The sequence below is a fragment of the Oncorhynchus kisutch genome, linkage group LG20, assembly GCF_002021735.2.
Source record: "Oncorhynchus kisutch isolate 150728-3 linkage group LG20, Okis_V2, whole genome shotgun sequence".
Lineage (NCBI taxonomy): Eukaryota > Metazoa > Chordata > Actinopteri > Salmoniformes > Salmonidae > Oncorhynchus > Oncorhynchus kisutch.
In genome coordinates this window covers 21,903,295-22,191,652 of record NC_034193.2, presented here as the reverse complement: position 1 = coordinate 22,191,652, position 288,358 = coordinate 21,903,295, and the positions used below count along the sequence as shown (strand labels likewise).

Below are 288,358 nucleotides of genomic sequence, written 5' to 3'. Positions count from 1 at the left end.
GATTGACTGCATCACTACTTGTCTTTGTGAAAGGTGTTGAAAGCACCAAACTGTCTTTTTCAAACAGCTAACACAGCTTGACACCGATACATACCCCACAAGATATGCCACCAGGGGTCTCTTCACAGTCCCCAAGTCCAAAACAGACTCTGGGAAATGCACCGTACACCATAGAACCATGACTACATGTAACTCTACCACATCAAGTAACTCAAGCAAGCAGTAAATTCACCTCACGGAACAACGTGGACTGTGAAAAGACACACAAACGCTACACACAAACACAATGTATTATTGTTGAAAGAGAGCACCACCATGTGGTTTAGATGCATTGTGGCAGACAGCAGGGAGAGGTGAAGGGAATGGTAACTGAGGAGAGATATCTTGCAGGTCACTGGGTCCACACCCGAGCTTTATATGGACTTCCTGCCCCAACGAGGTGAGGCGGTAGTTCGTTAAGCCAGGGAGTGCTTGGGGATAATGTAGGGAGCAGCCTCCACAAAGGGCCAGAGGAGGAGTGAACCAAGAGAGCAATATCTGTGTGATTACCTGTTGTGACCTGTTGGACTACCTCCCTTGTGTACCAAACTGGATTGGCCGAGAACCCGAGTGTGAGGATTACCCATAGAAAATGAAACGGGCAACGTGAATGGCTTGTGGACTGTAAGGTGATTTGTGAATTCCCCCTGCTTCCCCAGTGTACAAAAAACCCTAATAAACTTCCAATTTGCATTCTAATTGTGCTACTGGTGCCTGTTTTGTTATTGAACTTGGTGATGTGAAAATCCCACACCCTTGAGCCTGCTACAGTATGTACAACTGTCCCAGCGCCACTGTTAGAAGGCGTGGTAAGTACCAGTGGGAGACCGATGTGTATTGCCACACTCAAGCCAGGCACACGCAGCACAAACAGGAAGTAGGAGGGAAATAGTGGAAGTGGTTTTCTATACGAGAAGATAAGAGAACAGCATGTATTACAATGTGTAATAGCAGGTGAATAGCAATGCACCGGTATGCTAACAGGGTGCTATGTAAGCTAACAGTGCAATGGAATCAGTACAAGGACAGGCAATGGCATAGGACCTACATGCCATAGCCATTGGGTGGCTAAAATGCACACAGGCTAGCAGACTAAACATAGCATTCAATATAAACAATATATACACAACAATGAGCTAGCATGTAGGCCATGGGCTGGCAGGAGACACAGTGCAAAGTGTATACAGTGAAGCTAACATTAGCTAGGCTAGCAGGGCTAGCACACAATGTAACCGGATACAATGGTAGCTAGCATTGGGCTAGTATGCTAAGTGGCTATGCTTTGTAATGGGGGCCGCGATCTTAGGTTATGAAATACACAAACATGGCAGCCATCGTAAGGCCTATGTTAACAATGGACCAAGGCTGTAAAGCCTGGTCTGAGTACTAAGACATACACAAGCAAAGGCCCCTGACCCACCAAAGTCCACTTCCATGGTGTTCACACAATAACACCACAATAATGTTTGGGAAATCCCAGAGCGAAGGAAAGTGTCCATGGGTGAGAGATCCATGCCCTCTAGCTCTCTGTTGATGCAGCCAGGAGGTTTAGAAACCAGCTGTTGACTCCTGAAGCTGCAGAAAGACTGAAGAGCTCAGAGATAGTGTTGGGGGTTCTCCTATCCCAGGTGGGCCCCTGATTGGCTGATCCAAGTCAGCTGACTTGTTCAGGAGTAAGATCGTGCAACCCTAGCAACCTGGCCTAGCAACAGAGGTGTTAACCGTTTACAACCCACAGAGGGAAGGGTGCCTATTGCTGCAGCTAAAGAGCAGAGCCACCAGAAAATGTGTGGTACCACCATACCAATTTAAAAGCAGCAGCACCGAACGTGTTTACAAAACATATTAATTAGTTCACATCATAGATAATCGTAGAAAACATTTTGTAACCGAAAAGAAAGCAGTTGTTTCTTAATGGGCAAGTAGACAATTTGACATCAATTTGACATCCAATATGGCGTAGCAGTCAGACGTCTTCATCCTTCGTCGTGTCCAATGTATATATCCTTTATATCTTTTTTATATTTTTCTAAACCTCAACTTCAAAATACTCTCCTGCAACCTGCCTCACTCAATTTGGTGTGGATCTGTTTTTTCGAAAGTATTTTTTAGTTCCCTCGGAACCGGAATCCCCCAACAGAAGCTAGCCAGCTCACTAGCTACTAGCTAGTCGTCAGCTAACCACTGCTAGCGGTCATCAGCTAACCTTTAGTTCGGAAAGCTCTCGACAGTTTGTACAACGCGATTCAAACCAGAGCATACCAGACCTATTTTCTCTCCATATCCCCGGATTCCTACCGCAAGCTCTGAACCTTTTCACCTGGACCATCGCAGCTAGCTAGCTGCTATCCGAGTGACTACTCCTGGCTAACGTCTGTCCCGAAGCAAGCACCAATAAGCCTGCAGCTAGCCCATGCTAGGCCCATTCTCCCGACTAGCTGAAAATGCCCATCAGCCACTCCTGGGCTACAATACCCAGACCCCTTCTACTGCCGGTACGGGGCACGGAACCCCACCGATCCTTCTGGACCACAGATAATCTGTTCGAGGGGGTACTCAACTGGCCCCTACATCGCAACGTCCCCTGAATGCCCATCTGCTAGCCTGCTAGCTGTGGCCCGCTAGCTGCTAGAAGGGGCCCGCTAGCTGTCTAGAGCACATTGGACTGCTGAATAGATCCATGTACCCAAACAATTTGAGCTTCTACTTTTAAAAATCCACCTTTCCAGAAACAAGTCTCTCACAGGTGCCACTTGCTATAGGCCCCCCTCTGCCCCCAACTGTGCCCTGGACACCATATGTGAATTGATTGCCCCCCATCTATCTTCAGAGCTCGTGCAGCTAGGTGGCCTAAACTGGGACATGCTTATTAACACCCCGGCCATCCTACAATCTAAGCTTGATGCCCTCAATCTCACACAAATTATCAATAAACCCACCAGGTACAACCCCAACTCCGTAAACACGGGCAACCTCATAGATATCATCCTAACCAACTTGACCTCCAAATACACCTCTGCTGTTTTCAAACAAGATCTCAGCGATCATTGCCTCATTGCCTGCATCCGTAATGGGTCTGCGGTCAAACGACCACCCCTCATCACTGTCAAACGCTCCCTAAAACACTTCAGCGAGCAGACCTTTCTAATCGACCTGGTCCGGATATCCTGGAAGGATATTGACCTCATCCCATCAGTAGAGGATGCCTGGTTATTCTTTAAAAGTTACTTCCTCACCATCTTAAATAAGCATGCCCCATTCAAAAATGTAGAACCAGGAACAGATATAGCCCTTGGTTCTCTCCAGACCTGACTGCCCTTGGCCAGCACAAAAACATCCTGTGGCGTTCTGCATTAGCATCGAATAGCCCCCGTGATATGCAGCTTTTCAGGGAAGTTAGGAAGCAATATACACAGGCAGTTAGGAAAGCTAAGGCTAGCGTTTTCAAGCAGAAATTTGCATCCTGTAGCACAAACTCCAAAAAGTTCTAGGACACTGTAAAGTCCATGGAGAATAAGAGCACTTCCTCCCAGCTGCCCACTGCACTGAGGCTAGGAAACACTGTCACCACCGATAAATCCACGATAATTGAGAATTTCAATAAGCATTTTTCTACAGCTGGCCATGCTTTACACCTGGCTTCCCCTACCCCGATCAACAGCCCTCTACCCCCACAGCAACTCGCCCAAACCTCCCCATTTCTCCTTCACCCAAATCCAGATAGCTGATGTTCTGAAAGAGCTGCAAAATCTAGACCCCTACATATCAGCCGGGCTAGACAATCTGGACCTTCTCTTTCTAAAATGATCTGCCAAAATTGTTGTAACCCCTATTACTAGCCTGTTCAAACTCTCTTTCGTATCGTCTGAGATTCCCAAAGATTGGAAAGCTGCCGCAGTCATCCCCCTCTTTAACGGGGAAGACACTCTAGACCCAAACTGCTACAGACCTATATCTATCCTACCCTGCCTTTCTAAGGTTTTCGAAAGCCAAGTTAACAGATTACCGACCATTACGAATCCCACCGTGCCTTCTCCGCTATGCAATCTGGTTTCAAAGCTGGTCATGGGTGCACCTCAGCCACACTCAAGGTCCTAAACAATATCATAACCGCCATCGATAAGAGACATTACTTTGCAGCCGTATTCATCGACCTGGCCAAGGCTTTCGACTCTGTCAATCACCACATTCTTATCGGCAGACTCAACAGCCTTGGTTTCGCAAATGATTGCCTCGCTTGGTTCACTAACTACTTCTCTGATAGAGTTCAGTGTGTCAAATTGGAGGGCCTATTGTCCGGACCTATGGCATTCTCTATGGGGTTGCCATAGGGTTCAGTTCTCGGGCCGACTCTCTTCTCTGTATACATCAATGATGTCGCTCTTGCTGCTGGTGATTCTCTGATCCACCTCTACGCAGACAACACCATTCTGTATACTTCTGGCCCTTCTTTGGACACTGTGTTAACTAACCTCCAGACGAGCTTCAATGTCATACAACTTTCCTCCCGTGATCTCCAACTGCTCTTAAATGCAAGTAAAACTAAATGCATGCTTTTCAACTGATCGCTGGCCGCACCTGCCTGCCTGCCTGTTCTGACTTCTGAATATGTGGACAACTACAAATACCTAGGTGTCTGATTAGACTGTAAATTCTCCTTCCAGACTCACATTAAGCATCTCCAATCCAAAATTAAATCTAGAATCGGCTTCACAACAAAGCATCCTTCACTCATGCTGCCAAACATACCCTCGTAAAACTGACCATCCTACTGATCCTCTCCTTCGGCGATGTCATCTACAGGATAGCCTCCAACACTCTACTCAACCATTTGGATGCAGTCTATCACAGTGCCATCCGTTTTGTCACCAAAGTCCCATATACTACCCTTCACTGCGACCTGTACGCTCTCGTTGGCTGGCCCTCGCTTCGTACTTGTCGCCAAACCCACTGGCTCCAGGTCATCTACAAGTCTCTGCTAGGTAAAGCGCCGCCTTATCTCAGCTCACTGGTCACAGCAGCACCCACCCGTAGCACGAGCTCCAGCAGGTATATCTCACTGGTCACCCCCAAAGCCAATTCTTCCTTTGGCCGCCTTTCCTTCCAGTTCTCTGCTGCCAATGACTGGAACGAAGTGCAAAATTCACTGAACCTGGAGACTCATATTTCCCTCACTAGCTTTAAGCACCAGCTGTCAGAGCAGCTCACAGATCACTGCACCTGTACATAGCCCATCTGTAAATAGGCCATCCAACTACCTCATCCCCATACTATAGTTATCTATTTATCTTGCTCCTTTGTACCCCGGTAACTCTACTTGCACATTCATCTTCTGCACATCTACCATTCCCGTGTTTAATTGCTATATTGTAATTACTTTGCCACCATAGCCTATTTATTGCCTTACCTCTCTTATCCTACCTCATTTGCACTCACTGTATATATAGACCTTTTCTACTGTATTATTGACTGTATGTTTGTTTATTCCATGTGTAACTCTGTGTTGTTGTATGTGTCAAACTGCTTTGCTTTATCTTGGCCAGGTCGCAGTTGCAAATGAGAACTTGTTCTCAACTAGCCTTCCTGGTTAAATAAAGGTAAAATAAAAATAGATAAAATGTAAAAATAAGAAATTCAGCGCGTTTGTCTTTGTTTTGTCGAGGGAAGGTGGATTTACTTGACAGTCACAGTGCTCTCCTAGCTACAGCCTACAGAGCCTCTTCAACCACGCCTCATTACAACTATGTTTGGTTACACCAGCACCTCGTTTGACTCTGCACTCTGCACTTGGTTTCTTTCTTCGCTCACGCTAAAGATTATGGATATGCTGACAAGATACACGTATCTCCGCCCTTACAATGGGAGTCGTTGTCCACAAAGCGGCATGATAGTCTGTCTAGCTCCCGCCTACTATTTCCTTGGATTAGTGAATACATCTCATTATTTTAATCTTTTTTTTTTTATTCGATGAGGGTTGTCGTCAAATGCCGGTATTCAATGGAGAAATATGCTATGCTACGAGCCTCATGACATGAATATGTATCGCCATCTCGAGACAACGCCAACATAGGGGCGGCAGGGTAGCCTAGTGGTTAGAGCGTTGGGCCAGTAACCGAAAGGTTGCAAGTTCAAATCCCCGAGCTGACAAGGTACAAATCTGTCGTTCTGCCCCTGAACAGGCAGTTAACCCACTGTTCCTAGGCCGTCATTGAAAATAAGAATTTGTTCTTAACTGACTTGCCTGGTAAAATAAAAAATAAAGTGTCCTACTTATCAGTACACTCATAAAAACATAACAAAACAAGTATTATAAAACTTCTATTTGATCAAATGAAACTTACGTAGCAAATAAGTCTTTCTTTTTTTTTACACTAATTGTCCACCATACAAAAAGTCCTTGCTTGGTGGGTGAAACAACGAAAAATGCCAACTGCTAGAGGGAGACAGATTTCCGCCGGGTTGAGTCTCCTCTCTACTCACGCTCCTCTCTGTCAAATCTGACTTTGTATCTGTGTTACCTAGGGATTCCCTCCTCTCCTGCCTGCCTGGTTGCCTGCCTGGTTGCCTGCCTGGTTGCCTGCCTGGTTGCCTGCCTGGTTGCCTGCCTGGTTGCCTGCCTGAACACACATTTTCCCAAAAAAATTGTGTTAATAAAAGCAGTTAAATAAAGCTGTTTGGTCATCCTTAAAAACTATATGGAATTATCCAATCTATAGCTAGCTAACAAAACTACTACTTTATAGTCTCGCTAGATAGCTAGCTAACCTATTTAAAGTTAGATTGATGCAATCATGCAGCCAGCAGCTAACATTCATTTAGACTGTCTGAATAAATGTGTTTGGCACAGGATAAAGAAGATGAAACGATCTGCTACTGCTACCCAAGCCCGAATGATACTGAAGTTCCTGAAAATGTTAGTCAGACAGTTTGTTAGTCAATTAATGTTCCTTGGCATATTCTTTTACAGACAATATGAACACATTTGTCCAACCATAACAGATGGATGTCTAATTCAGAAAGAGAGAATTTATGGATTCTAGCACCGCCATAACTTTCACAAATACAGAGACGAGCAGCCACCATGGCTTCAGTCATTTTTGACTAACTCGTGCATAGTGACAGCTACAGATATGAACTGGTAATGCAGGTTCGGTTAGAATAGATTGCAATAAAATGAGGGATATTCAATCATCGACTTCATGAAAACGGGGATGTTATTTTCAATTAAAATGTTGAAAGTAGTTGATTTAATGATTATATATGGATTTGACTATCAATCAGTTCCTACAGTGGGCGCGAGGGAACCAACCTCAGGTGGGCCAGATGGAGACCAGGACGACAGCAAAAGGTTAGTGCTTTTATGACATACACAGAATTTTAAAAAACGAGGGCATCGGGCCCGGTACAGGAGATATATGGCTGGAACAGGGAGAGAGTGCTGGCTAGGTGGAGGCTCTCCTACAGTGGTGGATCTTGGGCTGGCGCTGGGTCCGGCAGTGTCATGAATGCAGGATTCAGCATCAGGCCAGGTGCTGGTTGTGGGTCTGGCTGTGCGGTGTCCTAGGGGGCTAGTAAAGGCAACGGAACCAGGACTGATGCTGGGTCAGCTGATGAGCCAAGGACAGGTCCAGTCATCAGGACACTGAATGTAGTGTCGGCTCAGGCATCAACTAGGGTACTGGCTTTGCCACCGGCGGCTGCAGGTCTGGCCAGGAGTTTGCAGGCTGGGGTTGAACATGCTGGAGCTCTGTCGCTTGCTGGTCTGGCTGCAACTCTGGCTAGCTGGTCTGGCTGTCCCCTTGCCTAGCTGGAGCATTGGGGAGAGCATGACTGACTGCAGCACTGGCAATGGCTCATCTTGCTGTACCACTGCTTGCTGTGGCACTGGCTGGGGTGCGGAGTGGAGCTCGGCCGACTGTTTGGACCTCTCTGACTGTCGCTGGTCTGACTGCACCACTTTCATCGGGTTGGCTGACTGGAACGTTTTGGACAGCAAGACTGGGTGCAGTTTTGGCAACTACTCGGCTGACTCGAGGTCTGGCGACTGGAGCTGTGAAGGCTGGGTTGGTTTCAGCTACGGGGACTGGCTCTGCATGTCTTCTTAGCCTGTGTAGTGCCATGTTCACCCTGAATTGTGCTTTTGAGAGGTAGAATGGATGGAATAGTAAAGGCTACCTATCTAGCCCATTACACTCCTCTCCCAGAAACACAGAATAAATAGCTGAAGCACCAGAACTCAGCTTCTATTCCATCCCTGTTCTCACCACACAACAAGGTTCTCCCACTACAGCACATTTACTTAAAGTAGAATGTAAACAGCGACATACTGTAATGGTGAATTATTGAATCTACCATTTATTTATTTGACATGGCTGCAGTGGTGCAATGTTGACTTTCCAGCTTGTCTCGCGGAGTCATATATAACTATTATGTATATTAATGGTTCTGGTCTCATAAACATCTCTTTTAACATATTTTGGGGGGAAGGGGGGGAATTTTTGTAAGGATTCTTGGTCAAACTGAAGTCCAAGGCTTTCATGATGGTGATGCTAATGTCACATCTGCTCCTGCTATGATCTCTGGTGTTCATCAGAAGACTTCTTGACCTGCAGTTACTCCCCCTGTACACTCCCTCTCCCTCTCTCCCTCTCCCTCTCCCTCTCCCTCTCCCTCTCCCTCTCCCTCTCCCTCTCCCTCTCCCTCTCCCTCTCCGTGTGATTGTGTGGTTGAAGACAGGTGTGCTGGAGTCAGAGCAGATCCCTACCAGCTGCAACTCGTTCCATAATCAAGACCTCTACAAATACTCAGTCCTGCCACTTCCACTCTGCCAGATCGTAATCTCTGCTCAGTCAGTTCATTCTTCTAACCATTTATGATTATTCAAGATCGCGTTACTCTGCTGTGCCTGTTTCTCTGCCTGACACCGTTTATCCTCTCATTGCAGTTTACGTCTCTGTCTCCCATTCCACATCTCACCACCTTGCTCTGGACTTTACTCACCACCACTACCTTGGATTCCCTTCAGGACCTGTTTAGCCTGTTCTACTCAGCTAACTCCAACCTCAGTCTCCACATCGTGTTTTTCTGCAACTCATCCGAGCTTCCGCGGATCTGCACTCCATATCTCCCTGTGTAACAATAAATATTTTGGTTCATTCATGCCTGTTTCCTCATCTGAGTCTGCTCTTGGGTTCCCCTGTGTCGCTCCCTTTAACAGCTAATTTGCATAAGAACAGACAAATTAGTTAATATTCATGGCCATTTGTTTCATGTGACGTAACTGCTTATCCGGTATACACACTGAGCATGCTGTCCATTCAGAATAACACTTGGACAGTGAAACAAGAGGTGCAGGCTACAAGGGACAATATGATCTTTATAATTAAACACAGCAGAAAAGCATGCAGGTAATTAAAACATCACAGAGAGAGGGTTAGAGTTATGAAACCAATAACCAGTTGGCTAATTAGTATAGTTTTTACCAAGAATCCTTACAAAGAACCCCCCACCACCAAAAAAAACTATCCTTACATCTGATGTTAAAAGAGATGTTTCCAACAGATCCATTAATATGCATAATAGTTATGACTCTCTACAAGACAAAGTCAACATTGCACCACTGCAGCCATGTCAAATAAAGAAATGGATTCAATAATTCACCATTAAAATATGTTTCTGTTTACATTCTTTAAGTAAATGTGCTGTAGCGGCAGAACCGTGTGTGGTGAGTACAGGGGTGGATGCTGAAAAAAAGATGAGTTCTGGTGCTTCAGCTATTTATTGTGTTTCTGGGTGAAGTATAATGGCTAGATAGGTAGCCTTTACTGTTCCATCCATTCTACCTGTGAATACAGAACAGCCTCCACTGACCTCAAAAGCATTCAGCGAGGAATAGACTGCTGTTCAGCACCTGTACGTACACAAGTTATTCAAGTTTAAACTGCTCTCAGAAAAGAGTTACTAGGGGAATCCCCTTACTAGAGGATTCTCCACAGATTAAGAACTGTCCCCACATGTAACGGTAATCATTTGCTTTTCATAGGTTGTCTGTACAGCAATTTCCCCCAAAAAGAAGAGAGCTTTGGGTCTAAGTAAGGCACCCCTGTATTCTCTTTCACCATCACTTCAATTCAAAACACTTTCTTGGCAGGCTCAATTGCCGTTTGCGTTGCCAGAGCATTCATTCATTAATTCTCTCTCAATCTCGCTCTCCCTCCCTCTTCACCCCCACCTCACTCCTTTCTTCTTGTCTCTTTTTATTTATTTTGACCCCCCCCCCTCTCTGTTTCTCTTCCCCTTTCTGTCTTCTCTCCAGAGGACTATTCTAGCCTCATGAATACATCTGCGTCATTCCATCCACAACTGCGTCACCCCCACTTTTTTGGATCGTCCTCCAAGAGCCAGGAAAACTAGAGCACCCGGGGCATTATTCAGGAAGGAGAGCTGAAGCAGAGAAAAACAGAAAAGGGGGGTGGGGTGGATGGCAAGAAGCATACTGAGGTTGGGGGGGGGGAGTTAAGAGAGGGAGAAGGTAGGAAGATGGGTTGGGGTAAAAAGAGAAAAAGGGAGAAATGCAAGGGGAAGAAGAGAAATGGGAGTTGGAGAGAGAGAGAAAGAGAGAGAGAGAATGATAGTGAGAAAAATGGGAGTTGGAGTAGGAGAAAGGGAGAGGTGGAAAAGAGGAAAGCACAAAGGGGATAGGATTGGAGGGGAGAAGGACTGCAGTATTTTGCTTCTCGCTGGAGGACCGCTTCCCCCTGAAGGCCCACCAGCCTGGAGGAAGATGAGGCTGGAGCTGTAGCATTATCAAAGCAGTTCCACTCTTCTTAGCCAGCATTACCCTCCTAAATCTAAGTACAAAATGCAGTTGCAATGACACATTGAGCAGCCACACCGAGCCTATGATGCTACATATAATAGTGCTACAAATACCTCATCTACAGTAGCAAAAAACATTTTTTACTAACTGAACTATTTTCCTTGAGAAGTTGCCTTGCCTTGTGCACTAGCTGGAAGACCTGCCAACCCTGAATTTTTTAAATGTTAAATGTAACCTTGATTTAACTAGGCAAGTCAGTTAAGAACAAATTCTTATTTACAATAATGGCCTACACCGGCCAAACCCGGACGACGCTGGACCAATTGTATGCCGCCCTATCGGACTCCCAATCATGGCCGGTTGTGATACAGCCTGGATTTGTACCAGGGTGTCTGTAGTGGCTCCTCTAGCACTGAGATGCAGTGCCTTAGACCGCTGCGCCACTCAGGAGCCCAAAAGGCCAGCGCTTCACGCTTCTTGGAACTGTAAATGTGTCTAAATGTCTATGTGACTGTATTAATTACAGATGAACCATATCTTGTTCTGACAGAGCTATTGTATCTATAGTGTATCTGAGTGGTGTACTATTCTGAATGTGCCTGCACCTTACACACACAGAGGAAATTTCCTTACCTGAAAAATGTTACACTCCAACCCTCCCTATTCATCTCCATTTATCCACAGCCTAATGGCATCTCACCATCACCAAGCCTTCGGATACAGATACTCCCATTGTGGACCTTTACTCAATGAGCTGCCAAAATGTAATGCAGATAGTACAAATCTTAGCAGAGAATGTGGCCATTAGCAGTCCATCTGGGTTAATAAGCTGCATTTTAGAAGATAGCAGGAGGAAGCCTGGGGTTGTCCCAGATGGCACCCCTTTCACTATATAGTGCACTACTTTTAGTGTGCACTATATAAATGTAGTGCATTAATATAGGGAATAGGGTGCCATTTGGGATGCAGACCATCTCTCATTTCAACTGACGGTCGACTGGCCTGTTATTATTATGGCCCCAAGTCTTATCTCTCATTAAATGCTCTCTTATCTTCAAAGGCCATGAGCTCCTAAATATGAATGTGAGGAAAAAGCCTGATAAACTCTGGCCGCTTAGTAGGCAGGCTATTAACCCTTACGTGGAAAAATGAGAGACTAGCACTTCACTTATGGCTGTTATGATGTGTATAGAGTTGACATACTGTAATGATGTCATAGGGAGCAGTTGTAACATTGTATGACTGTTCATGAAACTGTTCTATTTCAGTTGCCATGACGGGACAATGTTCCAACAAACTGAAAGAGTCAAGATGCGAACATCAAGGAAGCTAAATACAAACCCAAAATATTCTCCTGCCTGTTTTTGCCAGCCAACAAAACAGTGGATATGGGAACTCTACCAGATGGCAGCGGGGAGGTTTTTCTGAGGTGAATCTGTCTACAAATGTGACCCACAAACAATCTTTTTTTTTTACCACTGACAGGAAAATACTATGCTGTGATTTGTGTACTGTATCCTCTCTTCCTCATTCTGTCACTCCATCACACCTTCTCTCTCATTTTGTCTTCATATTATGCTGCTCTTTATTATAAAGCTTTGGCTTTTATGTGGAAAATGCCATCTGTCCCTGGCACAGTGAGTCAGTGTGCTTTTGACAAGCTTCTAAAAATAAAAGCAGGGCATAGTGACTGCAGCATATTACAATGTGGAGACCCTTATTGGAAAATCACATGAATCACATGTGAAGTGTTCCAAAAAACACTTTTTCACGTGACCTTGTGTGAAGTTAATTTTGAAAACGTGTTGACATATGAAGTGTTCGTTTTCACATGATTTCACATAAAATTTAATTTGAATTTTTTTAATTTTATTTTTATTAATAAGGTTAACTAAACAATGACATTGCACTGTAAGTCAGGTTGACGGTATAATAGAATTGCTCTGTTTAAGTGGGAATATAAATGTTGTTATTATTATTGTTAAGAAGAACAAGAGGATGGATGACGATGATAGTGTAAAAACTACATTGATCAAAAATGTAACATCAAGATAATAAAACAATCTAAAACCACGCTCCAGTTTGATGAAGAACAACATCCCCAGATGTACCAGGGCATGATCTCTATAACACACAAAAATGTGTCATTCTTCTCTGTAGATTGGATAGACATAGGGCCCTTCTTGACATATGCTAGCTAGCACAATGTCACAATGCAATCAGTTTATGATATTCCATCATTCTGGCAATGACGCATCCGTGAACAACACTTCCAATGACACGTCCGCGAACAACACATCCACACCTCAGAATTTTTCTGCAAGCTTTCCCAGACAAAAGAGTCTAGGAATCAACTGTTTTAGCCAATCCAAATCTGGATGGTTTTCAGACTTGTTGACCAAATGCTTGTTCGGTACTCTCTTAGTTTTGAATGTCGCAACAGTGCAACCTTGGTTGGGGGGATGGTTTCAATTGGCAGCTTACTCTGAACATCGAGGAGTTTTTGTGTCTGTTCGGGCAGCAGATTCAGGACATCCAGGTCTCTATCTCGCTCTCTCCCCACTGTCTGTGTATCCCTGTCTGACAAACTTTCCTGAGCCCACTGAGTCCACTTGGACAGTCAGACCCCAGGGGGCAGGAGCTCACATCTACTCTGCTTGTGTGGAGAGTGTCCCTTGTAGTCATGGTGGCACCTTGACTGAGATATTACACACACACACAGGCGGACGCGCACACACGTATACAGACACATACACACAACTGCAATCTATGTCTGTTAAGAGACCTCTATCTTTTAAAAGTAGGTTGTTTAATAAAAAATGCAGGAAGAGTGGAGGGGCGATTCAGCAAGCAAACTGGGTCAAGCATTCAAATGAATAAACTATTCAATACCGTCTAGCACTGCGATTACTGTAATTATAGCAATTTCAGTCCAAATGGATTTGCCTTGGTACATTTTGTAGACAGTAAGAAAACTATGCAATATATACTGAACAAGAATATAAACGCAACATGCAACAATTTCAATGATTTTACTGAGTTACAGTTCATAAAACGAAATCTAAATTAGGCCCTAATCTATGTATTTCACATGACTAGGCAGGGGTACAGCTATGGGTGAGCCTGGACTGGCCAATCAGAATGAGTTTTCTCCCACAAACAGGCTTTATTACAGACAGAAATACTCCTCTGTTTCATCAGCTGTCCGGGTGGCTGGTCTTAGACGATCCCACAGGTGAAGAAGCCGCATGTGGAGGTCCTGGGCTGACGTGGTTACACGTGGTCTGTGGTTGTGAGGCCGATTGGACATACTGCCAAATTCTCTAAAACGACTCCATCAACTTGAAACATCTGTGACATTGTGTTGCGTGACAAAACCGCACATTTTAGAGTGGCCTTTTATTGTCTCCATCACAAGGTGCGCCTGTGTAAGGATCATGCTGCTTAATCAGCTTCTTGATATGCCACACCTGTCAGGTGGATGGATTATCTTGGCAAAGGAGAAATGCTCACTAGCAGAGATGTAAACAAATTTGGGCACAAAATTTGAGAGAAATACACTTTTTGTGCGTACGGAAGATCTCTGGGATCTTTTATTTCAGCCCATGAAACATGGGACCAACACTTTACATGTTGTGTTTTATATTTTTGTTCAGTGTATGTTATCAAATATAACCCCTATAGATTACTTCAAGATGTTTCCATTCTAACATAGGCTGAAAAGATAAATGGTGCTTTAAATAGTCAAACCAATACTGAGAAGTAGGGGAGGAAGTGGCGAGGAGCTAAAAAATGCTTTGAAACCATGTCACACAGGTAGGAACCCAAAGGATTTTCCAATTGTTTAGTTCTGAACAGAACCATTTTTTAAATGTTCTATTCCGTTTCACTGTTCCGACCAGCAAAAGAAAGTTATTAACTGATTCGAAAAACAAAAACAAAAAGTACCGGTTTGTATTGTTCCTTTTGGTTCATTTTTAAATACATATTTTTTACATTTAGTTCTACATTAAATTACTTAAGCAATCAGTTCAGATACAGCAGCTTGCTGTGGAGCGGATAAGCAATTTAATCTGTGTAGGAAAGTTGTTAAGAGCAAATTTGATTTTGCCGTAACAGCATCATAATGGAAGACAAACACACTGTGCTGCAAGTCAGTGTGGGGCGTGAGATGCAACTGACATTTTGAGGGTGAAGAGGGAGAGAGAGGATGGAGGAAGCTTGCCTTGAAGCACTGGGCATCTTGTTATGACATGCATTGGGTTGCACATTTTGGGGAATATTCAGAGGTGGAAACTTTCCATGGGAATAAACAGGAATATATGGGAATTAACAGAAATATATGTAAATTAATATTAATACAATTTAAATGTAGATTTTTTTTGCATTGGATATATTTACCAAATCATATGGAGACATAATTGCAAATAATTAAATCCTTCCAATAGAAATAAAAATATATATTTAGCTATGAATTGAACTTTAATTAAATGAGTTGACTCTTCACATGGGAGGATTTCACTGAACAACAAAAGAAGGGGAATATTGAATGACCCCCTATGATCCATCGCATCTCCGAAAAATGTTTTCAAAATATTTCTGTAAAATGATAGTCTAGAAACTAAAGATTTGGTTGTCCTCCTCTCAGGCTTCCATGTCTTCTCCCTGGGCCTCATCAATATCCACCTCTTGAACATCAGACTCTGAGGCCTCATCTTCACTGTCACTTTCCAACCTTGTTGAGGATGGCTCGTTGTCAGGCTCAAAAAGTCTCAAATTTGCCCGGATGGCCACCAATTTTTCAACCCTTTAATTGGTCAGCCTGTAGTGTACTTTGGTGTGTGTGTTCCCCAAACAAGGATCAGTTGCGCTCTGAGGTGGCTGATGTTGGTGTGATTTAGAAGATTATGGAGGCAACAGGGGAAAGAGCCTCATATCCACAAAGTCAGGAAGAAGTCTTCACGCTTTTTGATGTATTTCAGAACTGCAGTTTCCTCTGCTTGGAGCAACAGTGAAGTGGGCAGGGCACTACGGATATCTTCTCTTACATCTGCAAGCAGAGTCTGAACATCAGACAGCATGGCATTGTCTCCCTCAATCCATGCAATGACTACTGACATAGGTTTCAGGAGTGTCAGGCTGCTTACCACTCTCTCCCAAAATACATCATCCGGGGGGATCCTCTTGATGGGGCTGGCCGTATTAGCAGACTGTGATATGGCCGTTTTTTGGAGAGACTCCTTCTCCTCCAGGAGACTGTCAAACATGAAGACAACACCTTGACTCTCTAGTAGGGTGTATCCATTGTTTTCAATGCCATGATGTTCTTGAGGAGCAGATTCAATGCATGAGCAGCACAGACAATAGGTGTGATGTGAGGGAAGGAAGGACACCCCCACACTTTAGACCAAGCCTTCATATTTGCAGCATTGTCTGTCATCAATGCAAATACCTTCTGTGGTCCAAGGTCATTTTTGACTACCTTCAGCTCATCTGCAATGTAGAGACCAGTGTGTCTGTTGTCCCTTGTGTCTGTGCTCTTGTAGAATACTGATTGAGGGGTGGAGATGATGTAATTAATTATTCCTTGCCCACAAACACTCGACCACCCATCAGAGATGATTGCAATACAGTCTGCTTTCTCTATGATTTGTTTGACCTTTCACTTGAACTCTGTTGAACTCTATGCTGGGTGAAGAACATTCAGAAATCTCTTCTAATACACATTGCCTGTGAGCATCAGAGGTGAACCAGTAAACACAGCTCGAGCAAGACATTAATCAGCATTTCTCTGACTACGTTCCTCCATTTAGTCAAAAAAAACTTCTGATTCCTGGAGGACCAAAAGTAGAGTGACTTTTGTCAGAGGTTGCTTGTTGTGAGCGCTGAGGGAACTTTATGCACATTGCCAGATGATTCTGCATCTTTGTTGCATTCTTCACATATGATTTGGCACAGTATTTGCAAACGTAAACAGATTTTCCATCTACATTAGCTGCAGGTAAATGTCTCCACACATCAGATAGTGCCCGTGGCATTTTGCTGTAAAGATTAGAAAAAAATTAGTAAAAAAAACAAATACAATTCCATGTACAGATAAATAGTTAAGCAGTTAGATTAAACAACTCCTTTGCAAGACAAATGTTTTTGTAACGCTCCGGGTGTCGTGGGTGTGGATTCAGACGCAGGAAACAGAGAGTGCAATGCTTGTGCTCTTTAATGCACTAACGCAACACTGGGTGCTCAAAACCAAAATGCCCCAAACACGGGGGACGAAAATAGTACAGCAGAATACACGACCAGGAACAAACACGTTCCTCTACTACATAACCGAAGGTCACAATAATGAATCCCGCACAAAGAAACAGGCGGGCCGGCTGTCTAATAAAGCCCAACTAATGATTCACGAACAGGTGCTAACAATAAACATACAAGGAGGGGGAGGAAAGACAATCCGTGGCAGCTAATAGGCCGGTGACGATGACCGCCGAGCGCCACCCGACCGGGAAGGGAAGCCACCCTCGGTCGGACTCGTGACAGTTTTAAAATGAAACATGCATGGAAACAGGTGAATTAACACTCTTCAGTTAGCAGGCTCAAGCAAGCTAAAACCCACATGGTAGTAAAAACGAATTAGCAGACATGATTTAAACACAATTTGCTGTAGGCTACTATTTACTAGTTAACAAAAAATCATGTATGTTATATAAAATATATTCACCCCACCCACCAAACTTAACAGAAAGCATGTAGTCCTTGGCTCAGACAGTGTAGTAGTGTGTAAAAAAATAACCGGAACATAAAGGAACGTTATTAGCCGCTTCCCATGGTTTTAAAATTACTTTTGTTCTCAAACAGTATAGATCACATTTGTTTTTGATTTTGGTTCTGTTCATCAAAATATTTCGTTCTCATCCGGTTTTCGGTTCTGTTCCCCTTGAACACATACTACCTCCCTTCTCCTCGTACAGTCTGTCTTGCTGTCACTCTAAATGTGTATGTAAAGATTTATCGAAGACTCCCATCATTCAATAAGCCTATAGGGAACATCGCCCATGCCTCTATCTGTATTGTTGCCACATGAGACAAATGAGCCAATTTCCTCCAAGAGAATCTAGCTGCACATCTGAGTGCTCATAACCCCCTTACACTTGTGGGAACTGGCCTATATGGATAGGGCTAAATTTAAATGTTTGTTACAGAAGAAATATGAAAAGCATAAGCATGGTAGCAATTGAAATGAAACAGTTTGGAGATTATAGGACAATTATTAGACCAAAGTTGAGGACACAACAGTTCACCCGACACAAGACTGAATCCAAACATTACACTGTTGATTATTACTCTCGATACATTCAGTAACATGTGGGGTAGGTGCAACATAAGACACACAAATTACAAGGGATTGGTCTCCAAGTGGCCACACACCTATCCAAAGTGTGCACAGCTCCTAACCAGTGGCGATTTAGCATGTCTATCTCAGCAGGGAAAACTCAACAACAACAATAAATTTGATGCATGCCAGCAAAGCCACTTCACAACACTAAACAATAAATTAAATACTTTAATTGCACTATAATGGTGACAAATGGTGCCCACAAACTGTAAGGGCCTACATAAAGCTGTCCCAACAGCAGTCCCAACATCTTACCACTGCTACACCTGGCTATCATCAGAGCCTTGCGTGGCAGCGAAACAGTTTATTCAGCCTCATCATTTACTGCCTTTTTAAAAAACATAGCTGATATGGCTGACTTGCTTAAACAAATGTGGTTTCTACTTACAATTGAGATGTACAAACTATAGCATAAGGGGATGATTAGCGGATAAGAAGCTATCCATAATTTATATTATTAAGACATTAATGAGTGAGCTAGGACGGACGTAGTCAATTTAACTATTTGTTCAGAGCTTTTGAAATGTACAGCGACAGAATTCAGAACATGGCCCATTCTTACAATATTCTCCCTGTACACCAAGTCAGAACCGTAGGATAAATAAAGGGGGCATATAAGCAGACAATGAAAGCTCTTACAGTATTCAATGATGACATTTCTCGAAAACAGGCTATAGGCTACAAGTGCACCACCAATTCAGAACAGTAGGCTAAGTTATGAGGGTGAAATGAACCTAATTATTAGGGTGAGGCACATGGGCTACTAACAGATTACTACACAACATACACTTAGTATTACTTTCTTAGCTACAGTATACATATCTCCCTGGTATATTTCATAATTTATGCAGCAGTGTACACTCAGTTGTGCTGTGTTCACTTGAACAGGTAAGTGGCGCAGTGGTCCTTCGTGAGCCTTCTTGGATGAGGACTTCTAATGTAACTCTATGGCAGCACCCAAGGAGCATACATTTTCCAGCTCTACCCAAGTGTTTTTTTATATTGTTTGCAAAATTATATATGTGACACGTATTAATGCCAAAATAACATGCAAAACCGGCACAAAAAAAGCATATATAGTACTAGTCAAAAGTTTGGCCACACCTACTCATTCCAGGGTTTTTCTTTACTTTTACTATTTTCAATATTGTAGAATAATAGTAAAGACCTCAAAACTATGAAATAACACATATGGAATCATGTAGTAACCAAAAATGTACTAAACAGATCAAAATATAGTTTATATTTGAGATTCTTTAAAGTAGCCACCCTTTACTTTGATGACAGCTTTGCACACTTGGCATTCTCTCAACCAGCTTCACCTAGAATGCATTTCAGTTAACGGGTGTGCCTTGTTAAAAGTTAATGCGTTTGAGCCAATCAGTTGTGTTGTGACAAGGTAGGGGTGTATACAGAAGATAGCCCTATTTGGTAAAAGACCAAGTCCATATTATGACAAGAACAGCTCAAATAAGCAAAGAGAAACAACAGTCCATCATTACTTTAAGACATGAAGGCCAGTCAAATTTCATGATCTTTGAAGGTTTCTTCAAGTGCAGTCGCAAAAACCATCAAGCACTATGATGACACTGGCTGTTATGAGGACCGCCACAGGAACGGAAGACCCAGAGTTACCTCTGCTGCAGAGGATAAGTTCATTAGAGTTACCAGCCTTAGAAATTGCAGCCCAAATAAATGCTTCACAGAGTTCAAGTAACAGACACATCTCAACATCAACGGTTCAGAGGAGACTGTGTGAATCAGGCCTTAATGGTCAAATTGCTGAAAAGAAACCACTACTAAAGGTCACCAATAAGGAGAAGAGACATGATTGGGCCAAGAAACACGAGCAATGGACATTAGACTGGTGGAAATCTGTCCTTTGGTCTGATCAGTCCAAATTTGATATTTTTGGGTCTAACCGCTGTGTCTTTGTGAGATGCACAGTAGGTGAACGGATGATCTCTGCATGTGTGGTTCCCACCGTGAAGCATGGAGGAGGTGTGATGGTGTGGGGGAGCTTTGCTGGTGACACTGTCTATAATTTATTTAGAATTCAAGGCCCACTTAACATGCCACAGCATTCTGCAGTGATTGCAGTGATTCGCCATCCCATCTGGTTTGCGTTTAGTGGAACTATCATTTGTTTTTCAAGGACAATGACCCAACACACCTCCAGGCTGTGTAAGGGCTATTTGACCAAGAAGGAGAGTGATGGAGTGCTGCACCAGATGACCTGGCCTCCACAATCACCCGACCTCAACCCAATTTAGCTGGTTTGGGATGAGTTGGACCGCAGATTGAAGGAAAAGCAGCCAACAAGTGCTCAGCATATGTGGGAACTCCTTCAAGACTGTTGGAAAAGCATTCCAGGTGAAGCTGGTTGAGAGACTGCCAAGAGTGTGCAAAGCTGTCATCCAGGCAAAGAATCTCAAAAATAAAATAAATGTTGATTTGTTTAATACTTTTTTGGTTACTACATGATTCCGTATGTGTTATTTCATAGTTTTGATGTCTTCACTATTATTCTACAAGTAGAAAATAGTCATATTTTTTTTTTGAAAAACCCTTGAATGAGCTGCTGTGTCCAAACTTTTGACTGGTACACTGTATATATATACATATATATATATATATGTGTGTGTGTGTGTGTGTGTGTGTGCCCCACCTGCCCTGAATGACGTGTCGCCACTGTTCTTAAATAATTTCAATGCACTTTTATGACTCAAAGAAGAGTCTTCAAATAAATTTATAAGGTGATTTTCTTTAGCTCTCCTAGCTGTGCCGTTCAGGAACCAGAGCAAGCACACTTGTAGTTTTGTTTTTATTTGGAACACAACCCTACATACCCGCAACCATCACACAATTACTGTTGTTTACCCAATCAAAAAACGGGCCATTAAAAATTGCAATCTGGGTCAGGTGGGCATCATTTGAACGCTTGTTCTAGCTACTAGCTACGTTATAAAATACGATCTTATAGTGCTAGACTTTCAAGAAGGCAAATCAGAGAAAATGATCGTGATTTTGGTGAGCATAGAAAGAATTAATGATTGCATTCAGGTGTGTGTTCCATAGCAAAAAAAAAATCCCAATAGACACACATTTTAGACACACAACCAGACAAACAGACTCATTCTGTTCAGAACAACCCAGGGTATGACGCCATTTCATCTTGTAACTGTACAACTAACAGACTCATTCTGTTCAGAACAACCCAGGGTATGACGCCATTTCATCTTGTAACTGTACAACTAACAGACTCATTCTGTTCAGAACAACCCAGGGTATGACGCCATTTCATCTTGTAACTGTACAACTAACAGACTCATTCTGTTCAGAACAACCCAGGGTATGACGCCATTTCATCTTGTAACTGTACATCAAACATAGAGATCATAAACGCTGACACTGTATACAGTATGACATGAGTTTTATGATTTGGAAATGTGAAGTGCACATTTTGGACTCAGGGGTGTTTGGCTTGCTTGTATGACGTCAACGCGATATTTATTATAATCCTCAACGTCTCATCTTTTAAAATACATTTAAAGCATTTCACTCAGACAACAAAACATTTGCAAAAGTTACCCAATAGCGGGAGGAATGGGGACAACTTCTTGTGGCGTGCAGTGCTCAAGTTCAGAATGGCTGTCAGTCAAAACTCATACAGTGCTGTGTAGCTTAGAGCATGAGCACATACGTCATCAAATCAAATGTTATTTGTCACATGCACCGAATACAACAAGTAGACGTGTTGAGTAAAACATTTTTTTTACAAAGTAACAAATAATTAAACAGCAGCAGTAAACTAACTATAGCGAGACTATATACAGTGTCATGACGTTGGACTCTTTGGGTATAGCAAGACCCATCCCTTTCTCCCTGCCTCCCCCTTGCCTCCTTCAACTAGGTTGCTGTGGTCAGAGAGGTCGTAAATTCCTGAGAAAACCCTGCCACATGGCCACACAGTATAGAGAGAGTAGAATTTCATGGAGAACAAAGGAAATCCTTCCACCTCACAGAACCTGAGGTACGAACAATTTTCATGTTCCGGAGAAAGTATAAAAGATCGGTGAAGAATCCAGCTACGAACTGGTCCGTTTGTCACAACTTGGGGAAGCTCATGGGAGACGGTGTGGCCACATTACCATAACGCTGTTTATATAATAGCCTCAGATATGAGGTTTACATCTAATTGTTGTATAAGATGAATGAGTGAGTATGATACTGTTTGTATAATTGTGTAATATGATTTTGGACTGTTTAATGAAGAAAAATACAATTCCCTTTTGATTTGAACTAAATCAGAGGACCGCCCCTGAGCCTAGTTAGGGTCAGGCCTCCTGGACAGCCCTTTTCCTGGACAGCCATCTCAATTACGAGATGGCTAAAGGTTGCAGACCATGTTTTTCTCCATTAGGAGGACAAAGGTTATAGACCATTATTGAATATTTTAACCATATTTTTATTTTTTTATTTTATTTTTTTTCACCTTTATTTAACCAGGTAGGCTAGTTGAGAACAAGTTCTCATTTGCAACTGCGACCTGGCCAAGATAAAGCATAGCAGTGTGAGCATACAACAAAGAGTTACACATGGAGTAAACAATTATTAAGTCAATAACACAGTAGAAAACAAAGGGGGGGTCTATATACAATGTGTGCAAAAGGCATGAGGAGGTAGGCAAATAATTACAATTTTGCAGATTAACACTGGAGTGATAAATGATCAGATGGTCATGTACAGGTAGAGATATTGGTGTGCAGAAGAGCAGAAAAGTAAATAAATAAAAACAGTATGGGGATGAGGTAGGTGAAAAGGGTGGGCTATTTACCAATAGACTACGTACAGCTGCAGCGATCGGTTAGCTGCTCAGATAGCTGATGTTTGAAGTTATATCGACAGAATAAGAACAAGTCTTTGATATTAATTACTAGTCTGCAGCTAGGAATTCGGTATCATTGAACGCGAAGAACGACACCCGCCGAAACATCCATTCTATAACGAATGTCATTCTGAACTATCCCCTCTAACCACAACCGAGAGAGACAGGGAGAGAGACGGACAATTCTACAAAAGAAATGAACTAGCGATCAAGACGACACACTGAGCGTAAATATATACAGTGGGGCAAAATATTATTTAGTCAGCCACTAATTGTGCAAGTTCTCCCACTTAAAAAGATGAGAGAGGCCTGTAGTTTTCATCATAGGTACACTTCATCTATGACAGACAAAATGAGAAAACAAATTCCAGAAAATCACATTGTAGGATTTTTTATTCATTTATTTGCAAATTATGGTGGAAATAAGTATTTGGTCACCTACAAATAAGCAAGATTTTTGGCTCTCACAGACCTGTAACTTCTTCTTTAAGAGGCTCCTCTGTCCTCCACTCGTTACCTGTATTAATGGCACCTGTTTGAACTTGTTATCAGTATAAAAGACACCTGTCCACAATCTCAAACAGTCACACTCCGAATTCCACTATGGCCAAGACCAAAGAGGACACCAGAAACAAAATTGTAGATCTGCACCAGGCTGGGAAGACTGAATCTGCAATAGGTAAGCAGCTTGGTTTGAATAAATCAACTGTGGGAGCAATTATTAGGAAATGGAAGACATACAAGACCACTGATAATCTCCCTCTAGGAGGAATGGGCCAAAATACCAGCAACAGTGTGTGAAAACCTTGTGAAGACTTACAGAAAATGTTTGACCTCTGTCATTGCCAGCAAAGGGTATATAACAAAGTATTGAGAAACTTTTGTTATTGACCAAATACTTATTGTCCACCATGATTTGCAAATTAATTAATTAAAAATCCTACAATGTGATTTTCTGGATTTGTTTTCTTCTAATTTTGTCTGTCGTAGTTGAAGTGTACCTATGATGAAAATTACAGGCCTCTCTCATCTTTTTAAGTGGGAGAACTTGCACAATTGGTGGCTGACTAAATACTTTTTTGCCCCACTGTATCAATTATGCGTAGATAGTAAACAGAGAGTAGCAGCAGAGTAAAAGAAGGGGTCTGGGGTAGCCCTTTGATTAGCTGTTTAAGAGTCTTATGACTTGGGGGACATTTTGGACCTAGACTTGGCGCTCTGGTACCACTTGCCGTGCGGTAGCAGATAGAACAGTCTATGACTAGGGTGGCTGGAGTCTTTGACAATTGTTAGTTCCTTCCTCAAACACCTCCAGGTACAGAGGCCCTGGATGGCAGGAAGCTTGGCCCCAGTGAGATACTGGGCCATACGCACTACCCTCTGTAATGCCTTGCTGTCGGAGGCCGAGCAGTTGCCATACCAGACAGTGATGCAACAAGTCATGGTGCAGCTGTAGAACCTTTTGAGTATCTGAGGACCCATGCCAAGTCTTTTCAGTCTCCTGAGTGGGAATATGCTTTGACGTGCCTTCTTCACGACTGTTTATGTGTGCTTGGAAGCACAATTGGTTACGGGATCGTAAAACGGCAGCCATCTCCTTCGGCGCCGTACTCTCTCAGTTATAGCATGTTACTTATCAGTGCCGAAATCTGTCATTTTCAACCCGGGTAAAGGGCTACCGAGCTTCTATGATTTGTGGCGTACAGCAGGACACCCACCAGGGGGAGACTCGTCGAGGAGTCTACATCATGAGGCAATGGCTCCCTCTGCTGGACGTGCCAGGTCTCGACGGGCTCTCCGGCCAGGACTAATTGGGGATGATTGTGGTTGGGCTGATTGCTCACCAGCTGTACGAGTCCCATAAAGCTGCCAGAAGGGCAGCACACACGGAGAGGGACTGGGGGAAGAAAGGTGACTTCTGTATAGTTGAAGATGATGCCCAAGCTAAAAGGAGGGAGTTGAGTTTTTGTGCCCGACAGTATACAGCAAGATCAGAGGTGAGGTGGGTCACGCCGTGAACTATGTTACCTCCTGAGAGACACCCGCTGGGGGCCAACTGAGAGGACAATTCGGGACCTTCCAGTGGGACGATCCGAACTTGAAATCCGCCGCAGTCCAAGTGATAGTGGTGGATGGACAGCTACTTCCGGGGGTGAGTGACTGGCGATACCCCCATTTCCAAATCAAGAATAACCTTTTGTATCAGGTGTCGCACCAACAGGGGGAACTTCGAGAGGTATTGTTGCTGCCCTGATGGGACATGGGAACGGTTCTTCAGCTGGACCACACCCACCTGATGAGGGCGCACATGGGAATGGAGAAGACCTGGGAATGGATCGCTGCCCGGTTCCACTTTCCCGGGATGAGGAGGGCCGTGGAAGACTACTGTCGCAGCTGCCCGGAGTGTCAACTCACTGCCCCAAAAGCACACTTCCGAAACTCACTGGTCCCCCTTACCGGGGTGCCCTTTGAACGCATCATTATGGACATAGTGGGACCCCTGGTAAAGGACACCGGTACATTCTGGTGATAGTAGATTATGCCACTGGGTATCCCGAGGCCATTTCCCTACGGGCGGCGGCATCCAAGGGAATCGCCCGGGAGCTGTTCCACCTCTTTAGCCGGGTAGGCATCCCGAATGAGATCCTGACAGACCAAGGTACTGAGTTTATGTCCCGCCTAATTAAATATTTGTGTGCTCTCCTGCAGATCCGGACCTCCGTCTTTCACCCGCAGATGAGTGGTTCACCTGCAGACGAGCGGCTCTTCAAGCGGTTCAGTAAAATGCTTAAACAAATGCTGCGGAAGGTCATTGAGCAGGACGGGAAGAACTGGGACCAGATACTCCCCCACCTAATGTTCTCAATCCGAGAAGTACCCCAGTCCTCCACTGGGTTTTCCCCTTTCGAACATCTCTACGGGAGGAGGCCGCGCGGTCTCACCAAGGAGGTGTGGGAAGCCCAACCAACCCCCTTACGCAGCGTGGTAGAGCACGTGGAGATGATGAGGGAGCGGATGTCAGCCAGTGGTAAGGAAACATATGGAGAAGGCCCAACGCACCTAAGCCCAGGTCTACAATCGAAGAACCCAGCCTCGAGAATTCCAGGTGGGAGACAGGGTGTTGGTATTAATCCCCACGGCCGAAAGTAAGTTCCTGGCAACATGGCACGGACCATATAAGGTGATAGAGAAGCTAGGACCCGTCAATTATCTCATACGGCAGCCGGGGAGACGGAAACCCCAACAGATTTACCACGTGAACCTGTTGAAGAAGTGGCACGAGAGGACAGCCTTGGTCGTGTTATGGTCGGGACCCAGGACGCCAATGGTACCAGTGGTGGTCCCGAGCAATGATGACCTCAACCCGGCCCAGAAACAAGAAGCTCGTCCATCGGAACACGGTGGTGTTCTCCAAGAAGCCGGGCTGCACGACCCTCATTGAACACCACATCCGTACCCAGCCCGGGGAAACAGTACGAAAACAGCCATATCGGATTCCGGAGGCCCAAAGGAAGGCCGTGAAGCAGGAAGTGGAGGCTATGCTGAGGATGGGGGTCATTGAAGAGTCCCACAGTGCATTGTGCAGCCCCATTGTGTTGGTGCCCAAACTGGACGGTAGCCTGCGCTTCTGTAATGATTTCCGGAGTGTGGACGACATCAGCTTGTTCGACGCCTACCCCATGAGGAGGGTGGACAAACTCATCGACTGATTGGGAAAGGCCCGGTACATCAGCACCCTTGACCTGCCCAAAGAAAATTGGCAGGTACCGTTGACAGCCTTCGGGAGAAGGCGTTTTCGACACCAGATGGACTATATCAGTACCGGGTGCTCCTGTTTGGTCTCCACAGAGTCCCACCCACATTCCAGCGCCTGATGGACAAAGTACTTTGACCCCACCAGCAGAACGCAGCGGTCTATTTGGATGATATCATCATCCACAGCCAAGGTTGGGAAGAGCACCTGATACGCCTCCAGGCAGTGCTGGACGCGCTCAGGCAAGCCGGGTTGACAGCGAACCCCAAGAAATGCAAACTAGCGTTCGAGGAGGTGGACTACCTGGGGTGTTTGATCGGACGGGGGAACGTCAAGCCCCAGGAGAGGAAGGTTCACGCGGTACGTGACTGGCCCGTTCCACGCACCAAGACACAGATCAAGTCCTTTCTGCGACTGGCAAGATACTGTAGCCGGTTTATCCCCAACTTTGCGGCTATAGCTTCCCCCCTCACCGATCTAACCAGGGCCCGCCTCCCAAAAAGAGAGGAATGGACGGACAAGTCAGAAGCAGTGTTCAGGTGCCTGAAGGAAGCACTGTGCTCCCATCCGATTCTCGTAACTCCCGATTTCCAGGTGCCGATGTTGGTCCAGACGAATTGATCCTTTTCTTTTGATTTATTATTTAAATAAACACCATTGAACCGAGCTAATCCTATTCTGTCCGTGTCTGATCTGTGTAAACGTCTTGACCAAACCCCCTGGTCTGCCACAGATTACATTTGTATAACTCATTAAGTATCACTGATTGAATATGGAAACATGGGGAAAAGGGTAATGTTTATGAGTACGTGACCTTCCAGCTGGACTTTATCTGTTCTTAGGCTGCATCCCAAATGGCACCCTATTCCCTATATAGTGCACTACTTTTGACCAGGGCCCATAGGGCTCTTGTCAAAAGCAATGCATTATGTAGGGAATAGAGTGCCATTTGGGACGTTACCTTAGACTCTGGTCTCAGAACGTTAAAGATTTAAGAACACGGTTAGTTAGAGGTGCAGCCCAGGGCGGCCATTATAATAGTCAGTGAGCTTCGCTCCCGGTCCCAAGGCACTGACCAATCATGGGGCCCGTCGACCGAGCACTGGCCTGAGGGATTACTATCGACCCTCTCTCTATCTTTCTGCGGCAGCCTCTGGTAGGTGTTGAGGCGGGAGATCTCGGGGCTTAGTTCCCAAATGATGAATGTAAACAGTCCTCTAAGAATTCAATAGAGGGCTACATTGACATTAGATTAATGAAGTATCCATGTCATTAGTCATTTCATTATCATCTCAATCAGACTTGAGTGGAATGGAAATCTATTAACACATGAATGCTAGGTTTCTCAGTTTGGTGAATACCAACAAAACACCCAGAATGTACTGTATGTCTGGTAGGTAGTAGCAAATAGGTAAAGATCTGTACACCTGGAAATGTCATGAATTGCACACATCAACTTTTAAATGTGCTTGGTGAAGAAGGAATGTGTCTTACAATGTGTAGATTTTAAGAGATTTGGGCAGGATGTTGTGTAACGGGATTCCTGCTTATCCTCACACATTAATTATTGCACGAGATGCTTGCGTTGATGTAAGACGCATCCAAAAGGATTTTTCCATAAACGGTGACTCAAAATGTGGTGTCAAATCTGGCAGGGAATTCTTCTCCCTTTGTGTGTGTGTGTGTGTACTGTATGTGTGTGCATGCTACAAATCTGCTTACAAATCCTCTCATTAAGCATGCGAAATGCATTCCACGCTATGAATCAAAATATACTTCCAAGGGAACTTGGCATATCTCCTCAGCTGTCAAAACATCTTAGGTTAGAAACAGAGAGGAACAGGGGGGGAAAAAACATTTTGAAAGAAAGACATTGTGACGATTGATCTGGGTATAGAGTCAGCCAGCTGCACTGTTGTTCAATGGGGAAAACTGATGGCTTTCATTGTACTACACAAAGCAGGTTTCTTGTCCCCTTTTTTTGGTGAACTCCTCGCCACTGAGGAAGACAAAAATAGCTCTCTTCTGCTGCAAATGGAAAGAGTGAGAGAGCGAGAGGGAGAGAGATGGGGATGAAAGAGGGAAAAGACAGTTTGGGTAACAGAAGCTTTCCAGGCTAATTGTACAGGGTCCTCATGCATACTGTAGTGTATCAGCACACTGCTCTGCGTCTGTAGATTTTTGTGCCAGCGGAAAGCATCTCCCTTGGGCGGCATAGGGGAAATGATGGGTGGCCAAAACAAGAACTTGAGAGCATTTGATTGTTTCTCTATCACACTTTTTCAAGTTACAGGAAACTGGCTTCAAATGCTTTCTCTACAGTGAGGTGGTTAGCATAGGACAAGAAAATGATCTATTTAGCATAGGGAAGCAAGTGTTTTTGTTTTTAGACCTTGAAGCGTCAGGGTACAGAGGCATCCGAGCAAACGAAACAGCGCCCCTCTTTTAATTTAAATAAATAAATGAGGCCCTAATTTATGGATTTCACATGACTGGGAATGGGCACAGCCACAGTCGATGCGTTCTCAGGCCCATCCACAGGGGAGCCAGGCCCAGCCAATCGGACTGAGCTTTGTCCCACAAAAGGGCTTTATTACAGACAGAAATACTCAGTTTCATCAGCTGTCCGGGTGGCTGGTCTCAGACGATCCCACAGGTGAAGAAGCTGGATGTGGAAGTCCTGGGCTGGCATGGTTACACGTGGTCTGTGGTTGTGAGGCCAGTTGGACGTACTGCCAAATTCTCTAAAACAAATTCTCCGCTTCGGCTTATGGTAGAGAAATTAACATTACTTTCACTGGCAACAACTCTGGTGGACATTCCAGCAGTCAGCATTCTAATTGCACGCTCCCTCAAAACTTGAGACATCTGTGGCACTGCACATTTTAAAGTGGCCTTTTATTTTTCCCAGCACAAGGTGCACCTATGTAATGATCATGCTATTTAATCAGCTTCGTGATATGCCACACCTATGCACAGCTGTCAGGTGGATGGATTATCCTGGCAAAGGAGAAATGCTCACTAACAGGGATATAAACAAATATGTTCCTAAAATGAGAGAAACAAGCTTTTTTGTACGTATGGAACATATTTTATTTCACCTCATGAAACATGGGACCAACATGCTACATGTTGCGTTTATATTTGTGTTCAGTATAGTATGCTAATATTAACTAGCTGGCGTGGCACATCGTTGCCCATGAAAGGAAAATAAGTCAGGCTAGCGAGCAAGCATTTTAGCCAGGTAGCCTAGGACAACAAAAACTAAAAGCCTGTACTGTATGACAGAGTCATAGACAATTTAGGCAACATGAAAGAGGAGGATGCATTGGTGTTTCTCTACAAGTAGAGTGAGTCAACATGTTTGTCTACTTGCATGCACACACACACACCACAGACACACACATACACACAAATCAGTACCATGGACAGCCACATCATAGTTAGCTTACGTAGATTGGACTAAGTCGTTTTTGGTATCTTTTAGTTTTCACTGTATTAGACCAAGCATAAGTGATTAGATGATGTTGAAATGTTGAAGTTGAAAAGGTGCTGAAATAGTGGAGGCAGCTCCGGTTTTCTTTGCGACTTGTGGTAACTCTCCATGGTTCTAAATCAATAGTAGTTTAATAGTCCGAAAATGTCAAACATGAACTTGCTTGACCATGCAATATGTTTTGTGGACTTCACTGGGCAGATGTTGCTCTCCGGTTTTGTAATGAAACAAATGTGTGGTTGAATTTCTTCTGCCACTGTGTCTTGTCGTCTCGGCCTTAGGCCTACATATTCAGAGTACCAGGGCATATGAACTAACAGGTTATAGAGCAAACAACTCAATTTTCACAACACATAGGTTGTAATATGACGTTTGGAGGGTGGGGGGCTTGGCTTCCCTGGTGATTTTACCCACGCATCCCTACTGATGGTAGATCTGTTTGTCTGCATGACCTGAAAAGAAAGATTTTCCCATTTTGAATATGGTATTGTTTTTCTATATGATGCAAAACTCATCATACCGGCTTAATTTCTGAACGGTGTCAAGCTCAGATAAACATGAAATGACCATGGGAATCAATATAACATCGCTCAGAGATGCACAAAAAGTACATAACATTCAAAATGGGTGAATTTTTGCTTAAAGCGTGTCTGCAGTAATTGGGAGTGTATTCCCCCTAGATATAACTTCCACAGTATAAGACACATTGAAAAAAATATGTCTTTAATTGGTGGACAGTTTGACGTCATGCCTATATTTAGTGCTGTCTCATCTGTCAACTGCCACGCTCTCCCCCTACCAGCAACAGCACCTCAACACATGAGCTTGGATATTTGGCAGGTTTGTGTGGTCCTGTATGGCTGTTAGTAGAGCATGGCACTTGTACCGCCAGGATTGTGGGTTTGATTCCCGGGGCACCCAAATGTCAAATGTATGCATGCATGACTGTTAGTTGCTTAAGATAAAAGTGTCTGCTAAACGGCATATATTTTCCCCTTCCCTCTCTCCATATCCTTCGCATAATCCACGACTTGTTTAAAGTGGGCTAGGCCTCTGTGGACAGAAAAGAGGATTCTGAAGCAGGAATGTAAAGAGTGGACACAGACTATCTTATAGCTTGTGCGTCTGCTGTGCTACAATGCGTGCGTGGTGGATTTAGCCTGTTTGTTTTGGACAATTTGTTCGTCGCTAAAACCTTTTGGGACAAAATTGCCACCAACCAAGCCAATTTGGATTGGTGCCTCCCCCAGTATACTCACAGCTCCATCATCACTCTCAACATTATGATCAAAAACACATTTGTCTTCACATGAGATGTAATGTTATTGTGTTATAGACCAATAGACTTGAAAATGTCCCAAATATTGTGTCCATTAAATCTGCACACCCACTGGGTGGTAAATGGTGAGAGGTAAAGGGAAGGGACCACTTTGCATGTTGCTCAAAGGAAGTGCTGTGACAAACGTGTCGTAGTCGTACTCTTGGCGGGTTTTTCCAAAGGTCTCACTGACCGTAGACTGCAGGGACTCAAGATAGGATCTGCAACATGACCGTCCATGTTCAATACACTCCTGACCCATTTCTTCAGCACACCAGCAGCAATAAATAGACGCTGGGCTAGGGACCTTTAAATGACATTCTCACATCTTCTGTCACCAGAGACATGTTGGCTTCCTCATTCCTACTTCCTGATGATTTATGCAAATGGGATGGGAGCAAGCGGAATTCTGAAACGGATGTTCTGAAAGAACGCTATGTGACTTAACAGAATGAGTTACAGAATTGGTGTTTCATAATGCATTTGAAATAATTTGCGAAAAGGAAGATAACGAGTCAGCCTCAAATTCACCAAGAGCAGCATACTGACATTTCGGGTTCTATCTTTTTATGGTCAATGTGCTCTACTGAATGACAGGCTCCAATTATAAGTTGAATGTACTGTAGGTGAGTTCATGTAATGCATAATATTAAGTTTAGGCTCATCCTCGGTGTTGACATTTTGGCTAAATGTGTCCTTTCTTGGAGTCAAATTCTGCAAAACTAGAGTTAAGCACCTGCAGAAACATCATTAGATAGTTCCATTCAGACTTCACACAGTCAAATGCTAGGCCATTCCCAGTGATGGCACAGACTGAATATTCACCTAATTCACTCACAGGTCAGGAAGAGGAGCTCTCTAAAGAATATTTTCCTTAACTGGCGGAAGCTCTCACCCAAACCAACCCGCAGGGTGACTTTTTAAAATGTTTTGGGCATTCACGGCACTTGTTATGAAACATGTTTGAATTCTAAACGTACGATATGTCATACTCACAGAAAGACATTACATCCAACATTATGACAAGCCACAGGTGATAGATAGACATTCTAATAGCTGTTTCGAATATGTAGGAAAACTAGGATTTAATTTCTCCCCATACAAGATACCACAATTATGAGGAAACAGGTAATGTTCAGTGGCGTGTATTCATGGATGCCAAGGCTTCCCCAAAATGTTTTCCTATGAAAATGTTTACATTGTAAAGTCATTTCTCTTTCGTCTCGCTCTGTGTTTTCATAATTGGCCTTCAATCCGTAAGTAGCTGAATCTCACCAGAGAAAGCAACCGAGTGAGGGAAACAGTTCGATCCAAATCGCTGTCTCAGTATGTGTAGCCCATGTATCTGACGCTGTCTGGACAAAAAGAGTATAAGACGTTGCCAGTGTAGCATTTGATTGATTAATGCCGGCAAGCATTGGGCTCCGTTGATAAAAAATAATAATAACAATCAGCTCAACTCTGGGTTGTCCTGGTGCAGCAAAAGGCCGCCCAAGGGAGGTCAGTTTGGATATGGCTTCACACCAATCAAATGACTTCCTAAGCAAAATGTAATTTTCTGAAAAACATGTCTGTTTCTGTTGATGTCCTGCAGTAGCTAGCTTGCTAAATCGGCCCTTTCCCAAGCCATGGATGGAGATGGGCATTTGGACGTAATTCTCTGTACAGGCCAATGATTATGACGGCGATTTGGATCTAACCATAAAATAATATGTTGTGCCACTGGCCTGAGACGATTGAAGTTCAATATGTAGCGTAGTAGGCTCACATTAATGATCTAACTAGCTAACTAGCTAACTTAGCTGGCTCATTGCTGCCATGCAAGGATGCTTTCTAGCCTATGGCAACAAAACTAAAAGTGTACTGTATGACAGAGCCATAGGCCATTTTGCCAACATGAAAGAGAGGATGGCATTGGCGTTCAACTAGTCTACAAGTAGGGTGACTCAAATTTGTTGTTTTACTTGTGCACGCACGCACACACAGACAGAAATCCATACCATGGACAGCCACATGATTTTAAGAAACATTGATTGGACTAAATTGTTTTTGATATCTTTTAAGTTTATTTTCAGTGTATTAAACTAAGCATACAGTGCATTCAGAAAGTATTCAGACCCCTTGACTTTTTCCACATTTTGTTACCTTACAACCTTATTATAAAATGTATTAAATATGTGTTTTCCCTCATCAATCTACACACAATATCCCATATTGACAAAGAGAAAACCATTTTTATTTTTTATTTTGTGGAAATACACAATTTACATAAATATTCAGACTCTGCTATGAGACTCGATATTGAGCTCAGGTGCATCCTGTTTCCACTGATCATCCTTGAGATGTTTCTACAATTTGATTGGAGTCCACCCGTGGTAAATTCAATTGATTGGACATGATTTGGAAAGGCACACACCTGTCTATATAAGGTCCAACAGTTGACAGTGCATATCAGAGCAAAAACTAAGCTATGAGGTCGAAGGAATTGTCCGTAGTGCTACGAGACAGGATTGTGTCGAGGCACAGATCTGGGGAAGGGTACCAAAACATTTCTGCAGCATTGAAGAATGGCACACCTATATAGAGGAAGACACAAATCAATTAGTTGGCCCGGCTGTGTACTAAATGTCTTTACACTGAGTAACTATCCTCTGAGGAGGGTGCTGTCATGGTGTCTTCCTCCGGATGGTCACTGAACTCTCACATGCCCCCCACCCCAAGATCGACCCAGAGGGGCGTGCGCGGGATAGCATGTCTGCATTGCCGTGTGCTCTCCCCGATCAGTGAACCCCCTGAAAATTAAAGGGTTGGAGCAACAGGAACCATCTTGTTATTTGTCTGTTTGTGTCTTGCTTACCCACCATCCACTGGAGGGGGTGCATGATCCGTGACCAGCCGGAATCTCCTCCCAAGGAGATAGTACCTCAGTTATTCCAGGGCCCACTTAAATTCCCAGTGCCTGCCTCCCTCCCTCTCTATCGTTGCGCACTTCCGCTCCCTGTCGGACAGCTTGCGGCTTCTGCCCTCTGCCCCGTCCACTTGGGACAGAACAACCCCCAAGCCGGTGCTGGATGTGTCGGTGTGTACAGTGAAGGGATGCTGGAAATCTGGTACTCTCAACACTGGCTCCAAGCACAGCGTGTCTTTGAGGTGGAGGAACGCCCCCTCGGCTTTCAATGTCCATACCACCCTCACTGGGTTCCTCTTCTTTGTCATGTTGGTCAGTGGGGTGGCGATGGTGGCATAGCCTGGGATGAACAGCCTGTAGTAACCCATTAGGCTCAGGAACGAGCGGATCCCATTCTTGTCCCTGTGTCGTGGCCACTCCCGTATGACCCGGGTCTTCTCCACCTGAGCTTTGATCAGACCGCTGTCGGTGGTGTAGCTGAGGTATTCAGCTTCGTTCAGTCCCAGGCGGCACTTCTTCGGGTTGGCTGTCAGGCCGGCCACCTCCAGGCTGGCCAGTACAGAGCGCAGCTGGTGGAGGTGGTCCTCCCAAGTCCTCAGTGTATTACCACATCATCAATATAGGCAACGGCAAAGGCCTGGTGAGGACGTAACAGCATGTCCATAAGCCTCTGGAAGGTGGCGGCCGCTACGTGCAAGCCGAAGGGGAGGCGAACGTACTGAAATATCCCATCCGGGGTGGCAACGGCGGTTTTGTGGCGGTCTTCAGGAGCCAGAGGCACCTGCTAGTACCCCTTTGTGAGGTTGAGGGTTGATATATAGTGGGCTTTCCCAAGCCACTCAATCAGCTCATCAAGCCTCGGCATGGGGTAGGCGTTTAAGCTGGAGATGGCGTTGAGGGCTCTGAAATCATTTCAGAAGCAAATAGACCCATCGGGTTTTGGTACCAGCATGATAGGGCTAAACCATTTGCTGGTGGACGGCTCAATGACCCCCATCCCCTCTTTCCGTACCATCTGGTACCCTGTAGGGTTGGAGATGGACCTTCTTTCCCGGATCAGTGGCTATGTGATGATGGATCAAGGAAGTCTGTCCTGGGAAGGGAGGAGAAGATCCATTGGTTCTGGCGGATAACCTTTTCAAGGTCTCGCATCTGCTGAGCCGTAAGAGTGGTGCCAAAAGGCACCTTTTCTGGAAGACCTTCCTCTCCGTCTGCCTTAAGTCCCATCAGCACCTGTGCCTCTCGTTCCACATATACCACATTAACTTGTTGAAAGCCTATCTCCTGAGGGTGCCGTCATCCAGACTGACTCACCCTGTGGTTGACTGGGGCGACTTGCTCGGTCACCATATATGGGCCCTGCCACTGAGCCAGGAGCCTGTGTTCCAGCGTAGGGATGAGAAACAATAGCTTATCTCCTGGGCGGAACTGTTCTAGCTGTGCCATTCTATTGTACGCCCGGGCTTGGGTTTCCTGCGCTTTGGCCATGTGTTCCCACACCACCGGCCATATCGATGCCATTTGGTTCTTCGTTAAGGTGACGTGTTCAATGAAGGGACAGTGCTGTCAGGGTTGGTTCCCCCAGGCCAAGTCAAGGTTTCTGCGACAGGGCCTCCCATAGAGCAGCTCAAAAGGCGCGAAGCCAGTGGATGCCTGAGGGACCTCCCATCCCGGTCCACCACCCGGCGTAGCATACTTTTGATGGTTTAATTCAGCCGTTCACACAGCCCATCCGTCTGGGGATGGTACACACTGGTCCTTATTGGTTTGACCCGGTATAACTGACAGAGTTCCTTCATCAGTCTGCACATGACAGGCGTGCCCTGGTCGGTCAGGATGGTGGTCGGGAGGCCCACTCGGGTTCCTTTGCCATGGCTTTCGTTGCCATTGACCTCATGGGAATAGCTTCTGGGTACTTCGTTACATAGTCCACCACCACCAAGATGTACTCATGTCTGTGCACCGAACAAGGAAGGGGTCCCACCAGGTTTATGGCTATGGACTCCAATGGCCCTCTATAATTGGGAGAGGGATAAGAGGGTTACGGTATGTTTGCTTGGGAGCAGTGCGTTAGCAGGTGTCACAAGATTTGAATTGCTTAGCAACATCTTGGGTAATCCACGTCCAATAGAAACACCCCAGCAACCATTCTGTTGTCTTCTCCCTGGTGAGGTGGCCCCCTAGTACATGTTTATGGGCCATGTGTAACACCACATCTCTGTATGAACAGGGCACCATTAGCAGTTCCTGCATGGCGATTAGAGTTGTTCGGACTCCGTGCTCTATCGGGGCCACTCCCTCGCCCCCGACGATCAGGGTGGTCTTCACGACAGGGGTAGGGAATCGAGGCAGGGCGCGTTGACCAGGACCTCCTCCCATACCAGAGACACCATGCTTCCCGAATCCAGGAAGGCTTCCAAGTCCATCACTCTTACGTGCACTGGCATACTCCGAGCCAGGGCCAGCTCCACATGCCAACATACCTGTGGCGCGGGGGGTGGCTGATGATTCAGTGGGCATAGGGACGTCTACACTGGGCCAGTGTCTAGCCATATGACCATATGTGTTGCACTTGAAACACTGCATAGGGCTCTGAGCCGTGGCCTTACTTAAAGTCTTGAATATGGGGATAGGTGCTGGCCTTGTCTACCTTCCTGCTAGCCATGGGGCGTACCACTGGAGTTGTCTTCTCGCCCCTACTAATGGCAGCAAGGCTTTTAGTAGACAAGTATAACTCAATGCGCTGGACTTGGTGGTCAACTGTAACTTGATTTGCCTGACTGACTGTCCTCTGCATGGTGACGGGTAATTCCCTCAAACACTTGTCTATGACCAGGGTTTCTAACATTTCGGCCATGGTTCTTGTGAGTCATAGCCACCCCTTACCAGATGGATAAGTTGGTAGAGTTGGCCCGTCTGTGACTCCTAAAACCTTTGAAACCTTAAGGAAATACATCACAGCCACCAGAAAGGGTGTGGTTTTCCCCTCAAAGTGCTAGCATTCTCCACCAGTTGAGGACGGCTCAGCTTTTCCGAAGCACCTTAACACAGGTGGGAGGCATAAAATGAACAAATCAGAGGCAGTGGTTGTGGTTCCTTTTCTTTTTTTGTTGTTAACTAAAACAGGTCTTCTTTTGCCTGACAAAATAACTCCAGCACAGGGAACGTCCAATGCTGAAAAACCAGCGTAACAAAACAAATCAACATAAACTAAGCCATTGACCAAAAGGCTGTGGCCAAAAAGGGGAAAGCAAAACAAACGGCTACTCCCCATCCTCCCCTAGCTCCTTTCCTGGCACACCTTTATAGAGGAAGGCACAAAGCAATTAGTGGGCACAGCTGTGTACTAATTGGCATTACACTGAGCAACTATTCCTTGAAGATGGTGCTGTCGTGTCGTCTTCCTCCGGCTGGTCACTGAACTCTCACATTATTTACAAACATTTCTAAAAAACGGTTTTTGCTTTGACCTTATGGGGTATTGTGTGTAGATTGAGGGGGGGGGGGGGGTTCATCCATTTTTAGAATAAGGCTGTATTGTAACAAAATGTGGAAAAAGTCAAGGGATCTGTAATACTTTCCCGAATGCACTGTATGTAGACTTGTTGATTTAATTATGTTTAAATGTTTAAATTGAAATGGTGCTGGATTATCTGAGACAGTGCTCCTGTTGTCTTTGTGCTGACTTGCGGTAACTCTGTGGTTCTAAATCAGTAGTTTAGTAAACTGTAAAAACAATAACTTGCTTGGTCATGCAGCAGGTGATATAGCTGTTTTTGCATGCAATATTTGCTTTGTGGACTCCACCGGATGAAACATCCAGTGGCAAGAAAAAGTATGTGAACCCTTTGGAATGACCTGGATTTCTGCATAAATTGGTAATAAAATGTGAACAGATCTTCATCTTAGTCACGCCAATAGACTAACAGTCTGCTTAAACTAATAACACGCAAACAATTATACTTTTCCATGTCTTTATTGAACACACTGTGTAAACATTCACAGTGCAGGGTGGAAAGGTATGTGAACCCTTGGATTTAATAACTGGTTGACCCTCCTTTGGCAGCAATAACCTCAACCAAACATGTTCTGTAGTTACGGATCAGACCTGCACAACGGTCAGGTGGAATTTTTGGATCATTCATCTTTATAAAACTGTTTCAGTTCAGACACATTCTTGGGATGTCTGGTGTGTGAATCATTCTCTTGAGGTCATGCCACAGCATCTCAATCGGGTTGAGGTCAGGACTCTGACTGGGCCACTCCAGAAGGCACATTTTCTTCTGTTGAAGCCATTCTGTTGTTGATTTACTTCTGTGTTTTGGGTCGTTGTCCTGTTGCATCACCCAACTTCTATTGAGCTTCAATTGGCAGACAGATAGCCTTAGATTCTCCTGCAAAATGTCTTGATAATCTTGGGAATTATTTTTTCTGTCGATGATAGCAAGCTGTCCAGGCCCTGAGGCAGCAAAGCAGAACCAAACCATGATGCTCCCTCCACCATACTTTACAGTTGGGATAAAGTTGTGATGTTTGTGTGCTGTGCCTTATTTGCCTCCACACATTGTGTTGTGTGTTCCTTCCAAACAACTCAACTATAGTTAAATCTGTCCACCGAATATTTTGCCAGTATCACTGTGGAATATTCAGGTGCTCTTTTGTGAACTTCAGAGGACTGCAATGGGTTCTTCCGTGGTGTCCTCCCATGAACATCATTCTTGTTTAGTGTTTTACATATTGTAGACTTGTCATGTTCCAGAGATTTCCGTAAGTCTTTAGCTGACACTCTAGGATTCTTCTTAACCTCATTGAGCATTCTGCTCTGTGCTCTTGCAGTCATCCTTGCAGGATGGCCACTCCTAGGGAGAGTAGCAACAGTGCTGAACTTTCTCCATTTACAGACAATGTGTCTTACCGTGGACTGATGAACATCAAGGCTTTTAGAGATATTTTCATAAACCTTTCCAGCTTTATGCAAGTCAACAATTCTTAATCTTCTTAGTCTTCTGGGATCTCTTTTGTTCGAGGCGTGGTTCACATCAGGCAATGCTCCTTGTGAATAGCAAACTCACAATTTGTGTTGAGTTTGAGTGTTTTTTATAGGACAGGGCATCTAACCAACATCTCCAATCTTGTCTCATTGATTGGACTCCTGACTCCAATTAACTTTTGGAGAAGTCATTAGACTAGGGGTTCACATACTTTTTCCAGTCTACACTGTGAATGTTTAAATTATGTATTCAATATAGACAAGAAAAATACAATAAGTTATTAGTTTAAGCACACTGTGTTTGTCCATTGTTGTGACTTAGATCAAGATCAGATAAAATGTTATGACAAATGAATGAAGAAATCCAGGTAATTCTAAAGGGTTCACATACTTTTTCTTGCCCCTGTATGTTTAGTTGAATTTATTCCGCCACTGTGTGATTGTTGTATTTTTGTAATTACAGCCTTATTGTGTATCACTGTGGCGTACGAACGAATGGGTTATAAAGCAAACATCGCAATTATCACAACATAGGTTGTAATATGGCTTTTTTTACTGGCTTGGCTTCCTCAGGGATTTTACCCACGCACCTAACGTACTGGTTATGTTAGGGGTGGGCAAACTTCTTGACATCGAGCCAAAAGTATTTGGTTTGACAAGAGATCCAAGCACTCACTTGAGAGCTTTCCAACAATGTGCAGATCATCTTTTCTGCTGCTTTTCCCATGAGAGTGACGCTGCTAACTCTAACAGCTGATTGCTTTACAAGAAGCAAACTTCACACATCCCTTAAGGACGCATAATCTCTGTATCTGTCAGCCAAATGACAACAACAATGTTTATAAATACTAATAACTCTAGCCCCCAAAAAAGTTACACTTGTTGACAGAGTCCTAATTGGGATGTGACTTTTTGGCAAGCAGACTTGGCAAGTGATCCAGGTCTATAGCCCTTTTATGGCCCACTTTCCACCATATTGTGGATATATTTGTCTGAGTGAAAGTGGGCCAGGCCCTTCCCATGAGCCTCCACACGCAGACAGGAATTAGATTTATTACCCAGCATACCCCCTTGGGAGTCCACTGTCCCCTGCCCTGTCATGGCAGAATCGATGAGACAAAGGGGGTGAAAAGAGAAGATGGCGGCTATTTTTGAATGCAGGACACCAAGATAAGAGAGAAAGAGGATGGAGGGGTGAGATCATGTAAAAGTGGTTACAGCTTCTCTTAACACTTGACATTTGGTCAAGTTTGACTACGCCGTAATGACGCTAGTGAGTGACTTTTCTCTGTGTGTCGTTGTGGAGAAGGCCCGTATGTTGACACATGAGTTCATGCATCGGTGCTCTTTGACTCCTTTCCTTGTGTAAGTGTATGCATTAGCATGCAAAGTATGTTTCTATAAATTCATCACGGGCCTAGTGCATGCATAGCTTTGTCACATAACTCACACAATAATCATTGCACACAGACTAAGGATGGAGGTCTCACTATTTCGTTTTTTTAACTCAAGAGACCCACATTTAGCACAGAGCAGAATTCTTCATGGATGTGATGTTTGTTATACTGTAGCTAAAAGCCATGAAATGGAAAAGCCACTACATCACAATGAAAGAAGTACAATAAAGTCCTCATGGCAATAAATCACAACACCTTAACTTCTGCACTTAGCACCAATCCAAAGCCTCCGCTCTCATTCATCAAGGATTGATAATATATCATAAAAACATGCTCTAAGCCTTAATGTGTGTTTATCATGAAATCCTTTCAAATGAGAACAGGTTGAGGGAATGGTTAGTCTCTAGTAAACAGTTTACATTATACATGGGGTCTGTCGTTTGTCTTCAAATTGCTCGCAGTCGTCTTGGCAATGCTTCTTCTCTGCACGTTTCCACCAACCTTCACAGATCTAAAGACGACAACAGAGCCGGTGTGTTTGCACTTGAAGCTCTGAAGTCTTTTCAAACGACAGACAGTGAGACTCCCTGCGAGCCCGTGTTGAGCAGCGCTAACAGATGGTTTGTATGTGTTTGTGTACATACGCCACATATGTAGGTCAGGTGCACCATGGTAGCTGGTTACCATGGGAACTGGGTATCAAATATGTCTGAATGCAATCTCCTGTCAAAATCATCTTTCTCTCTCGCTGGCTGAGGCTCTGGATGCACTCGCTCAACCCCACTCTTAGGATTTAACCCTTTCGGATCATGCCATCCGATGTTGGGATTCCAATCCGATATGAAAATAAACACTGGTACCATTAGTTTGTGATGGTATGCTTTCTACTCTGTTGAGGAAAAGCAATTGGCATTTTGCATTTATTGGATAATATATCAGCAATCCAACATGTAGGCTATTTGGCATGTAATAAATGTGTATGTGTCAATTCTATGTGCTTACTGACCTTAAATGCCATCTATCCCTTGAATTGAATGCATTGACTGTCTTGTAGCTGATCACATTTCCTACAGATGACCTTGGGAATACAGAGGGAGGAACACAAAGGGATTCTCCCTCAGTCTCTCCCTTACACACACACACACACACACACACACACACACACACACACACACACACACACACACACACACACACACACACACACACACACACACACACACACACACACACACACACAACACACACACACACACTCTACAGGGGAAATCTCACGTGATTGGATGGATGGATGAGCTAATGATGCATGTTGAATGCTGATGAGGTGTGCTTGCTGAGATGTGCTGTAAGGGTAGAGTACAGTCTCTCCCTCATTTATCAATGTCAAATACCAGCGTCATCCCTATGCCTCCCCTGGGTAGACCCTACACACACACGCACACACACACTTGGAAAAGGCATGCAAAATGCACTTATGTATGAACCACCATACACACACAGTCTTAGTTTGTCTGTGTGAGGCTTCGCTGCGTTATCCTATCACATATCTGTTGTGGTGCAAACCCTTAGAGGTTCCCATCCACTTCACAACACACTCACTACACACTACTCTAGCAAGTTTAATCCATGTTCTCCTCTGGTGGGCACTCAAGCTGCTCTCCTCTGTCCTCAAAATTGCACATTTCTCCAGTACGAGCTAATGAGGAGGAAAATTAGGTTGAGGGACACTCGGGGAAAGTCATTGGGGTCATTTGAATGAAAGGGCATACAAACATGCTGGGGGGGGGGGGGGGTGATTTACAGTATGCACTGACTGACAGACTTCAGTCAAAATCAATGTTTTTCCCCTTGATAGCTATTCCTATATCAGTTTAACAATATAATTCCCATAGATCATACATTATGAGTCCAAAGCTTCTGATCAAAGCAGCTTCATGGGTGGAGTTTATGGGGGGCTGAGTAGGGTTCTGGTCCCGCGTCTGTTGTTTGATCAATGTTTTCTTGTGGTTGGCTAAATACTCTAGGCTGGCGCATATGCTCTACCCACAGGCCAGACTGGTGCAGCTGAAATCTATCTGATGATTCAGGGATGGCAATCTTTGTCTTTCTGCCACTAGAGTGAGCCAACGCTCTGTTCAGATCCAAAACGCAGTCACACTCACTGTGATCAATTGAGCGACCTGATATCCATCCACTAGACAGAGGCCAACAGCATTCCCTGTTTGAGTGGCGATAGGTTGAATGCTGTTCTACTGCAATGCAGATTTGAAGGAGACAGAGGACTTTGAGGCTTTTGTGTTCTCTTGCTTTATGGTTTGACAATACTACAAAACCACAGGAAGCCTCTGAGTTAGGATGATAGAACCCTGTGAGTACAGTCTGAAGGACAAACAAAACTGAAAGACTGAATGGAGGGAGGGAGGGAGGGAGGGAGGGAGGGAGGGAGGGAGGGAGGGAGGGAGGGAGGGAGGGAAAGAGGAAGGGAAGAAGGGAAGAAGGAAGGAGAGAGTTATCAGGAAACATACCTTGCAAGTTTGTCTTCGCTTGGACGTTTTGAGGAGTGGAAGTTGTTTTGACAGGAAGGAAATTGAGATGCACATGAACCCACATGAACCTCACATGAAAGTCCTAGACTAGAGGAGCTGCAGTTTGCTGTATTACTCTGATGCCCAAACAAATTTGTACAACAAACATTTCTATTGACCTTTTTCCTGTCAACATCAGAGGCACAGAACCTCCTCAAAAACTGGTTGAATCAACACTGTTACCATGCCATTTCCACACAAAAAATAAAAATTGGTGATGTTCAGTCTACACTGAACAAAAATATAAATGCAACATGTAAAGTTTTGGTCCCATGTTTCATGAGCTGAAATAAAATATCCCAGAATTTTTCTAAAACGTATTTCTCTCAAATGTATTTCTCTGCACACATTTATTTACATCTCTGTTAGTGAGCATTTCTCCTTTGTCAAGATAATCCATCCAACTGGCAGATGTGGCATATCAAAAAGCTGATTAAACAGCATGATCATTACACAGGTGCACCTGGTGCTGGGGACAATAAAAGGCCACTCTAAAATGTTTTGTTTTATCACACAACACAATGCCACAGATGTTTTAAGTTTTGAGGGAGCATGCAATTGGTATGCTGACTGCAGGAATGTCCCTCAGAGCTGTTGCCAGAGAATTTAATGTTCATTTCTCTGCCGACGTCGTTTCAGAGAATTTGGCATAACGTCCAACTGGCCTTACACCTGCAGACCACGTGTAACCACATGTGGACCTCCACATCTGACTTCTTCACCTGCGTTATCGTCTGAGACCAGCAACCCCGGACAGCTGATGAAACTGAGGTGTATTTCTGTCTGTAATAAAGCCCTTGTGTGAGGAAAAACCCATTCTGATTGGCTAGGCCTGGCTTCCAAGTGGGTGGGCCTGGCCTATGCCCACCCATGGCTGCACTCCTGCCCAGTTATGTGAAATCCATAGATTAGGGCCTAATGAATTTATTTCAATTGACTGGTCAGAGACATGGCCGTGTGGTGCAAGGATGACAACCTCTCCCTCAACATGATCAAGACAAAGGAGATGATTGTGGACTACAGGAAAAGGAGGACCGAGCATGTCCCCATTCTCATCGACGGGGCTGTAGTGGAGCAGGTTGAGAGCTTTAAGTTCCTTGGTGTCCACATCACCAACCAACTGTCATGGTCCAAACACACCAAGACAGTCATGAAGAGGGCACAACAATGCTTATTCCCCCTCAGGAGACTGAAAAGATTTGGCATGGGTTCTCAGATCCTCAAAAGGTTCTACAGCTGCAACATTGAGAGCATCCGTGGTTGCATCACTGCCTGGTATGGCAACTGCTCGGCCTCCGACCGCAAGGCACTACAGAGGGTAGTACGTACGGCCCAGTACATCACTGGGGCCAAGTTTCCTGCCATCCAGGACCTCTATACCATGCAGTGTAAGCAACCCTAAAATTGTCAAAAACTCCAGCCAACATGGTCATAGACTGTTCTCTCTGCTACCACACAGAAAGTTGTACCGGAGTACCAAGTCTAGGTCCAAAAGGCTTCTTAACAACTTCTACCCCCAAGACATAAGACTCCTGAACAGCTAATCAAAAGGCTACCCGGACTAATTGCATTGTCCCCCCCTCGCTACTGTTATTTTACTGCTGCTCTTTAAATATTAGTTATTTTTCTAAGATTTTATACATTTTTATATATCATTTTTAACTTATCTATTTTTTTTTTTACTTAACACTTATTTGTCTAAAAACGGCATTTTTGGTTAAGGGCTTGTAAGCATTTCACTGTTGTATTCAGCCCATGTGACAAATAACATTTGATTTGATTTGATGTTGCGTTTATATTTTTGCTCAGTACACATGGGAATCTGACCAGATTTACAAAAAGTTATCAGTGTAAGGGAAATGTCTTTTTTTCCACCCAACTGTTGACCTAAATCCAATGACATGGTGCCATTTAATTATTTATTTTTGTGTTGAATTCACTTCAGTTGACAACTGAACCAAATATAAATCAACTAGACGTTGAAATTACGTCTGAGCCCAGTGGGAAGTGTCATCATCAACAGAGGATATGAATCACTTCCCTCCCAGGAATCTGTCTGCCCACCACAGGAGACAAGTCTTGCTCATTTTCCTTGCTTGACAGTTTAATTTACCTCTTGGCAGGCCCACAATGGAGTCCCAGTCAATGGGTTTGAGACTTCGGCATTTCCATGTAAAGGACCCACGACGACCAACATGTGAAGTTGATAGGAGCATTTCAAAATGGGTGTCAAGTGAAAGTTAAGAGTCTATATTTGTAGGAAATTAAAGCATTTTTTAAATTTTTATAATTTCCATCTTAAAAAATAATAATAATTGAAGGCTTTGATTTCTGGTCAAACGGATGGGAAAGGGGTCTAAGAAAACATATCAGAAAAATTCTTAGGGTATTAGAAATATGTCAAAACACAATGTTGAAGTACAGACCCTTGTCAACTATACTGAACAAAAATATAAACGCAACATGCAACAATTTCAAATACTACTGAGTTACAGTTTATATCAGTCAATTGAAATGAATTCATTAGGTCCTTATTTATGGGTTTCACATGACTAGGAATATATATATATGCATCTGTTGGTCACATATACATTTTTAAAAAGGTAGGGTGTGGATCAGAACCAGTCAGTATCTGGTGTGACCAACATTTGTCTCATGCAGAGCGACACATCTCTTTCGCACAGAGTTGATCAGGCTGTTGATTTTGGCCTGTGGAATGTTGACCCACTCATCTTCAATGGCTGTGCGAAGTTGCTGAATATTGGAGGGGACTGTGAAAATGCTGTCATACACGTTGATACAGAGCATCCCAAACATGCTCAACGGGTAACATGCCTCAGTATGCAGGCCATGGAAGAATTGAGACATTTTCAGCTTCCAGGAATCATGTACAGATCCTTGTGACATGGGGCTGTGTATTATCATGCTGAAACATGAGGTGATGGCGGGGATGAATGGCACGACAATGGGCCTCACGATCTCTTCACGGTATCTCTGTGTATTAAAATTGCCATCGATAACATGCAATTGTGTTTGTGAAGCCGGGTGTGGAGGTCCTAGGCTGGTGTGGTTACACGTGGTCTGTGATTGTGAGGCTGGTTGGACGTACTGCCAAATTCTCTAAAATGACTTTGGAGGTGGCTTATGGTTGAAAAATGAACATTCAAGTATCTGGCAACAGCTCTGGTGGACATTCCTGCAGTCAGCATGCCAATTGGACGCTCCCTCAAAACTTCATACATCTGTGGCATTGTGTTGTGTGACAAAACTGCACATTTTAGTGGCCTTTCGTTTTCCCAGCACAAGGTGCACCTGTAGAATGATCATGCTGTTTAGTCAGATTCTTGATATGCCACACCTGTCAGGTGGATTATCTTGGCAAAGCAGAAAAGCTCACTAACATGGATGTAAACAAATTTGTGCACAACATGAGAGAAATAAGCTTTTTGTGCGTAAGGAACATTTCTGGGAAATTTTATTCAATACTCGGTACTGCCACTTTATATTTTTGTTCAGTGTAATATCAACACTTATACTTAGTTTTGGAGAAATAATATGCCTTCTAAACATTGCCTAGTGTCTTGTCATTCCGTTACCAAAAACCCACATATCTTTAAGATCTTTTCTAATTTCTCTCCCCAACGAGGAGGGAGGATAATGAAAGTTCACAGTAGTATCTAGTAAAGGTAGACCTAACAATTAGGTGTAGTGCTTGTACTAATATCAATTTCATTTAAATTAAGTGATAAACAAATGTTGTTACCAAATCAGGAACAGAATTACCTACAAATCAGTAACAGAGTTACTGCAATTAAATGGGCTATAATGGTAAATCATAGTAGCTACAAACCAGGGTTGGGTCACCTGCTACTGTCCTCCCTTGCACTGGCATACTGTTTTTCAGCTCATAATTGTTCTCTTTCTCTTTCTGTCTTCTGGTAGTCAAGGCAAGAGTGTGAAAACAATCTGGACAACCTTTTGCTCTCCCTCTCTCTCTGCCTTTCTCCCTCCAATTATTGTCACCCTCTTACTGACACCTACCCATGAGCCCCCTCTTTTGATTTACTGTAACCAGCATCCGCATCTTCTGCTCCAAAAAGTGGAGACTTCACTGTTGTTGAGTGTATTGGGGAAAGCAAAGCCAACAAATCACTCAAATGTAACACATGTAAATACCATTGAGAGTGATGACATACATGATGCACAATTCTACAGAAAGTGATTTGTCTCCATAATTATTATTTTTAAAAGTAGCCTTTAATTAACCAGGCAAGTCAGTTAAGAACACATTCTTATTTACAATGACGTTCTACAACGGACAAACTCAGACGAAGCTGGGCCAATTGTGCACCGCCCTATGGGACCAATCACAGCCCGGTTGTGATACAGCCTGGATCATTAACAAGCCCACTGACGCTTACGGCTTCCAACACTGGTAGCAGACAATAAATAACATTTTCATTTTGCAGAGGCCATCCCTGAGGTAAACTACGACCAGAATGAGTGTCTGTGTGTCTGGCCTACATGTATTTTTCGTCTGGAAAATGACTCTGAAAACCTTTTCTTTCTTTTTTTACACCAAAGGGGAAGGCTTTGAAATGAGCCTTTGATATATCAGGCTACAACAGATAATGTTTAAAACCTACCAGGGTTAAGGTGAACACGTATGCCTACAAATGCATATTTAAATGTATGCATAAGATACATGTAATAAGCCACAAAGAGAACATAAGGAATTAACTGGTAATAAAGTATTATAATCCTTTATAAGGCAATACATTTTTCAGTTGCAATGTTTGAACCCACAGGCTTTTAAAAATAATTGGTATTTCTTTAACACATTACACATGTCCTGAATGCCTTGAGACCATCGGGTCTGTTGTGCTACTGCATCAGGACTGTGCATATAGGGCCATCTTGAGGTTTTAAAATGAAATACAATGTAATGACGTGACAAAAACACTGTCATGCACTGGTTTTCGGTTATTTTATTCTAAACTGCATTAATTGTTCCAGTGAGCTGATTGGGTGTTCCAATTAGAGTAGCTCAGGGGATTCAGGTGATAGTAATCAAAGGCTTAGCCCAAAAACAGAAGTGCATGGAATATGGGCTCATACTGTGTAAATTGAACAACGTGTTAGAAAGTATTTTGTTTTATTCTTGTTTTGAACATAGATTCATACCAAATTTGTTTTAACACTTTCACATACCAAAGCAGGTTAATTTCCCGATCCTTATAGGTGTACACGCAACATATTGCAGATCTATATGTCTGAAGTGAATTTAACATGTGGTACATATCTTTACACATCTTGGTATTATGGGAGGACAACAAACACTTCTGGTTGTGTTACAGATGTGTTCATTTGAGAAAAGGGCTATACCACAGTCCAGTCCAAGATCATTAACCAAGACCCAGGATGAAGAGAACCAGCTTTGTAGGGAAGAGCAAGTACTTAACAGTTGATATACCCTTTGTAAATGGACATCTTGCAACCAAATATCCTAGCTCATATTGGAGAAAGGGTACCTTTATAAAATTAGAAATGTGAATGAATCATTTTTGGGTTTGATGTGTACTAAAGGGTGAGATCATTTAAAACCTCAACAAAGACGCAATTTGACCACAGGTTCCTCATTTCTCTGGAAACTAGATCATACTTCAACAGCAACTGAAGGCAAACAACTTCTCTTAGAAAATGGCCTATGTGGGATCGATATTAGTCAAACGCTTATTCTAGTGTCAAAATGTACTACAAAGTGTAAATAGGATCATGTTGGTCATAAAGTCAGTCTCATCCAAAATTGAGATTTGCAAGATAATTAGGAAAAAAATATGTATTTTGCTGAATGAAGGGTACTGTAACAGTTTTGATTTTATCTCAAAACCTGTAAAAAAAAACTCTAACCTAGCAAAAACCTAAAACTGACCTTCACCAAACCCTTAACCTAACTTTAATCCCCCAAAATTATTCTGAAATTAAATATCGGTTTGGGTGTGAGGCATGCCCTTATAACCTTTTCCCATTCCCTAATGAGAAGTTGAAACCAAGGCTAAATCAGGAATTTCAGTTCCCTTTAAAGGATGACTGCAGTTCCTGATTTGGCTTTGTTTGAGATTTGGTTTATTAAGAAATGCTAGCAGCCATAGTGCCCCACAGTGGAGGTGTCATAATACCCATAAAACAAGTTGGTCAAACAGCGAAATGGTTCCAATCATTTTTTCACCATTCATTTTTAAATTAGCATTTCAAAAACCGCTCTGTGCTCACAGGGGGGGAAAAAGGCTCAAAATTCCCTCCATTTGTGTCACTACCTGGATCTACTATTTGGTTTTGAAGTATTGAAACCAAACCATATGATTTGAATGAAAAGTATTTGAATAAACATGAAAAGGTGAATGTAAGCAGTGCTCATCATTTCAAATAGGCGACATGTCATATTAAACAGCATATAAACACTGGAGAGTAGCGGAAAATATCCTCTATACACTTGCAGAACCACTGGGGACGCTAAACACCCTTTTAGCCACTCTTGCCAGGGTTTTATGAAAAATAACCCATTCAATAAATGACACAATGAAAATGGGACAATATTTTCATGTTGCACGTCTTTTAGTTGTCTCAATGTATAGTTGGTTTGAGGTTTTGAGGTCATTGAAATTTGGAGCTATTGACCTTTTAAAAAGTATCCCATGTATATTGTGTAATTTACTGACGGTCCCTAACTAGCCCATAGGGATATCAAATGTCACACCAAATTGACCATGGGTATTATGATCAGAATGGTCATTTGCATCTGTGCACAGAATATATGATTACTTGGGTGCTGCCAGCTGTGGGCATGAGGGAAGAATTCCATAAACCCAACCCACGGGAAAACGTACAATACCCTTCATTATTTTGCAAATATCCGTTTTGGACGAGAACGACTTTATGACCAAAATTATCATATTTACACTGTAGTCAATTTTGACAGTAGAATACATGTTTCTTACTCATATCAATGCCACATATTACATTTTAAAAACGAGAAGTTGCTTTAATTAAGGTGCATTCACTCTTGAAGTCAGCCGTTTTCAAAACCTCAATAGGAAAAATTATTCAGCGCAGATATACGACTAGACATTGTTGTTTAGACAATATTATACACCTGTTGTATTCAGTGCATGTAACAAATACAACTGATTTGATTTGAATAAAATAAAGTAACTTTAATGTCCAAACTACAATGTAAAATGGCAGATGTGGAAAGTCAGGGGTAGACTTGGCCCTACATTTAGAGACACTTGTGAATCGTAAAAATATGTGATTCATATTTTTCTTCATGCTCGTTAACCAAGAACATATTAGATTAGGTCACCCAGCTAGGAATAGCCAACTTGTTGGTGCTCCGTGGCCAAGGTGTTTCGCAGTCCTTGTGGATTCTCAGGGTCCTACAGGCCATATAAATCAACGTGTAGGTCAACGTTCCCCGAAAATATTTGAAAATATTTGAAAATTAAAATATTTAAAAAGTCCCACCTTGCCTCCTTTAATAAAAATGTAAACACGCCAAAATCTAATAAAATCACTTTTCTAAACATAAGGCCAATATATCCTTTTTTTGGTGTAAAACACAGGCAGACCACAGAGCTGAATTTGAATGGGATGGAATGTTACGCAGCACGAGAAGGATACCCGAGGATCATCCCCCCCCCCCCCCCCCGAACGCCCACGCACGGGAGAGGGGGGAGAAAGTGCTTTGTCAATGTGGACAGACGACGCTGGGAGCGGCAGAGATTGAAACAAAGTTTACTATTATATCTCTCGGAATAATAAAGCAGATTTGTTTGGATTGGAAACATAGTTTCAATACTCCCTTCGTCGTGGACTGGGACACTGAAATACAGTAAGTCACGTCGCTACTTTGTAACCCTAACCCTGTGTGGCACAGATGAACTCGAATGACAACCGTTTCGTCGCTGAGATAGCGATAGCCGTGACTTGAATATCGTCTTCTATGCAACAAGTAGTGGTCTTGAATGGGGTTTTAACTGAAGATAATCCGTTCCAGTATTTACACTCTATAGCTACAGAGCACGTATAGTAGCAGCCTAGTTAAGCATTTAAAAAATAAATAATTAGCAGGCAACTTTCTTCGTTTTCTATGCGCTATGATGCTCGAGCCAAAATCCACTGTCGTTGTGATTCCCTGGTCTACCGTTTGGTAAGAAACGATCGAAAATTGAATTACGCAAATTTTTATTTTAACGTTGTCTACCGAAGATTACAGCTACTATTTGGCTAATTCAAGGTCCAGGAAGCGATAAAACATGTTTTTGTCCTAGTACTAGTGAGAAAAAATAAAATACAAATCACAGTTGAACAATTTTTGCATTAATCCGCAGCCACGGCCTAAATTAATTTGGATGAAATAAATGTATCCTTAGTCTACGTGTGCTTTCCAAGAAATGCAGGATTTACCCACACTGTAACTCATAAGAGACATACATTCCCGATCATCTTCCTGTTTTTGGCGACTCAATCATCAGATACTACTAGCCTAGAATGCAACATGCATTCTGTCTATTTTTGTAAAAACCGATAAACAGTCATGTAGTTTTGAGTTTGCCCCTTGTCTGGGTAGTGAAGACCGTTATGATATCCTCACCACAACATCATTTCAACCTTCTGTGATTTCTAGTCAATATTTGTTGTTTTTGTGCCTCAAAAGTTTCTTCTTAATTTTCTTCATCTTTCAGACTTTCAACCCTTAATGCATTTTAGCACTGACATTTTTGGGGAAGTAGTTAACCATGATGGTAAGACTGACCCTTCGCCTGGTCGCAACATACGCTGTCTGCCTGTCCGTGTGTCTGGTTGCGTCAGTCCGGGGAGATCCCTGCCTCATCATCAGTGAAGTCAACGCAGACAACCCCAAACTGGACACCACTGAGTTTGTTGAGCTCTACCACACCAGTGGCCAGAGGGCCTCACTGGAAGGCTACACCCTGGTGTTCTACAATGGAAACGGAAACATAGCCTACAAAGTATTGGACCTGAAGGGCCACACCACAGACGACCGGGGCTTCTTCCTGGTTGGCTCGGTGGACATGCAGCCAAAACCGGCCATCCCCCTCCCACCCAACACCGTCCAGAATGGCCCGGACGCCATCGCGCTCTACCACACGTCTGCGGCACGCTACGGGGAGAAGATGAACGCCACAGCCGTGGGGCTGGTGGATGCCATCGTGTACATGACGCGGCGGTCCGGGGGCGCAGAGGTCCTGGCTGAGACGTTGACACCTGGGGAGTCGGCCTTCGTGGAGGACGAGGGGGCCCATGAGGGGGATGAATCCATCGAAAGGTGCCTGATCTCTGGGGAAAGCTGGGGCTTCCAGGTGGACCTGCCATCACCTGGCCAACGCAACCGCTGCATCCCCCCTGATCCCAGCACTGCCACCACGCGTATCAGCGAGCTGAAGCTGGGAGGGGGGCAGGTGGATGGGTTTGTGGAGCTAAGCGAGTCCCAGGCTGCAGGGCCTCTGGTGCTGCTGGTGCTGGACGGGCGGACGGACATGGTCAGCGAGAGTGTCGACGTGCACACCTCCAGGGAAGGCCTGATCTCCATCACCATCGACAAGAACAACATGAAAGGTCAGTGAACCTGTACCTGGAGGAGCTCCTACTGGTCTTCAGGGCTGAGAAAAGCTTCATATCTCTTCATTGGGAGGTCTTGCAGAGATTTCTATGAGTCAAGGAGCTGGACCTGTGTATTTTGTGTGTGAAATTATATCTACGCAAATTGTTTCACGTCCTGTGTATGAAAAGTGCCGTGTTTGTTGGTGTGGAAGCTATGTTGAGTGATTAAGTTCTACTATGTTATACATCAGGAGATGAGTCGGGGGCAGTGGCGTTGTACAGTGGCAAGGCCTCGGACTTCCCTGTAGGCAGCCCCCTGAGCCAGACGCAGCCCCTAGACGCCTTTGTGTTCGCTGGACCAGGAAACCAACCCAGCGCCAACCTCACAGAGACCCTTATACCAGGCAGACAGCCCTATCAGCTCAGCGCCAGGTAATCCACCCACCCATACTCATCCAGCCAGCCACCCATCCATCTATCACCCATCCATCCATTTATCTTTCTTAGGCTGAAGTACTAACCTTGCTGGTCTTTCTCAGGTTTGGGGAAGGAGGCCTCTACCTCAGTCGCTGTGGTGTGGCCAGTTGGACCAGAGACCCTGGTGTATTCTGGGAAGCGCCACAAACCCCCGGACAGCCCAACCAGTGCCCATGGCCAAAGATCTGCCCTCACGCCACTGGTGAGTGTTACATATTTCGCTATCACACTGACACCTTTACATTGGGGATGCTTTCGATTGGTGATACACATTAGTGCTTATAGGCAAATCGATTAGCTTCTAATCAGTCATAGCCAATTAAATTCAATAAACATTTAGGATAATGAACATACATTAAATAGAGTATAATTGCTATCTAACAATATGTGTTTACAAACATGTGTATAAAATAAATTTAATGTAAATAGTTACCAAATTGAGGAGACAATATAATGTATCCAAATAGTAGTGAGTTTTGACCTGTTGCTATTTGGTAAATCTAATTTTTCCGCTCTTCAGTGGTCCCTGGAGGTACGGAAGTGCCCCCTCACCTCCCTCCCTGGGGTCGTGGAGACTTTCTAATCAGCGAGGTAAATGCTGACAACCCGGGCTCAGCCGAGGATGGCGAGTTCATCGAGCTGTGGCACCCGTCGGGCCGCCGCGTCTCTCTGCAGGCCGTGTGGCTCCTCCTGTTCAGCGGACACAACAGCAAGCCCTACCGTGAGATCAGCCTCACAGGCCACTTCACCACTGCCCAGGGCTACTTCCTGGTGGGCAGTGATAGGCTGGTCCCAGCCCCCTCTATCCGCCTGCCACCCAACACCATCCAGAACGGACCGGACGCAGTGGCCCTGTACCGCAGCCCCTTCGGCCCGCCCTCTGCCTTTCAGACAGGGATCCCCACCCAGGGGTTGCTAGACGCGGTGGTGTACCGGCTGAGGGGCTCGGACAAGGACACCCAGGAGCTGAGCGATGCGTTGACCCCAGGACAGCTCCCCCTGCTGGAGGACTCGGACGTGCAGCCAGGAGACGAGGCCTTGAGCCGCTGTAACGGCCTCCTGCCCGCCGACCAGTCTGCTTTCGTGGTGAGGACCCCTTTCTGTATTACATCAGCAGAGGCTATTTTCCAGAGTGCCTTAGCAATGGTACACTGAACAAAAAGATAAACCCAAGATTGTAAAGTGTTGGGCCCATGTTTCATGAGCTGAAGTAGATCCCAGACATTTTCCAAATGCACAAAAAACTTATTCTATCAAACTGTGTGTGCAAATTTGTTTACATCCCTGTTAGTGAGAATTTCTCCTTTGCCAAGATAATCCATCCAGCTGACAGGTGTGGCATATAAAGAAGCTGATTAAACAATATGATCATTACTAGGGTTGCACATTTTGGGGAATATTCAGAGGTGGAAACTTTCTGTGGGAGTACATGGGAATTAATGGGAATATATGCAAATGAATATTAATACCATTTAAATGTAGATGTCATATGGAGACAGAAACATAAACCTTTTACCATATTTTTTATATTTTTTATTTCACCTTTATTTAACCAGGTAGGCTAGTTGAGAACAAGTTCTCATTTACAACTGCAACCTGGCCAAGATGAAGCATAGCCGTGTGAACAGACAACAACACAGAGTTACACATGGAGTAAACAATAAACAAGTCAATAACACAGTAGAAAGAACAAAGAGTCTATATACATTGTGTGCAAAAGGCATGAGGAGGTAGGCGAATAATTACAATTTTGCAGATTAACACTGGAGTGATAAATGATCAGATGGTCATGTGCAGGTAGAGATACTGGTCATAAGTAGACCTAATTGCAAATGATTATATCCTTCCAATAGAAATAAAAACTATTTAGTTACGAATTGAACTTTAATTAAATGAGTTGACTCTTCACATGGGATGATTTCACTGAACAACAAAAGAAAGGGAATATTGAATGATCCCCAATGATCCATCGCATCTCCCAAAAACATTTTCAACGTAAAATGATAGTCTAGAAGCTAAAGCTTTGGTTGTCTTCCTCTCAGGCTTCCATGTCTTCTCCCTGGACCTCCTCAATGTCCACCTCTTGAACATCAGACTCTGAGGTCTCATCTTCACTGTCATTTTCCAACCTTGTTGAGGTTAGCTTGTTGTCTAGCTCAATAAGCCTCAAATTTGCCCTGATGGCAACCAGTTGTTCAACCCTTGTATTGGTCAGCCTGTTGCGTGCTTTGGTGTTCGTGTTCCCAAACAAGGACCAGTTGCGCTCTGAGGCGGCTGATGTTGGTGGGATTTGGAGGATGATAGAGGCAACAGAGGAAAGAGCCTCAGATCCACAAAGTCCATTCCACCAGGTGGCTGATGAGATATGTTGGCACGACTGCCATATTGCATCTCCATTCCAAAGCCCTTACTTGGAAGTGTACTTCGCCAGACTGCCAAGAACCTTGCCTTCATCCAGGCCAAGGTGGCGAGACATGGTAGTGATGATACCATAGGCCTTGTTGATCTCTGCACCAGATAGGATGCTCTTGCCAGCATACATATATATTTATTTTCTTACATTACAAGCCGAGTCTGAACATCAGACAGGATGGCATTGTCTCCCTCGAACCGTGCAATGGCTACTGCTATAGGTTTCAGGAGTTTCAGGCTTACCACTCTCTCCCAAAATACATAATCCGGGAGGATCCTCTTGATTGGACTGGCCGTATTGGCAGACTGTGATATGGCCATTTCTTGGCGAGATTCCTTCCCCTCCAGGAGACTGTCAAACATGATGAAAACACCACCCCAACGGGTGTTGCTGGGCAGCTTCAATGTGGTGCTCTTATTCTTTGCTTGGTGAGGTAGATTGCAGCTATAACTTGATGACCCTTCACACACCTAACAATTTCCTTGGCTCTATAGTAGGGTGTATCCATTGTTTTCAGTGCCATGATGTTCTTGAGCGGATTCAATGCATGAGCAGCACAGCTAATGGGTGTGATGTGAGGGAAGGACTCCTCCACTTTAGACCAAGCAGCCTTCATGTTCGCAGCATTGTCTGTCACCAGTGCAAATACCTTCTGTTGTCCAAGGTCATTTTTGACTGCCTTCAGCTCATCTTCAGTGTAGAGACCGGTGTGTCTGTTGTCCCTTGTGTCTGTGCTCTTGTAGAATACTGATTGAGGAGTGGAGATGATGTAGTTAATTATTCGTTGCCTATGAACATTCGACCACCCATCAGTCTACTTTCTCTATGATTTTCTTGACTTTCACTTGAACTCTGCATCCAGCAAATGAGTAGATAAAGCAGGTCTGGTTGGAGGAGTGTATGCTGGGCGAAGAACATTCAGAAATCTCTTCCAATTAGAGGCCGACCGATTATGATTTTTCAACGCCAATACCGATTATTGGAGGACCAAAAAAACCCGATACCGATTTATCGGCCGATTTAAAATAAAATAAGGAAATGTATTTGTAATAATGACAATTACAACAATATTGAATGAACACCTATTTTAACTTAATATAATACATCAATAAAATCAATTTAGCCTCAAATAAATAATGAAACATGTTCAATTTGGTTTAAATAATGCAAAAACAAAGTGTTGGAGAAGAAAGTAAAAGTGCAATATGTGTCATGTAAAAAAGCTAATGGTTAAGTTCCTTGCTCAGAACATGAGAACATATGTAAGCTGGTGGTTCCTTTTAACATGAGTCTTCAATATTCCCAGGTAAGAAGTTTTAGGTTGTAGTTATTATAAGAATTATAGGACTATTTCTCTCTATACCATTTGTATTTCATATACCTTTGACTATTGGATGTTCTTATAGACACTTTAGTATTGCCAGTGTAACAGTATAGCTTCCATCCCTCTCCTCGCCCCTACCTGGGCTCGAACCAGGAACACATCGACAACAGCCACCCTCGAAGCATCGTTACCCATTGCGCCACAAAATCCGCGGCCCTTGCAGAGCAACGTGAACAACTACTCCAAGTCTCAGAGCGAGTGACATTTGAAACGCTATTAGCGCGCACCTCGCTAATTAGCTAGCCATTTCACATCGGTTATACCTAACATCGGGAGTTGATAGGCTTGACGTCATAAACAGCTCATTGCTTGAAGCATTGCGAAGAGCTGCTGGCAAAACGCACAAAAGTGCTGTTTGAATGAATGCTTACGAGCCTGCTGCTGCCTACCATCGCTCAGTCAGACTGCTCTATCAAATATCATAATCATAATAACACACAGAAATGGGAGCCTTTGGTCATTAATATGGTCGAATCCGGAAACTATCATTTAGAAAACAAAACGTTTATTATTTCAGTGAAATACGGAACCGTTGCATATTTTATCTAACGGGTGGCATCCCTAAGTCAAAATATTGCTGTTACATTGTACAACCTTCAATGTTATGTCATAATTACGTAAAATTCTGGCAAATTAGTTCACAACGAGCCAGGCGGCCCAAACTGTTGCATATACCCTGACTCTGTGTGCAATAAACGCAAGAGAAGTGACACAATTTTACCTGGTTAATATTGCCTGCTAAACTGGATTTCTTTTAGCTAAATATGCAGGTTTAAAAATATATACTTCTGTGTATTGATTTTAAGAAAGACATTGATGTTTATGGTTAGGTACATTCGTGCAACGATTGTGCTTTTTTTGCAAATGTGCTTTTGTTAAATCATCCCCCGTTTGGCGAAGTTGGCTGTCTTTGTTAGGAAGAAATAGTCTTCACACAGTTCGCAACGAGCCCGGCGGCCCAAACTGCTGAATATACCCTGACTCTGTTGCAAGAGAAGTGACACAATTTACCTAGTTAAAAGAAATTCATGTTAGCAGGCAATATTAACTAAATATGCAGGTTTAAAAAATATATACTTGTGTATTGATTTGAATGTGTTTATGGTTAGGTACACGGAGTAACGACAGTCCTTTTTCGCGAATGCGCACCGCATCGATTATATGCAATGTGTAGTTAACTAGTGATTATGATTGATTGTTTTTTACAAGATAAGTTTAATGCTAGCTAGCAACTGACCTTTGCTTCTTACTGCATTCACGTAACAGGCAGGCTCCTCGTGGAGTGCAATGTAAGGCAGGTGGTTAGAGTGTTGGACCAGTTAACCGGAAGGTTGCAAGATTGAATCCCCCGAGCTGACAAGGTAAAATCTGTCATTCTGCCCCTGAACAAGGCAGTTAATCCACCGTTCCTAGGCCGTCATTGAAAATAAGAATGTGTTCTTAACTGACTTGCCTAGTTAAATAAAGGTGTAAAAATAATAATGGCCAAATCGGTGTCCAAAAATACACATTTCCAATTGTTATGAAACCTTGAAATCGGCTCTAATTAATTGGCCATTCCGATTAATCGGTCGACCTCTACTTCCAATACACATTGCCTGTGAGCATCAGAGGTGAACCAGTTGAATACACAGCTCGAGCAAGACATTCATCAGCATTTCTCTGACAACTTTTCTCCATTGAGTCAAAAAACTTAGATTCAGGAGGACCGTGAGCTTTTGCTATTGCTATTGGTCTGATTCATAGTTTTCACCTCGAATAGAGGTAGAATGACTTTTGTCAGAGGTTGCTTGTTGTGAGTGCTGAGGGAACTTTATGCACTTGGCCAGATGATTCTGCATCTTTGTTGCATTCTTCGCATATGATTTGGCACAGTATTTGCAAACGTAAACAGCTTTTCCTTCTACATTAGCTGCAGGTAAATGTCTCCACACATCAGATAGTGCCCGTGGCATTTTCCTGTAAAGATTAGTATTTTTTTTTTTACAAATACAATGTACATATAAATAGTTAAACAGTTAGATTTAACTCCTTTGTAAGAAATGTTTTTAAATGAAACATGTATGGAAACAGGTGAATGAACACTCCTTAGTTAGCAGGCTTAAGCAAGCTAAAACCCACATGGTAGCAAAAACTAACTAGCAGAAATTGTTAACAAGTTAGAAATTATTTAAACACACAATGCTGTAGGCTACTATTTACTAGTTAACAAAAAAATCATGTTTGTCGTATAAAATATATTCACCCCACCCAGTATTATAATCCAAATTTACCAGAAAGCATGTAATCCTTGGCTCAGACAGTGTAGTAGTGTGGGCTCAATAATATCTCATTAGTGTGCAAGATCTTGAGAATCAGCTGTACATGTGATGGAAGAGTGCACTGTGCATGCAGAGGGTTGCAATTCCATTGAATTGGGGATAGTTTAACCAAAATATGCCACAAGACCTAGAATTGCCTTGTGTGTATCCCACAAAAAAGGGTCACTGTTATAAGCTAACTTTTTTGTTGAATTTATGCAAAATACCCGGGCTTATCTTCCCATGGAAAACTCCGGGAAATGTATTGAAATTTACCGGAAAGTTTCCGACCCTTTGCAACCCTATTCATTATACAGGTGCACCTTGTGCTGGGGACAATAAAAGGCCACTCTAAATTGTGCAGTTTTGTCTCAGTGCAATTCGCATGCTGACTGCAGTAATGTCCACCAAAGCTGTTGTCAGAGAATAGAATTGGTAAATTTACGTACGTGTATGGCGTAGTAGGGGCGAGTGGTTTGCTGATGTCAACGTTGTGAACAGAGTGCCCCATGGTGGCAGTGGGGTTATGGTATGGGCAGGCATAAGCTATGGACAACCAAGACATTTGCATTTTATCGATGGCAATTTGAATGCAGAGAGATACCGTGACGAGATCCTGAGGCCCATTGTCGTGCCATTCATCTGACACCATCACCTCATGTTTCAGCATGATAATGCACAACCCCTTGATGCAAGGATCTCTGCACAATTCATGGAAGCTTAAAATGTCCCTGTTCTTCCATGGCCTGCATATTCACCAGACATATCACCCATTGAGTATGTTTGGGATTCTCTGGATCGACGTGTACAACCATGTGTTCCAGTTCCCGCTAATATCCAGCAACTTCGCACAGCCATTGAAGAGGAGTGAGACAACATTCCACAGGCCACAAAAAACATGCAAAGGAGATGTGTTGCGCTGCGTGAGGCAAACTGTGGTCACACCAGATAGGGGTGTGTACCTTTTTTTTTAAGGTACCAACCTATGCATATCTGTATTCCCAGTCGTGAAATCAATAGGTTAGGGCCTAAAGAATTCATTTCAATTGTCTGATTTCCTTATATGAACCTTAACTCAGTAAAATATTTGAAGCTGTTGCATTTTATATTTTTGTTGAGTATAATTGCATAAATAAGGATGCTAAAACAACCATAATATGCCATGCCCTTTGCCCTCAATGATACTTGCAGTCTTTTCACTATAAAAATTTCTCTCTCCTCCAATTTTGTTAACTTATTGGAATGGAACCACTCTAAATCAAATGTATTGTTCATATACACATGGTTAGCAGATGTTATTGCGAGTGCAGCGAAATGCTTGTGTCGAGTACTCAGACAAAACAAGTATTGTAACGGATATGGAGAATTTCCCAAATACGAATATGACACGGGTATTTTTGTAATTATCCGTGATTGGGGGGAAAAAATAATTTTCACTTGCCAACACGCGTCTCTCTCTCCCTCAAACAGTGTGAAGTGCTGTGTGCTCCAAACAACTATTGGCTAGTTCTTCTGTCTGTAAGGAAACGGGGCGGTTGGATTAGAACAAGCCACTCTCATTTTCCCCGAACAGACACTCACACAGTCAGTCGTCTTAGGACACAAGTCTCCCCTTCTCCAAACATTGTGTATAAATTAGTCGTTGTTGTTGTTGTTCAATCTAGTTATTTCCTGTTGACTTTGCTCAGGCTATATGGTGGTTTTAGTCTGTCTACTTGGGGTTGTTTAGTAGGTCTACTTTGTCTGTCCATTGCTGACGTCGTCTGTCGTGATCCAAGCCACTGCATGCTTGCTTGCTGGGTTTTCCGATCACGAGTAAATCTGATTACGAGTATCAGGTGTGATTTAAAAAAATGGATACGATCACGAATACAAGTATGACAACATCGGCACAACTCTGTTCTAACCAGTTGTATTTTGCTCATTGTTTGGCCATTGCTTAACTAGAAAGAAAACATTTACTTATCTGGCATCTTCCCGTGTACTAGAAAGGAGATATTTCAGACGTGGCCCCAGTCTGTCTATTAGATAGCCAGGGCACCTGTTCAATTGGCAAGCTATTGTACCATTGAACGCCTATCAATTATATTGTTCTTCAGGTGGCCCCACCCACACCTCTGAGGGAGAACTCTTGTCCCCGCCCACCCCCTCCCCCTGAGGGTGTGGTCATCAGTGAGGTGGGCGGTGCTCGCTGGACCAACCACAGCCGGCAGAGGGGGTTTGTGGAGCTGCTAGGACCGCCCCTGACCTCCCTACAGGGCCTGGTCCTGACAGTGTTTGAAGAGAATCGCACCGGTACGACCATGGCCCTACCCCTGACCAGTTTCACCGACCACAACGGCTTCTACCTCATCGGGAACGTCACCGGAGCAGGTGAGAGCAGGGTGATGTTCACTAGGCATGAATCAAAAAGAAATGGTGTGAAACGGGGAGGGACTATTTGCATAACATTTTGAAACGTTTTGTTTCCCTAATAAACAGTAACCTGGATAGAAATAAACGGAACAAATATAACAAAAAATGTATATTTCTCTCACACGTTCCCTCCCTCACCTGGTCTATAATCTCTCCGCTATCTCTCTCACAGACCAGGTGTTTCCCGAGGGGGCCACAATTCCGGCCAATGGAGCCGTAGTGCTGTGTTCTGACACAGTCACTGTGTGTAGAGCTGGTACCACCCTAACCAACAGCACTCTCCGAGACACCCTAGTGTTCAGTAATGACCTGAGACTTCTCATTAAACTCTCAGCCACCAGAGGGCAGCAGGTGATGCCTGTACTCAGGTAGGAATGAAATTAATTTGTTTTTACTACTGAGAATAAAACTCTTCATCAAGGTATATAGGTCAAGTGAAGCTAGACAGTCTTTTCTTCGGGCCCGGTTCAGTCCGATCCGCTTTAGCTGACATCCGCATAGCTGATGCTTTTACAGTGTCAGAGGTGGAAATGCGTTAGAAAGCTGTCAAATCCACAAGCGGCTGCCGCAATTATATCTAAACCGGACATTGCCATTGACTGCACCGAGTCGGATTAAGAGAGATAGCATGCAGCCTTGTTTACAAGTTCGAACAATGGAATGTGAGATGTAATCTACACCACAATTAGGCTGATAGAAATTCTCGTTATTTTTTGTTGTTGAATGATTTTCAATTTGAGCATCATTATTTCTATTGGGGCCAAGACGATACCAGTATCGCAATATTCTTTCCATGGCAAAAATGAAAACACGAAGTAGACAACTCTTTGGTCCTTTATAAACCTGCTGTATGTAAAATATTGTGTGCTGAAGTTTGAAAAATAGGTGACTCTGAATGACAACATAATGATGTTTGTTTCCAATGTTAAAGCTGCTTTCCAGTGATACTGGTATAGTCCCGGCCCTATTTCTATATAGGCTACGCTTTCTCGTTTTGAACTTCTAACGCGAGTGGGACAGGTATGGCTTCGTGGCAATGATCACAAGAACAGCTGCTCACCGATTTGACAGCTCAAACGCAGCTCCTCCGACATCTCGAACATCAGCTATGTGGGTGTCTACTATCGCCAGTTAACATCAATCTGATTGAATCTAGGCCTTAGTGTCAATAAATATACCTTGCATGTGTGTGCACACGCATCTCTGTGTACGCTACAGGTCAGTGGAGGAAGGTCCTGTGTCTCTCAGCCGTTGCTCCTGCTGTGAGGCGAGAAGCCCTTCCTCCTGGACCAGCTCCTCCCCCACCCCACGCTTGACCAACATCTGCCCCAGCCCCGCCTTCTCCAGCGACATCGACCTATGCTTGGCACCCCTCTCCGGTGATTGGCAGGAGCACCCAGGAAGTAAGCCATGTCATCCATAGTTCTTGGGAAATTGGGCTTTTTATGAGTATTTTAAGAAAAGTGTAAATGGAAATTGACGCTAGTAGCACATATTTCCGGAATGATTAGAGGAATAATTCTGCTGCATGACTAGACAGTTTATCTGATATAGCGTATTCGAGGTGTTGCATTTTTAAGTGCGTAATACATAGTATAATGTTCAATCAAGTGGTCTCAAATCATTAGTATCTCTAATGGCTTATGTACCGTCCTTAACCATACTAAAGCTCACTCTTTTCTTCTTTCTCTCTATCTGTTGCTCTCTTTCTGTGTCAGACTGCAGTGGACTAGTGCAGAGTCACAGTGAGATGGATGTGGCTGGCTACCTGGAAGAAAGATGTCACTGTGGTATCTCTGCCCTCTACCTGCAGGGTGAGACACAACACTCTTGCATTACAGAGATAACAAACACACAGGGTTGCAAACAAGGGCACACCAGTGGAGGCTGGTGACTTGAACATGGCAGACCCACGGTATAGGTGCAGAACGCACAGAGAGGACAAAGTGTGTTTTTAAAAAAGCATTGTTTTATTTTAACCTAAAACATTGAATAGACATATTATGGGGAATGAGAGGGCTACTTAGTGTGGGGATAGGATCACAGCAGTGATTGAATGAGGCATGAATTGAGGTGTTCAGCAGCTTCTGTGGAGGACAGGCTCATCATGGATGGATGGAAAAGAGTTCCAACACTTCCACTGAGGGCAGGACAGGATTTGACTGGGAAGACTCTACATACATTAATGAGAGAAAATGGACAGGGCTACTCGGTGCTTGGAGAGGAAACATTAATTGCGCCACTGGATGAGACATCGCTTCAGTTCATATCAGGAGGGAATTGACACTGGCAACAGGAGGGGACTTTTTAGGGGGTGGATCACCTTTAATATTGCAGGCAGATTGTAGCTTCTAATGTAATTGTCTGCATCATTTCCAATCCCCTATATATATATATATATATATATATATATATATATATATATATATATATATATATATATATATATATATACATGCATACATACAGTGGGGCAAAAAAAGTATTTAGTCAGCGACCAATTGTGCAAGTTCTCCCACTTAAAAAGATGAGAGAGGCCTGTAATTTTCATCATAGGTACACTTCAACTATGACAGACAAAATGAGAAAAATAAATTCCAGAAAATCACATTGTAGGATTTTTTATTTATTTATTTGCAAATTATGGTTGACAATAAGTATTTGGTCACCTACAAACAAGCAAGATTTCTGGCTCTCACAGACCTGTAACTTATTATTTAAGAGGCTCCTCTGTCCTCCACTCGTTACCTGTATTAATGGCACCTGTTTGAACTTGTTATCAGTATAAAAGACACCTGTCCACAACCTCAAACAGTCACACTCCAAAATCCACTATGGCCAAGACCAAAGAGCTGTCAATGGACACCAGAAACAAAATTGTAGACCTGCACCAGGCTGGGAAGACTGAATCTACAATAGGTAAGCAGCTTGGTTTGAAGAAATCAAATGTGGGAGCAATTATTAGGAAATGGAAGACATACAAGACCACTGATAATCTCCCTCGATCTGGGGCTCCACGCAAGATCTCACCCCGTGGGGTCAAAATGATCACAAGAACGGTGAGCAGAAGCCAGCCAGTCTCCAGATCGAGGGAGCCAGTCTCCAGATCTCAACCCCATAGAAAATCTTTGGAGGGAGTTGAAAGTCCGTGTTGCCCAGCAACAGCCTCAAAACATCACTGCTCTAGAGGAAATCTGCATGGAGGAATGGGCCAAAATACCAGCAACAGTGTGTGAAAACCTTGTGAAGACTTACAGAAAACGTTTGACCTCTGTCATTGCCAACAAAGGGTATATAACAAAGTATTGAGATAAACTTTGGTTATTGACCAAATACTTATTCTCCACCATAATTTGCAAATAAATTCATTAAAAATCCTACAATGTGATTTTCTGGATTTTTTTCTAATTTTGTCTGTCATAGTTGAAGTGTACCTAAGTTGAAAATTACAGGCCTCTCTCATCTTTTTAAGTTTGAGAACTTGCACAATTAATGGCTGACTAAATACTTTTTTGCCCCACTGTACATACATACATACAGTTGAAGTCGGAAGTTTACATACACTTGAAGTCATTAAAACCTGTTTTTAAACCATCCCACACATTTCTTGTTAACAAACTATAGTTATGGCAAGTTGGTTAGGACATCTACTTTCTGCATGACACAAGTAATTTTTCCAACAATTATTTACAGACATATTATTTCACATATAATTTTTCTGTATCACAATTCCAGTGGGTCAGAAGTTTACATACACTAAGTTGACTGTGCCTTTAAACAGCTTGGAAAATTCCAGAAAACGATCTCATGGCTTCTGATAGGTTTATTGACATCATTTGAGTCAATTGGAGGTGTACCTGTGGATGTATTTCAAGGCCTACCTTCAAGCTCAGTGCCTCTTTGCTTGACATCATGGGAAAATGAAAAGAAATCAGTCAAGACCTCAGAAAAGAAATAGTAGACCTCCACAAGTCTGGTTCATCCTTGGGAGCAATTTCATGTACAAACAGTATGATATAAACAGGTGGTATAAACACCATTGGACCATGCAGCCGTCATACCACTCAGGAAGTAGACACGTTTTTTCTCCTAGAGATGAACATACTTTGGTGCGAAAAGTGCAAATCAATCCCAGAACAACAGCAAAGGACTTTGTGAAGATGCTGGAGGACACGGGTAACAAAGAGTCTATATCCACAGTAAAACGAGTCCTATATTGATGTAACCTGAAAGTCCGCTCAGCAAGGAAGAAGCCACTGCTCCAAAACTGCCATAAAAAAGCCTGACTATGGTTTGCAACTGCACATGGGGACAAAGATTGTGCTTTTTGGAGAAATGCCCTCTGGTCTGATGAAACAAAAATGGAACTGTTTGGCCATAATGACCATCGTCATATTTGGAGTAAAAAGGGGGAGGCTTGCAAGCCAAAGAACACCATCCCAACCGTGAAACATGGGGGTGGCAGCATTGTGTTGTGGGGGTGCTTTGCTGCAGGAGGGCTGGTGCACTTCACAAAATAGATGGCATCATGAGGGTGGAAAATTATGTGGATATATTGAAAAAACATCTCAAGACATCAGTCAGGAAGATGAAGCTTGGTCGCAAATGGGTCTTCCAAATGGACAATGACCCCAAGCATACTTCCAAAGTTGTGGCAAAATTGGCTTAAGGACAACAAAGTCAAGGTATTGAAGTGGCCATCACAAAGCCCAGACCTCAATCCCATAGAACATTTGTGGGCAGAACTGAAAAAGTGTGTGCGAGCAAGGAGGCCTACAAACCTGACTCAGTTACACCAGCTCTGTCAGGAGGAATGGGCCAAAATTCACCCAACTTATTGTGGGAAGCTTGTGGAAGGCTACCTGAAACATTTGACCCAAGTAAAACAATTTAAAGGCACTCCTACCAAATACTAATTGAGTGTAGGCAAACCAATGACCCACTGGGAATGTGATGGAAGAAATAAAAGCTGAAAGAAATATTTATCTTCTACTATTATTCTGACAAATTCACATTCTTAAAATAAAGTGGTGATCCTAACTGACCTAACACAGGGATTTTTTTTACTAGGATTAAATGTCAGGAATTGTGAAAAACTGAGTTTAAATGTATTTGGCTAAGGTGTATGTCAACTTCCGACTTCAACTGTATTTTCCTTTCCATGGTAGCTAGATCTTGTCTATTTTTGTTGACTTTCTATTCAAATGTAATGTTGTGAGAGAATGTCTTTCTTTCGGGATATCTATACCGAGTATGTCCACATACCCATCTGACCATTTTATTGGTAATCTACACGGTAATGTAAAAATTTTTTTTTTGTGATCCATTACTTAATATAGTGCACTTATCATATTTGGTTTTAATCCAGAGATGTTAGAAAAAGTATCTAGATCATATATGAAGCTGTGGAGTGATTCTATTTGTGGATTTAAAAGAAAACAACATTACTCATCAGTTTACAATGACACCTGTGTTTTTAAACCCTGGATTTCTAATCCCTTCATTTTATTGTTGGCTCTGATTTTAACAGCAAACATTTAATTTCGATGGCAATGATGAATAGATATGCCAATGGTGGACAACCTTGTTTTATTCCTCTTGACAGTTTAAATCTTTCTGAAGTGTGGCCTTTGTTTACTATTTTACACCTAGGGTTACAATATATAACTTTAACCCATTTTATAAGAGATTCTCCAAAATTGAAGTATTGCAGGCATTTGTATATAAACTCCAGTCGTACTTTATCAAAGGCCTTTTCAAATTCAGCTATGAATACCAGGCCTGGTTTCCCATATATTTCCTAGTGTTCTATTGTATCCAGTACTTGTCTTACATTATCTCCAATGTATCGTCCATGTAAAAACCAGTCTGATTAATAAGGATAATGTAAAAATATATATATATTAAAAAAAAGATTTACTGAGTAGGATGGTCCTCCCCTTCCTCCTCTCATGAGCGTCCACTGGGGCACACTCATAATACATTTCCTAATTGATATACCCGCACATAACATTGTGCAATAGGATGTGGGATTTGGTTTTATGTTTTCTATAATAGTAGAGTAATTTTTGTGTGTGTGTGTGTGTGTCAGTGGCCAACTTCTCCTGTGCTGCCGGGTGGCTGCGTGTGCAGGGAAACATCCAGGCCCTGTCGGACCACCAGAGGGCCCTCATCCTCCAGACCTCCCCCACCCAGGGGGACACCTGTAACGGCCCGGCTACTGACCGACGCATGAGCACTGGTGAGCCCCCGCTTGAACAACATTCACTAAACTGGGTTGTGTTAACGAGGCACAAAGATGGAAGAAAACTATCCGAAATGGGGAGGTTCTCTTTCAATTATTTTATTTGATATTTTGCGTGTGGGGGATTCATTAGGTTCTTTCGAAAGTAGGTGATCCTATCAAAAGTGTCTGTTGGAGAGTAGAGTGGCAAATGAGGTGAGCCACTCCTTCCCATCCTCTGGTTATTCTTGCTTCTCTTCCTTACTATGTCAGCCCCCCTTACTATGTCAGCCCCCCTGACATAGCTCACAATTTTAGCTTTTCTGAAATCTCTGCCGAGCGAGGAGGAATGGAGCCGACCTGATCCTTGCCTCCCACTTTTACATTGCAACCCCATTGGACATCATTCCACATGCCAATCAACATGGTCTATCTCTGACTCTAGGCTACATCCCTTGTTGCATTGTGTGATTTTATCATTTTGACAAAAATGTGTCTACTAAAATAAAAGGGAAAGACAAGTGAGTGTTAGACTTGGGCGGTATACCTGGTGTTTGTCAATACCATTTGAAACTTTCTTTTGAAGTGCTTTAAGTATAATTGTAGCTACTTTTTAAGTAAATTACCTGCAGTCAACTTGTGCAATACGTTAGGTGATGAAGAAGAAAGCGTTCTTCATTTCACCTGAATGGCGTTGTGTGGGCAAGCGGTTTGCTGATGTCAACATTGTGAACAGAGTGCCCCATGTGGGGTTATGGTATGGGCAGGCATAAGCTATGGACAATGAACACATTTGCATTTTATCAATGTCAATTTGAATGCACATAGATACCATGACGAGATCCTGAGGCCAACTATTGTGCCATTCATCTGCCGCCATCACCTCATGTTTCAGCATAATAATGCACAGCCCCATGTTCCAAGGATCTGTACATATTTCCTGGAAGCCGAATGTGTCCCAGTTCTTACATGGCCTGCATACTTACCAAACATGTCACCCATTGAGCATGTTTAGTATGCTCTGGGTTGACGTGTACGACCGCGTGTTCCAGTTACTGACAATATCCAGCAACTTCGCACAGCCATTGAAGAGGAGTGGGACAACATTCCACAGGCCACAATCAACAGCTTGATCAATTCTATGCAAAGGAGATGTGTCGTGCTGTGTGAGGCAAATGGTCACACCAAATACTGACCGTTTTTCCCGATCCACGCCACTTCCTTTTTTTTTTTGGTATTTGTCACCAACAGATGCATATCTGTATTCCCACTCACGTAAAATCCATAGACTACGGTTTGCATCTGCACATGGGGACACAGATCATACTTTTTGGAGAAATGTCCTCTGGTCTGAGGAAACAAAAATAGAACTGTTTGGCCATAATGACCATAGTTATGTTTGGAGGAGAAAGGGGGAGGCTTGCAAGCCGAAGAACACCATCCCAACCGTGAAGCACGATGGTGGCGGCATCATGTTGTGGGGGTGCTTTGCTGCAGGAGGGCTGGTGCACTTCACAAAATAGATTGCATCATGAGGTTGGAAAATTATGTGGATATATTGAAGCAACATCTCAAGACATCAGTCAGGAAGATAAAGCTTGGTCGCAAATGGGTCTTCCAAATGGACAATGACCCCAAGCATACTTTCAAAGTTATGGCTTAAGGACAACAAAGTCAAGGTATCACAAAGCCCTGACCTCAATCCCAAAGAACATTTGTGGGCAGAACTGAAAAAGCGTGTGCGAGCAAGGAGGCCTTCAAATCTGAGTCAGTTACACCAGATCTGTCAGGAGGAATTGGCCAAAATTCACCCAACTTATTGTGGGAAGCTTGTGGAAGGCTACCTGAAATGTTTGACTCAAGTTAAACAATTTAAAGACAATGCTACCAAATACTAATTGAGTGTATGTAAACTTTTGACCCACTGGGAATGTGATGAAAGAAATAAAAGCTGAAAGAAATATTTATCTACTATTATTCTGACTTTTCACATTCTTAAAATAAAGTGATGATCCTAACTGACCCAAGACAGAGAATATTTACTAGGATTCAATGTCAGGAATTGTGAAAAATGAGTTTAAATGTATTTGGCTAAGGTGCATGTCAACTTCCGACTTCAACTGTCTTGAAATCACTGGCCACTTTGATGGATGGAGGCCACTGTGTTCTTGGGGACCTTCAATGCTGCAAAAATGTTTTGGTATCCTTCCCCAGATCTGTGCTTCGACACAATCTCCTGTCTTGGAGCTCTACGGACAATTCCTTTGACCTCATGGCTTGGTTTTTGCTCTGACATGCATGCCTTTCCAAATCATGTCCAATCATTTTACCACAGGTGGACTCAAATCAAGTTGCAGAAACATGTCAATGATAATCAAAGGAAACATAATGCACCTGAGTTCAATTTCGAGTCTCATAGCAAAGGGTCGGAATACTTATGTAAATAAGGTATACTTATTTTCCACCATAATTTGCAAATAAATTCATTAAAAATCCTACAATGTGATTTTCTGGATTTTTTTTCCTAATTTTGTCTGTCATAGTTGAAGTGTACCTATGATGACAATTACAGGCCTCTCTCATATTTTCAACCCATGGAGGTCTGGATTTGGAGTCACACTCAAAATTAAAGTGGAAAACCACACTACAGGCTGATCCAGCTTTGATGTAATGTCAAAATGAGGCTCAGTAGTGTGTGTGGCCTCCACGTGCCTGTATGACCTCCCTACAACGCCTGGGCATGCTCCTGATGAGGTGGCGGATGGTCTCCTGAGGGATCTCCTCCCAGACCTGGACTAAAGCATCCGCCAACTCCTGGACAGTTGGTGGATGGAGCGAGACATGATGTCCCAGATGTGCTCAAATGGATTCAGGTCTGGGGAACGGGCGGGCCAGTCCATAGCATCAATGCCTTCCTCTTGCAGGAACTGCTGACACACTCCAGCCACATGAGGTCTAGCATTGTCTTGCATTAGGAGGAACCCAGGGCCAACCGCACCAACGTATGGTCTCACAAGGGGTCTGAAGATCGCATCTCGGTACCTAATGGCAGTCAGGCTACCTCTGGCGAGCACATGGAGGGCTGTGCACCCCCCCCCCCCCCCCCCCCCCAAAGAAATGCCACCCCACACCATGACTGACCCACCGCCAAACCGGTCATGCTGGAGGATGTTGCAGGCAGCAGAACGTTCTCCACGGCTTCTCCTGACTGTCACGTCTGTCACATGTGCTCAGTGTGATCCTGCTTTCATCTGTGAAGAGCACAGGGCGCCAGTGGCGAATATGCCAATCTTGGTGTTCTCTGGCAAATGCCAAACGTCCTGCACGGTGTTGGGCTGTATAAAGCACAACCCCCACCTGTGGACGTCAGGCCCTCATACCACCCTCATGGAGTCTGTTTCTGACCATTTGAGCAGACACATGCACATTTGTGGCCTGCTGGAGATCATTTTGCAGGGCTCTGGCAGTGCTCCTCCTGCTCCTCCTTGCACAAAGGCGGAGGTAGCAGTCCTGCTGCTGGGTTGTTGCCCTCCTACGGCCTCCTCCACGTCTCCTGATGTACTGGCCTGTCTCCTGGTAGCGCCTCCATGCTCTGGACACTACGCTGACAGACACCGCAAACCTTCTTGCCACAGCTCACATTGATGTGCCATCCTGGATGAGCTGCACTACCTGAGCCACTTGTGTGGCTACTAGAGTGAAAGCACCGCCAGCATTCAAAAGTGACCAAAACATCAGCCAGGAAGCATAGGAACTGAGAAGTGGTCTGTGGTCACCACCTGCAGAACCACTCCTTTATTGGGGGTGTCTTGCTAATTGCCTATAATTTCCACCTGTTGTCGATTCCATTTGCACAACAGCATGTGAAATGTATTGTCAATCAGTGTTGCTTCCTAAGTGGACAGTTTGATTTCACAGAAGTGTGATTGACTTGGAGTTACATTGTGTTGTTTAAGCGTTCCCTTTATTTGTTTGAGCAGTGTATATATATGAAACACTACTATACCTTGATTATATAAGTATTCACCCCCTGAGTCAATACATGTTAGAAACACCTTTGGCAGCGATTACAGCTGTGAATCTTCTTGGGCAAGTCTTAAGAGCTTTGCACACCTGTATTGTGTAATATTTGCCCATTATTATTTTCAGGCACTGTCAAGGTGTTGGGGACAACAATTTTCAAGTCTTACCATAGATTTTCATGCAGATTTAAGTCAAAACTTTAACTTGGCCACTACTGGTAAGCAACTCCAGTGTAGATTTTACTTTGTGTTGTAGGTTATTGTCCTGCTGAAAAGTGAATTTCTCTCCCAGTGTCTGGTGTAAAGCAGACTGATTTTTCCTGTTTAACTCATCCTGAAAAACTCCCGTCTTTGCCGATGTCAGGCATACCCATACCATGAAGCAGCAATCACCATGCTTGAAAATAAGCAGGCAGTTACTCAATGTTTTTGGATTTGCCCCAAACATAAGGCTTTGTATTGAGGCCAAAAAGTGTATTCCTTTGCTGTTTCTTTGCAGTATTACTTTAGTGCCTTGTAGCATGTTCTGGAATATTTGTATTCTTTTCACTCTGTCATTTGACAGCCATTGAACCAGGGGTGAAAGTAGATTACATTTCTTCCCAGTACAAGACCACCTATGTGTGCACGCACATGCACTCTGGGCGAGACACAAAATGTCCAACCTCCTATCCCTGCTAATCTAAAATAGTGTACAGTGGGGTTTGGCAATGGGTTTGGCCTCAGGCCAATTTGTTTCTCAGCTAATAGTCGGCAGAACATAATAGCAGCCCAATTCAAAGGCCTATGATACAATTTTTTACGTATCTGGTTACTAGGCTATATAATTAGTTTAACGTCAATAACATATCCTAATATTTTCATTCTGATTACACTGACAAATTCACCAATGTCTCTTTTGAAATTTGTTTTCTATATTTCTTTGAGCATAGATTGGTGAAGAACTACTTGCAATCAAGAAAATGTCGCTCTGAAAGTCTCAAAAGAAAGGTGGATAATCAAGATAGATGTTTCAGGGAAGACTGGACAGAGAAATAGGCACTGTATTTCTCCAATGTCAAACCAGAGTGTCTTGTTTGCAATGAAACGGTCGCTGTTTGCAAATAATGAAATATTAGACATCATTATGAATCGAAGCATTGCACTTTCAAAATGTACCTTTCCACACAGACAGAGGCTCGACCGGTGCAGAAAACTGCTGGCTACTCGGCCGTCGCTTAACCCAACGACAGAACTGCATCCTTAAAAGCTGCCTTGGTTTTTAACATTTTCAGAAAGTGAAAGCTCAATTAATAGGGACAAAATAGGAAAGTATATATATTTTTTTGTCTCCAATTTTGAAGGCCACGGCTCAGTTTCAGAATGTCATGGAGACTAATCAATATATCCCCATGTGCATCAGTCACGTCTTTTGTGGGCATTGTAAAGCTTGTTTCTAGCATAAGGTATCATGGACTTAAGCATTGTTATAGAACGCTTTTATATTATCTGGTACCACACCAAAACCCACACACGGAGGCATTTAAAGAGTGCATGGTGACCGATATTCAAGGATTTGGCTATACCGACAAATCTATGGATTCGCATAATTGCGTCCGTCAAACAGGTAGGCCTACCTCTTTTTTTCCCTTTTTTTTTTAAAGGAAGAATTATGCTCCAACAAAGCCCTCCTTATTTTTAGTTAAGTTTAATTCAAATTAAGACGTTTGTTGAAATTAATTGCTTTCTGAACTGCTGAACTTTTACCCATAGACTGAATTGCTTTCTGGTCTCCAGTCTATGGGTTACAGAAAAACCACAGAGTACAACTCTTTCTACCGTAGGCTACATAATTTATGTTAAATACATTTGGTGGAGTGCTGCATCTCTCTGGCAACAGCTCTGGTGGACATTCCTGCAGTCAGCATGCCAATTGTACACTCCCTCAAAACTTGAGACATCTGTGGCATTGTGTTGACAAAACTGCACATTTTAGTGTGGCCTTTTGTCCCCAGCTCAAGGTGAACCTGTGTAATAATAATGTTTAATCAGCATATTGATATGCCACACTTGTCAGTTGGATGGATTATCTTGGCAAAGGAGAAATGCTTAACAACTTTGTGCTTAACATTTGAGAGAAATAAGCTTCTTGTGCGTATGGAGAATTTCTGGGATCTTTTGTTTCAGCTTATAAAACATGGGACCAACCCTTTACCTGTTGCCTTTAATATTTGTGTTAAGTATATTTTCTGCCCCTGCCTTTGGTAAAGTGGGCACTGCTTATGGTGCGGCATCAGCGTTCACCTAAATAGCCCTCATGCCACTGGGCGGGAGAAGTTATCATTGTTTTTGGGCAGACTAATGTGAGGTGTTATGTGTTGTTGGAGGTGCACCTTGGTAAGTTCAGCTCAGAAAATGCTGCATTCGTTTAGGCGGCTGCCAGCTGCTATATGGGCAGGCCGGCAGGCTGTTGGGCCTTATCATATAATTATATTTAGAATCCCTATAAATTCAAAAGCATCTCTGTGAGCCTAGTCATAAAGATGTATCATTTAACTTTTAAAATATATTTATTACCTTTTTTGTTGTGGCATAAACACAACCAGTCATGATGTTTTCATCTAATTGTCAAAATCACTTGAAAGGGATCCTTTACTAGGCTACCTGTGCACGTTCATCCACTCGCAGCATATTTCCAGCCTCCAAACAGTGGTGAATGGAAAGAGACATCTGTTACACAAAACACCCAAAAGTATAATGACATTTGGAGATTGTCATTACGCCCAAATTTATGCGTCCACTGCTGTCTGTGTTGGCCACTCATATCTGCCTTGGCAAAATGTAAGTGTTCTCATCAAACCACATCGCATTTTATAGCATAGGCTATATGCCATTTGCTAATATTTCATGCCTCTGACAAATGGTAATGATAAATGGTGTAATAGCCTACAGTTTTCTTGACATATTGTTTTCACTATAGTGATGGGCTCATGTTTTACCGGTACGGCGTACCCCTACTATTTATTTTGCCAGGACACCGTACTAGACCATACTGGCCTCATGGTGACCTCCCTAAGCAGTTTCCTTCCCCTCCAGCAGCTCAGAAGGACAACTTTATCTTTCTAGTGTCTGGGTGGTTTAATACATCATCCACAGAATAATTATTAACTTTATCATGCTTAAATATGTATTCAATGTCTTGTTTTGTTATTGTTACCCATCTACCAATCACTTCTCTTTTTTTTATGAGGCTTTCAAAAAGTTCCCTGGACTTTTGAATACTTGACTGACGGACCTTTACTAATGTATGTTTTTGTCTGGATTCCTTCTGTGTTTTATAGGGCCCTAGAATACTTACGCAACCAGTGCTTGACTTGGGATGAAAGAGGTGCAGGAACGGTCTTTTCTCCAGTTGGTCCATTTAGACTATGTTCACAGAAATTCCCAAATTACATTCTGCTATAGAGACATTTTTGATTATTCACTGTTAAGGGTTTATACACATTTTGGCAGATGGAATTTCATGACTTTTAACCAAATCTCCTTGACCAATAATTGGTGGCGTCTATGTAGCCTACATGAAAGTCTGAATAATCTGGTATTGACATTAGAAGGCCGCTGGTCTCTAATCCCATGTTTGCCTACTATCTCCTGACGTTGTGCCCTTGATCAAGGCACCAAACCCACCAAAAAGTAGAAACACATGGTCAACCATCCATCTGGAAGCTACTGGGTGTGCAGGCTTTAGATCTATCCCTAACACACACCCGAGTCTGCTTATCAAGGCCCTGTTGAGCAGCTGATGTTTAGGCTACAATGAGGTGTGTTAGAGCGGGGCTTTGAACAAAAGCCTGCACATCCAGTAGCTCTCCTGGAGGATGTTTGACCGCCCTTGATATAAAATATTACAAAATTGCAACCAAATAATTGTCTTTATACAATTAGAAATTATTACATTTGTGACATAATGGAGTATTTTAGATGAATGACAAAATTACAATAACATCTATTTCAATCCCACGTTGGAACGCAACTCTATAGGCACTGTACTAGCCGCTGAAAAGACTGGAGATGTAATATTCGTCCATCTTTGGTTTTACTACTGCCCTTAACCTCCCTATGTGTCTGCCCTTAACCTCCCTATGTGACTGCCCTTAACCTACCTATGTGACTGCCCTTAACCTCCCTGTGTGACTGCCCTTAACCTCCCTGTGTGACTGCCCTTAACCTCCCTGTGTGACTGCCCTTAACCTCCCTGTGTGACTGCCCTTAACCTCCCTGTGTGACTGCCCTTAACCTCTCTGTGTGACTGCCCTTAACCTCCCTATGTGACTGCCCTTAACCTCCCTATGTGACTGCTCTACCAGCCGCTGTTTGCACCCACAGTCTGCCCAGGGTCTTTTTATTTATTTTCTTCAGGTTAATGTACCTAAGTTTTCATTTTTGGCTGCACAGCGTCCTGAAATGTTTTGCTACAGTTTTCCCTATTGAACACAACCCTGGTCTTAACCCGGCATACGCAAACGGCCTGAACACACCACACTTATAAAGCTTTATTGAATCCCTGGACGTAAGCTCTCTTGATATGTGTGAGCAAACATTGGTTGGAGGAAATATCTCATTGCCTTAACATGGGTATATTCACTAGTAAGCAAACAGAACTAAACAGACAGAAACAGGGAGGGACCTTCCTGAATTTGTCCAATAGATAATGTTGTTTTCGTAGCAAAATTGTTTCCATTTGGAGTAAAGCTTTTTGCTACGGTGCAAAATGTTTTGCTACAGTCATCGACTAAGGAAAATACCCCCGGAGAACACACCACACACTGACCACTAGTTTTGAGTCGTAGAAGGCCTAAGTACAAATGAACTAACAACAAATGAAGACTAAGGATATTGGTGAAGAGCCAATCAAAGACAAGGATATTGGATGGAATGAAAACAAACCAACCCACAGAAAAGCGCTGGAGGCATTTAGTTTAGTCCTGCATTACACTGTATTTTTACAGATCATCTGTACCCTTTACTTAGTCCAGTGGGATAGATTATCTGTAGTTGCTATGTCAAGATTGAATATTTCAGTTATTAACTGTGGAAATTTTCCCATGAAGGACAGATTCTTAACTTACATTTGACCATTATTGTCCAGAAGGTGGCGATCTTTGTACAGATTTAGACATAGCCAATGGTCATACCAGATATTGGAGACTTCAGATATGAGTTCATGGACCCTAGCATGCACAGAGCTCTCCTGGTGTTTATTTTTAATTTTTAAGATAAGCATGGCTGACAATGTGAGTCAAATATGCTCATTTTGGGAGTATAGGTCAGTACACAGGTTTATTTCATATGGGCTGGTTTCCTAGGCACAGACTAAGCCTTCTCTGTAAGCTTAGAGAATCTCCATTTAAATGGCTTTTTAGGCTTAGCTGACTGATGGTTTTGGTTCTTTTCAGAGTCTGCCCTGGGCCTTCATATTGGCCTGGTGCTTGGAGCTCTACTGCTACTGGGACTGGGGGCAGCCCTCTTTACCTACCTCTACAAAAAGAGGTGAGATCATACACAAACACACATTCAAGCCACACACGCACAGTCTCCAATGTGCATACATACTCAGACGTGCTTATGTACGCACACATCCTGCCTCAGTGGTTAAGTGAAGAGGCCTCATTTCACTGTATGCAGCTGTACATAATAGTTACACAGATGGCCCTTTTACGCCAATGTGAATAGAAACATGATTCGCTATCATTATCTTGCCTCAACCCTTCTGAGAAAACAATATACTTCAGTTTATTCACTTAATAATTGTGCAGTTGTCAAAAGCTGTGTATGCTTTTTGTCCTTAGGCGACCACTGGACTATTACTCCATGGAGTTGAATGAGCATGGAGAGGGACTTTCTGAACTTTAAGTGTGTGTGTGTGTGTGTGCGTGCATGTGAAGGAGCATTCTTTAACGCTGGTGAGTGAAGGGAAGTTGTCCTGCCTGTCTTTTTTCAGACATTGTGTTCTTTTGTCTGTGTTTTTGAATGGGGATCTCCCACTAGATAAGGGACCAGCACCATTTTTGTAAATGTGTACGAATTGCCATGCTTTTACATTCCCTACATCATAATTCCCAGTAAATGTTGCACTAGTTTTACTACTATGTCATAATCATGGTTTCACTGTCTCGTGCCTACATTTTCTTCTCCTTCATATTCTCTTTTTATTAAATCTATCTGAAAGTGTATGAAGTAACAAGACTACAAATCTAAAAAGCAATCATGAGATACCGGTACTGAAAGTTCTGTTGATTTGTTTGGTTAAAATGTGAATGCTTGTGATGAACCAGTGATTACAGTCTGTAACCATCTCTTTTTATTTTATTTTATTTTTTTTACATTTGGCAGAATATATGTTATTTACATTCTATTAGTTGAGGAATAGAAAAGGAATATGAAAGACCATATGGAGTCTCTCCTCTCCTGGAGCTATGGAGTACTTTATAAGCACAAAGCTATTTTATGATACCACCCCCCCACAAAACTGTTAGAAACGATGATGTAATAAGAATAGTATTTTCATTATTGGAAAACTTGGTCTGTATTAATTTGAAACCGTTTGTATTCTAGCTGGCTTGCAAACTGCTATTGTGCCTTTTTACTTTTATATGAGGTCAAAAGGGCCTGATCTGATGAGTATTTTGTAGAGAAGAACTATAGCAATGTCTGTGAGAGCCTTGTGTGTAAATTTGTTTTAAATGTTCTCAGGGGGAACTGAACTGTAGAAGCAACCATAAATACAACCAATCATATTAAAAAGGGTATTTACTGTTAAAGACACAAATGGAAGTAAATATAGGTTTGCCGAAATGTTCATGATCAAATTCAGAGCAAAAACCAGGCTGTCCCTTTTTTGTATTCAATTCTATTATTTTCAATCTGCTGGAAGCGCATTAACTTTGTTCAGCTCCTTGCCATGGAATAGCGTAAGACGGTGGTTTTCAACGATTTTCAAGGACTGCCCTATACAACACAATCACTCCAGTTCTTTAAGGTTTAGTGGTCATAGCACAGCCTTGTTTTTGCCCTGGATTTGCTCTTTATAAAATAATAGAACCGTTTGTGGCTTTGCTATCAAAATAATTGTTAAACTGCTTTGAAATGTCTCATTGTTTTTGTTTTTATGGCCAGATCAATACTTCATGTAAAGGGAATTTGAAGAATGTCATTTTTGTCATTTTATTGCTCTTTTTAAACCTCTTAATCGTGTTAGTACATTTCAATTGAATGCACTTTGGTAGATATATTTTTTCATGCCATGTAGCTAAGTTTGTATTCAAATAAATTGATATTTCTTTAGATGTATGAACATCTTGTCTGCATTTCCTTTTCTATTCGTATTCTACTATCGGTCAACAAACCCATCTCCCCGCTTTCCTCTCCCTCTGCTTCCCTCCTTTCATGTTCCTGTTAAAGGGGTTGGAGTGGACTCAAGCGTATTTTGAACTTTTACTGTTGAAGCGAGACTCCAAGTATAAACAGTGAAGTACACATCCGAAAGGGTAAAAAATGTTTTTAGCAAGATAGTGTCTTTTAGACACAAGTGCAAACTCCAAGGAGAAGGGCAATCGAGGACTGAATGCTTGAGGAGCAATGGAGAACAAAAGAGGAAAGGCCACCCTGCTATGTCATGACATACATGGACCACTGAGATGTGCCTTTTTATTAAGTAAATCAGGTGTTAAATTAGGTGAAAAGGAGACTGGAGTGCCACTTTTAAGGGACAAAATGAATGGGTCTGTATAATCAAAGTGGTGCCTCACCTTCTGCACTCATACCTGCAGCTGTAATTTCTCCTAAATGGACCTCCTACTGTTTCTTAGGCTTCAAAGAGCCCCCCCTGCCCAGTATGGGTGCACTTAACAAGACCTGACAATTATGTGATTGATATAATGTTGAAAGCCAGTGTGAGGGTCTGCACTAGGGCTTCAAAGGATTGTAGCCGGTGCCACCAAAAAGAATAGTGCAAAGTGTTAAACCCAATAGCATTTTGTAGCACATTGCACTAGTACATTTTGTTATTAATTCAAGCATGAATTAAATAGTGTGTGTGATTTTATATATACAGTGCCTTGCGAAAGTATTCGGCCCCCTTGAACTTTGCGACCTTTTGCCACATTTCAGGCTTCAAACATAAAGATATAAAACTGTATTTTTTTGTGAAGAATCAACATCAAGTGGGACACCATCATGAAGTGGAACGACATTTATTGGATATTTCAAACTTTTTTAACAAATCAAACACTGAAAAATTGGGCGTGCAAAATTATTCAGCCCCCTTAAGTTAATACTTTGTAGCGCCACCTTTTGCTGCGATTACAGCTGTAAGTCGCTTGGGGTATGTCTCTATCGGTTTTGCACATCGAGAGACTGACATTTTTTCCCATTCCTCCTTGCAAAACAGCTCGAGCTCAGTGAGGTTGGATGGAGAGCATTTGTGAACAGCAGTTTTCAGTTCTTTCCACAGATTCTCGATTGGATTCAGGTCTGGACTTTGACTTGGCCATTCTAACACCTGGATATGTTTATTTTTGAACCATTCCATTATAGATTTTGCTTTATGTTTTGGATCATTGTCTTGCTGGAAGACAAATCTCCGTCCCAGTCTCAGGTCTTTTGCAGACTCCATCAGGTTTTCTTCCAGAATGGTCCTGTATTTGGCTCCATCCATCTTCCCATCAATTTTAACCATCTTCCCTGTCCCTGCTGAAGAAAAGCAGGCCCAAACCATGATGCTGCTACCACCATGTTTGACAGTGGGGATGTTGTGTTCAGGGTGATGAGCTGTGTTGCTTTTACGCCAAACATAACGTTTTGCATTGTTGCCAAAAAGTTCAATTTTGATTTCATCTGACCAGAGCACCTTCTTCCACATGTTTGGTGTGTCTCCCAGGTGGCTTGTGGCAAACTTTAAACGACACTTTTTATGGATATCTTTAAGAAATGGCTTTCTTCTTGCCACTCTTCCATAAAGGCCAGATTTGTGCAATATACGACTGATTGTTGTCCTATGGACAGAGTCTCCCACCTCAGCTGTAGATCTCTGCAGTTCATCCAGAGTGATCATGGGCCTCTTGGCTGCATCTCTGATCAGTCTTCTCCTTGTATGAGCTGAAAGTTTAGAGGGACGGCCAGGTCTTGGTAGATTTGCAGTGGTCTGATACTCCTTCCATTTCAATATTATCGCTTGCACAGTGCCCCTTGGGATGTTTAAAGCTTGGGAAGTCTTTTTGTATCCAAATCCGGCTTTAACTTCTTCACAACAGTATCTCGGACCTGCCTGGTGTGTTCCTTGTTCTTCATGATGCTCTCTGCGCTTTTAACGGACCTCTGAGACTATCACAGTGCAGGTGCATTTATACAGAGACTTGATTACACACAGGTGGATTGTATTTATCATCATTAGTCATTTAGGTCAACATTGGATCATTCAGAGATCCTCACTGAACTTCTGGAGAGAGTTTGCTGCACTGAAAGTAAAGGGGCTGAATAATTTTGCACGCCCAATTTTTTCATGATTGTGTCCCACTTGATTCTTCACAAAAAAATACAGTTTTATATCTTTATGTTTGAAGCCTGAAATGTGGCAAAAGGTCGCAAAGTTCAAGGGGGCCGAATACTTTCGCAAGGCACTGTACATGTGTACGTACACACTTACAAAGTACCAGTCAAAAGTTTGGACACATCTACTCATTCAAGGGTTTTTTCTTTAGTTTTACTACTTTCTACATTGTACAATAAAACTAGGAAATAAAAGTGTTAAACAAATCAAAATATATTTTATATGAGATTCTTCAAAGTAGCCAACCTTTGCCTTGACAGCTTTGCACACTCTTGGATTTCTCTTAACCAGCTTCACCTGGAATGCTTTTCCAACAGTCTTGATGGAGTTCCCACATATGATGAGCACTTGTTGACTGCTTTTCCTTCACTCTGTGGTCCAACTCATCCCAAACCATATCAATTGGGTTGATGTCGGTGATTGTAGAGGCCAGGTCATCTGATGCGGCACTCCATCACCCTGCTTCTTGGTCAAATTGCTCAAACATAGCCTAGAGGCTGAGTTGGCCCGCATACGACCCCAGCTTCATCTCTGCAATTCAGGACAGCAGGTTTAAACAATGGACGCAGAAAGGCATCACATCATTCAGTACAATTATAAGGAATGGGAACCTAGATAACTTCCAGGACCTAAGTAAAAAAAACATGGCTTGGATAAACAAGATTTTTACAGATACATACAAGTTCGACACTATTTCTTAAGGGAGATAAAAGTGACTGACCCTTGAGCACCTCCAAAATTAATCCAAGTATTCACTAACGCATACAACTTGGGGAGTAACAAAAAAAACTATTTCAAATCTCTACTCAGGTTTTCAATCCTCAAAGAAACATTCTACAAACTATATTTAAAAGAAATGGGAGGAGGAACTTAACATTGAAATAACTGATGAAACATGGTTGAACATATTAGAGAGTCAACAAAGCTCCACCAACTCAAGGTCATGGAGAGAATTCTGTTGGAAGAATGTTAAACGTTTCTTCATAACACCTAAACTGAAATCAAAACATACTGGCTCACTACACCCTTGATCGAGAGAATGCGGTCTATTGAGGGCAGATCACTCTTATATCTTTTGGACTTGCCCCGCAATCAAAACTTACTGGGGAGAAATAAGATCTAACAGTATAGTATAAAGTTTTTTAAAGTTTTTATGTAAAAGTATATACAGTAGGGCAAAAAAGTATTTAGTTAGCCACCAATTGTGCAAGTTCTCCCACTTAAAAAGATGAGAGAGGCCTGTAATTTTCATCATAGGTACACCTCAACTAGGACAGACAAAAGGAGAAAAAAAATCCAGAAAATCACATTGTAGGATTTTTAATTAATTTATTTGCAAATTATGGTGGAAAATAAATAACAGTCTATATGATTTTAGAATGAGATGTTCGACAAGCAGGTGTCTACTTACTTTTGGTCATGTAGTGTAGATAGTTTATGTGTGATGGATATCAAACAAAGTTGTTCAAGTGGTAAATTCATTGGACTCTGGAGCAGTGAAAACACGTTCTCTGGAGTGATGAATCATGCTTCACCATCTCGCAGTCCGAGGGACGGATCTGGGTTTGGCGGATGCCAGGAAAACGCTACCTGCCCGAATGCATAGTGCCACCTGTAAAGTTTGGTGGAAGAGGATTAATGGTCTGGGGCTGTTTTTTATGGTTCGGGCTAGGCCCCTTAGTTCCAGTGAAGGGAAATCTAAACGCTACAACATACAATGACATTCTAGACGATTCTGTGCTTCCAACTTTGTGGCAACAGTTTGGGGAAGGCCTTTTCTTGTTTCAGCATGACAATGCCCTGTGCACAAAGCGAGATCCATACAGAAATGGTTTGTCGAGATCGGTGTGGAAGAACTTGACTGGCCTGCATGGAGCCCTGACCTCAACCCCATCAACCCCACCTTTGGGATTAATTGGAACTCCGACTGCGAGCCAGGCCTAATCGTCCAACATCAGTGCCCAACCTCACTAATGCTCTTAGTAAGCAAAAACCCAGCAGAAATGTTCCAACATCTAGTGGAAAGCCTTCCCAGAATGCTGTTATAGCAGCAACGGGGGGGACCAACTCTAGGTGTCTATATGATTTTGGAATGAGATGTTCGACGAGCAGGTGTGTACTTCCTTTTGGTCATGTAGTGTAGATAGTTTATGTGTGATGGATATAAGTGGTAAATCCATTGCAGTTTTTTTTCTTCTCAACAACAAAGAATGAAAAAATGAAAGAAAAAAAAGTACAATAAATACAAAACATTAAAAACGAAGAAAAAAAGTTGACACATATTTGCCCAACTTTCTGCTCAGATACACACCATATTCTACCATGCCATAAGCTTACATATTGGCATAAACAGTACTGTATCCCCTTACTCTGAGTTAAGGTTGCTCTTTCCAGAGCCAAGCGTCTGCATCTCTTCCCCTATTAACAGGTCAACTAAATGTCCAGGCAAATGGTCCAGCATCGTGTCAATATTTTTATTTCCTTTCATCCTCGCACTGTCTTTCCATAGGCAAAACCTTAATCTCCTGATATCACTGTGTAATCGTTGGTGGCTTGCCCTTAATCCAATTAAGTAGGATGCATTTGCTTGCTAATAAGAGTAATCTAGAAAGGTTCAAAACCTTGTTTCTCACTGATAAGCTTAATAGAAACAGACCTAGATCTACTTTTATCTTACAATGAAAGACTGAATTTATTTATTTGAGATTAGTGACCTGAATCTGGTGATAGAGGGGCAAATTACTAGTACTTTTATCAAAGCCATAGGTGCAAAGCCCCATGCCTCTGGAGACTCTGTCCCACCCCTGATATAGCTTTGCATGCATTCTGAAATGATGCAGGCAAGGCATGCCCAATTGTAGTACCATATATTGGGCAGAGCTAGCATTCCTCTCTCTTTGGGTGGTTGTAGAGTCCTCATTTTATGTCGAGCTCTTTTACCATAAAAAAAATCATTTAGAGAGGTCCTTCTCAACACTTGACAAATTTTCAAGTGAGCCACAGTGGCATAATTTGCATTGGGTAGAGCAAACTAGGGAGGATATTCATCGTAATAAGGCTCACCCTGACAATCCATGAGATGGGAAACCACCTTTTGAGATCAATTCTGAATTTCTTGAGCACTGCAACGATGTTGAGTTTGAAAAGATCTTTAAGGTTAGGTGAGACAAATATACCCAGAAAATGTGGTATAGCGGACATGTCTCCAAACTGCCCAGCCACTGACTTTTCAAAATTAACTTTATATCTGGAGACATGGCCAAAGGATTAAATAACTGATGCTATTCATTATATTTTTACATCTTGGCCTCCTTGGTTTTGCCTTTTCATGGTTTGAGTGCAAGTACCTACGTAATTCTACATTGATGTAGTGTTTACATAGTGTGTGTCTCCCTTTCACAACCTCTCCATCTCTCCCTTTCAATAACTTGTTTTTTCTTCTCTAGTTTGTTTTCTCTACACAGTATGAGATGATTCTGTTCCATCCTCTTTCTGTCAGCACATCTATGCCTGCCCTGACACCTTCATGCCCTTTTTTATTTAACCTTTATTTAACCTTTATTTAACCTTTATTTAACTAGGCAAGTCAGTTAAGAACCAATTCTTATTTACAATGACGGTCTAGGAACAGTGGGTTAACTGCCTTGTTCAGGGTCAGAATGACAGATGTTTACCTTGTCAGCATAGGGATTCGACCTAGCAACCTTTCAGTTACTGGCCCAACACTCTAACCACGAGGCTACCTGCCTGTCTTTTGATTATTGTCAATTCTAAATGATCCTAATCATATCAATGTAAGTTTTACATTTCATTTTGGCATTAGATTAGATTTCAGGATGATTGATAACGTCTTCTAGCTCCCTAGCTTAAATAATTTTTGGGGAGATGTTTTGGTGTGTGTATGTGCACAAGGAGTAATTCAAAAATAGAGTTCATGCAACGCAAAGCATCATATGCCTAACTGAAATCTCCTTGCCTCGATACAGGAAGTCAGATAGTGACACAGGAAGAGGTGCAACGTCAAACAGCTCAGCGAGAGCAGAGTCCCCCCTTTACTGAGCGACAAGTTACTTTTTACGGTTATTTACTTTGTTAGTAAAATTTCTTGTCACAAGTAGCACCTTCAGTGCTGACGCAGAATTAAGCCGTCTAGTCAGAAAAAGTGTCTCCAGAGGATAGCTATTTTTGGGGGGGTTTGTCTGAGAGTTCCTTTCAGGCCAGCTGCAGACAGCGAGAGCAAGATCCACTAAACCAAAGCAGCTGTTCCATTTCTATCCCAACCCACAATATGAGGTAGAGGACTTGGGTTCAGGGTCATTAATGCTCACACCTGTTGAAACCCGACCCACAGCTGCACCAGTCGACCCAAGGTGAGTTATCTTCGTACCTGATCATACATTTATTTATCTTATACTCGCTTCAATTTCAGTTGTTTTTTCCCCCATGTAGAGGTCCACATGGGTTAAGATATTGCATTTGTGGCTACTTGAGCTTTTGACACCCCTTCCAACTTCTTTACTCTCGCTCTCATTTCCTTTCAACATTGGCACCAGCCACTCTGACTTCAGACTTCAAAACCATTGTTTAAACTCAGCTGCAACTACCAGACGTGTGAGAGCAGTCAAGAGAGGCCCAACAGGCCACCTAGACAGGAAGTTTTACAATAAACTACATTGACTGCAAATTATTGACACTAAGTTTCACTCTAGCTCACTTAATGCTCATTTTTTTGATGAGACTGGATGTCAATGCTGGTGCTCTTGAAAGTTTAGAAGAATGACGGTTACTATAGTTACTCAAGGATCTCCAACTATAGTTACTCAAGTATCTCCAAAGAGTAGCTCTGTCCTGTACTCCTGTTACTATAGTCACGTCAGTTTGTCTCACTGTTGGTGTCTGAGGTGTAATGTGAAGATTGCAGCCAGGCCGTGGTAGGTTATGTGGTTTTTAGCTTCGTGACTCTGTCTCAGACTGAACCGGAAGCTGACAACCTGCCTGCACCACCTCAAGAGCTACTTTTATGGTGTTTGGTTTGGGCGATGAGTTGAGTCAACTTCCACCATATGCATTCATACCTGGTATGGTAAAGACAGAATGACTTTACAGGAAAGCTTGCTTTGCTCTGTCTGTCTTGTTACAATGAAAACCCTGTATAAGCCCGTTGTATTCGATGGTACTGTAGGACATCAAGATCTTGGCGGTAAGGTGACCTTATGTTCTTCTAATGATTTGATATTTGATGTCAATTAGGGTGACTGGGGAGGGAGATTTTATAATGCATGTTTTTGAAAGAATTTGTATTTTTGTCAGTTGCACGATATATACAAACGTATGTGGACACTCCTTCAAATGAGGCGATTTGGCTATTTCAGCCACACTCGTTGCTGACAGATGTATAAGATCGAGCACACCGCCGTGCAATCTCCATAGACAAACATTGGCAGTAGAAGGGCTTACTGAAGACCTCTGTGACTTTCAACGTGTCACCGCCATAGGATGCCACCTTTCCAACAAGTCAGTTCGTAAAATGTATGCCCTTGCTATAGGTGCCACCGGTCAACTGTAAGGGCTGTTATTGTGAAGTGAAAACATCTAGGAGCAACAACGGCTCAGCCGTGAAGTGGTAGGCCACACAAGCTCACAGAACGGGGCTGCCACGTGCTGCAAAAAATAATGTTGTAATCATTTTGATTACTTAATAACATCTGTTTCTTTCATCGTGTCTGTAATGCATCACTACCTTGACTTTGGCCTCTAATTATATCCTTTTAATGGAAAAATAAAGGAACCACTTAATGCGGACTACTGAAAAGGTGTATGCCCTGTGAATTATATGGGCCATGCATTTGATTTAAAAAGAAAAAGAACAGCACTTATTTTGTAAAAAAAACAACATTATAATAATTACGAACAGCACATTAGGCTGCAGTGCACAGTTTATTTTCAACTGACTTGGAAAACCGAGAACACTAATGAGAGGGAAATTGCTTGTTTACTTGAGGATCTCACACAGATGCACCATTCATAACTGCACAAAGGGGGGGGGTTTCAAGACCCCCCAGTGCAAAAATGCAGTTTAGAGCATGATTTCCTTTTACACAAATGTTATTATTATGCTTCAAAGAAGCCCAACACAGATTGGCTTATAAGACACTATATTTCACTGTAGCAAAAAACAATTATCATATAATTTTATTAAACTAGGTTACTCTTATGTAATCATATCAAGTACAGTGAAATAAAGTGCTGCTTTTTCTTGACCTCTCCTAAATCAAATACAGTACATAGCCACTCTTATTCATCTATGGCATTTAATCTACCTACTTTAATTGCCAAAGGCAGTATCCTGGTTCTCAAATCTGCACACAAGGACCTTTGATTTTCTTGTATCCCTCTGACCCCAAATGGAGTGGGAAACAATCTGATCTTCAGCTCATTTACCTGTACACAGGCAATTGGAGCACTAGGGAAAGGGGATACCTAGTCAGTTGTGCAACTGAATGCATCTTCTGCATTTAACCCAAAGGGCTTAAAGGGCTGCCTTAATCGACACCCGCGTCTTCGGCGCCCTGTGGGTTAGCTGCCTTGCTCAGAACAACATATTTTTACCTTGTCAGCTCGGGGATTCGACCAAACAACCTTTCAGTTACTGGCCCAAAACTCCTACCCGCTAGGCTACCTACCGCCCCCTATGTAGGGCTTTCATTGTATCATACATCCCAGCTAATATATAGGTTTGAAAGCAAGTTGATCTATATTTACCCAATCAAAGGCCTTTTTGAAACCAACAAAACATGCATATGTAGGTTTGCATTCTTGTAGTCTGGCTCTAATCACAGTGGATACTGTGTAAATGTGATTTACAAGCAAACCTGACGTTTCCAAAGTCAGACTGTTTAAGATCCCAGAATATAACTTGTAGGCTGTGCTTATAAGGCTGATGCCTCTGTAATTTAGTGGGACCCGTGGATCATTTGTTGATGACTTTGGGATTGGTTTGATGAGAAAGGTGTACTAAGTTGATGGGATGATGACATTCTCAAAACACATTTGGGAATAGACACATTTTATGTCCAAATTTGGAAGCTCCGCTATTCATGTTGCCTTTTTCCCCCTGTTGCTTTTTAGCTTTCCTCAACAGCCTTCCAAACTTCCTCCAAAGACAATTTTGCATCCAGGAATTGATTTGAGGTGAAACCAGCCCTATTAATTTAAGAAGTCATCATCAAACTCAGATGGGGTATTGCCACCTGAAAATAGGTTAGCAAAGTCATTCTCCCAGTTCTATAATACACAATTCATCTTATGCTCAACTTCCCCATTTTCCAGTATGATTTCCATAGGGATTTTCATAAATGTTTTTTTTCTTTTTCCAGAACCATCTTTTTGATTTCATTCCAAAACTGCTGATGGATGTTTCTTTGCAGTTGTTCCTGCTGCAGTGCTTGGCCCCTTCTGAATCTCCTCTTATAGAGCCTTAGCTTGTTGCCATATGTTGACAGACACGCTTTTAAACTCTTCTCTTAAACCTCTTCTCATTTATTGGTCTTTGCATTTTTAGCAACGACATTTCTGCAACCATCACTACTGACCATACATTATGCAACTCCTGATTGCAACACGGCGAATTGAATTCACCCCGTTGCAATTTTGAATTCAACACATTGAATGGTCATTACCCCCTGCTTGCACAAGGAAAGCACCTGGTGACTTATTTATAAACCATGTGGGCACACAAAACATACTCCCAAAACGGTTGGCATTTATAAAAGTATACCTTGTCATGGAGAATGTGCTCATCTTCCCACAAACTTTAGACCCCCATGGGTACACACATCTCTGTTAGTGATTGAAATATTGTATTGGAACCTGGCAATTGTTTTGTGCAAATGAGGGTTATGATAAAAGCTTACTCATAAAAAATGTAAACTGGAACATGTATTAACAGAAATGCAGCCGTTAGTATGTTTTAGTACCTAAAAACAGGAATCTTTTGCGTATCGATTTTCTTTTCAGAACCATTGCAGAAAAAAATTCATCACCTTCTCTGGCCGTGGTGGGTTCATGTTTCCGAAGTAGCCGTACATCAAATTACCATGCATATCTCTCATTTAATTGGACCTAGTAGTAGTAAATAGATAGGCTATATGTACTTCAAGTTTTGCAATGCCATAGGCAGCACGGTTTATAATATACAGTCAAATTTAACAGGTGAATGAACAGTTGATATTGTCCATTGAAGTAGGCTTACAGTGTGTATACATGCTACTGTAAGTACTAGTGATGGGGGGGGGGGGGTGCTCTCCTCGTCTTTCTGCTGCAGATACATGGTGAGCAATATGTTTGGAACATCGAATTGCAATAAAATCACAGTATTGAATCGCAATACATACAGAATCTTGAGAATCGTAATGCATATCTTATTGCAACGTGGTCTCAGAGCATTTCGTGTTATTCTGTATGTAAATGGGAGACATTCCATTTAGTATGATATGTATTCATTTGTCGATGCCCATCATCCATTTCATATGATATGTTACGAATTACAATTCAACTGATGTTTTACAAATGACAATTCATATGATATGTTACGAATTTGCAATCCATACAATGTTACGAATTGGTGAAACGTATATGTTACGATTTCCAATTTGTTGTGGCTAACGTTGGCTAGGTGGCTAACTTTAGCTAACACTAGGGGTTAAGGTTTTTATTTTTTTTATTTCATCTTTATTTAACCAGGTAGGCTAGTTGAGAACAAGTTCTCATTTACAACTGCGACCTGGCCAAGATAAAGCATAGCAGTGTGAACAGACAACACAGAGTTACACATGGAGTAAACAATAAACAAGTCAATAACACAGTAGAAAAAAAGAAAAAAAAAGAGTCTATATACATTGTGTGTAAAAGGCATGAGGAGGTAGGCGAATAATTACAATATAGCAGATTAACACTGGAGTGATAAATGATCAGATGGTCATGTGCAGGTAGAGATACTGGTGTACAAAAGAGCAGAAAAGTAAATAAATAAAAACAGTATGGGGATGAAGTAGGTAAATTGGGTGGGCTATTTACCGATCGACTATGTACAGCTGCAGCGATCGGTTAGCTGCTCAGATAGCAGATGTTTAAAGTTGGTGAGGGAGATAAAAGTCTCCAACTTCAGCGATTTTTGAAATTCGTTCCAGTCACAGGCAGCAGAGAACTGGAAAGAAAGGCGGCCAAATGGCTTTAGGGATGATCAGTGAGATACACCTGCTGGAGCGCGTGCTACGTGTGCCAGGGGTTAAGGTTAGGAGTTAGGTTAAAGGGTTAATATTAGGGGAAGGGTTAGCTAAAAGGGTTAAGGTTAGGTTTAAGGGTTAGGGGAACAGTTAGCTAAAAGGGTTAAGGTTAGGTTTAAGGGTTAGGGGAACAGTTAGCTAAAAGGGTTAAGAAGGCTCATAGACTAGACATTACATATGTTGCGATACAATGCATAATAAATGTAAATCCGGGACACTCAAATTAGTATAATATGTTATGTGTTGGATGGTTACTTAACCTCAAAGGGGGGTGGGGGTTTCTACCAAGCTAACATACATAATTGTTTTAAGATGGTCATATCATGGATCATTAAGCTATTTGGTTTTTCATTTTAGGACCCTTGTATGTATCCCCCAAAAACGACTTGATAAAATATTTAATTTGGCCTTTACTACTATAGCTCCTAGAAACACATTGAATAATACATTCATAAATGGCCAAAAAGTCTAAAGTCTAAAAATAATAGTCTACAGTCTAAAAATAAATCATAAGGAATAAGTGTCTGTCCTTTATCTTGGAAGGCTATAGATAAGAAGGCTCAGGAAATATTTTCGTTTTTTGAACACATATTTAACCCCTTTAACCCCTGTGGGTTTGAATCTAACTTTAGCAACAACAAATTGGAATTCGTAACATATCATACGTATTGCAAATTCGTAACATATTGTACATTTTTCAGATTCATGACATATTGTACGAATTGCAAATTGTAAACATATATGAAATGAATTATGGACATCCACAAATTAATACATACCATTTGAAACGTAACATAGCATTGGAGTGTCTTGGATTTACTTACAGAATATTACGAAATGCTCTGAGACCAGGTTGCGCACCTAAATTCCCAGCCCCAGTAAGTGCTGTAATACATTTTAAAAATCAGTAGCCTGCCCTCTACAATATTTCAGAATTTCACATGCAGTCCATCAAACACTGAACAAAAATATGAACAACATGTAAAGTGTTGGTCCCATGTTTCATGAGTTAAAATAAAAGAACCCAGAAATCTTCCATATGCACAAAAAGCATATTTCTCTCATCCACCTGAAAAAGCTGATAAGCTGACAATAAAACACCACTCTAAAATGTTGAGTTTTGTCACACAACACAATACCACAGATGTCTGTTTAGAGGGAGAGTACGATTGGCATGCTGACTGCAGGAATGTCCACCAGAGCTGTTGCCAGATAATTCAATGTTAATTTCTCTACCATAAGCCACCTCCAACGTCCTTTTAGAGAATTTGGCAGTAGGTCCAACCGGCCTCACAACCGCAGACCACTTGTAATCACGCCAGCCCAGGACTCCCACACCTGGCTTCTTCACTTGCGGGATCATCTGAGACCAGCCACCCGGACAGCAGATGAAGCTATGGGTTTGCACAGCGGAATAATTTCTGCACAAACTGTCAGAAACCGTCTCAGGGAAGGTCAGCTGCGTGCTCATCATCCTCACCAGGGTCTCACTGCAGTTCAGTGTTGTAACCGACTTCAGTGGGAAAATGCTCACCGTCGTTGGCCACTGACACACTGGAGAAGTGTGCTCTTCACAGATGAATCCCGGTTTCAACTGCACCGGGCAGATGGCAGACAGCTTGTTTGGCGTTGTGTGGTGAGCAGTTTGCGGATGTCAATGTGAACTGAGTGCCCCATGGTGGTGGAGGGGTTATGCTATGGGCAGGCAGGCATAAGCTACAAAACACAATTGCATTTTATCAATGGCAATTTGAATGCACAGAGATTCCTGTGACGAGATCCTGAGGCCCATTATCATGCCATTCATCTGCCACCATCACCTCATGCTTCAGCATGATAATGCACGGCACCATGTTGCAAGGATCTGTACATAATTCCTGGAAGCTAAAAATGCCCTAGTTCTTCCTTGGCCTACATACTCACCAGACATGTCACCCATTGAGCATGGTTAATGCTCTGGATCTTCGTGTATGACAGCGGGTTCCAGTTCCCACCAATATCCAGCAACTTCGCACAGCCATTGAAGAGGAGTGGGACAACACTCCACGGGCCACAATCAACAGCCTGATCAACTCTATGCAAAGATGCATATCTGTATTCCCAGTCATGTGAAATCTATAGATTAGGGCCTAATGAATTCATTTCAATTGACTGATTTCCTTATATGAACTGTAACTCAGTAAAATCTTTGAAATTGTTGCATGTTGCATTCATATTTTTATTCAGTGTATTTAGGTTGGGGAAACGGTAGATGCAAAACATTGTTGGTCCAAAACAATTTGCCATGATTCTCTCTTTCAGAAACGGACACAGCCCTTTGCCAGATACATCATACTTTACTGTAAAAGATTCAAACAATCTGCCATCACAGTAAATTAAGCTTACATAAAACTATTTGACAGTATGGGTAGGCTACTGTACAGCCCAACTGGTCTCATGATGGCGATATTATACCTTTACATCATTCATCTTCTTACGTCCGAATTAAATTTCCTCAACTTGCAACACGCTCGTGTCCCTCATCGACGGTTCGTACATAAAACATCCTTCATTCAGGCTGCAAAGGCATACATTTCCTCCTTTACTCAATTTAATGGCTCGTCTGTGGAAAAAAATGGGGAAAATATGTGTACCGTCTTGATAAAAGCCAATTTTCGTATTTTCAGACTTGTGGATGCTACACACCACGTGAATCTGTTGTTTATATTGAACAACAACTCGTCTTTTGAATAGAAGTGTGGGCTGCAGCATAGTCTACTTTTTAAATAGTTTTGAATAGTCTTGCAGAATGCACGGTCAGGCACTCGCTGCAGCATGCATGTTTGGTTTGAAAAAGCAAAAACCTGATTTAGTTATTAAAACATTCGGCCCACACCTCTAAAGGAAATGTGACTTAATTCCAAATAGTTCCAAATTATGCAGCAAATAAAGTGCATTATTGTCACCATGAAAGGTGAATGGAGGGGGTTTCCAGCCGGAGTTTTAATGCTCGTTCACATGCACATGGTTTTACCACATGTTTGATTTATAACTAGAAACATGCGTGTACATGGCGTGTGCCAAGTTGATACATTTCAATATTTTCGTGCAGACTTTTCAGAAATGGTGCACACAGAAACGTTGTGTGAAATTGACACAACTGTTATAAAGGAGGCCCCTGATGATTGGCACAATTATCATACACGGTTCGTATGAGCCCTTGGACACTCCAATCAGGTGAGGGCAAAGTCAGTGATAGGCAAGGGTGTTACTGTACTGACAATGAAGAAGGCTTCAATCACAACATGTCACGTTTCTGTGCCCTGAGGTGAGACATGCTTTTCCTTTTTTGTGTTCAAGAGTAATCGGAGATGGAGAAAGGTGGACAGGCATATCTTTAGGCAGGAACAAGCAACAGCTCCATGGAAAGAAACACCCATTACAATTCTATTCTGGACAGAAACAAGCGTATCGCATGGCAAGAGGACTGCTATGTTGACCTCCAGTCTACCCCCACCTCAACTTCCACCAAGGGAGAGATGGAAGGTAAAAGCTATTGCTGTTGTTGCCATTATGAGCTGCACTTAATGTCCTTCATTGATAATTTCCTCAATCGATGAAAGAGCTGTACATGAAAGCAGGTTTGGACAAGTTGCCAACAACTGGATGCATCCGGTTTTCAGGGATACAACTAATTCAACCTAGCTTCCGTTACTACTGAAAACCGGATGTAGGAACTCTGTTCTGGAGTCTGTTTACGCATGCTACGTTAGGTTAAGTTGTATCAGACACCTGACATAAAAAATAAAAAATGTGTTGCCTGTCAGCAACTCTAGACCAAATTCTAACTGACGATATGTACACATAACTTAAAAAGAGTTCACACCAATCAACATTAACTTAAATCCATGATTTACTCAAGGTCAAAAGTGCACATAGAGTGTTCTAATCAGAGTTCAGAGCTCTGAATATGTTGGTCTCTGTCTCTTGTGGCCTAGATGTGGGCTGGATCCAGAAACATCAGGGGCATCTGCAGCGCTTCATTACCACTCCCCTCCTGGAGGGGGCGTTGTCCCACATGAGGAAGCTGGAACTGCTGAGCCAGGGTGAGGAGGCCCAGGTACAAGCTGGGGGGCAGCTGCAGGAGCGGGTGAGCACCCTTACCTCCATCCTGGCCAGCATGGACCCCCAGGGCTCCAACGCTCTCCAGGCCTTCCTTGAGAACTCTGACTCCCAGATGTACAGGCTCATCACGATGCACGGTGAGGAGGAGGAGCCTATTGGTTGGCATCTAGTTTATAGGCTAGAGTGTGTTGTGTGTAGGATTGTCAACTGCCTCCTGCAAGTTGTTCAGATCCAGATAGTGATAAAGCTATCTATTGTTGGTAATTGTATTGGTATACACCCCTCTCTGAAACTACTATAAGCTATCATTGTCTGTGATTTGATTCTCCTCTCACTGCAGATCCCATGGTTCAGGAGCACAAGGAGGCTCTTCTGTTGCAGTATCCCACACCAAGTGACAGCCTCTCCCCTGGCCCCTGTAGCCCAGAATTCTCCTCCTCCAGAATCTTGCTCCTGGTCGACGGCCTATCGGACCTCCAGCAGAAGGAGCATGACCTCATGCAGGTGGAGGCCACCCGTGGGGCGCGGAGACACCACGTCAGACAGCTGGCCCTGGCCAAACTCCTGGAGCCCCTCACACGGGTCAGCCTGCCCCCCAGGGTCTCACTCACTGTGGGAGTGGCCGGCATCGGCAAGAGCACCCTTGTGGGACATTTTGTACGCCTTTGGAGCAGAGGTGAGATCTGCACAGACGTGAGTTTTGTCTTGCCCTTTGCCTTCTGGGAGCTGAACACTGGGGAGAAGCTGTCGGCCGAAAGACTGGTGAAGCTGGCCTTCCCTCACATGACGGACCCCAGCCTGGTGCTGAGTGGTACATGTCGGACATTGCTGATCTTCGACGGTCTGGACGAGTTCCGTTGTCCTCTGGACTTCTCGGAGACTGTGCCTTGCACAGACCCCAAGAAGGAGGTGTCGGTGGACGACTTGGTCACCAACATCATCCGGGGCAACCTGCTCCCTGAAGCAGCGGTGTGGGTGACCTCCAGGCCGGCGGTGGCCTCGTTGATTCCTGGGGGACTAGTGGACAGGTTGACCGAGATCCCCGGATTCAGCCCGAAGGAAATTCGGCTGTTCCTGAACTACACCTTCCCTAAGGGAGATACTGCCAGTCAGATATGGACTCACTTGGAGTCCAACAAGATCTTCATGGTGATGTCTTACATGCCTTGCATTTGCTGGATAGTGGCGGTTACCTTTGGGTACCTGTTGGAGAGTGGCTGGCAGGAGGGCCTTCCCAGGACCTGCACTGAGCTCTACTCCCACTTCTGTGCTATGAGAGCTGAAGCAGGTGAGCCCAGAGGCAGAGAGCCTATCAAGATGGACCAGCTTAACGGGAACAACCGCAAGCTGCTGGGAAGTCTGGGCCGACTGGCCTTCTACGGACTTCTGAAGCACAAATACACCTTCAGTGAGCAGGACATGAGGGCCTATGGAGTAGACCTTCCATCCACCCAGGGTGGCCTCGGAACTGGAGTACTGATCCGCGAAGAATCCCCGAGTTGTGTGGCCTACCGCTTCACCCACCTGACTGTGCAGGAGTTCTTAGCAGCCACGTATTACCACATCTGCTCCAAACGTGCCATCTTTGACCTGTTCAGCGAGAGCGCCATGTCCTGGCCCAAGATCGGCTTCCAGAACCACTTCAGGAGCGCCCTGCAGCGATCCCAGCAGGCAGAGGATGGTCACCTGGATGTGTTTGTGCGATTCCTGGCGGGGTTGCTGTGTCCAGCAGCAGTGCGGCCGCTGGCAGGCCTGCTGGCCCAGGGGAAGGACGATGGGGGCCAAAGGGTTTGGGCAGCAGGGCTGCTGCAGGACCTCCTGGGCAGCGGTGGTGCTGTGGTGTCACTACGCTCAGTGAACGTGGCCTACTGCCTGCAAGAGCTGCAGCACACAGAGGTGCTACGCAGCGTGGAGGAGGACCTGCGCTGTGGCGGCCTGGGATGGAAGCTGACACGGACACACTGCACAGCGCTGGCCTACCTGCTACAGGTGTCTCCAGAGTGCAGCGAGGAGACCAACCTGTCGGCATGTCTGGACTACTCCACTGTCAAAAGCCTGCTGCCTCAGCTGCTCTACTGCAGCCATCTCAGGTTAGTTAGAGCAGACACTATCTCAGCTCCCTGTGTAATGGTGTCGCCTCGCCATCTCAAACAAACCCTTCCACATTTTAGGTAAACTCCTCCACATCTCATATAAGCTCCTTCCCATCTCAGATAGCCACCCTCCTCATCTCAACAAAGCCCCTCCCATCCCTGAAAGTATCCTCCTTTACTCCAAAGTACCAACCATTTCAGATAAGGGGAATAAAGGGGGGGGGGGGGTAAGATGTGGGGACATAGGAAAATAATTCAGGTCAGAACCTGCCATATGTTGTGACATTTATGGCCAAACTTGAAATATAATGTCCAATTCCCTATGACAGTGTTTTGACGTTCATACTAAGGATGCTGTATCTTAACATTTTGCAGATTGGAAAATAACCATTTTAAAGATGATGTCATGGAACTGCTGGGAAGCTTACTGAGTGCAAAGGACTGCCACCTTCAGAAGATAAGGTCAGGAGCCATTCATTTCTTTGCGACAGGGATTCTATAAAATTACTAGAACCCCCTCACTATGTGTGGGGGGAAAAATAGCCAAAAACTAAGCAGCCTACATCCTATAAGTAGCCTCTCTTAACCAGTTTAGACCCCTGGGACCTCAGGTCCTTCACATATTCTGGTAATGCTTCATTTCAAGGAGATGACCATGTTTACACAACCATTAAATCATGTCGTCAGACATTTAGCATTGAGGACATTTCAGCTCTCATGCAGGTTCATTGCTATCCTTTTATTGCGATTGAAAATGTTCTTTACAGTCACATAATACTGTTCATGATATTCACTGAGGTCATACATTCAAATTGGTATGCCCAGTATTGTATAATGATGTATTATGATGGTCTTTCTTATGTAACTTCTCTTATATTCAGTCTGGCAGAGAACGCTATCAGCAACAAAGGGGCCAAGGCCCTGAGTCGAGCACTACTGGTTAACCGGACGCTAATTACACTTGAGTGAGTGAGACCAATGTGTCTGATTACATCCAAATGAATGGCAGATGTTTGTTTGTTCATGACAATGTCATTTAACAGTAATCTGAGAACATCTTCTAATGAGTGAGAAAAAAAACACCTGTTGCTTATATAATAAGTATGAAAGTGGTAACTAAAGATTGTGAAATGAAACTAAGTTCTCCTTTGGTTAAGCATAAGTTGTTTGTGGCTTAGTCTCCGTAGCAACAACATTGGATCTAAAGGTGCCAAGTTTCTAGCAGAAGCCCTCAAAATGAATCAGGTCCTGGTGTCCATCAAGTGAGTAACTACAATTTTATTTGACCTTTATTTAACTAGGCAAGTCAGTTAAGAACAAATTCTTATTTTCGATGATGGCCTAGGAACAGTGGGTTAACTGCCTTGTTCAGGGGCAAAACAACATTTTTACCTTGTCAGCTCGGGGATTCGATTGCAACCTTTTGGTTACCAGTCCAACACTCTAACCAACACTCTAACCAACTAAGGCTACTTGCCGCCCCACAATGCCTAGTGAAAGTCTTTACACCCCTTGCACAGTTGGTGCCTTAAATATACATCTAAAAATGATTAAATTAAAAGGAAATTCCTACATATCTACATAAACTACTTCAGAGTTTTCAAAATGTAGGAGAAATTACAGAAATTTGCTGGAAATAATTTTAAAAAACAAATAAGAATTCTCCTCACCACTTGCTGTGGCACATCTTAACAATGAGTTAAGAACAACTTCCCATCTCTGTAAGGTCCCTCAGTTGGATAGTGAATTTCAAACAATGATTCAACCTCAGAGCTGAAAAACATGTCAGTGATACATTTTCAGACAGGCACATATCAGGGGAGGTTACAAAATCATTCCAAGACACTGAATATCCTTTTGAGTATGGTCAAGTAGGTTATACATTGTGGATGGTGTATCACATCACCCTGGTACTGTGAGGATCTGGCTGTCCTTCCTAAGAGAATTGAAACTGCTCATGGATATCACTAAAAAAGCCAAAGATTTTAAAAACAGCCACAAAGTTCATTGGCTAAGCTGAGAGAAAACTGTGCATAGATCAACAGCACTGAATTCACTCCACATTACTGGCCTATATGACAGAGTGAAAAGAAGGAAACCTGTGCTAAAAAAAAAATCTATTCCAAATCATCCCTCTTGTTTGCAACAAGGCTATTAAGTAATACTTCAAGACAACATGGATAAGAATTGGATGTAAGGTTTGGGGCAAATCCAACACATCATAGAGTAAACCCTCTACATTTTAAAGAATTGTGGTGTCAATGCAGTGGTATGTGTATGCTTGTCCTGGCAGGGACTGGCGAGTTTGATTAGGACCAAAATAAATACAAAACTGGCAAATGCCCAAAAACGTGGAGGAAAACCTGCCTCAGTCTTTTAAGACCCAACACTGGGATTGTTTTATTTTTCAGTGGGAACATTAAACACACTTTAAGACTAAAGACAAACCAGAATGGGTTTCCAAGAGGTGTTGAGTGGCCTAGTCATGGTGCTGACATGAATCTGTAAAATAGAATCTGAGATCATTAAGTCTTGAATATTGCTGGCCATCAATGATCCCCAACTAAATTGACTGAGCTTGAGCAGTTTTTCCAAAACAATGGATATATGTTCTTATTCAACATGATTCACAGCTGTAATTGCTGCCAAAATGTGCTTCAAATAAGTATTCAACTGTTTGACATCTTTGTTTTTAGAACATTTCTATATTTTTTTCTTGCACTTTGGAAAATGTGTAGTAGGTTGTGTAGATCAGTAGGAAAGAAATAAAATGTAATCCCTTTTCAGATTTAAATATACGGAGGCAAAAATGTGCAACAGGTGTGAAGACTTTCATTAGACACTGAATATGATTTGACTCTGACATTTGCTCTCAGTAGTTATTGCCATTTGATGATTTTTTACCAATGCCAGTGAAATATGAAATGTCATGTTGGTTTCCGTTTTCATTTTCTGCAGTTTCCAAAATAATCTCATTGAGGAGGAGGGCGCTCGGGCCCTGGCTGAGGTGCTGCTGTCCAACCGCAAACTTGTCTCGCTGAAGTGAGTCCTACAGACCATCCGTGTGTGTGTGTGTGTGTGTGTGTGTGTGTGTGTGTGTGTGTGTGTGTGTGTGTGTGTGTGTGTGTGTGTGTGTGTGTGTGTTTCTAAGTGACCAGTCAACTTATCGAGGTCAGCAAGTGAGCATGTGTCTTGTGTGTGTGTACGCTGAAACATGTCAACATTGTGCTCCCAGTGTACAGAAGAATTGTATTGGAGCAGATGGAGCCAAGAGGATTGCAGAAGCGCTAAAGACAAACCGGACACTTACAGAACTGATGTAAGAACTTGATCATTATCAGTGGTTCATACTACAAGATGTCTATCTCAACCTTCTATGAAATATATATCACCCAAACGTGTTGACAGATTAATTGCCTGACCGTCTAGGAGCACAAGGCAATCAATGTCATGTTCCATCAAACAGTAGACTATTGGACTGCTACAGAACTGTTGTATATGTCAGAAATCGACTGATAAATACACATGACGTGCTCTCAAATGGTGCAAGAATACACATTTGAGTTTCATTTTTTAAAATGTTTTTTTTTTAGCTTAGTTACCTGGTTACCAGACTTCCAGTATTGACAGTATAAGGCCCGGAATAATGCACCCTTGGCTTTTAGCTTAGTTACCTGGTTACCACTGACTTCCAGTATTGACAGTATAAGGCCCGGAATAATGCACCCTTGGCTTTTAGCTTAGTTACCACTGACTTCCAGTATTGACAGTATAAGGCCCGGAATAATGCACCCTTGGCTTTTAGCTTAGTTACCTGGTTACCACTGACTTCCAGTATTGACAGTATAAGGCCCGGAATAATGCACCCTTGGCTTTTAGCTTAGTTACCTGGTTACCACTGACTTCCAGTATTGACAGTATAAGGCCCGGAATAATGCACCCTTGGCTTTTAGCTTAGTTACCTGGTTACCACTGACTTCCAGTATTGACAGTATAAGGCCCGGAATAATGCACCCTTGCGGCTTTCTGAAATGTGTTTTCTGTTTCTTTCTGGGTCTGCAGTCTGAGCAGTAACCAGCTGGGGGACAAAGGCACTGCAGCCCTGGCCCAGGCCCTGACCGTCAACCACAGCCTCCACTCGCTGCAGTCAGTGTCCTGCCCTCACGACATGACATTACCTGACATGCAATGAGGCTCCTCCACTTGACATAAACTTTAAAAATGTTTCCTATTCCCCTTACACTCGAATACAAATACACTCAGGAGCACTCATTTGACCTCGATGACATAAGCCATCTGTTTGTCGGACATGGTTAGAAACAGTGGCAGTTGTCATAGCGACATTGTTTTCTGACACATTTTCCTTATGCTGGTTATATCATGATTACTTTACTGCAGGCCCGGGGCCAAGTTAAAGTGACTAAGGGGGCATTTGAAATATATATTTTTTAAATGATATAGGCAACAAGATAGGTAATTCACCTATTATAAGCAGCCTATGTGCCATGCACAGCTGTCATGACAAATAGATTGACCTATAGGCCCGATTCAAACATGGAAAATCAAAAGGCTCATGAGTTCAGCAACACATTGTGATATGGCACAATACACTTCTGTGGATCAAATTCGACCCACGTAATCAGTTAAGAAATGCCAGCCTGCCATAAAAACATTTCCAATATGTACAGTTCCATTTACAACCACAAAAAGCACTAGGCTACCAAGAACACCATAGAAATAGAACAAAATAGAAGAACCGATCGGTAGGTTCTAAAGGGTCAATTAATTATTCTATGTCCATTTTCAGCCTGCAGAGTAACTCCATCAGTAACAAAGGGATGACTGCGTTAACCAAGGCTCTGCGGTTGAACCGTGGACTCATCTGTCTGAAGTGAGTACTGGAGCGAATGGAAATTCTGCTCACTTCAATTAAGTCATAATGAGTATAATGACTGAGGAAACATTCATCAGTTCCATTGTATGTCATTATGGCTTACTTCAACTATGATTGCTCAGGTTATCATGTCTCTCCCTAAACACCAGTGTTGCTGCTGTACATCTGTCTCCCAGGCACTTTGCAATGGGTCAATTTTCATCACTGATTGCCCAGAGGATGCACTGCACACATTTAGCCAAATTTGAATCAGTCACTGATTAAAATGGATATGTTCATTTAAACCCGAAATCCGTAAAGGGGGAAACGTCGCCACTGTTTGCCCCCCCAAAGAGCCTTTATTTTTTGTGGTTTTGTTGATTAAACAGAGTAGAGGAGCATTGTGGTAAAAAACAAACAAGTTGCAGTACATCTTCTGCTGTTCTACTGCATGTGCAATGATGTAAAAAAATAAAAATAAAAAAATAAATAAACTGTTCATTGTTTGAAGTAACTTTTTGTTGCTGTAATATCGCAAACGTACGTGGCAGTTTCACCAACTACAGATTTCAGCTTTTACAACCTGTCTAGTTTGGTTTGTGACTCAATCTCAGCCTGTCTGAGTGTTGTAAAAAAGAAACCTCCTAGTTTTCCCCCTTAGTGTTCAATGTTTTATACCATCGCTCTGAACAAAAGCTATGCAGAGACTGCCATAACATCTTCAGGATCACACTAGCTGTTCCAGGGCTCTGTCTTTGTAATAACTCTTGTTCCATTCCCCTCTCCCTGCTAGCCTGCGCGAGAACTCAATCGGGGTGGAGGGGGCGAAGGATATGGCCAGGGCACTGCAGGAGAACAGCTCTCTCCAGCACCTGGAGTGAGTCGCACCACCAACTGTCAGTAAAGGCCACTCTCCTCTGCCATACGGTGGCACAGAAATAGCTAGCTGTCGGGAAATGTCTCTAACCCAGGGCGTGCCGCTGTGAGGCATCTGGGTTCAGTATTGACAGTAGGAGCACTGACAAGTTGGCTATTTAGAGCTGGGATCATTCAGAATTGATGAAGGTTTCTCTGGCTTCCTTCCTCTGTTTTTATTTTCTTTCTCACCGATGCTCTTGCATTGAATACCTGTGTGTGTGTCTTAGTCTTACAGCCAACCTGCTGCACGATGAGGGGGTGAAAGCCATAGCTGGAGCTGTGAAGGTCAACCGAGCGCTTACTACTTTACGGTAAGTCAGTCAGATCTGTGCACACACACACACACACACACACACACACACACACACACACACACACACACACACACACACACACACACACACACACACACACACACACACACACACAAAGTGAAGGGAATGCCTGCTGAGATGGAACAACCCTAATTGCCGGCTGCAGCAGCAACCCACACCAAGCCACATTTGTTGGAGAATGCGGGCAACATACACACGCTTACACACATTTCAATTCACCTAAATATCCCTCTCTGTCTACCAGTCTCCAGTGGAATTTCATCAAGTGCACAGCCACTAAATCCTTGGCCCACGCCCTACTCACCAACTCCACCATGCAGCTACTAGAGTAAGCACTGAAGCCCTCTACACTTCATTCTACCTATGGCTCTTTATTTAGACGAAACTGTACCATTCACAAGTCTAGAAATCAAAGAACAGTTAAATGTCATTGATTGACTGTGGAGACTGATTTTGCTCTGGCTCTGTGTGTGTGTGTGTGTCTGTGTCTGTGTGTGTGTGTGTGTGTGTAGTCTACAGGAAAATGCCATTGGGGATGAAGGAGTGGTAGCTCTGGCAGGAGCCCTGAAGACCAATACGTCTCTCTGTACATTGTGGTTAGTGCCCCATATCGCTATTTAATACTGAGCTAATAGCTTTGTTGCCTTTATTTCTGTTACATTGTAAATGCTACTGATGGAGGAGAATGAGTGTGTGTGTGTGTGTGTGTGTGTGTGTGTGTGTGTGTGTGTGTGTGTGTGTTCGCGTGCGTACGGTCACGTGTGTGTACGGTCACGTGTGTGTTCTCTCTACAGTCTCCAGGGTGTATCAGCAGGCAGGAGTGGAGCCATCTCAATGGCCGAGGCTCTAATGGTCAACAAAACCCTGCACACTCTGGAGTGAGTTTTATTTCCTTGAATCGCTCTCATTCCGTCTTTATTTCTATGTCCTTGCGGCATAATACCGACAAATTGACTCTCATTCTCTTGACCCGCTGCGTTTGCTAGAAATTGTTCACTCGGTCACACCTTCCCTCCCACTTTCTCGCTCTTTGTGGTCTGTTCTTGACAGCCACTGTTGGCACATTCATCTAGATCTCTTCTTCACAGATTTTTGTCCCAACACAGTCCACTATAAGCTCATAGTAATGGTTGAAATGGAACGAATGAAATGGTATTAGAACACATTTAAACCCTACATTTACCATTCCATGTATTCCATTCCAGCCATTACCATGAGCCTGCCCTCTGATTTCACCAGCCTCACTATGGTCCATTTAGAGACGTAGTGTTCTTTGTATCCTTTTCTGTCACACTCTCGTTTGTGTTCCAGCCTACGAGGGAACTCCATAGGAATGGAGGGAGCCAAGGCTTTGGCTAATGCACTGAAGACAAACAGAACACTCAAATCATTAAAGTGAGTCCTTTTGATCCAGTGAGCCCTTGTAATGTATAAACATTAGCAATTGTGTTCCCACTTGCACATTTCTACAATAACATTTATCTTTCCACAAAATATTGCGTTATTAACTACGTGACAAGCCAAATAATTTTCTTTAGGACTGTAACCAAGGCATTTCTGTTTTGCGTTATTTTTCCATCAGACGTTTGGCCACAAGCACAGAGGAAACCACAGGGGTTAACGACTCCACTCCTCCTCAGGGGCTGTATTGTCATTAGCAACCATAGATCTGCCACAAAACATTAGTGGCTTTAAACATGAACTAAAGTGGGCTAATGTTACCATGGCAATCTGTTTTGCAAAGTAACATATATTGCACAATGGATACAACAGCAATTTCCTACCTCAGTGCCTTCAGGAAGTATTCATAGCCCTTGAAATATTCAACATTCAAATGGATTCAAATGTATTTCTCTCTCATCTATCGGCACACAATACCCCATAATGACAAAGTGAAAACATGCTTTTATAAATTTTTCCTAATTTATTGAAAATCAAATACAGAAATATAATTTACATAAGTATTCAGCTATTACAGAGTCTTTCTGGGTAAGTCTCTAAGAACTTTGCACACTTGGATTGTACAATATTTACATTTAAAAAAAATATATATATATGTTTCAAGCTCTGTCAAGTTGGTTGGTGATCATTGCTAGACAGCCATTTGAGTCTTGCCATAGATTTTCAAGATGATTTAATTCCAAACTAACTCGGCCGCTCAGGAACATTTAATATCGTCTTGGTAAGCAACTCCAGTGTATATTTGGCCTTGTGTTTTAGGTTATTTTTTTATTTAACCTTTATTTAACTAGGCAAGTCAGTTAAGAACAAATTCTTATTTTCAATGACGGCCTAGGAACAGTGGGTTAACTGCCTGTTCAGGGGCAGAACGACAGATTTGTACCTTCTCAGCTCGGGGGTTATTGTCCTGCTGAAAGGTTAATGTGTCTCCCAATGTCTGGTAGAAAGCAGACTGAATCAGGTTTTGCATGTGCTTACCTCTATTCCGTTAAATTATCATCTTTGTCTTTGCCGATGACAAGCATACCAATAACATGATGAAGCCACCATGAAAATATGAAGAGTGGTACTCAATGATGTGTTGGATTTCCCCCCACCCAAAATAACACTTTGTATTCAGGAAATAAAGTTTTTATTTTGTATATTTAACCAGGCAAGTCAGTTAAGAATAAATTCTTATTTACAATGACGGCCTACTGGGGAACAGTGGGTTAACTGCCTTGTTCAGGGGCAGAATGACCGATTTTTACCTTGTCAGCATGGGGATTCGATCCAGCAACCTTTCGGCTACTGGCCCAACCCTCTAACCACTAGGCTACCTGCCGCCCCAAAACTGCAAACAGGATGCATGTTTTGAAATATCTGTATTCTTTTTATTCTGTACAGTCATGTAGGTCAGTATTGTGGAGTAACTACAATGTTGTTGATCCACCCTCAGCTTTCTCCTATCGCAGCCATTAAACTCTTTAACTGTTTTAAAGTCACCATTGGCCTCATGGTGAAACCCCTGAGCGGTTTGCTTCCTCTCCATCAAGTGAGTTAGGAAGGGTGCCTGGATCTTTGTAGTGACTGGGGGACTTTGTAGTGAATACACCATCCAATGTGTAATCAATAACTTCACCATGCTCAAAGGGATATTCAATGTCTGCTTTTTTTTACCCATCTACCAATAGGTGCCCTTCTTTGCGAGGCGTTGGAAAACCTCCCTGGTCTTTGTGGTTGAATCGGTGTTTGAAATTCACTGCTCGACTGAGGGACCTTACAGATAATTGTATGTGTGGGCTACAGAGATGAGGTGTTCATTAAAACATCATGTTAAACACTATTATTGCAACTTATTATGTGACTTGTGAAGCACATTTTTACTCCCGAACTTATTTAAGCTTGCCTTAATGGGCGGCAGGTACCCTAGTGGTTAAGAGCGTTGGACTATTAACCGGAAGGTTGCTAGATCGAATCCCTGAGCTGACAAGGTAAAAAGCTGTTGTTCTGCCCCTGAACAAGTCAGTTAACCAACTGTTCCTAGGCCGTCATTGTAAATAAGAATTTGTTCTTAACCTTTATTTAACTAGGCAAGTCGGTTAAATAAGATAAATAACCAAAGGGTTAAATACTTATTGACTCAAGACATTTCAGCTTTTCATTTGTAATACATTTCAAAGCATTTCGAACGTTAGAATTCACCTTTGACATTATGGGGTATTGTGTGTAGGCCAGTGACAAAATCTCAATTGAATCCATTTTAAATTCAGGCTGTAACACAACAAAATGTGAATACTGTCTGAAGGCACTGTATTTATGTACCTGTCTTTGATTGTGCTGGTTGTAATTCCACATTTATCGAGCTTAGGTCATCTGAACTGTTTCAGTAAGGAATATTAGTAATACTTCCTCTCTCTGGCTTCCAGTGGATTCCATAATTATGTTTCATGCTGATATCCACTCTCATGTATTTATTTGGAAAGTGAAGCTAAAACATTCCATTTGGCTCCAAGCTTGATGTTGTCATTGCTTGTTAAAAATATGGGACCAAATACTAAATGTTTGACAAATAAAAGGTGAGTTTCTGTACTGTCGCCTCATACTAAACAAATTAATCCATTAATCCAAATTGCTGGAGGATAGAGTCAAAATTAAACGTTTTATCTCGACTGTCCAGATAAATACGTAGAGGAGTGTATATAGTAATTATGCGTGGTATATTTTCTTTGTGCTTAGCTCATCCGAGCACTGAGTCAGAGAGAGAGAAACATCACATGAAAGGCTTGAGTCGAAAGCATTTGATACAGACATTCAAAGACAGACAACCATACATGTACATTCAGTTCCCTCAGTGATAGCAATTTCAGAGTGCTGCCACAATACATTAGTTCCAAATGGACTTGCAGTCTTGTTTTTGAGTGTTTTTGTCTGGTTGGGCCTTAGACCTCATGTTGGATTCTACATGAGCCTTTTGATGCATGTAATGTGTGTGCAGTCTGCAGGAGAACTCTCTGGGAATGGATGGAGCCATATTCATCGCCACAGCCCTGAAAGGAAACCACCAGCTAACTTATATAAAGTGAGTGTATCCTGCTCACTTTTCATACACGGTTTGGTGTGCACTGTATAGTGTATATAAAAAGGTATGTGTAAGACTGTGTGTGTGTGTGTGTGTGTGTGTGCGTGCTTGAGTGTGTACTCACTCGGGCTTTAATGCATGTTCCTCCCCTCCTCCAGCTTGCAGGGGAACGGCATCGGAGAGTCGGGAGCAAAGGTAATCTCTGATGCCATCAGAACCAACTCTCCAGACTGTGTGGTGGAGATCTGACCTAAAGGGATGCTAGAGGTCAAAGGCCATCGGTCCCCAGGGGCTTATTCAGGAGGGTTAAACATTACAGTACATTGATATATAACATGTGTTGGATAGAACCATCCTTCTCGTGCCCGCTCAATACTTTGCAATGTTCTGAACACATTTCACCCTTGAACACATCCATTGCCCATGGAGAAGTCTTTGTCTTTGCAATGGACATGTAGAGGAAGAATTGCAGAGGCTACCCATCAGCCTGGCTCATTGGACCTAGCTTCTGACGGACAGCCACAAAGACAAACCGCAGGGATATTTGTTGTAGGTCTTATTTTAAGATCTATTACATTGGTACGGTCGTTGGAATTGTGTATATTAATACCGACTGACATTTAAATATTATTTATGTACATTTATTTTCCTAATAAACATGTCTTAAAGCAGCTACATATACATGGCCTTTATATGAATTGAAAATGTGTGTGACATGACATATACAGTTGTATGATGATGTATGAGGATGTGCACCATACATACTGGAAGATACAGTACTGTAGTGTGCAGTGACCCAGCAGGTAAAGATCTCACGAGATACAGGAAGTCACATATATTTAGCCTATAGTACTGTACTTGAATTGATATTGAGAGAAAGCTGATCACAACCCCCTGAAGATTGGTTCTATTACAGGCACAATGGGATATATAACATCTATATTTTATACTACAGCAAGCTTTAGTATTTCATGAAAAGATGAAGGCCCGGATTCAATTAGATTGAGCGTTAAGCTGCATAGCAGATGTTTTGATGACGTTGGAGGTGTAACTGCGTTATGAGCTGACACGTCGGTGAGCGGTGGCACACGTGTCACAAACCCACTCCCTTGTGATCCCTTCTATGTTTGAAGTTCAAAACAGCACTAGAAAGTACATCTTCTATCCATGTTAGAAATAATGACTCAAATGTCAAACCATTGATGTTGGGCTGATATAAATTTCTGTGTTAATTTGGATGGGGAGGGGATTTAAGCCGATCAGTCTAATTCTGTGTTTGAAGTTGTATGGGTGCATGGGATTTGTCGATTTATAGTCAGGTGTGGACGTGTGTTTTCGTTGCATCCAATGGCAGTGTCTGTGATAAGGTAACGCAATGAGCCTCTTGTGGATTTGATAGCTCGCAGTTCCCGACCCCGCCAAAACAATACTATGCTTTGTCAGCTATGGACCTTTTAAAGGCAATGTTTCCACGTTCATAGAGACCAACAATGGAAATACCTGCCCTCAAAGATGGAAATGGAAGCACTGTACTGTCTTTGATAGAAGGCAGGCGGGAAGAGGCTTTGACCAGGTGGGACCATTCTAGCCAATGAGAGTGCAGATACGCGTGTCCACCGGGCACCACTCTGATATAAAGTTTTTTTGTTTGTTGCCAAAATGCCACATGCATCCGCTCATGTCAGTGCAGTCGTAATAACCTAACCATTATGAAACGTCAATTCAAATACAAATAAGCCTCAAGTATAAAAATGATAAACAAACACTTTTGTAGACCAAATTGACCTGGTCTTCTTTTCACTGATCGGATTGAATCCAGGCTTTAATATTCAACAGGACTGTAATTTGTGCTAGTATATGCTTGAAACGTGGCACGTCAGGCTCTAGGTCAGGGCTGTCCAACCCTATTCCACCCACATGGGGCAGAGTACAGAGTGAAAAGGGCCGAATCAGCAGAGTGAAGGTGATTTGTCAAAATGAGTGGCTGTGGCTCCGGCTGCTGGCCAGCAGGAAGTCTCCAACGTTACGGCCCCGTGTGAGGAGAACTGAGGAGTGCTACTGTAGCTAGCTCTCCTCCTACCTGGCTCTACTGGCACTCATGCTGTTAAGATGATTCAGTCATTTACCACTGAGTGGTGGACCGTGGAGCTAGATAACACTCACAAACAGGAAGCTCAGATTGGACAGAGTGTTTATTATATGATTACATTATTAGGTTATATGGAATAAAGTGTTTTGTTTGTCCTCAGTGCTCACGAGCTGTAATACAGTGTGGGTGGATGTGTGTGTGTGTCAGCTTAAAAGTCGTTATCGCTCTCCTCTAATAGCTGGGGCCTCAAGGGTCCCCTGGAGGGACGGGATGGCTTGGGCGCCGGGACATCTAGACTGTCGTTGTCGTCCTCCAGGTCCTCATTCTCCTCCTCACCTTCCTCATCGTCATCATCATCCTCGTCCACGTCTATTTCGCTGTCCTCTGTCTGAAAGAGCAGACAGAGTTAGCTAACAAGGTTCGTACCTTAGGATGATAGTGCCTTAACACAACTACAAGCCAAAGTTTGATGGGTTCTAGGTTCGGGAAATTCTACACACATACAGGGTACATGGGGTAACGCTCAGCTAGTGCTAATACGACCACTTAGGGAAACATTTCCCTGTGCAGTGCAACCAAACTCTAAACTACTACCAATCAGATGTTGCCATCTAATGAGCTAGCCAATCAGATCTACTCATGTGATCTGCTCAGTTCACATCCATCATAGCTAGGGGCAGATGCCACAGACTAGATCCCATGGTCCCACACCAACCTTTCCTGTCCTCCGTGTGGGGGCGCGAGGAAATGAGTTGGACGCAACCGCTTTGGGCTTTTGAAATACGAATGGCGGAGAGAAAAGGAGGGAAATTAAGTGAAAAGGGGATAAAACAAGAGAAATATGAGATGATGAGGAACAGGATAAATAGAAAGAACAGATGGGAGAGAGAGAGAGAGTGATGGAGAAAGAAGAAGGCTCTGTGCATCTAGCCAGAGAAGTCTCCATACACAAATTCATGGGAGACAAACCGATCTCTAGACACTGGAGACAGATTACAAAGCGCTTTTGCCTCCCAGTCTCATTTCTATTGGACGTGCTGTCCTTTGGGGTGGCGTTACCTCGGAAGTGCTCTCTTGTCCTACTCTTCGTTTGCCTGCGGTAAAGCGGTCTCAGGCTGGCATTATCCTCTATTGACTGTAGTCATACCTCACTGGTAGGTATCACTTAATATGGAGTGAATGAGTTGAGTTTCTAAAAAAGGAGTGAATATATATATATATATATATTGGTGCTCGTCATCGTCATGGTTACCCCTTTACTGACCTCCTCGCTGTCTCCACCCTGCATGTTGCCGACGAGCCGCGCTCCGCCTCTCCCTGTTAGGATAGAGGTTTAAAGGTCAAGTGTGATATGAGGCAGCTGGGTCCCTGTGGGGACACGGGTGGGTGACTCTGGAACCTGGAGGTTTTTCTCTCCAGCCGAACTACAGTCTAACACACCAGATTCAAACGCTGTAGTTTAAATCAGGTGTGTTGGAGCAGGGCTGGAACGAAAGCCGCCATAGCACACGGTGGCCCTCCTGGCTGGACATTGCCTCAGGAAAAGGGGTAAATGCTAGAGTAGAGAGTTAGTACCTGTCATAGGGCCATTTCTGGTGGGACGGGGTTTAGAGGGTCTGCGATCCTCCATATCACTGTCTGAACCCTCGTCCTCAGGGATGTCCATATCGGAGTCCTCGTCTTTGGCTATAGAGATATACAACTACAGTATTACGGCCAAGGGCAGTATTTATTGATTAAAGCATGGCATTCAAAGAATATTACACGTGCAATGCAAGCATAATGAGTTTTACCTCTGAATAGGAATTGATTACTTTTCGAATTATTGCGTAAGACTGTGTTTGAGCATCAATTCGTGTGTGTATCATCAAGCGCGTGATGTTGATTGTGGTTTATTGAGTGTGTCATACAAGTGTGTGTTACTGAGCGCGTGTCACCTCCACTCCTCATCAGCCTCCTCTCCTCCTCCCTCAGTTTGTGCTGCATCATCCTAAGGGTGTTCTCAGTCTCCTGAGATAGAACAAAGAAAAAGAAGTCGATATAGCCTTTTGTACATCTGTCAATCACAATATATCAGCCAAGACCATGTTTTGAGGTAACAGCCAGTAGAATTCAGACCAGGGGTGTGTTCAGTGAGGTGATATAATAAGCTTCTACACAGCTTCTACACAGCTGTGGTTCCTGAGTTAATTCAGTAATTAACATCCCATCATGCTTAGGGTCATGTATAAAAATGCTAGGCAGGCCATTATTTTAACTACCATGGCTAATACACCCATTGGATGACAATGCCCCCATCCACAGGGCACGAGTGGTCACTGAATGGTTTGATGAGCATGAAAACGATGTAAACCATATGCCATGTCCGTCTCAGTCACCAGATCTCAACCCACTTGAACACTTTTGGGAGATTCAGGAGCAACGCCCGAGACAGCGTTTTCCACCACCAACAACAAAAACCAAACTATGTAATTTCATGTGGAAGAATGGTTTCGCATCCCTCCAATAGAGTTTCAGACACTTGTAGAATCTATGTCAAGGTGTATTAAAACTGTTCTGGCGGCTCGTGGTGGCCCAACACGCTATTAAAACACTTTATGTTGGCGTTTCCTTTATTCTGGCAGTTACCTGTATATTTGTGAACATTCCCGTAAAATCGCACTCTCTTGACATCTATGGTACCAACCAAATACAACCCTATGACTGAGGAGGACGCTCGCTCACCTCAAACCTATCCTGCTCCAGTCTATGGTAGTCCTCCAGCTGCTGCTCCAGGAAGCTCAGGTTACGGAACTTCTCCACGTAGGTCTCGTACTGCTTCTGCAGGTCCTCCTCAATCTTTTCATACTCATCCATGAATGCTGGCCTGGGAGAGGAACAGGTGTGTGAGTGTGAGTGAGAGAAAACTAGTGTTAAGCTGAAATGTTTGTGAGCTATTAATCAAGACATTGTCTTAGAAAAATAAATGTAATAAAACAAATATTTTAAAAAATCTGCAACTATTTCAAGAGTGTTGGGACTCTCACTTCTATAATATGGGATTTTTGTTTCTTGGCTTCTAGACTAGCACCCTGCTAGAATGTATTGATGTGCAAGAGAAAAGAGTTAGGCATGTAGATAAAAATGTGCTTACTGCTTAACTCATGAGCAAAGTTGATTCAATAATCTTTAAAGCATTGTACATGGTGTTCATTTCTAATAAAAATTGAAAAAAATAATAATTCTACCCCTTCCCAGGTATTTATGAACAAATATTGAGATACAGCATCAGGACAGTCTTGGAGCAAAAGTTAGCCTCTAGATGATAGTAACTTTAGTGCTGTACTGTAAGGGAAATCATGAGTCTTCAAATTGCGGTCAGCTCTGACCATTTTGTCTGACTTCTCTTTCCAGGCAGTATGGATATGGATGGAAAGTTCGTTATTCTGGACAGGAAGGTGGCCAACCTGCACTCCGCTGAGCATGACTTACTCTATGGCGCAGAGGCAGAGAATCCATGTCAGATGAGAATCCTCCATCACCTATTGGGGGGGGGGGGTTCTTTCTCTCCCGATCATCCAGCACCCCACTGTTCCAGGTGCCTCACTAACTGAGCTTCTAATAGACCTACAACAGAGGCAAGGAGGAATACCAGTACCCGAGGAATCCTGATGGCACTTCCCCACTACCCTCAAGACATTCAAATCCTGGGTAGTTTTCGAAAACAAGCTGGGTCTGAGTGGAACTGGGTTGTTGTGGAGAGCCGGTGTAGAGGCCGGCGGGTTGCTTCTCAGGTTTTCAACCAATGAGGGGAGAGGGTGGAGGATGGAGGCCAGTGCACAGACCAATGGAGGATCTCGGACTATGACTTGAAGACGACCTCCGACTGTTGGTGCTGTACACAGTCCCAGTCTAGAAAAAGGCTCCGGACTGCAGGGAGGACGAGGAGGGGGCAGAGAGGGCCCAGCAGAGGAAGAGGAAGAGAAAAGCTTCCAAGGGCAGCTTTGAGGACTCCGCCTCCTCCAGGAAGCACCCAATGTGATTGTAAAGAGCAAAGTGGGTGTGGTCAAATAGGCAAGCAAGCACTTGGCCTACCTGTTTAAAGATATTCTCCGGTACTTGTATATTCCGGTACTTGTATATTTTTTTTGCCTGTAGTTCTGAAATTAGCACCCACGAGCCAAAAGTGGTCCCCAAAAAGTGTGTGCTACGTCACAAATGTGCAGATATGTGCACCACGTCATTTCTCTCTCGCTGCTGTGTGTATGTCTTGCTAGCTGCCACTCAAATGGTGAGGGGCTGAAGCTTGTTGGCTGAAACTCAAATTGCTAGGTGGCTGGCCTACATGGGGGTAAATCTAGGGAAAATAGCGTCGCTCAGTCTCCAGAAAACAGTCACTTTCAAACTAAGGATTTCATGGCTAATTGAGGTAAAGCAGTAATTCGCTCATGGATTAAGCATGTATGAACTACACATTGACACATCCAGCCCAAACCGGGAGGTTTAAAAAATACTTCCTGGTCGCCAAAGTACCGGAGCATGTCTTTAAGATGCACTACAACAGCATCCAGGGATTCTCCAGTTAAACCGCTCCTCTGATGTATATTACCTTACATAAAACAACTGAAATGTATTTGTTGCAACTTTGCCAAGTGTGTGCTGTCCTTTTTTACTCAATTATTAGATTGTTTCTTGGGTTCGACAACCCTGCTATAATTGTTTTGTTTTTGATTGTGAGAACAGAGTTGAGCACATTCCATCTATATCTATGATGTTTTGGACACATCAAATGTCAGAGCATAATTTTTTTTTTTAAACACCTTAAACAACGTGCTATCATACTTCTTGCTGTCTGGATTTGCCTCCTACAATGTCTTTAAAACACCCACAACAGTAGAAATCAACTTTTTCGAGTTGAAAGATGATGGCAAGAGCTTACCCATGATTTTCCACAATGATTTAAGTCCATAAGTAATCGTTTTAGCCCAAGTATGATATATTTGGCCTTTGAAGTGACAAATCTGAACTGCCCACTTCATGCAAATCCGTGTGAATGATATGACACACACATCATTTTCAGGCTTACGTTTTGTTTAAGGGCTGGGTTTTATTTGAATGTTACCACCCACCGGTATGGCATTGTTTATTAAATCAGAAACAGCTGCAAATGAGATGAGACAAATAGCCGTGGGGCAAATTAAAATATTATTTTGCACCTCCACAAGTGTCTATCCAGATAATGAAAAAGCACCCGCGAAATACAATTTAAGGAACTTATAGTTCGTTACATGTCATTTGTGGTGTGCATGATCATGAGCAAAGTCAATGTAGCCTATCATTTCACTTCCCCTGCGAGAACCATGAGCACTGGCTGACTTGGCTTTGCTGTACTGCAATCTGCCAGCAGCCTATCTACCAAAAGTTGCATCGTGTTTATTATAAAATGTAGGGGGAAAAAAAACGTATAGCAGCTATCTTTCAATAGTTATCCATGTTACCGGAGCGTCATCTTATTTGTTCTAACTATTTAAAAAAAACTTGATAACCAGGGATTTTTCTGGATCAAAATGGGACGTAAGTGGTGCGAGGCCAATGGTGCGGGCGCCGACAGAAATTTTAGAGGCCTTCCTGTTGGCCGCAGTGACAAAATGTTGCTGCAATTCTACACATCTTGCCATGGAGCTGAGAGAAAAATGTGCAGTTTTAAAGCAAATTTCATGCAATTCTACACATTTGCCATGGCTTATGCGATCTTAGCAGTGTTTCCGCTGCAGTCATTTATCTGTGGCGCTGCGCAACAGCAAAGATATTGTCGCCATTCCCCAAAAATATCGAACATGAAAAAATAATTCTGCCGAGGAGCACTTTGAAGATGCTCGAACATTCCACATTTAATTTCCCGCTGCAAACAAAACATGTCATGAATAGAAAAAACTGACAACCCCATAGTATAATGGGTGATCTATTTAAGTATTTGGCTTGTTGTTGTGTGTTCTATGCAAGATAAATATTTATATCAATACGCATTCAAGTTACAATTGCCTTAGGAAACAGGCATTCGTATAAGCAGTCAAAGCACAACAATTATTGCAATCGCGAAAACAGCCGTTTTAATGATCTTTGTTTAAAAAAAGGGGGCGGTCCCAGTTTTCCATTCCTACTTCATTTATTTCTCAACTCCTAAATATGCGCGAACTACACCATTTTAAACCCGGGAGTTTTTAGCAGCAGCATGGTTAAGCACATTGCCTTAGCTGCAATTTGTTGAGTGCATAGGGGAGAGTGGGGCTAAATGGACGAAATTTTTGGGGACATAACATTTATCAAATAGATGCTAACTAGTTAAAATATCATATTTGGGATCTCGCTAATGATTAGCCCAATAGGGACGCATGCTTCGGATGTAACGATTCACCGATACTCATCGGTCCCCGACTCAAATGTTTACGTGTATCAGTCCGCGGACCCAAACAGCATGCGTTGGTCAGAAAATTGATTCAAAACATCAGTGACAACTGATGCGCCTTCTCCTTTAGTGTCAAACTGCATGTAACGGTGTTGATTCATTGATCTACAAGTCATTTTGCTTGCCGAACCACCCCAGGCAATATCAGTAGCCTACTCAAACCGCGCACTCTTCTCAGCTTCACGAGGTAGGCAACCTGTTCCTGATCTTGCGCGGCACCTTCAGCATTCAAACGCTAAAATGGCTTGCGTAATATTAGGCTTCATTGGTTGAGTGACAACCTATGAAATTTCTAGGTTATTGTTATCTACGCGCAGTTTAAAATTGTGTTTTACAAGAATGAAAGTAAACTACCGGAAACATCTGGCTATACATTATTTTAATTGTTCAGGTTCACCATCCGCAATAGTTTTGGTAGTTCTGCTTTAAATAATCAGTGTACTGTATATGGTCATTTTTAGATATACAGGGTAAAGTTGATCATCTTATAATGAGGACATAAATCACTTTGCGAGGTGCAATGCAAGGCCGAAGATAGTAAAAACCTCAAAACGGTGAAAACCATTTGATTTTGAGCTGGGGGTGAAATTTAAAATTGTGCTATATATATTAATTGCCCATGTGATAGCTCATTTGTAAACGATAAATATTGATACATTACTAGCGCAAACACTTAATCTGCAAAAATGACAAGTTAATTAGTGGGTGATGGTGATTTCAGAACCAAATGGGGGGACAAAAAAAAGATGGTAGTGGGGGTGGTAGATGCCTAGTTTCCCTTATGGCTCTGCTCAAGTGCCTACATAGGGCTCCCAAGTGGCGCAGCAGTCTAAGGCACTGGTGTCACTACAGAGACCCTGGTTCGAATCCAGGCTGTATCACACCCGGCCGTGATTGGGGTCCCATAGGGCGGCGCACAATTGGCCCAGCATCGTCCGGGTTTTGGCCGGTCTAGGCCGCCATTGCAGAAAATAATTTGTTCTTCACTGACTTCACTACATACACCATAAACACACACACATCATCTCAGATCCAGCTCATGAGCTCCATCATCAGCAGATTTTTTATTTAGAATAGAAAATTCATGTTTATGCAACAAATGTTAGTGCATCGAATCATATCAAACTTTTCTCGAATCAAACCGAATCATTTCAAACTAAAACGTATCCTTCCTGTATCGTATCGGAGCCCATGTATCTAGATACGTATCAAATCATCTTGAAAGGGAAAGATGCACATCCCTAGTAAATGAACATAGGCAACACAATGCTTCAGCCTATTTATTTATAGCCACTATGCTGCGTCAGTTGGGCTACAGGTTATAATGCTCAGTGCTAATAGCATACCTGATCATAGGGACCATGCATATAGCCTATGTTAAAATATGTTAAATTAATTTCATGGTCCAATATGTTAAAATAATTTGACCAATATGTTATCGGGCTCATTTCTCGAGGTGGAAATTATATTTTAGATGGTGTCAGCATAATTGTATTTTCATTCATTTTGGAGTACAATGTCCTTTTAAAAAGTCATCAGAACAGAGCTTCTCAGTCCTTCTAAATATATATATATATATATATATATTTTTTTAACACATAATTGCCACAGAAGTTTCTCCTAACTCACCGTACACTCTGTAGAGTCTGGAGTCTCTTCTGATTCCTCTCCAGCTCCTGTTTCTTCTTCTCCATTTTGGATTCCAGGCTGGTCTCATCTGAGGACACGTTGTTCAGCATGTCTTTGGTTTTATCCACGCTTTCCTGGACCACAGAGCAAGACATTAGCTAGAGTGGTTGCTATTGAGAGTGAATGCTGGTGGAACAGACATATGAGCCGTGTCTGTATCTCAAGACAACACACACCAAAACTTCCTTGATGGCTGCTCTGAGGGCCTTCTCTGTCTCATTGATCTCCAAGGGTCTGGAGATGGCAGCAGTTCTCATCTCCTATAATGAAAAAAGAGACAGGATTAACATGATAAGGTTCAACTCTCAAAGACAACATGTCATTATAATCTCTCAGATTCTGGTGAGGAATTGCATAGACATTCTTCCCCAAGGTTTGTGGGGTTCATACTTCTAAGTAGCCAGTGTGTGCCTGTCTGCAGCGTTCCAATGTCTTCTCAAATCTAGTGCCGTGTCAAATATTTTAAATGATACAGATGTCTTTGGTAACATCTCCACATATTAGGGGGGCTGTCAAACCGTCACCCACAGTCCCAGACATGCAGTCAAAATGTCTGATTGCTTTCCCCAGCCGTGGTGTGTTTCTGAGCCTGTGTGTGTGTTTGTTTCCTTCACCCTCAGGTCCACCTCCTTCCCCAGCAGGTCGTAAAGCGACGCTCCTTTAGACGTGATCTCCGAGGCCAGCTGTCTCGCTGCCTTCAGGTCTGCAATCTGGATCACAGACAAGAGAAGGAGAATTCAGAGGGAAAAGCCTGGAAAAGTACATTTGAAAACACTAACACGTAATACAGACAATAACATTGCTTGACGATAAGAGTTGTTTTCCTTTCCTTTTTTGTGTGCAATTTTCATGGTGGTGTCACCAGCCACATCATCAATAACTAAATATATTGTAATAGTGGGGAAAAACACCAAGGGCCCAGATTCACAAAACACTTCTTTACGCAAAAAACATAAGTAAAAGGAAAAAAAGTTCATAAGATAGTTCGTAAGTGTAATTCATCAACAATATCTTAAGATTTAATGATTTTCTTATGAACTTTTCAAACATCTTCTTACGAATGTTTGTTGCAAGGCAACCATTTTAGCTATCTAGCTAGCAATCATGTTAGCATATTTCGTACTGAAATTACTGTTCTAAAACATGTTCTTGGGTTTAAAATAATCAATAATGCAATGTATCGTTCTGCAACATAAGCATAAAGCGCCAGGTAAGTGTGGGGATATCCAACCCTTGTCATATGATGAAGCTGTAAAGTCTCAAAGTAACACTTTGCTTGTTTGCAATGTATGCCATTTAAACATAGTGCCAAACATTGGGATGCCGGACACAAGCAGGGATGATGAGTGCAATCTAGATGAGATTGTTGATGTGTCAGCAGTGGGCACAGAAAATGACATGTTTGACTGTTTCAATCGGAGAGGACTTCACTTTATTCATGTCAACACATGGAGCCTGCTGCCGAAATTAGAGGAATTAAAGCTCCTCGCTTCTAACACCTGGGCTGCAGTAGTTGCTGTGACTGAGACATGGCTCGACGGGTCAATTGAGGACAATGAGGTTGAGCTACCTGGTTATAGCATTCATAGAATTGACTGAAATGGTGGCGGCATGTGCGTTTTAATGATGTGCATTTTAATCCTCATTCAGATCTAAATGTCGTAATATAGTTGTTGGTGTGTGCTATTGGACTCCTAAGCAGAATCATTTCTATAATTACTTGAATCAAATTGCTGTGATCACAATGTATTTGCTGATAGAGAATATATTCTGCTTGGTGATTGTAATACAAATGTGCAGTTATCACCCAAGAAATGTACACTAGTAAATGCCCTGTATAACTGAAACAACTGATTATTGAGCCAACCCGGGTGTGTAGAAAGTAAGTCAACTTAGGTTTTGATTATTGTATCATCAGACCAAGAGAATGTCTGTCAGTCTTAAATATTGTTTTTAGGTATGGTAACCTACTGTACCTGTAAGAAATCCAAAATACTACTTGAGCCAGGTAATAACTACATGAAGGTACGGTCTATGAAACAATACTCAAAGGAACGTTTGTAGAAGTACTTGGAAAGTTGAATTGGTCTCTTGTACAAAACTGTGATATTGGATAAGGTCAAATCCAAACATAACATAGACACTATTAATTACAACTTACTCGTAAAGATTCGTAAACTGTGGACATTTTTAAAGGACATTGTCTCAAAAACTCTCCATAAAGGTCAAATCCTGTAGTGTTGGCCTGGATATTGATGATGTTTTATGCGATGACCAGACAAAGGCTGCAAATATATATTTTTTTACCACTATAGCCTCATCTCTGGTTAAGTTGTTACCGACCTGCTCTGGACACGATGGCCAGTCTTTCATTAACAACTTGAACCATAGTGTCTGTGTTATTTTGCCAATCGTAATCTTTCCTTTTCATTGGCCAGTCTGAGATATGGCTTGCTTTTTGCAACTCTGCCTAGAAGGCCAGCATCCCGGAGTCGCCTCTTCACTGTTGACGTTGAGACTGGTGTTTTGCGGGTACTATTTAATGAAGCTGATAGTTGAGGACTTGTGAGGTGTCTTTCTCAAACTAGACACAAATGTACTTGTCCTCTTGTGCAGTTGTGCACCGGGGCTCCCACTCCTCTTTCTATTCTGGTTAAAGCCAGTTTGCGCTGTGCTGTGAAAGGAGTAGTACACAGCATTGTACGAGATCTTCAGTTTCTTGGCAATTTCTCGCATGGAATAACCTTCATTTCTCAGAACAAGAATAGACTGATGAGTTTCAGAAGAAAGGTCTTTGTTTATTGCCATTTTGAGCCTGTAATCAAACTCACAAATGCTGATGCTCCAGATAATAAGCACAACCGTTTTCAGCTGTGCTAACATAATTGTAAAAAGGTTTTCTAATGATCAATAAGCCTTTTAAAATGATAAACTTGGATCAGCTAACACAACATGCCATTGGAACACAGGAGTGATAGTTGCTGATAAATGGGCCTCTGTACACCTATGGAGACATTCCATCAAAAAATCTGCCGTTTCCAGCTACAATAGTCATTAACAATATCTACACTGTATTTCTGATCAATTTGATGTTATTTTAAATGGACAAAAACATTTGCTTTTCTTTCAAAAACAAGGACATTTCTAAGTGACCCTAAACTTTGAACGGTAGTGTATATATTCTTATTCCTTTACTTTTGTGTATATTAGATAGTTGTTGTGGCAGGAAAGTGAGAAGGGGAGCTATACAGGTATGATCATGTTAGACCTGCTGAAAGATTTTGACACTGGACCATGATATTCTCCTGATGAAACTGAAATGCATGGGTCTAAATGATGTAGCAGTGAATTGGTTTTGGTCTTATCTGACCAGCAGAACCCAAGTACGTAATGTTGGTGATGTTCTGTCAGAGGCCAAAGAAATATCCTGTGGAGCACCGCAGGGATCAATTTTAGGGCCTCTCTTATTTCTTATATATGTTAATGATATGCCAGATACAGTAAAGTGCAAACTCCTGCTTTATGCTGATGACTCAGCCATACTGATATCAGTCAAGGATACGGTTTACATAGAGGAATTGCATTTTGTTAGAGATTGGTTGACTGAACAAAATGTCGCTACATTTGGGAAAAACTGAATACGTTTTTTTTTGGAACAAAACAGATTGTTTTGGGCTGACAAAATAAAATGTAAACTGTGCAGGCAAGGAGAATGAATCTAAACCAAGTGTAACTTATTTTGGTGTGTCCCTAGATCAATCCCTTTCTGGAGACCGGATTGCTGCTAAAACTATTTCTAAAATGGCAAACAAATTGAAATGGTTTATATCGTAACACTAGATATTTTAACAGCAAAGTTAAGAAACTGCTTGTCTCAACCTTGATTCAGTGTAATTTTGATTTTGCCTGCTCTGCATGGTATAGTGGGCTATGAAAAAAGCTGAAAAAGAGAATACAGGTCATGCAAAATAATGTTATCAGGTATATGCTTAAAATGTCCCCCTAGGACCTATATAGGGGTACAGGAGTTTCTGGAGATGGGCTTGTTGCTTTTGGAGTCCAGAATGATGACAGAAGTGAGCGCTATGGGGCGATAGTCATTTAGTTCAGTTACCTTTGCTTTCTTCGGTACACGAACAATGGTGGCCATCTCTGGGATAGATTGAATATGTCCGTAAACACACCAGCTAGCTGGTCTGCGCATGCTCCGAGGACACGCTAGGGATGCCGTCTGGGCCGGCAACCTTGCGAGGGTGAACACGATTAAATGTCTTACATCGGCCAAAGAGAAGGAGAACCCACAATCTTTGGTCAGTGGCACTGTGTTATCCTCAAAGCGAGCGAAGGTGTTTAGCTTACCCGGAAGCAAGACTTCGGTGTCTACGACGTGGCTGGTTTTCCTAACCTGGACAATGCTGGGACAATTGTGAGCTGCCCAATCATGGCCGGTTGTGATACAGCCTGGATTCGAACCAGGGTGTCTGTAGTGACGCCTCTAGCACTGAGATGCAGTGCCTTAGACCGCTGCGCCACTAATATCAACAAAATTGTTATGGCATACTTTGTCATAATTAACTGTGATAAGTCTAGTAAAATATATAATTTTGTCATTTCTTCTAAGATTCTGATCTACAAGTTGGTACAGAGATGCCCAAAGTGGTCAAACTGCAAATCCCAAACAATTTAGGAGGGTCGAACCTAGGGGTGTGAACATTTAAACGAAATTGGGATCTTTAACGTTAAGAAAAATCCGTAATGGAAAAACAACGGTTTTCCCCCCCTCCACAAAACTCAAATCACAGGCTCGCCAGCTCTGTCTCTTCGCTGATGATGCGAGTGTGTGTTCAGTCTTCGGTCTGTTGCGTGTAAAATATCCTAGCCTATTAATTGATGAGAAAGCCCTGCATTACTCAAGTTGCGAGACATTGAAAGAAAATAAATAGCAAAATACAACATTCCAGCACGCCCCTCCTGTCTCTCTCCGTCCCTTGCTAGCTCGCTATGAAAGATCAGAGTGTTTGTGTTCTCGGAAGCACGGCAACTAAAAATCGGTCTCCTCCATTCCAAAAATACTGAATCTTAGGAATCGATTCCTAGCGGACGATTCCTACCACAAAAAATCAATGTCCTTCCCTGACTTTTCCTAAATGGTTGTATTTTACATTGCTCATGTCAGAATTTTTCAACTCACAAACAGAAAAGTATTTAGAGCCTTTTTACCCCACAACTATTCACAACTTAACCCGCAAGACAATGAGCTGTAGGATGTTTGTACCCAGTCAGGCACTAGGCATGTGTCTCTGTCTGTCTCTCTCTCCGCACTGAAGCATACCACACTGCATCCTTGCCTCTGAAGCTAAGCAGGGTTGGTCCTGGATGAGAGACCAAAAGGATTAGGAGGCACTTTCCTCTGGTCTAAAAAAATATTAACCCGATGCCCCAGGGCAGTGATTTGGAACATTACCCTGTATAGGGTGCCGTCTTTCGGATGGGAAGTTAAACGGGTGTCCTGATTCGCTGTGGTCACTAAAGATCCCATGGCACTTATCGTAAAAGTAGGGGTGTTAACACCCCTAATCATGCCACCTAATCATCCCAAGCTTCCAATTGGCTTATTCATCCCCCCCTCCTCTCCCCTGTAACTATTCCCCTGGATGTTGCTGTTAATGAGAATGTGTTGTTAGTCAACTTACCTGGTAAAATAAGGTTATAGATAAGAATTAATGGGTGATAATTGTGCACGTTACGTCACAATTAAACTAGGCCTAACTGAATGACAAGGATGGTGAAGAGGTTGATTTAATTTATAAAAACAATAGTGTGATGACGAGTTCGTGTTATGCCTACCCATCAGCATTGGCGCTCATGATTTTAGCAAATCATTTGAAGGCGTGGCTTGCAGGTTAATACTGTATCATTCTCTTTTACTTTGTCAAAAGAAGCTGTTACAGGACTGTTTAATTTGCTATAACTATTATTAAATGTATTGTAAGGGGAAATTAAAACATTCTACGTGTTGCACTAGACTTTTAGAATACTGAAAAACATATCCTTGACGCTATCCGAGTTGATGAGCGAGGTGAAGCAAACGATGCTAGTCAGCCTGCGCATCAAAACGACACCTAAACTAATTTCAAACAATAAGAGCTGGCCTAAGGACAAGATCCAATTGACAATAGTTGATGAGTGACAATATTATGGGTCATAAAATTATACATGAAGAGCTGGGCACAAAATGGAATTGACAGATGCAGGGAAGGGAGCATCACTTTATCAAATCCTCCAAGTAAATTGTTTTACCTGCAGTTTCTATGATACCTACCTTTGTCAAATAACTCAAAATTCAAGAGGTGCGGCTCTATTTCCAAATATTTATCCACAATAGTGTAATTCTACAAAGTCCAGGCCAATGTTTTTCACTAGGACTTTATAGATTTACACTATTGTGGCTAAATTTCAACATGAATTTATTTCCAATAATATTTCTTCATGCAATTCATCCTTTACAATTGTTTACGCACTATTTAACAAGAGTTGGTGCTTATGTTTGTACACATTGTGGGTGGATATGCATCTGATGCATATGCTAAAGGTGACGCCCGGCAACGTTCTCTAGCGGGTACTTATAGGCTGAAAGCCAGGCGGTTTAGTGTTAAAAAGCCGTAGTGTACTCTTACAGACAAACAAAAACACCGTAACCGAGGCACTTTCAAGGGTATATGACTGCGGTAGATATACTTTTAACTTCAATGCCTGGCCCTAGCGGTCATAATAAGACCATTATTTTGCATTGATGTGGAATTTTATGACTTTATCTTACCGTTTTAAACAAAAAACAAAAAATCTGTTTAAACCTTAAGCAAAATTGTCCATTTGTCACATCTGTGGTCAAACCCCCAACAGGTCTGAACTGTCTTCACAGACAGGGCTGGGATTATCTCCTTGTCTGTGGGGGCTGAATATATTACAATACCAATAACCCTGTAACACCAACAGAGAAACCCCATGCAGTCTTTGCTATGTCAGGGGTCCCCTGCTAATATTAACCTAGTCATATCTATGGGCTAAACAGAATCTTTCAGCTGAACCTTAGAAACCTACAGTACCGTTCAACCATTTTGGACCTCCTCTCCATTTCTTCCTAAAAATAACAATTTCTTGTTGTTACATAGAACAATTTCTTTTTGTTACATAGAAGGTACATGGAGCTAGCATATTTGGAGGTAGGCCTACATGGAGTTGGCAACATGTACATGTTACCATGTCATTCTCACCTTGGAACCTAAGTCAAACTTGAATTTGCTATTGTCCTCCTCCACTTTGTCCCCTGAGGCCATCTCCTTGGTCTTCATGGCACTGTACAGCACTGAGGTGATCTTCAACATCTCTTTCACAGCGTAGCCATCAGCCTGGTACAGACGCTTTGTGTTCACCTTGATGTGAGCCTTTGTTGCCTGGAATCAGGTGAAAACACATTTTGAGTTCCCCTCTTAAAAACCTGTTTGCCTCGTAAACTACACATTCCCTTTTTTCTAAAGACGATAGCGCTTAAAATTAAAGTAGCCTTGTAGAACAGTTACTACAAAATAATAAGATATACGATAGACAAATATGGGAGGTCTCAAAGTAATATTGACAAACAGACAAATAAATTAAACAAAAGGAGTGGCTGTGAATCCAACTTCTCTGGACCCCTCTTCCCGACAGCTAAAGGTCCCTAAGCTTCGGTGCATATACTTGACACACGGTCTCTGCTCTACTGTACCCTGGCGAATGGTGCCAATTAACAAAGTAAGACCAAGGCTGACGGGAATTTAGCTCTGGGGAAAAGGGATCCAGGGAGGCGAGATGCGGGCGCAGCCTCTGCCTTAAACAAATGACAATGCATCTTTACCATAAATTGGGCCACTGCCTTTATGAAGAAAATCCTGTCTGTCTCCGTGTCCACGTCACTCGGTATATCCATTTGCGGTTCATATCTGTTGGAACGACAGAAACGTACGATACAATAACAATCATTGCAGCAGTGTGCTGTATCGTGTGCATTTGTCAGAAGACTAGCCACTGCATGTCAGACTTCGCCCATTTATCACCTTTTCACAAGCCAAATGAGAATTTCTGCCACCAGGGTAAAGTTGGGGGTCCTGAAGTTCTCCATGGATATCAAGCGAGGATAGCCCAGAGCCCGCATCATTTCTGTGAAATCTGTCAAGAGATGGTTATTTGCATTATAATGAGATCCCACTAACTACTTTCTGCTGGCTGATACACAATAAGTTGGAAACGAGTAGAAAAAGATAACTAGTGTCATGATGCCTGGACCAATAGTTTTTTTTAACCTATCTGCTACCATAAATAGCAAGAAAGCTAGATTACTTTGGCAGATAGCCACCCTGTATTGCAAACCTTAGGAGAAACATCTTGTTTTCATCACGTAGCTAACGTTACCTAAATGTTAGAGTATCACAGTATGAGTCATAATACCCATAAAACCTAGTGTTCAAACACAGAAATGGTTCCAATAGTTTCCCCCCCATAAAATGTTTCCCTTCGGGGATTTCACAACCACTTCAAATAAGGTCTGTGTTGTGTAGGCTTACCCTAATGTGACATTTTGATACCCATGTAAATCTTTCTCTGACAAGGTGAATTTTATCAAAACATTTGCCTCAATTTACCCTATTTAAAAAAAAAAGCTAATTAGCCGCTAATGTGGCTAGTCTATACATTCCTGTCGCAAACGTCATGTCACAAACATGGGCCATGACGATCTTGACAAGACTGCAAATGTCTCTGATTTTCAAACAAATTTAACTCTCGACCACTCAGTCATCCCTACTGATGACAAGCATGCCCATAACATGATTCTGCCAACACAATTCTTGAAAAAAGAGAAGGTTTGATTTGATTGGATTTGACCCAACCCTGTAGTTTTTAAATTTAGGCCAGAAAGTATATTTATTTGCTGTGTTGTCTTGCAGTATTACTTAACAGCCTTGTTGTAAACAGAATGGATGATTTGGGCAGGATTTTCTAAAAACAGCCTTCTTTCTTTTCACTTTGTGAAAAAAAAAGTTAGGGGGTGCAGACTTTAGGCACACTTGTGTTCAGATTACTTGTATTTTGCTAAATTTGTACCTTGTAAACTGTACACACGCCAACGTTTGCCCAGCGTCCACTCAAAGCTTGTTCCACTGTAATCAATAGTGAGCGTAAATTCAATCACTCACATCGATATTGTATGGAAATCGATGGAGCTGGGACAATTCGCTGTCGCTACATGTGCCTTTTGTGCTCTTCTAAAAGACAAACCTCAAAGAACTAAGGTATGATACAAATACGGTGCATTCGAAAAGTATTCAGACCCCTTGACTTCTTCCACATTTTGTTAGGTTACAGCCTTACTGCAAAATGTATACAATTTCATGTGTTCCTCATCAATTTACACACAATACTCCACAATGACAAAGTGAAAATTGTTTTCTAACTTCTTTTGCAAATGTATTAAATTTAAAACAGATAACTTATTTAAATAAGTTAAGTATTCAGACCCTGTGCTATGAGACTCAAAATTGAGCTCAGGTGAATCGTGTTTCCATTGATCATCCCTAAGATGTATATCCAACTTGATTGGAATCCACCTGTGATAAATTCAATTGATTGGACATGATTTGGAAAGGCACAAAAGAAAAAGGTTCAAGGAATTGTCCGTAGAGCGCCGAGACAGGATTGTGTCGAGGCACAGATCTGGGGAAGGGTACCAAAAAAAGGTCTCCAAGAAAACAGTGGCCTCCAACATTCTTAAATGGAAGAAGTTTGGAACCACCAAGACTTTTCCTAGAGCTGGCTGGGGAGAAGCCAAACTGAGCCATTGGGGAGAAGGGCCTTGGTCAGGGAGGTGACCAAGAAGCTGATGGTCACTCTGACAGAGCTCCAGAGTTCCTCTGTGAAGATGGAAAAACCTTCCAGAAGGACAACCATCTCTGCAGCACTCCACTAATCAGGTCTGTATGGTAGTGTGGCCAGACGGAAGCCACTCCTCAGTAAGACACATGACAGCCAGCTTGGAGCTTGCCAAAAGGCACCTTAAGACTCAGACTATGAAAAACAATATTCTCTGGTCTGATGAAACTAAAATTGAATCTTTCGCATAAATGCCAAGTATCAAATCTGGAAGAAACCTGGCACCATCCCTACGGTCTAGAATGGTGGTGGCAGCATCATGCTGTGGGGATGTTTTGCAGCAGCACGGACTGGGAGACTAGTCAGGATCGAGGGAAAGACGAACAGAGCAAAGTACAGAGAGATCCTTGATGAAAACCTGCTCCAGAGCGCAAAGGACCTCAGATTGGGAAGAAGGTTCACATTCCAACAGGACAACAACCCTAAGCACACAGCCAAGAAAACACAGGAGTAGCTTCTGGAAAAGTCGCAAAAACCATCAAGCGCTTTGATGAAACTGGCTCTCGTGAGGACCGCCACAGGAAAGGAAGACCCAGAGTTAACTCTGTTGTAGAGGATAAATTCATTAGAGTTAAATAAACTTCAGATTGCAGCCCAAATAAACTCAGCAAAAAAAGAAATGTCCCTTTTTCAGGACCCTGTCTTTGAAAGACAATTTGAAAAATCCATATAACTTCACACATCTTCATTGTAAAGGATTTAAACACCGTTTCCCATGCTTGTTCAATGAACCATAAACAATTAATGAACATACATCTATGGTACGGTCACAGACGGTAGGCAATTAAGGTCACATTTATGAAAACTTAGGACACTACAGACACCTTTCTACTGACTCTGAAAAAGACCAAAAGAAAGATGCCCAGGGTCCCTGCTAATCTGCATGAACGTGCCTTACGCATGCTGCAAGGAGGCATGAGGACTGTAGATGTGGCCAGGGCAAAATATTTGCGTTTATTGTCGAAGGAATGAGCGTTACACCGAGGCCTATACTCTGGAGCGGGATGGATTTGGAGGTGGAGGGTCCGTCATAGTCTGGGGCGGTGTGTCACAGCATCATCGGACTGAGCTTGTTGTCATTGCAGGCAATCTCAACGCTGTGCGTTACAGGGAAGACAACCTCCTCCCTCATGTGGTACCCTTCCTGCAGGCTCATCCTGACATGACCCTCCAGCATGACAATGCGCGTTCTGTGCGTGATTTCCTGCGAGACAGGAATGTCAGTGTTCTGCAATGGAAAGCGAAGAGCCCGGAACTCAATCCCATTGAGCACGTCTGGGACCTGTTGGATCGGAGAGTGAGGGCTAGGGCCAATCCCCCCAAGAAATGTCCGGGAACTTGCAGTTGCCTTAGTGGAAGAGAGGGGTAACATCTCACAGCAAGAACTGGCAAATCTGGTGCAGTCCATGAGGAGGAGATGCACTGCAGTAGTTAATTCTACCTGGTGGCCACACCAGATACTGACTTCCTTTTGATTTTGACCACCCTTTGTTCAGGGACACATTATTCCATGTCTGTTAGTCACATGTCTGTGGAATTTGTTCAGTTTGTCTCAGTTGTTGAGTCTTGATATGTTCATACAAATATTTACGCATGTTAAGTTTGCAGAAAATAAACGTAGTTGACAGTGAGAGGACGTTTCTTTTTTTGCTGAGTTTACATGATTGCATATCTGTTATTTCATAGTATTGATGTATTCACTATTATTCTATAATGTAGAAAATAGTCAAAATAAAGAAAAACCCTTGAATGAGTAGGTGTGTCCAAACTTGACTGGTACTGTATATATATATATATTTTTTTTTTTAAGAAACTCAGTTTGGCTTTCAACTTACTCTTGAAAGTTGTAATAGTACAATGCACAAGGTGCACTTTTGAAATCGGGTAATGCATATTCAGTTTCTCTTGTCATGTCAGTCATTGCATACCTTTATTTATAACACTCTAATGAATACACATTAGACCTGGCAAAATGCAGAGAATTGCAAGAAAATTTGCTTTAAAATAGGAACATTTTCTCTGCCCCCCATAACAAAATATGTAGAATTGTAGGAAACAAGCTTTGAACCTGCAGAATGTTCGCTCAGCCAACAAGAGGGGTGTGAACAGTTCGTGTCATGAACAGTGCTTGTGCCAATAGAAATAGACATGGCAAGGGCGCAAGATGTTCCCCAATGCTGGAAGGGGGCCTGAATGAAAAAGTTTGGGAACCCCTGTTCTATAGAGCTCGCCAGCTTGTTGTCTTAAAAAACAGAAATTAGCAGTGGTGTAAAGTACTTAAGTACTACTTTAAAGTATTTTTACTTAAGTCGTTTTTTGGGGTCTCTTTACTATTAACATTTTTGACAACTTTTACTTTTCTTTAGGAATTAAGTAAAAGTATGTACTTTTTATTACATACATTTTCCCTGACACCCAAATGTACTCGTTACCTTTTGAATTTGTTTATTTAAAATATATATATATATATACACAGTGCCTTGCGAAAGTATTCGGCCCCCTTGAACTTTGCGACCTTTTGCCACATTTCAGGCTTCAAACATAAAGATATAAAACTGTATTTTTTTGTGAAGAATCAACAACAAGTGGGACACAATCATGAAGTGGAACGACATTTATTGGATATTTCAAATTTTTTAACAAATCAAAAACTGAAAAATTGGGCGTGTAAAATTATTCAGCCCCTTTACTTTCAGTGCAGCAAACTCTCTCCAGAAGTTCAGTGAGGATCTCTGAATGATCCAATGTTGACCTAAATGACTAATGATGATAAATACAATCCACCTGTGTGTAATCAAGTCTCTGTATAAATGCACCTGCACTATGATAATCTCAGAAGTCCGTTAAAAGCGCAGAGAGCATCATGAAGAACAAGGAACACACCAGGCAGGTCCGAGATACTGTTGTGAAGAAGTTAAAGCCGGATTTGGATACAAAAAGATTTCCCAAGCTTTAAACATTCCAAGGAGCACTGTGCAAGCGATAATATTGAAATGGAAGGAGTATCAGACCACTGCAAATCTACCAAGACCTGGCCGTCCCTCTAAACTTTCAGCTCATACAAGGAGAAGACTGATCAGAGATGCAGCCAAGAGGCCCATGATCACTCTGGATGAACTGCAGAGATCTACAGCTGAGGTGGGAGACTCTGTCCATAGGACAACAATCAGTCGTATATTGCACAAATCTGGCCTTTATGGAAGAGTGGCAAGAAGAAAGCCATTTCTTAAAGATATCCATAAAAAGTGTTGTTTAAAGTTTGCCACAAGCCACCTGGGAGACACACCAAACATGTGGAAGAAGGTGCTCTGGTCAGATGAAACCAAAATTGAACTTTTTGGCAACAATGCAAAACGTTATGTTTGGCGTAAAAGCAACACAGCTCATCACCCTGAACACACCATCCCCACTGTCAAACATGGTGGTGGCAGCATCATGGTTTGGGCCTGCTTTTCTTCAGCAGGGACAGGGAAGATGGTTAAAATTGATGGGAAGATGGATGGAGCCAAATACAGGACCATTCTGGAAGAAAACCTGATGGAGTCTGCAAAAGACCTGAGACTGGGACGGAGATTTGTCTTCCAACAAGACAATGATCCAAAACATAAAGCAAAATCTACAATGGAATGGTTCAAAAATAAACATATCCAGTTGTTAGAATGGCCAAGTCAAAGTCCAGACCTGAATCCAATCGAGAATCTGTGGAAAGAACTGAAAACTGCTGTTCACAAATGCTCTCCATCCAACCTCACTGAGCTCGAGCTGTTTTGCAAGGAGGAATGGGAAAAAATTTCAGTCTCTCAATGTGCAAAACTGATAGAGACATACCCCAAGCGACTTACAGCTGTAATCGCAGCAAAAGGTGCCGCTACAAAGTATTAACTTAAGGGGGCTGAATAATTTTGCACGCCCAATTTTTCAGTTTTTGATTTGTTAAAAAAGTTTGAAATATCCAATAAATGTCGTTCCACTTCATGATTGTGTCCCACTTGTTGTTGATTCTTCACAAAAAAATACAGTTTTATAACTTTGTTTGAAGCCTGAAATGTGGCAAAAGGTCGCAAAGTTCAAGGGGGCCGAATACTTTCGCAAGGCACTGTATATATGTATTTCACCTTTATTTAACCAGGTTAACCAGTTGAGAACAAGTTCTCATTTACAACTGCAACTTGGCCAAGATGAAGCAAAGCAGTGCGACAAAAACAATAACACAGAGTAGAAGAGTAGGGAGGTAAGGCAATAAAGAGGCCATGGGAGGCGAAATAATTACAATTTAGCAATAACACTGGAGTGATAAATGTGCAGATGATTATATGCAAGTAGAGATACTGGGGTGCAAAAGAGCCAGATGATAAGTAACAATATGAATGCTTAGCAGGACAGGAAAATTATCTAATTCACACACTTATCAAGAGATCATCCCAGGTCATCCCTACGGCCTCTGATCTGATGGACTCACTAAACCACTGGTGGGCAAACTTTTTGGCTCAGGGGCCAAATCGGGATTTTGAAATTCAATTGAGGGCCGCATTTTTTGGATGACCAATTGTTAGTTAAAATCAATTTGCTGGGGCCTTCCGAGTGGCGCAGCGGTCTAAGGTCACTACAGACCCGAGTTCGATCTCAGGCTGTCACAGCTGGCTGTGACTGGGAGAGCCATGAGACGGCACACAATTGGCCCAGCGTCATCTGGGGTAAGAGAGGGTTTGGCAGGCTGAGATTTCCTTGTCCCATCGCGCTCTAGCGACTCCTGCGGCGGGCCGGGTGCATGCACGCTGACACGGCCGCCAGGTGTACGGTGTTTCCTCCGACACATTGGTGCGACTGGCTTCCGGGTTAAGCGTGCATTGTGTCAAGAAGCAGTGCAGTTTGGCTGGGCCATGTTTAGGAAGACGCAAGGCTCTCAACTAGATGTTGACCGATTAATTAGGGCTGATTTCAAGTTTTCATAACAAATCGCAAATCGGTATTTTTGGGCGCCAATTTTGCCGATTTTTTTATTTATTTTATTTTATTTTTTACACCTTTATTTAATCTTTATTTAACTAGGGAAGTCAGTTAAGAACACATTCTTATTTTAAATGACGGCCTAGGAACGAGGCAGAACGACAGATTTTTTTACCTTGTCAGCTCGGGGGATCCAATCTTGCAACCGTACAGTTAACTAGTCCAACGCTCTAACCACCTGCCTCACGAGGAGCCTGCCTGTTACACGAATGCAGTAAGCCAAGGTAAGTTGCAAACTAGCATTAAACTTATCTTATAAAAAACAATCAATCAACGACTGTCGTTGCTCCAATGTGTACTTAACCATAAACATCAATGCCTTTCTTAAAATCAATACACAATTATATGTTTTTAAACCTGCATATTTAGCTAAAAGAAATCCAGGTTAGCAGGCAATATTAACCAGGTGAAATTGTGTCACTTCTCTTGCGTTCATTGCACACAGAGTCAGGGTATATGCAACAGTTTGGGCCGCCTGGCTCTTTGCGAACTAATTTGCCAGAATTGTATGTAATTATGACATAACATTGAAGGTTGTGCAATGTAACAGGAATATTTAGACTCATGGATGCCACCCGTTAGATAAAATACGGAACGGAATAAATGTTTTGTTTTCGAGGTGATAGTTTCCGGATTTGACCTAAGGCTCATATTTCTGTGTGTTTAATATAGTTAAGCCTATGATTTGATATTTGATAGAGCAGTCTGACTGAGGGGTGGTAGACAGCAGCAGGCTCGTAATAGTCAAAGGTATATGGTTTAGAGAGAAATAGTCAACGCGTTATAATTCCTGTAATAACTTGCGGCTGAACTTGAAAGGGGTTCCTTCGTTATTTTACTGTTCATGTCTTCCATAAGAGAATGTCTTGATCTACTTCAAATAAGGTCTGTGTTTCGTGCTTAAACCACCTCGGCGTTTTGATACCCGTGTAAATCTCACTAGGATATGGTAACGTTTGTCAAAATATTTTCATAAATCCACTCTACAAAAAAAATTATCTTCACTTATATTTTGCCAATATTGATCAGTTACCTTGTCCTATGGATATCTACACAGTTATAAAATTGGCAAGGTGGTGTAAGCCTACACGAAACACAGACCTTATTTTAAGTGAATCTAAAAATATCCTATGGAATAAATGAATGAAGGAACCGCTTTTCAGATTTTGCTAGAAGGTGTCCTGGGAATTATGACTCGCACTTTGGTAGTCAATTCTTAACATGTCCATTATTAAAATAGGATTTCCTGCATATAGAAATGACAGTTTTTGTTTTCAACATTCATCACAGGCAACTTAAACTATTTTTATTCAAACAGTTGAGAGTATTTGTCTCCTATGCAGACTCTTCAGTCTCATTGTCACTTCAGAGCTGTGTGTGTTTTACAGATGGCAGAGAAAAGCAGAGCACCAGTGTGAGACTATTACATGGAATTGGCACCAGGGAAAGCAAGGTGTCTTATTTGTGATAAAGATGTAAGCATGGGGTCAGCAACGGCTAAATCAAAAAGTACCACCAACCTGTGGAATCACCTTAAGAACACCCATCCAAAAGCCCATATATATTATATTAAGTTAAAATAAAAGTGTTCATTGTTCATTCAGTATTGTTGCAATTGTCATTATTACAAAAATGTGTAAGTACATATATATACACACATCGGTCGACCTCTACTCTCAACCTTCACCTCTCCAGAGTCCGTACGGGAGTTGCAGCGATTGGACAAAACTGTAACTATCAATTGGATACCAAGAAACTGGGGAGAAGAAAATGTGTAAAAAAAAAATGAAGTCAAACATTTTTATGTCACGCTGCCCAGATTGAAGTGCCCAGCGGGCCGGATACAGCTCGCGGGCCTTACATTGCCTCACTCCTGTGTCCAAACACAAATTATCAATGAACCTACCAGGTATAACCCCAAATCTGTAAACACAGGCACCCTCATAGATATCAGACTGACCAACCTGCCCTCTAAATACATCTCTGCTGTCTTCAACCAGGATCTCAGCAATCACTGCCTCATTGCCTGCATCCGTAATGAGTCTGTGGTCAAACGACCACCCCTCATCACTGTCAAACGCTCCCTAAAACACTTCAGGGAACAGGCCTTTCTAATCGACCTGGCCCGGGTATCCTGGAAGGATACTGACCTCATTCCGTCAGTAGAGGATGGCTGGTTATGTTTTTAAAAGTGCTTTACTCACCATAAATAAGCTTAAATAAGCCTTAAATAAGCATGCCCCATTCAAAAAAATGTAGAACCAGGAACAGATTTAGCCTTTGGTTCACTCCAGACCTGACAACCCTTGGCCAGCACAAAAATAACCTGTGGCGTACTGTATTAGCATTGAATAGCCCCCGCAATATGGAACTTTTCAGGGAAGTTAGAAACCAATATACACAGGCAGTTAGGAAAGCAAAGGCTAGCTTTTCCAAACAGAAATTTGCATCCAGTAGCACAAACTCCAAAAAGTTCTGGGACACTGTAAAGTCCATGGAGAATAAGAGCACCTCCTCGCAGCTGCCCACTGCACTGAGGCTAGGAAACACTGTCACCACCGATAAATCCACGATAATTGAGAATTTCAATAACCATTTTTCTACGGCTGGCCATGCTTTCCACCTGGCTGCTTTCAACAGCCCTGCACCCCCCACAGCAACTTGCCCAAACCTCCCGCATTTCTCCTTCACCCAAATCCAGATAGCTGATGTTCTGAAAGAGTTGCAAAATCTGCACCCTCTCTTTCTAAAAATTATCCCCCGCAATTGTTGCAACCCTTATTACTAGCCTGTTCAACCTCTCTTTCGTATAGTCTGAGATCCCCAAAGATTGGAAACCTGTCGCAGTCATCCCCCTCTTAAAAAGGGGGAGACACTCTAGACCCAAACTGTTACAGACCTATATCTATCCTACCCTGCCTTTCTAAGGTCTTTCGAAAGTCAAGTTAACAAACAGATCACCGAACATTTTGAATCCCACTGTACCTTCTCTGCTATGCAATCTTGTTTCCGAGCTGGTCATGGGTGCACCTCAGCCACGCTCAAGGTCCTAAACGATATCATAACCGCCATCGATAAAAGACAATACTGTGCAGCCGTATTCATCGACCTGGCCAAGGCTTTCGACTTTGTCAATCACAACATTCTTATCGGCAGACTCAACAGCCTAGGTTTCTCAAATGACTGCCTCGCCTAGTTTACCAACTACTTCTCAGACAGAGTTCAGTGTGTCAAACCAGAAGGCCTGTTGTCCGGACCTATGTCAGTCTCTATGGGGGTGCCCACGGGGTTCAATTCTCGGGCCGACTCTTTTCTCTGTATACATCAATGATGTCGCTCTTGCTGCTGGTGATTCTCTAATCCACCTCTACGCAGACGACACCATTCTGTATACATCTGGCCCTTCTTTGGACACTGTTAACTAACCTCCAGACGGGCTTCAATGCCATACAACTCTCCTTCCGTGGCCTCCAACTGCTCTTAAATGCAAGTAAAACTAAATACATGATCTTCAACTGATCGCTGCCCGCACCTGCCCAACTGTCCAGCATCACTACTCAGGACGGTTCTGACTTAGAATATGTGGACAATTACAAATACCTGGGTGTCTGGTTAGACTGTAAACTCTCCTTCCAGACTCACATTAAGCATCTCCAATCAAAAACTAAATCTATAAATCGGCTTACTATTTCGCAACAAAGTATCCTTCACTCATGCTGCCAAACATACCCTCATAAAACTAACTATCCCACCCTTCCTTGAATTCGGCAATGTCATTTACAAAATAGCCTCCAACACTCTACTCAGCAAATTGGATGCAGTCTATCACAGTGCCATCTGTTTTGTCACCAAAGCCCCATATACTACCCACCACTGCGACCTGTATGCTCTCGTTGGCTGGCCCTCGCTTCATGTTCGTCGCCAAACCCACTGTCTTTGCTAGGTAAAGCCCCGCCTTATCTCAGCTCACTGGTCACCATAGCACAACCCACCCGTAGCAAACGGGTGGGTTGCCTATTCCTCCTTTGGCCACCCTTCCTTACAGTTCTCTGCTGCCAATGACTGGTACGAATTGCAAAAATCACTGAAGCTGGAGACTCATATCTCCCTCAATAACTTTAAGCATCAGCTGTCAGAGCATCCCACAGATCACTGCACCTGTACATAGCCCATCTGTATTTTGCTCCTTTGCACCCCAGTTTCTCCACTTGCACATTCATCTTCTGCACATCTATCACTCCAGTGTTTAATTGCTGAATTCTAATTACATCGCCACCATGGCCTATGTATTGCCGTACCTCCCTAATCTTACCTCATTTGCACACACTGTATATAGATTTTTTCCTATTGTGTTATTGACTGTACGTTTGTTTATTCCATGTGTAACTGTTGCACTGCTTTGCTTTATCTTGGCCAATTCGCAGTTGTAAATGAGAACTTGTTCTCAACTGGCCTATCTGGTTAAATAAAAGGTGAATATATATATATATATATATATATATATATATATATATATATATATATATATATATATATATATATATATACACACACACACACACACACACACACTTAAAAAATATATATATATATACACACACACACACACACTTAAAAAAAATATATATATATATTTTTTTAAGTTTGTAAATTATGTCTGAGAGTTGGAGCGTGCCTGGCACAAAAACAAACTACAAAATGTGTCCGTCTGCTTTGCCTAATATAAGTACATGTTAGCGATTACATTTACTTTTGATACTTAAGTTTATTTAAAACCAAATACTTTTACTCAAGTAGTTATCTTCTTCAGGCTAGGGTCATTTTTTTTATCAATTTCCACCTGACTGACGTGCCCAAAGTAAACTGCCTGTCACTCAGGCCCAGAAGCCAGGATGAGCATATAATTGGTACTAATGGATAAAATAAGGGCTGAGGTTAACACAGGTTGAAGGCTCATGCATTCTTCGGTTCGGCTGGCAGCTAGCCGAACGAGTGTGCATGCATACTTCCTTATTATAGACCATCACCTGGAAAACGAGGGGGGGAAAGCAACAATAGTACTGTTTGTCCATCTTGATACACTGTTCCTCAAAATAGTCAGACTTAATCAAAGATAATTTATTAAATCTGTAATTCAATTTGACGTTTTTGCCGTAGAGATCTTAGTCGCGCAATTTTACATCAAATTTTTTTTCATAGTATTTCTCAAGTGGAAAAAAATACATGAAAACAACTCGAAGTTGTCATAATTGAATGACAAACATTCAATTGAAGAATCCCTCATGTTGACCAATGACCGACGAAGGGGCGTAGACTTCGACTTGCTTATAGAAAAGATGTGGTTTGTTTTCATTAACGTAGCTACACAAAAGCTTCAAAATTCACAAAAAGTGACTTTAGGTGATGACGATTATCTATTAGAACTAAACGTATAACATTTCTTAAGCCTTTGTTTACCAGACCTTATTTTCGGCTTTAATCTCATACCCCCATTAAATTCCCTATGGCATTAACTAACGAGACACGGCGGGCATCCGCGTTATTAGTGCCTACAAAAAGACGCCATTACTATTACTCTCTATTACAGACATTAATAGCGAAGATATTTATAACTCCTCTTCTGCCTGTGGTAATAGCTAGCTAACGTTACTTACTTCGTAAGTCTCTAAAGGACATCGTTTGTTCGTGTTGTGGCACTCAATCAAACAAGGAAGTCTTCTGGATCCTGAGAGATTTAAGAAAAATCAGATACGGCGTTATGCTTCCAAAGTCAACGATTCAACTGTGGTGGCATCATCACTAACGTTACTTTAGCTAGCCAACTACGTTAACATGAGCCAAATCAGAAACACGACAGCCCGTAATGTAACTATTTACATTAACTATACACTTCGAGCAATACACCTAGTTGATATATTTGCTGCATAATGTTCTTAAAAGTTGCACACTATAACACAATACCTTAGCAAGGAAGTTTAAACACGATTTACCTTATCTTGGGTGTTAGATTGGTTCGCTTCTTCTATGAGGTATAGCTTGTTAGCTATCTGGCAACAACAAAAAATATGCTTGCCCGTCTCTATGGAATCCAATACTACGGAATCATAGAGGAGACAAACCTGGCGGTTTTAATGGAACGCATTCTCATAATTTAGCTAAAAATAAGTTTGTAGCTGGAAAAATGATAATTTCGTTATTATTATAATAATCAAGTTTATAGTCGATATAGTTTAATTGTCATCACGTCAGCTTTGTATAGCCAAATAGCCTTTATAGGTTAATTATATAGTTGGTTGAAATCAAATCAATTCTATGCTTAGATTATAGGGGTTTTGAATTTACATTGCATGCATTATAATAATTGGCCTCAATCCCTAGAATATTATATTTCAACCGGGTATCAGCTGTCGGTATTGGTGCACTCATGGTACGTACGCAGTTTTCTGTATGTATAATGCTGCCACTGGACTGCTACAGGTGCACTGCATCTCAGCGCCAGTCTTTCGACAAGAGGCAGCATCTCTACTTGAAGGTACAGTATATTTATCTACTCTATATATTGTACTCTATTTTATGTACCATGTTTGTTTAGCTATGTATTAAACTGTTCTTACTTTATAGTTGATGTTGTAAAGGTAGGTTACTGTTGGCAAACTTTAATGTGACGTGCATATAATCAATGTTCTTCAATATAAGAACATTGTGGGCACTTGTAAAAAAAATATATATATAATAATGGATGGTGGACTACAGCAATTAAGAATGGATCTGTTGTTGATTAAATTATATACCGGCATAAATACCCTTCATTGCAATGAAAATATGATAATTCCTTTTTATTTGCGAGGGCAGAAATATACCTATTTGCTTGTGAAAATGTAATGTTTTTGCGAGGGCAGAAATATAATAAATTCTACTGTATATAGAATAAATTATATTTCTGTGCATTTGCTCTATTCTGTTTACCTTTTGTTGGTATCCCACTTGATGGTATGTACAATTTCACAAAGTTTATGGTATAGTTGCAATCACAATTTGTTTGATTTACTGAAACCTACTGAAATATAAGACTACTGAACTACAGCAGCACCTGCTTTTTATGAACAAATGATCTCATTGTAAATGTGAACCTGTGCGGACTCCATAGGTGTTCTTTTGTTTTGCCTGTTGTAATGCCATTATTAAGGGTTTGAAGTTGTGATTACCGCTTATTATAATCTTTTGAGTTGAAAAAAAAGATCTTAAAGAAGTTACAGTCATGTGAAATACAGTAGAATAGACCCGAATACAATGTAACTTTATTGTTCATTGGTACTTTGTTTTCTCAGGGTATGTGTAAAAATGATTGACACCCCTGTTTTCAATACCTTTTCCATACCTCACCTTGCAAGTATAATGGCAATAAGCCTTTATCTAAAATGTTTTATGAGTTGGAGACAATTCCTCTGTACAGAATCTTTCCACATCCTTGATATGTGCTTGGAGTTATTGTCTTGCTAGAATATCCAATGTTTTGGGCCAAAAAAATCCTGGTACTGGGTAAAGTTCATGATGTCATTGACCTTAACAGGGACCATAGGACCAGTGGAAGCAAAATAGCATCATAATATATTTTCTGCATTCTCATTTCAACATCAAATCCACCACTGGCGTGCGTAGCCAAAGAGCTCTATTTTCACTACCCTCAACGAGGTAGGTAGAAACAGCAAGCATACAGTTTTCAGGGGCAAAGCAGAGAAGAGGAAAAGCCTGAAAACCAGATGCTTCCAGTTTATTGCGTCCCCACTCAGGTGTTTCTATATTATACTGAACAACAATATAAACGCAACATGTAAAGTGTTGGTCCCGTGTTTCATGAGCTGAAATAAAAGAGCCCAGAAATTGTCCATATGCTCAAAAAGCTTATTTCTTTCAAATGTTGCACACATTTGTTTACTCCCTATTAGTGAGCATTTTTCCATTGCCAAGATAATCCATCCACCTGACAGGTGTTGCAAATCAAGAAGCTGTTGAACAGCATGATCATTACACAGGTGCACCTATGCCACTTTAAAATGTGCATTTTTGTCACACAACACAATGCCACAGATGTTTTGAGACTGCAGAAAGGTGTGGCTCAGTGTGGCTCAGTTGGTAAAACATGGCACTTGCAACACCAGGGTTGTGGTTTTGATTCCCACGGGGGACCAGTATTGGGAAAAAGTATGAAAATGCATGCACTCACTACTGTAAGTCGCTCTGGATAAGAGTGTCTGCTAAATGACTCAAATGTAAATGTAAGCTGTTGCAAGAGAGTTTCTCTGCCGTAAGCCGCCTCCAACGTCATTTTAGATCATTTGGCAGTACATCCAGCCGGCCTCACAACCGCAGACCACATGTAACCACACCAGCCCAGGACCTCCACACTCAGCTTCTTGACTTGCAGGATCGTCTGAGACCAGCCACCCGGACAGCTGATGAAACTGTGGAACAGAAGAATTTCTGCACAAACTGTCAGAAACCGTCTCAGGGAAGCTCATCTGCGTGCTCATCATCCTCACCAGGGTCTTGACCTGACTCCAGTTCGGGGTTGTAAGACTTCAGTGGGCAAATGCTCACCTTTGATGGTCATTGGCACGCTGGAGAACTGTGCTCTTCACCGATGAATCCCGATTTCAACTGTACCTGGCAGATGGCAGACAATGGCGTGTATGGCGATGTGTGGGCAAGTGATTCGCTGATGTCACAGTTGTGAACAGAGTGCCCCATGACGGCGGTGGGGTTATGTTATGGGCAGGCATAAGCTACGGACAACAAACACGATTGTATTTTATCAATGTTAATTTGAATGCACAGAGATACCGTGTCGAGATCCTGAGGCCCATTGTTGTGCCATTCATCTGCCGGCATCACCTCATGTTTCAGAATGATCAAATCTAATTTTATTGGCCATATGCACATATTTAGCAGATGTTATTGCGGGTGTAGCAAAATGCTTGTGTACCTAGCTCCAACAGTGCAGTAGTATCTAACGATTCACAACATTACACACATCTAAAAGTAAAAGAATGGAATTAAGAAATATATAAATATTAGGATGAGCGATGTCGGAGTGGCATTGACTTAAATACAGTAGAATAGAGTACAGTATATACATATGAAATGAGTAAAACAGAATGTAAACATTACTAAAGTGACTAGTGTTCCATTATTAAAGTGACCAGTGATTCCATGTCTATGTATATGTGGCAACATCCTCTAAGGTGCAGGGTTGAGTAACCGGGTGGAAGCCGGGCTAGTGATGGCTATTTAACAGTCTGATGGCCTTGAGATAGAAGCTGTTTTTCAGTCTCTCGGTCCCAGCTTTGATGCATGTGTACTGACCTCGCCTTCTGGATGATAGCGGGGTGAACAGGCCTTGGCTCGAGTGGTTGATGTCCTTGATGATTTTCTTTGGCCTTCCTGTGACATTGGGTGCTGTAGGTGTCCTGCAGGGCAGGCAGTGCCTTCTTCACCACCTTGCTACCACCCCACACTGTTGCGCCTTCTTCACCACACCGTCTGTTTGGGTGGACCATTTCAGATAGTCAATGATGTGTACGCCGAGGAACTTGAAGTTTTTCAACTTCTCCACTGTGGTCCCGTCGATTTGGATAGGGGCGTGCTCCCTCTGCTGTTTCCTGAAATCCACGATCAGCTCCTTCGTTTTGTTGACATTGAGTGAGAAGTTATTTTCCTGACAACCACTCTGCCAGGGTCCTCACCTCCTCCCTGTAGGCTGTCTCGTCATTGTTCGTAATTAGGCCTACTACTGTTGTGTCGTCTGCAAACTTGATGATTGAGTTGGAGGTGTGCGTGGCCACGCTGTCATTGGTGAACAGGGAGTACAGGAGGGGGCTGAGCACACACCCTTGTGGGGCCCCTGTGTTGAGGATCAGCGAAGTGGAGGTGTTGTTTCCTACCTTCACCATCTGGGGGCGGCCCATTAGGAAGTCCAGGACCCAGTTACACAGAGCGGGGTTCAGACCCAGGGCCATCAAGCTTAATGATGAGCTTGGAGGGTACTATGATGTTGAAGGCTGAACTTTAGTCAATGAACAGCATTCTTACATAGTCCTCTTGTCCAGATGGGATAGGGCAGCGTGCAGTGCGATGGTGATTGCATCATCTGTGGATCTATTGGGGCGGTATACAAATTGAAGTGGGTCTAGGGTGTCAGGTAATGTAGAGGTCATATGATCCTCAAAGCACTTCATGAAGACAGAAGTGAGTGCTACGGGATGATAGTCATTTAGTTCAGTTTCCTTTGCTTTCTTGGGTGCAGGAACGATGGTGGACATCTTGAAGCAAATGGGGACAGCAGACTGGCATAGGAAGAGATTGAATATGTCAGTAAACACTCCAGCCAGCTGGTCTGCCCATGCTCTGAGGACGCGACAAGGGATGATGTCTGGGCGGTAGCCTTGCGAGGGTTAACACACTTAAATGCCCTACTCATGTCGGCCACGGAGAATGGGACCCATAGTCCTTGGGAGCGGGCCGCTTCAATGGCACTGTGTAATCATCAAAGCAGGCGAATAAGGTATTTAGGCCTCCAGAGTGGTGCAGCAGTCTAAGGCACTGCATCGCAGTGCTAGAGGCGTCACTACAGATCCGGGTTCGAATCCAGGCTGTGTCGCAGCCGGCCGCTACTGGGAGACCCATGAGGCTGCTCACAATTGGCCCAGCATTGTCCGGGTTAGGGGAGGGTTTGGCTAGCCGGGATATTGCGCTTTCAATTTGCGCAAATGCTGCCATCTATCCACGTTTTTTGGTTTGGGTGTATTTTAATAGTTACACTGGGAACAACATCCTCTACAAACTTCCTGATTAATTCAGTCACCGTGTCAATGTTATTCTCAGAGGCTGCCCAGAACATATCCCAGTCCGCGTGATTAAAACAATTTTGAAGCATCGATTTCCGATTGGTCAGAACAGTGTTAAATAGACCTTAGCACAGGCACTTAAAAAAAAAAATCTGCCTATAGGAAGGGAGGAGCAAAATGGAGTAGTAATCTGATTTGCCGAAGGGAGGTCTGGGGAGGGCCTTGTAGCCATCCCGGAAGGGGGAGTAACATTGGTCAAGTGTTTTTGTCCAGCAAGTACTAGAGGCAATGTGTTGTTAGAACTTCGGCAGCGTTTTCCTCAAATTTGCATTGTTAAAATGCAGGCAAGGATCTGTACACAATTCCTGGATTCTGAAAATGTCCTTGTTCTTCCTTGGCCTGCATATTCAACAGACAGTCATTGAGCATGTTTGCGATGCTCTGGATCGAATGTACGACAGAGTGTTCCAGTTCCCACCAATATCCAGCAACTTCGCACAGCCATTAAAGAGGAGTGGGACAACATTCCGCAAGCCACAATCCAAAGCCTGATCAATTCTATGCAAAGGAGATGTGTTGCGCTGCATGTGGCAAATGGTGGTCACACCAGATACTGACTGGTTTTCTGATCCACACCGATACTTTTTTTTAAGGTATCTGTGACAAACCGATGCATATCTGTGTTCCCAGTCATGTGAAATCCATAGATTAGGGCCTAATGAATTTATTTAAATTGACTGATTTCCTTATATGAACTGTAACTCAGTAAAATCTTTGAAATTGTTGCATGTTATGTTTATAATTTTGTTCTATGTAGGTTACTCTAACACAAGGTTCACAAATATAGAGTCAAGAAAAAGTATGTGAACCCCTTAGAATTACCTGGATTTCTGCATAAATTAGTCATAACATTTGATCTGATCTTCATCTTAGTCACAGCAATAGACAAACACAGTGTGCATAAACTAATAACACACAAATTATTGTATTTTTCTTGTCGATATTGAATACATCATGTAAACATTCACAGTGTAGGTTGGAAAAAGTATGTGAACCCCTAGGCTAATGACTTCTCCAAAAGCTAATTGGAGTCAGGAGTCAGCTAACCAGGAGTCCAATCAATGAGACAAGATTGGAGATGTTGGTTAGAGCTGCCCTGCCCTATAAAAAATACTCACAAAATGTGAGTTTGCTGTTCACAAGAAGCATTGTCTGATGTAAACCATGCCTCGAACAAAAGAGATCTCAGAAGACCTAAGATTAATAATTATTGACTTGCATAAAGCTGGAAAGGGTTACAAAAGAATCTCTAAAAGCATTGATGTTCATCAGTCCATGTTAAGATAAATTGTCTATAAATGGATAAAGTTCAGCACTGTTGTTACTCTCCCTAGGAGTGGCCGTCCTGCAAAGATGACTGCAAGAGCACAGTGCAGAATTCTCTATACGGATAAGAAGAATCCTAGAGTGTCAGCTAAAGACCTACAGAAATCTCTGGAACATGTTAACATCTCTGTTGATGAGTCTACAATATGTAAAACACTAAACAAGAATGGTGTTCATGGGAGGACACCTCGGAAAAACATTGCTGCACGTCTGAAGTTCGCAAAATAGCACCTGGATGTTCCACAGCGCTTCTGGCCAAATATTCTGTGGACAGATTAAACTAAAGTTGAGTTGTTTGGAAGGAACACAATACAACGTGTGGAGGCAAATAAGGCACAGCACACAAACATCAAAGCCTCATCCCAAGTGTAAAGTATGGTGGAGGGAGCGTCATGGTTTGGGACTGCTTTGCTGCCTCAGGGCCTGGACAGCTTGCTATCATCCACAGAAAAATGAATTCCCAAGTTTATCAAGACATTTTGCAGGAGAATGTAAGGCTATCTGTCTGCCAATTGAAGCTCAACAGAATTTGGGTGATGCAACAGGACAACGACCCAAAACACAGAAGTAAATCATAAACAGAATGGCTTCAACAGATGAAAATATGCCTTCTGGAGTGACCCAGTCAGAGTCCTGACCTCAACCTGATTTAAAATGCTGTTGCATGACCTGGAGAGCGGTTCACACCAGACATCCTAAGAATATTGCTGAACTGAAACAGTTTTGTAAAGATGAATGGTCCAAAATTCCTCCTGGCCATTATGCAGGTCTGATCCGCAAATACAGAAAACGTTTGGTTGAGGTTATTGCTGCCAAAGGAGGGTCAACCAGTTATTAAATCCAAGGGTTCACATAGTTTTCCCACCCTACACTGTGAATGTTTACGCGGTGTTATCAATAAAGACATGAAAACGTGTAATTGTTTGTGCGTTATTAGTTTAAGCAGACTGTGTTTGTCCATTGATGCAACTTAGATGAAGATCAGATCAAATTGTATTACCAATTTATGCAGAAATCCAGGTATTCCAAAGGGTTCACATACTTTTTCCTGCCACTTGTAAGTGGCCCATGTTTTAACAGACTGGAATGGATTCAATGGAATGGTACTAAACACATCAAACACGTGGTTTCCATGCGGTTAATACCATTCCATTGACTCCATTCCAGTCATTATTATGAGCCGTCCTCCCCTCAGCAGCCTCCACTGCCGTAACATTACCAGGAAATGAGCTCAAAGTTATGTTCATTTAGGAAATCTGTTCCCAAGTATTCCCACGCATAAATATAGAGACATATGTGATCATATCCCAAATGGAATCAAGGTTTGAATGTTTATTTTTTTTGTCAAATACTATATCTGTTTCGGATTCTTGCGTCGAATTTGCAGTGTACAAATTATTTATAACTATCTTCCGGCCCCTGGACCGTCCGCTCAAGGAAAAATCGTCTGACTGCTGAATGTAATTGGGGACCCCTGCTCGAACACATACTGCTCAGGGAGCACACAGACATCCACGGTCTTTTGCTATTGTGTCACTCAACAGACCCAAGAGTCTTTCTCTCCATAGGGAACCATTGTTTGAGCTGCCACTGGCAATGACTGTGAAATTGGTCCTGCCAAGAAAGTAAAATCACTAAATGTGATCTGCCAATCTCAGTCCACCAGTGTGTGCTAGTCTGGAGCCCGAAGAGGGTTACTGGTGAGGGTAGGTTCCAGGGTCTGCAGGTGTTTGTCTGGCACAGTGATGAGCATTGTTCCACACAGACTAACTGACTGACTGACTGCAGGGGAGGTCCACTGAGGATACTCTTACCAGCAGGAGTGGATATTATGTCACCACCCACACAAGTTATGTTGCCACATTCAATTTATCAACAAACTAGCAAACAAATAAGCAAGCAAAACAGTAACCCCCCCATCACATTGCCACGGTGGTTATGCACACTCTTGTGTTTTGATTGACTAAGAAATACATTAGCTTTTAGACCTCTTGAGGATTACCTGGGTTTTCTCCTACTGACTCCTAATAGGACCGAAAGGCTCTGCTGGAGCTGGTCTTGGAGCGGGTCTTTTTTTCTTTATTTTTCTTTCATGTTGTCTTCACAAGTGCACCATTCCTTATCTACTGTAGCCTTATCCTGTCGTTGCAGGGATTGAGTTGCTATGGTGGCAATTGAACGGTATTGGAGGTATACAAAGCAATCAATGCAATGCAGGTAAAGAGACGCCGCGAGAGAGGCCAACGTGCGGGCACCCTGACGACACTACGTTGGCGAGTAAATAAACCGCCTTTACCCTCCGCTCTATTGGCTAACGTACAATCACTGGAGAACAAACTGGACGAGCTCCGTTCGAGACTATCCTATCAACGGGACCTGAAGAACTGTAATAGCCTATGTTTCAGTCGTTGCTGGACATGGATAATATACACAGAGTGTGCAAAACATTAGGGACAGCTGCTCTTTCCATGAAATAGACTGACCAGGTGAATTCTGGTGAAAACTACGATCCCTTATTGATGTCATTTCAATCAGTGTAGATGAAGGGGAGGAGACATGTTAAAGAAGGATGTTTAGGCCTCGAGAAAACCGAGACATGGATTGTTTATGTGTGCCAATCAGGGGGTGAATGGGCAAGACAAACTATCTAAGTGCCTTTTGAATGGGGTATGGTAGAACTGCAACGCTGCTGCATTCTTTTACAGTCAAAAGTTTCCCGTGTGTATCAAAAATGGTCCCCTACCCAATGGACTTCCAGCCAACTTGACACAAATTTGGGAAGCATTTGAGTCAACATGGGCCAGCATCCCTGTGGAATGCTTTCGAGACCTTGTAGAGTCTGTGCCACGACGAATTGAGGCTGTTCTGAGGGCAAAGGGGGTGCAACTCAATATTAGGAAGGTGTTTCTAATGTTTTGTACACTCATTTTGTACACTCAGTGTACATCAAGATGTTTTTTCTATGCATTGGCAGGACAGAACAGCAGCTTAGGGTAAACTCAAGGGGGGAGGTGTGTGTCTCTTTGTTAAGTACGTCTCAAGGTTCTGCTAGCCTGAGTTAGAATAACTCATGATAAGCTGTAGAGCATACTATTTTCATAGCTGTCTATTATAGCTGTCTGTATAGGGATATAAGCAAACAAGAAAATGCTAATCTAGAGGTTGCGTTCCTAGTAGCTGGTGATTTTAATGCAGGGAAACTGAAATCCGTCTTAACTCATTTCTACCAGCATGTCACCTGAGCAACTAGTGGCAAAAAAACTCTAAATCCCTTTTACTCCACTCATACAAATGCATACAAAGCTCTCCCTCACCCTCCATTTAGCAAATCTGACCATAACTCTGTCCTCCTGATTCCTGCTTGCAAGCCAAAACTCAAACAGGAAGTACCAGTGATGCGCCCAATATGGAAGTGGTGCGATGAAGCAGATGCTAAGCTGCAGGACTGTTTCACTAGCACAGACTGGAATGTGTAACAATACCCACTGCTGCTGTTCTCTCTGTTTCTTCCCCTCTTACTCCCTCCCAGAATGATGCGCTTTAGTGTGAAAAAACCCCCGAATCATATGGTACATCAGTTTGGGATTAAACAAGTGTTTCAAAGGTGTGCAGGGGTAATTATTGCCCTAGGATATAATGTTCTCCTAATGTTCTCCTAAGTGGGGTAAGTGGATATCTTGCTCTGTTTGTTTAGAGATTTCCCTCTTTGAATGATAGATTGATGAATGGCCATATTTGCAGAGCATATGAAGGAGGATGACTCATTCCTATTTATAATAAAGTATAATAAGGTTTCTCAAAGTGTGCTAAAAACCATCTGTGATGATTGAAGGCTGACACTGATCCATTTATGGGTCAGAATATATGCTATAGCCTTTTGAGGCCCTCAGGCAACATTTTGTTGGGGGGGGGGGGGCCTATCATGCCAAATAATGACCCCCTGCCCAAGGTGTCCCCCTCCATTACAATGGTATGTGTTAGTTGAACATTATTCATTGTTGTAGCCTAGGACCAACAATGGGTACATACAGTACCAGTCAAAAGTTTAGACACACCTACTCATTCAAGGGCTTTTCTTTATTTTTACTATTGTCTACATTGTAGAATAATAGTGAAGACATCCAAACTATGAAATAACACATATGGAATCATGTAGTAACCAAAAAAGTGTTAAATTAATCCAAATATATTTTATATTTGAGATTCTTCAAAGGTGCCAACCTTTGCCTTGATGACAGCTTTGCACACTCTTGGCATTCTCTCAACCAGCTTCACCTGGAACGCTTTCCCGAGTTCCCACATATGCTGAGCACTTGTTGGCTGCTTTCCTTCACTCTGCGGTCCGACTCATCCCATACCATCTCAATTTGGTTGAGGTTGGGTAGTTGTGGAGGCCACGTCATCTGATGCAGCACTCCATCACTCTCCTTCTAGGTCAAATAGCCCTTACACAGCCTGGTCAAGCATTTCGCTACACTCACATTAACATCTGCTAATCATGTGCATGTGACAAATAAAATTAGATTTGATTTGATTTGGTGGTGTGTTGGGTCATTGTCCTGTTGAAAAACAAATGTTAGTCCCAATAAGTGCAAACTAGATGGGATAGCATATCGCTGCAGAATGCTGTGGTAGCCCTGCTGGTTAAGAGTGCCTTGAATTCTAAATAAATCACAGACAGTTGCTCCAGTAAAACACCATCACACCTCCTCCTCCATGCTTCACGGTGGGAACCACACATGCAGAGATCATCCGTTCACCTACTCTGCGTCTCACAAAGACACAGCGGTTGGAACCAAAAACATGTTGAAACATGTTCTCAAATGCCATTGAAATGGCAGCAGCGGTTTGACAACCAGCATATTCATGAGCATGCAATACGACTTTCCTCAGTACGAAATCCTCAACGACCCACTGTGCTGTCAGACTCAGGATGCTTATGAGGCTGAAATCGCTGGTCCAAATGTCAGTCGTGAAGCTAATAGCAGTGACGCTATTACTGTGTAACTCCGTTAGGGCAACATCTGAAAAATAGCCCACTTGGTAGTGTGTACCGGTGCTCGACCAGTCAGCGAAAGCCAACATCACCCACGACAGAGAACGGTTGATTGTAAAGGGCAATGAATTCCATTATCTTGGCATTAATGGATTTCGCTTTGAGTTGTCTCGCTGAAATTTTCTTCCTCTTTCAAATGACTGCTCGACTTGTTGACTGCTCGATCCACACAGCAGACATTGTGGACTAGGTTATAAATGCTGTGTTGCACGTGATGCGCAACATTTTACATGGCGTCATTACATCATGTACCTACGTTATATAGGTATGCACATCAGCTTTGACATCGGTTTTGCACATCTGCGTTAAATTAGACATTGGGCCGATACCGATGTTGGCATTTTTAGCTAATATCGGCCAATTCCGATAGGATCACTGATATATTGTGCATCCCTAGTTAACAAGGTACCTAAAAGTAGTTTGAAGTATTGTTTTCATCTTATTAGCTAAACAAAACTACTTTAAACAGCAAAACTGTCCTGGGAATCAGCTTTGTTTACATAGTGGGGATGAAAATAACATTATTTTGGCTGTAATTATCTGTTGATATAGCAACAGACGCTAATAGTTTATCAAATTTCATTGTGACGCAAGGGGGGACTATTTGGTTAAAATAAAATAAAAATGTGTGACACCCTCTTGACGTCGGAGAAACATTTGATGTTTTAAAGTTTTTACACATTACACTACACATTCTACACAATTCTTTCTTCTTCTCAGTTTTCCAGACAATTTGCTGAAATTATACACATTTTGCTATGGGTTGGAAAAAACATTTAGCAATTTTGTAACTACTTTCTTGCAATTCTACTTGTTTTGCCATGGGGCAGACAATTCTTTTTGGCGTTTTACAGCTAATTTGCTGCAATTCTACACATTTTGCCATGGGGTGGAGAGAAATTTTGGCAGTTCTATAGCACGTTTTCTGAAATTAGACACATTTTCCCATGACTTATGCCATGTTTGAGTTTGAGTTTAAGTTTATTTTTATTTTTACAGGGACAGTGCACATTAATCAACATTTCAGTAAAAGTGCCGGTTTTAGCCAACCGGCTAATTTTCAACCGCAGTCCCTGGGAATGTTAATATAATATTTGAGTGAGAGTGACTAACAAAATCATTGGAGACCCCATGGAGGTCAGGGCCCCTGGGCACGTGCCCGGTCAATAATTTGGCCATGATTACTACAAGTTTTGATACCTGGGTAGACTAACCAATCAAACATGTTTTACTGAAGGACTAATTGAGTGACTGTCAGTGACTGACATAGCAAGCGGAAAACTGCTGACGCACAACCAAATTTTGAAATTGCACCTGTTGTATTCTACTACTTTAACGCTCAACAGTAAGTTGAGAACCCGACTGAGTTACTAAAAAAAGTGTTCTTGACCTCACAGAGAGCGCTCATCCCCCGAACAGAGATGAGTTGGACCATGGGAAGCATGGCCCTGACCTGCCTACTGCTGCTGAAGATGCTAAAGGTGAGATATGAACAAAATACTGTATTGAGACTGTATCTGTCACATGCAAATGTTGTGTTGTTTTGAGCAGAACCATACAGTCGTGAGTGTTGTTGAGCGTGACACACCTTAATAGCCAAAGTGCTATCAAGAGCCACTTATAACTGTTGGACACTGTAGAGTACAGTGAGTGTACAGTGTACAGTGAGCTGAGTCTGTACACAGGAAACACCTATTGTTTAATGGTTGGACTGTGGTGAGACAGAACGTAGCTACTGTCGTACAGAGCAATACATTTTTAGCTGCCCCCTTTCATTCATTCATTCAATCATGTTTTTGAAATCCCACTAGATGGCAAAAGAGAAGAAGGCTATTCCATTAATGTTTTGTTTTTTTCCTCTTCCAGGTGGAGATGGTCGGTGGGAAAGTCCTGGAGGAGACCTACATGAGGTGGATCCACTACAAAGACGAATGTGTGAAGATGATTGACTATGAGCCATTTCCTCAAGGTAAGAACACAACTCGACTCAAATAGATTTGGCATTTAGAAGTGGTTCCTTGGTAAACTTCCCACAGTCTCTCACACAACTGGGAGTAGAGTGCCATAAGTCTGGCAAGCAAGACTAATTAAGGATAAAATAGGATTGGTTCCATTGGCATATTTTTTTGTTGTTGTTGTATATTGTGAAGTAGGCCAGAAGGCTTCTGGTAGAACAGTGGTTTCCAACCTTTTTGGATTACTGTACAACCAACTGAATTTTGCCCTGCCCAGAGTAACCCTGATAGACATATACAGTGCATTCGGAAAGTATTCAGACCCTTGTACTTTTATCACATAACTTTGTTACAGCCTTATTCTAAAATGGATTAAAACATTTTTTTCCCTCATCAATATACACACAATACCCCACAATGACAAAGCAAAAACAGGTTTACATTTTTTAGTAAACATTTATTACAAATGTAAAAATGAAATACCTTATTAACATAAGTATTCAGACCCTTTGCTATGAGACTCGAAATTGAGCTCAGGTGCATCCTGTTTCCATTGGTCATCCTTGAGATGTTTCTACAACTTGATTAGAGTCCACCTAGGACTGTTGCGATGACCATATTACTGCCACACCGGCGGTCACGAGTCATGAAAGCAGTCAAATTCCATGTGACCGTTTAGTCACGGTAATTAGGCTTCTCCAAGCTCTGATGCTGCTCATGGTCATTAGTACCCTACCAAACTTGCCAACTGCCTGGTATTCAGCACTTTTGTCCCTATAATCACTCTAACATCAATGCAAATGTTATTAAAAAAATCAAATCAAACACTTCATGAGAGCCCATGAGGTCATGTTGCGCAACATTTCTATAGGCATGAGAAAACAGAGTGATGGCCTCTATGAAAATGAGGAGGGTCCCATCAGCTTTCTATAGACTTTCTATAGACTTGGCCTACAATTTTTTTCTCAACTTTCCTAATATTAAGCACTATGCGTATCTTTACAACAAGAGTACAGCCTATCTGGCTGGCATGCTATTTAAGATTGTATTTTTTCCCCTGCCCCTGTTTCCAGACAGGTGCATGATAATTGTCCATTCTAAATCAAAGCATATTTCACGCATACAGTACTGTGCAAAGGTTTTAGGTAGGTGTGAAAAAATGCTGTAAAGTAAGAATGCTTTCAAAAATAGACATGCTAATAGATTATATTTATCAATTAACTAAATGCAAAGTGAGTGAACAGAAGAAAAATCTAAACCAATCCATATTTGGTGTGACCACCCTTTGCCTTCAAAACAGCAACAATTCTTTTAGGTACACTTGCACAAAGTCAGAGATTTTGTAGGCATATGTTTGATTAAACAATTACACCAAACAGGTGCTAATGATCATCAACTCAATACGTAGGTTGAAACACAATCATTAACTGAAACAGAAACAGCTGTGTAGGAGGAATACAACTGGGTGAGGAACAGCCAAACTCAGCTAACAAGGTGAGGTTGCTGAAGACAGTGTACCGTCAAAAGTCATACACAAGACACAAGGTAGTTATATGGCATCAGCAAGGTCTCTCCCAGGCAGAAATGTCAAGGCTGACAGGGGTTTCCAGATGTGCTGTCCAAGCTCTTTTGAAGAAGCACAAAGAAACAGGCAACGTTGAGGACCGTAGTTGCAGTGGTTGGCTAAGGAAACTTACTGCAGCAGATGAAAGACATATCATGCTTACTTCCCTTCACAATCAGAAGATGTCCAGCAGCGCCATCAGCTCAGAATTGGCAAAAAAACAGTGGGACCCTGGTACACCCATCTACTGTCTGGAGAAGTCTGGTCAGAAGTTGCTTTCATGGAAGACTTGTGGCCAAAAAGCCATAGCTCCGACGTGGAAACAAGGCCAAGCGACTCAACTGTGCATGAAAACACAGGAACTGGAGTGCAAAAAAATGGCATTAGGTGCTCTGGACTGATGAGTTCAAATGTGAAAAATTTGGCTGATGTCCTTGAGTGGCACAGCCAGACCCCGGACTTGAACCCAATCTAACATCTCTGAAGTGACCTGAAAAGAAGATTTTAGTCTGTAATCACTGCCAAAGGTGCTTCAACAAAGTACTGAGTAAAGGGTCTGAATACTTAGTGTGTAAATGTGATATTTCAGTTTTTAATTTTTTATACATTTGCAAAAGAAATCCCCCAAAAACGTTTTGCGGGGTATTGTGTGTAAATTGATGAGAATTTTTTATTTGTTTTCATCAATTTTAGAATACGGCTGTAATGTAACAAAATGTGGAAAAGTCGAGGGGTCTGAATACTTTCGAAATGTGCTGTAAGTTTACATTGAAGTGCAGCTAGTTGTAGTTGCCTATCCTTGATCAGATAGAATTGCCTCGTAAAGGCATTCTAAACACTGCACACACTATTTTGGTCAGTCTGGATGACCAGGCTACAAATGGAACGCTCGTGGTCATGATCTTTCTCTGTCTCCCAGGCTTGTTCTGTAACAGGACGTTTGACCGCTACGCCTGCTGGCCTGATGGTCCTCCTGGGTCGGTGGTCAATGTGTCCTGTCCCTCCTACCTGCCCTGGTTTGACAAAGGTGACTGACTTTTTAATTTAAAAAAAATCTACATTGTATTGTCGATGGTCATCTATTGAATTGTGATATGATGTCACAGAATAATACCCCAAAATATATTGACCTATTCATAAAACGTATAAAGGGGACATAAAGGGGGTAGCTGTGCTGTTCTAATAATCATATTCATTATGATCTGTTAAGTTCTTCTTTTTCAGAGTAAATTACTCACGAACACTAGAGAAGCTTAACCAAGTGTAATTCTTCCCAAAGGGTACAGCTGTAATTCAGCTGTAATTCAGACAGAAAAACATTTCACACAAGCACTGATATTTAACCCTTTCCCCTAGGCTGAGTCTCCTCCTCCACAACCGAACAGCCAACGCATCCCTGTTGCTAGACAGAACCATAGTGATATCTGTTCTTCCTCACTTCATCTGACCTGACCTCTACCCCAAAGTGCTCACTCCTCCCCAACTCAAGTTTGTCATGGTTATTGATACCAGACTGTGTCTCTTCTCCTCCCAGGAGATCCCTAATGACTAACAATAACATATCCGTACATAATGTAAACATTATACATTACCCTCTCTCTCCCTTAGTGGCATTTGTTAGTTTCTAATCTCTCCACTGTCTCCCCTTCTCAATGCCTGCCACATGTAATCACTTCCCTGCACTCAATACATTCCAAGCTTAGTTGCACCCACTGTATACCTTCCTCTTATAACCCTTAACTTCTGTTGTAGACCCTCAACCTGAGCACTCCATCAGTGACATGAATAAGTAACATTTCATATTCTCAGAACCCAACAGATCTAAATGGCAAAACTGATCCTATTTTAGCCCGCCTACTCTCAGACACAGCTCCAATAATTATGCCAATTCGGAAACATTGTTTGTACGTGTTGCTTTCAGAATAGTGTGTGGGTGTGTGTGGGCACAAGCTGTATGCGTGTTTCTGTGGAAAAATATTTTTGTCTGTGCACTCAATGTGTATGTACTGTATGTTTGTGTGTGTGCACGCATGTGCATGTGTGCGTATGTGCGCACACACTGGACATGTCTGCGGGATGTCCAGTGTCTCAGGGTGTGGTGCTTCGGCGGTGTGGCTCTGATGGCCACTGGGTGGAGGAGGAGGACGGGGAAGTCTGGAGGGACATGTCTCAGTGTGAAGAGGAACAGGAAATCACATCTCAGGAGGTACCTGACAAAAACACTATCTATTGTTTTTTACTTGTAGGTGTTAATGAGCACTGTGCCCCTGAGCTCTTCAGGTAAATCAGCCTTCTGTTCCATCATTTGGAGGGCTGTACTACTGTAAACGTATGCACTCCCTTAACGCAAAACCTTCAATGTTTGTAAGATCTGAAGGGACTGGATATTGTAGGTATGAGCAGTGTAATGATGGCATTTCCACCTTACAGATCTGCAAACATTAATGGATTAAGGCTAAGGGGAAAGGCTAGGGAGCGATTTGGGAACGGCCAACGCTTAAAAAAAAAAAGTTGTTTCTGTCTTTGTCAGTGAGAAGATGTGTATATAAAGTCCTACTTAACATAATCTCTTCTGACATGAGTTTCCATGGTAACGCCGCTCTGCATTGTTTTTTCCACAGCTGTGGTTCAAGCAGTTGATGGTGAGCTTCAGGATGCTTTACACGGTTGGCTACACCCTGTCCCTCTTCACCCTGGTCTCAGCGCTCATCATTCTACTGAGTATCAGGTACACTTCGCCACCACTCTTCAAATAGAAACACTGGTCCACTTCACTCATCTCTACTCCAGTAATCAAGCACTTACATCAAAGTCATATTTACCACAGAAAGCCCAAAAGGATGCTTTGGATGAGCAAGGTTGGTAAGGTTTGTGAGTGTGACTAAACATAAGAACATCTTGAGAAGATTTCTGGGTAGTCTTTGATGGTATTTTTTTGGTAGTAATACTTCTTGGCCATCTGCCTCTATTGTTCCCCATCAGGAAGCTTCACTGCACCCGCAACTACATCCACGCAAACCTGTTTGTGTCTTTCATCCTGCGAGCCGTGTCGGTGATTGTCAAGGACACCATGCTGGAGCGTCACTGGGGCCGGGAGATCATGAGACAGGCCGACCTGGGAGAAATGCTGAGTCACGAGGTGGGTTGTGAGCAGTGAAGGTGGAGCTACCACATTGCTTGTTCCTATCATATTTATTCCTTCAAGTCTGCAAACACTTGAATACCCTTGAATATGGTGACATGATCTGTGAAGACTAGGAGTTGTTTTTGGACTCAGCAAAATGTCATCACTGATTGACCTTTATAGTAATCACCATCTTTACCATCTTTATTTCAAGGCTGCCATTGGCTGCAGGATGGCCCAGGTGGTGATGCAGTATTGTGTTCTAGCCAATCACTACTGGTTCTTTGGAGAGGCCATCTACCTGTATTCGGTGCTCATCGCCTCCGTATTAATTGAGAACAACAAGTACTTGCCTTATATCTGCCTCGGCTGGGGTGAGTAACGTATCCTTTGTCTACATCCAAAATACCACTTCTGCCTTTTATACCCACTGTGTCTTATTAATGATCAATGTCTTTCTTTGTCAGGAACCCCTCTTTTATTTGTCCTTCCTTGGATGTTGGCCAAGCTATTGAGAGAAAACAAAGAGTGAGTGGGTGTCCATGTGTCACCTCAATCAGTGCACACTGCATGGCCTGTTGTTTGCATTGATTTAGAGACAGACGTAAACAATGAATGTCCCAATGTGGTACCCTCAGATGCTGGGCTGTCAATGAAAATATGAGCTACTGGTGGATAATACGGTTCCCCATTCTGTTTGCGTCACTGGTGAGGGCGGCTATTGGCTCTGTTGTTATGTACATTATTGTGTGTGTGTGTGTGTGTGTGTGTGTGTGTGTGTGTGTGTGTGTGTGTGTGTGTGTGTGTATTTGCGTGCCTGTCTGTGTGCATTGTGTTGGTCTGCATATTTATAGCCTACTTGTCATACATGGCTGTGTGTGTGTGTGTTTATTTTTGAAAGATTGCAAATGCTACTGTCAACAGATCAACTTATTGATTTTCATGAAGATTTTGAAGGTGATTCTATCCAAACTACGTGCCAACAATCAGAATGGCTATCCTGACTACAAGCTTCGGTAAGGAAGAAGGACAAGAGTCTGATATAATGATATTACACACAGGCCTCTTCCTTTACCGATGTGGCATCCAATTTGATAGTTGGTGACAGAGAGAGGAGGAAAGATAAAGGGGCAGATTAAAAGAAAGAGGGCAAGACATGCGGAAAATTAGTTGAGACAGTGAGACAAATTTCCTCTCTATGTCCTATCTCCTGATAGCTTGGCCAAGGCGACCTTGACCCTCATCCCTCTATTTGGCATCCATGAGGTCATCTTCATCTTTGCCACTGATGAGCAGACCACTGGCATCCTGCGCTACATCAAGGTCTTCTTCACGCTCTTCCTCAACTCATTTCAGGTGAGGAACCTGAAACCAGGTTACCCAGGTCAACAAACCATAGCCTTGCATTATTACCTAGCAAGTGAAGCCTATCAGTGTTTTGTATTAACCCAAGCATTGTGTCTCTATAGGGATTTCTGGTGGCTGTGCTGTACTGCTACTGTAACAAAGAGGTTTGTAAGATTCTATTGTGTTTTTTTCTGTTATGTTCTATGTTTTTCTATTGTTTTCCATCCATCAAACTCATCACATGCTCCCCCTGAGGTGCCCCATCCTTTCCTATATAAGCTGTAACGCACACACTTACTGCCAACTGCACATCCCTGATTGAAGACTCATTTGGCTACCTCGATTATCTGTGACAATTGCTGTAAACGGTCTCTGGGTTATGGTGTGATGTGAAGTCAGATGGGTCACAAGTATCTGACAGGTTCGCTAGTGTCTGAAAGAAATGTTAATGACATTCTGAATTACTTTAGGAATGGGCAACTACTATTATTAGACTAATGCCTTTTGAACGTCAGACTTGTTCATTCTAATGAGCGGTAGCTTCAGACCCGGCCCCAGGATAAAGTGACTAAAGGGGCAGTTGAAATCGGCGAGGGGGCTACATTTTTGGGGGTGTTCTTGCATTGGAATGATATTGAATTCTGCTGATATAATCACGCTGTTCCACAATAAACATAACGTTCAAATGCTTAGACTCCAAGATCTTTGAGTGCTTTTGAAATCTGCTTTATCAGCATAATGGACCATACCATACAGCTAGCCCGTTTTGGTAATGAATATTGGCTACAAGATAGATAGGGAAATTCATCTATTACAAGCAGCCTATGTGAATGCAGTGATACACACAGTTGTCTTACCAAAATAGTAGTAGCCTAGTTATTCATGCGTGCAAACATAAATACTGAATAACAGTTTGGCTTAGAATACGACACAACTGCGAATGCGAACTAATGAATGAATGAATGAATGCGACCAGAACAAAACAGCGGAACCAAGTAGTAGGCTTAGTAAAGCAAAATGTCAGATCGATAAAGGCATGACACAATCTATATTTAGGCTAGTTACATTAACAAGGAACAAACACATTAAACAAAAGGTGAATGGAGACCCAAATAACCAAAACATAGCCTACAGCCTACTACAGTGAGATGCAGCCATGCACAGCTGTCTTGCCAAACAAATTGGCATATACAGGCCAGCTTCAAACATGGAAAAGCATACTGCTCGCTCATGAGTTCAGCAACAGGTTGTGAATACACTTCTGTGAATCAAATTCGACCCACATAATCAATTAAGCAATGCCAGCCTACCATAAACACGTTTCCAATACGTACAGTTCCATTTACAGCCGAGTAAACCAATAGGCTATGAAGAAAGGCTCAATTTGATTCTGGTTATCTATTTCTATGATGAAACATACTGATATGTAGCTATACCCAGGGGAGTCATTGGGTTCTTACATTGGAATTATATGGAATTCAGCTTGCATTACGCTACACCACAGTAAACATAAAAGTTCAAGAACTGCTTTTGACCAAGAAGTGACAGGTTCGATGCCACGACATCTCGCTGCGCTCCATCAACACCATGGACAGCGCCCTAAACCCTAAAGCAAGATTTTGATCAAAACCAACCAGCTAGATTGTTTCAATCTTACGTTTTCAAAGGGGTTGCAGCTTCCTTGATGCTCTGTGGAATTTCCTGAATAATCGATCAATCGATCATTCCTTGAAATCTTCTTGTGAGATCCCCCTCAAATGCCCGTTGGATGATTTGAGCCTTCCTCGGGTGTAGTGTGTTTGTTCTGTTCTGATTGGACGCCCAAAAAGTCAGTCCATGTTTCAGTGTAGTAAGCATGGTCGGCATAGCGGAAAGAGGCCCAAAGAATCGTTGCAGGATATCAAGTGAGGTCAATTTGTCCTCATTGGAGCCAGAGCGGGCGATTTCAGTCAGAAAAACCTAGCAAACGGCACTGAACTCAGCTTCCACCAAATCTGTTTTGCTTAGATCTGGCAGTGGATTCACCTTTTAACTCGTTTAGAAAGTCATGGCTCTCTGGGTCAAAGGCACACAGGGCCTTCACCAGTTCTGACGTTTCACCAATGACGGTATCCAACGTGCTGAAGAACGGTGTTTTCCACTCAGTCTCTTCTCCTCAGTTCTGCTGGCCTACTGTATTGGCCATCATGTAGGCCTGGAGGTTTGTACTTATATACTGTAACATCGTTGTTTGCTTGGCGCTGGTGGTGGTGCATCAGTGCCACTGGCACTGCACTGTGCCTAAATGGCTTCGAACTCACTGTCACCCCACAGCTTCTTGACACACTCCAATACACTGTGGACCACTTTGACTCTAGAGTAAAGATCCGTTGCTTTTGCTTGGAGTAATTTGAGGAGGGAGAAGACTGAGGATTCTGTGCACCACATGCTGGCTGTAAACTTAAAGCCGGGGTCTGTCACTGTCCTCAGCAACCTTGCAGTCCTCGAGTCTTTCTTCTGTGCTTTAGGAACGCATGCATTTTTGCCTGCTTTTTATGGAAACCAAAAGGAGTCATACCTTACGACCCAGTGACTTCTCATAGCCGCCCTACACACACCACGGCGTTCCCTGTCCATTATGCTGACACATCGCAACGGAGATACAGATCATCTTTTGCGCCAAAGCCCCCTTTTGCCCCCTCGTGGACCTCGGGGCAGGTAGCTTCTTCCATTCTCATGTACAGTATAGTTGCAGATGTCCTCTTTTGCTCTGTAATCGCCCTTCCTGAGTAGAAAAAATGCATCAATTCAACATCCTTTGATTAAAAATTGGTTTTGCAAAAAGACAGGCTATCATTTACTGAGGGAGTAGAATTGTATGAAGAATAGTAGACTGTGCATCAGTGACCAGCAAGGACAAACTCACACATTTCAGTTAAAGGGAGGGAAGAATGTTTTTTCCTCTGTTGGTTGCAGGTGAAGACAGAGCTTGCGAAGAAACTGCGAAGCTGTAGGATGGAGGTGGAGGTGGTGTGCTGTGGACAGTGACTAACCGAGACAAGAGTAGAACCATTCTCCATCGCCACAGTTCCAGAGAACAATGGAGCTTCTACACCACCACCAACAGGAGTCCAGCCTGATAGTCCTCCATCTCCGCAGGCTCAAAGTTCAAGACAGCATGCTCGGAACACCTCCATGACACCAGAGTCTCTCGCTCAACTGCATTGTCGTACCACAACGGCAACCCTGGAGAAGAGTACAGACTGCACACACCTAACTCCTAATGAGACCACGGGGTCTAGTCCATCTATGCAGGTGTCATTCCTCATTCACTTAAACGACCCAGTTGAGTTACCTCCACATGTTGTAAATATTTATTCAGATTAAAGGCCCAAATGCAGCCCTTTTTATCTAATATCAAATAATTTCTGGGTAACAATTAAGTACCGTAGTGTAATAGTTTGAAATTAAAATGTAAAACATTTTTAAAATGACAAAAATAATTGTTTCGCAAGCAAGAAGTTTCAGAGGTCTGCCTAGGAGTGGTCTGAGTGAGGGGTCTAATTGGGGGTGCCTAATGTGACTTGAAAACTAGCTGTTGGTAGAGATGTTTGACACATTTTTTGTTTTTGGTCTATCAACTTATACTGCCTGGGGATGTCACCATGCAAGACAACTCCGCCCATGCAAAACCTGCAGATTGTATTTTCAACGGGCAACTATCAGAAAGTTACACTGATCACATTTTTCCCACTTTTACAGTGTTAGTTTCATCAGCTGTTGTACAATATGATACAAAACATAGGGAAAACTGAAATTTGACTGCACTGGGCCTTTAAGTAAGATATTATTTGTGTGTCACTCTGTTAATGTACAGTATTTTAATGTATTTCCAAATGATGAGTGGTACCGTGCCTAGTGAAAGTCTACACATCCAACTCCCCCATGCCTTAAAATTACATCTAAAAAGGGATGAAATAAATACAAATCCTGTCGATCTACATAACCTACTCCACATTTTCAAAGTTAAAGTAAATTATGGAAAATGTTCCACAAGAAAAAAGAACACTAAATTGCATTTGTGTTAACACCCCAGAGTTAATACTTCATGGAAGTATTTTGGCAGCCATTACAGCTGGGAATCATTTTAAATAAGATCTAACCGGTGTCAAATGGCTAGCTAGATAGTAGCATTTCAGTCTGTGACATCACTTGCTCTGAGGCTTTGAAGTAGTTGTTTCACTTGCTCTGCAAGGTCCGTGGCTTTTGTGTAGCGATAGTTAACTATGCTTCATGGGAGGCAGTTGTTAATGGTTTCAGAGGATCCCTGGTATGAGCCCAGGTTGGAGCAAGGAGAGAGACGGAAGCAAAGACTGTTACATTTGCACAACTCTTAGGGCAACATACACTCAGTTTACCAAACATTAGGAACACCTTCCTAATATTGAGTTGCACCCCCCCCCCCCTTTCCCTCGGAACAGCCTCAATTTGACAGGGCATGGACTCTACAAGGTGTCAAAAACGTTTCATAGGGATGCTGGCCCATGTTGACTCCAATGCTTCCCACAGTTGTGTCAAGTCGGCTGGATGTCCTTTGGCTGGTAGTCCTTTGGCTGGTAGGCCATTCTTGATACACACGGGAAACTGTTGAGCATGAAAAACCCAGCAGCATTGCAGTTTTTGACACAAAACGGTGCACCTGGCACCAACTACCATACCATGTTCAAAGGCACTTTACTGCAAATATTTTGTCTTGCCCATTCAACCTCTGAATGACACACATACACAATCCATGTCTCAATTGTCTCAAGGCTTAAAAATCCTTCTTTAACCTGTCTCCTCTCCTTCATCTATACTGATGTGGATTTAACAAGTGACATCAATAAGGGATAATAACTGTCAGCTGGATTCACCTGGTCAGTCTATGTCATGGGAAGAGCAGGTGTTCTTAATGTTTTGTATACTCAGTGTACATTGTTTTTGTCAAAATTGCTCAAGCTTTGTTAATTAAGGTTAATTGATGGACAGCAATATATAAACCTTCTGGCCTGGACCACGCAGGAACACTCCGCACCTCTTGGAAAGCCATTCTGGTATGTTTGGCATTAACATTTGTGTAATTGAAAAATAAAACTCTCCCAGGGTTAGGTTTTCAGAAGACTAAGGTGGGTTTTCCTCTAACATTTTAGCTGGGTTTTACTCCCTTCATATTTATTTTGATCCTAACAAAACACCCCAGTCTCTGCCGGTGACAAGCATACCCATAACATGATGCTGCCACCACAATAGTTTAAAATAAAAGTTGGTAGAATGTTATTCAAAATTGTTCACAGCTGTAATGGCGGCCAAAGGCTCCTTCCACCAAGTATTAACTCTGGGGTGTGAAGACATACGCAATCAAAACAACTTCATTTTTGATTAATTTGGAAAAATGTATATATTTTTTCTCTCGCTTTGAAAATGCGGAGTAGGTTGTGTAGATCGTTAGGGGGCAAAAACCCCCACATTTATTCCCTTTTTAGATTTCATTTTAAGGCACAAAATGTGAAGACTGTGCAAGGGGTGTGTAGACGTTCACTAGTGATTGTGTCTCAAGTAGTCATTTTGTATTCGAGATGAGTGAAGCTTATCGCTACAAGACTTTTGAAATGTCAATAGATAAAATGAAATATGACATAAAAAAGCATACTTTTCCTGCTGTTGTCTTTCTGTAGGCCATAGGGTGGATAACTCAAAAACACGTTTGTGTCAGTGATGCGTATATGAACCCTGAATGCATCAGTCGCTTTACGCAATTTAACATGACCTTTTACCATATCATGTTTAGTGTGGAATTTATGCCTAAAATTATCCTTATCCAACTCAAGACATGGGTCGGGCTCCCCTGCTCAGATGCTGCATTCATCATCCAATTGTTGCAGGCCACGTCATCAACTGGTTCATTGACTGACAGATTGATAGAACAAACGATGTGGTTTACTGAAATGTAAAATACCATTCCAGGCATTTTAAGATCTGTCATGTGTCAGCAACGCCTGGGCAGATTAATGCTCCCATGACCTATCCTGACCAATAAAGCTCAACAAGCTGTTGTAGTCCTAAAAAACGGAAATTAGTTACCTCTGGTTGTTCAGCCAAAGATTGTCTATTTTATTGACAAGATAGTCCGTTCTAACAATGGAAATATATGTCCTCAAAGATGGAAGGCAGGCGGGAAGAGGTGAGATCAGGTGGGACCATTCTTTCCAATGAGAGAGCAGAAACGTTCATGAACAACAGGCCATAGAAATAGATAAAGGACTCATCTTTGTATCTGTGCCATTATAGCGCCTGTGATAGCATAGACATCGCCATTGAGGCTATCGCTGTTTTAAAGAAGAACATTTTCTTCTTCATTGGCTGATTGCTCCCAACTCATAGGAATCCCCACCCAGTTGACTACTTTAAAATGGTGGAAGCCCTCAATGGCAATGTCCATGCTAAAATGGGTTTTATCCATAATGAGTTTATCTCCATGACAACAAACTCCAATATCAAGTTATTTTTTCTAAGTTGCCGAAAAGCCACTTGAGTCCACCTATATCAGTGCATTCCTAACCTAACCAAACTTCTATTTGGACAAATAAGCCCATTTAGCAAATTAGCAATACTTTTTTATTGTTGACCAAATTTGATACTCTTATCTCATTGACCTCCATATAAAAAATCCTCACTTCGTGGGCTTATTTCTGTGGACAGATTTTGGGCAGAGTAAAACCTGTTGTTTTGCCTCATACTCTCTGGCTCAACCATTCCTATGGGGGAAATTAATGGGGAAAGAATGGGGTTTTGGGATAGACACAGGCTTCGGAGATCTTATACACTACATGACCAATAGTATGTGGACACCTGCTTGTCGAACATCTCATTCCAAAATCATGGGCATTAATATGGAGTTGGTCCCCCCTGCACTCTTCTGGGAAGACTTTCCACTAGCTGCGGGAACTTGCTTCCATTCAGCCACAAGAGCATTAGTGAGGTCGGGCACTGACTTCGGGCAATTAGACCTGGCTGTCAGTCAGCATTCCAATTCATCCCAAAGGTGTTCGATGGGGTTGAGGTCAGGGCTCTGTGCAGGCCAGTCAAGTTCTTCCACACTATCTCAACAAACCATTTCTGTATGGACCTTGCTTTATGCATGTAGGAATTGTCATGCTAAAAGAGGAAAGGGCCTTCCCAAAACTGTTGCCACAAATTTGGAAGCACAGAATCATCTAGAATGTCATTGTATGCTGTAGACTTAAGATTCCCTTCACTGGAACTAAGGGGCCTAGCCCGAACTATGAAAAACAGCCACAGACCATTATTCCTCCTCCGCCAAACTTTACATTTGGCACTATGCATTTGGGCAGGTATTGTTCACCTGGCATCCGCCAAACCCAGATTAGTCCGTCGGACTGCCAGATGGTGAAGTGTGATTCATCAATCCAGAGAACGCATTTCCACTGCTCCAAAGTCCAATGGCGGTGAGCTTTACACCACTCCAGCTGACACTTGGCATTGCGCATGGTGATCTTAGGTTTTTGTGTGGCTGCTAGGCCATGGAAACCCATTTAATGAAGCTTCCGTCAAACAGTTCAGTTCAATAAGGGTAGAAATTTTAAGAACTGACTTGTTGGAAAGGTGGCAGCCTATGACAGTGCCACGTTGAAAGTCACTCAGCTCATCAGTAAGGGCATTCTACTGTCGCCAATGTTTGTCAATGGCGATTTTGTGGATGTGTGCTCGATTTTATACACCCGTCAGCAACTGGTGTGGCTGACATAGATAAATCCACTAATTTGAAGGGGTGTCCACATACTTTTGTGTCCACATACTTTTGTTTTGTTCTATGATATATCAGTCAGTTAACATTACCTTTATGAATTATGAAGCATTCGTGTGCATTTGTGTTTGTGCATTTGTGTTCCCAAAATGGAATGTTAGTTGATGAAGATTACCACATAGAGCAACACGTATAAGATCTCATAAACCTGTGTTTACCACAAAAACACATTAATTTGCACAACGAGCCATGGTGGCGTTAATGCCAACAAAAAGACGCCATTACTATTGCTCTCTATGGTCCTGAACTACCGCTCCCAGAGGCACCGTGGGACGCAAAGACGTGACTACGTATTACCGTTGGAAACGGCGGCGATTGTAGCGGGAGAGTACAGATTGTCATGCCAAAATCTGTTGTTTACATGGCGAAGAACATAAAAAACCTTGCTTCCACAATTTTAAAGGAAAATATGGAGTGACACAAGATATGTACTTCTTTCGTAAAGCACGTTAAATGTTGATGGTACCTTTGTTACCAAAGGTCGAGTTGATAGCACAGCAAAGCCACAGTGGCTATCCGGTACAACATTATAGTACATATTTTGCCAGATATCAACAGGTGAATTCACTTACTAGCTAACGTTAAGTTAGCTAACGTTAGCTAAGTAACTTGAAAGGACTCCCTGACATATTGCTACAATGACGTCGAGAGGTAAAGGGTTTATTTGCATATCACTGCAGGTTACCAGCTAACGTATTTCACTGCTTGTTAAAAATAGAGTAATGAATTATGACAACTATTCCAACTAGCTAACGTTAAATGCATTTACAGTATTTATAACTAGTGCCCTTCAATGTTTATTGTGCCTGACAGTGTGGCAACACCCCTATGTCAACATCTTCAAACACATGAGAGTTGAGGAATGGAAGAAGACCTCAAGAGAGGGAGATGTGACAACCTATATGGTAGGCAACACTACTCTTATACCTTAACAAATCACTCTTATTACCCAACCCAGCATTGGAGAGAGGAGGCAACCTGGGGTGGCAATCATGTCAAAGGTACTCAATACCTTGTGCCCACTCTCTCCCCTCCTCCAATCAGAGAAGTGAGGAGAAGCTCTGAGGTTGACCCCCTTTAGACCTTCTCATCCAATGTCCCTGCTCATGTCAGATGGAAATGAGGAATCAGAAACTACTTTTGAGATTCACCCCAGGTCTTCAGTTTGCTTTTAATTGTGACTTTTCATTATGACATTTTGACAGGACAAAACACTGATGTGTTCAGTGTTTCGGATCCGGGGGTCCATTCCAGCCAGCAATTACATCCTTCTGCCCAAGACCAGCACTCAGTCCCTGGGGCTGACAGGACGCTACCTCTACCTGCTCTTCAGACCCAGTCCTGCCAAACACTTTGTAGTGCATATGGACATCGCTGCTGAGGTACAGACTGAGGACATGGTTTTCAATCCTGGCCCTTTCTTGGGTTGAATTCCGCATTGTTATGTACAGCTTGGGTGTACCATTATTTTCTGTATTGGCACACTCCATTGTGGTTGTCATTCCAATTGAAGTAACTAAGGTCTGGTTTCAATGATAGAGGTATTGTAATTGCTGGACTATTAAGCGCACCTGAATATAAACCGCACCCACTGAATTATAAAAAAATATGTATTTTGTACATAAATAAGCCGCACATGTCTATAAGCCGCAGGTGCCTACCGGTACATTGAAACAAATGAACTTTACACAGCCTTTAAACGAAACACGGCTTGTAACAAAAATAAATAGGCTTTAACGAAACACAGCTTGTAACAAAAATTAAAACAGTAGCCTACCAAGAAAGTCATTGGTCACTATCTTCCTCCACCACTGAAGTCATCTCCTTCGCTGTCGGAGATGAATAGCCTCAGAATTGCTTCATCCGATGTTGGATCGTTTTCATTGTCGCTCTCGTCACTTTCATCCGGAGGCAAATACCCCGCTGACCTCATGCTGCCCCTTCAACACGCAGCAGTCCAGCCTTTCGAAACCCGTTGATGATAGTGGATTTTTTGACAATGCTCCACGCTGTCAGGACCCACTGGCAGACTTGACCATAAGATGCTCTTCGCCTGCGGCCCGTTTTAGTGAAGGATTTCTCCCCACTTGTCATCCAAGCCTCCCACTGAACAAGGAGCGCCACCTTAAATGCACGATTTACACTGATGTCGAGTGGCTGCAAATACTTTGGGCCATCTGCTTTTCTTCCCTCTGAAAGCTTTTTTTGTCTTTCTGCACTGAGTCAGTTCCTCACGCTGCTGTTTCCAACGTCGTATCATCGACTCATTAAGGCCAAGCTCCCATGCAGCAGCTCTATTTCCTTTATCGCCTTCAACTTGAAAGTTGCATCATATGCATTTCTCTGTGTCTTTGCCATGATGAGGGTGACAAAATTACTACCGTAATCAGAATGATGGGAAGTTTGAGCGCGCTCGATTTACGTCACATTATGTGACGGTGCTCAGTTTTTTGGCGGCATGAATCTTGTGAAAGCGGGAAAAAAATCCATAAATTAGCCCTGTCATTGTATAAACCGCAAGGTTCAAAGTGTCGGAATAAAGTAGCAGCTTATAGTCCGGAAATGACGGTACTATGTCACTGCCTTTGTCAATAAGTGTAAAAAATACTCAACCAAACAATCACGAGGCAGACATTTCTGAATGTCGCGATTCAAAACCATAGTTTGGGGGGAAAACATTTGCAGTGGTTCTCGTTCAGCTAGTTAATGCAAACCAGCCTCTTGATCTCCATCTCGCTAGCAAATATTTTGTATTTTATTCAAGCGGACCTAGGAAGTGACGTAGTTCCTCAATGCCAAAAGAGTCCATCAAACCAGACCCTAGTCACTGTGTTGCCTAGGGTTGGGTTTTCGAGACTAGGAAGGAACACAATGGCATTGTCAGGCATGTAATTACATACTTTATAAAACTGATTTATATAGGATATCTGTGTTGTGAGGCATGTTATTATTCAACAAGGGCATAGTACTTAGTATTTTGATAGTATGATGGATTGGCATAGCACTGATCAAATAAATATATGCCTCATAATTCTAAGGAATTTGCCGTGTTAAAAGTGAAATAACATTACTATTCAGAACAGTCTGTCTCCTCTCTCCCACTTCCACGACACTCAATACCTGTTTTTATACTGAACAAAAATATAAACGTAACATGCATCAATTTCAACAATTTTGCTGAATTACAGTTCATATAAAGAAATCAGTCAGTTGAAATAAATGTATTAGGCCCTAATCTATGGATTTCACATGACTGGGAAGGGTTGCAGCCATGGGTGGGCCTGGGAAGGCATAGGACCACTCACTGGGCTGGCGTGGTTACATGTGGTCTGCGGTTGTGAGGCCGGTTGGACATACTGACAAATTCTCTAAAACAACATTGGATGCAGCTTATGGTAGAGAAATTAGCATTAAATTATCTGGCAACAGCTCTGGTGGACATTCGGGCAGTCAGCATGCCAATTACAATCTCCCTCAACTTGAAACAGCTGTGGCATTGTGTTGTGACAAAACGGCACATTTTAGAGTGGCCTTTTATTGTCCCCAGTACAAGGTGCACCTGTGTAATGATTATGCTGTTTAATCAGCTTCTTGATATGCCACACCTGACAGGTGGATGGATTATCTTGGCAGAGGAAAAATGCTCACTTACAGGGATGTAAAAAATTGTGCACAACATTTTAGAGAAATGCTTTTTGTGCATATGGACAATTTCTGGAATCTTTTATTTCAGCTCTTCAAACATGGGCCCAACACTTTACATGTTGTGTTTTATATTTTTGTGGAGTATAGTAGCATGCCTCCGGAACTGATTCTCAGTAGAACACCACTTATTCCTTGTGGTATTGATCTACCTGCTAGAATTGGCTGCTTTCTCATGTGTTTTATACCCAACCTTTCATTTTGAAAGTGCTGTAGTTCCTATGGATTTAAAACCCAAGGTTATTTTACCACCACTCATTGGGGATTATGACATTTAGTTGAGATCTTAACTGGAATTGGGAAAATAAGCCTTCTAAATCTGTCCATCTAAGCTTCTTAGATTTATCCATCTAATTATTGAACGAGTAATATAAATCTCTCTAAGTTTTAAGCCTACAGTAGTTCATTAGACTAGTTGTTTTGGTGCCTCTATAATACAGTCTAGGTTTTAGCACCACCTCGAGTGACACGTTCAGCTCTGTTATTGTCTAGTCTAGGGTTTTGGGGGATTATGTTATTCTAATATCCTTGCATTTAGCCAGGGCCATATTCATAAAGCCTCTCAGAGTGGGAGTGCTGGTCTAAAATCTGTTTTCCCTAGATCATAATGAATAAGATTAGTAGGGGACCTGATCCTAGATCAGTAATCCTATTCCGAGACCCTTTATGAATACGTGTGCTGTTCAGCGTTCAACCATGGAACTCTCCATGATAAGTTACCAGACAGAATCATGACTGGTGTTGTTGATTCCAGCTTTATGGATGTTATATTTGCAGGCAAAATCACAACTTGAATGTCTCACAGAATGGACAAACAAAATGTAAATTAAGCTTCTGATGTGTGTGTCTATAGGTCCCCTTGGAATATCCAAATATTGGCATGTTGGCCAAATAAAACAGAGGCATTACTTGTAACATTAAATGGGCCAGATTTTGGGGAGACTGAACATATTAGCAGAAGTCTGAGTTTGTAAGTCTCTTAGGTCAAAACATGAATAGGCATTTTGAAGGAAAGGCATGGCTGAACACAAAAAAAAAGTAAACATTTGAAAAGGATGTAATTTCCATTATTACTTTAGAGTGGAAATACAACCGTTATGGATATTACACCCATTGACATTCAAATCTTAAAGATTTCTTTATCAAAATCTATCGTAACACATTTGTTGGCATCCTGGAACTTTTGTAAAATGTCAGCAGATGGAATTGTACCTAAATAATGTCTGCACTTCAAAATATACTGAACAAAAATATAAATGCAACAATTTCAACGATTTTACTGAGTTACAGTTCATGTAAGGAAATCAATCAATTTAAATAAATAAATTAGTTCCTAATCAATGGATTCACATGACTGGGCAGGGTCACAGCCATGGGTGGGCCTGGGAGGGCACAGGTCCACCCATTGGGGAGCCAGCCCAGCCAATTAGTATTAGTTTTTCCCCACAAACAGGCTTTATTACAGAAAGAAATACTCCTCCGTTTCATCAGCTGTCTGGGTGGCTGGTCTCAGACAATCCCACAGGTGAAGAAGTCTGATGTGGAGGTCCTGGGCTGGCTCGGTTACACGTGGCCTGCGGTTGTAAGGCCGGTTGGACGTACTGCCAAATTCTCTAAAACAACGTTAGAAGTGGTTTATGGTAGAGAAATTAACATTACATTTTCTGGCAACAGCTCTGGGGGACATATTTTATTTCAGCTCATGAAACATGGGACCAATACTTTACATGTTGCGTTTATATTTTTGGTCAGTATATATACCTTATGGATAATTACTGTATGAGCATGGTTTCATTTTGGAATAATTCACCTTTTTTGTCAGGGTGACCTTCCCCTGGGATTGCCTGTATGGTTTCTTGCTACCATTATAAGTTTTGTCGCATCTACCTCATCTCTGACTCTACCTGGGTTCCTTGTCTTGTGGATTTCATAACCACGCCTTTTATAACAATTAAATCATGATGAGACATGAATTTGTTCAACCGTTTATCTGAACGTGCTCGTCTTAACACATACGAACCACCATGATGCTCTGCCGCACAACCCAAAGCACAACCCAAATACACAACTCTCTCTACATGAACTGTTGGGAGAGTCTATTCTACAAGTCCAACCGTTTAGGTGCCCGCCTATCTCTCGTAGTGTTTGGTGTGTAGCCCATTCACTCACGCTGACCAGCTCCAATACTTTGTTCTCAACTAGAGCTTCGAAGTCAGCCTCGACTTTTGGTTTGATAGTATAAGTTAAGTGTTGTGCTTTCAAAAACGTTGTGTCAAAACGTTGTTTCAATCTCCATATGTACTGGCTGCCCCTCTAGTAAGGGAGAGACATAGTAGCCATACCCCCCCCCCCCCCCTCCAGCAACAGTCAGGATTTTCGGTGTGACTTCCTTGTCTGAGTCTCTCACCTCAATGTTCTCTGCTCAACAGCGTGATCATATATTTTTATTTTGTTGGAACGTCTGTTTTCAGTCTTTGACGTTTTCTCTGAGCGCGATGTTGCCGGCAATTCATGTCCTTACATCAGCACGTAGACGCCTGATGTCACGCTTTGCCACAGCGGAAGCATGTGCCTTGATTTCCCTGTCTCTGATTCTCAGTTGAGATAATCAGGGAAAGTGCACAACTGAGCGTCTATCATCTAGGTCCATGGACACACTGACTTCAATGGCCCTTGCCAAGGTCAGATTACTTTAAGTCAATTGTCTCTTTTGTGTAGTGTTCGTAATTGATGTTATTCTTCAATAACACAAACTCTAAAGCAAATCAGGGGGAGAAAAATAGGTGTATTTGAGAAGGACAAATCAAGATGTTATGCTGGGAGGTAGATGTTCAGTCTCCCCTGTCCTCAGCTTTTCTCCACCGAACAAAGGAACAGGATGCCATTTATAATCCCCCCCACACTAGCCTGGGGTTGACCAATCAGAAGTCCTTGCAGGACAACTGGCCAAATAACAAGTGTGAGTTCAACCATTTATTTGACCTTGCTCATCTTAACACATATAAACCTCTATGATGCTCTGTGGCAGAACCCCAATACACAAGACCTAGTACCTCATTTTGACAAGGTTGATTTCTTCTACCCCAGGCCACTCAAAGCCATGCTTAAAAGTTGGACACACTATATCATTCTGTCATTAGATTTGCCTAGGGGTTCAGTGGATCACTTATCACTCTCCTCATGGTTGCAAAGAGTGAAATAGACATTTTCTCACTCTAGATGTAGGTTTGTGATGGTCCTGGAATTTAGGATGACTAATTGGCCAGACTAATGACTGCGGTCTCTGTAACAGTTTGAATAGCAAAAATAAAAACATTTTTAGACGCACGTTTTCTCCTTCGCTCCTGATTGCATGTGCTGCCATAGAAACATAATTAATCTATGAGTTATATGTATATGTGTGCTGCTGCTACATTGTGGGGGTTGTTACCTCTGCAACCCGAGACTTTGTTGCTCCTTGCCGACTCAAGAAACGAGCAAAGTTTCATCACGTTGTTAAGAGTCCATTTTTACCTCAAACGAACTAAACTGTACAAATAAGTATTCACATTTTTACCAATTACCGGTACAACCCCACCATAAGAATTACAGGTACTATATTTGACCTCCCTGTTTCCTCTGCTGTTTTTTTGTAGGAGGGTCAGGTGATCCGTGTCTCCTTCTCCAACCTGTTTAAGGAGTTCAAGTCCACGGCCACCTGGCTGCAGTTCCCCTTCCTGTGTGGAGCGGCCAAGGGCTCGGTGTACGAGAGCACTGCAAAAACAGCCAGACACGGTGAAAACATACATCTACACCGAACATAGTGACACAGTTACAACAACAATCATGTACAAGCAAAACTGGTTGAATTGTAACAGCTAAAAGCTGGTCATTTGAATCAGATTTGTCGAGTTTTGTCTTCTGTGATGTCTTCACTGAACATGGCTAAACCAGCAAATTACAATTGTACTGCGGTGTTCCTTGATCATGACCAAGTTCTTCTATTGGCCAGGACTGTTGGGTCCCGCCCCCTCTACGGTGCGTTGGACCTGTCTGATGATGGACCTGCAGTACATTCTCTCTGTCTACCTCAACCGCCGCCACAGCCACCTGAAGACAGTCAAACTGTGTGCCAACATGTCTGTGAAAAACATGTTCACCAGTGACCTGGTGCTAGACCCTGGTGAGACTGAGACCCAAAGCTATCACAGGGTTTTATAATAGGATTATAATGTAATATAGTGTTAGATGCTTCATGTCAGGTTTACCAAGGACTGTGTATGTGCACAAAATGAAATTGCAATCTGGGAGAAAATTCCTGGCTCAAAGTTTTTAATGTTTCCACAGAACTAGCTATTAGTTACCTTTTTTATTAGTAATAACGTGTCAGCTTTTGTCATTGAGGAAGAATGTTCCCTAAGATGGGAGAGGCAGGACTTGCAGCGCGATCTGCGTCACAAATAGAACTGACTTCTATTTTACAGGATGACTACACCGCTCGCGTTGCAATATAAATAAAAAAATCTATATTATTCAATTATTGCACCCACACTGCTCGCGCGCGCCAACGAGCATCTGCATTGCCATGGGCTTAAATAGTAATCAGTTCTATTTCTGACTCGTTTATAGAAGCAGGTACCCACGTGCCATCTCATTGTACCCACGTGGGTGACTGAAATACGAAAGATTTCGAGAGATTACGAGAGATTGTATTTATTTTACCTTTATTTAACCAGGTAGGCAAGTTGAGAACAAGTTCTCATTTACAATTGCGACCTGGCCAAGATAAAGCAAAGCAGTTCGACAGATACAACGACACAGAGTTACACATGGAGTAAAACAAACATACTGTCAATAATACAGTATAAACAAGTCTATATACAATGAAACTAGAAACGATTCGGTTGACCATTTTATATGTGTGGATTAATTATCGGAGTAGAAATACAATCTCTCGTAATCTCTCGAAATCTTTCGTATTTCAGTCACCCAATGTTTATCCCAGCACAAATTAGCTAGCAACAGCAAGCTATCTAAATAGAACAAATTAGCTAGCTAGCTAAATTGCTATAAATGTTTAATTCTTTTCGACCTGTCCCCAAATTAATGTAATTGGTTCAGAGTTTGTTTTGATATTTTAACCTGCGTGTTGTGAGCGTGTTTGGTGTGGGGGCGACAAAATAAATTGTTAGCGCTTGGCAACGCAGACGCTCGTTGGCGTGTTTTTTATTTGATTTATTTTACCTTTATTTAACCAGGTAGGCAAGTTGAGAACAAGTTCTCATTTACAATTGCGACCTGGCCAAGATAAAGCAAAGCAGTTCGACAGATAAAACGACACAGAGTTACACATGGAGTAAAAACAAACATACAGTCAATAATGCAGTATAAACAAGTCTATATACAATGTGAGCAAATGAGGTGAGAAGGGAGGTAAAGGCAAAAAAAGGCCATGATGGCAAAGTAAATACAATATAGCAAGTAAAATACTGGAATGGTAGTTTTGCAATGGAAGAATGTGCAAAGTAGAAATAAAAAATAATGGGGTGCAAAGGAGCAAAATAAATAAATAAATAAAAATTAAATACAGTTGGGAAAGAGGTAGTTGTTTGGGCTAAATTTTAGGTGGGCTATGTACAGGTGCAGTAATCTGTGAGCTGCTCTGACAGTTGGTGCTTAAAGCTAGTGAGGGAGATAAGTGTTTCCAGTTTCAGAGATTTTTGTAGTTCGTTCCAGTCATTGGCAGCAGAGAACTGGAAGGAGAGGCGGCCAAAGAAAGAATTGGTCTTGGGGGTGACTAGAGAGATATACCTGCTGGAGCGTGTGCTACAGGTGGGAGATGCTATGGTGACCAGCGAGCTGAGATAAGGGGGGACTTTACCTAGCAGGGTCTTGTAGATGACATGGAGCCAGTGGGTTTGGCGACGAGTATGAAGCGAGGGCCAGCCAACGAGAGCGTACAGGTCGCAATGGTGGGTAGTATATGGGGCTTTGGTGATAAAACGGATTGCACTGTGATAGACTGCATCCAATTTGTTGAGTAGGGTATTGGAGGCTATTTTGTAAATGACATCGCCAAAGTCGAGGATTGGTAGGATGGTCAGTTTTACAAGGGTATGTTTGGCAGCATGAGTGAAGGATGCTTTGTTGCGAAATAGGAAGCCAATTCTAGATTTAACTTTGGATTGGAGATGTTTGATATGGGTCTGGAAGGAGAGTTTACAGTCTAACCAGACACCTAAGTATTTGTAGTTGTCCACGTATTCTAAGTCAGAGCCGTCCAGAGTAGTGATGTTGGACAGGCGGGTAGGTGCAGGTAGCGATCGGTTGAAGAGCATGCATTTAGTTTTACTTGTATTTAAGAGCAATTGGAGGCCACGGAAGGAGAGTTGTATGGCATTGAAGCTTGCCTGGAGGGTTGTTAACACAGTGTCCAAAGAAGGGCCGGAAGTATACAGAATGGTGTCGTCTGCGTAGAGGTGGATCAGGGACTCACCAGCAGCAAGAGCGACCTCATTGATGTATACAGAGAAGAGAGTCGGTCCAAGAATTGAACCCTGTGGCACCCCCATAGAGACTGCCAGAGGTCCGGACAGCAGACCCTCCGACTTGACACACTGAACTCTATCAGAGAAGTAGTTGGTGAACCAGGCGAGGCAATCATTTGAGAAACCAAGGCTGTCGAGTCTGCCGATGAGGATATGGTGATTGACAGAGTCGAAAGCCTTGGCCAGATCAATGAATACGGCTGCACAGTAATGTTTCTTATCGATGGCGGTTAAGATATCGTTTAGGACCTTGAGCGTGGCTGAGGCGCACCCATGACCAGCTCTGAAACCAGATTGCATAGCAGAGAAGGTATGGTGAGATTCGAAATGGTCAGTAATCTGTTTGTTGACTTGGCTTTCGAAGACCTTAGAAAGGCACGGTAGGATAGATATAGGTCTGTAGCAGTTTGGGTCAAGAGTGTCCCCCCCTTTGAAGAGGGGGATGACCGCAGCTGCTTTCCAATCTTTGGGAATCTCAGACGACACGAAAGAGAGGTTGAACAGGCTAGTAATAGGGGTGGCAACAATTTCGGCAGATAATTTTAGAAAGAAAGGGTCCAGATTGTCTAGCCCGGCTGATTTGTAGGGGTCCAGATTTTGCAGCTCTTTCAGAACATCAGCTGAATGGATTTGGGAGAAGGAGAAATGGGGAAGGCTTGGGCGAGTTGCTGTTGGGGGTGCAGTGCTGTTGTCCGGGGTAGGAGTAGCCAGGTGGAAAGCATGGCCAGCCGTAGAAAAATGCTTATTGAAATTCTCAATTATGGTGGATTTATCAGTGGTGACAGTGTTTCCTATCTTCAGTGCAGTGGGCAGCTGGGAGGAGGTGTTCTTATTCTCCATGGACTTTACAGTGTCCCAGAACTTTTTTGAGTTAGTGTTGCAGGAAGCAAATTTCTGCTTGAAAAAGCTAGCCTTGGCTTTTCTAACTGCCTGTGTATAATGATTTCTAGCTTCCCTGAACAGCTGCATATCACGGGGGCTGTTCGATGCTAATGCAGAACGCCATAGGATGTTTTTGTGTTGGTTAAGGGCAGTCAGGTCTGGGGAGAACCAAGGGCTATATCTGTTCCTGGTTCTAAATTTCTTGAATGGGGCATGTTTATTTAAGATGGTTAGGAAGGCATTTTTAAAAAATATCCAGGCATCCTCTACTGACGGGATGAGATCAATATCCTTCCAGGATACCCCGGCCAGGTCGATTAGAAAGGCCTGCTCGCAGAAGTGTTTCAGGGAGCGTTTTACAGTGATGAGTGGAGGTCGTTTGACCGCTGACCCATTACGGATGCAGGCAATGAGGCAGTGATCGCTGAGATCTTGGTTGAAGACAGCAGAGGTGTATTTAGAGGGGAAGTTGGTTAGGATGATATCTATGAGGGTGCCCGTGTTTAAGGTTTTGGGGAGGTACCTGGTAGGTTCATTGATTATTTGTGTGAGATTGAGGGCATCAAGTTTAGATTGTAGGATGGCTGGGGTGTTAAGCATGTTCCAGTTTAGGTCGCCTAGCAGCACGAACTCTGAAGATAGATGGGGGGCAATCAGTTCACATATGGTGTCCAGAGCACAGCTGGGGGCAGAGGGTGGTCTATAGCAGGCGGCAACGGTGAGAGACTTGTTTTTAGAGAGGTGGATTTTTAAAAGTAGAAGTTCAAATTGTTTGGGTACAGACCTGGATAGTAGGACAGAACTCTGCAGGCTATCTTTGCAGTAGATTGCAACACCGCCCCCTTTGGCAGTTCTATCTTGTCTGAAAATGTTGTAGTTTGGAATTAAAACTTCAGAATTTTTGGTGGTCTTCCTAAGCCAGGATTCAGACACAGCTAGAACATCCGGGTTGGCAGAGTGTGCTAAAGCAGTGAATAGAACAAACTTAGGGAGGAGGCTTCTAATGTTAACATGCATGAAACCAAGGCTATTACGGTTACAGAAGTCGTCAAAAGAGAGCGCCTGGGGAATAGGAGTGGAGCTAGGCACTGCAGGGCCTGGATTCACCTCTACATCGCCAGAGGAACATAGGAGGAGTAGAATAAGGGTACGGCTAAAAGCTATGAGAATTGGTCGTCTAGAACGTCTGGAACATAGAGTAAAAGGAGGTTTCTGGGGGCGATAAAATAGCATCAAGGTATAATGTACAGACAAATGTATGGCAGGATGTGAATACAGTGGAGGTAAACCTAGGTATTGAGTGATGAAGAGAGAGATATTGTCTCTAGAAACATCGTTGAAACCAGGAGATGTCATTGCATGTGTGGGTGGTGGAACTAATAGGTTGGATAAGGTATAGTGAGCAGGACTAGAGGCTCTACAGTGAAATAAGCCAATAAACACTAACCAGAACAGAAATGGACAAGACATATTGACATTAAGGATAGGCATGCTTAGTCGAGTGATCAAAAGGGTCCGGTGAGTGGAGAGGTTGGTTGGTGATTTAGACAGCTAGCCAGGGCATCGGTAGCAAGCTAGCATAGGATGGAGGTCTGTTAGCCACCCCTTACGTTCCGTCAGTAGATTAGTGGGGTTCCGTGTGGTAGAGGGGATTAATCCAAATCACACAACAACAACAAAAATAAAAACAATAGATATAGTTATAGAGGCCCAAGAAGAAAATATAATAATAATAATTTAAAAAATAATTTAAAAAAAATAATAATAAAAAAATTGTCCGATTGTCTATTCAGATAGCAGCCGGTAAGACAGCTAACGGTTAGCAGGCCGCAGATGGGCGTTCAGGTAACGTCGCGACGGAGGAGCCGGCCGAATAACTCCTTCGGGTAGATAACGTCGGCAGTCCAGTTGTGAAGGCCCGGTGGGGCTCCGCGAAGGCAGTAAAACGGGTCCGGATAGGTGACTGCAGCCCAGGTGTGATTGATGGAACTCAGGAGTGATTGACGGAGCTTGCTAGCTCCGATGGTCACACGGATAGCAGCTAGCTAGCTGTGAGATCCGGGTATGAATGTCCAGGGACATGGAGAGAAAAATTGTGCGAGCAGTGTGGGTGCAATAATTGAATAATATAGATTCAAAAATGTATTTTTTCAACACGTGAGCGGTGTAGTCCGCCTGTAAAGTGCCAGCAGTTCACACGCATTTGCTAGTGAAAGAAATTAAATGAAAGTTAGAAAAATAACTGGTCGCACAATGCTGCGTCCCATTAGTTGTATTTTCCACGTAACGTTACGAGCATCACGCAACCTGATAGACTGTAACTGTAATTATGATCCACGTCACAAAAAGCATTACAAAAGTATAATAAAAAATAATGAAACATATTTGCATTAAATGGAGTCGGGATTTTAGATGACTGCACAATGAAGAATGAATGAGTGTCTGGTATTTGCTATAGAGGTAATGCTTCTAAAATGCCTTTGCACTAGATTTGAGATTTTATACATCTTCGAAACTCTGAAATTATGTAAGTGCTTCAAAGAAATACAGTAGGCACCTTTACGTAGGATGGAACAGCGGACTCTTCTAGCGAACAGCTTTCAGATTCCCTTTGCGGTAGCCTAGCGAACAGCGTTCAGATTCTCTTTACGGCAGCCTACTTAAGCTTTGTGTAGCCAGTTTGCGGTCTGTGTTCATTTGTTTTTGTTTTAATGTTTTCAAAATTATTTTGCTTTTAGTGTTGATTAGGAACCGTGTCTAAAAAGCCAATACTTGTGAGCTGGCCCTAGTGATTTGAGAGGTGACAAGCGTTCCTCTACTATAGAGACTAAGCTTGGGGGCATGAGCTAAGAAAAATGTTATAGATAATTATCTCCATTCTACACTGTACATGTCATGGAATAAACATACAGACAATCTGTGCTAATTCCGCAAAACATATTTATTTTATGTTCTGTACTTATCAGTATGAATTTTTTATTTATGTTTTGTAAATACCTTTTCAGAGGACTGACTGAACTGAACCAGGTGTGATCCATAATGTTTGTCTAAGCACATGAATCTCCAATTTGCTGCATGAGTCTGGTACTCTCAAAAGTTGGGCAGGTCTGGGGAGCTTTCAAGGCCAGCGTGGTTGTGAACAGAGCACTGCACTTAAGACCCCATTCAGTGTAGAAATATTCACTCACCAGCCAGCTTATTAGGTACACCCATCTAGTACTGGGGCGTACCCACCTTTGCCTTAACCACTGCACCACCCGGGAGGCCCACCATTTTTCTTTGACCTCTCAGCAACAAGTGTGATACTGGATCCGGGACACCTGGCACCAGCGATCATGGTCCTGTACCTAATAAACTGTCCGGTGGGTGTATAGCTACCACATAGTTAAACAAAAATATATTTAGGTTAAGGGCTCATTTTCTTCAGGATGTTCAAAAGCCTGGGCCTTATCTATGCATTTTTATAGAAATAGTTCAAATGCAGAGAATCCTTCAGCTAAGCCTATTTATAAGACCATTTCCTTAGTTTGGCATATTTTTTTTAGTTTATAAAATGTTTAACAGCTGAACCTTCAACCTGCTTATTTCAGACCATTTCCTGAATTTGAAGTGCATTTTTTTGTACTTGAAATTTTTCAAAAACAGCTGAACTTACTTATTCATGGCCATCTCCTGAGTTTGAAGTACTTACTTTTATTTCAAAAATAATTATTCAATTCAACCACAGTGCAATTGACCAGGCTGTGTGGGGGTGCAATCAATTGTGTTCATTCATTGTGCCTCCGTCAAGGTTCTAGCCCGGCTCCAAGGCTAATTAATCTATCTCTTCAATATACTTCCTCATCTTTTTATCCTTTGTTCATTTCCCTCCAGGAGTGTCCTTCAATGAGGCAAAGCAGGCCGGGTTGGCGTCATCTCTGGGCACAGGCCCCATGCCTAGGGAGATGTCCTTCCCTGTGCCCAAGGGAGGCAGCTGGCATGACCTCTATGACTACATCAGGTGGGTGGCCTCACCAGGGTGGTATTCAAATGGGAGAAAACTTAATTGAAAAAGCGAGCGACTACCAAAAATAACTGCTTGTTTTCGTTGTCTGTTAAATAACATTTTCAAACTTTTTGCACCGGTATGCCCTAATGAACTGCTATCCAGTTACCGTAGACAGGGTGAATCGAGCTGCTGTCACAATTCAAATCAATTGCTGACGCTATGCACATTTTCTAGTTTCAGTCGGTATTGAAGTGTCAACTTGCCTTTCAACTGCTTCTTATGTTTAAAACTTTTGAGCTGCTACTTTGTTTATTCTAACAGGTTTCCATCAGACGGAGCCAAGATGCCCTTTGACTCCATTCAGAAAGGCTATCCCAGCGCTGTATCTAGTAAGTGGACAGCACTATAACACCTATGAATGTTTGATTTACCTCTAATTCCTATGAAGTTAAGAATAGATGTGCCTAAGCAGCAATTGTGACAAATGCAGTGATTACTATGTTAGTGTATAATTACAGTAGAATGAAAACAATAATTGCACAGTACAAATTCTGTGGTAACAGCACGTTATTGTTGTCTTGCCCCAGCATGTTCCCCAGCAGAGAGGAGTCCCATGAGAGAGATGTCTCGCAGTGTGAACATCAGCAAACCAGTGCAAGACAGAGTGTCACTCATCCAGCAGATCACCACCCCCAAACTAGTAAGACAATAGCCTGGGTGGGTGGGTGGTTGGTTGGTTTGTGTGTGTGTGTTCTTTGTGTCTGAAATTGTATTTTCATGCTCTAAGTATATGTGTATATCTGTGGTCGTCCCATTTTCTGTATATTGTCTGTGTCAGACTGTCTGTTCTGTGTACAATTACAAACGGCTGTATTTCGCATTGTCATAACCTGATGTTCCGTTTCCTCCCCCAGCACCCAAGGCATCGCACCACTCTGGAGACGTCCAGTATTGCTGAGCTGGGAGTGGTCACATCTGGCCTGAACGGCCAAGACACATCACAGGACGACTGGCATTGCCCTGGCGTCAACCTGGGAAAAGGTCAGGGGTCGAGGACCTCCAGGTCGCACCGCTCGGCTGTCAGGATACCGTGCACGGACGATGGGGGCGTGCACGTTTACGCCCACACCGAGGATGACATCAACACCCACAGAGACGACAGTGACGTAGAGGAGGTGAGACACACCATTTAGCACTTACACACACACCTCTCAATTTACACTCCACCTTCATGTAACAGACCTCTTTCACAAAGCCACTTCCTGTGCTTTCCCTGCTCCTACACACTGCTTTGTTTCTGTATTGTTGAAGGATTCCGCATTCGTCTCTTTGCATTTCCAGATTGTTTGTACAGCAGTCTCAAGACCTGTCACTCTTCCCATAGCCAAGGAATCCCAACAGCGGGTAAGAAAAGACAAGAAAAAAGAGATTGACTTCAGATTTTGAAACACCTGACGACTTTGTTAGTTTGCGTACAATGATATTGTGTGAACCCATACAGTTATTGGTGTGAATCCTGTTTCTGTCTACTCAGAAGCTGCATCCTGACCCCATCCTCAGGCTCAACAGAATCATTGGTTTTGGGGGAGCCACTATGAAATGTGTAAGTCTCAAGGTGTCACTGTGTTTGTTTACGCTATGAGATGTTTTCACACGGGGGCCTCACGAGTGGCGCAGCGGTCTAAGGCACTGCGTCGCAGTGCTTGAGGCGTCACTACAGACTCTGGTTCGATCTCAGGCTGTGTCACAACCGGCCGTGACCGGGAGTCCCATAGGGTGGCGCACAATTGGACCAACGTAGTCTGGGTTAGGGGAGGGTTTGGCCGGGGAGGCTTTACTTGGTTCATCGCACTCTAGCGACTCCCTATGGCTGGCCTGGTGCCTGCAGGCTGACTTCGGTCGTCAGTTGAACGCTGTTTCTTCCGACACATTGGTGCAGCTGGCTTCTGGGTTAAGCGGGCAGGTGTTAAGAAGCGTGGTTTGACGGTTCATGTTTCGGCAGACGCATGGCTCGACCTTCGCCTCTCCTGAGCCCGTTGAGGAGTTGCAGCGATGAGACAAGATAGAAAAAAGGGGTTATAAAGTCCTGTACGTCATGTGAAATAAGTAAAGGAAAACGTATGATCCATCGTTGCCATATATTAGATATCATACCATTTTTATATGTTACAAATATAATATCAGATATGAGTTTCTCTCTCTCTGTGAGATCATATATGACAAAACTATATATCATATACACAAGTACTGTATATTTAAGAAATAAGGCCCGGGGAGGTGTGGTATATGGCCAATATACCACAGCTAAGGACTGTTCTTATGCACAACGCAGAGTGCCTGGATACAGCCCTATATTGGCCGTATACCACAAAGACTCGAGGTGATTTATTGCTATTATAAACTGGCTACCAACGTAATTAGAGCAGTAAAAATGTACATTTTGTCATACCCGTAGTATACGGTCTGATATATCGCGGCTTTCAGTCAATCAGCACCCAGGATTCAAACTACTCTGTTTATAAATACCAAATCTACTACCGCTCTCCCTTTAGGCTCTATGGACTAAGTCTGGGGATACGGTGGTGTATCCCTGTCACGCCATCATCGTCTCCATGAAGGTCTCCTCCGGACAGCAGAGGTTCTTCATCGGCCACACTGATAAGGTGTAACACACAGTTTAATTAAATATCCTGAATATACACACACAACACACACTCACAAACAGCGCCGCTGTTGTCATAGTAGGCCATGCAACTTCAAATACTTGGCCTGGCTGGTGCTGTAGACGTTGTACTACAACAGGTTTTGAATGAAATGCCACAGCAGGTAATGAGAGTTCCGTGGTCTTTTTTGACACTAGCGCTGCATTTTTATCACTGTCAAGGTGGCATCAATGTCACCTCACAGTGTGTTGTCTCTGTGTGCTGTCAGGTGTCTGCTCTCACGTTCAATGGGAACAGCACAGTGCTGGCCTCGGCCCAGACCGGCATTCAGAGTGTGGTGCGGGTTTGGAACTACCTCAAGGCCAACTGCTTGGCCATGTTCAAGACCCACGCTCACTCACTGTCCTCGTTGAGGTGAGGTGACCGTTCACACACAACCACAAACGCACACGCTCAGCCACAAGACCCATGCTCACTTGCTGACCTCACTAAGGTGACCCTTCACATGTAAACGCACACACCTCTTCACCTCACATCTCCCCTCTTATGTAACTCCTCTTCACATTTGACTTTCCCCTGTGTGTTCCTGTCCCATTGTCCTCATTGAGTTAACCACACGCATATACAGTATAATACAACACACACATTCGCTTTAAGGACTGATATTCACTCTGTTCATGACTTGTGCTTCTTGTTGTCCTCAGCTTCTCCTACAGCGGTGGGGTTCTATGTGGAGTGGGGAAAGACGGCCACAGTAAAACAGTAAGCGCCACAGCCAACAGCCATGATATGATGCGTGACTCGGAAGAATTGTTTGCAGATACTGTATTCAAAGGATACAGTCCATGACTAGGAAGAATGGTATCCAGATTGTATTCTTAATATAATCCATAAATACAATTCTGTCAAAACAATTCTTCTTAGTCACTTTTTGGCTACAGCCAAGATGACCTTATTCAGTCTTAAACTCAGTTTGTTTCAGGTTAAACAATTATCTTTCTTTTGGCCTTCTAGCTGTTTTCTTACCTGAAAACACAACAGTCTGTTTACCATGGCTACCCAGCTAGGGAGCAACCAAGGTCAATAGAAAAACACTTCAACGCACTGCTTAGGGATCTAATGAGAAACGCTCTGGGGGGGGGGGAAAGCAATTCATTATCATCATCATGACTTTTACCATGGCTTCGCAATCAGTGTTAGTTACCTTTTGGTTGACTGATTGCTGTGACTGTGAACAGAAAGTTAATTGCTTGTTGTGTGGAGGTGGGGGCCTAACTTAAAAAACAAAACAATTAATTGTCACATGCTTCGTAAACAGGTGTAGACTAACAGTGAAATGCTTACGGGGCCTTTTTCAACAATGCAGAGTTAAAGATAAAACATGGTGAATAAGATTGAATAACAATGACCAGTAAAAATAACTTTATATAGGGAGTAGAAAATAACATGGCTATATACAGGGAGTAGCAAATAACATGGCTATATACAGGGAGTAGCAAATAACATGGCTATATACAGGGAGCAGAAAATAACATGGCTGTATACAGGGAGTAGAAAATAACATGGCTGTATATAGGGAGTAGAAAATAACATGGCTGTATATAGGGAGTAGAAAATAACATGGCTATATACAGGGAGCAGAAAATAACATGGCTGTATACAGGGAGAAGAAAATAACATGGCTGTATATAGGGAGTAGAAAATAACATGGCTGTATACAGGGAGCAGAAAATAACATGGCTGTATACAGGGAGTAGAAAATAACATGGCTATATACAGGGAGCAGAAAATAACATGGCTGTATACAGGGAGTAGAAAATAACATGGCTGTATACAGGGAGTAGAAAATAACATGGCTGTATACAGGGAGCAGAAAATAACATGGCTGTATACAGGGAGCAGAAAATAACATGGCTGTATACAGGGAGTAGAAAATAACATGGCTATATACAGGGAGCAGAAAATAACATGGCTGTATACAGGGAGTAGCAAATAACATGGCTGTATACAGGGAGTAGCAAATAACATGGCTATATACAGGGAGTAGCAAATAACATGGCTATATACAGGGAGTAGCAAATAACATGGCTATATACAGGGAGTAGCAAATAACATGGCTATATACAGGGAGTAGCAAATAACATGGCTATATACAGGGAGTAGCAAATAACATGGCTATATACAGGGAGTAGCAAATAACATGGCTATATACAGGGAGTAGCAAATAACATGGCTATATACAGGGAGTAGCAAATAACATGGCTATATACAGGGAGTAGCAAATAACATGGCTATATACAGGGAGTAGCAAATAACATGGCTATATACAGGGAGTAGCAAATAACATGGCTATATACAGGGAGTAGCAAATAACATGGCTATATACAGGGAGTAGCAAATAACATGGCTATATACAGGGAGTAGCAAATAACATGGCTATATACAGGGAGTAGCAAATAACATGGCTATATACAGGGAGTAGCAAATAACATGGCTATATACAGGGAGTAGCAAATAACATGGCTATATACAGGGAGTAGCAAATAACATGGCTATATACAGGGAGTAGCAAATAACATGGCTATATACAGGGAGTAGCAAATAACATGGCTATATACAGGGAGTAGCAAATAACATGGCTATATACAGGGAGTAGCAAATAACATGGCTATATACAGGGAGTAGCAAATAACATGGCTATATACAGGGAGTAGCAAATAACATGGCTATATACAGGGAGTAGCAAATAACATGGCTATATACAGGGAGTAGCAAATAACATGGCTATATACAGGGAGTAGCAAATAACATGGCTATATACAGGGAGTAGCAAATAACATGGCTATATACAGGGAGTAGCAAATAACATGGCTATATACAGGGAGTAGCAAATAACATGGCTATATACAGGGAGTAGCAAATAACATGGCTGTATACAGGGAGTAGCAAATAACATGGCTGTATACAGGGAGTAGCAAATAACATGGCTGTATACAGGGAGTAGCAAATAACATGGCTGTATACAGGGAGTAGCAAATAACATGGCTGTATACAAGGAGTAGCAAATAACATGGCTGTATACAGGGAGTAGCAAATAACATGGCTGTATACAGGGAGTAGCAAATAACATGGCTGTATACAGGGAGTAGCAAATAACATGGCTGTATACAGGGAGTAGCAAATAACATGGCTGTATACAGGGAGTAGCAAATAACATGGCTATATACAGGGAGTAGCAAATAACATGGCTATATACAGGGAGTAGCAAATAACATGGCTATATACAGGGAGTAGCAAATAACATGGCTATATACAGGGAGTAGCAAATAACATGGCTATATACAGGGAGTAGCAAATAACATGGCTGTATATAGGGAGTAGAAAATAACATGGCTGTATATAGGGAGTAGAAAATAACATGGCTGTATATAGGGAGTAGAAAATAACATGGCTGTATATAGGGAGTAGAAAATAACATGGCTGTATATAGGGAGTAGAAAATAACATGGCTGTATATAGGGAGTAGAAAATAACATGGCTGTATATAGGGAGTAGAAAATAACATGGCTGTATACAGGGAGTAGCAAATAACATGGCTATATTTTTTTATTTAACTGGGAAAGTAAGTTAAGGACAAATTCTTATATACAATGACGGCCTACCAAAAGGCAAAAGGCCTCCTGCGGGGCCGGGGGCCTGGGATTAAAAATAAGATATAAATATAAGACAAAACACACATCACAACAAGAGAGACAACTCTACATAGAGACCTAAGACAACATAGCAAGGCAGCAACACATGATAACACAGCATGGTAGCAACATAAAAACAACATGGTAGCAGCACAAAACATGGTACAAACATTATTGGGCACAGAGAACAGCACAATGGGCAAGAAGGTAGAGAACAATACATCACACAAAGCAGTCACAACTGTCATTAAGTGTTTTCCTGATTGAGTCTTTGAATTAAGCGATTAATTGTTGTTGCAGCTCGTTCCAGTCACTAGCTGCAGCGAACTGAAAAGAGGAGCGACTCAGGAATGTGTGTGCTTTGGGGACCTTTTTTTTTGTTGTTGAATTTTACCCCCTTTTTTCCCCAATTTTGTGGTATCCAATTGTTAGTAGTTACTATCTTGTCTCATCGCTACAACTCCCGTACGGGCTCGGGAGAGACGAAGGTCGAAAGCCATGCGTCCTCCAAACCCAACCAAGCCGGACTGCTTCTTAACACAGCGCGCATCCAACCCGGAAGCCAGCCGCACCAATGTGTCGGAGGAAACACCATGCACCTGGCAACCTGGTTAGCGTGCACTGCGCCCGGCCCGCCACAGGAGTCGCTAGTGCGCGATGAGACAAGGATATCCCTACCGGCCAAACCCTCCCTACCGGCCAAACCAAACCCTCCCTAATTACAACATTTGTTTCATCAGTGCAATTTATAGTTTTTGTAAAGACACATTTTTTCATCACCTCATACAATCTAATTTTTTTCTTCAATTAAGTGTTTGTTGTCACTTAACTTTAGTTTCATCAGTTGCGGCTGAACAGTTTGTTTGTGTGATTAACTCTGCCTGTAAACACGCTGGATGATTCTAAGGAAACACGGCGCTGAAAGGTACTGTAGACTCTATTCATTGCAAGGTGGAGGTGGTGCAAAGGGAGGACAAACAACTTAAAGAAACATTGCTTGATGTACTGTGTAGATCAATGCGGAACAATCTAATATTCTCAGGGATACCGGAGAATGACAACAGCAGAGGCTGTGAGGACACAGTCCGAGACTTTATGTCAATTCAATTAAAACTCAATTAAAATTGCCCACTGATGTTATGCGGCCTCAGAGGTAAGGCCTCTGGAAATAGGCCACTGGCTATTATCGAATGTTTTGACAAATTTAAGCAAAAGGAAATGATGAAGAACTTGGGCAGAGAACTCAGAAACACTGATTTTTGGAATGAATGAACACTTCCCCACCGAGATCAATGAAAGGAGAAAGACTATATCCCATCATGAAGGAAACGCGTTGCCTGAATTAACGAGTCTCCATGGTGATGGATAAACTTTATATCAACGGGCAATTGTATCGGGACTCTGGAGTAACTCCCTGGCTATTTTAATTTAATGTTCAAATCTGAGTTTGTGTTGTGGTGTATCATGACAACTTCAACTATAACGAATACATGCTATATTGATCTCCACTTGATAAGGAAAGGGCTGCATATAGCTCAGGTTAATGTATGTAGCCTTCCTAACAAAATACATGAGGTTTTTAACTTGGTCAACATAAATAAAATTCATATTTTGGCTTTGACCGAAACGCATTTTGATGCATCTGTAAATGATGGGCAAATTAACATTCAAGGATATAGTCTGCTGAGAAGGGACAGGAATAGGAATGGTAGGGGTTTAGCACTGTATTCAGAATCATATACCTTTTTAAGAGGAGGGATGATCTTAATGTATGTCAAACTATGGGCTCAAGTACATCTTCTTCACCAGGCACCCATATTGGTAGGATGTGTGTGTATAGACCTCCTAGCTCTAAGGTGTCCTTTCTGGATGACTTATGTACTGGGTTTGACCAGGCCACAGATGGCAACAGAGATGTATTTATCTTGGGTGATTTTAATATAAACTGGAAGGATCACAATAATTCGAATAGAACTAAATTGATGAGATATGCCAAGAACTGTGATACAACTAGATCTTCAATTAAGTTGGGTCATCGTTCAGACACATGCATTGATCTGATTTTCTGTAATATACCATTGCAATGCTTAAAAGCCAGATCAATGCCAGTGGGCTGGACAGACCATAATATTGTGACCATAACCATGAACACCAAGGTTCCAAATAAACCCCCTAGGATTGTGGTCAAAATAAAATTTAAAACATTTAATCATGAGCTATTTCTAAATGATTTGGCTGCTGTACCCTGGAAGCTGATTCATCTCGAGGATGATTTAAATCACGGTACAGAAATGTTTAATTGATTTGCTCACTGAGGTAATGGACCATTATGCCCCTATAAGAAAGAGTACAGTTGGTGCCCGTCCATTTCCATGGATTGATGATGAACTGGGTGAGGCTTTTTCTCAAAGAAATAAGTCTAAGCAGCCAAGTCAAAATTCAAAATTGATGAACAGAATTATAGAACATTACGTAATTATGCAGTTAAATTGAATCGAAAGACACTTTTTTATTTTATTTTACAACGATGCGTTTATTGTTTGTAAAAACGATTCTAAAAAGGTATGGAACACAGTTAAGGGCTTACTTGGTGCATCTATCTCATCATGCCCATCTAGTGTGGAGGTTGATTGGAGAATAATAACAAAACCAGTTGATATTGCCAATCATTTTGCAGATTTTTTTACAAAGAAAATGTAATTACTGAGCAACAATGTAAACATACATTCTTCCAAACAAGCTATTGTCCAATGGATTGATGATCATATTATGAGCAACAAGATCTGCTCTTTTCGTCTTCAAACGGTGTCAGTGGAGGAGGTGTTAAACCTATTGAAGTCATTACCTGATGGTAAATGTACAGGTTATGGTCTTATGGACACTTCTTTTGCTTCGCTGTGCTTCTCCCCAGATTGCAGTTCCACTGAAATACATATTTAATTGGTCACTTGAAAAGGGGATGTTTGCAAATGTATGGAAGCATGCGAAACTGTGTCCTATTCCGAAAGACTGCAAAGAACCCATTACTCCTTCCAATAGTCGACCAATTAGTCTACTCCCTACACTCAGTAAGATATTGGAGGGTATTGTGAGTAGACAAATGTGGGAGTACATGGAAAATAATGATCTGATTACAGCCAATCAGCATGCTTATCGTAGAAACCATTCCACTACCACTGCATTGGTTGACATGGCTGACCAGTGGCTCAATGCTATGGATAATAGCAGATTTGTGGGTGTACTATTTTTAGATTTCAGTGCAGCATTTGATTTAGTGGATCATGAAATCATTTGGACAAAAAGTATGCATTATGGTTTTAAGGAGGTAGCATTGAATTGGGTACAGTCATACAGTGCGGCAAAAAAGTATTTAGTCAGCCACCAATTGTGCAAGTTCTCCCACTTAAAAAGATGAGAGAGGCCTGTCATTTTCATCATAGGTACACTTCAACTATGACAGACTTCCAGACCAAATACTTATTTTCCACCATAATTTGCAAATAAATTCATTAATCCTACAATGTGATTTTCTGGATTTTTTTTCTCTCATTTTGTCTGTCATAGTTGTGTACCTATGATGAAAATTACAGGCCTCTCATCTTTTTAAGTGGGAGAACTTGCACAATTGGTGGCTGACTAAATACTTTTTTGCCCCACTGTATCTAACTGACAGGAAACAGTCCACCTATATCAATGGTTCATTTTCTTCCCCTCTTGTTAAACTGTGGAATACCGCAGGGCAGCTGCCTTGAGCCACTTCTTTATTTAATATATACCAACGATCTTCCCTATGCCTTAGCTGAAACTAAAGCTACTATATTTGCAGTTGATACTACAATTTATGCAGCAAGACAATCGGTTAAACAGGTACAGCAAGCTTTACAAGGAGATTTGGAGAATATCAGGGAGTGGGTTTGCCAAAACAAACTTGTTTTAAACATCAAGAAAACCAAAGTTATGTTGGTCTGTTCAACTAGGAAAAGGCCAAAACAGCATGGGATACAATTAAGCATGGGAGGAGTACAAATTGAAGATGTGTCAGAAACCAAACTATTGGGAGTGCAGCTAGACAACTGCTTATCATGATCATCTCAAATAACTAATCTCTTTATATATAAAAAATATTAAAACAGCATGCTTAATCAGAAGGATAGCTAAATATTTACCAGGAAAAATTATTCAGCAAATAACACAAGCATTAATTGAGAGGTGAACTACTGTTCTGTGGTCTGGGGAAATGCATCATTAAGTGAAGTTAGGAGGCTGCAGAATGCACAGAACAAAGCAGCAAGGATTGTTTTAAGGGGAAGATACGGTTTTTCTGTTGCAGTCATGCGCAGTGTTCTTGGTTGGTCATCAATCGACAGGATAATTGAAAAAAACATGCTTATTTTATTTCATAATATACATCATTTAAAACGGCCAAGTTCTATTCACAACTGTATTCAGTTGGTAAGAGACAGACATTCTGTAAATACTAGGAATAGATTGTCCACCATCTATGCGTTATCCAGACAGAAAAGAGAAATAGGCAAAAGAACATTTCGATTTAGAGCAATAAATAAATTGAATAAATTAACTGAGCAAACTAGAAACCTTTCAATATATACATTTAAACATGATTTTAAAACAATTGGAATATAATACATAGAAATGTTGTGGGACTATAGTTTTTTTAGATCGAGTATTTATTGGGTCATTGTGTTAGTATATTATGTATGTTTGTAATAGTGTGTTATATGTGAATTTTTTTTCGTATTTTAATGTTTAAGCACTCTTGGAAGATTAGTCCAAATGGGGACTAAAATAAATCAAAATCAGTCAAACCCGGACGACGCTAGGCCAATTGTACGTCGCCCCATGGACCTCCCGGTCGCGGCCCAGAGTCTCTGGTGGCATTGCCTCCCACTCGGGAGGCTTGGGGACCTTTAACAGAATGTGACTGGCAGAACGGGTGTTGTATGTTGAGGATGAGCGCTGCAGTTGATATCTCAGATAGGGGGGAGTGAGGCCTAAGAGGGTTTTATAAATAAGCATCAACCAGTGGGTCTTGTAACAGGTATGCAGAGATGACCAGTTTACAGAGGAGTATAGAGTACAGTGATGTGTCCAATAAGGAGCATTGGTGGCGAATCTGATGGTCGAATGTTAAAGAACATCTACTCGCTCAAGAGCACCCTTAACTGCCGAGAAACTTTGTTGCAGGGCAGGGGGAAAATAGGGAGAAGCATCGGGGATAGTCACATTAGAAGAGTGTGGGAGATGAGGAAATGTTGGATTGGCAAGGAGGCATGGCTGAGTGAAATAGCAATCTTGACTTAATGAAGTGGTGATTAAAGAGCTCAGCCACGTGCTTCTTGTCAGTAACAACCACATCATCAACATTAAGGGACATGGGCAGCTGTGAGGAGAGTTTATTCTCCAGGTCTTTAACTGTTTTCCAGAACTACTTTGGGTTATACACACAAAAAGAGAACATACCCCTTAAAGTAACTAACGTTGGCCTGAGTGCACTCATTTCTCATTTGCCTGAATGAAAGATAGTCAACCTGAGTATGCGTGTGCCGAGCCTTTCACCAAATGCAATTCTTGAGGTGGAGTAACTCTGCAAGATCACGGTCGAACCAGGGGCGGAACCTGTTTTTACTTCTTTTTTTCTTTATAGGGGTGTGTTTGTTAACAATACCACTGAAAATATCAAATAAGAAGGTCCAAGTGTCTTTGACAGAGGGGATCTAGCGGATTCTATACCATTTTAGAGGCTAGTTCATGAAGGAAAGCTTGCTCATTAAAGTTTTTTTTAGCAATTGTTTATGACAAATCAGGACAGATCGTTTCACTGAGCAGCCATTACGAACACATGCTGTAAAACAGGGATCACTAAGGTCATGACAGAACACCAGACTGATACATATCAGGATTATTTGTGAGGATAACATCGAGGAGAGTAGCCTTTTCTGGGTGTTTGGAGTCATACCTTTTGGGATTGGTGATAATCTGAGAAGGATTTAGGGAGTCCCATTTGCTTTAGGACTTGGTCAGGTGGTTTAACCTGTCTAGGACTGGGGTGCCGCACCATTTTAAAGATAAAATTCTCGTTAATCCAGCCACAGTGTCCACAAACGATTGTTAGGTCACCACCAACTCACAGAAAAACCCAGCCATTTTTCCAGCCAAAGAGAGGAGTCACAAAAAGCACAAATAGAGATAAAAGTAATCACTAACCTTTGATCTTCATCAGATGACACTCATAGGACTTCATGTTACACAATACATGTATGTTTTGTTCGGTAAAGTTCATATTTATATCCCAAAATCTTATTTTATATTGGCGTGTTACATTCAGATGTTCCAAAACATGCAGTGATATTGCAGAGAGCCATGTGAATTCACAGAAATACTCATTATAAATGTTGATGAAAATAAAATTTTTAGACATGGAAATATATATGCACATCTCCTTAACTTCTTTGGGATAGGGGGCAGCATTTTTACTTTTGGATGAATAGCATGGCCAGAGTGAACTGCCTTCTACTCAGTCCCAGATGCTAATATATGCATATTATTAGATAGAATAGATAGAATAGGATAGAAAACACTCTGAAGTTTCTAAAACTGTTTGAATGATGTCTGTGAGTAAAACAGAACCCATATGGCAGGCAAAAACCTGAGAAAAAATCCAAACTGGAAGTGGGAAATCTGAGGTTTGTAGTTTTTGAACTCACCCCTATTGAAAACACAGTGGGATATTGGTTGTTGCACCTCCTAAGGCTTCCACTAGATGTCAACCGTCTTTAGAAACTTGAGGATTCTACTGTGATGTGGAGCCGGATGGGAGATCTTTGAGTCAGTGGTCTGCCTACAGCCTCGTTCTCAGTCACGCGCTTTCACTTGAGAGGTAGCTGTCGTTCCATTGCTTTTCAAAAGATAATGGAATTCTCCGGTTGGAACATTGTACTTTTATGATAAAAACATCGTAAAAAATTGATTCTATACTTAGTTTGAAAAGTTTCTTCGACCTGTAATATAACTTTTTGAACGTTTCGTCCGAATGGACCAGATTGCGCATTTGGATTTATTTACCAAACGCCCAAACAAAAGAAGCTACTGGACATAAATGGACATAAATGATGGACATTATCGAACAAAACAAGAATTTATTGTAGAACTGCGATTCCTGGGAGTGCATTCTGATGAAGATCATCAAAAGTAAGTGAATATTTATAATGCTGTTTATGAATAATGTTGACTACCCAACATGGCGGATATGTTTGGGCTCTGCGCACCGTTCTCAGATTATGCTTTTTCCGTAAAGTAAAAAAAATAAAAATCTGACACAGCGGTTGCATTAAGCATGTTCAAGTCACCAAGCAGGACAAGTTCAGAATTAGTGTAAGAGGCCAGGAGAGAGCTTAGGGCAGGTAGGGTACAGACCAGTGCTGATGGAGGACTATAGCACCCAGCAACAGTCAACAAAGAGCTATTTGAAATTTGAATGCTTAAAACCAGCAAATCAAATTGTTTGGGGACAGATTTGGTGGAGACAACCGAGCACTGAAGGTGACCCTTGGTAAAGATTGCCACTCCCCCACCTTTGGAAGATCTGTCTTGACGAAAAATGTTATAACAAGATAGGTTAATATCAGTATTCAAAGCACTCTTCTTTAACCACATCTCCGTAATGACCAACATATCTGGATTGGAGCTGTGAACCCACACTTTCAATTGATCCATTTTAGGTAATAAGCTTCTATTGTTAACGTGCAGAAAACCCAGGCTTTTACGAGTGTAGAAATCAGTGATGCAGGTATCAGAGCACAAGTCAGAATTTGGGAGAGCTCTGCAGGGAGAGCTCTGCAGTGCTGATTTATGACATCTGAATGTGCATCAGATGGCAACAAGATCATATTGAACAGCAATTCCATCAGGTAACATGAATACAAAGCCGGTGAGACGTGGTTAGAATAGGATGGGAGGCCAAAAGTCAGTGTAACCAATAGAGGGTCAGAGTCCCGAATGTGGGAACAAACAGTCTGTCCCACGGTTGGGTAAAGAAAGTTTGGCAAATAGAAAAATGCACAAGAAACAAATTAAATATATATTGACTTCAGAGTCACTCGCCCAACAGTGGATGAGTGCTGGAGGTGAGCGAAAACTCGGGAGAGAGGGGTGAGTGTGGTGGGTGTACCTGTACCAGACAGGGGGAGACGGTGAACAGATTGCCAGGTGGAATCCAAGCAGCAGCGCAGCAGGCAACGGGAGTAGGTGTCACGCCCACTTGGGAGAAGCTTTTATTTCTGGAGGCAGATTTCTTGTAGGAAATGCCAGTGGATGGTCTTTGAACAGCAGGAGGGGGCTTCAGAGGATGCTTCAAAGACTCCTGCCACTTGTTGGGCCCAAAGGCCTCGACACCCTTTACTTCACACATTCATGCTAATTGAATTTGTATCTGGTCTGTCCTTGCAAGCCTGGGAGCCTTAACTCAGCATTCAGTCCATATAAAATACATCATAGGAATGTACTTTATTTTTCATTTTCTATTTTTCTTCTTGACTTTCAAAATAGCATCAGACCAAACACTGCTCACTCAGTTCCAGGTTGGATGGTGTCCTCAGGTCTCTGCTGTTTGTTTGCTAGAGCACCCTCCATAAGGCTTGGAAAAATAACCCTGGAAGCAATAATCTCTCTGGTTAATTTTAGTCAAAATTAGGTTGTAGGTTTGGAGTTTTGATCTGGAGCAAAGGCCATGCTGTGGAGGGTACCACCCTGTGTATGTACCTGCTGAAAAATCCAAGTTTATCGAACTCTAAATCTATCCTTTTGTAAAAAAAATTTTTTTTAAATAAACATGTTCCAGGGAGTGGAAAATAGCATGGCTATATACAGGGAGTGGAAAATAACATGGCTATATACAGGGAGTGGAAACTAACATGGCTATATACAGGGAGTGGAAAATAACATGGCTATATACAGGGAGTGGAAAATAACATGGCTATTTTCAGGGAGTGGAAAATAACATGGCTATATACAGGGAGTGGAAAATAACATGGCTATATACAGGGAGTGGAAAATAACATGGCTATATACACGGAGTGGAAAATAACATGGCTATATACACGGAGTGGAAAATAACATGGCTATATACACGGAGTGGAAAATAACATGGCTATATACACGGAGTGGAAAATAACATGGCTATATACACGGAGTGGAAAATAACATGGCTATATACACGGAGTGGAAAATAACATGGCTATATACACGGAGCGGAAAATAACATGGCTATATACACGGAGTGGAAAATAGCATGGCTATATACACGGAGTGGAAAATAGCATGGCTATATACACGGAGTGGAAAATAGCATGGCTATATACACGGAGTGGAAAATAACATGGCTATATACACGGAGTGGAAAATAACATGGCTATATACACGGAGTGGAAAATAACGTGGCTATACACAGGATGTGGAAAATAGCGTGGCTATACACAGGATGTGGAAAATAGCATGGCTATACACAGGATGTGGAAAATAGCGTGGCTATACACAGGAAGTACCCGTGTTGAGTCGATGTGCAGTTGTACAAGGTAATTGTTGTAGCTATGTACATATAAACTCTATATACAGGGAGTGGAAAATAGCGTGGCTTTATATAGGGAGTGGAAAATAACATGGCTATTTTCAGGGAGTGGAAAATAACATGGCTATATACAGGGAGTGGAAAATAACATGGCTATATACACGGAGTGGAAAATAGCATGGCTATATACACGGAGTGGAAAATAACATGGCTATATACACGGAGTGGAAAATAACATGGCTATATACACGGAGTGGAAAATAACATGGCTATATACACGGAGTGGAAAATAACATGGCTATATACACGGAGTGGAAAATAACGTGGCTATACACAGGATGTGGAAAATAGCGTGGCTATACACAGGATGTGGAAAATAGCATGGCTATACACAGGATGTGGAAAATAGCGTGGCTATACACAGGAAGTACCCGTGTTGAGTCGATGTGCAGTTGTACAAGGTAATTGTTGTAGCTATGTACATATAAACTCTATATACAGGGAGTGGAAAATAGCGTGGCTTTATATAGGGAGTGGAAAATAACATGGCTATTTTCAGGGAGTGGAAAATAACATGGCTATATACAGGGAGTGGAAAATAACATGGCTATATACACGGAGTGGAAAATAGCATGGCTATATACACGGAGTGGAAAATAACATGGCTATATACACGGAGTGGAAAATAACATGGCTATATACACGGAGTGGAAAATAACATGGCTATATACACGGAGTGGAAAATAACATGGCTATATACACGGAGTGGAAAATAACGTGGCTATACACAGGATGTGGAAAATAGCGTGGCTATACACAGGATGTGGAAAATAGCATGGCTATACACAGGATGTGGAAAATAGCGTGGCTATACACAGGAAGTACCCGTGTTGAGTCGATGTGCAGTTGTACAAGGTAATTGTTGTAGCTATGTACATATAAACTCTATATACAGGGAGTGGAAAATAGCGTGGCTTTATATAGGGAGTGGAAAATAACATGGCTATTTTCAGGGAGTGGAAAATAACATGGCTATATACAGGGAGTGGAAAATAACATGGCTATATACAGGGAGTGGAAAATAACATGGCTATATACACGGAGTGGAAAATAACATGGCTATATACACGGAGTGGAAAATAACATGGCTATATACACGGAGTGGAAAATAACATGGCTATATACACGGAGTGGAAAATAACATGGCTATATACACGGAGTGGAAAATAACATGGCTATATACACGGAGTGGAAAATAACATGGCTATATACACGGAGTGGAAAATAACATGGCTATACACAGGATGTGGAAAATAGCGTGGCTATACACAGGATGTGGAAAATAGCATGGCTATACACAGGATGTGGAAAATAGCGTGGCTATACACAGGAAGTACCCGTGTTGAGTCGATGTGCAGTTGTACAGGGTAATTGTTGTAGCTATGTACATATAAACTCTATATACAGGGAGTGGAAAATAGCGTGGCTTTATATAGGGAGTGGAAAATAACATGGCTATTTTCAGGGAGTGGAAAATAACATGGCTATATACAGGGAGTGGAAAATAACATGGCTATATACACGGAGTGGAAAATAGCATGGCTATATACACGGAGTGGAAAATAACATGGCTATATACACGGAGTGGAAAATAACATGGCTATATACACGGAGTGGAAAATAACATGGCTATATACACGGAGTGGAAAATAACATGGCTATATACACGGAGTGGAAAATAACATGGCTATATACACGGAGTGGAAAATAACATGGCTATATACACGGAGTGGAAAATAACGTGGCTATACACAGGATGTGGAAAATAGCGTGGCTATACACAGGATGTGGAAAATAGCATGGCTATACACAGGATGTGGAAAATAGCGTGGCTATACACAGGAAGTACCCGTGTTGAGTCGATGTGCAGTTGTACAAGGTAATTGTTGTAGCTATGTACATATAAACTCTATATACAGGGAGTGGAAAATAGCGTGGCTTTATATAGGGAGTGGAAAATAACATGGCTATTTTCAGGGAGTGGAAAATAACATGGCTATATACAGGGAGTGGAAAATAACATGGCTATATACAGGGAGTGGAAAATAACATGGCTATATACACGGAGTGGAAAATAACATGGCTATATACACGGAGTGGAAAATAACATGGCTATATACACGGAGTGGAAAATAACATGGCTATATACACGGAGTGGAAAATAACATGGCTATATACACGGAGTGGAAAATAACATGGCTATATACACGGAGTGGAAAATAACATGGCTATATACACGGAGTGGAAAATAACATGGCTATATACACGGAGTGGAAAATAGCGTGGCTATACACAGGATGTGGAAAATAGCGTGGCTATACACAGGATGTGGAAAATAGCATGGCTATACACAGGATGTGGAAAATAGCGTGGCTATACACAGGAAGTACCCGTGTTGAGTCGATGTGCAGTTGTACAGGGTAATTGTTGTAGCTATGTACATATAAACTCTATATACAGGGAGTGGAAAATAGCGTGGCTTTATATAGGGAGTGGAAAATAACATGGCTATTTTCAGGGAGTGGAAAATAACATGGCTATATACAGGGAGTGGAAAATAACATGGCTATTTTCAGGGAGTGGAAAATAACATGGCTATATACAGGGAGTGGAAAATAACATGGCTATATACACGGAGTGGAAAATAACATGGCTATATACACGGAGTGGAAAATAACGTGGCTATATACACGGAGTGGAAAATAACGTGGCTATACACAGGATGTGGAAAATAGCGTGGCTATACACAAGATGTGGAAAATAGCGTGGCTATACACAGGATGTGGAAAATAGCGTGGCTATACACAGGATGTGGAAAATAGCATGGCTATACACAGGATGTGGAAAATAGCGTGGCTATACACAGGAAGTACCCGTGTTGAGTCGATGTGCAGTTGTACAAGGTAATTGTTGTAGCTATGTACATATAAACTCAGCAAAAAAAAAATATGTCCCTTTTTCAGGACCTTGTCTTTCAAAGATCATTTGTAAATATCCAAATAACTTCACAGATCTTCATTGTAAAGGGTTTAAACACTGTTTCCCATGCTTGTTCAATCAACAATTAATGAACATTTACCTGTGGAACGGTCGTTTAGACACAGCGTAGGCAATTATGTCACATTTATGAAAACTTAAGACACTAAAGAGGCCTTTCTCCTGACTCTGAAAAACATCAAAAGAAAGATGAACAGGGTCCCTGCTCATCTGCGTGAACGTGCCTTAGGTATGCTGCAAGTAGGCATGAAGACATGCAGATGTGGCCAGGGCAATCAATTGCAATGTCCGTACTGTGAGATGCCTAAGACAGCGCTACTGGGAGACAGGACGGACAACTGATCGTCCCCGCAGTGGCAGACCACGTGTAACAACACCTGCACAGGATTGGTACGTCCGAACATCACACCTGCAGGACAGGTACAGGATAGCAACAACAACTGCCTGAGTTTAGGAACGCACCAGGAACGCACAATCCCTCCATCAATGCTTAGTCTGTCCGCAATAGACTGAGAGAGGCTGGACTGTGGGCTTGTAGGCCTGTTGTAAGGCAGGTCCCCACCAGACATCACCGGCAACAACGTCACCTATGGGCACAAACCCCCCGCCATTTGGACCAGACAGGACTGGCAAAAGTGCTCTTCACTGACGAGTTGCGGTTCTCTCTCACCAGGGGTGATGGTCGGATTTGCGTTTATCGTTGAAGGAATGAGCGTTACACCGAGGCCTGTACTCTAGAGCAGGATCGATTTGGAGGTGGAGGGCCTGTCATGGTCTGGGGCGGTGTGTCACAGCATCATCGGACTGAGCTTGTTGTCATTGCAGGCAAGCTCTACTCTGTGCGTTACTGGGAAGACATCCTCCTCCCTCGTGTGGTACCCTTCCTGCAGGCTCATCCTGACATGACCCTCCAACCATATTGCTCATTCTGTGCGTGTGTTCCTGTAAGACAGGAATGTCAGTGTTCTGCCATGGCCAGCGAAGAGCCCGGATCTCAATCCTGTTGAGCAGGTCTGGGACCTGTTGGATCAGAGGGTGAGGGCTATGTCCATTCCCCCCAAAAATGCCCGGGAACTTGCAGGTGCCTTGGTGGAAGAGTGGGGTAACATCTCACAGCAAGAACTGGCAAATCTGGTGCAGTCCATGAGGAGGAGATGCACTGCAGTACTTAATGCAGATGGTGGCCACACCAATACTGGCTGTTACTTTTGATTTGACCCCCCCCCCCTCCTCTTTGTTCAGGGACACATTATTCCATTTCTGTTAGTCACATGTCTATGGAACTTGTATTTGTTTCATACAAATATTGACACGTGTTTGCTTAAAATAAACGCTGAGGACGTTTATTTATTTTTCTGGGTTTAGGTCGGGTTAAAGTGACTAGGGAACAGGATGTATCATAGCCGGTAGCAGCAGTGGGTATACTCACTACCTTCTGTCGTGCCTTGCAGTTGCCGAACCAAGCAGTGACGCAGTCAGTCATGATGCTCTCAATGGTGCAGCTATAGAGCTTTTGAGCACCTGCGGGCCCATGTCAAATCTTTTCACTCTTTTAACGTTCCTCCACAGATGGTGGTTGTGTGGAACACCCTGCGTGTCACTAAAGGAGGAGAGGTGACTGTCCTGGCCAAAGCACACACCGACGTGGACATACAGACCATGAAGATTGCCTTCTTTGATGACACACGGTAACGTTAGTCTATCATACTTCAATATGTGAAGCAACACAAACATTGACACACACACACACACACACACTCACACACACGATAACATACGCACTATACATACCTGTATTTAGTCATGTAGATATGTGGTAGTGGTGGAGTAGGGGCCTAATGCCACACAGTGTGTTCTGTGTGCCCTCAGGCAGTGAAATCTGTGAATTTATTGTAATGTTTTAAGTGCATAAACTGCCTTAATTTTGCTGGACCCCAGGAAGAGTAATGGGGATCCATAATAAATACAAATATGTAAGGCTTCATTCAGGATTCATTAGAGGTTAAAATAAATGGCTGTAGGAATGTGTTCATTCTGTCATCTTGAGTTTGTGTCACTATGATATATATATATATATTTTTTGCCTTTGCTAAATAGCCAAATATGTTATTTTGTGTATTTACGCTCCAGGATGGTGTCCTGTGGTCGGGATAACGTTCGGTTGTGGCGTGTGCGGAGCGGGGCCCTGCGGTCTTGTCCGGTCAACCTGGGGGAGTACCACGCCCTGGACTTCACCGACGTGGCCTTTGAGGAGGGTCACTCTGCTGACCACGAGCCTGAGGACCGCACACTGTGAGTCCACACACTCCTTTCAGCTTTTTTAACCTTTTCATATATTGTAGGTAGGCTATGGTTGCATCCCAAATAGTGCAGGGCTCTAGTCAAAGGTAGTACACTACAGAGGGAATAGGGTACCATTTTGAGATGCAGTCTATAACTTCTGGAAGGGTGTAAATGTCACAGTATATCTAGAAACCCTTCTGCAGTAAATCTGACCAAGCCTCGCAAAGCTGCCTGATCCCGTGAGCTTATGGATGTTGCTGATAGCGCAGCGTAACTCTGTCTGGTGTTTACGAGGCTAAATCTGACCCACTAAGCATTTTACCATCTAAGATAAATTACCTTGACCTTAAAACATGGTGGAAGAACATTTTTTAATTGTTTCATGTGCAAATTTGGCTCTCCAAACTGTGAGCTTACTTATGTCTTCCTCCAAGCCCTGCGTAGTTCCATTTCGTGGAATCAGAACCCAGTGCCTTCTCTTTCTCTCTCTCTCTCTCTCTACTTCTCTCCCGCTGAGCCTATGAAAGGTTTGAAAAGATCCACACATCACTGCCTCTGAGTGACTGATACCTCACCTGCTGGAGCCACACCACTCAATCCCCTAATAACCCAATCTAAAGTACCTAATCCCGCCCACTCTCCGGAGAGGAGGCCATAAGTGCTCAATTTTCTAATTCAGAAGACTGAGCCATTATGGAGCCTCGGTTTCCTTGTTTCCAATAGATTTGCCAGTAGCCGCAGTGGCCACATCCTGGAGATAGACTACGGGAGCGTGGCGATCAAGAACGTCAGGAGACTGCTGCCTGCCCAGCAGCCCCACGCTCAGCGCCGTGAGAAACAGACCTTCGGCATGGGTGAGAGGACGGTGGTGGGGAGGGATGTAGGGAGGGAGGGAGAGAGATAAAGGTAATTTGAGGTGAGACATGAGTTCACTTTAAACTGTGCTAAACAATAAAAAAATTCTCCTTCCCACCAGGTCTGGGCATCGCTGTCAACAGCATCAGCGTTTCATCAGCGTTCTGCGCCACAGGCTCTGAGGACGGCTTCCTGCGGCTCTGGCCCCTAGACTTCTCCACCGTGTTCCTGGAGGCTGGTGAGAACAGGCACAGTTCAACAGCAGGGCCCCTTATTTTAACATTCAGCTCCATCCCTGCTCGATCTGTCAATCATCTACATTTACATTGAACATTTTAGTCATTCAGCAGACACTCTAATCCAGAGTGATTTCGGCGGCAGGTGGCCTAGTGTTGGGTCAGTAACCGAAAGGTTGCTGGATCGAATCCCCGAGCTGACATGCTAAAAATCTGTCCTTCTGCCCCTGAGCAAGGCAGTTAACCCACCGTTCCCCCGAGCACCAAAGACGTGGAGGTCGATTAAGGCAGCCCCCCGCACCTCTCTGATTCAGAGGGGTTGGGTTAAATGCAGAAGAAGGCAGTTGAAGGCATTCAGTTGTACAGCTGACTAGGTATCTCCCTTTCCCTAATATAGGTTAAAAAAAACAACCACATCACTCAGTCCTAAAGTCATCTGCAAAACCAGTGGCAGGAAGAAAAGACATCTCACTCAGCCACAGTCATTTGTTTTATTCAGTACATCTGCCTCATTCAGCGTGTCAATATTGACTGGCATCTAAAGAATTAGCAACGTGTTTGAAGTAAATGTCTCTGATTAACTGAATGTGTTTGAAGACAACCCATATCAAACGGGTTTCCAGGTTGAATCCCAGTCAAAGCGCTTATCAAAGAGCTAAAAATCTTATTGCTCGTATGAAGGGTTTCAAAGGAGGTTTGATGGGATTTTAGAGTAATATAATCACTGCCGTTTAATCAAACCCACATTCTGCGCACGCTGCCTCCCATTTCCTCAGCCTACAGTACACAGACACACACTCCAGTGTTCCTCAGCCCCCCTGTCTTTCCTCCCCAGAACACGAGGGTCCTGTGAGCCTTGTGTCCGTGTCCGACGACGGCCTCAGCGTCATGGCGGCCACCACCAGCGGTAACCTGGGCTACCTGGACGTGAGCAGCCGAGGCTACAGCACCCTGATGAGGTCACACACGGACGGCGTGCTGGGCTTCAGCTTGGACGGTATCCGTCGGCGCATCACCACCGCCTCCTGCGACCGCACCGTGCGCGTCTGGGACATGGACTCCATGCAGCAGGTGGGAACTCGAGCCCTGGAACTGATAGCACACACTGACGCTCAAAGCTACAAGGCTCATTTTCAAACCCACATATTGTTTTCGCACTGCTGAGCCGAATTGAGGCAAACTGAGCTGGCCTGGTCATGTGTCCACCATAGTTGCTTGAACAGTGTTGATAAGGATAATGCCACGGTTTGGTACGCGATAGTAAGAAAATGGTAAGTGTTGTGTTTTTCGAGAATTATTGTAAGGTTTCTCTCACCTGAAATAACTGACCTCTCCTCCTTAGAATTCTTACTGTTCCACCGTGATCTTATCTGACTGAATCGCTGTAACCTCATGACTGCTATGTGTCCTCTGGGCCTTCTCCAGCTGTATGACTTTGTTTCTGAAGACACGCCCTGCTCCGTGGCCTTCCACCCCAGCCTGCAAGTCTTCTCCTGTGGATCCAGTTCCGGCCTTGTCAGGGTCTTTGACATCGCCAGCGCCAAACTACTGGCAGAGCACAGGTAGGTAGACCCAGACTAGAGGAGATACTGTCGTATACATAGTGGGTTCTGGAGTTGATGGATTAATGTACAATAGAAGTTATGTGGTGCCTTGATACAGTAGAATCTAGATACAGTCTCTGAGCAGCGAAAGACCTTCAGCACAGTTTTGCCTTGACTCGCAATAATCCTTTCAATTCTGATCTCGTGCTGTAAAACGCCGTAACCCGACGGCCAATTTGCCGGACGTGACTAGCTGTCGCTGTCGGTGGAACGTCTTGGTGCTGATTTGAATATATAGCCGGTTAAGTCAGTGACTGTTTATCCCGCCAGCTGAGTCATGTCATTACTGTGACCTACCATAAACCTCTCGAACACCACCACCACCCCTCACAAGGAAGTGTCACACCTGTGACATCTGCTGTGCCTCTATCTTTCACCCTCTTTGCCCATTTTTTTTCCTTTTGGCCTCTTACAGGCATGAGCGATGGCGGTGTAGGACGGGTGACAGAGATTTGGCTCTTGTCACAGTCTGTCAGTTGGTACCAGTGTGGTATCTCGTTATAGAGGAATCAAGCGGAGGCCTTCCGGAGATGAGAGAATCTGTGATTCGTGACTGAGCCACAATCGCACGCGCACCTACTGTGTACACACACACACACACACACACACACACACACACACACACACACACACACACACACACACACACACACAGAGTCTGTGGGGCAGCAAGGCTATTATAGACACATTTAATACGTTTGTGTATGAATGTCGAGACCACTGCCGCAGTTTGAACACTTCAGTGTTAACCGGTGTAAAGGTTTAGAGAATGAGAGAGAGAGGGAGAATGGAAGTGGTTTTATTAAATATATGATTAGTGTGTCGCTTTTGGCTCTCGCTCTGTGACTCATTGTATTTGGGTGTTTGTTAATCTTTACACCTTTACAATCGTGGGAATGGATCGGGCCCAATTGAAATGTTTCTAACTGAAGAACTACAGTGTGAGAAGCATATGCATAACCATGGCAGGAATTGAAAGGGAACAATTTGGAGATTAGGGTGAGGACACTTGTTCACCTGACACGACTGATTTTACGTGCATTTGACGTTTTACTGTACTTTTCGCAGCATTTATCGACAATGAAATCTGAAAATACTCTGCATACATTCAGTAACGTAGTAAGAATATTCATGAAGATTGTGGGGGTCGGTGCAATGTAAGACAAAATCAAATGAGAAGGGTTTGAGTGAGGGGTCTAACTGATGGCCACACATCTCTCCAGTGTGCACAGTTTCTAAGTACTTTCAAAGCGCTTTTATGACTCAAAGGAAAGCGCTTCCAACCTTTTCTGTGCTTTTTTGAGCTCTCTTAGTTGTGCCGTTTAGTAACTGAAGCAGACTTGTAGATGTTTGTTTGGAACACAGCCCTGCATCCCCACCATCACACAATGACTGTTGTTATTTACACCATCACACAATGACTGTTGTTATTTACACCATCACACAATTACTGTTGTTATTTTTAAAATTTAAATCTCAATCTGGGTTAGGGTGGGCATCATTTTAAAGCTTGTTCTATTGCCAACATGACTAGCTAAATTAGGCTGTCACAAGGCAGGCACTTCATAGAAACGGATAGTCATTTTGGTGCTTATAGAATGGAGTCAGGAGGGCATTTAAGTGCGTGGTTCCGCTGCTTATTTTCTTCACTGTAAACAAACGGGGCTCATTCTGTTAAGGGCAACCTAGGCTATGAGGCCATGGTATCCTTGTAACTGTCCATCAAGCATAGCGATCATAAACGTTGATACTTGTTAAAAAAGAAAAATGCCATTGCGAACTCTTTGCAGTAAGGAAGTGTTTACTACCGAGGAGACAGTCAGCTGCATACGTTTTAGAAAGCGCACAACACATTTTATACTCTTCCTTTGTAGGCGTCACTTCCCCAAGCTATACATTTAATACCCCAATGAGTTTTCCTCCTTTCCGCTGTGGAATATCCTTGGTTCTCTCTTTGTTTTTCCAGATGTCAGAATCGCACCCCGTCCATCCTCTGTTCTACCCTGCTCTCTGATCCTGGGCAATGTCCTCTTATCTGATGAGGTCAACCTTTCTAAATTAGCGTACACACGGTTTCATGGCCTAAACTCCATTAATACTCACAGTAGTCATTCACTAAACACAATACTAACAAACTGCAGTTTAACTTGAAACGTGTTACATTTCGATAGAATCCATCATACTGTAAATTACATGAGTTTTAAATGGAAATGTGAAGTGCGCATTTGGACTCACAGGTGTGTGTGGTTTGCTTCTATGACATCAAAGTGCTATTTATTATAATCCTCGCTGTCTCATCTTTCAGAACACCTCGAGTCCTCCTGTGTTTTTTTTGTTTCTGCAGGCAGCACAGAGGGGAGGTGGTGGGCCTGGCCTTTTCTCCAGATGGCGAGTTCATGTACAGCGCTGGCTCCCTGGGCTCTCTGGCGCTCTACAACTCCTCTCAGGAAGACCACCATGTACTCCGAGTACTGGGTGAGTTAACACTGACAACCACACATATACAATACAGCTGGAGCTGGTTTAATTAGCTGGTATGTTATGAATGGAATGGAAGATGGAACCTTTCACCTTCAGAAATACAAGGACTGCACTCTGTGTATTGCATTGTATTGTTCTGATATTACCTGTCAGACAGCTCCATCTCCAGTGGAGGTACTGTATCTTCAATTTTCAATGACTTACAGGCAGGGCCTAATATTAACACCCGCCACTAGCCAAATGTGGGTAGATTTTGGCATTTGCGGGGTAAGATGTCCATTTCACTAGCCACAATGGCGGGTGGTCAGGGCTCCACAGTGTGAGCATTTCACTCGGATTTGTGAATAAAAGTAGTCAAGTATAATCACATTTATACTAAAATAAATGCTGCAGTAGCTTTTCTCAAAGTATTTCTGACGTTTTGTTTCATAGCAGGTAAATGAATCTCACAAAGTCAAAGAACTACGAATCCTACTATAGCCTATTCCACCTCGCGCTGAAACACTGCCTGGCTGGGGGCTGTGATATTTTGGTTGAAATACTCCGGTCACAAAAAATGAAATGAAACATCATACCACATTATTTCATACTAGTAATACATTTGTTTTAGAAACATTACAAAGCATATCTGTTTTTTTTGTGTGTGTTTTGTTGGTGTCATTTTAATGACTATTTTATTTTGGCTGCTATAAAATCTGAGTGGCTTGTAGATTTTTAAATCTACCTGCAACAGTGGCTGGTAGACCAATAAGTTAATTTCATGCCCCAACACACCCTCCCTCATTCTATTTTTGTGTAGGTAATGTGGTTGCTCGAGGCACTGAACGTGCTCCTGACGCCCTCACTGTAAGCAGCGACAATCGCTGTCTGGCTTTCGTCGGGCCGTCTGAGTACACCGTCACCATCATGGCCGCCCGCTCCCTGGATGAGGTACTGTTGCTTCTCTTACGATCAACAAATTCTCTGCCCCCTGTAATTGTGTCAATCAATTAGTCTTTGAGCTTTGTTTTCCTATATGTGGCTTGAACAACTTTATTGTTCAAATTATAGTGTAAAAAAATAGTGATTTACTCTGTACTTCCCAAATGGTAGGTCAGGACCAACTGGTGTGTCTCTGCAGTAATTTTGGCAGAGATAAAGTAACACCTACATGTTTCAAGTAGACCACCATAGTCCCTGTGACGAAGAACGCCAAGGTAACCTGTCTAAATGACTATCGCCCCGTACTACTCTCATCTGTAGCCATGAAATGCTTTGAAAGGCCGGTCATGGCTCACATCAACGGCATCATCCCAGACACCCTGGGCCCACTCCAATTTGCGTACCACCTCAACAGAGCCACAGATGATGCAATCTCTATTGAACTCCACACTGCCCTTTCCCACCTGGATAAGAGGAACACCTATGTGAGAATGCTGTTCATTGACTTCAGCTCAGCATTCAACACCATAGTGCCCTCCAAGCTCATTACTAAGCTAAGGACCCTGTGATTGAACACCTCCGTCTGTATCTTGACTTCCTGACGGGCTGCCCCCAGGTGGTGAGTGTAGGCAACGCATCCACCACGCTGACCCTCAACACGTGGGCCCCTCAGGGGGGTGTGCTTAGTCCCCGCCTGTAGTCCCTGTTCATCCAGGACTGCGTGGCCGCGCACGACTCCAACGCCATCATTAAGTTGGCTGATGACACGACAGTGATGGGCCTGATCACCGATGACGATGAGACAGCCTATAGGGAGGAGGTCATTGTGGTGCCAGTACAACAACCTCTCCCTCAACGTCAGCAAGACAAAGGAGCTGATCGTGCACTACAGGAAATGGAGGACCGAGCCCGCCGCCATTGACATCGGCACGGCTCTAGTGGAGTGGGAATTCCTAGGGGTCCACATCACTAAGGATCGATCATGGTCCACACACACCAACACAGTCGTGAAGAGAGTCCGGCCCAGTACATCACTGGGGCCAAGCTTCCTGACATCCAGGACCTCTATACCAGGCGGTGTCAGAGGAAGGTCCTAAAATTGTTAAAGGCACCAGCCTCCCAAGTCAGACTGTTTCCTTTGCATCCGCACCTCAAGCGGTGCCGATGCATCAAGTCTGGAACCAACAGAACCCTAAACAGCTTATACCCCCAAGCCGTAAAACTGCTAAATAGTTATTTAAGTAGTTAACCAAATAGCTACCCGGACTATTGGCCCTTTTTGCATCACTTTTGACTCATCACATACAGTGAGGGGAAAAAAGTATTTGATCCCCTGCTGATTTTGAACGTTTTCCCTTTGACAAAGAAATGATCAGTCTATAATTTTAATGGTAGGTTTATTTGAACAGTGAGAGACAGAATAACAACAAAGAAATCCAGAAAAACACATGTCAAAAATGTTATAAATTGATTTGCATTTTAATGAGGGAAATAAGTATTTGACCCCTCTGCAAAACATGACTTAGTACTTGGTGGCATAACCCTTGTTGGCAATCAGAGGTCAGATGTTTCTTGTAGTTGGCCACCAAGTTTGCACACATCTCAGGAGGGATGTTGTCCCACTCCTCTTTGCAGATCTTCTCCAAGTCATTAAGGTTTCGAGGCTGACGTTTGGCAACTTGAACCTTCAGCTCCCTCCACAGATTTTCTATGGGATTAAGGTCTGGAGACTGGCTAGGTCACTCCAGGACCTTAATGTTTTTCTTCTTGAGCCGCTCCTTTGTTGCCTTGGCCGTGTGTTTTCTGTCATTGTCATGCTGGAATACCCATCCACGACCCATTGTCAATGCCCTGGCTGAGGGAAGGAGGTTCTCACCCAAGATTTGACGGTACATGGCCCTGTCCATCATCCCTTTGATGCGGTGAAGTTGTCCTGTCCCCTTAGCAGAAAAACACCCCCGAAGCATAATTTTTCCACCTCCATGTTTGACGGTGGGGATGGTGGTGTTGTTTCTCGCGGACCTGTCACAACATCAGAGTAGGGATGTCATACCATCAAAACACATCTTGCCGATAAAGACTGAGTAAGCTTGCCACCAAAGACTGTGTCCCAGTCTGCTGTTCCCACATGCTTCAAGAGGGCCACCATTGTTCCTGTTCCCAAGAAAGCTAAGGTAACTGAGCTAAACGACTACCGCCCCGTAGCACTCACTTCCGTCATCATGAAGTGCTTTGAGAGACTAGTCAAGGACCATATCACCTCCACCCTACCTGACACCCTAGACCCACTCCAATTTGCTTACCGCCCAAATAGGTCCACAGACGATGCAATCTCAACCACACTGCACACTGCCCTAACCCATCTGGACAAGAGGAATACCTATGTGAGAATGCTGTTCATCGACTACAGCTCGGCATTTAACACCATAGTGCCCTCCAAGCTCGTCATCAAGCTCGAGACCCTGGGTCTCGACCCCGCCCTGTGCAACTGGGTACTGGACTTCCTGACGGGCCGCCCCCAGGTGGTGAGGGTAGGCAACAACATCTCCACCCCGCTGATCCTCAACACTGGGGCCCCACAAGGGTGCATTCTGAGCCCTCTCCTGTACTCCCTGTTCACCCACGACTGCGTGGCCACGCACGCCTCCAACTCAATCATCAAGTTTGCGGACGACACAACAGTGGTAGGCTTGATTACCAACGACGACGAGACGGCCTACAGGGAGGAGGTGAGGGCCCTAAGAGTGTGGTGTCAGGAAAATAACCTCACACTCAACGTCAACAAAACTAAGGAGATGATTGTGGACTTCAGGAAACAGCAGAGGGAACACCCCCCTATCCACATCGATGGAACAGTAGTGGAGAGGGTAGTAAGTTTTAAGTTCCTCGGCGTACAAATCACAGACAAACTGTTGCCGACCGAGAGACTGAAAAACAGCTTCTATCTCAAGGCCATCAGACTGTTAAACAGCCACCACTAACATTGAGTGGCTGCTGCCAACACACTGACTCAACTCCAGCCACTTTAATAATGGGAATTTATGGGAAATTATGTAAAATCTATCACTAGCCACTTTAAACAATGCTACCTAATATAATGTTCCCTACATTATTCATCTCATATGTATATGTATATACTGTACTCTATATCATCTACTGCATCCTTATGTAATACATGTATCACTAGCCACTTTAACTATGCCACTTTGTTTACATACTCATCTCATATGTATATACTGCACTCAATACCATCTACTGTATCTTGCCTATGCCGCTCTGTACCATCACTCATTCATATATCTTTATGTACATATTCTTTATCCCCTTACACTTGTGTCTATAAGGTAGTAGTTTTGGAATTGTTAGCTAGATTACTTGTTGGTTATTACTGCATTGTCGGAACTAGAAGCACAAGCATTTCGCTACACTCGCACTAAAATCTGCTAACCATGTGTATGTGACAAATAACATTTGATTTGATTTGATTTGTTGGGGTCATAGGCAGCATTCCTCCTCTTCCAAACACAGCGAGTTGAATTGATGCCAAAGAGCTCCATTTTGGTCTCATCTGACCACAACACTTTCACCCAGTTGTCATCTGAATCATTCAGATGTTCATTGGCGAACTTCAGACGGGCATGTATATGTGCTTTCTTGAGCAGGGGGACCTCGCGGGTGCTGCAGGATTTCAGTCCTTCACGGCGTAGTGTGTTACCAATTGTGTTCTTGGTGACTATGGTCCCAGCTGCCTTGAGATCATTGACAAGATCCTCCCGTGTAGTTCTGGACTGATTCCTCACCGTTCTCATGATCATTGCAACTCCACAAGGTGAGATCTTGCATGGAGCCCCAGGCCGAGGGAGATTGACAGATAGTTTGTGTTTCTTCCATTTGCGAATAATCGCACCAACTGTTGTTACCTTCTCACCAAGCTGCTTGGCGATGGTTTTGTAGCTCATTCCAGCCTTGTGTAGGTCTACAATCTTGTCCCTGACATCCTTGGAGAGCTCTTTTGGTCTTGGCCATGGTGGAGAGTTTGGAATCTGATTGATTGATTGCTTCTGTGGACAGGTGTCTTTCATACAGGTAACAAACTGAGATTCGGAGCACTCCCTTTCAGAGTGTGCTCCTAATCTCAGCTCGTTACCTGTATAAAAGACACCTGGGAGCCAGAAATCTTTCTGATTGAGAGGGGGTCAAATGCTTATTTCCCTCATTAAAATTCAAATCAATTTATAACATTTTTGACATGCGTTTTTCTGGATTTTTTGGTTGTGATTCTTTCTCTCACTGTTCAAATAAACCTACCATTAAAATTAGACTGATAATTTCTTTGTCAGTAGGCAAATATACAAAATCAGCAGGGGATCAAATACTTTTGTCCCTCACTGTACACTGCTGCTTATTATCTGACACTTTATTCATAGTTACAGTTGAAGTCGGAAATTTACATGTGGAGGTGCTTTGCTGCAGGAGGGACTGGTGCACTTCACAATATAGCTGGCATTATGAGGAAGGACAATTTAGGTGGATATATTGAAGCAACATCTCAAGACATCAGTCAGGAAGTTGAAGCTTGGTTGCAAATGGGTCTTCCAAATGGACAATGACCCCAAGCATGCTTCCAAAGTTGTGGCAAAATGGCTTAAGGACAACGAAGTCAAGGTATTGGAGTGGCCATCACAAAGCCCTGACCTCAATCCCATAGAACATTTGTGGGAAGAACTGAAAAGGCGTGTGCGAGCAAGGAGGCCTACAAACCTGACTCAGTTACACCAGCTCTGTCAGGAGGAATGGGCCAAAATTCACCCAACTTATTGTGGGAAGCTTGTGGAAGGCTACCTGAAACGTTTGACCCTAGTTAAACAATTGCAAGGCAATGCTACCAAATACTAATTGAGTGTATGTAAACTTCTGACCCACTGTGAATGTGATGAAAGAAATAAAAGCTGAAATAAATAATTCTCTCTACTATTATTCTGACATTTCACATTCTTAAAATAAAGTGGTGATTCTAACTGACCTAAGACAGGGAATTGTTACTAGGATTAAATGTCAGGAATTGTGAAAAACTGAGTTCAAATGTATTTGGCTAAGGTGTATGTAAACTTCTGACTTCAACTGTATATGTTAAATGTACATAAATCTACCTAAATTACCCTTCATCAACTCGCTACTGGATTCCTATATATATATATATATATATATATAGCCAAGTTATTGTTACTGATTGTGTATTTATTATAACTTATTATGTGTTCTACTTTTCTATTATCTGTATATTTTCTTTCTCTTTGCATTGTTGGGAAGGTAAGCATTTCATTGTTAGTCTTTACCTGTTGTTTACGAAGCATGTGACAATTTAAAATGAGATTTGAACAAGTTCGGATGTGTATCTGAGCCGAGGTAACATGATGTTCTACTTTGCATCACCCAGCTGCTGCGTGTGGATGTGAGTATCCTGGATGTGGAGAGTACCACTCTAGACTCGGCCTTGAAGGTGTGCTTCTCCCCGGCCTCCACCGGACACCTACTGGTCACCACCTCCGCCAACAAGATCCTGTGGATTAGCGCGAACACCGGACGACTGCTCAGAGAGGTAGTGGTGCTGATATGCATGCCGTCTCTCTGTTTTTGAGGTGTGTGTGTGTGTGTGTCTACGTTTTAGTGTGGGAGATACTTTTGTATTGTGTGGGGACACCTGCTCGTCGAACATCTCATTCTATAATCATGGGCATTAATATGGAGTTGGTCCCCCGTTTGCTGCTATAACAGCCTCCACTCTTCTGGGAAGGCTTTCCACTAGATGTTGGAACATTGCTGCGTGTGCCTTGCTTCCATTCAGCCACGAGAGCATTAGTGAGGTCGGGCACTGATGTTGGGCAATTAAGCCTGGCTCTCAGTCGCCGTTCAAATGGGGTTTGAGGGTGTTCAATGGGGTTGAGGTCAGGGCTCTGTGCAGGCCAGTCAAGTTCTTCCACACTGATCTCGACAAACCATTTCTATATGGACCTCACTTTGTGCTTTGTCATGGGGGGGGGGGGGGGGCATTGTCATGCTGAAACAGGAAAGGGCCTTCCGCAAACTGTTAACACAAAGTTGGAAGCACAGAATCATCTAGAATGTCACTGTATGCTGGAGTGTTACATTTTCCTTTCACTTGAACTAAGGGGCCTAGCCCAAACTATGAAAAACAGCCACAGACCATTATTCCTCCTCCACCAAACTTTACAGTTGGCACTATGCATTGGGGCAGATAGTGTTTTCCTGGCATCCTCCAAACCCAGGTTCATCCGTCGCACTGCCAGATGGTGAAGCGTGATTCATCACTCCCGAGAATGCATTTCCGCCGCCCCAGAGTCCAATAGCAGCAAGCTTTACACCACTCCAGCCGACGCTTGGCATTGCGCTTAGTGATCTTAGGTTTTTGTGTGGCTGCTCGGCCACTAGAGCTAGTGAGAGAAGAAAAGCGTGGGTGTTCATTTTAAAAATTTATTAATCAAGGTACTTTAATATATATATGTTGTTTTGGTGCAGTTCCTCAGTGTTTTGTGTATGGTATCCCTGCCAGGTGTCTAAGGTACACAAGCACCAGTGTTCCTCTCTAGCTGTGAGTGAGGATGGACGTTTCTTACTGACAGCAGGACACAATGCTGTGAAGGTGTGGGATTACAGCATGCAGCTGGATGTCAACTCGCAGGTAAAGTTGATTGGGTTCGGTTACCATGCCAACCGGCATTTTGTATTAGCAATTTATGGATTTCAGTATTGTGATCTTACCAAATTTCAAGTAGTTTTTAAAAGTTGTGACGTTATTCATTTGAAATGTGTTGATTTGAAGATTACATTCCATCCCAGATGTTCATAGGCCACAGCCAGCCTATTCGCCAGGTGAACTTTGCCCCAGACCAGATGGCTGTGGTCTCAGTAGGAGACGCCATCTTCTTCTGGGACTTTCTGGCCCACCCTCAGGAGACTGGAACTGACAGACGGTGAGAGTCTTGCCTGTCTGTCTGTCTGTCTGTCATGTCTGTCTGTCCCCCAAAGAATTATCCACAGTGGTATTGCATTACTGTACTGTTGTAAATTGTATAAGTAGGTTGTGTTCATGCATCTGTGTGTAATTTATCATTTTTCATTTTTCTCTCGCAGTTCACCACCAAAGGCAGCCTCTGTTTCCCCTCCTAAACCATGTAAATACAAAAACAGAGATGATGAATCATCATTTCTTTCTATGTCATTCACACCATATTTGAAAAGGTTGCCAGTAAATAGATTACCATGTACAGAAAGAAGTAAGTCATCTAGTTCTGGCTATCAATAGATATTCAGAATTTGGGGGTTCTACTGTAGCCCTTAAAGGTCATTCAGAGTCAGAGGTCAACGGTAGGCTGCTATCCAATGGAATGCCTCGACGGACAGCGCCCCTTCCCACCTCACCTCCGCCCTGTTTGGACATCAGCTCCATAGACCGGATTGGACAAGGTGAGAATCGCTGCTCCTTTTTTCATTCACTTTTTTTACGCTTTGTTTTTATCTCTCACCCTTACTTGTAAAATTACCCCTAGCACCAACCCCTGGAAAAGTGTGCAAAAAACTATGGTGATCGTTCCACCTAGCCCGCCAATGGGTTTCCACCATTTTTCTTGTGACTTTCTGCAAAGATAAGGAGCAAGGTATTGTTTTACAACCGACCTAAAGTACCATGTTCTCCCCCACTTTGCCCTTCTCCTGTGTCTCCCTCTTTCCTTCTTAAGCTCTGAGCCACCTGTCTCTGTGTGAGGAGGACATTGACGAGGTTCTTCCCCGCACTGCCCCCCTGGCAGGCCCCTCCCCTCGCCCTCCGTCTGGCTCCTTTCTCAAAGTCACTGAGATGGCAGCAGGTGGAGACTCATCAACCCTGAAGTCTAGTCTGAAGAGAGCAGCGGACAATGGTAAATTATTTATTTATAAATTCAGTGGCAAAGATAATCATCATGCATGTAGTACCAGTCAAAAGTGTGGACACCTACTCATTCAAGGGGTTTTCTTTATTTGTACTATTTTCTACATTGTAGAATAAAATTGAAGACATCAAAACTATGAAATAACAGATATGGAATCATGTAGTAACTAAAAAATGTTTATAAAAAAAAAAAATATATATATTTTTATATTTGAGATTCTTCTTCTGCCTTGATGACAGCTTTGCACACTACATTCCATGTGTTATTTCATAGTTTTGAAGTCTTCACTATTATTATACAATGTAGAAAAGAGTCAAAATAAAGAGAACCCCTTGAATGAGTAGGTGTGTCCAAACTTTTGACTGGTACTGTACATACTGAACAAAAATATAAATGTAAACAATTTCAAAGATTTTACTGAGTTACAGTTCATAAAAGGAAATCAGTCCATTTTAAATACATTCATTAGGCCCTAATCTATGGATTTCACATGACTGGACAGGGATGCTTCAATGGGTGGGCTTGAGAGGGCATAGGCCCACCCACTTGGTCACCAGTTCCACCCACTGGGAAGTCAGGTCCAGCCAACCAGAATGAGTTTTTTTCCCCACAAAAGGGCTTCATTACAGACACACATACTCCTCAGCACCCCCCTCAGACAGTAGGTGAAGGAGCCGGATGTGGAGGTCCTGGGCTGGCGTGGCTACACGTGTTCTGCGTTTGTGAGGCTGGTTGGACGTACTGCCAAATTCTATAACAATTACGTTGGAGGCGGCTTATGGTAGAGAAATTAACATTAAATTATCCGGCAACAGCTCTGTTGGACATTCCTGCAGTCAGTCGGGAACGCCGCTGCTCAGCTATATTCAGGTCTCTGCAGAGATGTTCAAGTCCGGACTCTGGCTGGGCCACTCAAGGACATTCAGAGACTTGTCCTGAAGCTCCTGCATTATCTTGGATGTGTGCTTAGGGTCGTTGTCCTGTTGGAGGTGAACCTTTGCCCCAGTCCGAGGTCCTGAGCACTCTGTAGCAGGTTTTCATCAATGATCTCTCTGTACATCTTTCTCTCGATCCTTACTGGTCTCTCAGTCCATGCCGCTGAAAAATATCCCCACAGCATGATGCTGCCACCACAATGCTTCACTGTAGGGATGGTATGGGATGATCAATGGAAACAGGATGCACGTGAGCTCAATTTCGAGCCTCATAGCAAAGGGTCTGAATAAGGTATTTCTGCTTTTAATAATAATAAATTAGCAAACATTTCTAAAAACCCATTTTTGCTTTGACATTATGGGGTATTTTGTGTAGATTGAAGATTATTTATTTTTTTAATCCATTTTAGAATAAGGCTGTAACGTAACAAAATGTGGAAAAGGTAAAAGGGCCTGAATACTTTCCGAATGCGCTATATATGTATGTATGTATGTATGTTGTATGTTACTTTGTTGTATGTTATACAGATTCTTTGAAGGTGGAGAAGCCAGTGCGTCCCGACTGCTACAAGCACTTCACCCCACGTTTCAAAACCTCCACCCTCGACCAGGTAGAGAGCACCTCTCCCCAGCTCAAGTCCCGTCATTGAGAAATAAGGAAGCCTGCATTTATTAAGGCTTGCTTTCCAAACATTCTGTCTGCTTGTCTCCATCTCAGAGTACTGCAACTCCTGAACTGGGCGAAGAGGGCCTGCGTCTGAAGGCTGTAATTGGTTACAATGGCAATGGGCGGGCCAACATGGTGTGGAATCCAGAAACAGGTAAAACCTTGCGCTTGTTCAACTGATTTCATTGGCTGACTAAAATATACTGATAGAATACAGCAAATATTATGATGCAAGTTATAATGCATTGTAAGAGTTGGCGTAAGCATGTATGACCCGACCCCTTGTCTCTTTCCTTCTTATTTACAGTTTCATCGCTGTTTGTTTATCTTATGTGGTTGTGTTGACTGATTACAGGTGTGGTAGTTGTGTACTTTCCTGTATATAGCTTCTTACTTTCTCGTGTCTTTATTTTTATTTCTCTTGTGTTTTTTGTTCTATCTTATATTATTATTAGTACTACATTGATATTGATTGTTGGGTTTGGAGCTTGCAAGAAAGGCATGTTATGTTTCTTGTCCAGGTGACAATAAAACTTGAAACTTGACTGAGTGCAGGTCTGTTTGCGTGCTCCTGTGATTGTGTTGTGGTTATGTGGTTTTGTTTAGAGCTGTTGCGGGTCACGAGTCATGAAGGCAGTCAAATTCCACATGACCGTTTTAGTCACGGCATTTTGGCCGTGGCTCTGATGCTGCTGATGGTCATTAGTAGCCTACCAAACTTGCTAACTGCCTTGTACTCTGCACTCTATTGTCTCTCTAATCAGTCTGACATCAGTGCAAATGTCTTCGAAAATCTAATCAAACACTTCATGTGAACCCATGAGCTCATGTTGCGCAACATTTCTATAGGTTATTTCATTGCGTTTTAAGGTTTGTATCACAACTGAAGTGGCCAAATAACTTCTTAAAATTAAGCACATCAATCTGCTTTACAAGGGGTGTAGAGCCTAACTGGCATACATACGCAGCGCGTTAAGTTAAAGTTTGGGGAAGATCATTTTCACCATAAAAATGCACCTTTATAATAAAAGCATTACCTACATAATCGCGTTTGCAGTCACTTGATAATGGTGTTTTCCGCAAATGGAAAATTCGCGCTTAATGCCTACTACCATGCGCGCTTATAATGTGAAGAAATAGTCTAATAGTTAATCAACATTTTAAGCTAAACATTCTGATCAGCCACATTGCATAAAAAAAAGTTTTTTTGATGCGAGTGGTAGTATTAATTTGGGATCTATCGCATCCCACAACTGTCCCAGACTATGTTTGGAATATTTATTTCTCACACAGAATATAATTGGTCGACTTTTGTGGGGATAGTAGATTGACATAGGCTAGTGCTTTTGCTGTTCGTTAGGCCTACTCATCTTGTTGGCTGACGAAAATTATATGTGGACAGTTCATCCGATGTTTTCAATATGCACCTCCGAATTGGATAATGACTCGCACAGTTGCGTCCCCGATGTGTCCGTATTCACTTGTAGCCTATGAGAAAGACTCGATCACGTAACAGAGAGCCGTGTGAGTGAGAGATGTTTCGGATTGCGCAGCACACTCGGGGAGAAGGGCACAACGCAGCACTCTGGGCTTCAAAAGGCAATGGTTTTCTTTTAATTGTGCATTACGACCACAAAGGGGATGTCACCATGAAATTCGAGGCATCATCAAGTGCTTGTCAAATTGTGAGAGACTATTGGTGTGTACAGCCTGTGCAACAAAAACACAACTCATGCCTTTCAAGCGACTTTCTTCAAATCATCATTAGTCTCATGCAGCCTTACAATGTATTAAAAATCAAAACATATAGCCCAAAGTTTACAGAACCACTAAAGTTACATTAATAACTATAAATTAACTTAACGCTTAACACAGAATAGTCAAATGTGCACACTCCCTCATCGTTTGGAGAAAATATTCATATTTTATTCAGCTTTGTTCAATTGTATTCTTCATTCTATAAAATAATGCCACAGCCACAAATCTTGTCTGCTAAATTAACTAGTGTAGCCCACAGCCACATTAGGATCTAACCTAAGGAGAACTCAAGAGTATGCAATTATTTTCTTCTGAAATGGACTACATTTTCTTTATACCATGCTTCTTTAGACCTGTCTAAAATAAATAATGGATTTATTGTGAAGGTGTAGGCTATATTACATAGCCTAAAATACATTTCAAAAAGTCTAATAAAGCCATGTGTGGATGCCACAAGATGTGTTTGTATTAATTAACTGTCAATTACCATGAGACCGACAGTTATTAGCTTGACAATCACCGGCTGACAAAATTCCTCCACAGCCCTAGTTGTGTTGACTGATTGCAGGTCTGTTTGCGTACTCCTGTGGTTGTGTGGTGGTGGTGGAGAACCTACACACTGGCTCCCAGAGACACTGGCTGGGCCACACTGAGGAGATCTCCTGTCTGGCTGTTACCAATGACGCGCAGGTAGGCCTTCAGTCTCCTCTCTAGCATGAGCGATGATGATGAAGGTGGTGGACTGTGCTGGTGCCAATAAGGATGATGCATTCTCTGCGTCTCAACCACTTTCTGAATGTGGTTTCTCTCTGTGACTAGTTGTGCTAAGTCTGAATTATCCTGTTTAAAGTGTTTATGTGACTTTGATCCCTTCTAACTAGACAGGTGATTTTATGAGTCATCGCACATCTCTGACGGTGTGTTGTTCTCTTTCAGACTGTGGCCTCGGCGGCAGGGGGCAGCGGTGGCTCCAGGAGCCTCATCTGCATCTGGAACGTTCAGGATGGAACCTGCAGTAATACCATCTCCTACCACCAGGGGGCGGTGCAGGCCCTGTCCTTCTCCAGGGATGATTTCTTCTTCCTCACTGTGGGTCAGTGGAACAGTCCTTCAAGGACAAGTGGAGTAGAGTTTCACTACATAGCGTTCACTTATCCAGTCACATACAGATCAATGATTACCTCAAGGATGAGAGATGGAAAATGTATTTTTTTTAATGGTATTTGAATCTGCCCTCCTGCAGGGGACTTCACCGACCCGGAGGTGGCGTTGTGGAGCACCAGGACCTACCAGCTGCTGTCCAGGGTCAGTGTGTCCGGCCCGCTCCACGACGTGGCCTTCAGCCCCTCTGCAGCCAGCCAGCTGGCCTGTGTGGGCAGCCATGGACTCTACTTCTGCAACACCCACACACAGGGCCTGGACGTGGAGCTCAAGGTAACAATAGAATTAGAGTGAATTTCTAATTAATTGTTTTTCTAAGAAGGTAGCCCTGATACTTTTTTTACACTATCGTACCGACCCAAACTATGCTCTTTTGGCCTGCTTTCTAGAGAATATGTTTCGGTGTAATTACCAGCCTTCTTTTGTTTAACACTGCTTATTTCCTGCCTGGTTTGGGCTGGGCATGTCTAGCTAACTAGAGCCCCTCTGCTTGGATAAAAATCAGGCCGGCACCAGGTATGTTCAACATGTCCTCCCTCATAGGAAGACATATTTCCACATAACGAGGACAACAACGTTTTTCTTTCACAAAGACTTTGAAGAAAAATATCCATGTTGTGTGGACAATAACGTTTTTCTAATTCTAGGTGCAGAGAGTGTGTGTGCCAGAGGAGGTGGGTGACGTGGAGCTGACGGCTCTGTGCTACAATGCCAACTCCATCCTCTTCACGGGCACCAACAGTGGACATGTGTGTGCCTGGGACTGCAACACCCAGCGTTGCTTCATGACCTGGGAGGCTGACCAGGGGGAGATCGGTCAGTTACATTTAAATAAATGTTACTCATAGCAGGCACTCTTATCCGAAGCTTATTCAGACTTCATTCAACTAAAGTAGATAAATAAACACATATCACAATCCTTGCAAATAAACCCCTCTCCAAAATAGGTTTGTGAGTCTGTATGTACAGTATTAGTGTACGTTTGTGTGTGTTTTCCTAGGAGTGCTGCTGTGTCGGGGGAACCGTCTGTTGACGGGCAGTAACACTCGTAGGCTGAGGCTGTGGGGTGTGGCAGCTGTACAGGGCATGAGGCCTGGAGGAGAGGACTCTAACACAGAGGACAGGTCTGTTGCTCACCGCACACTCCTTCTCAGCCTACACATTCTACTCCTTACATACCTTTTCCCTCATCCTCCTATGTTACATAGTGTATCTTCTCATGACATGTCTTTAAAGCCCATTCATCTCTGTGGCCTGTTGATTTATATTCCTTGAAAATGTGGTATTTAGTTAAAGCTGCAATATGTAACTTTTTAAGAGGACCTGATCAAATTCACATAAAAATGGTATTTACAGATCTGTCATTCTCATTGAAAGCAAGTCTAAGAAGCGGTAGATCTGTTCTATGTCCGCTATTTCTATGTTTGTAGTTTATTTGTCTTATACGGCGGAGCAATTTCAGCATACAACATGTAAAGTGTTGTTTACATCCCTGTTAGTCACACCTTTCTAACATCCCTGTTAAATAGGTGTGGCATATCAATAAGCTGATTAAACAGCATTATCATTACACAGGTCCACCTTGTGCTGGGGACAATAAAAGGCCACTTTAAAACGTGCAGTTTTGTCACACAACACAATGCCACAGATGTCTCCAGTTTTGAGGGAGAGGGCAATTGGCATGCTGACTGCAGGAATGTCCACCAGAGCTGTTGCCAGATAATTTAATGTTAATTTCTTTACCATAACCCTCATCCAACGTCATTTTAGAGAATTTGGCAGTATGCCCAACCTGCACTATGCCCAACAGACCACGTGTAACCAAGCCAGCCCAGGACCTCCACATCTGTCTTTTTCTCCTTCCGGATTGTCTGAGACTAACCATCTGTGGGTTTGCACAACTGTCAGAAACCGTCTCAGGGAAGCTTATCTGCGTGCTCGTCGTCCTCACAAGGGTCTTGACCTGACTGCAGTTTGGTGTCGTGACTGACTTAAATGGGCAAATGCTCACTTTGGATGGGCACTGGCACGCTGGAGAAGCGTCCCAGTTTTAACTGTACCGGGCAGATGGCAGGCAGTGTTTTATATGGTCGTGTTGGTGAGTGGTTTGCTGATGTCAACATTGTGAACAGATTGCCCCATGGTAGGGTTATGGTATGGGCAGGCATAAGCTACGAACAACCAACACAATTGCATTTTATCAATGGCAATTTGAATGCACAGAGATACGTGGCGAGATTCTGAGGCCCGTTGCCGTGCCATTCATCCACCACCATCACTTCATGTTTCAGTATGATAATGCACGGCACCATGTCACAATGATCTGTACACAATTCCTGGAAGCTGAAATGTCCCAGTTCTCCCGTGGCCTGCATAATCACAAGACATGTCACCCATTGAGCATGGTTGGGATCCTCTGGATCGACATGTACGAGAGCATGTTCCAGTTCCCGCCAATATCAAGCAACTTCACACAGCCATTGAAGAGGAGTTGGACAATATTCCACAGGCCACAATTAACGGCCTGATCAACTCTATGCAAAGGAGATGTCGCACTGCATGAAGCGAATGGTGGTCACACCAGATACTGACTGGTTTTCTGATCCAAGGCCCTACTTTTTTTTATCTATTCCTAGTCATGTGAAATCCATAGATTAGGGTCTAGTTAATTCATTTCAATTGACTGATTTCCTTGTATGAATTGTAACTCAGTTTATTTGCGTTTTATGTTTTGGTTCAGTGTACATGTATTGCATCAGTGCGATCTTGTGAGGCTATTACGTTTTATATAGAGAACCACTCTTATTCAATGAATTGGCTTATTTGATCGAATGGTCTACTCTCAATGGTCCTTGCCTCTGTCTATCAGAGGTGCTCTGGTGCTATTGGAGCAGGAGATGATGCTGGACGGGACGGTGGTGAGCGCGGCCTTTGACGACGTCATGGACATGGGCATCGTGGGCACCATGGCGGGTACCCTGTGGTACATCAACTGGGTGGACAACACCAGCATCCGCCTCATCAGTGGGCACAAGAGCAGGGTACAGTATAGAGTTTTTGCAAGCGTGTGCATGCATTTGACTTTTGGAGCCTATATGAGCGTTCAATGTGAACGCCTCTATCCGTACATTGAATGACCCCCCCCCCCCCCGTGTTCAGGTAAATGACGTGGTTTTCAGCCCAGACGAGAGCCACTTTGCCACGTGTGGGGAGGATGGCAGTGTGAGGGTGTGGACGGCCCCCAACAACGAACTGGTGGTGCAGTTTCAGGTGCTCAACCAGGTGAGACTGCAAGACAACTACAGGAAACCCTGAAGCTAAGATGGCCGTGTGGATTCAAAAAAAACTTTATAACGTTACTGCGTTCAGTCGCTGTGACGTATTTCCGCTCATATGGGTCATTGTTCGAATAGGACTGAAAGTGGTGAAACTCGCAGTTTTAATACATGTACAAAATGATCCTCTCTCCCTAAGAGCATGATGGGCATGACATTTATAAATGGAAGGGGAGGATGACTTGGGCCAGCAGACAATCGATCTGAGATCCACTTAAGTTTCAGTCATGGGATTTTTGTTGTTGCATTAACCCCTGATTACACCTGTATACATTAATACATTGTAACAGCAGCCATAAGTATTATAATGCAAATATTATAAAGCGCTTATAAACAACAAAATGTTGTGACGCATGTTATAATTAGAGCTATGACATGAACAGAGCTATTATTTTCAACTTCCGCCTTACACAAGCTAAATGGCTGTATATCACATGCTGTAGCAATTCCATTATGACATGGTACTTACAAGGTTACATGCCACATCGAGAGAGAGACACTCCAACGCATCATGCACCAGTTATAAACCTAGGAGTCTGACTGTCAATATCTACACCCCCCCCCCCCCCCCCCCCGTCGTCTTGTCTGTCAGAGCTGTGGTAGTGCGTGCTGGAGTCCCTCTAAAGGGGGTGCCTGTGTGGTGGGGGGGTACAGCGACGGGACCCTAAGGATCTTTCGCCTGGCCTCCTCAGAGATGGAACTCAAGCTGCACCCGCACCCTGTGGCCGTCACCGCCATCCAGTACTCTGCTAACGGTGTGTGTGTTTGGGAAGGTCACTGTCAATGCTACCTGTGGACATTGTCTCGTGTGTGAATTTGGTAGTCGGACACTGCCGACTCTGCTTTACTATTCATGTTTAGGATGTGATGGCAGTCTTTCTGTTGGGACACCGTTTGTATGTCATTTCACTGGGATGTATAATAATACACATTATATAACGGAGGCTATATGTGACCTCTGACCCTCAGGTCAGGTGATCCTCTCTGCTGGGAGGGACGGCCTGATGGCTGTCAGCAGCCCAGTAACCGGGCTTACCGTCAGACTCATCAGCGACCACAAGGGGGCACCCATCACTACCATCCAGTGTGTGAAGAAACAGGTCAGGGCCCATATTCACACAACTAAGTAGGAGAGCAGATCTAGGATCAGTTTTGCCTTTCAAATTCAAATGTATAAAACTTTTGGAGCCTATATCCTATAGTATACATAGAATGACTAGAACATACTTCTTCTGTGTGACGTCTTCTGAGGTTACTAGTGTAACTGTTTTTGAGGAGCTACTAAGAATCTACATGAAGGAATTGTGTCGTCATGCATTTTGCCCACCAGTACAAAGAATTTGGGCTTGAAGGAAACGAGATGTGGTTGGCTGCCAGTGCAGACAGACGGGTCAGCGTTTGGGCAGCTGATTGGATGAAGGACAAGTGTGAGCTCCTGGACTGGCTCACATTTCCAGCCCCTGCCAATCCTGAGGTAAACCTCTCTTCATAGGCATACACACACATGCACGCAAAATAAATAGTATGGAAATCAGTCTGTTAGACAAGCACTTTCAGGTGAGGATTTTATTCGTGATAGTGGGAATTCAGACCCAAGTTATGCACGTCCGCATCAATGTAACTTCAGTCCCTTTTTATGCACTTTTCTCTCTATGTATTCTGAACTTGGACTTAAAGCTGCAATATGTAGGCGACCCGACCAAATTCACATAGAAAAGTAAGTTATAGATCTGTCATTCTCGTTGAAAGCGAGTCTAAAAACTGGTGGATTTGTTCAATGTGCGTAATTTCTATGCTTCCCATTCTTAAGTATCGTTTTTTCATCTTTTCATTTCGGTTTTGTACACCAGCTTCAAACAGATGAAAATACAATACTTTTGGTTATAGAAAATAGATTTCACAGCGGATTAGCTGGTACAATGATTCTCTACATAATGACTGCTTGTTTTGTCACCATATACTGAAATTAAGCAAACTATTTGAATTTTATCATCCAAGAAATGGCGGTGTGATTTCTGCATATTGCACCTATTAAGCATGGGGAAATGCATGTCCCAGCAAGGTATTTCTTTGGGGGGGTAGATCACAGAAATTGAAGGTGTGGCAGAGGTGTGTCTACAGATATGGAAATCATAAATAAGTTTGAGTTTACCTGTTTGTTCCAAGTGGATTTTTTTTAAATAGAAATTATTTGAAATAACACCCGCTCTCCATGCAATTTCATTTACAAATTGATAAGAGCTAGGTAAATTAGTAATCTGTTTGGAGAAGGGGATTGTAAAATACAAATAGCGATAGTTTCAGATGATTTTTCCTTCTGTTCGCTGGAGACTAATGTGAAACCAGTCATGGAAGCAAACTGGTAAGCATATCAAGATGACAGGTATTTCCACCCCATTTCCCACAATGAAGTATAAAATGTAAAAAAGTATATTTAAAATATTCAAAGCATTTTATACTACACTGTGGGAAATAGGGTGTGTTTTCTGTGATTTGAATTACATTTATTCAGCGCTTGCAAGGGAGCCATACCTGCAAACCCCCATTGCGCATGTGCATAGGGTAGGTCTGAATACTGAGAAGAGCTTCAATCAGAACGGGTCAAAAAAAGTCTGAATCGGCCCCGACGTGAAGTGCAAGATGAGACGTGATATCAGTCAATGGCTGTTTTTTACTTGAAAAACCTTTGTCAACCTTCCAAGCATGGAATAGTTTTACCATGAACATTTCTGTGTTCTCTCTTTATCTCGGTCTTCATCAGGAGTCAGACAGCCTTCCTCCCAGCTTGGCTGCTTTCAGCCCCATAGACCCTGGCCTGGTGGTGTACACAGGCTATGGAGTGGAGAGAGAGCTGTCCTTCTACAGCCTGGCCAAGAAACGGGTCATAAAGAAGATTGCCCTGTCCCATTGGGCCATGTGCTTCAGCCTCTCCTCCAAGGGTCGCCTCATAGCGGTGGGCTCAAAAGGTGCGTGTCACTTCTCTTCTACCTCTCTCATTTCAGTTTTACAATGTGACTGTTGTGTTTTGTGTTGTAAAAAGCACTTATTTTTTGCTAGCAAGGAATGAAGTATTAAAATAAACTACAATAAAAACCCATCAAAAGCAGACCAGCTTGGCACAGGCTTGCTTGGTATTTTCGAATTTACAATACAGCATCAGTTTGACAAATCACCAGCATGTGTGTCTCTCTACACAGTACTGTACTCAATGACACATTCTGTATGTATGTAAATAGGTTGCATGAAGCTGCTGTGTGTTTTGTCTCTCTCTCTCAGAGCGAGTGCTGAAGCTCATCAAATCATCCAGCGGTAGGTTCCAGGACTTCCTCCACCACAGTGACTCTTTGCAGACCTGTCGATTCTCCCCCTCAGGGAAACTCCTCTTTACTGTTGCCTACAATGAGATCCTGCTGTGGGAGGTGCGGGGCCTTTAGAACAAGGTAGACCACTATACATTAGTAGACTGTGAACTATATTATTAAAGGACAATCAGAGGGTGATCTACTGTATAGACCCAAGATTTCACCATTGGTCCTAGTTAGTATGGATTTGTAGATTGACATGAGGTGTTGGGTGGTGGTAATGTAGGTTAATTGAAACACTTGCTCTCCTGTCTGCATCAACCCTCGGTTGGGTGTAGATTAAAAATCCTCAATATTCACGCACGCAAGTGCCTCAATTTAACTGACAAAGCTAACTGAATAATTGATCAATTGTTTACTTTAGTCATTTTAATTCTGAGGTTTTTATCAGTCCTGTAAATTACTTTTTATATTTGAAGAAAATATTTCATTTTTATTTATATGAGAGCCTCCTTTGTTCAGTGGTTTTACACTTCATGGGAGTGATTTTTGTTTTGCATGTTATGTTCTTAAAATTATAATGCGCTATGTCCATCAGCCAATACGGTCATTCAGTCTAAATTATGCACTAAAATGTTTTGTCCATCAATGTTATACACTTTGTTTTTTTTTCAACAAAGAAATTTCAATAAAGGTTGTCACCTCAAATGAAACCCTAAATTGTGTCATTAATGTGATTTTGTTTTTTTGTGATGCAATTGCAAGGTAAGTATATTTCCACTAATGTTATGTCATCAAATGAAATTGTGACTTTGGTTGAGCTGAGGGGGCGGAGAGGCATTGAATTGCAAGTATTTAGACAGCGATGTACCGGAATCTTCATTATCGCTCACTATCTTGTGTGACGTGTGTTTTAGCCAGTACTGAGAAATTCTGTTTTTGTTTATTGAATGTGTCATTCTGATTACACAACAAGGTTTGGGATGATGCATAGTTTTGCAAGTTGTGTTTTGTTTTATTTAGGGGGGGAAATGAGAGGGAAGAATGCATCTTTTAAAGTGGCTGATTTTGTATTCCTGAAGTAGAGTGACACGCTAAAGCTCTTAATGTTTGTGATGTCTTTGACTGGATTTTTTTTTTTTTTACCCATTTATCTCTTTCCCCCATCACTGATAGAGGAGGTGGAGATGACGATGAGAAGAACTGATATCGTGACTTCCATTTTCTACTTCAAGATGAAATCTCTTCAGATGACGGTGTTGAGAAAAGTAACAAAAGGGAGACATTTGCAAGGAGAATAACGTGACCGTGTTGAAGTACTACTCTTGTCAATTACACGGCCCGCACAGTTAATCGACAAACTGCCTTTGTAATGGGAGTGAATTTATGCTTCTGGATTCTTGGTGAGTTATGGTACTGGAGGGCCTTTCAACTGTATGAGTTTTTTTGTTGTTGCCTGAAATAAAGATGAGGGCGTCTCAGAGATTGAGAGAATATCTGTTTGTTTGAAATTTAACGCTACCCAATGGCATGACTGCACTGGTCTAAAGGATATGCTTGCATGTGTATAGAGGCATAATTTGTTTATGTCTGATATTTCTTCTCTTTTTTTTCCCCTACAGGTCTCTACCTGGCCCTACCTTTGGAAGGGATATATCCTCCACCCTGTCAAACAGGGTATACGATTTCTAAGATTGGAAGTGGCTGTTCTGGTAAGATCAACTGATTTACCCTGGTGATGAAAAATATCACTACATTTGAATGGCAAGTGTAGACAGCAGGGTATTGTTTCTTTCATCTCTATCTGTTTGAATTTAACGGGTGCCTTTTTACAGGTTCACATCTAGGATAAGAAGTTTAGAATTCAGACTTACCAAGAGGTTAGAGTGAGAATGATGTCTAAAAGAATGCATTCACTGTTCATTAGCTGAAACTATTCTCTCTTCTCACTCATTTCAAGCCAACCAACTAACTGACTAATACCTAACATCTGTCCTAACCTCAGATACTTACTTGGTGTTATGTAGATACAGATGAGTGTGTGGAAGATCCCTCCATCTGTGGGAACCATTCTACTTGCTTCAACACCCTTGGTAGCTACCACTGTCAGTGTCATCCTGGGTTCGAATCTAGGATCACTTATTTCACTTCTGCAGATGGAGGATGTACAGGTCAATACTGTGTTTTTAAGATGTTATTAAAAACTAATAATAATAGCTTTAATTCCTTACCACTAATATGAATAAAACAGGATAATTAAAAGCTACCACTGTCTGTCAGTTTTAAAATTATGATAATGTTGTAGCATACAGTAGGGTCTGAAATTATTGACACCCTTGATAAAGATTTAGCAAAAAATAAATACGGAATTCAAATACTGAGCTATATTGTATGCTCAGAAATGTTGGGAAATTATGTGATTTTATACTTGTACAATTGCTCAGAGGAGATTTTGTTAAACAAGTAATACTTTTTTCCTCAAAGGTAGGGGTAAAAATTGACACACCAGTTTTCAATACCTCACCTTGCAAGGATAACGGCACAGTCTTTTTTTAAAATGTTTCCTCCATTCCTCCATACAGAATCCTTCTCGATCCTTCAGTCTACGCTTATGGACTGCTCTCTTCAATTCCAACCACAGGTTTTCAATGGTTTTCAAGTCCAGAGACTATGGATGGCTATTCCAAAAAATATATATTTTTGGCCAATTAGCCATTTCTTTGGATTTTGATGTGTGCTTGGGGTTTATTGTCTTGGTGGAAGATCCACCTATGGCCAAGTTTCAGCCTCCTGACAGAGGCAACCTGTTTTTTGGTTAAATTACTTGGTACTGGGTAAAGTTCATGATGCCGTTGACCTTAACAAGGGCCCCAGGAGCAGTGGACTTGCACTACAGTGGCGGTTTTGGCATGGAAAGGACAATGCATTAGCAGAAAATGACCCCTTTTACCTACTATAAAATATGGTGGTGGATCTTCGATGTTATGGGGCTATTTTGCTTCCACTGGTCCTAGAGCCCTTGTTCATTTTTTGGCCAAAAACCTGGTTGCCTCCGCAAGGAGGCTGAAACTTGGCCTCAAGTGGATCTTCCAGCAAAACAATAACTCCAAGCACAAATCAAAATCCACAAAGAATTGTGTTTATTGTCCACAAAATAAAAATGTCTAACCCATTGAAAACTTGTGGTTTAAATTGAAGAGGGCAGTCCATACGTGCAGTTAAAATATATATCAAGTATCTGGAAGGATTCTGTATGGAGGAATGGTCTAATATCCCTAAAATGCCGCTATCCTCACAAGGTGAGGTACTGAAAGGTACTGATAATAGGGGTGTCAATAGTTTTGACCCTAACTTTTTAAAGATTTTTATTGTATTACTTGTTAACCTCTAAAAGTCTAAAACAGACAGTTCAAAACATTTATGATTACATTTTTTATACTATCTGTCCGATATCTAAGACGTATAAGAAACCTTAGGAATTTTACAAATCTATCTATTGCGTTAGTGCTTAGTTGGTGAGTCATATCCTCTTTTGGATGAAGGAATTCAGTCTTAATCAACTATTCCTAAATATCCCTTGTAATCATTCTGTTACTGAACAACATCCTCTGCTTTTCGAAAGTATTCACACCCCTTTACGTTTTCCACATTTTGTTGTTACAGCCTGATTTTAAAATTGATTAAATTTAGATATTTTTTTTTGTCACTGGCCTACAGACAATACCCCATAATGTCAAAGTGGAATTATGTTTTTGAATTTTTTACAAATTAAGAAAAAATGAAAGCTGAAATGTCACAAGTCTGTAAGTATTCAACCCCTTTGTTATGGCAATCCGAAATGTGCTTAACAAGTCACATAATCATTTGCATGGACTGAGTCTGTGTAATAATAGTGTTTAACATGATTTTTGAATGACTTCCTCATCTCTCTACCCCACATATACAATTATCTGTAAGGTCCCTCAGTTGAGCAGTGAATTCAAACAGATTCAACCACAATGTCCAGGGAGATTTTCCAATGCCTCACAAAGAAGGCCACCTATTGGTAGATGGGTACGAATAAAAAAAGATGACATTGAATATCTCTTTGAGCATGGTGAAGTTATTAATTACACTTTAAATATTGTATCAATACACCCAGTCACTACAGAGGTACAGGCATCATTCCTAACTCCGTTGCCAGAGAAGAAGGAAACCGCTCAGGGATTTCACCATGAGGCTTTAAAATAGTTACAGTTTAATGGCTGTGGTCTGAGGATGGATCAACAACATTTTAGTTACTCCACAAAACTAACCGAATTGACAGAGTGAGAAGAAGGAAGCCTGTACGGAATTTTAAAAATTCAAGGCAAGTAATACTGAAAAAAAATGTGGCAAAGCAAATACATTTTGTCCTGAATTTGAAGTGTTATGTTTGGGGTAACTCCAATACCACACATTACTGAGTACCGCCCTCCATATTTTCAAGCATAGTGGTGGCTGCATCATGTTATGGGTATGCTTGCAATCGTTAAGGACTGGAGAGTTTTCAGGGTAAAAAATCAACTGAATGGAACTAAGCTAAGTCAAATCCTGGGGGGAAACCTGGTTGTCTGCTTTCCACCAGACACTGGGAAATTAATTAACCTTTCAGCAGGACAGTAACCTGAAACACAAGGCCAAATCTACACTGGAGTTGTTTTCCAAGACGACAGTGAATGTTCCTAAGTGGCCAAGACAGTTTTGACTTAAATCTACTTGAAAATATATGGCAAGGCCTGAAAATAGTTGTCTAGCAATGATCAACAACCAATTTGACAGAGCTTGAAGAATTTTTAAGAGAATAATGGGCAAATGTTGCTCAATCCAGGTGTGGAAGTTTCTTAGACTTACCCAGAAAGACTCACAGCTGTAATCGCTGCCAAAGGGGACTCTACAAATGATTGACTCGGGTGTAAATACTTAAGTATTTCATTTTCAATTAATTAGCAAATTAAATAGTTTTCCCCCTCAATCTACACCCAATACCCAATAATGATAAAGCAAAAACATTTTTTTTAGCAAATTTATATATACATTTAAAGAACAGTAAATATCCAATTTACATAAGCAGCGATAGAAGTCTTCTTGGGTATTACGCTACAAACTTGGCACACTGGCATTTTGGAAGTTTCTCCCATTCTTCTCTGCAGATCCTCTCAAGCTCTGTCAGGTTGGATGGGGAACGCCGCTCCACTGTTATTTTGAGGTTTCTCCAGAGATGTTCGATAGGGTTCAAGTCCGGGCTCTGGCTGAGCCACTCTAGCACATTCGGAGACTTGTCCCGAAGCCACTCCTGCATTGTCTTGGCTGTGTGCTTAGGGTCGTTGTCCTGTTGGAATGTGAACCTTCGACCCAGTCTGAGGTCCTGAGCGCTCTGGAGCAGGCTTTTATCAAGGATCTCTCTGTACTTTGCTCCGTTCATCTTGACTGGTCTCCCAGTCCCTGCCTCTGAAAAACATCCCCACTGTCGTGGAAATTCTAATCAATAATGAGTGAGGAGACCCAACACTCTTGAGTGATGTGCCGAGATCTCTGACATACAAATATATTTTATAGCAAGATACATCCTCTTAGTCTACATGACAAACAGATATGTTTGAATGGGTCGAACGGTGAGACTTGATATATGAGAAAGGAGTATCCCCCAGCCAGATAGCATTTGCTGTGAAGACTGTTGTTATTGTATAGAAACCAGAGTTTGACCCCTAAGAAAAGGTTCCTCTCATTATTATCCATACCTGAGCCATCTCTCCCTGGTATGAACACCAACTCATTCTATGAAATACATATCACCAAACCATTCATAAATCAATTATCAGCGTTTTAAGCATCAGAGGGTTTTCTCAGTTCACACAGACACATGAGAAAGTACTAATAGAAACGTATTCTATTGCATAAAACAACCATTTGATGCATTAACAGTATTAAACATAATCTTGTAATTTGTTTATCACATACCACCATGCTTCACCGTAGGGATGGTGCCAGGTTTCCTCCAGACGTGACGATTGGCATTCAGGCCGAAGAGTTCAATCTTGGTTTCATCAGACCAGAGAATTTTGTTTCTCGTGGTCTGAAAGTCCTTTACGCTGATAATTTATTTATGAATGGTTTGGTGATATGTATCCAAGCAGGCTGTTGTGCATTTTACTGAGGAATGGCTACTGCCTGGCCACTCTACCATAAAGGCCTGATTGGTGGAATGCTGCAGAGATGGTTGTCCTTCTGGAAGGTTCTCCCATCTCCACAGAGGTACTCTGGAGCGCTGTCAGAGTGACCATCGTGTTCTTGGTCACCTCCCTGACCAAGGCCCTTCTCCCCTGATTGCTCAGTTTGGCTGGGTGACCAGCTCTAATAAGAGTCTTGGTGGTTCAAACTTCATCCATTTAAGAATGGAGGCCACTGTGTTCTTGGAGACCTTCAATGCTGCAGAAATGTTTTTGGTACCCTTCCCCAGATCTGTGCCTCAACACAATCCTGTCTCGGAGCTCTACAGACAATTCCTTTGCCCTCATGGCTTGGTTTTTGCTCTGACATGCACCGTCAACTGTGGGACCTTATATAGACAGGTGTGTGCCTTTCCAAATCATGTTCAATCAATTGAATTTACCACAGGTGGACTCCAATCAAGTTGTAGAAACATCTCAAGGTCGATCAATGAAACAGGATGCCCCTGAGCTCAATTTTGAGTCTCATAGCAAAGGGTCTGAATACTTATGTAAATAATATTTTTTGTTTTCACTTTGTCATTATGGGGTACTGTGTAGATTTAATTTCATCTATTTTAGAATAAGGCTGTAACGTATTTTTGGGGGGGGAAAGTCTAGGGGTCTGAATACTTTCCAAATGCATTGTATATACAGACAATTGCAATGTTGTATTTTTTTGTTACTCCCATTTTCATCACATACACCATCATCATCTCTCTCCCCACCACTTTCCCCCCCCACTAATCTCTTCTACTTTCAGACATTGATAAGTGTGGTGAGGACAGACATATTTGTGGGGAGTGGGGAACCTGTCACAATATGAAGGGAAGCTACTGGTGCAGTTGTCTCCAGGGATTCCATCAGGAAGGCAATATAAGTTCCATGTGTGGAGGTGAGAGAAACCCCATTCTCCTTGGGTCGATGTGTTCTCTGTAAGGTTAAGGTGTGGTACCGGTGAGGTAGTCACTTTACTATGACTACCTCACAGTACCACAAAACTAAATGCATTGACCAGAATTATTTGAAACGTCTTATCCACATTGTGTTTTGGGGTATTGCGTGTCTTTAGTATCACTCTGTTAGGTCACTGTCCGACACATCCATGTCGTCATCGTCTTTCTTATTCCCCCACTTTCTCTCTCTCTCTCTCTCTCTCTCTCTCTCTCTCTCTCTCTCTCTCTCTCTCTCTCTCTCTCTCTCTCTCTCTCTCTCTCTCTCACACACACACTCTCACTCTCACACACACTCTCACTCACTCTCTCTCTCACTCATTCATTCACTCACACAGACATAAATGAGTGTATAGGGGCTGGGAACAAATACCCCTGTGGCGAGAATGGAACCTGCTGGAATCTGGAGGGCAGCTACAGGTGTCATTGTCCCCCTGGATTCACTACCTACGGCAACAACCAATCTAAGTGTCAAGGTGAGAGAAATGCTTGTTCTACCTTTTCATTTTCTGCTGACCTCAGTTGTCTTCGCTTGTGACCACTGATCTTGAGGCCATCTGTTGAATCCTCCACCCAGTTACCAGTTTCACAATCGCGATGAACGGCCTGATGTATTGTGTTGTATTTGTACGATCTGAGGTCATCTGCATTCGTGATTTTCCTTTTAGAGCTGAATTGTGACCCTTTTGCAACTCAGAGTACACCTGAACAGGTAAATTCTTCCCCTTTTTAAATTATTATTTTCTCAAGTGCTTGATTATTCACCACATTCTTCTCATTTATATTTCTCTCTCTCTCTGTGTACTTTCTGTCTCTCTCAGACTCTACCAGGTTTTGACAGCCTCTTGTCTCTCCTGAGAAACAACTGTTTGGTGTTGATTAACTCCTCTGGGTTGGCTGGAGCTACAGAAAAGACTGGAGAGGCGCTTTTGACAGTATGTTGCCTCCCTGAGCTACACACAAGCGCGCACACACACACATACACGTTACATCACGTCTCTGTTGTCTGTCTTTTCTAAAGGTACTGGCCAATGTCACTGATGTTCTTCAACTCCAGTCCAATGGTCAAGGTGGTAACAGCGGGAAATTGACTACGCTACTGAGGACAGTAGAAAACTCTATCAGACTGATTGCTCCACAGCTGAGAGAAAATGTGAGCAGGATAAATACAAGCCATACAGGTAACACTTATACTGAAAACACATTTAGTCATCACTTTAACATCAGCGGTACCACAACTTAACCTTACATTGACCACTAAGTGACCACTTGTTCTTTCAATAATGGTGATTTCTACTTAGTATAGATTGTTGTCCCTATGTTGAAAAACAGAGGTAGAAGTTGTGGTGAGGAGGGACAGGACACCACCCCGAGGACCAGTCAGACTGACGAATGAAAACATCCAACTTGACACCACCTGGGAGACGGCAATCGGAGATGACACGAATTTCCCAGGTACACTCCCACTCAGCTGCAGTGGCATTAGCCTTCTTTAAAAAAAACAAAGTAATTGGGAGTTTCTGAATGACAATTATTTACTGACATTTCTATACGTTTCTTTATTTTATATCTTGTAGGATTTGTGTGGAGGCTTTTGTGTTTTGTGCAGGGCTTATTATACTGTATATGGGTGCATATGTTGTGTACCGTGTGTGTTTTATTTTAGGTTGATGGGTTTGTATACTTGATGATTTGTGAATTGGTTTTGTTTTATATTGTTTCTGTATGTTTTAAGTGGATTCATTTTGTGTTATGATGTTTGCAGGTTTTGGGTTTGCCATTTTGCTCAGCTACAAGAGTCTGCAGAATTTGACCAACAGCTCCGAGCAGCTCTCCTCCAGAGTGGTGACTGTATCTGTTAGCAACCCCAACACAACAAACCTGTCTGAACCGATCATTCTCACCTTCAATCACTTGAAGGTAACAATTACAGTGATAGTTCACTTCTTTCGCTTATCTTTGACTTCCCTAGACTGTGATTGTTTGCTCCAAACAGGTTTTAAATTTTAAAAAATAAATAAACATTTTAGCTGGTTATTTAGCAATGTTTAAAATCTCCTAGCTACAATTTTTGGGGAATGTTGCAATGCTAGTGGAAATGGATTGTATCCGTTAGCGATGTGTTCAAAATCATGGGGAAAGAGCTCGGTGTGGTCTACGTCCCCATGCTTTTGAATGCACCACTAACGGATACAAAAATGCTAGCCAGATTATTCTGGATTTAACTTCAAAATAAAGTAAACTATCCCTTTAAAATAGGTTTTATTAGACATTTTTAAAAACAACATTTGTTTAACAGATATGCACGCGGTAGACCTTAGCTGTTCATAAAATGATATGAGTCTCATCTCCTCTGTGCCCCAGTCCAGTGATGCGAATACCACCTGTGTTTATTGGTCAGAGGATGGTGAGGGGGCTTGGTCAATCCAGGGCTGCGCCTCCGTGATGTCCAACTCCACCCACACTGTGTGCTCCTGCACCCATCTCAGCAGCTTTGCCCTGCTCAGGGGAATCCAAGAGAATAAGGTGATACACAACAACACCGTAGAACTGTTAAGAGGGAAAAGGTTCTTAGATCTGTGAGAAGATATTTTTGCCTTCAAACTCACACCCCAAGCATACCTTCCTTGGGGCAGTAGGATGGTCTATATTTGATTCTTGTTATTCCGCATTGACATTGACAGAAATGCAGACAGTTGCAGTTGGTGATGTGGGCGGGCGCTTCCGTGGCGCTGGCTTGTGTGGTCCTATCCCTACTCATGGCCCTGTGGTGTCGCTTTGTCAGCAAAAAGCGCAATGGAGGGAGCCGACCAGAACAGCATTTTAACCTCTAAAGCACCTCAATTTAGACAGCAGGGATTTCTAAAATCTCCTTCCTTTGTTTTGTATATTATCCCACCCTATGTCAATTGACTGTAAAATAACTATTTAGACTGTGAACAAACTGTTAGAAAATGTAAATATGATGTTTCAGTTTCAACCTCAGTCAATTGATAAACATGATTTCATGAAATATATAAATGTATTTTGATATTATTGATTGTTCTCAATTCCCATCAATATCAATTTACTTTTATCACTGTTCAATTGTACGGTAGACGAGTTTACCATATCGTATTATTGTACAAGTTTAAATAGCAACTCTGTTGTAATCAAAGGAAGGACGTACATGTTTGTTCATGAAAGACTGAACACACACCTTTACGCTCACTGTGTTTACTGGACACGTAGAAAGGGTCAAACTGCACATGCATACTAACATTACATTCATACTGTTATGTGGCCGATGGTCGGCGGCCTGGAGACCGGTTCAAGTGCATCAGGCAGATTGCGTGTGAACATGAAACGAGGAGAACAAAACGTGCGTTAAACAGCAACCTCTTCAATATTTCAGGCTTTCTAAGTAGGAAAGCTCAAATTAGAGTGCTGTGTAGTAAAGCTCATCAAGTCCATCAGCTGCAGCTTCCTAAAACCTGGCTTTCCTGAAACGGGTAGGTGAAGAACCGACGGTCCAGGTTGAGTTTCTGTTTTGGTTAGAATGTCAGAGAATGAAAAACATCTTTTAAAGGTCCTGAACAGTTAAAATTGTGTTTATCATCCAATTGGATGACTTGGATTAAACCCAATCAGAGTATGACAAACGACTCTCGCTGGTACATTGATAAAGTTAGATCATAAATTGACTTGCTTCCTCCTTTATGTCAAAATCTTGAATTCAGGAATCTAGATACTGTTTGCTTATTGGGGATCGGTGAAACATCCACATTTATTCGCTCATTTTAATACAACAATAGTAACGTCTTATTCTCATACCCTATTTAAATAAGTACTGCCATGTAACCATCATTGCAGAAGACGTGTTCGCAGAGGGACGTGGTTTACATAGCTAGCTAGACTACTGGTGTCAGAATTTGACTGCAGGGTGTTACAGGTTTCCCCTATTTATCTGTGGCAAATATACTTCTAGGTTTTCACTTTCATCTGTATCTGGTGTTGGCTAGTTACTGGCCAGCATGGGGGAAGGAATTCTGTTTGGAACACCGACTCAGTTGTCATGTCGGTGCTGCTATGAACTGCAACAGAAGAGACATGCCAAACGATGTATACATAATTATTGACATCAAGGCATGGTTTATGTACATGGTCTGGCAGTCAGCAAATGTAATTGATGAAGTCAACCCAGGCTTTTTCTGACCAGTTTCAACTGAACTTGTCCAACATGAACTGAGACAGGATGTTGTCTATATCGATGCGGTTACAAAAACCGAACAGTTGGATAGACAAAAAATTTGTGAAGCCATGGTGTGATGTATGACAGGATTGGAATCTTGTTTGAGCTTCGTGTATCAGCACATTTGCTTGCGATGATCTCACTGCAGCGTTGCATCCAAGTTGCCGTCAATCAAGGTGAGCTCCCCACCCACTCAGACTGGTCCTTCAGCCTTACTGATAGTTGGAAATGAGAGAAAAGGTCAATTCTGAGCATTTGAATCTAGGTGGGGGATATTATGGGTGATGTTCTAGTCACTCAAATGCTATTTTCTTTGGGAAATATAGTACTGCTGGACCTTTTTTAAGCTTATGATTTTGTAATTGGGGTTATGCTCAAAAGCTCATGTGTATCAGTTATTTTTGTTATGTGACTGGATGGCTTTAACCCGTTATCTCCGTTCCCCTAATGTTGATAGAGCAACTGATTCGCTGTAGCTACGCATTCTGCTGTTAAATGAAATATCGTCACAAATGAACAGTAAGATTGCGAAAGGTGAGGAAACACAAGAATGGATCAAATGATAAAGACAGAGTCTGTGTAAGAACATGCAATAGTTGATCACACATCAACTCAGAAAACTTCTTGCACTTGAACCCTGTGCTTTCTTCCAGGCGTGAGCTCACTGAGTAGCTTAATCACTAATGCCTTGGTTTGGACAGCAGGTTTGTACTATCAAGAAAGTGTAATATTTGTGTTGTGGAGAAATGACCAGGCAGGAGACGGGAGTACAGTTAGTTTTCGTTTGGTCAAAAACCCCTCGTGCTCTACAGTTCCCGACATTCCAGTGTGCATGTGCATTTCCTATTAGGTGTAGTAACGTAACACTGCCGTAATGCATTACTGCTTAGTAACAGCACAGTAACTAATATAAACAGATGTAGATCCCAGATACTACAGAAAGCATGGGATCCAAGCAAATTTATTGAAAATTAAATACAGGAATATCTTATTTACTTTGACTTGACTTGAGTCGATACATGTTAGAATCACCTTTGGCAGTGATTTACAGCTGATAGTCTTTCTGAGTAAGAAAGAAGCTTTAATACAACCAAAAAAAACACCGGTTGTGACTAGTTTCTGGAGGCACTGTTTATACAGTGTGTGTGTGTGTGTGTATACATAGTGTACAAAACATGCTCTTTCAATGACAGACTGACCAGGTGAATCCAGGTGAAAGCTATGATCCCTTGTTGATGTCACTTGTTAAATCCCCTTCAATCAGTGTAGATGAAGGGGAGCAGACACCTTAAAGAAGGATTTTTAAGACTTTAAGACCTGTATTGTGTATGTGTGCCATTCAGAGGGCGAATGGGCAAGACAAAAGATTTAAGTGCCTTTGAACGAGGAATGGTAGTGGGTGCCAGGTGCACCGGGTTGAGTGTGTCAAGAATTTCAACGCTGATGGGTTTTCATGCTCAACAGTTTCCTGTGTATCAAGAATGATCCACCACCCAAAGGACATCCAGTCAACTTGACATAACTGTGGGAAGCATTGGAGTCGACACGGAGCAGCATCCCTGTGGTACGATCTTGCCCCGACAAATTGAAGCTGTTCTGAAGGCAAAAGGGGGGTCAACTCAATAGTACGCAGTGTTCCTAATGTTTTGGTCACTCGGCAGCATTGCAAATCTTGACACACTCAAACTGGTGCACCTGACACTTACTACTATACCGTGTTCAAAGACACTTCCATCTTTTGTCTTGCCCATTCACCCTTTGAATGGCACACATACACAATCCATGTCTCAAGGCTTAAAAATCCCCTGTCTCCTCCCCTTCATCTACACTCATTTGAAGTGGATTTAACAAGTGACCTCAATAACTGATCATAGCTTTCAATTGGATTCACCTAGTCAGTCTGTCATGGAAAGAGCAGGTGTTCTTAATGTTTTGTTTGTTTCAGAATGTGTTTCAGAACTGTTTCAGAATGTGCTTCTCTACAACTTATCTGTCATGATGCTGGTCTTGTATATGCGTATGTGCCCAATAAAAACGTGATAAGATTTATGGAACACATCGACCAGAAAAATAGCTTTTGAGCATCATTGAAGATTTAATGTATTTTGACCAGTGGAGGCTTCTTAGAACGGCTCATAATAATGTATTTGGTACCATTCCACTCCAGCCATTACCGCGAGCCCGTCCTCCTCAATTAAGGTGCCACCAACCTCCTGTGATTTTGGCTGACATATACATTGTCTTTCAGCCATATGTATCATATCGATGAGTGTCACACCTCCATCTGTGGAGAACATTTGCATTGGCAACTACATCTGTCAGTGCCAACCTGGGTTCATGGTTGACGTAATTGGACAATGTTTGGGTAAGAATTGTGAGATAATATGAATGCATTTGTCTTAAGTGTAAGCCTTTCCTTGTCATCACACTAATCTCTCTGTGTGCACTACTTCCATTTATTTTTCAAGGCTCAGTGCAGACAAAATGTGGATTTTTCTGTGTTTTTCGTATCATGTTGATCAAAAGAACAGCTGATGAAACTAACACCGTAAAAGTGTGAAAAAAAATATGGACAGTTTTTTTTCTTTTTTTCTGATAGTTGCTGGTTGAAAATACAATCTACACGGGACCTTCTCATCAGCAGGATTGCATGGGTGGGAGTTTTGGGCTTTGACATCACTATGCAGTAAATTGGTTAATAGACCAATAAAGAGTTCCAAACCCCTCTGCCAATAACATCTTGTTTTCAGTTTTTCCCTACCCACTCAGACCAATCCCAGACAGTCCTAGCAAAATTATGTTTAGCAAAAAAGTCATTTTTGCAGATTTGAATGGAAATCTATTACAGTAGCTAGGTTTCCATCCAATTGGCGTCCCATTTTAATGCGAATATACAGTACCAGTCAAAAGTTTGGACACTCCTACTCATTCCAGGGTTCTCTACATATCTTCTACATCCTGAAATGTATTCCCATGCCGTAAGTCTTGAACATTATAAAAACCTTTCATTTGCATCCTTAAAATCACTTGTTTCACTGCTGCCAGACTGACCTGAATATATTTTCATATTGAATGTACAGGTGAAGTCGGAAGTTTACATACATACACTTAGGTTGGAGTCATTAAAAGTCGTTTTTCAACCACTCCGCACCTTTCTTGCTAACAAACTATAGTTATTCCAAGTCGGTTAGTACATCTACTTTGTGCATGACACAATTTTTCCAACAATTGTTTACAGACGGATTATTTCACTTATAATTTACTGTATCACAATTCCAGTGGGTCAGACGTTTACATACACTAAGTTGACTGCCTTTAAACAGCTTGGAAAATTCCATAGAATGAGGTCATGGCTTTAGAAGCTTCTGTTAGGCTAATCCACATCATTTGAGTCCATTGAAGGTGTACCCATGGCCTACCTTCAAACTCAGTGCCTCTGCTTGACATCATGGGAAAATGAAAATGAATCAGACAAGACCTCAGAAAAAAATGGTAGCCCTCCACAAGTCTGGTTCATCCTTGAGAGCAATTTCCAAACGCCTGAAGGTACCACATTCATCTGTACAAACAATAGTACGCAAGTATAAACACCATGGGACCACGCAGCCGTCCTTCTGCTCAGGAAGGAGACTCGTTCTGTCTCTTAGAGATGAACGTACTGTGGTGCGAACAGTGTAAATCAATCCCAGAACAATAGCAAAGGACCTGGTGAAGGTGCTGGAAGAAACAGGCTCAAAGTATCTATATCCACAGTAAAACGAGTCCTATATCGACATAACCTCAAAGGCCGCTCTGCAAGGAAGAAGCCACTGCTCCAAAACCGCCATAAAAAAGCCTGACAACGGTTTGCAACTGCACATGGGGACAAAGATTGTACTTTTTGGAGAAATGTCCTCTGGTCTGATGAAACAAAAATAGAACTGTTTGGCCACAATGACCATCGTTATGTTTTGGAGGAAAAAGTGGGAGGCTTGCAAGCCGAAGAACACCATCCCCACCGTGAAGCACGGGGGTGGTAGCATCATATTGTGGGGGTGCTTCGCTGCAGGAGGGGCTGGTGCACTTCACAAAATAGATGGCATCATGAGAAAGGGAAATTATGTGGATATATTGAAGCAACATCTCAAGACATCAGTCAGGAAGTTAAAGCTTGGTCGCAAATGGGTCTTCCAAATGGACAATGACCCCAGACATACTTCCAAAGTTATGGCAAAATGGCTTAAGGACAACATAGTCATGGCATTGGAGTGGCCATAACAAAGCCCTGACCTCAATCCTATAGAAAATGTGTGGGCAGAACTGAAAAAGCATGTGCGAGCAAGGAGTCTTACAAACCTGACTCAGTTACACCAGCTCTGTCAGGAGGAATGGGCCAAAATTCACCCAACTTATTGTGGAAGGATACTCGAGACGTTTGACCCAAGCTAAACAATTTAAAGGCAATGCTACCAAATACTTATTGAGTGTATGTAAACTTCTGACCCACTTGGGAATGTGATGAAAGAAATGAAAGCTTAAATAATTATCTTTTATTCTGACATTTCACATTTTTGAAAATAAAGTGGTGATCCTAACTGACCTAAGACAGGGAATTTTTACTAGGATTAAATGTCAGGAATTGTGGAAAAACTGAGTTTAAATGTTTTTGGCTAAGGTGTATGTAAACTTAAGACTTCAACTGTATGTAATGTATGTCATTCACTTGTTAAGGTCTGAAGAAGACAGGTTGAAAGATTGAAAAAGGCGGCAAAAACAAAGCACACTACAGGTAGGTGGAGTCATATGATGAGTGGTATAGTCTGAAACCAACGTTTAAAGACCAATATGTTTTAGGATGATGTAGATGACTCCCCCCTCCCCCCAAGAAGTCACAGCATGTCACATCAGCATCCAGCTTTGCAAGAGCAGGTACTGTGTAGGCCATTAGCTAAAGTAAGGTGCATTATTGTACAAACATCCCTAGAGGTTCCCTTACATTACTTAATGACCACAATCTATTATCTTTCTAGACCATACTAAAAATGAAATGCACGGCGAACTGGGAGCTGTGAACTGGGTATGTAGTCTACTGTGTGTAATGCTGAAGGTTTCATGCATGGCAAGATATACTAGTTGTGATGACTTGTTGAGTATTTATACATGTCACTGAAAATCCCTTTAGTAATAGTGGCTTTTGTTTGCATGGTGGTATTGTGAAAGTGCGGTGTAGTTTGTCTTGATCACCCAATGAGGCACTACTCTTAATATTTATTCTTCCTTTTTCTTCAAGGAAGCAGATTTTCTCCTAAGGGACACCCTAGTGGCAGCAAGGTGGTGCGAACGCCAAACATTTAAAAGGCACCGTTTCCCTCCCTAGTGTAATTGGGATGGACGGGGAAGACCGCATTTACAACCCTTAAATAACTACGGTTGTATGATGGCCTGGATGAATAGGAAAATATTCTCCTCAAGGAACTGACCGTCTTTGCCTCTTTTGAGGAGCAGGAGTTAAGCTTTTTTTGAGAAGTGGTCAAACCTTGTTTTTGTCTGCTGTGTTGTTGTTTCAATTGTTAATTGTGTTGTTTAGTAAAGATGACGTAGAAGTCACCCGAGTCTCTGGTGTCTTTACTGGAGCTGGTATAACTGTCTATATGGTATAGTCTGTTTCCATTCTCATGAGGAAAGTAAATAGCATTATAAATCAGCATAGGTAGTAAGTGTGTATATATATATATATATATATATATATAACAGTACATGACATACATAACAAGAGATGTTGTTCACTGCAACAATATCAGTAGCTTGTCTTAAAAATAGCATGAAGAAAAAAAGTGTTAACACGTGCTGGTACCACTTTATATAATATTTTTTATGAGCTTCAAAAATAAAATGCGTTGGTATTCAACATGTGCCTTGCACGAACTGTGTGTTTGTATTCAGTGTGTGACACGCTGCTGCGCCTTCTTCACAACGCTGTCTGTGTGGGTGGACCAATTCAGTTTGTCCGGGATGTGTACGCCGAGGAACTTAAAACTTACTACCCGTCGATGTGGATAGAGGGGGTGCTCCCTCTGCTGTTTCCTGAATCAAATCAAATCAAATTTATTTATATAGCCCTTCGTACATCAGCTGATATCTCAAAGTGCTGTACAGAAACCTAGCCTAAAACCCCAAACAGCAAGCAATGCAGGTGTAGAAGCACGGTGGCTAGGAAATACTCCCTAGAAAGGCCAAAACCTAGGAAGAAACCTAGAGAGGAACCAGGCGGGGTGGCCAGTCCTCTTCTGGCTGTGCCGGGTGGAGATTATAACAGAACATGGCCAAGATGTTCAAATGTTCATAAATGACCAGCATGGTCGATTAATAAAAGGCAGAACAGTTGAAACTGGAGCAGCAGCACGGCCAGGTGGACTGGGGACAGCAAGGAGTCATCATGTCAGGTAGTCCTGGGGCATGGTCCTAGGGCTCAGGTCCTCCGAGAGAGAGAGAATTAGAGAGAGTCCACAATCATCTCCTTTGTTTTGTTGACGTTGAGTGTGAGGTTATTTTCCTGACACCACACTCCGAGGGCCCTCACCTCCTCCCTGTAGGCCGTCTCGTCGTTGTTGGTAATCAAGCCTAACACTGTAGTGTCGTCCGCAAATTTGATGATTAAGTTGGAGGCGTGCATGGCTACGCAGTCGTGCGTGAACAAGGTGTACAGGAGAGGGCTCAGAACGCACCCTTGTGGGGTCCCAGTGTTGAGGATCAGCGGGGTGGAGATGTTGATACCTACCCTCACCACCTGGGGGCGGCCCGTCAGGAAGTCCAGTACCCAGTTGAACAGGGCGGGGTCGAGACCCAGGGTCTCGAGCTTGATGGCGAGTTTGGAGGGTACTATAGTGTTAAAAGCTGAGCTGTAGTCGATAAACAGCATTCTCACATAGGTATTCCTCTTGTCCAGACGGGTTAGGGCAGTGTGGTTGCGATTGCGTCGTCTGTGGACCTATTGGGGCGGTAAGCAAATTGGAGTCGGTCTAGGGTGTCAGGTAGGGTGGAGGTGATATGGTCCTTGACTAGTCTCTCAAAGCACTTCATGATGATGGAAGTGAGTGCTACGGGGCGGTAGTCGTTTAGCTCAGTTACCTTTGCTTTCTTGGGAACAGGAACAATGGTGGCCCTCTTGAAGCATGTGGGAACAGCAGACTGGGATAAGGATTGATTGAATATGTCCGTAAACACACCAGCCAGCTGGTCTGCGCATACTCTGAGGACGCAGCTGGGGATTCCGTCTGGGCCTGCAGCCTTTGCGAGGGTTAACACGTTTAAATGTTTTACTGTGCAGTGAAGGAGAGTCTGCAGGTTTTGGTAGCGAGCCGTGTCAGTGGCACTGTATTGTGATCAAAGCGGCCAAAAACATTATCCAGTGTCCCGCTGGATTCATTACCTATGGTAAAAACCAAACTAAGTGTCAAGGTGAAAGAAAGGTGATTGTGTTGGTAGGTTAATGAATTTGAGAACTGTGGTTTCTAAACACTATTCTGTACTCTTAGTTGACCTATCCTTGTGACCAAAGACTTGAGATTCAATCTATGTTGAAACCTTCACCCAGCCTACCAGTTTCACAATTACGATGACCAGGCTGATGCATTGTGGTGTGGGATATAACTGAGATCATCTGTGTTCACTTTCTTGACTTTAGAGCTTAATTGTGACCTGCATGAATCAGAGTACACCTGGAGAGGTACTTTCCTTATGCTTTGAAATGACTACTCTCTGAAAAGTGTACTCGTCTTCATCTTGTTTACCAATTTTTGTACTTCCCCCCCACCCCCTTGCCTCTCTTTTTCTATTGCTCTCATCTTTCAAACTCTACCAGGTTTTGACAGTTTCTTGTCTCTCATGAGAAGCAACTGTTTGACATTGAGTAACACTGGACCTCCAACACCGGTTGGACCTCCTGGATCTGGTGGACCTCCTGGACAGTCTGGATCTACACCTGGTGGACATCCCGGACCAACTGGAGAGGTGCTTGCTTTTGACAAAGTCACCACCTTGAACTGACGTGAACACACACTAACCCTGTCTCTGCTGTGTCTCCTCTAAGGAACCTGGATCACTTCACTGATGTTCTTCAACTCCAGTCCAATGGTCAAGGTGGCAGCAGCAATCAAGTGACTACGCTACTGAGGACAGTGAATTACTCTGTCGAACTGTTCACCCCACAGCTGAGAGAGAATGTGAGCACTGAGCAGGAAACTAACCATACCCTGAACACATGAACTGAGCACATGGTTCATGCAGGTTATACAGTTGAAGTCTGAGGTTTATATACACCTTAGCCAAATACATTTAAACTCCGTTTTTCACAATTCCTGACATTTTAATCCTAGTAAAAATTCCATGTCTTAGGTCAGTTACGATCACCACTTTTATTTTAAGAATGTGAAATGTCAGAATAATAGTAGAGACAATTATTTATTTCAGCTTTTATTACATTCCCAGTGGGTCAGAAGTTTACATACACTCAATTAGTATTTGGTAGCATTTCCTTTAAATTGTTTAACTTGGGTCAAACGTTTCGGGTAGTCTTCCACAATCTTCCCATAATAAGTTGGGTGAATTTTGGCCTATTCCTCCTGACAGGGCTGGTGTAACTGACTCAGGTTTGTAGGCCTCCTTCCTCGCACATGCTTCTGCCGACAAAGTTTCTATAGGATTGCGGTCAGGGCTTTGTGATGGCCACTCCAATACCATGACTTTGTTGTCCTTAAGCCATTTTGCCACAACTTTGGAAGTATGCTTGGGGTCATTGTCCATTTGGAAGACCCATATGCGACCAAGCTTTAACTGATGTCTTGAGATGTTGCTTCATTATGTCCACATAATTTTCTATTTTGTGAAGTGCACCAGCCCCTTCTGCAGCAAAGCACCCCCACAACATGATGCTGCCACCTCCGTGCTTCTTCACGGTTGGGATGGTGTTCTTCGGCCTGCAAGTCTCCCCCTTTTTCCTCCAAACATAACAATGGTCTTTAAGGCCAAACAGTTGTATTTTTGTTTCACCAGACCAGAGGACATTTCTCCAAAAAGTACAATCTTTGTCCCCATGTGCAGTTGCAAACCGTAGTCTGGCTTTTTTATGGCGGTTTTGGAGCAGTGGCTTCTTTCTTGCTGACCAGCTTTTCAGGTTATGTCAATATAGGACTCGTTTTACTGTGGATATAGATACTTTTGTAGCTGTTTCCTCCAGCATCTTCACCAGGTCCTTTGCTGTTGTTCTGGGATTGATTTGCACTTTTTACACCAAAGTACGTTCATCTCTAGGAGACAGAACGTGTCTCCTTCCTGAGCGGTATGATGGCTGCGTGGCCCCATGGTGTTTATACTTGCGTACTATTGTTTGTACAGATGAATGCGGTACCTTCAGGCGTTTGGAAATTGCTCCCAAAGATGAACCAGACTTGTGGAGATCTACCATTTTTTTCTGAAGTCTTGGCTGATTTCTTTTCATTTTCCCATGATGTCAAGCAAAGAGGCACTGAATTTGAAAGTAGGCCTTGAAATACATCCACAGGTACACCTCCAATTGACTCAGATGATGTCAATAGCCTATCAGAAGCTTCTAAAACCATGACATAATTTTCTGGAATTTTCCAAGCTGTTTAAAGGCACAGTCAACTTAGTGTATGTTAACTTCTAACCCACTGGAATTGTGATACAGTGAATTATAAGTGAAATAATCTGTCTGTAAACAATTGTTGGAAAAATTGGATCTACATCTACAAAGTAGATGTACTTAACCGACTTGGAAAAACTATAGTTTGTTAGCAAGAAATTTGTGGAGTGGTTGAAAAATGAGTTTCAATGACTCCAACCTAAGTGTGTCAACTTCCGACTTCAACTGTATATTTAGGAGACATTGATGAGAAAGAATGGCCAAGTGTTGATATTTGTAAAACAGAGATAGAGGTTGTGGTGAAGAGGAACAGGACACCACCCCGAGGACCAGTCAGACTGACCAATGAGAACGCCCTACTTGAAACCACCTTGGAGACAGCGATCAGCAAGGACAGGAATTAACCAAGTACAGTCCCACTCAGCAGCAGTGGCATTAGGCTTCTTAGTGACAACAGGCTTAAAGAGGCGAAGCCTAAAATCCAGATGATTCCGGTTGATGAAGACCCAACTCAGGCGTTTCTTTCTCCTGCTACGTTAGGTTAATTGGTCAGAGGGTGGAGAGGTCAAGCCAACGTTGCACCTAATATGGTGTCCAACTCCACCCACGCTGTATGCTCCTGCACCAGAGATCTGTATATAGTGATGAGATGCACATGCCTCCGCCCTAACTTTGGGAGTTGTTGTCCCATTGGCGGTAAAGCTTAGGTCAAAAATAAGCCCATAGAAACGCACGGGTCTTATTTTGGACAGATTTTGGCGAGAGTGAAACATCTCACTTCGCCACTCCCTCTCTCCCTGCACCCATCTCATCAGCTTCACCCTGTTCAGGGGAATCCAAGAGAGAAAGTTTATGCACAACAACACTGTCAAACTACTAAGAGGGAAAGGAGTCTGACAGTCACATCGCGGCCCACACAGTAAAACCCCATGCCTAACAAATATCGTTACGTATGCACGTTAACAATCACTTTGCGCTATTCACAAAATATATAAGTTACTACGCGACACTTGGTTTTGGTTTCATATATCCCATCCATAACTCTATTGCAGAAATGCACAATTAGTCTTGACATTTGTTATTATCGTTTCTCTATGTTGAGTCAACATGTTATTTTACGTTGTAACAGTCACTGGTATCATCTAACGTTATAATTGAACTAATATCCTTATCAACAAACAGTGAAAGTTCTAGGTAATGTCTTCTCTTTGTCTCTGTTTGTCTCAGTTACCTGCATGTCTGCAGCATGGAAGCCAGCTGTGTTCAGGTGAAGGAGGTCCGACCGGATTTCCGTTGTTAAAGCATGGTTCTGGAGGGGAGTTGGGAAGTGCAACCCATCTGTTCACTGCGGAGGAACACTTTTTGATTCACATGTCGACATTTCAAAGTACCTTTCATACATTGATACTGTTAATGCTAAAATAACTGTATGTATTTCAAATCTGATCAGTACCCTGAAACGTTATATCACAATCATGTGTATTGAAAATGTATGTCTTGCAAAACTCACCTTCTACCTGACAATGGACAGTTCCATACACTGAGTATACCGCCATACACTGATATACCAAACATTAGGAACAACTTCCTAATATTGAGTTGCACCCTCCCCTTTTGCCCTCACAACAGCCTCAATTGGTCGGGGCATGGACTCGGCAAGGTGTCGAAAGCATTCAACAGGGATGCTGGCCCATGTTGACTCCAATGCTTCCCACAGTTGTCAAGTTAGCTGAATGTCCTTTAGGTGGGCCATTCTTGATACATGGGAAACGGTTGAGTGTTAAAAACCCTGCAGCGTTGCAGTTCTTTACACAAAGAGGTGCGCCTGGCACTTACTACCATACCTCGTTCAAAGACACTTAAATATTTTCTTTCCCATCCACCCTCTGAATGGCACACATACACAATCCATGTCTGAATTGTCTCCAGGCTTTAAAATCCTTTAACCGGTCTCCCCTTCATTTACACACAGATTGAAGTGGATTTAACAAGTGACATTAATAAGGGATCATAGCTTTCACCTGGTCAGTGTGTCATGGAAAGACCAGGTGTTCTTAATGTTTTGTGTACTCAGTGTATATTATTGAGGTAAAACTCCCTCTTGTCACTCTTTTATTTTTGAAGTTGATTCATGAGTTTATTTATGTTGCATTCGGTTCTGCACAGTGTGTTTTAATTTCAATTCAGTTTATTTGTCTATTTTAATACTTTTTGGTTTATCTTCTCCTGGCATAATTTGTATTTTTTGCAATTTGAAGGAATAAAACTCCTAATATTTGCACCATATCTCAGTGTGTCTCGTTGCCTACTTTGTCATCCATGACAGAGTCTTAGATCTGTGACAGAAACACACTACAGCCTATGTCAGTTTGAGTGTGATTTATGCTTGGTGATAGTTTTGTCATGTTTTTATGTTGTTTTAGACGGCTGTGTGTTCAATGTGAGTTGAGTATCCATGTTTAGACGTTCTGTGTTTGACTCCTCATTGACAGAAAAGTGGCCAGGTGATGCAGGTGGGTTGGAATTTCTGTGGTGCTGGCCTGTGTGGTCCTATCCCTGCTTAAGGCCTGTGGTGTCGCTCTATCAGCCACGAAACACAATGGAGGTAACCGGTCGCAACAGCATTTTAACCTCAACTTAAATCAAGGGTTTTTTTCGCTGCAATATCATGCACAAGAACGCATTCATAAATGTTATCAATAGTCTGCCAATAATTTGTCATTATTCGCCATTCTGACTTGCCTAGTTAAATAAAGGTTAATTATATATATATACAGTGCCTTGCGAAAGTATTCGGCCCCCTTGAACTTTGCGACCTTTTGCCACATTTCAGGCTTCAAACATAAAGATGTAGAACTGTATTTTTTTGTGAAGAATCAACAACAAGTGGGACACAATCATGAAGTGGAATGACATTTATTGGATATTTCAAACTTTTTTAACAAATCAAAAACTGAAAAATTGGGCGTGCAAAATTATTCAGCCCCTTTACTTTCAGTGCAGCAAACTCTCTCCAGAAGTTCAGTGAGGATCTCTGAATGATCCAATGTTGACCTAAATGACTAATGATGATAAATACAATCCACCTGTATGTAATCAAGTCTCCTTATAAATGCACCTGCACTGTGATAGTCTCAGAGGTCCGTTAAAAGCGCAGAGAGCATCATGAAGAACAAGGAACACACCAGGCAGGTCCGAGATACTGTTGTGAAGAAGTTTAAAGCCGGATTTGGATACAAAAGATTTCCCAAGCTTTAAACATCCAAAGGAGCACTGTGCAAGCGATAATATTGAAATGGAAGGAGTATCAGACCACTGCAAATCTACCAAGACCTGGCCGTCCCTCTAAACTTTCAGCTCATACAAGGAGAAGACTGAACAAAGATGCAGCCAAGAGGCCCATGATCACTCTGGATGAACTGCAGAGATCTACAGCTGAGGTGGGAGACTCTGTCCATAGGACAACAATCAGTCGTATATTGCACAAATCTGGCCTTTATGGAAGAGTGGCAAGAAGAAAGCCATTTCTTAAAGATATCCATAAAAAGTGTTGTTTAAAGTTTGCCACAAGCCACCTGGGAGACACACCAAACATGTGGAAGAAGGTGCTCTGGTCAGATGAAACCAAAATGGAACTTTTTGGCAACAATGCAAAACGTTATGTTTGGCGTAAAAGCAACACAGCTCATCACCCTGAACACAACATCCCCACTGTCAAACATGGTGGTGGCAGCATCATGGTTTGGGCCTGCTTTTCTTCAGCAGGGACAGGGAAGATGGTTAAAATTGATGGGAAGATGGATGGAGCCAAATACAGGACCATTCTGATGGAGTCTGCAAAAGACCTGAGACTGGGATGGAGATTTGTCTTCCAGCAAGACAATGATCCAAAACATAAAGCAAAATCTACAATGGAATGGTTCAAAAATAAACATATCCAGTTGTTAGAATGGCCAAGTCAAAGTCCAGACCTGAATCCAATCGAGAATCTGTGGAAAGAACTGAAAACTGCTGTTCACAAATGCTCTCCATCCAACCTCACTGAGCTCGGGCTGTTTTGCAAGGAGAAATGGGAAAAAATTTCAGTCTCTCGATGTGCAAAACTGATAGAGACATACCCCAAGCGACTTACAGCTGTAATCGCAGCAAAAGGTGGCGCTACAAAGTATTAACTTAAAGGGGCTGAATAATTTTGCACGCCCAATTTTTCAGTTTTTGATTTGTTAAAAAAGTTTGAAATATCCAATAAATGTCGTTCCACTTCATGATTGTGTCCCACTTGTTGATTCTTCACAAAAAAATACAGTTTTATATCTTTATGTTTGAAGCCTGAAATGTGTCAAAAGGTCGCAAAGTTCAAGGGGGCCGAATACTTTCGCAAGGCACTGTATATATATATATATATATTTTTTTTTTAAATACACCATTCTGTATGTTTGGCATTTTATTGGTGTATTTCAATTGTCACAAAGATGGTCATTGTTTTGGTTCTAAGATTCTCATTCCAATATTAATATTTTATTTACTTTCTTGTGCTTTTACTAGAGGCAACCCTGACCTATAATGGCTCAAGATAAAGTTGTGGATATAGTCTGAACCCCCCAAAATACATACATGTATTACAACATAGATATAACATTAAATTGCAAAGTGAACTATTTCAATTGGTTTCAATCTGTCAGATTTTGTTTAACCTTTTTATACGATGTGCATAACTTTAGCCTGTGCCTACGTATATGAAATGGTCTAGTTGGCTCCCTGGAGACTTGGACCATACATCTGAACAGTGACCAATCTTTGATTTGATTAGTTCGACAATGTGCAGATGATATGATTGTTATTTAAAGTAACGTGATAGCCGCCATGGCCCACAACACTTAGGTTACATTAAAGAGGGTTTGGTAAGACCAATAAACATACTACCAATACTGATTACCAATGTTTAAATGTATAATACAGCGTCTGACTTTTATCCTCCAGGCTGATTGGTTAGAGCATGTAAGTAAGCATTTGACCTGTAAGGTCTACCCTTGTTGTATTCGGCGCACGTGACAAATAAACTTTGATTCGATTTGATTTCATTTAAGTATTGGGAAAATTGGAAAATGAAATCTGACATTGTGGAGTCAATAAATTGGTTGTTTGCTTTTTCTTTTTTTGCCTCAGTCTTATAGAGAGGACATTCTTAAAACCGCTAACTTACTGTACTTGGTACACATTATATTGTTACAGTAGCTAAAAGTTCGCCCACTCTGCCGACGACAGTGGGCGCTATTTTTGGCTCTCTTGAACCGGAAGCCACTAGATTTCTCCTTGGGTGCTGCTAGCTAACTGGAGCTACTAGCTAGCTGGAATGGGTCCGAGAGGTAGCTAGCTACCTGAACTGCAGTTAAAAAGTCAAAATAATTTAGACGCATAAGACCCAGCAGAGTACACTCATTGGAAAAGGGAGCGAAACATGAAACGAGATGTCAGGATACTGTTATTGGGGGAACGTAAGTAAATCCTGTTTTGATATTGACACGCATATATTCAGCGTGCTAACGTTAGTTAGCTACTGTACAGCTAACGCCTTGTTGTTAGCTACAGACTGCCTGATGGAAACCTGCAGTTTTCTATAAATCTGGACCCCCCCCCCCCCGTGAATTACTAGCTATTTACCCAATGTTATAGCATTGGCAGCCATCACATCATTATGTTTTAGCTACATAACATAGCTAGTCTAACATTAGCGAGTTAGACAGCACCAAATCTGACAGTACTAACGTTAGTCAGTAACGTTACGTGTTGTTTTGCACATGCACTTACAGTACTAGCCCTACGTTAGCTAGCCAAGTTAGTAGCTAGTTAACTGTCAAAATCTTTACTCATGCGTTAGCTAGCAAACCAACTTAGAAACCTTGCCACCAAGTGTGCTAAAGAGGATGTTTCTTATTTGACATGTTTTGCTGACAATATTGGTGGTTGGTTGTTGGGGGAAAAAAACAGATATATTCTAGCTAGTTAGCAAACAAGTTACAAGTAACTACCACCAAGTATTTTCCTAATAATTATCTTTGTATACCTAGCTGCATTGTAACTTTAGCTACTTTGTTTGGCCCTCTTTGAATAGGCTATTCATGAACAGACCTATTCATGGCAACTCAACAAGAGAATGTCAGTGAGAACCCCTTATCAGGCTGTACTCTGTGGTTAATAAAATAAAGACATTTAACTAGCTAGTTATAATAAACTTAGACTACATTTAGATTTAGCACTTAGTTACAGTTCAGCTTAAGTATTAGCCCCCCATGTAATCCAGCTCTGGCTACTTATGAGCTGGAGAATGTGATCTATTTACCTGAGGGTATGACCTCAAGGTGAAATGTGTTTTGCAGTCCAGAAATACTCTTCTTCCAGGTTTCATTTTCCTCCTTTTTCAATAATGTCTCGTTCCACTTGTCACCCCTCTGTCAACAGCCAAGGTGGGGAAAACATCACTCATCATGTCATTGGTTGGGGAGGAGTTTCCAGAGCATGTAAGTGTAGCTATGACTGTACATTCCCACTGGTTTATTTCTCAGTTTTGTCTGCAGTGCTGACACTCTAACAAATTATACCCACCGAATGCAAACACTACATTGATGACTAAATAGTCAGCTTATTTATAAAATATGTATCCGCTGGCTACTGCTACACCGTACAAAAGCAGCATTCTCATTGACTTGGTACATTCAAAGTTTGCATACACACTGTCTGCTATCTACACCACAGCACACAGAGGGTGGCTCTATTCAACTGTGAAAGTGTGATTGGTAGGGAAAATAAACCTCCACTCGTCCTCTTTACTTTGCATTTATAAGCACTCGTTATTGTAATATTTTCTTTGTATTTATTTTCTATCCGTTATTTTACCAGGTAAGTTGACTGAGAACACGTTCTCATTTACAGCAACGACCTGGGGAATAGTTACAGGGGAGATAATGACTCATAATATGCCACTTCTCCTCACCTTATCCAAAAAAGAGGACATTTCCAAGTCATTATCCCAGTCTCAGACAGTGTAATGCCTAAACACTCCTCACACTCTAACCATGAAGTTAATTTCAGCCTGTCAGTTCCAAGCTAATTAAAGGTTAATGGAGTCCCTCTGTCAGACTGTTGAATCTGTGTAATCCCCCTTAGGTGCCCCTCCGAGCTGAGGAGATCACTATCCCTGCCGATGTCACTCCAGAGAAGGTGCCCACACACATAGTGGACTACTCAGGTGAGGTGCTGCTCACTCAGTGGCCTAATTACAACTCTCTTGCTATAGTCTGTGTATGTGCCTGTGCGTTTCTATGAAGACCGGATATCTTCCTAGCTGCCAGAAAGTCTTGTCTGCAAGCTAACAGAATGGCTGGTTAAGTGTAATTGCTTGCTTATCGGTCCAATTCAGTGCTGCTGCTGATGAGGTGCTGTAACTGTTATCAACTGGTTATCAGTTGATTAAATTGAGTGCATTGTCTTGGCCCTACAGAAACGGAACAGACTGATGAGGTCCTCCGAGAGGAGATTATCAAGGTAAGGCTAGTTCTCAGTGTTGACCCACCTCTTCCTTAGCTGAACGCCCATGGGTGAAGTTTCCCCTAGGTACAGATCTAGGATCCGCTTCCCCTCCCTCAATCCTAACATTAACCATTAGTGGGGAAAATACTAAACTGACCCAAGATCAGCGTCTAGGGGAAACTTCACGCTACACCTAGCTGAACAGGTAGTGCTAAGCTATTAATCAAAATATCTGTTATTTTTCTGTTTTTAAACAACTAATTGACTGATGTCGGTTAAGTCATTTTTTATTTAAATTTTTCCTGTGAGATCAATGCGCAGAAAACATGATAACATACTACAATCACCATAATCCATTGCGTGGCTACTTGTCTGGTCTGTTTCTTTTACGCCTGCCACGTAAGAGATAGAGGAATGTGCAATCAAGAGGGGATACATAGGGAGCAGTTGCTTTGCGAGGTATTGTTATTCAGCAGTCATAAAAGTATGCCTTATTTACAATGAAAACTACTAAAATAGTGATTTTTTTTTTCAGACAGCATAGGCAGCAGCTCTAAAGAGATGAGCTGATGACTTGGAATGAAATAATAGTGATCAAATAAAACAAATGTAATATACACAACATAAATATTTTATTAAAGTAATAAATAACTGTGAATAACTGTGTTGCCATGGCAGCAGCTACTCTTCCTGAGGTCCGGCAAAATGAAGGCAGTTATAAAATTTTTACAACATTACAATACATTCGTTACAGAATTCACAACACACTGTGTGCCCTCACTTATTAACTGATGGTTAATAGGTGATAAGCTGTAATGGGGAGTCACTACCATCATGGGACTTTTCTTAATTGTTTTATTCTGTGTTACAGCATTCAACCCACATAATACATAGTGCATTTTTTATTTCATTTTTTAACTTTTTATTTTTTTTACTATTCTAACCGAAACCTAACAGACGTCAAAGTGCACTAATGAACAGGAGAAGCATCTGTAGATGACCACCAGTTGATCTCGCCTCATTATTTAATCATGTGTTGGAGTGAGCCTTTCCCAGCTGTACCTTACAAAATCACAATCATTTCAGTTCATTTGGAGAATGTGTTCGATTGCGTGCTTTAGTTGATGATAAAGACCTTGCACTCCAACCATGATTTCTCAAATCCTGCAGGCCAACGTGGTGTGTGTGGTCTATGACGTCACCCAGGAGGAAACTATAGACAAGGTATCCTCTCACACATGTACACTGTCTTTTATAGATCTTACATTTCCTTCTTGGAGAAACCAATATGGAAGCATTTGGCATGGTATAACAAGCATTTGTATAATGTAGCCTACAGTATGGGATCAATATGATAAATGAGAGATTTTATTAGTGTTTTGCTATAATTTCTTATGCTACTCACTTTTCAGATCCGAACAAAATGGATCCCCTTGGTAAATGGCGAAGCAGAGAAGGGGAATAAGTATGTACATACTGTTGTTTCAATGACATTCGCTTTGAAGCTTGTGTACATCGTCCTTGCCTAAAAGTGTTGTGCTTGAACTAGCCTCTTTGGCCTTTTGTGTCATAAAACATTTAGATATCTTTGATCTTAAATTCATTCCTTATGATGTCACAGAGTTCCCATAATCCTAGTGGGGAATAAATCGGACCTTCGCTCTGGGAGCTCCATGGAGACCATTCTACCTATCATGAACCAGTTTTCTGAGATTGAGACCTGTGTAGAGGTAAGGCTTGCATCTCAGACACACACTGCTCTCTTCAGCGGCCTCCCCACTCACTCCGCGCAATGAGGACCTGATTTCGCACCAATAATTACTCCCATCAATCTTATGCAAACAATATTTAGTTTAACTGTTTTTGTTTGAACACACCTATGATTAGGCAAACCTGAGGTTTTGACTTTTCTCTCCCAAGTGTTCTGCCAAGAACCTGAAGAACATCTCTGAACTGTTCTACTACGCTCAGAAGGCTGTGCTCCACCCCACCGCCCCGCTCTACGACCCGGAAGACAAACAGGTCAGGGAGGACATTTTGAGGATCGCTTTATACCTTTGGAATTACCTGGTTTTATTGCGGAATCTTGCCTTGTTGAGTGTTAACTGTGTCTGTGTGCTGATGTTACTTCCAGTTAAAGTCCATGTGTGTCCGAGCACTCAGCCGAGTCTTCAGCATCTCAGACCAGGACCATGACCGCATCCTCAGTGACACTGAACTTAACTGCTTCCAGGTGAGAATCAAATAACACTCACCCATCCATCCTTTAATCTATCCACCATACATCAATTAATCTATTAATATATACACTACTAATATATACATTAAGTTTGGGGTCACTTAGAAATGTCCTTGTTTTTTGAAAGAAAAGCACTTTTTTTGTCTATTAAAATAACTTCAAATTGATCAGAAATACGCCTCACAAGTCCTCAACTGGCAGCTTCATTAAATAGTACCCGCAAAACACCAGTCTCAACGTCAACTGTGAAGAGGCGACTCTGGGATTCTGACCTTCTAGGCAGAGTTGCAAAGAAAAAGCCATATCTCAGACTGGCCAATATTTTTTTTAATTAAGATGGGCAAAAAAACACAGACACTGGACACAGCAACTCTGCCTAGAAGGCCAACATCCCAGAGTCGCATCTTCACAGTTGATGTTGAGACTGGTGTTTTGCGTGTACTATTTAATGAAGCTGCCAGTTGAGGACTTGTGAGGTGTCTGTATCTCAAACTAGACACACTAATAATGTACTTGTCCTCTTGCTCACTTGTGCACCGGGGCCTCCCACTCCTCTTTCTATTCTGGTTAGAGCTGGTTTGAGATGTTCTGTGAAGGGAGTAGTACACAGCGCTGTACGAGATCTTCAGTTTCTTGGCAATTTCTCGCATGTAATTGCCTTCATTTCTCAGAAAAAGAATAGACTGATGAGTTTCAGAAGAAAGGTCTTTGTTTCTGGCCATTTTGAGCCTGTAATCGAACCCACAAATGCTGATGCTCCAGATACTCAACTAGTCTAAAGAAGGTCAGTTTTATTGCTTCTTTAATTAGAACAACAGTTTTCAGCTGTGCTAACATAATTGCAAAAGGGTTTTCTAATGATCAATTAGCCTTTTAAAATGATAAACGTGGATTAGGTAACACAACGTGCCATTGGAACACAGGAGTGATGGTTGCTGATAATGGGCCTCTGTATGCTTATGTAGATATTCCATTCAAAATCAGCCATTTCCAGCTACACTAGTCATTTGCAACATTAACAATGTCGATACTGTATTTCTGATCAATTTGATGTTATTTTAATGGACAAAAAAGTGTTTTTCTATCAAAAACAAGGACATTTCTAAGTGACCCCAAACTTTTGAACGGTAGTGTACATGCGCGCACCACACGTACATCCTTAAGAGTGAAATTGCAGGCAAGGTGTAAAACTGGCATGGCCATTGGAGCAGCCGGGTATAGTTCAACTCTCTGTGTGTGTGTGTGTGTGTGTGTGTGTGTGTGTGTGTGTGTGGTTCCTCAGAAATCGTGCTTCGGAAACCCTCTAGCCTCTCAAGCTCTGGAGGACGTGAAGACTGTGGTGTGGAAGAACACGAGCGACGGGGTGCAGGACAACGGCCTTACCCTGAACGGTGAGGGATGAACCCGACAGTGAGATGGCTCAGCCTTTGATGATATAGGACCTGTTGGGTTTAGCCTCTTGTGAAATTCAGTGTTGCTAGTAGCGCCAATAGTTAGTATGGAGCCGACGTGATAAGATGGCGACATAACAGACATGATTCTATTGTATCCTCTATCACCAGGCTTCCTGTTCCTCAACACGTTGTTCATCCAGAGGGGTCGGCACGAGACCACGTGGACCATCCTGAGGAAGTTTGGTTACGATGACTCGCTGGAGCTGACGGATGACTACCTATACCCACAGTAGGTGTTTTGGCTCCACTACTTTGTGTTTCTGACCCAATCCCAGACATGTTAGAGACAGTTGGTTACCTCCCCCATGTTGTAATGTGATATTGAAGATGATACTGAGTATTGTCTCAAAGGTTTTTGGTGAGTCTGTGTTTTCCAGAAAACATCCTGGCCTTACACGATTTATGTTCATTTATCAAGCCAGAGCGATAGATCGTTCCGTTAGCTAAACCTCAGGCAAGTAACGTCTCGTGGGTTTGTGTGTGTACGGTAAGCCCAGGTATTTATATGGCTGTTTGTTGTGTGTTGCCAGGTTACGGGTGCCCGTGGGCTGCACCACCGAGCTCAATCATCTGGGTCACCAGTTTCTCCAGAGGCTGTTTGACAAGTATGACGAGGTGTGTGACCGCCTCAGTGGCATCAATCAGGAAGTCCATTTATTTGTATCCATCTGTCTATTTGTCAACAATGCACTAAGCAGGTTATATTTTAAGTGGAAAGAGAATACACATTTTTAAGTAGAACGCCCGCAGTTCATTTTAGGCATTGAAATGTACCCCCACTCCAACAGCATGGCTGTTTTTAGGGCTGCTGAAAGTTTATTAGGGCTTAGTGGTGTGTTTTACCCCTCTACAATATTTATTTTTACACCAGGATAAGGACTCTGCCCTCTCTCCCGCGGAGCTCAAGAATCTATTTAGTGTGTTTCCCTACATGCCCTGGGGCGCAGACGTGTACACGGCTGTCTCAACCACAGACGAGGGTTACATTTCCAATCATGGCTACGTGTGTCAATGGACGTGAGTATTTGTCCCTTGTTTGCTTTGAAGCGATCTTGGTATGTACAGTGCCTTCGGAAAGTATTCAGACCCCTTGACTTTTCCTCAATTCTGTTACGTTACAGCCGTATTCTGAAATGGATTAAATACGTTTAAGAAATCTACACACAATACCCCATAATGACAAAGCAAAAACAGGTTGTTAGACATTTTAGCAAATTTATTACAAATAAAAAAACATACCTTATTTACATACAGTGGGGCAAAAAAGTATTTAGTCAGCCACCAATTGTGCAAGTTCTCCCACTTAAGAAGATGAGCGAGGCCTGTCATTTTCATCATAGGTACACTTCAATGACAGACAAAATGAGAAAATAAAATCCAGAAAATCACATTGTAGGATTTTTTATGAATTTATTTGCAAATGATGGTGGAAAATAAGTATTTGGTCAATAACAAAAGTTTATCTCAATACTTTGGCAATGACAGAGGTCAAACGTTTTCTGTAAGTCTTCAAGGTTTTCACACACTGTTGCTGGTATTTTGGCCCATTCCTCCATGCAGATCTCCTCTAGAGCAGTGATGTTTTGGGGCTGTTGCTAGGCAACACGGACTTCCAACTCCTTCCAAAGATTTTCTATGGGTTTGAGATCTGGAGACTGGCTAGGCCACTCTAGGACCTTGAAATGCTTCTTACGAAGCCACTCCTTCGTTGCCCAGGCAGTGTGTTTGGGATCATTGTCATGCTGAAAGACCCAGCCACGTTTCATCTTCAATGCCCTTGCTGATGGAAGGAGGTTTTCACTCAAAATCTCACGATACATGGCCCCATTCATTCTTTCCTTTACACGGATCAATCGTCCTGGTCCCTTTGCAGAAAAACAGCTCCTAAAGCATGATGTTTCCACCCCCATGCTTCACAGTAGGTATGGTGTTCTTTGGATGCAACTCAGCATTCTTTGTCCTCCAAACACAACGAGTTCAGTTTTTACCAAAAAGTTATATTTTGGTTTCATCTGACCATATGACATTCTCCCAATCTTCTTCTGGATCATCCAAATGCTCTCTAGCAAACTTCAGACGGGCCTGGACATGTACTGGCTTAAGCAGGGGGACATGTCTGGCACTGCAGGATTTGAGTTCCCGGCGGCGTTGTGTGTTACTGATGGTAGACTTTGTTACTTTGGTCCCAGCTCTCTGCAGGTCATTCACTAGGTCCCCCCGTGTGGTTCTGGTATTTTGCTCACCGTTCTTGTGATCATTCTGACCCCACGGGGTGAGATCTTGCGTGGAGCCCCAGATCGAGGGAGATTATCAGTGGTCTTGTATGTCTTCCATTTCCTAATAATTGCTCCCACAGTTGATTTCTTCAAATCAAGCTGCTTACCAATTGCAGATTCAGTCTTCCCAGTCTAGTGCAGGTCTACAATTTTGTTTCTGGTGTCCTTTGACAGCTCTTTGGTCTTGGCCATAGTGGAGTTTGGAGTGTGACTGTTTGAGGATGTGGACAGGTGTCTTTTATACTGATAACAAGTTCAAAAAGGTGCCATTAATACAGGTAACGAGTGGAGGACAGAGGAGCCTCTTAAAGAAGAAGTTACAGGTCTGTGAGAGCCAGAAATCTTGCTTGTTTGTAGGTGACCAAATACTTATTTTCCACCATAATTTGCAAATAAATTCATTACAAATCCTACAATGTAATTTTCTGGATTTCTTTCCTCATTTTGTCTGTCATAGTTGAAGTGTACCTATGATGAAAATTACAGGCCTCTCTCATCTTTTTAAGTGGGAGAACTTGCACAATTGGTGGCTGACTAAATACTGTTTTGCCCCACTGTAACTATTCAGACCCTTTTCTATGAGACTCGAAGTTGAGCTTAGGTGATTCTGTTTCCATTGATCATCCTGGATATGTTTCAACAACTTGATTGGAGTCCACCTGTGGTAAATTCAATTGATCATTTGGAAAGGCACACACCTGTCTATATAAGGTCCCACAGTTGACAGTGCATGTCAGAGCAAAAACCAAGCCATAATGGTTGAAGGTATTGTCTGTAGAGCTCCGACACAGGATTGTGTCGAGGCACATATCTGGGGAAGGGTATGAAAAAATGTCTGCAGCATTGAAGGTTCCCAAGAACACAGTGGCCTCCAAGTTTGGAACCACCAAGACTCTTCTTTGAGCTGGCCGGCTGGCCAAACTGAGGAATCGTTAAATACGTTCTTGGTCAGGGAGGTGACCTGAATGCCAAACGTCATGTCTGGAAGAGACCAGGCACCATCCCTACGGTGAAGCATTGTGGTGGCAACATGCTGTGGGGATGTTTTTCAGCGGCAGGGACTGGGAGACTAATCAGGATCGAGGGAAAGAAGAACGGAGCAAAGTACAGAGATCCTTGATGAAAACCTGCTCCAGAGCGCTCAGGACCTCACTGGGGGGGGGGGGGTTCACCTTCCAACAGGACAAAGACCCTAAGCACACAGCCAAGACAATGCAGGAGTGGCTTCGAGACAAGTCTCTGAATGTGCTTGAGTGGCCCAGCCAGAGCCCGGACTTGAACCTGATCGAACATCTCTGGAGAGACCTGAAAATGGCTGTGCAGCAATGCTCCCCATCCAACTTGACAGAGCTTGAGAGGATCTGGGATTTAAAAAATGGGATAAACTCCCCAAATACAGGTGTGCCAAGCTTTGTAGCGTCATACCCAAGAAGACTCGATGTTGTAATCGCTGCCAAAGGTGCTTCAAAAAGTACTGAGTAAAGGGTCTGAATACTTATGTCAATGTGATATTTGTAAGTTTTGTATTTTTTGAAATTAGCAAACATTTCAAAACCTGTTTTTGCTTTGTCATTATGGGATATTGTGTGTAGATTGATGAGAGGGGGGGGAAAAAACATTTTAATCAATTTTAGAGTAAGGCTGTAATGTAATAAAATGTGGGATAAGTCGAGGGGTCTGAATAAGGCACTGTAGCTTTGTGTGTATGTCAGCCATGGGGGTTTTCATGTTTAGAATTTCAGTGTAAGGAGGTCCGTGAGTACAAATGAATGTGTTAGGGGATTTAGGTTAGGACAGTGGGTGTTCCTATTCCCTCCTCCAATTTCACCAATGTGACTTCTCTCCATATCCAGGCTTTCAGCGTACCTTGATATCCATCGCTGTCTGGAGTACTTGGGATACCTGGGCTATCCTATTCTCACTGAGCAGGACTCCCAAACCACTGCAGTCACAGGTCTGTGTCTGTACGCATGTCAACACGTCTTTTTTTACATTGCTGCATGTAGCCTCTCTAGGAAAATAGACTGTATGTTAACAAGAACCTATAATCCTAGTACCGCAGTAAACCTCACTCGCTGTACATAGAGGAGGATTAGAACTATAATCTGGTTCACTATAGGCCTTACAGACAGAATTATATCCAGTACATGTATGCCTTCTGAGGATGTGCAGTGACTCTGAAAGGTCAACTTTGAATATACTATTTGACTGGTGTGAAGACTACCAGAGTGTGTGTTGTGTAGTTATTATATGCAATGATTAAACAAAATTCACACATTTATTTGAGTTTACCAATAATGCCGTAGTCGCATTCCTTCAATTGGTCAATTAGTCAATTAACCTCAACCCATCATCCAGTGAAACCGAGTGGGATTGTTTGAAGCGAAAACCTGCATCCACAGGGGTGCTTCAGGAACGCTGGTTGGTATGTGTGTCTGTGTGTGTAAAACTGGGGGCGTGGCTGCATGGGTAGCAGGATTAGGGTAGGGTGACGTAAGTCTCACACCCACTCAGCCTGTGCCGTAGAGTCGAAAAGGTTTAGCTCACGCGGCTATAAATGTGGGAGAGGTCCTACCACCTCAGTTCAGATTAAAAATGCATCCTGCATTACCCACAAGGGGAAATACGATTATGTTTGAAATTCTTTGATAGCGCTCCATCATATTAATGGTTCCCTGTCCTGACACGTCTGTTTCTCCGTATATATGTACTCCCTGTGATTTCGGTGTGTGTGTGTCTGTGTTGGCGCTATCCATGTGTGTTCCTCTGCAGTGACGCGGGAGAAGGCTGTGGACCTGGAGAAGGGCCAGACTCAGCGGTCAGTGTTCCTTTGTAAGGTGATCGGGCCACGGGGTACTGGGAAGTCTGCCTTCCTCCAGGCCTTCCTTGGCCGAAACACAGCGGTACGATCATCTCACTGTTGACCTGTTATTTAGACTAAATAGCGATACAGAATCACACATTCCTGGAGGAACCGTTTAATTCTTTGTTACTAGTAGTACGCATTGAACTCTTCATTGTAAAACCATTCCGCTTTGTCAATACGTGTTCGAGTTGAGAAAATGATGTTGAAAGCCCCAACTACTAGCATTGCTACAACTAATGATAAGAGTAACAGTCGGTGTGTTTGTTTCAGAGAGAGGAGCGTTCCACCGGTGCCTTTTCCCTCTACACCATAAACACTGTCCAAGTTAGCAACCAGGAGAAGTTCCTCATCGTGAGTTCCGTACCTTTTTACTTTCACCTCAACTCTGACCCCTGACCTTTGGTAGAGTGCGTTAGCCTCACCTCCCATCTGTCGTCTTCCCCTGGCAGCTCTACGAGGTGGACGTGGAAACAAAGTTCCTAAAGGAGTCGGACGCGGTGTGTGACGTAGCCTGTCTCATGTATGATGTCAGCGACCCCCACTCCTTCGACTACTGTGCCAGCATCTACAAGGTGTGTGGCATCTCATGTCCTCTTCAGAGCGTCTCTGGTTTTCACAGATATGATCAGGAATCTGTTCAATGTTTCACTCTTCTCTTTTTCTCTCCTTTCTTCCCCACATCCTCTTTCTCTTCGCCGTATCCCATTTTGTCTTCATCCACATCTGTCTACTTTCCTTTCTGTAGCAACACTACATGGACAGCAGTATTCCCTGTGTGATGGTGGCCTCCAAATCGGACCTCCCCGAGGTGAGACAGCTCCACGGGATGACTCCGGCAGAGTTCTGCTACAAACACCGACTGCCTCCGCCGCTCCCCTTCTCCGGCCTGTCCCTAGACTCCACCAGCAAGAACATCTACACCAAGCTGGCCTGGGCCGCCATGTTCCCGTAAGTATTAGTTATTTGATTGTCACATTTGGCAAACTGTTGTTCCCTCTGTGATTCACTCAACATTTAATCTATAGTTTCGCGATTCAGTTTTGAGAAACTGGAAAATCATGTCACTTTTCATGTCTGCACCTCTACGCGGTTTCATATGTCCTTTCATTGGTGCCTTTGTCTCCCCCCCCCCGCCCCCCCACAGACACCTGAATGGCTCCGACATGAGCAACACATCCTTCTGGCTGAGAGTGACGCTAGGAGCAGCAGTGGTCGCGGTCCTAGGCTTTGCCATGTACAGAGCTTTCGCCCGACAGAAATGACTAGGGTCCTGACCGGAGCCCGCCTTCCCTCTTTTTCCCTCAACCCCAATCTCCAGACCAAGCACCTAGACACACTAGACCAGACAGACAAAACACAGAAACATTTTACTTTGTCATGATTTATAACCTAACCTCCCCTCTCCTTTGCTCTGCTCTTCCAGTCTACTCCAGTTAGTCACGTCTTCTTGACTGACTGTAATAATCTCAGTCAAAATGGAGGAGCGTGACCATATCTCTCACCCTCTCCTGACCACCTTTGCTCGCTCTGCCTTATGGTGTCAAAATCCAGGCTAAGGCGGTAGCCTCCCTGTGCGCAACGCAACAATTCCCCCAAGAGCTGCTACGAATATGTGGGTGCTTTATTAAATGGGGATATACAGATACAAGAAGAGAGACATTTCAAACCCAAGACTTTTCCACGTGTCCACATGGTGTTCAGGAGAAAGGATAGATTTATTTTTAATGTGTGGTCTTTCCTAAGGAAAATAATCTCAAAATGTAATAACAATTTGGAAGAACATATCAAACTTTAAAAAGTCTGGTGCTGGTTAGAAACCAAAATGGCAAATTCAAACAGTCCATATCGCGGGGGAGGGTGAAGACAAGCCTTAGAGCACAAGTTATGGAGGACCCTGCTGCAAGGACGTAACCGAGCAACAGACACTCTGAGCGGGCACAGGAAGTCCCCTGCAGAAGCTAAAGACTTGTCTTCCCATTGACCAAGCCACTGAGATAGACTTTCAGACCTGATTTGCCAAATACAGAAGCCGCTCTTACGGACCGTTCCAGTAAAATACATGCTTATCACTCCATTAGCTTCTGCTACAATACTACAGTTGTGGGTGAAATGATCTAGATACATTTATTTATGTAAAAAAAAAATAATAATACAAAATAGCAGTAGTTGTGGCTTGCCAGATTAGAATTGAGAAGGAAGCAATGTCTTGTTGAGAGAAGTGACTATATTGTATTAGACTGATGAAAAAGAAACACTGAACTCTGTAATGCATCCTCCTTACTCAAAGTAATCAGTCATGTTAAAAGAGCCAAATCATTTTTATTTTATGGTATTAATACTAAATCCTGCCCCGTGCAAATTAACGCTTTGAATGATCATTATAAGGAAAATATCTGCCTCCCCTTGTCTTGGCTTTTATGTGCATTCACCATAAATTGGAACTTAAGGCCCCAAATGTTATTTCTGTTAAATCATCCACGTGTGTGTGTGTGGGTGCACATGTATATTTGCATGTGTGCATACATGGACCTGTGTGTCAAGATTTTGATTGTATAATTAATTATCTCTTTTTTTTTCTTCTTTTTTTTAAATATGGGAATCATACATTTTTATTGGTTGGTTATTTTAGTTGGGGACCTGCTATTGCCACAGAAAAAAATGATGTGGATCTTATTGATTGAAAGTGATATAAAAACAACTAAAGTGAAATGAATAAAACAAAACAAGGATTGTTTTACTGTTTTGCCAAACTTCTATCCTTGACTGTCAGACTGTTTGAGTATTAGAGTGTGTTGTTGGTGTGTGAGTAAAATCACTGGGGAAGCCAAGCCCCCACCCCCCAAAAAAAATATATAAGCTATATTACAACCTATGTGTTGTGATAATTGCATTGTTTGTTCTATAACCTGTTAATTCATATGCCCTGCGATAGTGATATATAGGACTAAAGGCAGAGATAATAAGACAGTAGAATAAATTCAATCACACCTTTTGTTTTATCCCAAAACCTGGATAGCAACCTCTGTCCAGTGACGTCCACAAAGCATATCGCCTGTACAGCAAGACAGTTACCTGACCTACAGCATGGTCAAGCAATATAATGTTTCTGACATTTTCGGACCACTGAACAAGTATTGATTTAGAGTTACCGCAAGTTACAAAGCAAACAGGAGGTGCCTCTGCTATTCCAGCACCATTTGAACTTCGACATCATCAAATCAACTCTGCTAAGTCTTAAGACAGTGACAACTAAAATATACCAAAAACAATTTCGTCCAATCAACATAGGCTAAATATGTGGCTGTCCCATGGTTCTGATTTCTGTGTGTGTCCGTTCATGCAAGTAGAAAACATTTTTTTATTTAACCAGGTAGACTAGTTGAGAACAAGTTCTCATTTACAACTGCGACCTGGCCAAGATAAAGCAAAGCAACAACACAGAGTTACACATGGAATAAATAAACATAGTCAATAACACAATAGGAAAAAAGTCTATATACAGTGTGTGCAAATGAGGTAAGATAAGGGAGGTAAGGCAATAAATAAGCCATGGTGGTGAAATAATTACAATTTAGCAATTAAACACTGGAGTGATAGATGTGCAGAAGGTGAATGTGCAAGTAGAGATACTGGGGTGCAAAGGAGAGAAAAAAAATAACATGGGAATGAGGAAGTTGGATGGGGTATTTACAGGTGGGCTATGTACAGGTGCAGTGATCTGTGAGCTGCTCTGACAGCTTGTGCTTAAAGTTAGCGAGGGAGATATGAGACTCCAGCTTCAGTTATTTTTGCAATTCGTTCCAGTCATTGGCAGCAGAGAACTGGAAGAAAAGGCAGCCAAAGAAGGAATTGGCTTTGGGGGTGACCAGTGAAATATACCTGCTGGAGCGCCTGCTACGGGTGGGTGCTGCTATGGTGACCAGTGAGCTGAGATAAGGCGGGGCTTTACCTATTAAAGACTAAAAGATGACCTGGAGCCAGTGGGTTTGGCAACGAGAGTATACAGGTTGCAGTGGTGGGTAGTATATGGGGCTTTGGTGAATGACATTGTGAAGTAGAAAAACATGTTAACTCACCCTACTTGTAGAGAAATGCCAATGCCATCCTCTCTCTTTCATGTTGATGAAACGGTCTATCACTCTGTCATACAGTACACATTTTATTGATTTTTTTGTCCTATGCTACCTGGCTAATTGCTTGCTTGCCAGCCTACCTTCCAATCGTGGGTAACCTTAGCTAGTTAACATTAGCCTTCTACATCTGGCTACATATTGAACTTCCATCCTCTCAGGCCAGAAGCACAACAATGTATGAATTAATGGTTGGACCAGAATCACTGTTATAATCATTGGCCAGTATGGAGAATTAAGTCATTCCAAATCCGTATCTCCATCCATGGCTAATTAAGGAAAGGGACAATTTTAGCTAGCTAGACACTGGAGGACAACAACACAACGAGATGCAACAATGTGTTTTTCTGTCAGTGATGTATGCTCTCAATGGGCTTTGATAGGAGTGACTCCAAATCCCCGCTGAGTCTGGCACTTTATTTGGTGCGCCAGGACCATTCACAGTTTAGTATCGTTTTTTTTTTGTCAAGGGAGACCAGGTGCTCTCTGGCTTCCCTTGCGTTCAGTGCTATGGGAAGCAACAATGTCATACTCGTTTGGACCAGACAGCATCATATACAGTTATAGTCGGAAGTTTACATACACCTTAGCCAAATACATTTGAACACAGTTTTTCACGATTCTTGACATTTAATCCGAGTGAAAATTCCCTGTCTAAGGTCAGTTAGGATCACCACATTATTTTAAGAATGTGAAATGTCAAAAAAAATTGTAGAGAGAATGATTTATTTCAGCTTTTATTTCTTTCATCACATTCCCAGTGGGTCAGAAGTTTACATACACCAAATTAGTATTTGGTAACATTGCCTTTAAATTGTTTAACTTGGGTCAAACGTTTCAGGTAGCCTTCCGCAAGCTTCCCTCAATAAGTTGGGTGAATTTTGGCCCATTCCCCCTGACAGAGCTGGTGTAACTGAGTCAGGTTTGGAGGCCTTCTTGCTCGCACACGCTTTTCCAGTTCTGCCCACAAATGTTCTATTGGATTGAGGTCAGGGCTTTGTGATGTCCACTCCAATACCTTGATTTTGTTGTCCTTAGCCATTTTGCCACAACTTTGGAAGTATGCTTGGAGTCATTGTCCATTTGGAAGAAACATTTACGACCAAGCTTTAACTTCCTGACTGATGTCTTAAGATGTTGCTTCAATACATCCACATAATTTTCCAACCTCACGATGCCATCTATTTTGTGAAGTGCACCAGTCCCTACTGCAGCAAAGCACCCCCACTACATGATGCAGCCACCCCCGTGCTTCATGGTTGGGAGGGTGTTCTTCGGCTTGCAAGCCAACCCCTTTTTCTTCCAAACATAAAGATGGTCATTATGGCCAAACAGTTCTATTTTTGTTTCATCAGACCAGAGGACATTTCTCCAAAAAGTACAATCTTTGTCCCCATGTGCAGTTGCAAACCGTAGTCTGGCTTTTTTATGGCGGTTCTGGAGCAGTGGCTTCTTCCTTGCTGAGCGGCCTTTCAGGTTATGTCGATATAGGACTCGTTTTACTGTGGATATAGATACGTTTGTACCCGTTTCCTCCAGCATCTTCACAAGGTCCTTTGCTGTTGTTCTGGGATTGATTTGCACTTTTTACACCAAAGTACGTTCATCTCTAGGAGACAGAACGTGTCTCCTTCCTAAGCAGTATGATGGCTGCGTGGTCCCATGGTGTTTATACTTGCGTACTATTGTTTGTACAGATGAACGTGGTACCTTCAGACGTTTGGAAATTGCTCCCAAGGATGAACCAGACTTGTGGAGGTCTTTTGATTTTCCCATGATGTCAAGCAAAGAGGCACTGAGTTTGAAAGTAGGCCTTGAAATACATCCACAGGTACACCTCCAATTGACTCAAATGATGTCAATTAGCCTATCAGAATCTTCTAAAGCCATGACAACATTTTCTGGGATTTTCCAAGCTGTTTAAAGGTACAGTCAACTCAGTGTATGTAAACTTCTGACCTACTGGAATTGTGATCTGTCTGTAAACAATTGTTGGAAAAATTACTTGTGTCATGCACCAAGTAGATGTCCTAACCGACTTGCCAAAACTATAGTTTGTTAACAAGAAATTTGTGGAGTGGTTGAAAAACGAGTAGATCGCCTCCACAGAGAGGAGACAGAGAGGCGCTGTTTCGCTCGAATGCTTTGTCCTGTGAGATTCATTCAGCTGGAACATTATGAAACACAGAGAGACAAAAGATTAATTATTTTTGTTATTTATTTGTCACTTTCTTTGGGAAGCCTGGCTTCCCTTTGAATCCATTAAAACACACCACTAGTGTGCACTGGTTCAATGTGTGTTTAATGTGAGGGCCCAAAAGCAAATGGCTAAATATCAAATAGATTTTCTGCAAAACTTCACATAAAATTATACAGGTTTTACATAAATGCATAATATGGTAAAAGGTATAGCCTAACAGAATGGTGTGACTGGTTATGCTATCAGAACTCTTTAAAAAAATGTTTCTGAGGTGCCCTCTGCTTTTTTACCTATTTTTTTCGAACTATTTTGCACGTGAGCAGTTGGCATCCTCTGAATTTAATTAGGCAACTTTGCGGTTTGGAATACTATATGGGCATGTCACTATATTGTGACCAAAAACTTTCACAAATTCAATTTTTTACAAGCAGTAAGTTGCATAGCTGAATGACTGAAATATTGATGTTTAAAGTTCAAAAGTAATAGAAAATAAATGCTAAACTACTTTGAAGAAAAGAACGTTTGAATATTCTTGTCCTTTTAGAATTTTTTTTTTTTAAACCGCATGAAAATATGGAGAGCGACCAGGAGATGGAAGTGTCGAGTTAACTTCAGGTAGAAAAAAACTGTTTTCTTTAGGGGTGGCATCCTTTCCTTGTCCAAATCCCATCTGCACTGTACAGCAGGACAGAAAAAAAGCGATGGCTTAAAACAGATGCTCCGCACAACAAATAATGTTGCTTCCCCTATAGTTTAGGCCTACATTACAGAGACATGATACAAGGAAATTAGCGAAGGATGCTTCTTTAGCTCGACTCAGTTCCTGACCTTTAGATCGGGTTTATGGGCTTGGTTCAGGATTTGTCAAATATACTTTCTTTAAAGGTGTACCTTGAGAACATAAATTACAAGTCTAGTTTATTTAACAACACTGTTTTTTTTTAATACTCCGCCATTGTTGGTAATTGATTGGCACATGTTCTAAAACTAATAGCTTCGTCAGTTTGTGTAGGTAGTGTTATGTATGGTTGTAGTGTTGGTTGATGTCTGTTTTTGTCTTAAGACGTGATGTTCTAACTGTAGCGTAGGCCTACATCTGGTCAATAAAATAAAAAGCCTTGAAGTGGGCTTTCTATGACCCCAGTTCTAGGTAATTCAGTCAAATATGGTATTTTTAGGTCTACGGTAGCTAATAGTTTCAGTCAAACCGTATAAACCACATAAAACATGTACTCATTATGTTACCAATTTGGATACCGGGGCGCATAACTTCATACGAGTCGAACATTTTCAGCTGGTTGCAGATGTCAAGGAAGCTCTCCTTTTGACTCGTTTTATATGCTTAGAATTGAGTTAATAATTGTTTCATTCCTCAATCGCCCCTCGATTACGTAATCTGTGCAATTTATTCAAATAAGTGTTGCGAACAGTCGTTTAGACATGTACGCCTACGCATGCTTAAAATGCGCGTGAAGTTGTGACACATATTTCGATGAGAAAAGTTTATTGTATTATAAACAGTTTCAAAAGTTATGCAATTCATAGTCCGCAGTGTATTACAAATAGACTGCATTAATTGAACATGGTTGGTTTTCAAAATAGTAGCATTAATTAATTGAACATGGTTGGTTTACAAAGTAGTAGCATAGAGTCCGCATTTGGAGCCATTACGCATCACTTGAAAATCTTGCTGACGTCCATTGCCTACACAGTTCTATACATTGTATAGTTTAACAATGCTCGCTATTGAAACGTGTGTTTTCAGAATGACCTCGTGCAAAGAGAACAATAACTATTCACTTGTTCCAATAGCCTAAACAATAATAATTCCAGATTAGTGTCACATATATTTTCTAACAGGTCCATAATGCTACAGGTTTCCAAAGATCACAGAGGATTAATAGCGTACATAGTAGCCCAACAATTAATGCTGTCACACACCAACACTTTAATTCCAGACCCTCTTTTACAGCATCAATGGAGTGGAAAACAATAGGTAAAAACGTATAAGTTCCCATGAGACCATACAAAAATAATATTACATATACGAAAAACATTTCCTCAAAGTATTTACAGTGACTTTTATTATAATAAGTCTCTCTGAAATGTCCATTTACTTCTTCTTTGCGGCTTTCTTGGCTGCGGCCTTGGGTTTGGGTTTCGCAGCTTTGGCCTTCTTGGGTTTCGTTGCCTTGGCTGGCTTGGCCACCTTGGTTTTCTTTGCTACTTTCTTGGGCTTTGGTGCTGCTTTCTTCGGAGACTTTTTCACTTTCTTCACTGCCACTTTTGCTTTCTTGGCTTTTACTGGTGATTTGGCCACCTTCTTGGGCTTTGCAACCTTCTTGGGCTTGGCGGCTTTAACAGGCGACTTCTTTGCTTTCACAACGGTTTTAACTTTAGGTGCCTTTTTGGTGTCCTCTGCTTTCGCCAGTTTGAAGGAGCCTGACGCGCCGATGCCTTTGGTGTGGCGCAGGACCCCTTCACTCACCATCCTCTTCAGGGACAGCTTAATCTGAGAATCGGCATTGTCCCCCACCTTGTAGTGGCTTTTGATGTACTTCTGGACAGATTGTCTGGACGCACCTCCACGGCTTTTATCTGCATGGACGGCTGCCTTAATCATATCCGAGTATTTCGGGTGTGAAGCAGGTTTCTTGGGTGCCTTCGCCTTTTTTGCCTTTGGGGCTGGAGCTGCCGCCGTCTCTGCCATAGTTGACTCGTGAGAGTTGTTGAATTCTGTGAGAATATGCGGGTTCAGTTCAAGTATTCCCGTCTGTCACAAAACGTCAAAAGCTGCTAAATAAATATTTCCTAACTTGTAATAGTCCTGGAAAGGTCCGGGTTAGCTATAACGCAGAGCTTTATAATACAAAAAGTTGATGTAAATTTGCCACACACGATGGCGCGTCACAGCTGATTTTCTATTAAGGCATCTTATTCTACAAACGTTCCTCTGACTTTATGAAGCGGACGCGCGGACGTGATTGAGAACACCAACCGCCAGCAGCTGATCCAGCAGGCTCCATGGAACTCACGTAGTCCCGTTTGTGTTTCTTCATCCTCGAACTCTTGCTAAATTTAAAAAGTATTGAATTGCATATGTCTACAAAATCGAATGGCTTGAAAGTAGACACTTTGGGCTTTACGGGCATATTCATATTTTTATAGAATTCGCTGACCGATAAACTTTTATTTCATGAAAACCTTCCCGAAGCACTGCGCGTTGTTATCAATATTGAAGAATTCCTATTAAATTGACCCAAACAGACAGAACCGACGATACAAATGACGAATGCATAATGAAAATGAATCAATACTTTAACGAATGCACATGGTTTGACCCGTGCAACAGCTCGTTTTTGCTTTTAATACACCGATATAATTTTCGAACTAACACAGCCCGGCCATTGACTTTGAGTGACGTGGTCGAGATTATTTACTGTTAAACCTCCTATAAATAAATGACAAGAATATCTGATGTATGGGTAAAGCATCTGCTGTTAATATAGATTTATATAGGCTTTAGTGGAATGGTTACGTTTAATTTCTTTGATGTTTTAAGGCAGAATTGGGAATAAACAAACTGGCACTATGCTTCTTGCGACTGTGCTCCATTGTCAGGAAAGTTGCCAACACCTCCAAAAATCTGCTTCTCTGATAATAATTCACGGAATCTGTCAACATTTTCATCAAAGAAGCATCATTATCTGATATTTGACGTGGTATTCGCTCAAGTGTGAGTGACAACTATCTACACAAAACTAAACCTATCATTTAACATAGGGCGCATTGATGACATTCTTTTGTTCAGTGGCTGGTAGTCTATAGGAGCGTCGACTGAACAACATGACTACGCGTGGATCAACACATATTTCCCACTGCTATAAATGTTTAATGCGCAGTGATACAGGCTACATTTGTTACAACAGGAAACATTGCAATTGTTTGTTTTTATTTCAGATTTTCATCTGATATTTTTTCCCTGTAGCTCAAACGCCATCTTGGATCCCTTAGTAAAAGTCACATTACTTTTTAATTCATTTTCTGATATTAGGCCTTTATGACTGTTTTCAATAAAGTACTTGTGACGTGCTATTTTTCCTAATATATATATTTTTTTGAATCACAACTTTTTATGTCATACTTTGCAGTTGGTCCATAACGTGACATAACACTGTCAAGCAGGTTTAGGCTAATTGTAGCAGGTGGTGTTTCCAATTTTGACCATTATTCAAGTCGTAGGATACGTAGTTATGCCAATAGCCTACTAGTCATCATAGCGTATGTATTCAAAATCTTATGGAATAGACTGCACAAAGACGGACCACGACTATACAGTTTTGCTGTATGCTCTCTCTCTCCTTCCTCGCTCTGACCCTTTCTCTTCTCCCTCCTCCCTCTCTCAGATGAGTAGCCTATAAATGCGTGTGCGACAGTATGTGTGGGTTAGTGGGTGAATGAGTGAGTGTTCATGAGAGAGCGCGCTAAATGAACGAATGAATGCGCGCGCACTGTCGTTAGGTTTGTAGTGAAAATTCGTATTCACGCTGACGAGTGCCAACAGTGGTCGACCTCTTTCGGACGTTCATGGCCTCCTTAATCGATATTTGTCAATTTTCTTATGGTCACAGAACACTCAAAAGTGTCAGAAGAAGGGTAGTTCTTCCGTCGGGGGTTGTGCCTAGGGTTTGGTGCTGAAAACAGCACCCAAACGCACTTCTCGCGCTACAAGGCCACTCCCTCCTTTCACCGACAGAGGGACGTCTTTAACAATGGACGGACGGCCTGTTGGGTCAACAGAATCCATCGCATTATTCTTTGATTATTTGAAGACCATAATGAATCAGTAGTCATATGCGCCAACTGTAGGGTTTGTAAATAAATTGACCTATGGCTACTGTAAACATACCCTCACTTGAATCTGTGCAGGATCTACAGCCATTTGTAACACCTCGCAATCATTGCATAATAGTGCCATATTTGGGTGTTTTGCTCCTGTTTCTGATGTAAGGTGTGTTGTGATTGTTAGATGTAGGACATTTACAATTATTGATTAATGATGGTGATGGTTGTTAGAATTATGGAATTAGTAATAATAAGTAACATAATTATACATTATTGTCTGTTATTAATTATAATTTGTTATCAATAATTATTATGACAGGCATAGGCAATCAAGAACTTATTAACTTATTAACAATGAACTTTTTGCAGACAGTGCAGCCTAATGATAAGAACACTGTTAAGAAAACACAATTGTTATTCAGCATTTTTCTTATGACAACTCCCTGTCATGCCCCTATCCTGTAGCGCTATAATAATAATTACATATTTCAAATCTTGCATATTCAGAAAACAAAGTTCACAATACTTTAAGAAGTATAGGCGAGTCAGGTAGTTTACAATACTTTAAGAAGTATAGGCGAGTCAGGTAGTTTACAATACTTTAAGAAGTATTGTCAAGTCAGGTAGTTTACAATACTTTAAGAAGTATAGGCAAGTGAGGTCTAAGTTTGCACATATACGTCAATATATTCTCAGAGGAGAACTAAAGCATAGTGTCAGAAATTCTTAGTCTTAGTTACATCTAAACGTATCCCTTTGCCAAATAGTAATTGTAGCCTTTTATTAAACCCTCCCTGGATCTGGTGTGCGGTGCCGCAGTCTCAAAGTATTATGGGAAATGTCAATCTCCATGTTGCTCAAGTCTTGTGTGTTTGTTATGGATGGTTGCCATGGAACCATTGTCTTAGGATGCAAACAAATACAGCAAATTGGATCTACATATATTACGTTATATGAAAAGGTTTCCATCTGAGACCCTCAACTGTAGTTAGATACTCTGTAGGCTTTTGTCACTTTTCAATACATTCAGATGAAGTGCACATGAAAGAGTAAATCAATTATCCTGAAGGTGCACTGTAAAACTATTTTGTTTGATGTTATGTCCTTACACAGTTGTTCTGTGTTCACTCACACGCATGCTGTTACTGTGTGTGTTTACTTTTGACAGTTGTGACAACACGTGCGTCTGTGTGAGCAGGTGACGGAGAACGAGTGCAGCAGCCTGCAGCACAACCCTCATGCACACACACACACACACACACACACAACGCCACACAGTGAGCAGTTTGTCTGTATGGGGCACCAGCCAAAGGCTCTCTTTGTGAGTCACTCGACCTTCCTGCCCCCTAAATGTGTGTGTGTGTGCATGAGGGTGTGTGTGCATCTCCCCCTGAGCTGAGTATTTAGAGCAGGTAACTATTTCCACTGTGACAGCTGTCGCCCCCTCCCCCCCTGACAGTCCCCTTATCTGAAAAGCACCTGTGTGATGTCAGTCAAGCCAGCAGACTTAGTCTGATCAAGACTATTCTAGCTATTATAGTCCATGCCTTTGATCCACGATAAGGATATAACCATTAACTTACCCTTTATTGCTTTTGAGTTGATATGTCGTGTCAGCAGAAGTATGTTTCATTTCAGTTTAACACTGAAATTGAATATATAAGGACCGCTTTCAATTTGATCACATGCTATAACCATTCTATCACAGTGTTTTTAGGAAAGGCCTTTGATCTTTTCATCGTGTAGCAGGTTCCTTTCTAGAGCAGTGTACATCTTAGCTGACATCACGAGCACTGAAAACATTAGGCTACATATTCTACAGCTCTCAGTAAGTTAATGCAGTAAAGTTGTGTGGCCAATGGGCATCTTGTTTTTGGACCAGCAGCTGAGGTCCAAGACTGTCAAGGCTTTTTCTCTGTTGGTCATCTAGATGTATCCTAGCTACCTCTTTCAGCACCGATTTGGTGTTGAGGTGAGATATATTGATCATATTTCACTGGAGCGTAGTTAAGTGTTATGAAACCATACTAATCTTCAGAATTATTTTGTAAACTCGCAGTTATTTACAGAGCCTAACAATGTCATGATGTGTGAGCATTGGTTAAGCTTCAAACATAAAGCTTGGTTGCTGACTGACAGATATCACGACCTGGTTTGAAATAGTAAATCAAATAAAATTGTATTTTTCACATGCGCCGAATAGGTGTAGTAGACCTTACCGTGAAATGCTTGCTTACAAGCCCATAAACAACAATAAAGTTTTAAGAAAATAAGACTTAAGAAAATATTTACTAAATAAACTAAAGTAACACAATACAATAACGAGGCTTTATACAGGCGGTACCGGTACCGAGTCAATGTGTGGGGGTGCAAGTTAGTCGAGGTAATTGAGGTAATATGTACCTGTAGGTAGGGGTAAAATGACTATACATAGATAATAAACTGTGAGTAGCAGTAGTATTAATTTAAAAAATGAGGGGGAGTGGGGACAATGCAAATAGTCCGGGAAGCCGTTTGGTTAATTGTTTAGCTGTGTTATGGCTTGGGGGTAAAAGCTGTTATGGAGCCTTTTGGACCTAGACTTGGCGCTCCAGCACCTCTTGCCGTGCGGCAGCCTATTTGTTTTCTTTCAAATACTTAAGGTGCACTTGATTCATATAGCTTCCTGACTTAACAGAATGGAATCAATGGAAAAGTACAAACCCCGCCCATGCACCTTGGATATTTGAAAGAAAACAAATACTTTCTGGTCCCGGGCTTTAGCTCTGAAGTTGGTCCTTGATGTTAACTCTTTTCACCAACAGATGGCAGCAGCCTCCTAATAGGGGCACTAGAACAGTATTAACCTTAGCCTACATATAGTTTACAGTCTAGGGTGACCTCGACCTATGTTTTTCGCCAGGGCAGTCTGGTTTTTAATCTTGTGTCAGAAGGAAGATGCGAGATAGAAAGTAAAATGTAAAATTACAAATATATGGGCAACTGCTCAGGTTTCTGCCAGTGATAAAAGAAGCATTAGTACTGCAGTCCATTAGGGGTGCTTGGGTAAAATCACTGGGGAAGCCAAGCTAAAAATGTATAAAACATTTTGCAACTTATGTGTTTTGATAATTGCGTTGTTTGTTCTATAACTTGTTAGTTCATATGCCTTGCCACCGGGATATTTTTTGTTTTTTATTTTTTATTATAGATATATTTTTAAATGATACGTATATAGGCCTAAGGCCGAGACAATAACAAGATATTGACAGAAAAAATTCAACCACGCCTTTGTTTCATTACAAAACTGGAAAGCAACATCTGCGATATTTTTTGCGATATTGACGCAAAAAAACAGGAGCTGCCTCTACTATTCCTGCACCATTTCAACTTAAACATTTCAACATCATCAAATCAGCTATGCTTTGTCAAGGGAGGCCAGAAGCTCCTAGTTAATGCTATGGGCGGCAACAGTACCATACTCTTTTTGACCAGACAGCATCAGATAGATGGGCTACACATACAGAGACAGAGGGGCGCTGTTTCACTTGCTCGGATGATTTCTCCGCGAGATACATTCAGCCTCTTGCGAAATGAAGGAAAATTATGAAACACAGAGAGACAATAACTTATTTTATATTTTTTTTCTTGGTCAATTTATGATACTGCTGCAGTCAGTATTAATCAGACACACAGACCAATTCAGTGGTTTTGGACCTTCCTGGTCAACCTAGGTAACAGGCATTGAGGATAAATATTCAACCTTCCACAGCAGTTCTGTGATTGCCTAGTTGCCACGGTGAATTGGATTTGTTGTTGTGTCCAGACACTAGAGTACTCTCCACTCTGTTCACTCAAAAAAACAACAAGAGTTTATTATTGCACTACCTCAGCTATTCCAGTTTTACCCTTATCATTGGAAATTGCTTAAAAGGAGTGAGACTTGATTCAACTCACTGAACAAATCTCTTTGCCCTGACACCAAAATGTCAAAACGTTGCATGATATTCGAAACAGTTCAGAACCTCCTCTGGGACTTCAACATTGCAGAGATCTTGCAGAGCAATGCAGATCCCAAGTGTATGTCTGGGTGTTGGAAAAACCTATCAACCTTGAGCAATTTTTTCATCCTGTGAAAAATAACCTTAATGCATTTTACACTGTAAGAATGTGAACTCAAACTATCATGTCTGTTTGTGCTCTTCCTCTCTCTCACTTTATTTTACTTGTTTTCACTCTCTTCTTCTCCTCTCCATTCTTCCCTCACTCTCTCCCTTGGTCTTTCTCACTTTCCCATGGTTTCACTCCTCTCCTCTACTGCACCCTCTCTCTTTCTTAATTTTTCCTCTTTCTCCCTCCCTATTCCTCCCTAAAGATTGCATAAAATAGGGCACTTTGGACTAAAACTGTGTCAGTCACTGACCCGATTCATTCGGCTGTCATTTTCATCACACGGGTGATTCCCCCCACTGCACATTAACCATCGCCGGGCATCTGAAAGTGAGAGGGTCAGGCATCATCTATCTTAATTCCCATCATTCAGCTCTGATGACTCTACCCCAGAGAGAGTGATCCCAAAACCAGCTTGTACCTTAATCTCGGGGCCTGTTAGCTGCAAAACATTTTGCAATGGAAAACATAGCGTTTCATATTGGACAAGTTAATAAAATCCCTTTGCTTTTCACTCCATTTAATACGGTTTTATTTCGTTCATAACTACTCTTTCCTAATACATCGACTATACAGCTCTTTTCAGCAGCAGTTGCAAAGGCCATGTTGATTGTGTTCGAGTTCTTTATCTTTCTCTCCTCTATATATGTATCTATATATGTATCTATATATGTATCTATATATGTATCTATCTATCTATCCATCCGCCCAACCTCTGCCAGCCTGCCCGCCCATCCATCCATCCATCCATCCATCCATCCATCCATCCATCCATCCATTCATCGACAGTATTTCTCTATCTCATTCACTCTCTCCTTCTCCCTATCTCCTTGTCCCTCTCCTTCACTGAGACCCTTAGCTCTTGAATGTTGCAAATGTTATGTAAAATAATTACTGGTTGTTGGTCTCTTTGTATAATCTGTACCCTTCCGCCCTCTCAAAGAGACTAGAGGAGGGCTGAGTCACAGGCCAGCACATTACTCTAATGAAGCAGGATCCACGGTGATGGACATACACACACACACATACAGTATTTATATTACTCTAATTAATGAAGGCGGAACTGTGTAATAGATACACTGTACACACACTCTAATGAAGAACAACCTGGTAGAAAAATGCTCACCCACCCACAGTAACACTTATAGGCTTGTATATGCTAATGAAGACACTCTTGCTATATGGGGTCACACATACACACACACACACACACACTGGATAAAGACCTGCTTTAGTGTAGGCCACACACGTTTAAACTTAGACATCCATTCTACGGAAACACACCATGATAAGCTGCCTTACGGACATTAGGGTCATTAAGCCTGTTAACAGAGTGCAGGCTGACTGGCGGTCTAATTAACGTGTGTTCCTCTCCGCCTGAAAGGCCTCGTTATTCTCCCCCGGGCCTCTGACGTCCTTGTTAAAGACAAACTAACTGGTTGTGTTTGGTCTTTCTATCGAGGTGAATAGAACAAAATGGGGGGCTTAAGTCAAACTCAAGTGAGGGATCTTTCAGTCAGTGAGGCCCATCTTGTGTTTTGGTCTTGAGGGTCCTGATCTCAACATGACAAGAATGTTAGTTTATAGAATATTCTATTTTGAGATAGGAAAGGTGTTAGTGTTGGGATGTTTCTGATGCTCCCACAGTTGCTTTATAGGATAAATATTTGTCTCAAGGCCAGATTGAAAGATTACATGAACCACGTTTCCATCCACACTTTTTATGCATGTACAATCATACCATGTAAAAAAAATTAAAATCACGAAAGCTGTGATGGAAACGGTACCACTTCATAAATGCCGACAGATCATTTGTTCATTCGACATGGTGTGATCTTTTTGTGGAGGTAAAGTTCATTAAATCAAGAAGTGGCAGTGGAAACGCCATTATGCTCAAATTCTGATATAATGACCATTATATCGGCGTTTCAACTTGGAGTCACACAACGATGGTGTGTGGTCCTCCCACTACGACTAGAGAAACCATTCAGTTTATTAGGCTACAGATGAAATAAATGATGATGAACTTCACCGGGTGGTGAAAGTGCACAGTGATCTTGATGCTCCTTCCCAATAAATATCAATGGTCTTATTCTGGTGACATGATGAGCTTGACTGCCGTTTGACAAATAAACACATTATCCATAATAATCTCATCATGTAGACTAGCCTACCGGCACAGCCTAACTGCACTGTATCTGCGAGCTGTTGGCTAGAACACGCGTACCAAGACCAGAGAAAGCACATGCTCAATTTAACTAATAGTGGTGAGTGGGTAATATTACTGAGAAAGCCAATCCAAGCCAGTAAAACAGCCATATTACAACCTATGTTGTGATATTTACGTTGTATGCTCTATAACCCATTCATTAATACGCCACCTTAACATACAATAAGGCCATGACAACAAAAAGACCACTGTCATATTGGCAAAATAAATTCAACTACACATACATTTGTTTAAATATCCCTTTGGGCATGGTGAAGTTATTCATTACACTATGGATGGTTTATCAATACACCCAGTCACTACAAAGAAACATGGCATCCTTCCTAACTCAGTTGCCAGAGAGGAAGGAAACCGCAAGGAGATTTAACCATGAGGCCAATGGTGAATTTTAAACAGGTTTTAGTGGCTGTGATGGATCAAAACTGAGGATGGATCAGCAACATAGTTACACCACAATACTAACCTAAATGACAGAGTGAAAAGAAGGAAGACAGTACACAATCAAAATATTCCAAAAGATGAATCCTGTTTGCAATAAGGTACTAAAGTAAAACTGCAAAAAATGTGCAGAAGAAATGAACGTTACAGTATGTCCTGAATACAAAGTGTTATGTTTATGGCAAATCCAACATAACACATCACTGAGTACCACTCTTCAAATGTTCAAGCATGGTGGTGGCTTCATCGTGTTATGGGTATGAGGTTTTTAGGATAAAAATAAACAGAATGGAGCTAAGCACAGGAAAAATCATAGAGGAAAACCTGGTTCAGTCTGCTTTCCAACAGACACTGGGAGACAGTGTAACCTCTAAGTTGCGCGCATGCGCGACAATCAGCAGCCCGGAGACTGCCTTGCAGAGGAAATATCAGCCCACTGGAGAGGAAACAAGATTGAACTTCGCATCGGAGTAGGATTCTATTGCACACAACTCAGCCCGTACTCAACACAGACCAGTGCGGCTTAGCCAATCAGAGCTGCAGTAGGCCTATCTGCAAATAGACCATTGCCATATATGGATATGTGCCATTTACTTTGAACTGGACTGTGTTTACAGCTGTGGTTGTGAGTAGATGCACTTGTTTTGAGATCAAAGCAAAAGCTGCATGTAGCCACGTGTGCACATTGTGATCATATCCTTTGCTAGTTAGTGAGTTATTAACTAGTTAGTGAGTTGTTAACCCAGTTATAGATCATTTGTAGTCAGCAACAGGGGAGTGGTTACTTCCTACAAGAACACCAAACGTGTACATTTCTAGACATCTTTGAAAAGCAAGTCAGGTAATGAGCATTTTTGTCTTAAAGGGACAGTGTTTTATTTTGAGACAGGCTTGAATAAGCTAAGTAGCCAATAGGCAGAGGGTAGTGTAATTTGTCTGATTCTCTGTACTAATGGTATGGGAATAATAATGTATTTTATTTTGTAAAGTGGTTTATTGCATCAAACAAATCAACAACATTTTCAGTCACCTCTTTGTCTGAAGGACAAGTGGATAATGTAACGTCAGAATGAGGATCGGACCAAAGCGCAGCGTGGTAAGTGTTCATGATAATTTATTACTCAAAACACTCTAACAAAATAACAAAGAGAAAAACGAACAGTTCTGTAAGGCAAATCACCTATACAGAAAACAACTACCCACAAAACACAGGTGGGGAAAAAGGCTACCTAAGTATGATTCCCAATCAGAGACAACGATAGACAGCTGCCTCTGATTGGGAACCACACCAAAAACAACAAAATAGAAAACATAGAAATAAAGAAACTAGAATGCCCACCCTAGTCACACCCTGGCCTAACCAAAATAGAGAATAAAAGCCTCTCTATGGCCAGGGCATGACAGATAAACAGGTTCATGTCATGCCCTGCATGTTTTTTTTCAAAAGTTTCATGGAATTTAGGCCAACATTGAACACCACACACTGGCTGCTACTGTAGGATGAATGACAGGACAGCTATTTCCATGTTAAAATGTTATGGGATGCATTTTCTCCATTGTTTGTGATGGTAGGCCACCCTGGTAGTCCTACATTATGATCAAATAGCCACAGTAGCCTACTTGGCCACTGTTGTAACTTTAACTTAAAGCCAGTACAGCCTCAGTGTTCACAGTAAACGCACACTGGAAGTTGCACAGAATTTTCACAACTTTCAAGTTTGCTCTCAGCAGACCTGAAATTTGCTCAGCGCCGCAAAAAGATTGAGGGAACATTGCTAGGAGATAAATGCACTTTAGAGCAGGACAATAACCTAACACTCAAGGCCAAATATACACTGGAGTTGCTTATCAAGAAGACATTAAATGTTCCTGAGTGGCCTAGTTACATTTTTGAATGAAATCTGCTTGGAAATCTATGGTAAGACTTGAAAATGGCTGTCTAGCATGATCAACTACCATGTGCAAATATTGTACAATCCAGGTGTGCATAGATCTTAGAGACTTACCCAGAAAGACTCGATGCCAAAGACTCGATGCCAAAGGTTATTCTAACATGCATTGACTCAGGGGTGTTTAATATTCAATACATTTTTTTTACGTTTCTAAAAACATAAAACATATTGAATCTGTTATGAATTCAGGCTGTGACACAGCAAAATGTGGAAAAAGTCAAGGGGTATGAATACTCTGTGAAGGCACTGTACATTCATCTGCCTGGAGAGTGTAGGACTGTCATTCAACCAAGATTAGTAGGTTCCCAACATTAGGAAAACGCCCAGTCAGACAGTGCTAAGAGTGCAGGTGTGTCAGCCCACCCAGGGGACCACCCATCAGAGACCACTCCATCTCTCACTGACAGGAGAGGGGTGGGAGGTCATCGGGCGTCATGTCTGACCTGAATGATCGGACTACATTTCACCATACTGTAACTGCTCTCCAGTTCCTGACTTGACATATTCGTTTGAGTTTGTTGTGGTGCAAAGGGCCTCAACAGTGCATCTCCAGCGAACCTTGTTCTGGGTAGTTTTCTTGGCTTCATCCCAGGACGTTCCTGCCTTCTTCACCTCTTCATTTGTCCTTTATCTTTCCCTTTTTGGCTCCACTTCCTGAAGTTGACAGCTTTCCGGTCATACCTGTGGGCACGATTCACTGTGTTAATGAGGTCTGCATATTGATGTTGTCTAAGATGACGTCTTTAGTCTGAATATATTTACCAAGAGCTGGAGAGTCACAGTGTGTGGTACAATTACGAGACAAACAGAGGGAGAGAGAGCGAGAGAGAGTCTCTGTCTTGTCACTGGGCCAGAGTCAGAGCAGAGCACCATAGGAGCTGAGAGTTGGCACTGGACTGGGGATGGAGAGGGGATCATAGCTTATTGTTGTCACACGTTGATGACCTCATACACCAGCAGGTCATAAATGAGCCACAGCAGCCTTACCACAGCTTTCAATTGGACACTAATACACCAATTCACTTCATAAGGCAGGATTTACTGTATCCCCAGCCATCCTCATTGTCCTTAAGAGAAGTGATTATGATGTATGCATTCGTGAATAATAATGTGTTCTCTGCTGAAATAGGTCTGGTAATAGCCCTGCTCCTACCATGGCTGTCCACACATGGGGTTACGAGTCGCCATTCATCAATCTAATGTTCTGACCCTTATGTTCAGGCCCCCATACAGCGGTCTCTTTGTCATTTACATTCATTATGCATGGGATTAACATAAAAAAAGGCTTTGTACTGGTATTACTTATAAGGATCTATTGTACGCCAGGTATTTCTGCCGAAGTGTTATTGCAGTGGTATTAATTTGTGTGTTTACTACGGAGGGGGATTCGGTATGCCATCCAAACTCTGTCTCTCAGTTATGCCTGTTTGTGAGTGTGTGTGTCCGATTGCATGTGCTATAATGTCAAATCAAATTGTGTTGGTCACATGCGTCGAATACAACAGGTGGAGACTTTACAGTGAAATGCTGACTTACGAGCCCATTCACAACAGTGCAAAGTTAAAAAGTAAGACAAGTATTTGCAAAGAAAAAGGAAATAGTAACACAATAAAAACAATATCGAAACTATATACAAGGAGTACCAGTACTGAGTCAATGTGCAGGGGTACGAGGTAGTCGAGGTAATTGAGGCAATACAGTATGCACGAAGGGGTAAAATTGACTAGGCAATCGGGATATATAATAAACAGAGTAGCAGCAGCATATATAAAGTGCTTGTGTGTGTGTGTGTGTGTGTGTGTGTGTTGGGTTAATAATCGTGTATGTTTTGGAGTGTCAGTGTAGTGTGTGGTTAGTCTAGTGAGTTTGCATAGAGCCAGTGTAAGGAAGTCCAGGCAAAACAATTAAGATAAATAAATAATATAGGGGGCAATGTAAATTGTCCGGGTAGCCATATGATTAACAGTTCTTCAGTCTTATGGCTTGCAGGTAGAAGCTGTTCAGGTGCCTTTTGGTCAAAGACTTGGCGCTCCAGTACTGCTTGCTGTGCGATAGCAGGGAGAAAAGTCTATGACTTGGGTGGCTGGTGTCTTTGACCATTTTTAGGGCCTTCCTCTGCCACCGCCTAGTATACAGTGTCTTCAGAAAGTATTCGGACCCCTTGACTTTTTCCCACATTTTGTTACGTTACAGCCTTATTCTAAAATTGATTAGATAATTTTTTTCTCTCTTCAATCTACACACAATACATAATAACAAAGCAAAAACAGTTTATTTAATTCTTTTGCAGATTTTTTGAAAATAAAAAACAGAAATACCTTATTTACATAAGTATTCAGACCCTTTGCTATGAGACTCGAAAATGAGCTCAGGTGCATCCTGTTGTAACGGTCTTCTTCCTCCTCTGACGAGGAGTAGTAGGAAGGATCGAAGGACCAATGCGCAGCGTGGTATGTGTCCATATTTTTTATAAAGAAATTGAACACTGAACAAAAACCAGATAGTGAACGAATGAAACCGAAATAGTTCTGTCTGGTGCAGAATACAAACACTCAACAGAAAATAATCACCCACCACTCAAGGGTGAAAACAGGCTACCTAAGTAGGGTTCTCAACGATTGACAGCTGCCTCTGATTGAGAACCATACCAGGCCAAACACAGAAATCCCAAATCATAGAAAAAAGAACATAGACTACCCACCCCAACTCACGCCCTGACCATACTAAAACAAAGACAAAACAAAGGAACTAAGGTCAGAACGTGACACCTGTTTCCATTGATCATCCTGGATATGTCTCTACAACTTGATTGGAGTCGACCTGTGTAAATTCACTTGATTGGACATGATTTGGAAAGGCACACACCTGTCTATATAAGGTCCCACAGTTGTCACTGCATGTCAGAGCAAAAACCAAGCCATGAGGTCAAATTAATTGTCCATAGAGCT

The 288,358-nt window shown here is 42.4% G+C and overlaps 8 protein-coding genes and 1 long non-coding RNA gene across 13 annotated transcripts; 7 read left to right on the top strand and 2 right to left on the bottom strand.

Annotated features, from left to right (window-relative positions):
• The first annotated feature begins 51,311 nt into the window (after positions 1-51,311).
• On the top strand, positions 51,312-79,781 carry LOC109865818 (uncharacterized). Its single transcript, XM_020454277.2, has 12 exons — positions 51,312-51,481; positions 52,335-53,229; positions 53,466-53,646; positions 53,754-53,893; positions 54,212-54,777; positions 61,888-62,161; positions 62,376-62,571; positions 63,422-63,606; positions 63,922-64,017; positions 68,295-68,444; positions 77,884-77,977; positions 78,277-79,781. Exons 2-12 carry the CDS (start codon positions 52,389-52,391, stop codon positions 78,338-78,340), a joined length of 2,787 nt encoding a protein of 928 aa, XP_020309866.1. The 5' UTR covers positions 51,312-51,481; positions 52,335-52,388; the 3' UTR covers positions 78,341-79,781.
• A 6,249-nt stretch (positions 79,782-86,030) lies between these two features.
• Positions 86,031-108,840, top strand: nlrc3 (NLR family, CARD domain containing 3). Of its 2 annotated transcripts, none has more exons than XM_020453728.2 (19): positions 86,031-86,404; positions 94,658-94,843; positions 95,296-95,559; positions 95,763-97,512; positions 97,891-97,977; positions 98,397-98,480; positions 98,694-98,777; positions 100,474-100,557; positions 100,751-100,834; positions 101,578-101,661; positions 102,323-102,406; positions 103,182-103,265; positions 103,534-103,617; positions 103,886-103,969; positions 104,154-104,237; positions 104,436-104,519; positions 104,953-105,036; positions 108,080-108,163; positions 108,322-108,840. In XM_020453728.2, the coding sequence occupies exons 2-19, from the start codon at positions 94,720-94,722 to the stop codon at positions 108,410-108,412; spliced, it is 3,408 nt and encodes a 1,135-aa protein (XP_020309317.1). In that variant the 5' UTR covers positions 86,031-86,404; positions 94,658-94,719; the 3' UTR covers positions 108,413-108,840. The 2 variants fall into 2 exon arrangements, with proteins under 2 accessions (XP_020309317.1, XP_020309319.1); XM_020453730.2 differs by lacking the exon at positions 86,031-86,404 and adding an exon at positions 87,047-87,234.
• A 1,497-nt stretch (positions 108,841-110,337) lies between these two features.
• Positions 110,338-139,468, bottom strand: cluap1 (clusterin associated protein 1). Of its 2 annotated transcripts, none has more exons than XM_031799008.1 (13): positions 139,347-139,468; positions 139,011-139,081; positions 126,480-126,591; positions 126,281-126,365; positions 125,661-125,840; positions 119,001-119,096; positions 118,563-118,646; positions 118,327-118,460; positions 112,977-113,118; positions 112,190-112,262; positions 111,828-111,938; positions 111,505-111,569; positions 110,338-110,640 (listed from the first exon to the last, which is right to left on the bottom strand). In XM_031799008.1, exons 2-13 carry the CDS (start codon positions 139,030-139,032, stop codon positions 110,461-110,463), a joined length of 1,284 nt encoding a protein of 427 aa, XP_031654868.1. In that variant the 5' UTR covers positions 139,033-139,081; positions 139,347-139,468; the 3' UTR covers positions 110,338-110,460. The 2 variants fall into 2 exon arrangements, with proteins under 2 accessions (XP_031654868.1, XP_020309818.1); XM_020454229.2 differs by having other exon boundaries at positions 111,517-111,569.
• On the top strand, positions 116,410-120,284 carry LOC116355400 (uncharacterized). The gene is made up of 2 exons (XR_004204421.1): positions 116,410-116,884; positions 119,007-120,284. It is a non-coding gene; the product is annotated as an uncharacterized LOC116355400 (long non-coding RNA).
• A 16,630-nt stretch (positions 139,469-156,098) lies between the features above and the next one.
• Positions 156,099-163,068, top strand: LOC109865218 (glucagon receptor). Its single transcript, XM_031798857.1, has 10 exons — positions 156,099-156,367; positions 156,783-156,889; positions 157,144-157,300; positions 157,500-157,659; positions 157,753-157,813; positions 157,924-157,993; positions 158,210-158,301; positions 158,503-158,641; positions 158,755-158,796; positions 161,588-163,068. The coding sequence occupies exons 1-10, from the start codon at positions 156,116-156,118 to the stop codon at positions 161,657-161,659; spliced, it is 1,152 nt and encodes a 383-aa protein (XP_031654717.1). The 5' UTR covers positions 156,099-156,115; the 3' UTR covers positions 161,660-163,068.
• Positions 163,069-166,732: 3,664 nt separating this feature from the next.
• Positions 166,733-228,787, top strand: wdr90 (WD repeat domain 90). Its single transcript, XM_031798856.1, has 42 exons — positions 166,733-167,126; positions 167,289-167,380; positions 167,681-167,857; positions 173,813-173,951; positions 174,169-174,339; positions 181,460-181,586; positions 181,896-181,963; positions 182,162-182,274; positions 182,489-182,749; positions 182,916-182,978; positions 183,109-183,177; positions 184,127-184,237; positions 184,506-184,651; positions 184,942-184,999; positions 202,139-202,257; positions 202,700-202,861; positions 203,576-203,706; positions 203,829-203,945; positions 204,779-205,014; positions 205,369-205,505; positions 207,892-208,022; positions 208,828-208,958; positions 214,387-214,548; positions 215,521-215,649; positions 215,808-215,941; positions 216,102-216,142; positions 216,303-216,434; positions 216,707-216,883; positions 218,359-218,441; positions 218,549-218,651; positions 220,824-220,945; positions 221,192-221,348; positions 221,499-221,689; positions 222,064-222,232; positions 222,417-222,540; positions 224,286-224,457; positions 224,576-224,698; positions 225,344-225,506; positions 225,721-225,851; positions 226,082-226,225; positions 227,513-227,717; positions 228,028-228,787. The coding sequence occupies exons 1-42, from the start codon at positions 167,114-167,116 to the stop codon at positions 228,183-228,185; spliced, it is 5,592 nt and encodes a 1,863-aa protein (XP_031654716.1). The 5' UTR covers positions 166,733-167,113; the 3' UTR covers positions 228,186-228,787.
• A 339-nt stretch (positions 228,788-229,126) lies between these two features.
• LOC109865949 (adhesion G protein-coupled receptor E2-like) lies at positions 229,127-250,719 on the top strand. 3 transcript variants are annotated; one of them, XR_004204406.1, is made up of 15 exons: positions 229,127-229,456; positions 229,676-229,765; positions 230,081-230,224; positions 235,044-235,175; positions 235,572-235,709; positions 235,902-235,945; positions 236,055-236,168; positions 236,255-236,414; positions 236,566-236,688; positions 236,999-237,153; positions 237,598-237,759; positions 237,918-238,724; positions 247,305-247,453; positions 247,533-247,665; positions 250,332-250,719. XR_004204406.1 is itself a non-coding variant. In XM_020454459.2 (12 exons), the coding sequence occupies exons 1-12, from the start codon at positions 229,426-229,428 to the stop codon at positions 238,065-238,067; spliced, it is 1,443 nt and encodes a 480-aa protein (XP_020310048.1). In that variant the 5' UTR covers positions 229,127-229,425; the 3' UTR covers positions 238,068-240,256. The 3 variants fall into 3 exon arrangements, 1 of the variants encoding a protein (XP_020310048.1); XR_004204407.1 differs by lacking the exon at positions 230,081-230,224 and having other exon boundaries at positions 229,131-229,456; XM_020454459.2 differs by lacking the exons at positions 247,305-247,453; positions 247,533-247,665; positions 250,332-250,719 and having other exon boundaries at positions 237,918-240,256.
• Positions 250,720-254,402: 3,683 nt separating this feature from the next.
• On the top strand, positions 254,403-268,220 carry rhot2 (ras homolog family member T2). The gene is made up of 19 exons (XM_020453715.2): positions 254,403-254,599; positions 255,564-255,622; positions 256,269-256,350; positions 256,603-256,646; positions 257,802-257,855; positions 258,044-258,096; positions 258,253-258,361; positions 258,552-258,653; positions 258,766-258,864; positions 260,153-260,261; positions 260,433-260,553; positions 260,855-260,939; positions 261,196-261,341; positions 264,454-264,554; positions 265,373-265,503; positions 265,737-265,817; positions 265,916-266,038; positions 266,212-266,414; positions 266,611-268,220. The coding sequence occupies exons 1-19, from the start codon at positions 254,563-254,565 to the stop codon at positions 266,726-266,728; spliced, it is 1,857 nt and encodes a 618-aa protein (XP_020309304.1). The 5' UTR covers positions 254,403-254,562; the 3' UTR covers positions 266,729-268,220.
• Positions 268,221-273,283: 5,063 nt separating this feature from the next.
• Positions 273,284-274,776, bottom strand: h1-0 (H1.0 linker histone). The gene has a single exon (XM_020453714.2). The coding sequence runs from the start codon at positions 274,504-274,506 to the stop codon at positions 273,910-273,912; it is 597 nt and encodes a 198-aa protein (XP_020309303.1). The 5' UTR covers positions 274,507-274,776; the 3' UTR covers positions 273,284-273,909.
• Positions 274,777-288,358: the final 13,582 nt, after the last annotated feature.

Excerpts from the sequence above, each read along its gene's own strand:
- LOC109865818 (XM_020454277.2), top strand. The coding sequence starts at position 52,389 with ATGATGGTAAGACTGACCCTTCGCCTGGTCGCAACATACGCTGTCTGC. Across the intron at positions 54,778-61,887 it reads CCGACCAGTCTGCTTTCGTG|GTGGCCCCACCCACACCTCT; the intron begins GTGAGGACCCCT and ends ATTGTTCTTCAG. Across the intron at positions 77,978-78,276 it reads ACCTACCTCTACAAAAAGAG|GCGACCACTGGACTATTACT; the intron begins GTGAGATCATAC and ends TTTTGTCCTTAG.
- nlrc3 (XM_020453728.2), top strand. The coding sequence starts at position 94,720 with ATGGAAAGAAACACCCATTACAATTCTATTCTGGACAGAAACAAGCGT. Across the intron at positions 97,513-97,890 it reads CTCTACTGCAGCCATCTCAG|ATTGGAAAATAACCATTTTA; the intron begins GTTAGTTAGAGC and ends AACATTTTGCAG. Across the intron at positions 98,778-100,473 it reads CAGGTCCTGGTGTCCATCAA|TTTCCAAAATAATCTCATTG; the intron begins GTGAGTAACTAC and ends CATTTTCTGCAG.
- cluap1 (XM_031799008.1), bottom strand. The coding sequence starts at position 139,032 with ATGTCCTTTAGAGACTTACGAA. Across the intron at positions 111,570-111,827 it reads CAGAAATGGCCCTATGACAG|GGAGAGGCGGAGCGCGGCTC; the intron begins GTACTAACTCTC and ends CTATCCTAACAG. Across the intron at positions 110,641-111,504 it reads GCGAGGAGGTCAGTAAAGGG|ACAGAGGACAGCGAAATAGA; the intron begins GTAACCATGACG and ends CTGCTCTTTCAG.
- LOC109865218 (XM_031798857.1), top strand. The coding sequence starts at position 156,116 with ATGCGTGTTTCTGTGGAAAAATATTTTTGTCTGTGCACTCAATGTGTA. Across the intron at positions 157,814-157,923 it reads CTATTGAGAGAAAACAAAGA|ATGCTGGGCTGTCAATGAAA; the intron begins GTGAGTGGGTGT and ends TGGTACCCTCAG. Across the intron at positions 158,642-158,754 it reads TCTTCCTCAACTCATTTCAG|GGATTTCTGGTGGCTGTGCT; the intron begins GTGAGGAACCTG and ends GTGTCTCTATAG.
- wdr90 (XM_031798856.1), top strand. Across the intron at positions 202,258-202,699 it reads GCCTTCTTTGATGACACACG|GATGGTGTCCTGTGGTCGGG; the intron begins GTAACGTTAGTC and ends TTTACGCTCCAG. Across the intron at positions 221,349-221,498 it reads TTTCTTCTTCCTCACTGTGG|GGGACTTCACCGACCCGGAG; the intron begins GTCAGTGGAACA and ends GCCCTCCTGCAG.
- LOC109865949 (XM_020454459.2), top strand. The coding sequence starts at position 229,426 with ATGGGAGTGAATTTATGCTTCTGGATTCTTG. Across the intron at positions 236,169-236,254 it reads CTGGAGAGGCGCTTTTGACA|GTACTGGCCAATGTCACTGA; the intron begins GTATGTTGCCTC and ends TCTTTTCTAAAG. Across the intron at positions 237,154-237,597 it reads TCACCTTCAATCACTTGAAG|TCCAGTGATGCGAATACCAC; the intron begins GTAACAATTACA and ends TCTGTGCCCCAG.
- rhot2 (XM_020453715.2), top strand. The coding sequence starts at position 254,563 with ATGAAACGAGATGTCAGGATACTGTTATTGGGGGAAC. Across the intron at positions 256,647-257,801 it reads TCCGAGAGGAGATTATCAAG|GCCAACGTGGTGTGTGTGGT; the intron begins GTAAGGCTAGTT and ends CAAATCCTGCAG. Across the intron at positions 260,554-260,854 it reads GATGACTACCTATACCCACA|GTTACGGGTGCCCGTGGGCT; the intron begins GTAGGTGTTTTG and ends GTGTGTTGCCAG.
- h1-0 (XM_020453714.2), bottom strand. The coding sequence starts at position 274,506 with ATGGCAGAGACGGCGGCAGCTCCAGCCCCAAAGGCAAAAAAGGCGAAG.